The 243,793-nt window shown below is 46.4% G+C and overlaps 1 protein-coding gene across 15 annotated transcripts; it reads left to right on the forward strand.

Annotated features, from left to right (window-relative positions):
• Nucleotides 1–37,374: 37,374 nt before the first annotated feature.
• Nucleotides 37,375–243,524, forward strand: LOC137379096 (protein MTSS 2-like). 15 transcript variants are annotated; one of them, XM_068049761.1, is made up of 15 exons: nucleotides 37,375–38,122; nucleotides 93,583–93,644; nucleotides 97,153–97,226; nucleotides 181,379–181,463; nucleotides 182,021–182,112; nucleotides 183,073–183,147; nucleotides 188,180–188,337; nucleotides 189,663–189,770; nucleotides 211,489–211,586; nucleotides 214,967–215,177; nucleotides 218,206–218,325; nucleotides 220,642–220,833; nucleotides 222,195–222,380; nucleotides 223,293–223,497; nucleotides 231,592–243,524. In XM_068049761.1, exons 1-15 carry the CDS (start codon nucleotides 38,051–38,053, stop codon nucleotides 232,344–232,346), a joined length of 2,493 nt encoding a protein of 830 aa, XP_067905862.1. In that variant the 5' UTR covers nucleotides 37,375–38,050; the 3' UTR covers nucleotides 232,347–243,524. The 15 variants fall into 15 exon arrangements, with proteins under 15 accessions (XP_067905862.1, XP_067905865.1, XP_067905864.1 ...); XM_068049764.1 differs by having other exon boundaries at nucleotides 223,293–223,458; XM_068049763.1 differs by having other exon boundaries at nucleotides 222,195–222,371.
• The last annotated feature ends 269 nt before the right edge of the window (nucleotides 243,525–243,793 follow it).

Below are 243,793 nucleotides of genomic sequence, written 5' to 3' on the forward strand. Positions count from 1 at the left end.
CCCTGACCCACAATATGCCCTAGGTAGGTTACTTGAGCTTTAGTGTACCTGCTCTTTGCAAGATTTACCACGAGGTCAGCTAAATGTAACCTTCAGAAGAGGGCTTCTAATTGGTCTAGGTGGTTGCCCCCCCCCCCCCCCCCCCCGGTGTCACTGTGTACTGACAGATCATCCAGGTACACTACACAGTTGGGCAGGCTACCATTACCTGGTTCATTGGGCTTTGGAAGGTGACTGGGGGATTCATTAAACCAAAGGGTATCACCCAGCACTGGAATAAGCCGTCTGGGGTGACAAAAGCCGAGACAAAAGCTCGGGGCGGGGGGTGGGGGGGCGGAGTTGGCGGTTAAGGGAACCTGTCAGTACTCTTCTAACAAGACTATTTTGGTTAGGTAGGTGGCCTTTCCTACTCTATCAGTATAGTCTTCCAGGTGGGGAATTGGGTAGAAACCAGCTCTGGTCACTGCATTAATCTTTCTGTAATCAATGCAGAGCCTTGTTGAGCCATCGGGTTTGGGCATAAGCACAACTGGGGAACTCCAACTGCTCTGACTAGGCTCAATCAGCTTGTGCTCCAGCATATACTGAATTTCTTCCCAAACCTGGGTCAGTTTCCTGGGACATAGGCAATAGGGATTTTGTTTTATGGAAGGGGTCTCTCCTACATCCACATCGTGTAGGGTTATGGTTGTGCACTCTGGTTTGTCCCTGTGAGCAGCCTTGTTAGGTCTCCTCTCTGTTCTGCATTTAAATAGGAAAGCACAGTGTCTAATTTCCCTAACATTAGCTAACTGGATGGTAGGGGGTTCGAATGGGAATCCTCCAAGCCTCCCTCTAACTCATCCTCACTGTCCCTTTCACCCTCCACTTTCCTGACTGCCTGACAGACCTGTGCTTGTTTGTCACCTTCCCAGCTGTAATACTGTTTTAACATATTGATGTGGCATAGCCTTTGCTTCTTCCTATGATCCGGCGTGTCAATTATATAATTCACCTGGCTAATTCTCTTTACTACTCTGTATGGGTCACTGAACCGGGCTTTCAATGGTGGTCCCTGTATTGGTAATAGCATTAGCAAATGGTCTCTGGGTTGAAATGTTCTGGCCTTGACATGTTTATCCGCCTGCCTTTTCATCCTGTCTGGGAGATTTTTAGGTGTTCCAGAGCCACCGTACAGGCTCTCATGAGCCGTTCTCAGAACATGGAGATGTTGTCTAACAGGGAAGATTCATCCCTGTGTTCCAAAAACCTCTCCTTGATTAGTTTTAGAGGACCTCGCACCTCGTGCCCATAAACCAATTCAAAAGGGCTAAAGCCTGTGGACTCATTGGGTGAGTCCCTGATAGCAAACAGAAGAAATCCCAGCCCTTTGTCCTGGTCATGGAGATACTCATAGCAGTATGCGCTGATCATTGTCTTTAGGGTCTGGTGGTACTGCTCCAAAGCCCCTTGTGACTGTGGATGGTAGGCTAAGGACTTTAGCTGGGTCAATTCTTTTTTAAAGTGGATGTATGGGTCAATTCAGTAGGTGTTTGATTACTTACTTGTTATGATCATAACAAGAACCAATCAGACAGGTTTTCTTGAGTTTAACAAAGAAAGACGTTAACTTTATTGTACCTAAACTGAACGAATGAAAATAATAAACTACGCGCCACATTTCACTCACTCACACACACTAAAGGTTTACACACACACAAACAGATTACAGAGTGGGGAAAGGTAGATTGGCTGAATTAGAATCAATAGAAAAAAAGAGATATACTGTCTGTTGAGTTTGGTGATTCGGCTGGCTTCTAGCTAAATTCGGTGGTCCTGAGGCTTTTAGTTTGAAAAGGTAGATGACTGATTCAGTGGATCTCTTGGAGACAGCAATGCAGACGAGTTCCTCCAACAGGGATCTGATTGTAGCCGGAGTATGCAAATATGGTCAGTCAACAAGCAGGATTTGAAACTTTCGAGCTGGAATGGAGAGAGAGAGAGAAGGGGCGGGGGCACTTAGGTTTGCATGTGTCAGAGTCAAGATGCTTCTCTTTGCTGCTGCAGAGAAAACACCAGCTTTGAAAAAACTGATGGGAGGGGCTTGTCACATGACAGTCACTCAATGATTCAAGCATGGTAGTTAGCAATATTTCTTCCTGCTAAAATATAAAGAACAAGCAGTTATCTTAAACTTCCTGGGTCTTGGTCCTTGCTGGGATGAGCAGACATTTTGTCTCCCTCCTCACAGGCTTTGCAATGTAGGATACAGTGTTGCAAATTACATGGCCATCTTAAGCTGCTCACAAAGTCATCTTTCATCCTTTCTTTTTTAAATGTCTTTAAAAATATATAAATTCAGATCTCCAGTCAGTGAATTGAAGAAAATTATCATTCAACAAAGCAAGTTGGTGTGACAGCCTGTAACTGCTTAGTTCAGCCTCACAAGCTAACTCGGTATTTTACTTTTATTCCTAACGCACTGTACCTGTAAAGGCACATTTTTGCATCTGCTAGGTGAAAATTCTTGCAGAACATAGAGAGCCTAAGTGAACTATCAGGGACTAATACAAAAGCAAAATACTGCAGATGCTGGAAATCTGAAACAAAAACAGAAAGTTCTGGAAATACTCACCAGGTCAGGCAGCATCTGTGGAGAGAGAAACAGAGTTAACGTTTCAGGTCATGACCTTTCATCAGAACTGGGAAAAGTTAGAAATATAATAGGTTTTGAGCAAGTGAAAGGGGGAACGGGGGAAGAACAACAAAAGTGAAGGGTTGAAGACAGGGAAGATTAAATGTCAAAAGATTTCATGGTACAAAGCCAAGTGAAGAAACAAAAGATGTGTCTGGATGATGTATAAATGGCCGTACAGTTGTCCTTGGTCTGCTGTCGTGTTCCAAAGAAACTCAATGTGAGCTCGAGGAACAGCACCTCATCTTTCGACTGGACACTTTACAGCCTTCTGAACTCAACATTGAACTCAATTTTAGATTATAACCTCTGCCCCCATTTTTTCCTTTTTTTATTGCAGTTTCATTCGCCCCTCAACCCCAATCTCCCCGCCCCCACCTTGTTTCTTTCTTTGTGTTTGGACGGCTACTATTCATCCAGTCACACCTCATCGAGACACGTCCTTTATTTTTCACTTGGTTTTGCACCATAAAACCTTTTGACATTTAATCTCTCCTGCCCTCCACTCTATCACAGACTTTCCCTTTTGTTCTTTTTTCCACTTCCCCCCTTTCACTTGCTCAAAAGCTATTACATTTCAAACTTTTCCCAGTTCTGCTGAAGGTTCACAGACCCGAAACGTTCGCACTCTTTCTCTCTCCACAGATGCTGCTGCACCTGCTGAGTATTTTCAGCATTTTTTTGTTTTTGAACTAAGAGTGAAGCTGCTGTTTGTACAGTGTCCGCTTGCTCACTCTACAATTGAACTACTCCTAAAAAATAATTACTACAGTCTATTACTAGTATCAGAACTGATTGATAGAGGGGTGCAAAACTCTCTTATTTTTATATCTTATCTTCAAAGAGAGATCTCTACATTCAATTGACAGGCAGTGGTAGCTCACCCAAATAACGTTAATGATGTCCAAGGCCCAGTTTTGGGCCAACCTCAGGCCCCGATTGGGGAATGGGCATTCTGTGCATGGTGTCCATTTCAGGCTCAAAAACAGGCCAAAAGGAATTTTAACTCCAGTGTCCATTAAATCAGGAGTGCACGTTTCTTACAACCAGAAAGTTCTTTGAAATAAGGTCTCATCTTTGAGAAGGCAATCTGCACAACAACAGCACTTTATTCTGACAAAGAACAGCAAGTTTCATCGCATATGAAGAATAGCATGCTGATGGTCACCTGTGGTGCTTGATGAACACTGTAGCTCTTTGCATTAGACTCTGCTGTTGGTAATTAGCCCTGTGATACACATTAACTGCTTCTAGCATTTGGGTTTGTTGGGTAATTGTTCTTTTTCCCACCAGCATACTGTTAGTAATCAACGTTATTGGCTTGTTTGGCTTTTCTGATATACTTCACACAGAGTGGAAAAACTAGAAACCAATTTGAGGCATACTGCTGCACAAGACTTTTTGAGGGTTGTATCTCTCTTCTAAACAACTTGTTGCTAAGCTAAGAAATGCACTACAGAGAGGGAACCCATAAACCCGAATCAAACTGCTACTTTGTTACGGTCATGTTAGATGGATATTCTGAAGTTTGCTTGATTAACCTTTGGGGAAAGCAGAGAGTCCATAACCTTTTTTTCAGGAGATTAAATGGATGGGATACAATCCATGATAGAGGGTGGGTTATTATATGTGATCTGTGGACCGAGTGGGTTTGATCAGCTGACTGGCCTTTTCTCCTTCAATACTGTCACAAGTCTGCAAAGAAAAACACAGTAAGTTGCTCAAAGAATCACAGGCGAAGGTATTGGTGAGTATTTTTAAAAAGTGTTGTTAAGTAGTCTTTATAGCTTTGAACCATAGCCCAGGTATGTTAATTCCTGCAACATCAAGTCTCAATTTGCAGGGAGTGCCATAGCCTAACTCGTCTCCATGGATATTTTTCCTGCTGTCCTTGGAAAATTATTATCCACATGGATTATTCAGCAGGAACTCAGTGCCAAAAACTGAACACTGTGCCATCAACTGCAAATGGCGCATCAAACTCCCAGTAACCCCCCCTCAGTTTTCACCCCAACCCTCCCCTCCACTTTACCTGCAAAGCTACTGGCTCATGCTAGGGTACAGTTCCATGAACTGCGACAGTGAGGACTGATAGGTTATTCAACCACGGAAAGCATCATAACCAAGTCTGATTCTGTTCCCACATGATGCCCAGACATGCAAGTATCAGGAGCTGGAACTTTTTACCAGTATTTACTCTATCCCACATGCACCCCACTCCAGCCCCAGTTTCTGACTCTAATTGAATGCCCCAACCGAGATCAGCGGACTCAGCACATCCCTTGGATCAAACATGGGCTCTCTCCATGTCTACAAGGCTCAGGACTGCACCACGTGCTACAATTACCAGCTGACTACAAAGCCTTGTTTAGAGGTGTTTGCCCGGGACCCAGTTTTCTAAACAATGACCTCAAGGCCTGACTGTTAATGAGCAGGTTTGGAGGCCTATAATCTGGTGTACAGTGACCTCCTGCTTCCCCCGAACCATGCCATCATGTGAAGATGCCAAGCAAAGACCAGGCACCGCCCTGGAAAGTCTGCTCAAGTACACCTCCTAGTGGACAGTAATAGAACAGCATTGGCTCAGTGGTAGCACTTTCTGGGCTTAATCTTCCCGCTGTAGGTTTTTTCCAGATGTTTGGACCATTTTCGAGTCATGTTCCCAATTGCTACAGTAGCAGGCTCTTTCTCAGCGCAAACCAATTAAAAACCCGTCTCCGGGCTCCCTGACCAATTGGGGAGGGTGGGTGGAATAATGTGGCCAGTTTTGTCAGAGGAAGGAGTTTGAATTACAGGGAGCAAAGTATGCTTCAGAGAAGTTCACCAGGACTTGAATTTCATGGGCTGCAGCACCCACAGGAATGATGAGAAGGCCCGGGAAGGCTGTTCCCCAGGTCTCCCACTTTTACCTGAAGGTCCAGCTGAGGGGCAGCAGTGAGGGGAGCATTTTTAAGGGCAGGAGGCAAAGGGCACCATCTTCAAACAAGCAGGATTGGCTGGAAGAGGCCATGGAAGGGAGCAGTGTGGCCCTTCTAACCTGCAGATTGTGGACTACAAGGATCCCAAGCCTCAGGAGGGCATGATAGGTGAGTGGTGTAACACTGTCCGGTGCCAAGCCCCATACTCTGACTTACACATCATTCTCCTGCACAGCACGTCTCAGGGCTACACACCTTGAAGCTCTTCTCATTCCTCTCTCAGCAGATACCTCATATCCCCATCTGAGCTGCCTACACTCGCATTCACCCTCAGCCGAGGGTCTCTCGAACCCATGCCTCACAGGCAGCATACACAAATGTTGTCCTTCATTCCTCTGAACACAACCCATTCCTAAAACTCCAACTCCCTGCTTTCTCTTCTTGCAGAAGAGATCACAAAACTTGGCAAGAGTTATGGATATGGGGTTGTGGGAGGCGGCAGGGGGTGGGCCACCAGTGACAGACGCCTTGCTGGGCACTGGCAATGCACAGCCACCTGCTCCACTGTGAAGGCCATTTGGCAGCATGAGGTTACAAATGTCAGCAGCGAGCTACTCGCACATGTTGGGGTAGCTAGTCCATTGCTTTTAGACTCTCTGTTGGAGGTGTGGCCTCCTTCTATCTGCATCTCGGTGGCCATTCACTCTGCCCTGTGAAGGGACATTGGCATCGTAAAAAGGCAGCTGGTGCTGCATCAGCTGCAGCTGGAACATATTGTAGTGGGAAAGCCCCATGCTCTAGACCCTCAGCTGAACAGGACAGTGTAACTGCATAAGATGCTCCTGTGCCACTCTGAAGGTTACAGGAGGCATGGGCTGAACTGCTGGTCAGGGAAGGTGCCTTCCAGGTAGTAGGCACTCACCTGCTAAGCAGTGATAGCATGCTCTGGCAGAATCAGTGCTGTACAAGGGAGCTGTTCAGCCTGTCCAGTTCTATAGCTGTTCAGTGCAATTGATCAAAGCCTTCACAGCTTGTCAGTTTCACTGAGGTACTGCATCCCGCTGTGCTCTTGCCTTCTCTTCACTGCCGGAATGGGGATACAGCGTGAGGCTTCTCCGCTCCTGGAAAAGAGGGATTTCACTGGGAAAATCCCTCTTAGTTGGTTCCTTCACAGGTTCAATTGGCTTCCTGGTGCTGCTGGGCGGGTGGCCAACAGCACCCTTAACTTGCCCCTGGGAAAAGCGGGAGGAGGCAGGAACATGTTGGCTACCTGTCTGCTGGCATTTTTTCTAATACTCCCACCCCACCCACCCGCAGGGTCCTGGCCAAAATTTATCCCTCAACCACTAAAACAGATTATCTAGTCAAATGGTTGTTTGTGAGATCTTACTGTGTGCAAATTGACTGTCATGTTTCCTACATTACAACAGTGACTACACTTCAAAAGTACTTCATTGGCTGTAAAGCATTTTGGGATGTTCTGAGGTCAGGAAAGGAGCTATATAAATGCAAGTTCTTTCTCTCTAGAGACCCAGGAGCAGGTTCTATGATTATTTCCTCATCCAAGGATGTAGGAGAAACAAAGTAAGCAATAAACTAAGATTCCACCAGGTGGAATATATAGTCCTTCCACTTGAGAGATGAGCGAAGGCTCCTGCCACCTTATAACTGTCCAATGTGCCCACATAGCAAGATAGCACCTCTTACTGATTGAAGTGGCACATTCAGTTCCAAGACATTCCCATTATAGAGACTGTCCCAGTTCATGAGTAATCCCGAAGTAAGCACATTTAGTCTCAATAGATTCAATTGTGAACTCACCTTCTGATTATCAACGAGATAAACCTTGATTAAATTGGGTAAATTATTTGTTGTTTGGTGAAGCTAATCAGGACTGTTTTAAATGTTGTTTGCCTGCCACATTTGATGCGTTCCTGGGTAGACCCCCCAAGAATGAATGCAGGTGTTGGGGGGGTGAGGAAGGGCAGCCTTGGGAGAGGTGGTTGCCAGCTCTGTTTGGACATATTCCAGGAGGCTTTATCACATGACCGCCCGCCTCTAACCATCCTGCTCAACACTGTCAAACAGTCTTTGTGCTCCTCTCCAATAGCTTGATAACGAATAAACAAAAGGGAATAAAACATAATTTTTTGTTCGACATCTCTTAGATTTTACTTCTAGGTTGCTCTCGGCAGTATCCAAGAAATTAATCTTTATTAATCTTGTCCTTCCAGGACATTCCTAGAAGGTAGGGAACCCTAAGAGGGAGTCCCAATAATTACTTCCTCCTTGAAGAGGTCATTTATAAGCTGCACTCACCTCTTCCCGACAGCACCACTGCTGAATTGTGAATTCTAGTTTTTCCCCTCAGTAATCATTACACTGTCATCTATGCTGCAAGCTCTGCTGCATAACTGTTCCTGAGTACGTACTGTGTGATTTTTTTAAACTTTACTTCCTGTGGCTGGGGTAGTGGAGGATATTGTGTCATGCAAATGTGTGTTGCCATTGTTCTTCCCTCAGGCTAGGGGATAGCCACATAACTGAAGGGCCTTGTGGCCACTTTAACAGCACTGGAAAACATCATCCTGTGTTTGCTTTCAATAGCTGGGTGTGTGGAGAACTGGCAGGGCCCAGCCCATCAGCTTCAGTCGCATTTGATTGCAGTTTTTTGAGGTTAAAAAAACAACGTGCTGCCCAGACCCGTACATTGCATATGTTTTAATCACAGCTTTATCACTGGGTTTCCACTGCAAGGTAATAGGGGTGGGTGAAATTTCCACATCAATTCCAACTTGGACAATGTAAAACAGCCAACGGCACTACTATAGATGTTGTCTGACCAAAGCTGGATTTATTCCCAGGCCTGTGTTGAGTTTATTTTGGGCACTACAATTGGACTCAACAACCAGGGTTAGGGAGAGTTGAAATCTGTCAAAGTTCTAGCTTCCACTCTTGCTAAGTGAAAGAAAGAAAGACTTTCATTTATATAGCTCCTTTCACGACCTCTGGTCATTCAAAAATGCTTTAAAGTCAACTCAGTACTTTTTGAAGTGTAGTCACTGTTGCAAGAAACACGCACACCCAAGTTGCACAAACAACAAGGTAATATGTCCAGATTATCTGTTCTTTAGTGATGTTCATGAGGAATAAATATTGTCCATAACTCCTTTGATCTACTTGCATACCAAAGGATCTTTTACAAACACCTGAGAGGCAGAGAAGGCATCAGTTTAGCTATCCCATCTGAAAGATGGTGCCTCTGACACTGCAGCACTCCCTCAGTGCAGTACTGGAGTGCTAGCCTAGATTTTACACTTAAGTCTTGAGTGGGGCTTGAACCCACAACCTTCTGACTCAGAGATTAGAGTGATACTATTGAGCCATGACCAAAACTCAATGAGTGTATGAACATCAGGTGGGGACAGGATTGAACTCAGCTGTGATTCCTTCCATGGAGGAAGAGACTCACTGTCTGGGCCCAAATACAAAGAATGGCCAATTAAGAGAGGAACAGGTGGATTCTTTGTTATGAAGATTGAAATTATCCAATCAGTGTTATGCATGCTGGACTTTGTAGTATTAATATGTTTTAAATCTGTGATTTTTAATGCCGTGTAAAAAGGACTCAGAGGAGACATGTGACCTCACACCAACTCTGCCTAGAGACAAGACAGGGATCTTGGTTACCATGACCACAAAGAACCCAGATCAAAGACCCCTTTGAAAGCAGAGTGCAAGGTTGTAGCACCCAACTCTCAGATTGTAAACAGGGAGCCAATGCAAATTTAAGTTGCAATTGCTAACACCTGGAAACAAAGGAAGGCCCAGGTGGTTTGCTGTAGCCAGACTTATGGACTCTGACTATTGTAAAAGGGAAATGACTATTGACTATTGATTCTGGATAAATTCAACAGGCTTTTCTAAATTTGACAGGCTGGAAAGAAGAAAGGAAGACATGAAGACCATCAGAGTTAGCCTCAGAAGAGAGAGAGAGAAAGCAACGACTCTCAAATCACAGATACATCAAAAGGCTGCTAAGACTTGAACTCGATTCAATAGCTGACATTTTTTGAGGATAAACGACTAAAAGGGTCACCAGAGATCGTCTTATTAATGGAAGTCCAAGTCAAAAGTGCTCGGAAGAAGGTAGCAAAGAGAACATTGGCTTTGAGAAGGACACTGGGAGATCCAACCCTTTGCAAATGGGAGGAGTTTGGGACTTTTAACTGCAAAGATATCACTTTGATGAGAATATGTGTAACGTATAAATGTGGTGTGGGGTTTTCAAGCGTTTTAATCAGTTAAAGGGAAATAGCATTCTCTGTAAGTTAGTCTATTAGCTACCTACTAAGTACGGATTAGTTAATGTTAATTTTTAGTTTAGTTGTTTTAGTAAAAGTCTTAAAACATGAAATCTTGTGTAATTTTTAAAGTTGTTTTGGGGAATTCATATCTCTTGTTTTAAAGTTAACGGTCTCAACTGAGGTCGTAACACTAGCCCTGAAATGCATCTTTCTCTAGTTTTTCTTGATCTCCTCTCATGTCCTCGCCGAGCTCATCTTGTCCATGAAACCCACCTCCTGCTCTCTTGACCCGATTCCCACTAAACAACCTGACCACCTAATTTTCCTTTCTGGCTCCCTTGTTAGTTCTCTATCCTTGGGTACTGTTACCCTCTCTTTCAAATCTGCCGTCATGACTCCTCTCCTCACAAAAACAGCACTGACCTCTCTATCTTTGCAAATTACTGTTCCATCTCCAACCTCCCTTTCCTCTCAAGTTCTTGAACGTGTTGTCACCTCCCAAATTCGTTCCCATCTTTCCCAGAATTCCATGTTTGAATCTGTCATGCAGGCCCCCCCACCTGCTAAGAATGCGGGACATTAATTTCGCCACATGGACATTAAATTTCAAATTGTTGCTGGAAAGAAGAGAAGGCCTGTTACAAGGAATTGCCAGGCCCCCTGGCTGGAAAGACATTTTTGCATATTAACAGACAGTGTTGGAACAAAGGAGCTATCCCCTGTTCCCGTACAATACATAGAAAAGACCTGGTCAAACCAGTCTGTCATGTGACCACCCTGCTGGCCAACTTGGGGAGTTTTAAATTGTAGAGACAGTGTTTGAACTGGCAGAAATCTCTTGGCTCCTGGATTGAAAAAAGCCTCTCTTGTCTGCTCCCATCTCTTTCTCACCAGCTTCGGAATCCATTAAAAACACGTGAACACCATGAGAGAAATGTCTCCTACAGTGAACAAGGTTTAAGAATACTGGGCCTGAACGAAAAGCAAGATCAACCTGGAAGCTATACAGTGGACTATACAGTGAGCTCGAAGACCCGTAACCAAAAACTCCTCAAGAGATTCCCTCAAACTTTTCCACTTTATTTTTTCTTCTGCTCTTTTCTGTCCCCATCTGCATGTGTGCATCGCATATACATGCTAGCGTGGGCGTGTCGTGTATACGTAGGCGTTAACCGAATTAGAGTTTAAGTTTAATAAAATTTCACCTTCTTTAAACCTAAGAAGGCCTGTTTGTGCTCATTTCTTTGCCTTATAATTGGAAAGCGGTGAACAAGGATTCACCCAGGGGAAAACACAGTGTGTTTAAAAAAAATAAAACCCTGTTACAGTAAGACCAGGTGAAGGCTGAAAGGGAACCCCTCGACCTCTTTCTCACCTGGTCATAACAGAATCCATCCAATCAGATTTCCACCCCTGTCACAGAACCAAAACAGCTCTTGTCAAAGTCACAAATGACATCCTATGTGACTGTGACAAAGGTAAATTTTCCCTTCTCATCCTTTTTTTAAATCATTCATTGGATGTAGGTGTCGCTGGCTAGGCCAGCATTTACTGTCCATCCCTAATTGCCCTTGAACTGAGTGGCTTGCTAGGCCATTTCAACCACATTGCTGTGGGTCTGGAGTCACATGTAGGCCAGACCAGGTAAGGACAGCAGATTTCCTTCCCTAAAGGACATTAGTGAACCAGATGGGTTTTTACAACAATCGACAATGGTTTCACGACCATCATTAGACTAGCTTTTAATTCCAGATTTATTTATTAATTCGAATTTCACCATCTACCATGGTGGGATTCAAACCATGTCCCCACTGCATTAGCCTGGGCCTCTAGATTACTAGTCCAGTGACATTCCCACTACACCACTGCCTCCCCTATCTGCTGCCTTTGACATGCTTGACCACACTCTCCCCCTCCAATGCCTCTCTACTGCTATCCTGTTAGCTGCGACTGTGCTTGCCTGGTTCCAGTCTTATCTATCTAATCGTAGCCAGAGAATCACATGCAATGGCTTCTTTTTCCACTCCTGCACCATTACCTCTAGTCTCCCACAAGGATCTATCCTTGGCCTCCTCATATTTCGCATCTACATGCTGCCCCTCAGTGACATCATCTGAAAACACAGCGTTAGTTTTCACATGTATGCTGAGGACACCCAGCTCTACCTCATCACCACTTCTGTCAACCCCTCCATTGCCTCGAAGTTGTCAGACTGCTTGTCTGACATCCAGTACTGGGCGAGCAGAAGTTTCCTCTAACTAAATATTGGGAAGACTGAAGCCATTGTCTTCAGTCCCCACCACAAAATGTTCCTCAGCCACAGACTCCATCCCTTTCACTGGAAACTGTCTCAGACTGAACCAGACTGTGCATAACCTTGGTGTCATATTTGATCCCAAGATGAACCTAAGTGCGCCATCACTAACGCATATTTCAACCTCCGTAACATTACCTGACTCTACCCTGCCTCATATGCTGCTGAAATCCTCATCCATGCCTTTGCTACCTCTCGACTCGACGAGTCCAGCCCACTCCTGGTTGGCCTCCTACATTCTACCCTCCGTAAACTTTTCATAATCCAAAACTCTGCTGCCTGTGTCCTATCTCCTACCGAGTCCCATTCACCCATCACCCTGTGCTCTCTGACCGACATTGCTCCTGGTTAAGCAGTGCCTCGATTTTAAAATTCTCCTCCTCGTTAGGATCTGGAATGCGTTGCTGAAAAGGCGGTGGAGACAGATGCAATTCCGTCTTTCAAAAGGGAATTGGATAAGCACCTGAAGAATGAAACATTTGCAGAGCTACAGGGAAAGGGCAGGGAATTGGGACCAACTCAATTGCTCTTGCAGAGAGCTGTCATTGACAGGACAGGCCATATGGCCTCCATTCTATGATTCAATGATTTGTTTTCAAATCCCTCCTGGCCTGGCCCCTCCCTCACTCTGTAATCTCCTCCAGCCCCACAACCCTCCAAGATATCTGCTCTCCTCTAATTCTGGCTGCTTGATCATCCTCGATTTTAAATCGGTTCGCCATTGGTGATTGTGCCTTCAGCTGCCTAGGCCCTAAGCTCTGGAATTCCCTTCCTAAACCTCTCCGCCTCTCATTCCACCATTAAGATGCTCCTTAAAACCTACTTCTTTGACCAAGCTCTTGGTCACTTGCTCTAAAATCGCCTAGAGTGGCTCAGAGTCAATCTTTTATGCCTCTGCGAAGCAATCTTGGAACATTTTACTGGTGCTCGTGGAAACCCGAGTACTTTGAGCTGTTCAGGCTGTCGCTGGGAGTGATAATGATGGGAGTAATTTTAATTCAATTAATTAAGCAGCTCACACAGTGTTAGAGTGTATCATCCCAAGCATGGTTTTTCACTTTAGTGTATTGATATGTTGAGTAATTCTAGTGACATCATTAATAAGCATTTAGTGCTGACTATAATAGACAAAACCTGATTGCCCGACAGGGACAGGTCAATTGATTAACAGGATTGGAAATACCACATCAGATCCTTAGGGGACCTAAACTCATCATAGGTTAGGGTCAATTCATGAACTAAAATAAATGTTTGATTTGGGTGGAACTAAAAATATCTATATTTTCATTTAAACGCATGGTCTGAAAGGATTGGGTAGTCAGGGAGAAACAGGGGCCAAAGAACTGAAATATAAGAAATCATTAAAGATCAAAAAAGAAAAAAAAGACTTGCACTTATTTAGCGCCTTTCATGACTACCGGACGATTCAAAGCGTTTACAGCCAATTAAGTACTTTTTTTTTGAAGTGTAGTCACTGTTGTGATGTAGGAAACATGGCAGGCAGTATTCACATAGTATTCACACAGGATTCACACAGCAAACCCCCACAAACAGCAGTGTGATAATGACCAGACAATCTGTTTTTGTGATGTTGATCGAGGGATAAATATTGACCATGAAACTCCCCTGCTCTTCTTCAAAATAGTCCCATCGGATCTTTTGCATCCACCTGAGCAGGTAGATGGGGCCTCGGTTTAACGTCTCATCCAAAAGACAGCACCTCTGACAGTGCAGCACTCCCTCAGTACTGCACTGGATTGTCAGCCTTGATTTCTGTGCTTAATTTTGGAGTAGTACTTGAACCTGGAACATTGTGAATTAGAGGCAGAAGTGCTACTAACTGAGCCACAGTTAACACCATAAAGAAAGAGTCCTTCAACTGCCAAGAAACTATATTCCAGTAATTAACAGTACGCCCACAAACACTGTCCCTCAATTTCCCCACAAACATTGTCCCTCAGGGTCCCCTCAAACACTGTCCCTCAGTGGCTCCTCAATCCCTGTCCCTCAGTGTCCCCTCAAATACTGTCCCTCAGTGGCTCCTCAATCCCTGTCCCTCAGTGTCCCCTCAAACACTATCCCTCAGTGTCACCTCAAACACTATCCCTCAGTGCTCCTTCAATCCCTGTCCCTCAGTGTCCCCTCAAATACTGTCCCTCAGTGCTCCTTCAATCCCTGTCCCTCAGTGTCCCATCCATCCCTATCCCTTTGTCCCCTAAATCCCTGTCCCTCAGTGTCCCCTCAATCCCTGTCCCTCAGTGCCCCCTCCATCCCTATCCCTGTGGCCCCTAAATCCCTGTCCCTCAGTGTCCCCTCAAATACTGTTCCTCAGTGTCCCCTCAATCCCTGTCCCTCAGTGTCCCCTCAAACACTGTCCCTCAGTGTCCCCTCAATCCCTGTCCCTCAGTGTCCCCTCAAACACTGTCCCTCAGTGCTCCTTCAATTCCTGTCCCTCAGTGTCCCCTCAATCCCTGTCCCTCACTGTCCCCTCAATCCCTGTCCCTCAGTGCCCCCTCAATCCAAAATGTTTTCGTGATGTCAGTCTCAACAGGGTTCGCTGAATGCTAGGGCTCAGCGGTGATATTCACTTCTTTAATATTTTACTTGCAGCCTTGGTAGTTTTCACAGCAGATTCATTCTTAGTAACTGACTTGATCACACATACAGCCACAGTGTCCCCTCAAATACTGCCCCTTAGTGCTCCTTCAATCCCTGTCCTCGGTGTCCCATCAAATACTGCCCCTTAGTGCTCCTTCAATCCCTGTCCCTTTGTGTCCCCGCCAACCCTGTCCCTCAGTGTCCCCTCAATCCTCTGTCCCTCAATGTCCCCTCAAATACTGCCCCTTAGTGCTCCTTCAATCCCTGTCCCTTTGTGTCCCCGCCAACCCTGTCCCTCAGTGTCCCCTCAATCCTCTGTCCCTCAATGTCCCCTCAAATACTGCCCCTCAGTGCTCCTTCAATCCCTGTCCCTCAGTGTCCCCTCAATCCCTGTCCCTCATGTCCCCTCAATCCCTGTCCCTCAGTGCTCCCTCAATCCCTGTCCCTCAGTATTCCATCAATCCCTGTCCCTCAGTGCTCCCTCAATCCCAGTCCCTCAGAGCCCCCTCAAATACTGTCCCTCAGTGTCCCCTCAAACACTGTCCCTCAGTGCCCCCTCAAACACTGTCCCTCAGTGCTCCCTCAATCCCTGTCCCTCAGTATCCCCTCAATCCCTGTCCCTCAGTGGCCCCTCAAATACGGTCCCTCAGTGCTCCCTCAATCCCTGTCCCTCAGTGTCCCCTCAATCCCTGTCCCTCAGTGTCCCTCAATCCCTGTCCCTCAGTGCTCCCTCAATCCCTGCCCCTCAGTGTCACCTCAATTCCTGCTCTCAGTGCCCCCTCAAATACTGTCCCTCAGTGTCCCCTCAATCCCTGTCCCTCAGTGCTCCCTCAATCCCTGTCCCTCAGTGTCCTCTCAATCCCTGTCCCTCAGTGCCCCCTCAAATACTGTCCCTCAGTGTCCCATCAATCCCTGTTCCTCAGTATCCCCTCAATTCCGTCCCTCAGTGACCCCTCAAACACTGTCCCTCAGTGCCCCCTCAATCCCTGTCCCTCAGTGCTCCCTCAATCCCTGTCCCTCAGTGTTCCATCAATCCCTGTCCCTCAGTGCCCCCTCAATCCCTGTCCCTCAGTGTTCCATCAATCCCTGTCCCTCAGTGCCCCCTCAATCCCTGTCCCTCAGTGTCCCCTCAAACACTGTCCCTCAGTGCTCCCTCAATCCCAGTCCCTAAGTGCCCCCTCAAACACTGTCCCTCAGTGCTCCCTAAATCCCTGTCCCTCAGTGTCCCATCAATCCCTGTCCCTCAGTGTCTCCTCAAACACTGTCCCTCAGTGCTCCCTCAATCCCTGTCCCTCAGTGTCCCCTCAATCCCTGTCACTCAGTGTCCCCTCAATCCCTGTCCCTCAGTGCCCCCTCAAATACGGTCCCTCAGTGCTCCCTCAATCCCTGTCCCTCAGTGTCCCCTCAATCCCTGTCACTCAGTGTCCCCTCAATCCCTGTCCCTCAGTGCCCCCTCAAATACGGTCCCTCAGTGCTCCCTCAATCCCTGTCCCTCAGTGTCCCCTCAATCCCTGTCCCTCAGTGTCCCCTCAATCTCTGTTCCTCAGTGCTCCCTCAATCCCTGTCCCTCAGTGTCACCTCAATTCCTGCTCTCAGTTCCCCCTCAAATACTGTCCCTCAGTGTCCCCTCAATCCCTGTCCCTCAGTGCTCCCTCAATCCCTGTCCCTCAGTGTCCCCTCAATCCCTGTCCCTCAGTGCCCCCTCAAATACTGTCCCTCAGTATCCCCTCAATTCCGTCCCTCAGTGTCCCCTCATGCACTGTCCCTCAGTGCCCCCTCAATCCCTGTCCCTCAGTGCTCCCTCAATCCCTGTCCCTCAGTGTCCCATCAATCCCTGTCCCTCAGTGTCCCCTCAAACACTGTCCCTCAGTGCTCCCTCAATCCCTGTCCCTCAGTGTCCCCTCAAACCCTGTCCCTCAGTGCCCCCTCAAATACAGTCCCTCAGTGCTCCTTCAATCCCTGTCCCTGTGCCCCCTCAATCCCTGTCCCTCAGTGTCCCCTCAATCCCTGTTCCTCAGTGTCCCCTCAATCCCTGTTCCTCTGTGTCCCTTCAATCCCTGTCGCTCAGTGTCCTCTCAATCCCTGTCGCTCAGTGTCCCCTCAATCCCTGTCCCTGTGCCCCCTCAATCCCTGTCCCTCAGTGCCCCCTCACAATCCCTCAGTGTCCCCTCAAATACTGTCCCTCAGAGCCTCCTCAAATACTGTCCCTCAGTGTCCCCTCAATCCCTGTCCCTCAGTGCTCCCTCAATCCCTGTCCCTCAGTGTCCCCTCAATCCCTGTCCCTCAGTGCCCCCTCAAATACTGTCCCTCAGTGCTCCATCAATCCCTGTCCCTCAGTGTCTCCTCAATCCCTGTGCCTCAGTGTCAGTGCAAACCATCTTCCTCTGTGTCTCCTCAATCCCTGTCCCGCAGTATAACTTCAATTCCTCTACCTCAGTGTCCCCCCAATCCCTCTCCCTCAGTGCTCCCTCAATCCGTCCCTCAGCGCTCCCTCAGTCCCTCTCCCTCGGTGTCCCCTCAATCCCTCTCCCTCAGTGTCACCTCAATCCCTGTCCCTCAGTGTCCCCTCACTCCCTCTCCCTGTGCCCCCTCAATCCCTGTCCCTCAGTGCCCCCTCACAATCCCTCAGTGTCCCCTCAAATACCGTCCCTCAGAGCCTCCTCAAATACTGTCCCTCAGTGTCCCCTCAATCCCTGTCCCTCAGTGCTCCCTCAATCCCTGTCCCTCAGTGTCCCCTCAATCCCTGTCCCTCAGTGCCCCCTCAAATACTGTCCCTCAGTGTCTCCTAAATCCCTGTCCCTCAGTGCTCCCTCAATCCCTGTCTCTCAGTGTCCACTCAATCCCAGTCCCTCAGTGCCCCCTCAAATACTGTCCCTCAGTGCTCCATCAATCCCTGTCCCTCAGTGTCTCCTAAATCCCTGTCCCTCAGTGCCCCCACAAAAACTGTCCCTCAGTGTCCCCTCAAATACTGTCCCTCAGTGCTCCCTCAATCCATGTCCCTCAATGCCACCTCCATCCCTATCCCTCTGTCCCCTCAAATACTGTCCCTCAGTTCTCCCTCAATCCCTGTCCCTCAATCCCTGTCCCTCAGTGCCCTCTCAAATACTGTCCCTCAGTGTCCCCTCATTCCCTGTCCCTCAGTGTAACCTCAATCCCTCTCCCTTGGTATCCCCTCAATCCCTGTCCCTCTTTGCCCCCTTGAACACTGTCCCTCAGTGTCTCCTCAATCCCTGTGCCTCAGTGTCAGTGCAAACCATCTTCCTCTGTGTTCCCTCAATTCCTGTTCCTCAGTGTCTCCTCAATCCCTGTCCCGCAGTATAACTTCAATTCCTCTACCTCAGTGTCCCCCCAATCCCTCTCCCTCAGTGCTCCCTCAATCCGTCCCTCAGCACTCCCTCAGTCCCTCTCCCTCAGTGTCCCCTCAATCCCTCTCCCTCAGTGTCACCTCAATCCCTGTCCCTCAGTGTCCCCTCACTCCCTCTCCCTCAGTGCTCCCTCAATCCCTGTCCCTCAGTGTCACCTCAATCCCTGTCCCTCAGTGCTCCCTCAATCCCTGTCCCTCAGTGTCACCTCCAATACTGTCCCTCAGTGCTCCCTCAATCCCTGTCCCTCAGTGCTCCCTCAATCCCTGTCCCTCAGTGCTCCCTCAATCCCTGTTCCTCAGTGTCACCTCAATCCCTCTCCCTCAGTGCTCCCTCAATCCCTATTCCTCAGTGTCCCCTCAATCCCTGTTCCTCAGTGTCACCTCAATCCCTCTCCCTCAGTGTCCCCTCAATCCCTGTCCCTCAGTTTCTCCTCAATCCCTGTTCCTCAGTGTCTCCTCAAACCCTGTCCCTCAGTGTCATCTCAATTACTCTTCCTCTGTCATGAGTTTCTTTGTGTTATCTTCAGCAACACAATGAGGTATGTGGATTCCAGTTTCTTGATGATCTCTAGGTTTATTTACAGCTAAACTAATACACACAATACAGAGCAAATTATATACAGAACCTTTGTCCAGGGTGTTACAGTGCATAGTGATTATGGCTTCTAGTCACATAACTACATCCTGGTACTTAGCTCATTAGCATACTGAGTTCTTAAAAGGACATGACTCTTAAAGCGATCATACAACATCTTCTTTCTTTCCAAAGATAAGTGTCATACACTGCAAGTAAAAACACATAAAATTGCAAAAAAATCAAAATTAGTTATACAAAAATAAAGATTTTAAAATTTACAAGTATGAGGATAGGGATTGTGAAATTTCCGAATGCAGAAGCTTAAGAGTCCATATATCATTTTGGTGGTTTGTCAACTCTTCCAGGTCTTGTTATGGTATTACCTTCTGTGGATGTGAATTTCACCCTTGGCTGTTTTTGGTTTGCAGACCTGTTGTCCATGTGTTGGTCACTGCATGTCAGTCATGCACCATCTTCATTCTCCCTTGTGTTTCGAGCATCCTCTCGGACATGCAGTACGGCATCGCCTTTGAAAACTCCTATGGTGTTGAACCTCTCCGGCTACATTTGTTGTAAGTCCAGGAATGACTCAATGCGGGTACCCTTGGTCTCTTCTGCTTAGTGGGTACCTTGGTGATCTCATGGATTGTCACAATATCAAGGTCCTTACATGCTGGTAGTCCTGCCACAGCTGGTCCGCACATATATACCAGGTAAAATAGTTGTGGTTTCCATGCTGACTTTCCATAGCTGCCTTGCATTGTTAGTGTGCCACTGCAAGGGATGGGTGACCCATTGTATGCAGTTAGCTTTGCAGTTATTGGTTGTATCATTAATTTCCAACAACCTTCGGGATTCGCACTGGTAGGATATTTGCACTAGCTCCTGTGTCAATCTTAGTCCTGAGTGTATGTTTGCCAACTTTCTTTGGGCACATGATATTAATGGTAGCAAAAGCTTCCAGTTGTTTGATTTCATCAACACAATGTATCAGGTTCACAATGTGAAACACCTGCTCATCTTCTGGCGAAGAATCGCTCCACTCTGAGTCTTGTCTCAGGTCTATTTCACTGTGGACTTCATGTATATGCTTGCGTTTAGGCAGGTCTCCGGCGCTCTCCTTGCTGCTGTTGCCATGTTCCTGGACCTGTCTCTGTTTGCGTACTGTTGTGACTTATGGCTGCAATCTTTGGAGCCAGATTTCTTACATAGTCGGTCCCAGTGTCCTTTTGCACTGCCCGCCTTGCACTGATTTTGAAATGTGGGACAATTTGGGGGTGAATGGAACAAACCACACTTTCCACACAACTTGCTTGCTTTTTATGACCTGGTTACCATGCCGATATTGTCAGCTGCACCTCATGCTTGAAGATACTGTTGTCCAGCTACATATTTCCTGCCATCTCAGGGCAGCGCATCAATGCTATGACCTTTCTTTTTCCCCAAGAGGTCTTTTTGAAATGCTTCAGTAGGTGTTGAGACATTCACCAGCTCATTATTCACTCCAACAGCTCAGATTCTGAAAAATCGCATTCATTGCCCTTACTACGGCATCTACTGACAAATTGATCTATTGATTCTTATGGCTGTTGTCCTGTTGTCTCTAGGACATCAATTCCAGGCGATGAATTCTAAAATTCACTCTTATCCGAAGCTGATCATCTTGCACATTCCATAGCTTTGTGGGATCTTTCTGGTCCTCTTCAGATAAGCCAGATATATTGATTCTGTATAATCCCCTCATTTCCGACTGCTATCAATATTTTCATAGCCTGCTTCTCTGGTTCTGCAACCACTTGGTCTATGAAGAGTAATTACATGCTTTGTTTAAAAAGTTTGAACTTGGATAGGATATCAATCCTGTTCCTGCTGAGAAATTTGATATCCATCCTTCTGCTGTTCTTTTGCTTTCTGCTCTATTTTTAACTTTGTTCAGCTCTGTGTGCGCCTTCAGCACTGTATTTATTATGACTTTCCTATTTCTGGCTTAAAACTTGCTCTATTAACTCTGTGCTGAATGCCCTTTAAGAAATTATTTTTTTCCAAAGCAAGCTGTTTTGACTGAGTGTAACAGATGCTTGACAGTGTTCTCTGCTTTTTCTCTTTCAGTACTTGGCTTGTATGTTAACACTGCTGCTCCATAGGCAGTTCAAGGTTTCTCCCCTTTTTTTTTGTTAGAGTTTATTTATCTTCTTCATGGTTTAATGATTTTTTCAGCTTGACTGCTTCAACGGAGACTCTGCAGTGTTCGGGGTGCAGCGGGAGTGTGGGGGGGTGGTTTCCGTGCTTTTTCTCACTATCGGACTTTGGTTTTTTTTCCATTCACGCATTTTCATGGTTTTCCACTTTTTCTTTCTCTTTAGAAAATGAATTTATTTTTGAACTCTTCAAAGGCTTTTTTTTAACCAGGATTGCTTGATCGTCAGCATAATAACTCACCTGATCACTTGCTTTTCAGCCACACTTCTGTTCTATGGAGCTTTTTTCAGCATTCTAAGGTTTGTAGCTTTCTTTCACTCTTTTTAGGTACTTGTTTTAAAGTTTCTTCACTTGTTCGCTGTTTTACCCGTAGTCTTCAAGCTTATATCTTGTCTTTTCACCACCTCTGCCACCATATCATGAGTTTCTTTGTGTTATCTTAAGCAACAAAATGAGATACGTGGATTCCGGTTCCTTGAAGATCTCGAGAAGGTTTATTTACAACTAAACTAATACACACAATACAGAGCAAACTATATACAGAACCTTTGTCCAGGCTGTTACAGTGCAGAGTGACGATGGCTTCTAGTCACATAACTACATCCTGATACTTAGCTCAATAGCATACTGAGTTCTTAAAGTGATCATACAACACCTCAGTGTCCTCAATCACTGTCCCTCAATGTCCCCTCAATGCCTGCCCCTCAGTGCTCTCAATCACTGTCCATCAGTGCCCCTCTCAATCCCTGTCCCCTAAATCACTGTCCCTCAGTGTCTCTCCCAGCCCTGTCCCTCAGTGTCTCTCCCAGCCCTGTCTCTCAGTGTCTCTCCCAGCCCTGTCCCTCAGTGTCTCTCCCAGCCCTGTCTCTCAGTGTATCTCCCAGCCCTGCCCCTCAGTGTCTCTCCCAGCCCTGTCCCTCAGTGTCTCTCCCAGCTCTGCCCCTTAGTGTCTCTCCCAGCCCTGTCTCTCAGTGTCTCTCCCTGCCCTGCCTCTCAGTGTCTCTCCCAGCCCTATCTCTCAGTGTCTCTCCAGCCCTGTCTCTCAGTGTCTCTCCAGCCCTGTCTCTCAGTGTCTCTCCCAGCCCTGTCCCTCAGTGTCTCTCCCAGCCCTATCTCTCAGTGTCTCTCCCAGCCCTGTCCCTCAGTGTCTCTCCAGCCCTGTCTCTCAGTGTCTCTCCCAGCCCTGTTCCTCAGTGTCTCTCCCAGCCCTGTCCCTCAGTGTCTCTCCAGCCCTGTCCCTCAGTGTCTCTCCAGTCCTGCCCCTCAGTGTCTCTCCAGCCCTGTCTCAGTATCTCTCCAGCCCTGTCTCTCAGTGTCTCCCCAGCCCTGCCTCTCAGTGTCTCCCCAGCTCTGTCACTCAGTGTCTCTTCCAGCCCTGTCCCTCAGTGTCTCTCCCAGCCCTGTCTCCCAATGTCTCTCCCAGCCCTGTCCCTCAGTGTCACTCTCAGACCTGTCTCTCAGTGTCTCTCCCAGCCCTGTCCCTCAATGTCTCTTCCAGCCCTGTCTCTCAGTGTCACTCCCAGCCCCGTCTCTCATGCCTCTCCCAGCCCTGTCTCTCAGTGACTCTCCCAGCCTTGTCTCTCAGTGTCTCTCCAGCCCTGTCTCTCAGTGTCTCTCCCAGCCCTGTCTCTCAGTGTCTCTCCCAGCCTTGTCCCTCAGTGTCTCTCCCAGCCCTGTCTCTCAGTGTCACTCCCAGCCCCGTCTCTCATGCCTCTCCCAGCCCTGTCTCTCAGTGACTCTCCCAGCCTTGTCTCTCAGTGTCTCTCCAGCCCTGTCTCTCAGTGTCTCTCCCAGCCCTGTCTCTCAGTGTCTCTCCCAGCCTTGTCCCTCAGTTTCTCTCCCAGCCCTGTCTCTCATGTCTCTCCCAGCCCTGTCTCTGTGCCTCTCCCAGCACTGTCCCTCAGTGTCTCTCCAGCCCTGTCTCTCAGTGTCTCTCCCAGCCTTGTCCCTCAGTGTCTCTCCCAGCCCTGTCTATCATGTCTCTCCCAGCCCTGTCTCTCAGTGTCTCTCCCAGCACTGTCTCTCAGTGTCTCTCCCAGCCCTGTCTCTCATGTCTCTCCCAGCCCTGTCTCTCAGTGCCTCTCCCAGCACTGTCTCTCTGTGTCTCTCCCAGACCTGTCCCTCAGTGTCTCTCCCAGCCCTGTCTATCATGTCTCTCCCAGACCTGTCCCTCAGTGTCTCTCCCAGCCCTGTCTCTCATGTCTCTCCCAGCCCTGTCCCTCAGTGTCTCTCCCAGACCTGTCCCTCAGTGTCTCTCCCAGCCCTGTCTATCATGTCTCTCCCAGACCTGTCCCTCAGTGTCTCTCCCAGCCCTGTCTCTCATGTCTCTCCCAGCCCTGTCCCTCAGTGTCTCTCCCAGCCCTGTCTCTCATGTCTCTCCCAGACCTGTCCCTCAGTGTCTCTCCCAGCCCTGTCTCTCAGTGTCTCTCCCAGCCCTGTCTCTCAGTGTCTCTCCCAGCCTTGTCCCTCAGTGTCTCTCCCAGCCCTGTCTATCATGTCTCTCCCAGACCTGTCCCTCAGTGTCACTCTCAGCCCTGTCCCTCAGTGTCACTCTCAGCCCTGTCTCTCAGTGTCTCTCCCAGCCTTGTCCCTCAGTGTCTCTCCCAGCCCTGTCTATCATGTCTCTCCCAGACCTGTCCCTCAGTGTCACTCTCAGACCTGTCCCTCAGTGTCACTCTCAGCCCTGTCCCTCAGTGTCACTCTCAGCCCTGTCTCTCAGTGTGGCTCCCAGTCTCTGCCCTGTCTCTCTGTACTTTATAAAGCCTCATCCACATGCAAGCCACTTAGTATTAAATAATCAACAGCAGCTTTAGAACCATTAAAGCTCTAAATAGGTATGTATTGCAAAATGTCTATCATATTTATATATTTAGTAGCAGGTATAACAATGAAATTTGACAGTTGTATGCTATACCCTGTAAGCTGGTTATATTAGGGTGAGTGTTAGGGAGAACAGGTATTGCTGGAGATCTGGGCTGGTGACAGAACATGGAAGCACAACCCATGAGACTATCCAAGGGGAGAAAGTAATAGGATAAGCAGGTATTAAAGCAAAATACCCAGATATGTGTCTATTGCAATCCAGATGTGTGGTTGTGGCCTATTTTCCTGGACTAAATATATTGTACACACTTCTACTGGGTGCACAAATTATGGTGCTTCAAAAAACTGGAGAGAGGCGCAGTCATTGTGAAAGTCAAAGAATGAGTGGAAGAATGTGAGGAAGTGATCACAATGGAGAGATTGGGGACTGAACAAAAAGGAAGGATTCTTCTGGAATTATATGAGAACAGGAAGCCTGCAGTCAGACCCAGTGATGCAGCCTTCACAGTCTCCCTCTACAATGCCTCTTACAACCCTGCCCTCTCAAATCCAGTTTACACCCTCCCTGACAATTCTGCACCATACCCTCTTTCATCCTGCATTGCACCTCCTTCCACATTGCAATCCTGCCTTACATTACTTTCCTGCATTACATTCCCCCTATTTCCAATCCTGCATTACACCCCCATTTTCAATCCTGCATTACACACCCCCATTTCCAATCCTGCATTACACACACCCATTTCCAATCCAACATTACACCCCCCATTTCCAATCCTGCATTATACACCCCATTTCCAATCCAGCATTACACTCCCCCATTTCCAATCCTGCATCACACACACCCATTTCCAATCCTGCATTACACACCCCCATTTCCAATCCTGCATTACACCCCCATTTCCAATCCTGCATTACACCCCCCCATTTCCAATCCTGCATTATACTGTCCATTTCCAATTCTGCATTACACACACCCATTTCCAATCTTGCATTACACCCCCATTTCCAATCCTGCATTACACCCCCATTTCCAATCCTGCATTACACACACCCATTTCCAATCCTGCATTACACACCCCCATTTCCAATCCTGCATTATACACCCCATTTCCAATCCTGCATTGCACCCTCATTTCCAATCCTGCATTACACATCCCCATTTCCAATCCTGCATTACACACCCCAATTTTGATTCCTACATTACACAGCCCCATTTCCAATCCTGCATTATACACCACATTTCCAATCCTGCATTACACACACCCATTTCCAATCCTGCATTACACCCCCCATTTCCAATCCTGCATTACACACCCCAATTTTGATTCCTACATTAAACAGCCCCATTTCCAATCCTGCATTATACACCACATTTCCAATCCTGCATTACACACACCCATTTCCAATCCTGCATTACACACACCCATTTCCAATCCTGCATTATACACCACATTTCCAATCCTGCATTACACACACCCATTTCCAATCCTGCATTACACCCCCCATTTCCAATCCTGCATTATACACCCCATTTCCAATCCTGCATTACACCCTCATTTCCAATCCTGCATTACACATCCCCATTTCCAATCCTGCATTACACACCCCATTTCCAATCCTGCATTACAGCCCCATTTCCAATCCTGCATTACACACACCCATTTCCAATCCTGCATTACACCCCCCCATTTCCAATCTGCATTACACACCCCAATTCTAATCCTACATTGCACCCCCATTTCCAATCCTAAATTACACACCACATTTCCAATCCTGCATTACACACCACATTTCCAATCCTGCATTACACACCACATTGCCAACCCTACATGACACACCACATTTCCAATCCTGCATTACACACCACATTTCCAATCCTACATTACACACCACATTTCCAATCCTACATTACACACCACATTTCCAATCCTGCGTTACACACCACATTGCCAACCCTACATTACACGCCCCATTACCAATCCTACATTACACCCCCCATTTCCAATCCTACATTACACCCCCCATTTCCAATCCTGCATTACACCCCCCATTTCCAATCCTACATTACACCCCCATTTCCAATCCTGCATTACACCCCCCATTTCCAATCCTACATTACACCCCCCATTTCTAATCCTACATTACACCCCCCATTTCCAATCCTACATTACACACCCCATTTCCAATCCTGCATTACACCCCCCATTTCCAATCCTGCATTGCACCCCCATTTCCAATCCTACATTGCAGCCCCATTTTCAATCCTGCATTACACCCCCCATTTCCAATCCTGCATTGCACCCCCATTTCCAATCCTACATTATACCCCCATTTCCAAACCTGCATTACACCCCCATTTCCAATCCTGCATTACACCCCCCATTTCCAATCCTGCATTGCACCCCCATTTCCAATCCTACATTACAGCCCCATTTTCAATCCTGCATTACACCCCCATTTCTAATCCTACATTACACCCCCCATTTCCAATCCTGCATTGCACCCCCATTTCCAATCCTACATTACAGCCCCATTTCCAATCCTGCATTGCACCCCCATTTCTAATCCTGCATTGCACCCCCATTTCTAATCCTACATTACTCCCCCATTTCCAATCCTACACTACACCTCCATTTCCAATCCTGCCCTACACCCCCCATTTCCAATCCTACATTACACCCCCCATTTCCAATCCTACATTACACCCCCCATTTCTAATCCTGCATTGCACCCCCATTTCCAATCCTGCATTACACCCCCCATTTCCAATCCTGCATTGCACCCCCATTTCCAATCCTGCATTACACACCACATTTCCAATCCTGCATTACACCCCCCATTTCTACTCCTACATTACACACCCCATTTCCAATCCTGCATTACACCCGCATTTCCAATCCTACATTCAACATCCCCATTTCCAATCCTACATTACACACCCCATTTCCAATCCTACATTACACCCCCCATTTCCAATCCTACATTACACACCCCATTTCCGATCCTACATTACACCCCCCATTTCTAATCCTACATTACACCCCCCATTTCCAATCCTACATTACACACCCCATTTCCAATCCTACATTACACCCCCCATTTCCAATCCTACATTACACACCCCATTTCCGATCCTACATTACACCCCCCATTTCTAATCCTACATTACACCCCCCATTTCCAATCCTACATTACACACCCCATTTCCAATCCTGCATTACACCCCCCATTTCCAATCCTGCATTGCACCCCCATTTGCAATCCTACATTACACCCCCATTTCCAATCCTGCATTACACCCCCCATTTCCAATCCTGCATTACACCCCTTTTCCAATCCTGCATTACACCCCCCATTTCCAATCTGCATTACTCTCCCACTTCCAATCCTGCATTACACCCCCCATTTCTAATCCTGCATTATACATCCCATTTCCAATCCTGCATTACACCCCCATTTCCAATCCTGCATTACAACCCCCATTTCCAATCTGCATTGCTCTCCCACTTCCAATCCTGCATTACGCTCCCCTGTTTCTAATCCTGCATTACATCCCCCCATCTTTCCAATCCTTCATTCCATCCCTATTTCCAATCCTGCACTGGGTACAGAGGTTGTAAGGGCAGTACACTCTTGGCACCATCTGTCTGGCTATGAGCTAACTGCCTTCTCACCTCCCTCTCAATTTCACGTTTTTGCTCCTTTTCTTCTCTGATTTTCACCTTGGTTTATTGTTGTCTATTTGCTGGTTTTCTCAGGCTTTCTTCCTATAATAAGACAAGTTTGTTTCTGGTGCAGGCAGAGTGACCCAGTGACCAATGGTCAATCCTTAGCAATGGAAGGTTTCTTGTGAATTGTGTTGGGGACAATCCCTTTGTTCTAATTTGGATTGCTGGATTCTACCATCTATCAGCCAGTCTAATATAAAGGCGTTAGCAGTGCTTTAAATTCTATTATTGCATTGGAGCTGGAGTATAAAAATAATATTCTTCCTTGCAATTTGCAAAAGAGTCAATAAGAGTGCTCCTGGGTCTTTGATCTATAAGCTGTGCAGAATGGCTAAGGAAGATAAAGCTGATTTTATTGAAAAATCCAAGGTTAAGAATGAAGATGATCCCATGTTTATAAATAAAATTTGAGGAAAATTGGTTGACTGCAGATGAAGAAGTTTTCAGCTCTGAACCAGAAGAGGATTAGGGCAGTGACTCTCAAATTATTTTTTTAAGGACCTCTTTTCAAATGGATTAGTAATCACAGACCCCCATCTAAATTATAATACTATACAATAATCATAATATGCCAGTGTTGCATGTAAAGAGTGTTTTAATAGTTCGTTTAAGAAAACAGCTATTTAATTACAGATATCAGTGAGATGGGTGTGCATCCTCGTTGCACTATCTGTATCCTTGGTGTGATGTTTGACAATAACATTCGTAAATCATTCTCCACCTCCAACAGGACCTGTATTTTGTCTTCCTGACTTTAAAGAACATGGAGCCCTGGGCAAACTTGTGTTTTGGCACCATTTGGGAGGCGGTGGCGTAGTGGTATTGTCACTGGACTAGTAACCCAGAGACCCAGGGTATTGCTCTGGGGACATGGGGTCAAATCCCACCACAGCAGAAGGTGGAATTTGAATTCAATTAATAAATCTGGAATTAAAAAGCTAGTCTAGTGATGGCCATGAAAACCATTGTCGATTGTTGTAAAAACCCATCTGGTTCACTAATGTCCTTTAGGGAAGGAAATCTGCTGTCCTTACCTGGTCTGGCCGACATGTGACTCCAGACCCACAGCAATGTGGTTGACTCTTACATGCCCTCTGAAATGGCCTAGCAAGCCACTCAGTTAGGGCAATTAAAAATGGGAAATAAATGCTGGCCTGGCCAGCGACGCCCACATCCCATGAATGAATAATAAAAAAAATTTCCTTGCACCTAAGTGTGTAGTACTTAACTGTTTAAAAAACACACCTGTATTGAACAAGGCTGAACTCACCTGTCACCCACCACCAGCCTTGGTAGCTGCAGGTCTGGTGTTCGTCATGCTGTTCTCAGCGCTCCTCCTAGGTGAGACAGTCAGCCCAATCTACACTGGACATCTGGCGGCTGCACTTCATTCCCACCTCCTGACTCACACTAAACCCGCCTTCAGCCATCACTTACTCTTGACCATGGCGTCCTGGGTGGTTGCCCATATTGCCTACCCATAAGACCAGCCCTACTCGGTAAACACTTTCACAATACTTCACAGACCCACTGGTCTCTACAGACGCTCAGGGGTCCACACACCCCACTTTGAGTATTAGGGGTCATAATCAGAAGGTAAGGGAATTGAACCAGGACATAATTTCAGGAATTACTAGTTTACATCTGTGATCAATGAAATAGATTAATGCCCAGCCCAGTAGATGTGGACTCAATTGGAGCATTGAGATTTTTGTTCAGTGGGAGGTGCAAAGATATTTGCCTAGCAACAAGGCTGGAAGTGAATGTGGACTTGCATTGTAGGGTGAGCTTGATGGGATGTATGTTGAGAATGGTTGAGAGAGGCACTGCAAGGGACAATGCATCACAGTGGCGCAGTGGTTAGCACCGCAGCCTCACAGCTCCAGCGACCTGGGTTCAATTCTGGGTACTGCCTGTGTGGAGTTTGCAAGTTCTCCCTGTGTCTGCGTGGGTTTCTTCCGGGTGCTCCGGTTTCCTCCCACAAGCCAAAAGACTTGCAGGTTGGTAGGTAAATTGGCCATTATAAATTGTCCCTAGTATAGGTAGGTGGTAGGGGAATATAGGGACAGGTGGGGATGTGGTAGGAATATGGGATTAGTGTAGGATTAGTATAAATGGGTGGTTGATGGTCGGCACAGACTCGGTGGGCCGAAGGGCCTGTTTCAGTGCTGTATCTCTAAACTAAACATTTTTTTATCTTCTATTACTCCTCAAGTAGATACTTCATACATGAGCTCGGACTGTGAAATTGGTGAGATGATCATCACTGGAGAGGAGTCAATATCACGAGCAAGCTTGACTCCATTCTCATCTCATGAACACTATCCACAGGGAGTGACTGGGCAGTAATCAGAAGTGGGCATCATGGCTGATTTTACTTCTCTTTAGACAAGGGTACTGAGACCAATTGTAGCACTTCTACTGTTTCCCAAGCTGAGAAAAGCTAACACAGCACCGATTAAGGATCTAACCTGGGACCTTCTTCATTGGGATGGCTCTTTTCCACATTTAGGCACTTTTTCCAGCAAGACGGCCACATGGAATGCCCAGAAGGGTTTATTAAATACAAATACCACAAACTCTGACAAACACTCTTTCCTGCTCCAAAATAGTGTTTCCATTTCCCACACCAACCTCCTTATAGTTTCTCTGAGTGAGATTGTCCAACCAGTGCTAAATCAAGGCCATCTTTGTGTCATGAACCTACCATCCCATCGAAATTCATCTGTACATATTCAAACCCATCTCACTTAGACCCCAGACAACTAATACATAGTATGTAACGTTCGAGAAGGAATAAAAATGTTGGGAGACTCGGGTGTGATTATCAGTCATTCACTGAAAGTATTCAATCATTATAAGATTGTCAACTTGGCTCATTCAGTATTCACATGCTCCTCAATAACCTTCCACCATAAGTCAAAGTAATTTTCAAAATTATGATGGGTTTTAATAAAGAGAATAATTGTTGGTAGCCAGAGGATACACATTTATATAATTGGAAAAAGAACCAGAGGGGAAAGTGGGATGAATCTTTTCCGAGGTGAGTATATTTGATCTGGAATGCACTGCCTGAAAGGGTGGTGTAAGTAGATCCAATCATAAGTTTCAAAAGGGAATTGGAGATATGCTTGAAAAGGAAAAGATTGCAGGGGTATGGGGAAAGCACTGGGAGTGGGACTAATTGGATAGCTCTTTCAAAGAGCCTGCACAGGCACTTTGGGTCAAATGGCATCCTTCTGTGCTGTAAAATTCTATGATTGTATGAATCCTTTATAGCTCAATAGTAAAGCTACATTTTGAAGTCTGTGCAGAATAATAGAGTGAGTTCAGTCAACTCACATTGCTAATAGTGAGCCACACTCAAAGGAAAGGTGGATCAGAGAATCGGCCATTCGAATGTGGTGGCAATGTCTCTGAGCTGCACTCCACAGATTGCTGAATTCACCCTTTTATCTCAAAGAATGTGGCATGCTACTGATAACTGAGAGAAGACATACAACAATCACTTGTATTTATATAGCACCTTTAACATAATAAAAACGTCCCAAAGTGTTTCGCAGGATTGATATAAAGAACAATTTGACACTTGAGCCACATAAGGAGATATTAGGGCAGTTGACCAAAAGCTTGGTCAAAGAGGTAGGAGTTAAGGAGCGTCTTAAAGGAGGAAAGAGTGGTAGAGAGGCAGAGAGGTGTAGGGAGGAAATTCTGGAGCTTAGGGCCTAGGCAGCTGAAGCAACTAGCAGTAATGGTGGAGCAATTAAAATGGAGGATGATCACGAGGCCAGAATTAGAGGAGGGCAGGTGTCTATGAGGGTTGTAGAGTTGGAGGAGCTTAGAGAAAGGGAGGAGCGAGGCCATGGAGGGAGTGAAAACAAGTATGATAATTTTAAAATTGAGATGTTGCTTAACCAAATGTCAATGTAGGTCAGCAAGCACAGAGCTGATGGGTGAACAGGGTGGTGTGAGTTAGCAGAAGGGCGGCAGCGTTTTTGATGACTTCAAGTTTACGAAGGGTAGAATGTGGGAGACTGGCCAGGAGTGCATTGGAATAGTCAAGTGTAGAGGTAATAAAGGCATGGATGAAGTTTTCAGCAGCAAATGAGCTGAGGTAGGGGTAGGCAATCTTACAGAGCTGGAAATAGGCAGCCTTAGTGATGGTGCGAATATGTAGTTGTAAGTTCATCTCGGGGTCAAATATGACAGCAAGGTTGCAAACAGTCTGGTTCAACCTCACACAGTTGTCAGAGAAAGTGATGTAGACGGTAACTAGGGAGCGGAGTTTGTTGCAGGGACAGAAGACAGTGGCTTTGATTTTCCCGATTGTTAATTAGAGGGAATTTCTGCTCATCCATTACCAAATGTCAGACAAGCAGTCTGAGAATTTAGAGATAGTGGAGGAGTCGAGAGAGGTGATGTGAGATGGATCTGGGTGTCTCCAGCATACATGTGAAAACTAATGTGCTTTTGGATGATGTCACTGAGGGGGGAGCATGTAGATGAGAACTAGGAGGAAGCCAAGGAGAGATCCTTCAGGGACATCAGAGGTAACAGAGCAGGAGCATGAAGAGAAGCCATTGCAGGTGATTCTTTGGCTAAAATTGGATAGATAAGAATGGAACCAGGTGAGAGCAGTCCCATCCAGCTGGACGACTGTGGAAAGGCTTTGGAGGAGGATTGTGTGATCAACCGTGTCAAAGGTTGAGAAGGACGAGGAGGGAAAGTTTACCTTTGTCACAATCACATAGTCGTTAGTGACTTTGATAAGAACTGTTTTGGTACTGTGGAAGGGGTGGAAACCCAATTGGAGGGATTCAAACATGGAGTTCCAGGTAAAATGGGCACAGATTTGGAAGGTAACAACAAATTCAAGGACTTTGGAGAGGAAAGGGAGGTTGGAGATGGGATGGTAGTTTGCAAGGGCGATGGGGTCAAGGTTTTTTTGAGGAGGGGGCGATGATGGCAGATTTGAAATATAGGGAAAAATTAGCGGAAGAGAGAGGATCATTAAAAATATCAGTTAACATGGGAGCCAGGAAAGGAAGTTGGATGGTCAATGGTTTAGTGAGAATAGGGTCGAGGGAGCAGGAGGTGGGTGTCATGGATAAGATAAGCTTGGAGAGGGCATGAGGGGAGATAGGAGAGAAACTAGAGAATAAAGTGAATTCAGAGCTAGGACAGAGGGGGATGTTCGAGGAAGTTTGGTTTGGTGGGCTAGGGGAAGGGAGGGAAGTGGCAAAGGCAGCTGATTGGTTGGTCTCAGTCTCAGTGACAAAGAGGCCCATGAGCTCCTCGCACTTGTTGTTGGAGGTGCGGGTGGAGGAGACAGGGCAGAGGGGTTTAAGAAGTCAGTTTGCAGTAGAGAAAGAAGCTGGAGGTTAACTTTGCATTCCAGGATGAGCAACTTTGGCAGTTGAGAACTCGAGCAGATAGTGCTTTATGTGGTCCAGCCAGCTCTGGTGGTGAATGGGTAAACCAGTTATCCGCCATATCCATTCAAGTCTGTGTCCCTTGATTCTAGTGGAGCGGAGATGGGAGCTGTACCAGGGAAAGGCCAGAGTGAGAGAGAGTATGGTTTTAATGGGACCCCAGCATCAAAGATGGAGGTGAGGGTTTGGTTGAGCAGATTGGTATTTGCAGAGATGTCACATTGAATGGAGGGCCAAATGTGAGACAGTGGGATTGGAACGTTGTGAATGAATTTGGAGAGTGTTTTCCAGCAGCCGACACTAAAGGAAGTAGCTTTGGGATGGGGAAGGAGGAGGTTGGTATAGAGAAATACAAGGAAGTGGTCAGAGGTGACCTCATCTGTGATTGATAGGAGAATGGGAGGCTACATGAGATGGTGAGGTTGAGGCGGTGGCCATGAATATGGGTTGAGGAGTTTACGTAGAGGAAGAGATTAAGGGAGGATCTGAGGGCAGTGGATTCAAAGGAGACAGAACTTGATGAGTTGAGATGGAGTTTGAAATCACTCAGGATGGAACATCACTCAGTGCAGAGGCTGAAACAGGAAAGCAGTGAGAAAATGTTTATGGTGCTTGGCAGGGTAGTAGAGAATGAGGATTTTAAATAAGAGGTGAGAGAGGTGGAACAAGGTGAGATGCTTAAAGGAGGGAAAAGTGCCAGAGGAGTAAAGACACCAACCGGGTTGTGATTGGGTGATAAGAGCTCTACCACCACCACGACAGTCGGGGCACAGCAAGTGCTGGAGGTTATCACCAAGCAGGGAGGCTTCATTTAGAAACAGGTGTAGGTCAGTTAGCCCCTCAAGCCTCTTCCACCATTCAATGTGATCATTGCTGATCTGTGACCTAACTCCATATACCTGCCTTTGCCTCATATCCCTTTAATACCTTTGGTTAATAAACATCTATCAATCTCAGATTTAATATTAGCAATTGATCTAGCATCAATTTTTGGGGAAGAACCATAGAATCATAGAACAATTACGGCACAGAAGGAGGCCATTCAGTCCATCGTGTCCGTGCCATCTGAAAAAACTAGCCACCCAATCTAATCCCACCTTCCAGCACCTGGTCCATAGCCTTGCTGGTTACAGCACTTCAGGTGCATGTCCGGGTACCTTTGAAAAGTATTCAGAGTTTCTGTCTCCACCATCATTCCTGGCAGCAAATTCCAGACACCCACCACCCTCTGGGTGAAAAAGTTTTTCCTCATGTCCCCTCTAGTCCTTCTACCAATCTCCTTAAATCTGTGTCCCATGGTAACTGACCTCCCCCCGCAGGGGAAACAGGTCTTTCCTGTCCACTCTGTCTGGGACCCTCATAATTTTGTACATCTCAATTAAGTCTCCCCTCAGCCTCCTCAGTTCCAGAGAAAACAACCCTAGTTTGAATAATCTCTCCTCATAATTTAACCCTTGGAGTCCAGGAAGCCGAAGATGCACTCCCTCTAAGCACAATATATCCATCCTCACATGTGGTCTCCAGAACTGCTCATAGTACTCCAGGTGTGCTCTAACCAGGGCTTTGTATAGCTGAAACATGACTTCTACCCCCTTGTATGCTAGTCCTCTAGATATAAAGGCCAGCATTCCATTAGTCTTTTTGATTTTTTTTTTTGTATCTGTTCATGACATTTTAATGATCTATGTACCATTTACAGGGAAGATGTCATCACCCCTCAGCCAGATTCCGTCAAGGCCATGCGGTTGATGCAGTTATCCACAATAAGCTCGTGAAGGGAGATGGGGAGCTGATCCAAAGAGAGTTTCTAGGGCTCAGAGCAATGAATTGGGAAAGTAAATCAAGAACTGTGACTCTTTGAAGATATGGCACTGAGAGAGGACATGATTCTGGTCTTTAAAATGAGAAAGGACATAGATTCTACGTGTGGAACTTATTGAGCTCAAGTTGTGATTGTATGGTTAGGTGACATGAATACAAAATTGGCCATCATCAGAAGAGACCAAAAACTAGTAGAAAACTTCTTCCACAAAGTGATAGAGATAATGGAACCTCCTCATTAAAAATACTCAATGCTATGTTGATTAACTCCTTTAAAATGACACTGTACAACTATCTGCTAATAAAAATGACTGAAGGTCATAGAAACAAATACATAGATCCTTCTACTCCCCACAGAATCACCAATGGATCTGATTACTTCCTCCAACGCATTGACTGAATCACTATTTACTGCACCAAGTCCTTGTCCACTTCCCAAGACACCAACTCTAAATATGAATGTCCTTATTCTGTTCATTCATCGGATCACTATGGACTGTATAAATGACACATTTAAAGTGGAATTAACACCTTATTGGGAGTTTTGAGGGAAGGCTCTGGTTTCAACACTGTATCACTGGATTATATTTTTCCATTGCAGTTTTGTCTTGTTCATTTTGAATTATAGTATTAACAGCTTGTCCTGGCAGAAAGTGTAGGTGGCAAGACAACAACATTGTATTATTGTCTTATTACTGTACGTGCCCTGCCTATAAACATAGGGAAACGTCTTGCAGGACGATACTAATGGATACAGTAATATCTTTCATTACTTGTGATTAAATATACATTTAATATTCACCAAATGTCTTTAACCCATGTAGTAATCCAGACGCCTGGCCTAATAATCTGGAGAAAGTGATTTCAAATCCCACATTGTGATCTGAGAACTTGAAGTTAGTTTTTAAAAATCTGGAACTGAACCTGGTTTCAGTGAAAGTGACCATGAACTGTCAGATTGTCATTAAAATCCCAGCTGGTTCACCAATGTGGGACTCCAGTCCCACATCAACGTGGTTGACTCTTAACTGCCCTCTGAAGTGCCCTGGCATCCCACTTAGCTGTTATCACCAGCTTCTCATGGCAAATAGTGATAAGCAATAAATGCCAGCCTTGCGAGTAATGCCCACAACTTGAAAATAAATAAATATATTTCCCCATCCACTTTTTCCCCTCCATTCTCAGATTTACCTGAAAATAATCAAACTGGCCTTGTCCATCCATGTCCAATGCCTCAGAAAATTGACCAGTGTTATATTCATATAGGTGTACATCTGATATATTTACATTGTGACCATATGTGGGTGTATGTAGATTGTAGATTTTATGAAGATAAATGTACACATGTATGTGAGCATACATGTATATATAGAGAAGAAACTGTACAGTTTCATCTCCTCACTTGAGGAAGGACATACTTACCTTAGAGGATGTGCAGGTAGGTTCACTAGACTAGTTCCTGAGATGAGGGGACTGTCCTATGAGGAGAGATTGAGTAGACTAGGCCTGTATTCTCTAGAGTTTAGAAGAATGAGAGGTGATCTCATTCAAATGTATAAAATTCTCAGAGGGCTCGACAGGCTACATGCGGAGAGGCTGTTTCCTCCCAGAACTAGGGGACATGGTCTCAGGATAAGGGGTTGGCCATTTAGGGCTGAGATGAGGGACTAGTATAGGTAGGTGGTAGGGGAATATAGGGACAGGTGGGGATGTGGTAGGAATATGGGATTAGTGTAGGATTAGTATAAATGGGTGGTTGATGGTCAGCACAGACTCGGTGGGCCGATGGGCCTGTTTCAGTGCTGTATCTCTAAATCAAAAATAAATAAATAAATAAAATGTCTTCACTCAAAGGGTTGTGAATATTTGGAATTCTCTACCTCAGGGGGTTGTGGATACTCAGTCATTGAGTAAAATCAAGACTGAGATCAATAGATCTCGGAATACTATGGGAATCAAGGCAGGGAAGTGAAGTTAATGTGGAAAATCAGTCATGATCTTATTGAATGGTGGAGCAGGCTCGACGACCCCTATGGCCTACTTACTGCCTGCCGATTTCTCATCTTCTTGAGGGAACTGCTATAGTGCTTTTCAAGACCTAAGGACCTCCCAAAATGCTTCACAGCAATGAAGTACTTTTGAGGTGCACGGTTGTAATGCAGGGGAAACGCGGCAGTCAAGTTGCGCACAGCAAGATCCCACAAATAGCAATGATCAGATTAATCTGTTGTAGACGTTAGTTGATGGATAAATGTTTTTACGTTAAGATATATGTACCTGTATATATGGATTTTGAAGATATGTGTACATACATTTACACTTTAGGGGGATATATTGACCCACATACCTACATGAGGGTGCCTGGACCTATTATTGTGATTACTAATATGTTATTTACACGATCTAATCTTTAATAGCATATCAGATCTGACAATGAGCTATCAGCGCTGCAGAGATTGTTATCCCTCCTCTGACTCACCCCCCTCCTTCCTCTTCTTTTTATCGCTCCCTCTCTGACGGCCAATGAATTCCACGCTTCCTTGGCCATGTGATATGTTTAGAGGTGGAGGGGGCGTGGCTGGAGTTCCGACAGATCGAATCCGCCGGGGTTACAATCCAGCGGATTCGGCTACATTGTGTCTGTCCGCGGGTTCCATCCCAGCCATTCTCCTCTGCTACATTGTGTGTGTGTATCGAGTGGGTTTAGTGCTACAGGGAGCTCCCATTCCCAGTCTGAACAGCCACACTCTCTCCTCTCACTCTCCTTCCTTTTCTTTTCTCTGTCCCTTGCCTATCCTCTTGCTTTTTTGTTTCATTCCACACGCTCTCCGCATCCCTTTTTTCTTTGCTCTTTCTCTCTCTCCCTCTCCTCGTGTTCCCGTTCAGAAGTCATGGCTGTGAAATATCATCATCTGCCTTTGGGATTAATCGGGTTGTGAAACTGACTAAAAGAAATCGCTGTGAACTCTCGCCCCGTTCGTGAAATTGACGAGAGGGTATTTAATTGTTTTTAATCAAGGGGGGAGTGAAACTGACGAGGAGGAGAGTGAAACTGACGAGGAGGAGAGTGAAACTGACGAGGAGGAGAGTGATTCCGCGAGTGATCTCTTTCCCCCTCCCTCCTCCTTCCACTACCCCGCTCGCCTGTGCCCGGCCATTGAATCAGAGCTGCCTGGTTTGCAGAGAATCGCTGTCACCTTTTTAACTATCGCACCGCGTGGAAAAGGGGCATCAAAAAGCCCGCACCGAAGTGGATTGAAATCGTGGTGTTTTAGTCTTTGAATGTGCAAAGATGGAGACGGGGATAGATAAGGAATGCGGAGCTCTTGGTGGGCTATTCCAGGCTGTCATCAATGACATGAAGGTAAGATCACAAGTAGGATTGGGGGGGATTTGGGGCGAATGGGTGGCTCGGTTTTAACATTTACGTGCGGTCTCCGTCCTTCGCTGCAAAATTGGCAACAGATAAATTAAATCGGTCACCCCGAAGTGATCGTTGCTACTGTAATTAAAGCTGTCACCCGTGAGAACTGCCTGGTGATTTCCTCCCCAAGCTGAGATTTAAGTCAGTGCGAGAGAGAGAGAGAAAAATCGTAGCTCAATGTAAATAAAACGTGTCTTGCATTGCACCACTGAACTGAGAGGGACTCCATTCTCATTGCAGTGTCTACTGATGTATAGGAGATTCCTAGTTCCTGAAAGGGGGGGGGGGGGGTGGATTCTATTTTGTTCGGTGAATGCACCTTCTGGAGATATATATGTAATTGTGTGTATGTGTATTGTAGGGAGTGAGGGCTTAGTCGGTTGTGGGCAGCGAAGATCGGCGAACGCCCAGAAAGAGACAAAATTCAGCCCAGTGGAGAGGAATATTATTTTGCTCTTTGTGTTGTGTGTGTTTGTGCGGCTGTGTGTGCAGCCACTCGAAGCGGAGGAAAGGGCGAGGGAATGCGGGGCTGGGGAGGCATTAATACACCACTGTATTGGTAAAACAAACAGTAAATGGAAGGAGAAGTTGTCAATTCCAGTTTGTTGTGAATGGGCAGATATTTATAGTCGGACAGCAGTCCCTCTGTGTCTATGTGTGTATGTCCTAATTATTTGAAGCTGACTTGCCTGATTGACTCGGGGTTATGAATGAATGTATTAACATTTCGATTAATCGATTAAGTGTGATCGAGCGTGAGCCATAATTAATTTAGAAATAGAAGGTTATTGGGGTGAGAGGGGCGATGTCAAAATAGATCATCCAGTTCCCCACTCCACTCCCCGGAGGGACAAAAACTGGTTTTGAAAACATGGGCAAACAATCTCAGATATTTCACTCAATATACCAGGTGGCTGTGGGACGGACAGCTGATAATTCTCACCTACACATGTTTATAAAACACTTCACATAAATTATATAAATGAACTCCATAGACATTGAGGTGATTGTAAAATGATCCTCCCACTTACTTTCAACCGGACTTAACCTTTGGGCACTGTTAATTTTTCAAAATATATTTTATTTACAGATAAAATATGGTTCAAAATTACTGGGGGTTTTGGGGGGAAAGCTTACCAAATGTTTGGTAGTTACCTGTATTTATTGATGGCAGCGTTTTTTAACTGGTCATGTTTTGTAGTCGGTGTTTAACTGTGATGTGATTAAATCATTCTTACCAGTAACTTAAATCACAGCAAATTCTCCACTTTTCTCTGCTTTCACCCATTACACTGCTAATTTGAAGGAAAATGCCTGGCAGGGAGCCGTATCCTTTAAACTGACCTTGGCACTCACTCGCTGGTTCTTCTGCTCCAAGGTGACCGTGCCCTATATTTCTGGCAAAGTAACTCCTTGGGACTGATGACAGGATTGTGGAATTAAGCAAAAAAAAAATTATCCTTTTTAGCACTGAGTATTTTTGTTGCTAAGTGACCATTTTGTGTTTAGTTTTTTTTTACTGTGCAGTGTTTGTGACTGTGCCATACTTATAGAATTGCGGTGCTGTCACTGGGATTTCACTAACTTGCCCTGATTGGCTTGTGATATTTACACATGTGCTTCTGAACTGAAAGATTATAGATAATGCCCTTCTAAACATGGGTTTGTCTGCATTAGACTAGAATGCAGTACAGGTCGGTACGGGGTTGTCTTTGTATATAACTGGGGTACACTATTGATGGGTACAGGTCTATCTCTGTATAACATTATGGTACAATACTGATCTGTCATTGTATAAGACTGGAGTGGAGTGTTGGTGGGTACAGGTTAATTACTGTAATACACTGGTGTGTAATACTAGTGGGTACACGTTAGTTATTGTATAACGAGTACAGTACTGGCGGGTACAGGTTAGTAACACTGGGGTACAGTACTGGCGGGTACAGGTTAGTAACACTGGGGTACAGTACTGTTGGGTACAGGTTAGTAACACTGGGGTACAGTACTGGCGGGTACAGGTTAGTAACACTGGGGTACAGTACTGGCGGGTACAGGTTAGTAACACTGGGGTACAGTACTGGCGGGTACAGGTTAGTAACACTGGGGTACAGTACTGGCGGGTACAGGTTAGTAACACTGGGGTACAATACTGGCGGGTACAGGTTAGTAACACTGGGGTACAGTACTGGCGGGTACAGGTTAGTAACACTGGGGTACAGTACTGACGGGTACAGGTTAGTAACACTGGGGTACAGTACTGGCGGGTACAGGTTTTTCATTGTAATGCAGTTGTGTGCAGTACAAATGGGTACAGGTCTGTCATTATATAACACTAGGGTACAGCACTGATGGGTACACCTCTGTCACTATAAAACATTGGTACGTCACTGGTGCTTACAGGTCTGTCACTACTTCTTTGATCTAATTGGTAGCAATGCACTAAACCATTCCAGTTTCAACCCTTCATCTGTCATTAAAAACCTAGTTTTGGATAAATGGTGTAAAGATCAAAGTGGTGAATTCACATTGGCATTTTTTTCCCTAGTTAAATGAGCATTGTCTGTATTTGGCCAATTTTTAAGAATTTCTCATCAAGATTGTGTCCCTTTTTTTTTAAAAAAAAACATCTGGTACTTGGAATTTGAGGTTTAGTTGAAGATGCACTGCATCATGTTGCTATGGTTATTGCAACAACACCTGTCTTCCCTCGTGATCTCAACCACCGAGAAGGACAAGAGCAGCAATGTCGTGGGAACACCATCACCTCCAGGTTCCCCTCCAAGTCACACACCATCCCGACTTGAACATTAGATTACTGCTTCTTCATCTCTGCGTCAGTTCTCTCCCTAATACCATTGTGGAAGCAATGTCAGCACATGGACTTCAAGAAAGTGGCCCACCACCTTCTCAGGAGCAACTCTGGACAGGCAATAAGTGTGGTGGCCCAAATCCCAAAAACAAAGATAAAATTGTTTTTTTAAAAAAAATTTGACTGCAGGTTATTTGGTAGTTAAAAGTTGGTCTGAATGATGCTGCCAGTGATTTGTAGCTGTACCATTCACAGTCCCAGAGATGATTGACTGATTTGTAGCTGAACTGTTCACAGCTGCCGAGAAGGAGAATGGTGGTTTATAGCTGTGTCATTCAGAGCCTTAGAGAAGGTTAACAGTGGTTTATAAATGTACCATTCACAGTCTTGGAGAATGAGAATGGTGGTTTATAGCTATACCGTTTACAGTCCCAGAGAAGGATGTCAGGGGAGTTGGGGATCATGCTTTTTATCACAATATCTTGGGCAAATAGTCCTGAGAAGTTGGTCCTGTTAATATGACATGACTCACCCCCTGGATTTCACATGTAACTCTGAGTGAGAGATTAGCAGGAGTTTAACTGTCAGCTCAGGCTGTGATTTGAACTGATAATTGTTAGTTTCCTGCTGAATAATTACAAAGAAAATTCACCATTTAACCATTTGAGCACCAAAGGTCTTTTGCGAAGCATTCCTTTTTATTTTCCCTCCTTTTTCTGAGTCACTTACACCGTTGGCACTATTTCAGTGCTCTCCTGGCCAGTCTCCAATCCTCCTCCATTGTATCCAAATCTCTGCTGCTCTATCCCACACCAAGATCTGCTCACCTATCACCCTCACCCTGCCAACCTACATTAGCTCCAAGTCAACTAATGCCTTCCATTTCAAATCCTTATCATTGGCTGGAATTTTACGCCCCCCCCACCACCCACCCACCAAAAGAGCGGGCTGGTGGCGGGTGGGTGTGGAGGGGAACGTAAAATGGAGTGGGAGGCTGGGGAGGGGCCCTTCCCAATCCGCTCCCGCCTCCGCTGCCAATTTATGTGGGGCAGCGGTGGTGAGAAACAGCCTGCCCTCCCCAGGCCACTTATCTGCCACTTAAGGGCCTCTTCCCACCACCACAGGTATTTTACATTTGGCTGGTGTGCGGCTGAGGCCTCAGAAAACCCGTCTGAGAAAACTAAGCGGCCTTCTGGTGGGCTGGGGGTCCCTCCTGATCGGACACCCAGTGCCCCACAGAGGGTCCCCACAGAAGCCCCAACCACCCCCAATGCACAACACGCCCACCCGCCTCCCCCAAACTGCCCCCTCTTGCTTCGCCAGGGGCCCGACCAATAGTCCCTGGCGAGGCCCTAAAAACTTACCTTTTTCCCGGGGCCATCCGTTATCTTCCTGCTGCAGCTGGGTGTAGTCCCAGCAGTGGCCACCTCTCCTGGTGGCGCTGCTGAGACTGAGCTGCCTGCCTGCTGATTGGTCAGCAGCTCCATTAGTCGGGACTTCCTGCCTCAAGACCAATTAAGGGCCTGGGGAACGTAAAATCCGGTATGGATCCCCAAGCCTGGCGGAGGCGGGCTCACCACTGACTTTTTGGCCAGTGGACAGGTTCCCCCCACCCACTGTAAAGTTCTGGCCTTTGTGTCTAAATCTCTTCATGATTTCGTCCCTCCCTTTCACTCCAGCCTTTACCAAATCTACAACAACCCCCGCACCCCTCTTCATCTCACCATTGCTGGTTCTGCCTTCAGCATAGGCCAAGCTCTGGAATTCCCTCCTTGAAGCCTCTGTGCCTATTCCTGATTTAAGGAACTCCTCAAAACTCACTTCTCTGACCAAACCTTTGCTCACCCATTCCTTTGGCTCCGCGTCCTTTTTTATTTTGGGTTGTACCTCTGTGAAGTGCTTGATACATTTTTCTATTTCAATGGTGCTGTATCAAGTTCTGTCGAGTCTACAACGCAGGAACAGGCCATTTGGCCCAGCTGGTCTATGCCAGCATTTACGCTCCACAAGAGTCTCCTTCCAGCCCTCTGCATTTAACCCTATCAACATACCCTCCATTCCTTGTTGTCTCATGCTTATCAAGCTTCCCTTTAAATGCGACAAATTGTGCATCTCTGGGAGTGTGTTAATACTGATTTGGGTATCTGAGAATGTAAAGATACAGTTGGGATAGTAAAGATACATCTTGCATTTATATGGCACTGGGAGCACTGTTCTGCTTTTCAAATGGCATTATAGATCTTTTACTTCAACATGAACCGGCAACCAGAGCCTCACATTAACGCCTCCTCCAAATTGTGCCTCACTCCCTTAGTCCTGCACTCTAGTATCAGTCTAGATTACATGTTCCAGCCCTGAAATGGGCTCTCAGTGATATCATTGAGTTTTGGGGCCCCACACTGAGGTTTGTGCTCCTAAACTGAGCTGGCACTGCAGTCCAGTACTGAGAGGGTTGCTGTATTAGCAGATGGGCTGTTTTGTGTGGAAGAAATGTTGGGACTGATTCTTCTCGCCTCCTGATCAGGCATTCCCAGTGAACAGTGGCATGGATGACTGAGCAGGGATCTGGAGTCCCGGTGTTCATTTGTTAATTTCAATGGCTAGAAACTGTATAAAACGCTGGTTAGGCCACAGCTGGAGTATTGCGTACAGTTCTGGTCACCACATTACAGGAAGGACATAATTGCTCTGGAGAGAATACAAAGGAGATTTACAAGAATGTTGCCAGGGCTTGAAAGTTGCATCTATGAGGAAAGATTGGATAGGCGAGGGTTGTTTTCCTTAGAACAGAGGAGGCGGAGGGGAGACTTGATTGAGGTGTACAAAATTATGAGGGGCTTAGATAGAGTAGACAGGAAGGACCTGTTTCCCCTAGCGGAGAGATCATTATCAGGGGGCACAGATTTAAGGTGATTGGAAGAAGGATTAGAGGGGACATGAGGGAAAAATATTTTCAACCAGAGGGTGGTGGGTGTCTGGAATTCACTGCCCGGATCGGTGGTGGAGGCAGAAACCCTCAACTCATTTAAAAGGTACCTGGACCTGCACCTGAAGTGCTGTAAACTGCAAGGCTACGGACCAGGTGCTGGAAGGTGGGATTAGATTGGGTGGCTAATTTTTTCAGCCGGCACAGACATGATGGCCTCCTTCTGTGCCTAATCTTTCTATGGTTCTGTAGTTCTATCATGCATCACGGGCATTCCATGCCAGGTACATCTGATCAGGAAATCAACCCAAATCACCCCAAGTGAAACTCCCTTCTCTCCCCTACCCATTCCACCCCTGCAGTACTGATCGTTCGATCATTGCTGAAGATCCCACAGTATACAGAGCCTCCTCTTGATGTCCTGGGTTAACATTCCAGCCTTGTCCAACTACACCAAAAGCAAATTAACACCTTATTCCTTGGTGCAGAATGGCAGCCAGACTTATCTGCTTAATAACAGCCTTTGTACCACTGAAGTAATTAATTTTGAGACATTACAGCATAAGGTACCAGGTAAGGCACATACAAGTATATTATTATGGGTTAGGCCTCTGCAATGGGTTTATCCTTGTTGGTTTTTGACTTGGCATAGAAAAAGAACTCCAAAGGAGTCTGCGATCTAGATAACTCCCTTCCTTACAGCACTGTGGTTGGATCCACCCCATACAGACTGCAGCAGTTCAGGAAGGCGGCTCCCCACCACCTTCTCAAGGGCAATTAGGATGGGCAATAAATGCTGGCCTGGCCAGCGACGCCCACATCCCATGAATGAATAACAAAAAGGCTGCAATCTTCCGAGCAATTCCAAGGTCCGTAGGGGGAGCTAAAGCTCAAGACCAAAGGGCAAGTGCTTCTCAGTTGAAATTGTTAAGTTGATAGCTGCAGTGATTGCAGATCAAAGGTTTTACCATGAGCTGTATTTTGTTTTTAAATTCATGTTTTTTGAGTTTTGTGCACTCAATGACTGCATCAAGCTCACGATGACACCCGTGGGAATTTGTTACTTGCCACACCGGCCAACTTTAATTATTTTTTAATTCATTCTTGGGATGTGGGCATCGCTGGTGAGACTGGCATTTATTGCCCATCCCCTGTTCATATTGAGAAGATGGTGGTTAACTGCCTTCTTGAACAGCTGCAGTCCGTGTGTTGAAGGTACTGCCACAGTGCTGTTAAGGTCGGGAGTTGCAGGATTTTGATCCAGTGATGATGAAGGAACGGCAGTATAAGTCCAACACTGAATAGTGTGTGACTTGGAGGGGAACTTGGAGGTGATGGCTAGGGCCTGCTGCCTTTGTTCTTCTAGGTGGTCGAGGTCGTGGGTTTGGAAGGTGCTGTTGAAGGAGCCTTGCTGAATTGTGCCTGTGCAGTGAATCCTGTTGCTAGTACAAACACTGGCCATGGTGCACCGGTGATGGAGGGAGTCAATGTTTAGGACTAGCACTACAACAACTTATATTGTAGCATCCTAACTGCTGCCCATATTGAGATGAAGGAGCTCGGCACAGAGCAGGGATTGAGCCCGGAACGTTCTGGCTTTTATGCTCCACGTTGGCTTACTGAGCCAGAGAGGAGCTTTTATTACCTTTTCCGTGATAACCTACAACTTCTTCAGTGCTTGCCAGGCCCAGTGCACAATGTTTATTGAAAAAAACCCACTTCTATTAAAAGATTCTGTGTTATAGCAAACAACAGCCCCCCAGAGCAATAATTCAATCTCTCCCTGCTCCTGAGCTTTGCTGTCAGGGTTTATGATACTATTTGAGCTCTGCAATGAATTACTACCTTGTCAATTCTCTGCCAGCATCGATTGTTTTAGATTATTGCCTCATTTCTTTAGGATCAGATGTTTAAGATGGTAGAGAAGAGATATTTCAGTAACAGTTGCATGCCGTAAACACGCTGAAGATAAAATTGACTGAAACATTTTTTTTGGAGATAATCTGTCATTATCTGATCTGTTAAAGCTTTTCTTTTCAACACTGAGCGTTTACTGAACAACAAACTGGCTTGTATTGGGCCACTGAGACCCAGAAGGTCCCAGATTTGATTTCTGACCTCTGCTGAATTACTTTTTAGCAGGAGTGGTTCAGAGTTACAAAAGCTAACCCAAGTCAATCCAGGGCAAAGCAGTCCACTTAATTAACAGTCCATTTATTCCCTCCAACTGTGACTGCAGGGTGTACTATCTACAGGATGCATTGCAGCAATTTGCCAAGGCTTTTTGCCGAGCAGCTCCCAACCCACAGTCTCCACCAGAAGGACAAGGACAGCAGGTGCATGGGAATACCACCTCCTCCAAGTCACACACCATCCTGTCTTGGAACTATAATGCCAATCCTTCACCGTCAGTGGGTCAAAATCCTGGAATTCTCTACCTAACAGCACTTTCGGCCTACCTGCACTACATGGATTGCAGCAGATCAAGAAGAGAGCCCATTACCCGGGCAAATAGTTCCTGAGAGCAAATAGTAATGGGCAAAAAATGCCAGTTTTGCTGAGGAAAGTAAGGGTGGAAATTGCGGAGGCACTGGCTATAATCTTCCTCTGGATACGGGGTGGTGCTAGAGGACTGGAGAATTGCAAATCCTTGTTCAAAAAAGGGTGTAAGGATAAGTCAGGCCAGTAAGTTTAACCTTGGTGGTGGGAAAGCTTTTAGAAATGATAATCTGGGACAAAATTAACAGTCACTTGTTCAGGTGCAAATTAATTGAGGAAAGCCAGCCCAGATTTGTTAAGGGCAAATCGTGTTTGACTAAACTAACGGTTGTTTTTCGGACTGGAGGAAGGGATATACTGGGGTTCCCCGGGTCAGTATTAGGACCACTGCTTTTCTTGACATATATGAATGACCTAGACATGGGTTTGCAGGCACACAATTTCAGAATTTGCAGATGACACAAAACTTGGAAGTATTGTGAACTGTGAGGAGGATAGCGATAAACTTCAAGAGGACATAGACAGGCTGATGGAATGGGCGGACATGTGGCAGATGAAATTTAATGCAGAGAAGTATGAAGTGATTCATTTTGGTAGGAAGAATGAGGAGAGGCAATATAAATTAAAGGATACAATTCTAAAGGGGGTACAGGAGCAGAGGGATCTGGGGGTATATGTGCACAAATCATTGAAGGTGGCAGGACATGTTGAGAAAGTAGTTAATAAAGCATATGAGATCCTGGGCTTTATAAATAGGGGCATAGAATACAAAAGCAAGGAAGTTATGATAAACCTGTATAAAACACTGGTTTGGCCTCAACTGGAGTATTGTGTCTATTTCTGGGCACTACACTTTAGGCTCAAATGGATTCTGCTTGTCTCCATGCTGCACCATAATCTAGAAGGGCAACTGATGCAATTGAATCTGTACCAGTTACCCTGTCACATTGCATGAGGCACTGTACTTGGACACACTAGATGAAGAGGGCCATTTGGCCCATTTGATCTCATTATTCTAAAATACCAGCCCTACTGTCTTCCACTAAACAGGTTTACCATCTGCTCCAAAGGACGGCACCTCCAATATTTCAGCATTCCCTTCGGAATGTAGTATCGTGTCAGCCCAGATTGTATTCTGAAGTCCTGGAGTGAGGTCACAACACCCTCCTACCTGGAGGTGAATGATACCAACTGAGTTAAACTAACACATGTGGCCAATGTAATACTTGTGCACAGCGCAGTTCTAATTGTGTATTTGAATATCACCTCCTTGGGTTAGCTTTAGCATCTCTGAACTGCACATAGAACTATATGCAGACTGTCCAACTCGCAGTCAACTGCTGTGAATTAATCCAATGCTTTTGTCTCTACTCTGACCATCCCAACTTAGCACAAACACACAAAGTGTTAACCATCATGCTGGGTTTTCAGTGCTGTTTTTATCTAAACCCCTGCTCATTCCTTCCCTCTCCAACTCCCAATTGTTGAATTAATATTTAGATGTCAGCCTTAACAGCGGTAGCAGTCTCAGAAGCTCCTGTCTCCAGACCCTCTCCAGAGATTTAAGCATATAATCTAGGATGATGCTCCAGTACAGTACTGAGGGAATGTCGTCTTTCGAATGAGATGTTGAACCAATGAATATTGCATTGGCCTCGTGTCAGTTTGGCTCAGTTGGTATCATCCACCTCAGAGTAGGAAGGTTATGACCCCACTCTAGGACTTGAGCATACAATCTGTGTAGACACTACAGGTACCGTGGCAGAGTGGTGATGTTTCTAAACTAGTAATCCATGATCTGGGGACATGAGTTCAAATCCCAGCACAGAAATGGGTGGGTGGGGGGAGTATCAGTGGGAGAGCATTTTAGTGGCAGTGATCATAATTCAGTTAGATTTAGGGTAGGTATTGAAAAGGACAAAGATAGACTAACAGTAAAAAAAGAAAATTAAATTGGGGAAAGGCCAGTTTTACTAGGCTGAGATCTGATTTGGCAAAAGTGGACTGGAAAAAGCGATTTGAAGATCAGTCAGCATCAGACCAGTGGGAGGCATTCAAGGAAGAGATAGAGTGGGATCAGAACAAATACATTTCCACAGAAAAATGGATGGGACTCCCACATCTAGACCCCATATGTCAAAGAGCATAGAAGGTAGGATAAGGCAAAAAGGGAAGATTATGTCAGATACCGGGAGTTTAATACTACAGAAAGCCTAGAGGAGTATAAAAAGTGCAGGTGTGCAATTGGAAATTACATTATGAAAGCAAAAGGAGGGCATGAAAAGATATTGGCAAGGAAAATCAAGGACAACCCAAAGATGTTTTATAAGTTCATGAAGAGCAAGAGGATAACTACATAAAAATTAGAGCAGATTAGAGACCAAAGAGAAAATTGTGTGAGGAGGCGGAAGACATGGACATGGTTCTCAATGAACACTTTGTGTTTGTCTAGACTAAAATACAGTAAAAGGTATGGTGGTAAATGAATAGTGGGAAACCTTTAAAGAAACAATTCAAAATGTTCAACAAAAATACATTCCTTTGAAAAACAGAAACTCAGCCAGAAAGACCCATCCGTGGCTCACTCAGGAAGTTAAGGATAGCATTTGATTAAAAGAAAAGGCTTAGTGTTGCAAAAAAGAGTAGCAAGTCTGAGGATTGGGTGTGTTTTAGAAACCAGCAAAGAGCCACCAAAAGATTGATGATAAAGGAAAAAATAGAATGAGTAAGCTAGCCAGTAATATAAAAACACATTGTAAGAGCTTTTATAGATTTATCAAAAGGAAGAGCGTAGCTAAAGTAAATATTGGTACTTAGAAGCAGAGACAGGAGAAATTATCGTAGGGAATGAGGAAATGGTAGAGGCATTGAACAAATATATTTTATGTCTGTCTTTACAATAGAAGACACAAGTTCCATACCCAGAAATAGTAAGTAACCTAGGGGTGAAAAAGAGTGAGGAAATTAATGAAATTCAAATCAACAGAGAAAAAGTATTGGAGAAACTTAAGGGACTAAAATCTGACAAATCCCAGGGGCCTGATGGCCTACACCCTAGGGTTCTAAAAGAGGTAGCTGCAGATATAGTGGATGCACTAGTTCTGATTTTCCAAAATTCTTTAGATTTGGGAACGGTTCCATCAGATTGGAAATTGGCAAATGTTACGCAGCTTTTCAAGGAAGGAGGGAGAGAGAAAACATGGAACTACAGGCCAGTTAGCCTAACATCAGTCATTGGGAAAATGTTGGAATCTGTTATTAAGGAAGTCTTAACAATGCACTTAGAAAAGCACTGTATGATTAGAACAAGTCAACATGGTTTTACTAAAGGGAGATCCTGTTTGACAAATGTATTAGAGATTTTTGAGGATATCACTAGTAGGGTAGATAAAGGGGAACCAGTAGATGTAGTATACCTGGATTTCCAAAAGGCATTCAATGAGGTGCCACACAAAAGTTTAATAGGCACGATAAGGGCTCATGGGGTTGGGGGTAGTATATTAGCATGGATAGATGATTGGATAACAGACAGGAAGCAATGAGTGAGCGTAAACAGACCATTTTTAAGTTGGAAGGCAATGAATAGTGGAGTGCCGCAAGGATCAGTGCTGGGGCCTCAACTATTTACAATCTATATTAATGACTTAGATGAAGAGACAGAGAGTAATGTATCTAAGTTTGCTGATGATACAAAGATAGGTGGAAAGGTAAGCTGTGGTGAGGACAGAGAGAGGCTGCAAAGAGATATAGACAGGCTAAGTGAGTGGGTTACAAGATGGCAGATGGAGATTCATGTAGGGAAGTGTGAAGTTATGCACTTCGGTTGTAAGAATAGAAAAGAAGAATATTTTTTAAAAAGTGTGAAACTTGCAAGTGTCGATGTTCAGAGAGACTTGGGTGTGCTTGTACAAGGAATGCAGAAAGTTAACATGCAGGTAAAGCAAGCAATTAGGAAGGCAAATAGCAAGGGGATTGGAGTACAGGAACAAAAGTCTTGCCACAATTGTACAGGGTTTTGGTGAGACCACATCTGGTATACTGTGTGCAGTTTTGGTCTCCACATTTAAGAAAGGATATATTTGCACTGGAGGCAGTGCAGTGAAGGTTCACTAGATTGGTCTCTGAGATGACGGGGTTGTCCTATGATGAGAGGCTGAGTAAATTGTACTGCATTCTCTGGAGTTTAGAAGAATGAGAGGCAATCTCATTGAAACATAAGATTCCAAAGGGGCTGGATAGGGTAGACACTGAGAGATCATTTCCGCTGGTTGAGGAATCTAAAACACAGGAGCACAGTCTCAGGATAAGGGCCGATCGTTTAGGACTGAGATGAGGAGAAATTACTACACTCAAAAGGTTGTGAATCTTTGGAATTCTCCATCCCAGAGGGTTGTGGATACTCCATCGTTGAATACATTTAAGGCTGGGATAAACAGATTTTTGGTGTCTCAGGGAATCGAGGGATATGGCGAGCAGGTGGGAAAGTAAAGTTGAATCCTAAGATCAGCCATGATCGTATTGAATGGCGGAGCAGGCTCGATGGGCCACATGGTCTACTCCTCCTATTTCTTGTGTCTTCATAAAAGAGGGGGACGATGCAAACATTGCAGTTAAGGAGGAGGAGTGTGAAATATTGGATGGGAAAAAAACATAGTGAGGGAGGTAATAAAGATTTAGCATCTTTGAAAATGAATAAATCTCCAGGCCTGGATGAAATGTATCCCTGGCTGCTAAGAGAAATAAAAGAGAAAATAGCGGAAGCTCTGACCATCATTTTCCAAACCTCTCTGGTTACAGGTGTGGAAGAGGGATAGATCGATTAATTACAGGCCAGTCAGCCTACCTTCAGTGGTGGGTAAATGATTGGAAAAAAATTTTGAGGGACAGTATAGAATCACAGAATTGTTACAGCACAGTTAGAGGCTATTTGGCCCATCATGTCTGCACCGGCTCTCCAGCAATTCACTTAGTGCCATTCTCCCACCTTCTCGCCATAACCCTGGATTAATCAAGGACAGTTGGCATGGGTTTGGTAAGGGAAGGATGTGTCTGATTAACTTGATCTGAATTTTTGAAGAGCTAACAAGGAGGGTTGATGAGGGTAGTGTGTTTGATGGATTTTAGCAAGGCTTTTGACAAGGTCCCACGTGACAGACTGGTCAGAAAAGTAAAAGCCTATGGATTGCAAGGCAAAGTGATGAGTTGGATTCAAAATTGGCTCAGAGGCAGGAAGCAAGGTGTCGATGGGTGTTTTGTGACTGGAAGGCTGTTTTCAGTGGGGTTCTGCAGGGCTCAATATTAGATTATTTGCTTTTCATGGTATATAATCAATGATTTAGACTTAAATGTAGGTGGTATGATTAAGAAGTTTGCAGATGATACAAAAATTGACCGTGTGGCTGATAGTGAGGGAGAAATCTGTAGACTGCAGGCAGATATCAATGGAGTGGTCAGGTGGACAGAAAAGTGGCAAATGGAATTCAATCCAGAGAAGTGTGTGGCAATGGATTTGAGGTGGGCAGACAAGGCAAGTGAATATTCAATAAATGGTAGGATATTGAGAAATTTTAGAGGAATAGAGCAAGGTTGTCCAACATACGACCCACGGGCCATCATCTGGTCTGCCAAAGGTTTCTATACAGTCTGTGGATATAAACTATACCCTGGGGTTGTTCCTCTTCCTCCACAGGGATCAGTGACTTGAGATGAGAAATTCCACAGTGTCAGACCAGCTTTTAAAAACGATCACAAGTCAGTTTCACAGCTGACAGATCCTGACATCGGGAAGGGCAGTTTCTAAACTTCGGACAGATCCGGTGTTTTCCTGTGGTCTTTTTTTTTAAAAAAAACTATTTTAAATAAGGGGTTCAGTTGCATGGAAAATTAGGAAGTCAAAGTTAAAGGCGAAGGTAGGAGTGCAGGTTAGTGATGAGGCTGATTGTTACCAAAAAATAAAAGGTAGGGGCAGAACGTGTGAATGTCATATTGTACCAAGGAATCGTACAAGAGTAGGGAAATTTGATAATAGAACAAACTTAAAGGCTTTGTATCTGAATGCACGAAGCATTCTGAATAAAATAAATGAGTTAACAGCGCAAATAGAGATGAATGGGTATGATTTAGTGGCGATTCCCCAACTGTTTAGTTTAAAGCCCTATCTACAACCCTAGTTATGCGATTCACCAGGAGTCTGGTCCCAGCATGATTCAGGTGGAGCCTGTCCCATCGGAACAGCTCTCTCCTTCCCCAGTACTGGTGCCAATGTCCCATGAATTCGAACCCATTTCTCCCAAAACCAGAGTATTACAAGAAGGATCTGATCACACTTGAGAGGATACAGATGAGATTTGCAGAGGATGTTGCCAGGAATGGAGGGTGTTATCTATAAGGAAAGATTAGATAGGCTGGGGTTGTTTTCTTTGGAACAGAGGAGGTTGAGGGACGATTTAATTGAGGTGTACAAAAGTATGAGGCACCTAAATAGAGTGGAGAGGTGGACATATTTCCCATAGCAGAGAAGTTATTAACCAATAATTGTCAGATCGATTAGAGAGGAGTTGAGGAGAAAGTTTTCACCCACAGGGTGGTGGGGGTCTGGAAATCTCGCTGCCTGAAAGGGTGATACAGGCAAAAACCCTCATTGCATTAAAAAAAAGACTTGGTTATGCACTTGAAGTGCATGAGCTGGTAAGTGGGATATTGCTGGATCTCTCCTTTCCAGCCAGCACGGACACAATAGACTAAATGACCGCCTTCTATGCCGTAAATTTTCTATGTTTCTATGTGTCCTGGTCAAAATTAATGGGAGTTCACTGTGTACAAATTGGCTGTCACATGTCCGGCATTACAACAGTGTTTATTCTTCACTAAAGTACTTCATTTATCTGTAAAGTGCTTTGGGACAGTCTGAAGTCAGAAAAGGTGCTATATGAATGCAAGTCTTTATTTTTTACTTCACTCAAATACCTGGTGTGGCAGTTGGTGCTTGATGCTAAAGAGAGACTTCGTTGTATTGGCTTAGCTTCCCGATTGGTGCTCTGGAGTTTTCGGTGAGTTAGACTTTTTGATTTGCCCTTTTGTGTGTCGTTGTAAATGGGTGGCCTGCAAGGGAGTTTGGAGAAGGAACTGATGCACAGCGCATCGCAGTAGCCAGTGATACAGGTTTTAGACTCAGCATTGCCAACTTTTAAACTGGATGATACTGGTTTTTGAGTATACTGTTCAGACAATGCAAACCACACCCAAGGCTGTGTTTTAAAATTCAAGTCTAGTTTTCTGTTTATTTGCATACCTTATGTGGAGGCTTTTTGTTTTTATATTATCTTTTACCAGAACTTATCCAACCTCCCCCATCCCGCCTATCTCCAGATCTTTGCTTTTCCTATTTGGGATAAGTTAGGAATTTTGACCAAGATGTGAGATTTGTGCATCCTACTCTCACCTGTGCCATCAGGAGGAAGACTAAGAACAGACTCACAGTTTTCCATGGATTTAAGGCCCAGAAACCATCCCCCCCCCCCCCCCCCCCCCCGAAGTTGAACTGAGGGGCTGGATCCATGGAAAACTCCTCAAACTGTAGCCAGAAAATATTTGCTTGCTGTAAAACATACATGGCATGTCAAATGAAATAGAAGGGTTGTGAGGCAACTCACTCCTGTATTGAAGGAAACTGATCTCCTTTGCACTCTTTGTATTGTTTGACTGTGCTTTTTTGGAACTGTTTTGTAATGTATTTTTTTTTTTACAGATTTTATGAATAAAGTATATTTTGGAAATTAAAAAAAAAAGCCCAGAAGTTAAAATGCACAATTTCATTCAATGCTGCTGTAGTTTGAATTGAGGGACAGTGATTCCCATGTGCCAGCTCCCTGCATTCATGCTGCTAAATCTTGAAAGAAAGTCTTGCGTTTATATAGCACCTCGCTCAAACTCAGATGTCCCGAAGTGCTTTAGAGCCAATGAGGTACTTTCTGAAGTAGTCACTGTTGGGGGAAACATGGCAGTCAATTTGTGCACAGCAAGGTCCCACAACAGCAATGAGATAAATAACCAGATCATCTCTTGGTGGTGATGTTGGTTGAGGGATAAATATTGACCAGGGAGAATTCCCTTGTTCCTTTTTGAAATGGTGCCTTGGGATCACTTGAATTCATCTGTGAGGTTTAAAGTTTCATTCAAATGATGGCACCTCCAAGAGCCCTCAAGATGCATTGAAGTGTCAGCCCAGACAGTTGGCTCCAATCACTGGAGTGGGATTTCACCCCACAACCTACTGACTCGGGTGTGAGTGCTACCACTGAGCGTCGGCTGACACTGGCTCCGTTATCTCCCTGCCACAATCCCAGATCCATGGGAATATGGGCCTATGATTCTAGAGTTGGAATAAGGGGAACCAGTGTAGCAAGGTAAGCATGTGGAAGTGGCTCATGCACGATTGCTCCAAACTGTAAAGGGTCGCTGAATGTAAATACACCTGAAGAAAAAGCTCAGCAGAGACCCAGGTATGGGCTTACAACGTGCAGGGTAGTTCAGGGCAGAGCAGAACCTAACCATACAGGCACACCAGAACCTTACCAACTCTCTAGTATTCAGAGAGCGCAATCACCCATGCATATGGAACGTGGTATTACCTGACATGGTTCTCAGTGGAAAGGATATAAGAAGAAACTCCCACAATCCTACAGTGAGTAGGGCATGGAAAAGATCTAGAGAAGTATGGGAAAAATCAGTTATGCTCAGCAGTGTCACTGTCACAGATAAAGTAACGGAGCAATTGCACTAGGGCCAGTGTCACTGAACTGGATAGAGTAAGGGTGTAGTTACACAAGGGCCAGTGTTCGTGATGTGGATAGAGTGAGGGTCCATTCACACTAGGGTCAGTGTCAGTCATTTCACAACTCACTGATGCAGCAGTTAGAATGAAATACAGTGTGAATATTGAGTCGGGGCATGGCTAGGGGGATGGATTTCCATTCCACTTTGAGTTGGTTTGAACCCGAGCCTACATTCAAAGTCTGGTGTTGCTCTGAATCCGGGATTGCCTCCTAGTAACCCTAAGCTTAAGCGAACTGAATCCCTGTGGTCTCCCAGTGAATGGAGAGAAGAGAGGAATATTTGACTCCATCTCCTGCAGCTTCTGCCAATTGGTGTGAGACGATGCTTCAGTCCTATGACCTCAGAACTGTCCAACATCAACAGCTCTGCTCACAAATGTACCTACATTGTGCTAATTAGAGTCTCAATCTGCTCTGCTCAAGGCCCGGAGTTTTGATGTGTGTCGCAAGCTTTTGAGTGTCTGCTTGTTTAATCAGCTGTTGCCAGCTCAGTGTTACAGCTTTCCTGTGGGGTCAGCCAGGATTGTCTGCAGGTCAGCCTGTCAAAGTTAGATTTGGACTAAGTTAAAGCTCGTGGCTCCTGCACTCTGCTCACTTCCCCTCATTGGTTTGGTTGCTGCGAACAGTTGTTGGGTGATTTATTCAACATGCGCTCACACCTTGAGTGAAGAAAACTTTTGACCAAGTTCTACTTGCATAATATAGGGTAATTTTTAAATCGTACCTTAACGTACCATGTCATTCTTGAAAAGCCTGGAAGAGGATGACTTAAAATATGTACTTAAAGGGATGTGTCATCCTTGGGAGAATTTCAAGGGACATGTCATAGTGGATGGCAGAATTTAATGCAGTATGCCAGTCTGGGGGAGGATTGAATAATTCTAGGGCGGAAGAATTTAAAGGGATGCATTAGTCTGGGAGGGGGGTGGGGGTGGGGGTGGGGGGGGTGTTGGTGCAGGGGGATGTGGCGGGTGTTGGGGTGGGAGAAGTACTTCTTTACTTTATCCCAGTTTTCTTTCCTCTCTGAGAAAATTCCTCTGATCCTCCAAGTGACCGTTTTAAGTGAGACTTATCTTTGAGACTTTGTCCTGTCTTCTCCTTGGGAGCAAGATCCCTTGCTTCGGGTACGGTTCTGCAGATGCTGCGTCGTCCTCTTGTTACCTTACCCAAGGAGCCATTTTGACCTGCGGCCTAGATGGTGAGTGTGGGCAGGTCATTCGACTATCAGGGACTTCAGAGCTTTTCCTTGCCCAGCACCCATACAACAGGCACTTGCTACTCGGGGCCGAAAAATAGCAGTCAGGAGTGGGAACATTGACCAACTTTTCATCGTTGTAACCCAGAGTCATTCAGGCCACTTATAGTACGCCTATTACCATCCTGGCTGGGATTAATTCACCTGGCACAGGCCAGGATTGAGCGCCTGGCCTACATGGCTCAGCTACTCATTGCAACACCTTGCTGAGCCATTGTCAGAGTCTAAGTGACCCTTTTGTACATATGAGTCGAGATGGTTTTGTAAGGATATGCAGTTGTAGGGAACATTGCACTCATGATCCATCTTGGCCTTCCCCACTGTCCCCAACACTCCTCCAGTAGCAGTAATAAGTCTGGGGACCCTGGCTGATTTTATTCTCCTCTCCGTCACTCAGGGGTGCTAACACCAATTGTCATAACCCATCATTTATACCAGTAAAGATAGGCACAGACCTGGGATTGAACCTGGAAATCTCTGGGCTTCATTGCATCAGATAGAGCATTTATTGACCAGGACAGGGGAAAGACTTTCAATCTGGCGAATTCCAAGGAAAAGGGTAAAATGATAATTAAATGGATTCCTCCCCTGAGGAGGAAAGGAATGATGACGGAAACAGATTCAGGAATATTGAGCCTCTAACTCTTGCTTTAGTGCCAGGATAGGCATTTGGGAGTTGTGAAGGCTGATAAACTTCACTTACTCTAATGCTAAACAGCTGACCTTAGAAAGAACTTGCATTTATATAGCGCCTTTCATGACCTCAGGATGTCGCAAAGTGCTTTACTGCCAAAGAAGTATTTTTGAGGTGTAGTCACTGTTGTAATGTAGGAAATGCAGCAGCCAATTTGCACACAGCAAGTTCCCAAAAGCAGTAATAAGGAAGGTACATGACCAGACGATCATTTTGTAGTGGTGTTGGATGAGGGACAAATATTGGCCTGGACACCAGAGAGAACATAAGGTCATAAGGTCATAAGAACTAGGAGCAGGAGTAGGCAATTCAGCCCCTCGAGCCTGCTCCGCCATTCAATATGATCATGGCTGATCTCATCGGCCTCAAATCCACTTTCCTGCCTGTTCTCCATAACCCTTCAACCCTTTACTAATTCAAAATCTGTCTATCTCCTCCTTAAATTTACTCAACGTCCCGGCATCCACCGCACTCTGGGGTAGTGAATTCCACAGACTCACGACCCTTTGAGAGAAGTAATTTCTCCTCATCTCTATTTTAAATCTGCTACCCCTTATCCTAAAACTATGACCTCTCGTTCTAGATTGCCCCACAAGAGGAAACATCCTCTCTGCGTCTACTTTGTCAATCCCCTTAATCATCTTATATACGTCAATTAGATCTCCTCTCTTTCTTCTAAATTCTAAAGAGTAAAGGCCTAAACTGCTCAATCTCTCTTCATAAGACAAACCCCTCATCTCTGGAATCAATCTAGTGAACCTCCTCTGAACCGCCTCCAGTGCAACTACATCCCTCCTCAAGTAAAGGGACCAAAACTGTACGCAATACTCCAGGTGTGGTCTCACTAATGCCTTGTACAGTTGCAGCAACACTTCCCTACTTTTATATTCTATTCCTTTAGCAATAAATGCTAAAATTCCATTTGCTTTCCTTATTACCTGCTGTACCTGTATACTAGTTTTCTGTGATTCATGCACAAGGACACCCAGATCCCTCTGCACCGAAGCATTCTGAAGTTTCTCTCCATTTAGATAATAATTTGCCTTTCTATTCTTCCGACCAAAGTGGATAACCTCCCACTTATCCACATTAAACTCCATCTGCCAAAGTTTGGCCCATTCACCTAACCAATCCATATCCATTTGTAAATTTCTTATTTCTTTTATTGCAACTTACTATCCCACCTATTTTAGTGTCATCTGCAAATTTGGCTATAGTACCTTCTATCCCTGCATCCAAGTCATTAATATAGATTGTAAATAGTTGGCGCCCAAGGACAAACCCTGTGGCGTCCCACTAGTTACATCTTGTCAACCAGAGAAAGACCCATTTATCCCGACTCTGTTTTCTGTTGGTTAGCCAATCCTCTATCCAAGCTAATAAATTGCCCCTAACCCCATGTGAGCTTACCTTGTATATTAACCTTTTGTGCGGCACCTTATCAAATGCCTTCTGGAAGTCCAAATATTGTGCATCTACAGGATCCCCATTATCCACTTTGCTTGCTACAGCTTCGAAGAACTCTAGCAAATTAGTCAAATACGATTTACCCTTCATAAAACCATGCTGACTCTGAACTCCCCTGTTCTTCTTCAAATAGTGGCTGTGGGATGTTTTACATTCACCCAATAAGGCAATAAGGGCCTCTGTTTAACGTCTCATCTAAGAGATGGCACCTCTGACAGTGCAACACTCTCACAGCCCTATACTGAAGTGTCAGCCTGGATTATGTTCCCCAGTCTCTGGAGTGGGATGTGAACCCATGGAACTATGGCCAACACCTTGCCATGACATGTGATGCTGCCCTTGAATGACGGTACAGGTAGGGTTGTTCCGCACCCAAATCTACCCTGACATCCCACTACCCCGTTGCCAAATGCTTGCGGCAGGAATCCGAGGTGAGGCCTTTGAGACTGCACATTTCTCCCTTGGGTGTGATGGTTGGTTATTTGTCGAAGTCATGCAATGTGGCATTGTACTGCAGATGTCCTAGAGCACTTGCAGTAACTGAAAGGAAGTATTTGATGATGTGCAAATCTTTCCTGCCTTGACAGTTTCAACAGCCAGTGATTTTGTTCCCTCTCAGAAGGCACCAACTCTATCTTGGGGGCTTGTTCCATCCCATCAGTCTACCCTCAATCATCACCAAAGTGATGGAAGGTGTCGTCGACAGTGCTATCAAGCAGCACTTACTCAGCAATAATCTGCTCATCGATGCTCAGTTTGCATTCTGTCAGGACCACTCAGCTCCAAACATGGTCAAAAGAGCTGAATTCCAGAGGTGAGGTGAGAGTGACTGCTCTTGACATCAAAGCAGCATTTGACCAAATGTGGCATCAAGGAGCCCTAGCAAGATTAAAGTCAATGGGAATTGGAGTGGGGCGGGGTGTGGGGAGGGGGGGGGAGGTGGAAACTCTCCACTGGTTGGAGTCATACCTAGCACAATGGAAGATGGTTGTGGTTGTTTGAGGCCAATCATCTCAGCCCCAGGACATCACTGCAGGAGTTCCTCAGGGAAGTGTCCTAGGCCCAACCATCTTCAACTGCTTCATCAATGACCTCCCCTCTGTTATAAGTACAGAAATGGGGATGCTCGCTGACGATTGCACAGTGTTCAGTAGCATTCACAGCTCCTCAGATACTGAAACAGTCTGTGCCCACATGAAGCAAGACCTGGATAACATTCAGGCTTGGGCTGATATGTGATAAATGATATTCAAGCCACACAAGTATTAGGTAATGATCATCTCCACAAGAGAGAATCTAACCATCTCCCCTTGGACATTTAACAGCATTACCATAGCTGGATCCCACACCATTCCTGGGAGTTACTGTCATGCTAGGCTCCCACCTGCCAAGAATGAGGCACATTAATTTTGTCATGAACATTGATTTTAAACTGTTACTGGAATGAAGAAAGGACTTGTTAAACAGATCAGCCATGGCTGGAAAAGACATTTGCATATTAACAGTGCTTGGAAGGACAAAGGACCATTCCCTGACCCATTCAACCCACAATGGATCTTGATCACCAGGTATTATGTGTAAGAGGAGCATTCCAAGACATGGTCAGACCAGTTGGTCACATGACTAACCTGCTTGGCAACATGGATTTTTCTGAATTGTACAAACAGTTTGAACTGAAGAAGACTGTTTGCTCCTGGACTGAGAAGATCGCTCCTGTCTTCTCCCATCTCTTTCTCACAAGCCTCTGAATCCACTGAAGATGACACATGAACCCCAAGAGAGAAAAATCTCCTACAGTGAACAAGTTTTAAGGAGAATACTGGGCCCCAACGAAAAGTAAGAACTACTGACAATCAAGGACTTTACAGTGAGCTTGAAGAACCATAACAAAAACTCTTCAGATATTGCCTCAAACTTTGTACTTTATTTTTCTTCTGCTCTTTTCTGTCTCTATTTGCATGTGTATATCGCATATGCATGCTCGCGTGGGAGCGTCGTGTATCCGTAGCCATCAACTGAATTAGCGTTTCAGTTCAAGTTTAATAAATTTCAGCCTTTCTTGTTTAAACCTAAGAAAGCCTGTTGTGCTAGTTTATTTGCCTTATAATTGGAAAGCAGTGAACAAGGATTCACCAATGGGGAGCTAAAAACACAGTGTGTTTAAAATTAAACCCTGTTGCGTTCCCTGTGGGGTAGGTACACCCACAGTGCTGTTCAGAAGGGAGTGAAGGCTGAAAGGGACCCCTAGACACCTTCCTGACCAGGTCATAACAGTTACCATTGACCAGAAAATTAACTGGTCACATTTAAATATCGTGACTACAAGAGCAGGGCAGTGGCTGGAAATTTCGAGGTGAGTGACTCACCTCCTGACTCCCCAAAGTCTGTCCACAAGGCACAACCAGGTATGTGATGGAATACTCTCCACTTGTCTGGATGAGTGCATCTCCAACACTCAAAAAGCTTGACACCATCCAGGACAAAGCAGCCCGCTTGATCAGTATCTCATTCACCACCTTCAACATTCATTCCCTCCATTTACTGGTGTACAGTGGCAGCAGTGTGTACCATCTACAAGATGCACTGCAGCAACTCACCAAGGCTCCTTTGACAGCACCTTCCAAATCTCTATCGCCGAGAAGGACAAGAGCAGCAGATGCATGGGAACACCACCACCTGCAAGTTCCCCTCCAAGTAACACACCATCCTGATTTGGAACTATATCGCCATTCCTTCACTGTTGCTGGGTCAAAATCCTGGAACTCCCTTCCTAACAGCACTGTGGGTGCACCTACCCCACGTGGACTGCAGCAGTTCAAGAAGGCAGCTCACTACCACCTTCTCGAGGGCAATTAAGGATAGGCAATAAAGGCTGATCTTGCCAGCAATGCCCACATCCCATGGATGAATAAAGAAAAAAAAAGGCTGAAGAAATATTTGAGCTGCCAGTCCAAAGTTTTAAGTGTTGTCGGTAGGAGGAAGGATAGACTGGGAGGTAAGGAATGGCACAGTGTTGAGGTCCTGGGAAAGTTTGACTTTAAGAGTAGGACACAGTGCAGTGAAGCTGGATAGTAATACAATGAGGAGACACAGAGGAGGAGGGAGGAGAACATTTGGGCCGGGGTGTTGGTATTTGAGCAGAAACATGAACAGAAAGTTCAAAGGATCAATGAAACTGGAATTCATGAAAGATTATGTCTGAGGAAGTTTGAGGTGGCCTTGCTGGTGTAGTAGAGAAAATGCGATGTACTAAAGAAGCCCCTTTCTGTTACTTCCCGACATCTCCATCGTCAGTTAATACCTAGATCATACAGTGCAGCCTGTCCCAATACACCGACAACTGGCTTCCTAGGAATTACTCCAGTTAGATTAGACACCGATAAACTGCAGATCAAACAGCTGATTCTGCACATCTCTGAAATACAGCTTGTTAAATTATTCATTCCACAGCGCAGTCTAAACAAGCCCCACACACTCAACAAAAACATATATTTTACAGGAATGTGATTTGATTTCTGAAGAGTGCTACTGTCTCTGGCTGGGATCTGGCGCTGGGATTGATGTTGTTTACCAAACTCACTGTAAAGGACAGATCATTAAGGAACATTCTATGCTTTGCTCAGGGATTTTTCTTTTTATTTAAAGGGGTCACTTCTTTTACTGATTAGCTCCATAACTCTAAAAACAAAAACAGAAGAAAGCAATATACTTCAGCTGCTGGTAATCTGAAACAGAAAATTCTGGAAGCACTCGCCAAGCTGGGCAGAATCTGTGCAGAGAGAAGCGTAGAGTTAATGGTTCGGTTTTGACGCAAAGCCATCGGCCTGAAGAGTTGACCCTAGATGCTTCTCTCTCCGCAGAGGTTGCCTGACCTGCTGAGCTTTTCCAGCATATTCTGTTTTTATTCCATAATTATAAACCTCACCGCCATTCGTGCCTCTCTTGTTTGTGTTTTACACTGTGGAACTAGCAGCAGCCCGAGGGCAGACATTTTGTGTAGCACTTGACCAACAGTGAGATCATCATTCAGCGACATAATGAACTGGGCCCTGGTGAGGCGTCTGTCATTTGGAAACAGGCTCATGTGGAGCCCACATTTTGTGTGACATATATAGGAAGGTTTGAGCATGTGGATCATTACCAGCACTCATTCTGGTAATCATCCACAGACAACAACCTTCCTATATATCTCAGCCAACTTGCCATTCATCATGCATGAGCCTAGGACAATGAATGTTGCTGTAATCCTTGTCCAAAATGGTAAATACTGAAGGTTAAAAATAACATAATGGAAAGAAATGTTTTAAAAGATGTATCACAGAAACCAAGAAACTACAGCGAGGGGTAAAGCAGACAGGATTCCTGCTCCTGATCACTATCCAATGGGTGCCCCAGGAAACTTCAGATGAGTGGACAGCTTTGGGCTCGGCTGTGATGCCCCTCAGGGTACATTAGCTCGCCTGGCCCCAGTCACTTGCTGGAAGGCCACTGGGAGCAATGGGTCATTGTCTCCAGCAGACTTGGGGAGCAAAAAAAAAGGGAAAGGAATGGAGAAGGAGGAAGATTGAACCTCTCCAAACATGAAGGGGACACTTCTGAGAAGACGATTGGAAATAATATTGCAAGCCATATTTGGGGAATAAATGAAGTCTTTGTGTATGTCAGATAAAACCTATGAAAGAAGAAGTGGGCCCCTTAGAGATGAGAGGAATGAGGTCGGGGGAAGGTTAACAATGCAACAACAACATTCTGAGTTGCCGCCTTCTCAATGACCGTATTCCCTCAATGATAACTGGACAAGTGACAGAAGGGTCTGAATTCAAAGGCCATAGAACTCAGTGATGAAATGCTCATTAAGTATTTGAATATTCATAAAGAACACAATTAAATGAGAGTGGGAGAGCTGTGATACAAGACAGGGATGGAACTAGACAGCTGAAGTATTGCAATCGCTCTCAATTGTTTAAGAATATGAACGTGTAAAAGGTTTTGCTCCCTTGTCAGTTATAAGCAAGCCAAACCCGTGGTAGCTGAACCATACGGGCCTTAAAGGGTTCAGGTCCAGATCCAGTCACTGCTCTGTGTTGAGTTAGCTGATCTCCACCAGGGGGCAGAAGAGGGGTCCTGCAAATGGCTTCAGTGCCCGCGACTGCAAGTGTACTGCATGGTCTATAAGTGAGGACAGGACTGGGTCCTGATGACCTGAATGCAGGTGGGTCAAGAGTGAAGTTAGTAAAATTACCCGTCGATGCTCACATTTGCATTCTGTTTCGGTTTGTAATCATTAATGTTTACCCAAAGCCCAACCTGCACATCACCTGTCCGGTTTTAGATCTCTGAGGCGAGGCTAAAGAAGGTGAATTACGAGCCCAGCACAACAGTGCAAAAGACCAGGCGGAAGCATTTTCAACATCTTCAGCTAAAAGTGCTAAGTGGATGATCTATCTCGGCCTCCTCTTGAGGTCCCCAGCATATTGGAGGAAGTCTTCAGACAGTTCGGTTCACTGCACGTGATATTGAGAACGGGCTGAAGGCACTGGGTACTGCAAAGGCTCTGGGCCTGAAAACATTCCAGCTGTAGTACTTGTGCTGCAGAACTAGCTGTGCCCTAATCCAAGCTGTTCCAGTACAGCTACAACACTGGCATCTACCTGATAATGTGGAAACTTACTCAGGTATGTCCTGTCCACAAAAAGCAGGAAATATCCAATCCGGCCAATTAGCACCCCATTAATCTACTCTTCATCAGAAAAGTGATGGAAGGTGTCTTTGACAGTGCTATCAAGCGGCACTTACTCAGCAACAACCTGCTCACCAATGCTCAGTTTGGGTTCCACCAGGGCCACTCAGCTCCTGACCTCATTACAGCCTTGGTACAAATATTGACAAAAGAACTGAATACCAGAGGTGAGGTGTGAGAGACTGGCTTGGAGCCCTGGTAAAATTGAAGTCAATGGGAATCAGGGGGAAAGCTGTCTGCTGGTTGGAGTCATACCAAGAATATGGTTGTGGTTGTTGCAGGCCAATGATCTCAGTTCCAGGACATCATGGCAGGAGTTCCTCAGGGTAGTGTCCTAGGCTCAACCATCTTCAGCTGCTTCATCAATGACCTTCCCTCCATCATAAGGTCAGAAGTGGGGATGTTCGCTGATGATTGCACAGTGTTCAGCACCATTCGCAACTCTTCAGGTACTGAAGCAGCCCATGCCCACATACAGCAAGACCTGGACAACATTCAGGCTTGGGCTATAAGTGGCAAGTAACATTCGTGTCAGGCAATGACCATCTCCAACAAGAGAGAATCTAACCATCTCCCCTTGATGTTCAGTGGCATTACCATCGCTGAATCCCCCATTATCAACATCCTAGGGGTTACCATTGACCAGAAACTGAACTGGACCAGCCACGTAAATACTGTGGCTACAAGAGAAGTTCAGAGGCTGGGAGTCCTGCAGTGAGTAACTCCCCTCCTGTCTCCCCAAAGCCGGTCCACCATCTACAAGGCACAAGTCAGGAGTGTGATTGAATACTCTCCACTTGCCTGGATGGTACAGCTCCAACAACACTCAAGAAGCTCGACACCATCCAGGACAAAGCAGCCTGCCTGTGCGGTACCCCATCCATCACCTTAAACATTCACTCCCTCCAGCACAATGCACAGTGGCAGCAGTGTGTACCATCTACAAGATGCACTGCAGCAACGCACCAAGGCTTCTTCAACAGCATCTTCCAAACCTCTACCGCCTACAGGGACAAGGGCAGCTGACGCATGGGAACACCATCATCTGCAAGTTCCCCTCCAAGTCACACACCATCCTGACTTGGAACTATATTGCCATTCCTTCACTGTCACTGGGTCAAAGTCCTGGAACTCCTTTCCTAACATGTATCTACACCACATGGACTGCAGTGATTCAAGAAGGCTGCTCACCACCACCTTTTGGAGGGTAATTAGGGATGGGCAACAAACACTGGCCTAGCCAGCGAAGACCACATCCCAAGAGCATATATATAAAAAAAAAAGCCTTAAGGATAAAATTGGGTGAAACGAAGGAAAAAATGTTAAAATATCCAATAATGTGATACACTTGACCAATGAAGGTTTTGTCCAATCACAGGGGCTGAGTAGGAACTGAGACTGAAGCAGCTTAAATGAATAATACTTGACGATTGGCTGACTGTACAAGCTATCATTCAGTCACTCACATGGTACAGCCCTTTCCAAGGCTGAACTGTAAATGGCCTGCAAGTGCAGTGGGTTTGGTAGGTCAAGATGGCTTTTGTCATAGGAACAGTAGGAACAAGAGAAGGCCATTCAGCCCTTTGAGCCTGTTCTATCATTCAGTTCAGTTCAATCATGACAGCTCTGCACCTCAACTCCTTTGCTCCACATTCCTTCATACTGTTTCCTAACAAAAATCTATCAATCACAGTCTTGAAGGCTCCAATTGTTCCCCAGCATCCACAGCCTTTCTGGGGAGACAGTTTCAGATTTCTGCTCCCCTTTGTGGATGAGGTGGAAATCTAAACAGCCTAGCTCTAATTTTAAGATTATGTACCCTAAATCCTGAGTTTCTCACCAGAGGAAATGTTTTCCCGGGTTCCTGTTCACTAAGTGCGGTTAATACTGTCTCTGTTGAGTCATTCAAAAGGAAATTGGATGGATTCCTGATTCAAAGCAAACAGCAGTCTGTAAGTAAGGCTTGAATTAATAGAGAGACTATGTTTTGAGAGGGAGTCTGGCGGGAGCTGAGTGACCTTTTCTTGGTCTTATGTTTTAGATCAAATAACCTTTTGTGTCCTGGCATTGTGTGGCAGCAAAGTTAAAGCAAACCTCCTGATCCCCACCACGTATTGCACAAGCAGTATCATCTCTGCGCAATGGAAATCTTCCATAGGCTGGAAGATTCACTTTTGTCTATTTTCCAAATGGTTGCTGAGGTATGTCTGACATAACTGGACAGAGAAAACACTCGAGGGAAGGTGAGGCTTTCTCAGTCTGAGACACTCTGATACTTATACCCAATTTGCAGGAGTTGTCGGTCAAACAATGTTGGGGTTTCCACACGATGGCTATGTGAATAAGTACGCTGCAATTTGGGGTAGATATTTTAACAAATTTAGATTTCAACCTCACACCCACACAGTCCTGCCCTCTCCTTCCCCCCCCCCCCCCCCCCCACCCCCCACACACACAGTCCTGCCCTCCCATTACCCCAAAACACACACAGTCCTGCCCTCTTTCCCCCCCCCTCCACCCCCCACACACAGTCCTGCCCTCCCATTACCCCAAAACACACACAGTCCTGCCCTCTTTCCCCCCCCCCCTCCACACACAGTCCTGCCCTCCCATTACACCAAAACACACACAGTCCTGCCCTCCCATTTCCCCCCAAAACACACACAGTCCTGCCCTCTTTCCGCCCCCCCCACACACAGTCCTGCCCTCCCATTACCCCCGCCACACACACAGTCCTGCCCTCCCATTACCCCCGCCACACACACAGTCCTGCCCTCCCATTACCCCCACCACACACACAGTCCTGCCCTCCCATTACCCCCACCACACACACAGTCCTGCCCTCCCATTACCCCCACCACACACACAGTCCTGCCCTCCCATTACCCCCACCACACACACAGTCCTGCCCTCCCTTTACCCCCACCACACACACAGTCCTGCCCTCCCATTACCCCCCAACACACACAGTCCTGCCCTCCCATTACCCCCAACACACACAGTCCTGACCTCCCATTACCCCCCCCCCCCACCTTTCCACCTGATTTCCTCTCCACCCCCACCTCAGCCTCTTTTTGTTTTACCTCCTTGATTTCTTCCCCAGACACATTCTTCTGAAGCCCAATTAATCTTCGTTCCACTGCCCCACTCTCAGTGGCCACTGTTTGAGCCATGATGCTGCTGCCTTCTGACCAGCTCCTCATTATCATCTCTCCCTCTGCTTCCAGCAGTTTCCTCAAAACCCTTGTCTTTGGCCCATATCTCTGAGTGTTTTTGTGCTCTTGTTGTCCCTCCTTCTCAGTTCTCATGTTCTTGTGCAGCTCTGCAAAGCTCTTTGAGAAGCCTTGTGTCTGTACACTAAATTTATTTGGGGCTGAGTTGCACAAACCAGGAAGGGCCTGTTCTTTACCTTCAGCTCCCATCAACTCCCGAGTTAGCTGACCTCAGAATCACAGAATTGTTACAGTGCAGAAGGAGGCCATTTGGCCCATCATGTCCACATCAGCTCTCCGAAAGAGCAATTACCTCAGTCCCATTCTCCTGCCTTCTCCCCATAAACCTGCACATTCTTCCTTTTCATATAACTGTCTAATTCCCTTTTGAATGCTTCAATTGAACCTGCCTCCACCACGTTCTCAAGCTTCACATTCCAGACCTTAACCACTCACTGCATGAAAAAGTTTTTCCTCATGTCACTTTTGCTTCTCTTACCAAATACTTTAAATCTGTGTCCTCTCGTTCTCGATCCTTTCATGAGTGGGAGCAGTTTCTCTCTATCTACTCTGTCCAGATTTTGAATATCTCTATCAAATCACCTCTCAGCCTTCTCTTCTCCAAGGAAAACAGTCCCAACTTCTCCAATCTATCTTCATAACTGAAATTCCTCATCCCTGGAACCATTCTCATGAATCTTTTCTGTACTCTCTCCAATGCCCTCACGTCTTTCCTCAAGTGCGGTGCCCAGAACTGGACGCAATACTTCAGCTGAGGCCGAACTAGTGTCTTATACAAGTTCAAAATAACTTCCTTGCTCTTGTACTCTATGCCCCATTAATAAAGCCCAGGATACTGTATGCTTTATTAACTGCTCTCTCAACCTGTTCTGCCACCTTCAATGACTTATACACATATAAACCCAGGTCCCTCTGCTCCTGCACCCCCTTTAAAAATTGTACCCTTTATTTTATATTGTCTCTTCATGTTCTTCCTACCAAATTGAATCACTTCACATTTCTCTGCATTGAACTTCATCTGCCACCTGTCTGCCCATTCCACCAACTTGTCTATGTCCTTTTGAAGTTCTACATTATCTTCCTCACAGTTCACAATACTTCCACTTTTGTATCATCTGCAAACTTTGAAATTGTGCCCTGTACACCAAGGTCTAGGTCATTAATATATATCAGGAAAAACAAGGGTCCCAGCACTGATCCCTGGGGAACTCCACTACAAACCCTTCTCCAGCCCGAAAAACATCCATTAACCATTACTCTTTGTTTCCTGTCACTCAGCCAATTTCATATCCATGTTGCTCCAGTCCCTTTTATTCCATGAGCTACAAGTTTGTTCACAAGTCTGTTGTGTGGCACTGTATCAAACGCCTTTTGAAAGTCCATGTACACCACATCAACAGCATTGCCCTCATCAACCCTCTTCGTTACCTCCTCAAAAAGCTAAAGATGATTTTCCCTTAAGAAATCTATGCTGGCTTTCCTCAATTAACTCGCATTTGTCCATGTGACTATTGATTTTGTTCTGAGTTACTTTTTCTACAAGATTTCCTACCACCGAAGTTAAACTGACTGGCCTGTAGTTGTTGGGCTTATCTTTACACCCTTTTTTGAACAAGGGTACAATATTTGCAATTCTCCAGTCCTCTAGCACCACCCCCGAGTCTAAGGAAGACTGAAAAATTATGGCCAGTGCCTCTGTGATTTCCACTCTCACTTCCCTCAGTATCCTTGGATGCAACACATCTGGTCCTGATGCTTTATCCACTTTAAGTACAGACAGCCTATCTAATACTTCCTCTTTATCAATTTTAGGCCCCTCTAGTGTCTGACTTGCCTCCTCTTTCAACATTGTCTGGGTTGCATCTTCTTTCTTGGTCAAGACAGATGCAAAGTATTCATTTAATACCTCAGCCATGCCCCTTGCCTCCATGCGTAAATCACCTTTCTGGTCCCTAATTGGCCCCACTTCTCCTTATACCACCTTTTTACTATTTATATGCCTAATGAAAACTTAGGGATTTTCCTTGTTGCTAGCTGCCAGTCTCTTTTCATGCTCTCTTTTTGCTTCTCTTATTTGCTTTTTCACTTCCCCTCTGGACCTTCTATATTCAGTCTGATTCTCAATAGTATTTTCTACCTGGTATCTGTCATAAGTACACTTTTTCTTCTTTATCTTAACCTCTACCTCTTCTTTCATCCAGGGAGCTCTGGATTTGTTTGCTCTACTATTCCCCTTCGAGTGAACATATCTTGACTGTGCCTTAACTATCTCTTCTTTGAAGGTCGCCCATTGTTCATCTACTGGTTTTCCTGCCGGCTTTTGACTCCAATTTATTCGCCCCAGCCCCATTCTTACCCCATTGAAGTTGGCCTTCCCCCAGTTAATTGTTCTTAGCCTGGATTGCTCTTTGTCCTTTTCCAGTCAGCCTAAAGCTTATGATACAATGATCACTGTCCCCGAAATGCTCTCCTACTGATACTTGGCCCACCTCATTCCCAAGAACCAGGTCTAGAAGTATCTCCTTTCTCGTCGGACTGGCAACATATTGTTGTAGAACATTTTCCTGAACACACTCTAGGAACTCTTGCCCCTCACTGCCCTTTACACTACTATCCCAGTCTATGTTTGGATAATTAAAGTCCCCCATTATAACTAACCTATAATTTTTGCACCACTCTGTAATTTCCTTGCAAATTTATTCCTCCACATCCTTCCCACTAACTGGTGGCCTATCGACAACACCAAGCAATGTAACCACACCTTTTTTGTTCCTTGGCTCTAGCCAAATTGATTCTGTCCTCGACCCCTCTGGGACATCCTTTTTCTCCAGCACTGCAATGCTCTCTTTAATCAGTACCACCACCTCTCCCCCTTTTTTCCCTTTCCTATCTTTCCTGAACACCTTGTATCCAGGAACATTTAGTACCCAGTCCTGCCCTTCTTTGAGCCATGTCTCTGTTATAGAGTCATAGAGAGATACAGCACTGAAACAGGCCCTTCGGCCCACCGAGTCTATGCTGACCATCAACCACCCATTTATACTAATCCTACATTAATCCCATATTCCCTACCACATCCCCACCTTCCCTCAATTCTCCTGCCACCTACCTACACTAGGGGCAGTTTACAATGACCAATTTACCTATCAACCTGCAAGTCTTCAGCTGTGGGAGGAAACCGGAGCACCCGGCAGAAACCCACACGGTCACAGGGAGAACTTGTAAACTCCGCACAGGCAGTACCCAGAACCGAACCCGGGTCGCTGGAGCTGTGAGGCTGCGGTGCTAACCACTGCACACTGTGATGTTATCGCCACTACATCATATTTCCACATGGCAATCTGCGCCTGTACCTCACCAGTCTTATTAATCACACTCCATGTATTCGCATACATGCACATTAACCCTGATTCAGACTTTATTACTTTCTCCCTTACTCTGACCCCACCTAATAACGTACTGTTCCCTACTCTCGTGCTATATATCTCCCCCAGTATTCTGTGCACCTTGGTATTCCTCTCTGATACTTGCTCCTGGTTCCCACATCCCTGACAAGTTACCAGTTTTGCTTCCCTCCAATCTGAGCTTCCTCTCAGGTTCCCATCCCCCAGACAATTTAGTTTAAACCCTCCCCAACAGCACTAGCAAATCTCCTTGCGACGATATTTATCCCAGTCCTGCTAAGATGCAACCCATCCATCTTGGACAGGCCTAACCTGCCCCAGAGCCGGTCCCAATGTCTCAGAAATCTGATGCCCTCCCTCCTACACCAGTTCTCCAGCCACGTGTTCAATCGCTCAATTCTCCTATTCCTATGCTCATATGCACGTGGGACTGGGAGCAATCCTGAGATTACTGCTTTTGAGGTCCTGCTTTTTAATCTTTTTCTTAGCTCCTTAAAATCTGCTTTCAGGACCTCATCCCCCTTCTTACCTATGTCATTGGTACCAGTTTGGACTACGACCTCTGGCTGTTTACCCTCCCCCAGAAGAATGTTCTGCAGCCTCTCCGTGACATCCTTGACCCTGGCACCAGGGAGGCAACACGCTATCGTGGAGTCATGTTTACTGCTGCAGAAATGCCTGTCTGTTCCTCTAACTAAAAAATCCCCTATCACTACTGCTCTTCCACTCTTTTTCCTCCCCTCCTGTGCAGCTGAGCCACCTGTGGTGCCACAAACTTGGCTCTGACTGCACTCCTGTGAGGAACCATCACCCTCACCAGTATCCAAAATGAAAAACCAATTAGCGAGTGAGATCATATCTGGGGACTCCTGCAGTACCTGCCTGGTTCTCTTAGACTGCCTGACAGTCACCCATTCCCTATCTGCCTGATGCTCCTAATCTGTGGTGTGACCCCTCCCTAAACGTGCTATCCACGTAGTCCTTCACATCGCAAATGCACAACAGTGACTCCAGTCGCCGCTCGAGTTCTGAAACCCGGAGCTCAAGCTTCTGCAGCCGGTGACACTTACTGCAGATGTATTTGTCTGGGACACATGGTGCATCCATGACTTCCCACATACCACGGGCTGTACATTCCACTCAGCAGAGCTGCCCTGCTATACCTTATCTTTACAGACTATTTATTATAAATAGAATAACTTACCAGGTACTCACCAAACAGCTCCTTCCACTGCACCAAAGCAAGAACCAAATACTGGAAGGTTAAAAAAGTAGAAAAATGGAGCACCTCCTCCCCCTTCACCGAACTGCCCACTCACCAAACTTAAATCTCCACATTCAACTTGCACACCTCGGCTGGAGTGCTGCTAAAATTGGTCTTGTCCTATAGAAGGGAGTGGGCCGATTTTATGGGAATCCTGATTACTCTCGCTCGAAAACACGTGTGTGGATGACAGGTGGGAAGAGCCTTGGGCCTGGCTGTGATACTCCCATCCCACCATGGATGAATAGTTTGCTGACTGACTCATACATAAACAACGGTCAGTTGGTTGAGATCCTGGCTCTTAGAAAACTGTACACAAGGGAGTCTGTACGTGAGGAGAGGAGTTGGGGAAACGGTACAACCAAAGAAGCTTCTAGCCCAGGAGGAGGCTTTTGTCCTATCATGCCAGCTTGTTCTGAGAACAATCCAAAACTTGTTCTGCTGACTCATTCTCCCCCCATAACCCTGTATTTATCTACTCTTCTCATGAAAAATCCAATGGATCTGCCTCAAGGAGGGAGGGAAGCATAAGTATAGATATAAAATTCTTTTCTATGTCACAGTGAGGTCCAAGATGCTTCCTACCTGTGACACTGCATCCACAACCACATCTTAGTGTCTGAAATAAAAACAAGAAATGCTGGAACCACTCAGCAGGTCTGGCAGCATCTGTGGAAAGAGAAGCAGAGTTAACGTTTCGGGTCAGTGACCCTTCAGCGGAACTGACTCTCGGTTCCGATGAAGGGTCACTGACCCGAAACGTTAACTCTGCTTCTCTTTCCACAGATGCTGCCAGACCTGCTGAGTGTTTCCAGCATTTCTTGTTTTTATTTCTGTTTTCCAGCATCCGCAGTATTTTGCTTTTATCTTGGTGTCTTCCTTTTTCCTGGGCCATGCAATATTCTGCAGTTCAAAAAGGCAGGAAATTAAACTGATTTAACTTTCTAAAAAGTGGGTTCTGGTGATGCCAAAGGATCTTGTTAGAAGGAGTTATTGAGTCTGACTGTGCAATGGAGCTGAATTAGCTGATTCACAATTACTGAAACATGGGAGTAACTTGCCTGGCAAACAGACCTCCTGCTGACCCCAGATGTACTTCTGGCCCTGGGATCAACTGCATGCACTGGCCAGGCTCTCCAGTCTCCGTTGAAGTAGGCCTCAGGTAGGCCTGCTACAGCAGGTAGGAAAGAGGTGACCAGCAATCTGCTTCAAACAATGTTTTCTGACCGTGCACGGCATATTGAGAGTACTTGCATCGGTCCCTTGACTTATTCCCTCAAAACTCTTTTGCCAACCTTTAAGCAGCCAGAGCCTGACAAACAGCAACTGTTTAAAGTGTTCGAAGAAAGCAAATATTGAGAAACGCAGTGGAGGGATGCAGGCTGCAGAAACATGTCTTTTGAATTGCTTTCTCTCCATCGGTTCAGGTGGAGGAGGGGTGAAGTGCGAACAGTAGCGTAGTGATTATATTACTGGGCTAGTAATCTAGAGGCCTGGGCTAATGATCAAGAGACATGAGCTCAAATCCCACCAAGGCAGCTGGGGAATTTAAATTCAATTAAATAAATCTGGAATAAAAAGTTAGTATCAGTCATGGTGACCATGAAACTATCATCGATTTGTCATAAAATCCCATCTGGTTCACTAATGTCCTTTGGAGAAGAAAATCTGCCATCCTTACCCGGTCTGGCCTACATGTGACTTTAGACCCACATCAATATAGTTGATTTAACTGCCCTCTGAAATGGGCAAAACACTCAGTTGTATTCGAGAAGGTGACTCCCCACCACCTTTTCAAGGGCGATTAGGGATGGGCAATAAATACTGGCCTTACCAGTGACACTCACAAACCTGTAAATGAATAAAAAAAATTCTTGGGCCTCTGTCTTTACTGTTTCTGTTGATAATCCAAATCCCACAAATGTTGAGCTCAGTCACTCCTCTTGGCCAGCACCTTGTATTACATTATTGGCAGCAATTCACACACAGTTCGCACAAACGAAATCTGGCCCCAAAAGGATATAGATGTGATGTCATGTAATGTCTAAGACGAAGACCAATAGGTATGTTGGGTAAGGGTATCGAGAGATTGGAGTCAAGGTACAGATCAACCAAATTAAATGGCAGAACAGGCTCGAGGGGCCGAATGGCCTCCTCCCATTCCGATGTTCCTAATCTGGTATCCTCATCCTGTTAGGTTCAGCAGCTCCTCCCATCCAGCACCCTGAGCCACCGGCTGTATTTCGACGAATCTCTGATGCTGTCAGATTCAGATCTTCCGGTCAGGTGACCAGTAATCCTAACAATTAGCAAAACTACATGAATCTTTATAATGGCAGAAGGAATTAAAAGAATATGAAAGTTAAAGATTATACTCTGCAGAATGTTTTGGGGCCTAATTGTGTGAGGCAGCTGAGAGTCTCTTTGTAAGTTTTAGAGTAGAGCATTTGCCAAGTGAAATTCCTTGATCCATTGGAACATTTGCACAGTATCCAAGTAGTGTCACTGGAATGTCACATTTCACTACTGTCACCAGAATCAATGCGATTCCAAGTACTGCCATCAGAATAGTCTGAGTATTCTCACTGGAATGATGGTATCTGCGTACTGTCACCAGAATCATAACTTTTGTAAATCCCTCGACGTACAGATTCGATTTTGCAGTTTTTGTGCAGGCAAACATGAGTTTGGTTCAGCACATAAATCCCCGGTATAATCGGGGACAGTGTTTGCACTGTAATGTACAGTCAGTGCCCAGGTGGAATCGGGGACAGTGTTTGCACTGCAATGTACAGTCAGTGCCCAGGTGGAATCGGGGACAGTGTTTGCACTGTAATGTACAGTCAGTGCCCAGGTATAATCGGGGACAGTGTTTGCATTGTAATGTACAGTGAGTGCCCGGGTGTAATCGGGGACAGTGTTTGCACTGTAATGTACAGTGAGTGTTTGGGTGTAATCGGGGGCAGCGTTTTCAGTGTAATGTACAGTCAGTGCCCGGGTGTAATCGGGGACAGTGTTTGCATTGTAATGTACAGTGAGTGCCCGGGTGTAACTGGGGACAGTGTTAGCACTGTAATGTAGGTCAGTGCCCAGGTGTAATCGGGGACAGTGTTTGCATTGTAATGTAGGTCAGTGCCCAGGTGTAATCGGGGACAGTGTTTGCACTGTAATGTACAGTCAGTGCCCAGGTGTAATCGGGGACAGTGTTTGCACTGTAATGTACAGTGAGTGCCCAGGTGTAATCGGGGACAGTGTTTGCACTGTAATGTACAGTCAGTGCCCAGGTGTAATCGGGGACAGTGTTTGCACTGTAATGTACAGTCAGTGCCCAGGTGTAATCGGGGACAGTGTTTGCACTGTAATGTACAGTCAGTGCCCAGGTGTAATTGGGGACAGTGTTTGCACTGTAATGTACAGTGAGTGCCCAGGTGTAATCGGGGACAGTGTTTGCACTGTAATGCACAGTGAGTGCCCAGGTGTAATCGGGGACAGTGTTTGCACTGTAATGTACAGTCAGTGCCCAGGTGTAATCGGGGACAGTGTTTGCACTGTAATGTACAGTCAGTGCCCAGGTGTAATCGGGGGCAGTGTTTTTAGTGTAATGTACAGTCAGTGCCCGGGTGTAATCGGGGACAGTGTTTGCATTGTAATGTACAGTCAGTGCCCAGGTGTAATCGGGGACAGTGTTTGCATTGTAATGTACAGTGAGTGCCCGGGTGTAACTGGGGACAGTGTTTGCACTGTAATGTACAGTGAGTGCCCGGGTGTAATCGGGGATAGTGTTTGCACTGTCATGTACAGTGAGTGCCCGGGTATAATTGGGGACAGTGTTTGCACTGTAATGCACAGTGAGTGCCCGGGTATAATTGGGGACAGTGTTTGCACTGTAATGTACAGTGAGTGCCCGGGCATAATTGGGGACAGTGTTTGCACTGTATTGTACAGTCAGTGCCCGGGTGTAACCGGGGACAGAGTTTGCACTGTATTGTACAGTGAGTGTTTGGGTGTAATCGGGGGCAGTGTTTTTAGTGTAATGTACAGTCAGTGCCCGGGTGTAATCGGGGACAGTGTTTGCATTGTAATGTACAGTGAGTGCCCGGGTGTAACTGGGGACAGTGTTTACACTGTAATGTACAGTGAGTGCCCGGGTGTAACTGCGGACAGTGTTTGCACTGTAATGTACAGTGAGTGTTTGGGTGTAATCGGGGACAGTGTTTGCACTGTAATGTACAGTCAGTGCCCAGGTGTAATCGGGGACAGTGTTTGCATTGTAATGTAGGTCAGTGCCAAGGTGTAATCGGGGACAGTGTTTGCACTGTAATGTACAGTCAGTGCCCAGGTGTAATTGGGGACAGTGTTTGCACTGTAATGTACAGTCAGTGCCCAGGTGTAATCGGGGACAGTGTTTGCACTGTAATGTACAGTGAGTGCCCAGGTGTAATCGGGGACAGTGTTTGCACTGTAATGTACCGTCAGTGCCCAGGTGTAATCGGGGACAGTGTTTGCATTGTAATGTACAGTCAGTGCCCAGGTGTAATCGGGGACAGTGTTTGCACTGTAATGTACAGTGAGTGCCCAGGTGTAATCGGGGACAGTGTTTGCACTGTAATGTACAGTCAGTGCCCAGGTGTAATCGGGGACAGTGTTTGCACTGTAATGTACAGTGAGTGCCCAGGTGTAATCGGGGACAGTGTTTGCACTGTAATGTACAGTCAGTGCCCAGGTGTAATCGGGGACAGTGTTTGCACTGTAATCTACAGTCAGTGCCCAGGTGTAATCGGGGACAGTGTTTGCACTGTAATGTACAGTGAGTGCCCGGGTGTAATCGGGGACAGTGTTTGCACTGTAATGTACAGTCAGTGCCCAGGTATAATCGGGGACAGTGTTTGCACTGTAATGTACAGTGAGTGTTTGGGTGTAATCGGGGGCAGTGTTTGCACTGTAATGTACAGTGAGTGCCCAGGTGTAATTGGGGACAGTGTTTGCACTGTAATGTACAGTGAGTGCCCAGGTGTAATCGGGGACAGTGTTTGCACTGTAATGTACAGTGAGTGCCCAGGTGTAATCGGGGACAGTGTTTGCACTGTAATGTACAGTCAGTGCCCAGGTGTAATCGGGGACAGTGTTTGCACTGTAATGTACAGTGAGTGCCCAGGTGTAATCGGGGACAGTGTTTGCACTGTAATCTACAGTCAGTGCCCAGGTGTAATCGGGGACAGTGTTTGCACTGTAATGTACAGTGAGTGCCCGGGTGTAATCGGGGACAGTGTTTGCACTGTAATGTACAGTCAGTGCCCAGGTGTAATCGGGGACTGTGTTTGCATTGTAATGTACAGTGAGTGCCCAGGTGTAATCGGGGACAGTGTTTGCATTGTAATGTACAGTGAGTGCCCGGGTGTAACTGGGGACAGTGTTTGCACTGTAATGTACAGTGAGTGCCCGGGTGTAACTGGGGACAGTGTTTGCACTGTAATGTACAGTGAGTGTTTGGGTGTAATCGGGGGCAGTGTTTTTAGTGTAATGTACAGTCAGTGCCCGGGTGTAATCGGGGACAGTGTTTGCATTGTAATGTACAGTCAGTGCCCGGGTGTAATCGGGGACAGTGTTTGCACTGTAATGTACAGTGAGTGCCCGGGTGTAATCGGGGATAGTGTTTGCACTGTCATGTACAGTGAGTGCCCGGGTATAATTGGGGACAGTGTTTGCACTGTAATGCACAGTGAGTGCCCGGGTATAATTGGGGACAGTGTTTGCACTGTAATGTACAGTGAGTGCCCGGGCATAATTGGGGACAGTGTTTGCACTGTAATGTACAGTGAGTGCCCGGGTATAATTGGGGACAGTGTTTGCACTGTAATGTACAGTGAGTGCCCGGGTATAATTGGGGACAGTGTTTGCACTGTATTGTACAGTCAGTGCCCGGGTGTAACTGGGGACAGAGTTTGCACTGTATTGTACAGTGAGTGTTTGGGTGTAATCGGGGGCAGTGTTTTTAGTGTAATGTACAGTCAGTGCCCGGGTGTAATCGGGGACAGTGTTTGCATTGTAATGTACAGTGAGTGCCCGGGTGTAACTGGGGACAGTGTTTACACTGTAATGTACAGTGAGTGCCCGGGTGTAACTGCGGACAGTGTTTGCACTGTAATGTACAGTCAGTGCCCAGGTGTAATCGGGGACAGTGTTTGCACTGTAATGTAGGTCAGTGCCCAGGTGTAATCGGGGACAGTGTTTGCACTGTAATGTACAGTCAGTGCCCAGGTGTAATCGGGGACAGTGTTTGCACTGTAATGTACAGTCAGTGCCCAGGTGTAATTGGGGACAGTGTTTGCACTGTAATGTACAGTCAGTGCCCAGGTGTAATCGGGGACAGTGTTTGCACTGTAATGTACAGTGAGTGCCCAGGTGTAATCGGGGACAGTGTTTGCACTGTAATGTACCGTCAGTGCCCAGGTGTAATCGGGGACGGTGTTTGCATTGTAATGTACAGTCAGTGCCCAGGTGTAATCGGGGACAGTGTTTGCACTGTAATGTACAGTGAGTGCCCAGGTGTAATCGGGGACAGTGTTTGCACTGTAATGTACAGTCAGTGCCCAGGTGTAATCGGGGACAGTGTTTGCACTGTAATGTACAGTGAGTGCCCAGGTGTAATCGGGGACAGTGTTTGCACTGTAATGTACAGTCAGTGCCCAGGTGTAATCGGGGACAGTGTTTGCACTGTAATCTACAGTCAGTGCCCAGGTGTAATCGGGGACAGTGTTTGCACTGTAATGTACAGTGAGTGCCCGGGTGTAATTGGGGACAGTGTTTGCACTGTAATGTACAGTCAGTGCCCAGGTGTAATCGGGGACAGTGTTTGCACTGTAATGTACAGTGAGTGTTTGGGTGTAATCGGGGGCAGTGTTTGCACTGTAATGTACAGTGAGTGCCCAGGTGTAATCGGGGACAGTGTTTGCACTGTAATGTACAGTGAGTGCCCAGGTGTAATCGGGGACAGTGTTTGCACTGTAATGTACAGTCAGTGCCCAGGTGTAATCGGGGACAGTGTTTGCACTGTAATCTACAGTGAGTGCCCGGGTGTAATCGGGGACAGTGTTTGCACTGTAATGTACAGTGAGTGCCCGGGTGTAATCGGGGACAGTGTTTGCACTGTAATGTACAGTCAGTGCCCAGGTATAATCGGGGACAGTGTTTGCACTGTAATGTACAGTCGGTGCCCAGGTATAATCGGGGACAGTGTTTGCATTGTAATGTACAGTGAGTGCCCAGGTGTAATCGGGGACTGTGTTTGCATTGTAATGTACAGTGAGTGCCCAGGTGTAATCGGGGACAGTGTTTGCATTGTAATGTACAGTGAGTGCCCGGGTGTAACTGGGGACAGTGTTTGCACTGTAATGTACAGTGAGTGTTTGGGTGTAATCGGGGACAGTGTTTGCACTGTAATGTACAGTGAGTGCCCAGGTGTAACTGGGGACAGTGTTTGCACTGTATTGTACAGTCAGTGCCCAGGTGTAACTGGGGACAGTGTTTGCACTGTAATGTACAGTGAGTGTTTGGGTGTAATCGGGGACAGTGTTTGCACTGTAATGTACAGTGAGTGCCCGGGTGTAATCGGGGACAGTGTTTGCACTGTAATGTACAGTCAGTGCCCAGGTGTAACTGGGGACAGTGTTTGCACTGTAATGTACAGTGAGTGCCCGGGTGTAATCGGGGACAGTGTTTGCACTGTAATGTACAGTGAGTGCCCGGGTGTAATCGGGGACAGTGTTTGCACTGTAATGTGCAGTGAGTGTTTGGGTGTAATCGGGGGCAGTGTTTTTAGTGTAATGTACATTCAGTGCCCGGGTATAATTGGGGACAGTGTTTGCACTGTAATGTACAGTGAGTGTTTGGGTGTAATCGGGGGCAGTGTTTTTAGTGTAATGCACAGTCAGTGCCCGGGTATAACTGGGGACAGCGTTTGCACTGTAATGTACCGTGAGTGTCCGGGTATGATTTTGTTCAGGATTCACACTGGGTATTAGCTGCTGCTGGTACACCTGCCCTGGGTTCCATCATTTTCCACACAATGTGCTCTGTAATGGAAACACAGCAGACTGTATACACTGTTCTTTTTCTTGGTGGGAACCTCTGCCAGCTCTGCAGCTGAAATCTTCACAGACTCACAGGTGTACAGACATGAAACAAAAGCTGCGGCCAGAGTTTCACATCCCTGTCTTTAATAAATTGGGTGAACCCTTTGTGATGAGAGAAAATCAATTAAAAATGTTTTTTAGCTCCCATCCATAAACAGACTCTCGGGTTACGCCGACCATTGTGTCGGTTAAGAGATCCTGAAGGAGGAAGTTGGGGCTGTAGCCCATTGTCAGGGTTTCCCGATGTTTTAGCTGCACTGGCTGAGTGTTTGTGACTTGTGGGACTGTCTGAATTCCTTGATCTCGAGCTCGCCTGTTGCTGTACAGATTCCAGCTCGAGCCTGGGCTGTTATCTTGGGCGATAGAAGTCAGACACATTTAATATTGGCCCGCAGGTTCAGTGGGCATTCAAACCAGCCAGGTTTGCTGCTCCTGATTGTTGTCTGGTGACGACGTGTGTTGCATGTGTATCAGGAGACACTCGAATAGAGCTCCATTGTGATGCCCACCTTAGTTCAGTCGCCTGGTGACATGCATTAACTGAGCTTGCTCAAGAAGAATAGTCACTTGGTATCAGATGGTGCTGACGTGTGTGGAAACATACCCCAGGAAAAGATGGTACATCAGATTTTCATTCTCAAAATGGGAGCAGTTTCTATAGCAGGGTGGGTCAGTGTGGTTGGTCGGTGGTGTGTTGGTTGGGGAAGCAATCCACAATGGCAGTTTAACATCTGTGCGGAAAGTTAAAATTCTACCCCGTGTTCCTATAGCAGGAAAATTTGCATTTCTGTAGCGCCTTTCACAGGTTCAGGATGTCCCAAAGCACTTAACATCCAATGAAGCACTTTTGAAGTATAATGTAGGAAATTCAGCAGCCAATTTGCACACAGTAAGATCCCACAAATAAGAAACTCTGGGTCATGGTGCATCACAGATATACCCAAACCTTTCCTCAGCTGATAGCCATGTTGGATAGAAATTGGAAACTGGACGGTATCGCTCAACACCTGTTCCTATGTATCCATTTCTGCCTCTTGTGGAAGATACAATGAGCAGCTTTAAAGCACGTTTACATTTTTGATGTGATACATCTCTCAGATCTACAGTTTATGAATGCTAATCCCACAGCATTTATTCAAAGTTGGTAGCTCAGACCATCAACCATCATGGCCACTATTCTCGTGGTTCTTTTTTCCCCCAAAAATATGCTTTATTCATAAAAATCTGTAATAAAATACATTACAAAACAGTTCAAAACAGCACCAAGTTGACATTCCAACAAGTGCAACAGAAATCCATTTTCTTCAATACAGGAGTGAGTTGCCTCACAACCCTTCCATTCCATTTTACATCACGTACATTTTACAGCAAACCCATATTCAGTGTTTACAGCCCGAGGGGTTTCCCATGGGTCCAGCCCCTCGGTTCACTATGGCGGGAGGACCTTACAGACTGGTCTTTCCCCATTGAGCCTTTGCTGCGGCTGCCCCAAGCTTTAGTGCCTCCCTCAGCACGTAGTCCTGGACCTTGGAATGTGCCAGTCTGCAACACCCGGTCGTGGACAACTCATTGCGCTGGAAGACCAGCAAGTTTCGGGCAGACCAAAGGGCGTCTTTCACTGAATTGATGGTCCTCCAGCAGCAGTTGATGTTTATCTTGGTGTGCATCTCTGGGAACAGTCCGTAGAGCACAGACTCCTGTGTTACAGAGCTGCTTGGGATGAAACTCGACAAAAACCACTGCATCTCTTTCCACACCTGCTTTGCAAAGACACATTCCAGAAAGAGGTGGGCAACCATCTCTTCCCCACCACAGCCACCTCGAGGGCAGCATGTGTAAGGGTGAGACTCTGGGCATGCAGGAAGGATCTGACGGGGAGGGCTCTTCTCACCACCAGCCAAGCTACATCTTGGTGCTTGTTTGAAAGTTCTGGTGATGAGGCATTCCGCCAAATGACTTTGACGGTCTGCTCGGGGAATCATCCGACAGGATTCCCCGTCTCCTTTTCCCGCAGGGCCTTGAGGACATTCCATGCAGACCACTGCCTGATGGATCGGTGGTCAAAGGTGTTTTTCTGCACAAACGTTTTCACGAAGGATAGGTGTTACGGCATGGACCAATGAATGGAGCATTCCGCGGCAATGTGACCAGACCCATCCTTCGCAACACCAGGGACATATAGAACCTCAGCATGTAGTGACACTTGGTGTTTGCGTACTGGGGGTCTATGCACAGCTTGATGCAGCCACACACGAAGGTGGTCATCAGGGTGAGGGCAACGTTGGGTATGTTTTTCCACCTTTATCCAGAGGTTTGAACATAGTGCCCTCTGGATAAAACTGAAAATGGCTTGGGTGACGCAGGATTGGGTTATGGGCCAGACCTGCGCCACACACAGCAACAATGTGAGCACCTCGCACCTGATGATCAGGTTCTTACCCACAATGGAGAGAAAATGCTGCTCCCACATGCTCAGTTTATGGTGTACCCTGGCTACTCGATCCTTCCAGGTTTGGCGCATGCCCTGACCCTTTCTAACCATATCCTCAGCACCTTCAGGTAGTCTGACCTGCCGGTGAAGGGAACAAAGGACTGGCTGGCCCTGTTCCCAAAGAACATGGCCTCGCTCTTGCCGCTATTTACTTTGGCTCCCGGGGCCAGTTTGAACTGGTCACAGATGTTCATCAGTCTGTGAACAGACAGCAGATCCGAGCAGAAGACGGCAACGTCGCCCATGTACAGGGAGGCTTTGACCTGAGTTCCTCCACTGCCTGGGATTGTCACTTCTCTCATGCCCGCATCCTTCCTAATGGACTCAGCAAAAGGTTTGATACAGCAAACGGGAGAGAGGACAGCCCTGTCTGACTCCAGATTGGATCGGGAAACTTTGATTCCCACCAATTGATTGAGACTGCGCTACTGATGTTTGTGTAGAGCAGTTTGATCCAATTGTGGATTCCCTCCCCAAACCCCATTTTGGAGAGCACGTCCTCGTGTATGTGTGTGTTTTCCTGTCAAAAGCCTTCTCTTGGTCCAGGCTGATGAGGCAGGTGTCCACCCTCCTGTCCCGTACACTACTCATGGATACTATCAGAGATCTTCCTACCGGGTACAGTACAGGTCTGGTCAGGGTGAATCACCAACTCCAGAGCAGACTTGACTCGACCAGCGATGAGTTTGGACAGAATCTTGTAGTCTACATTGAGCAGTGAGATGGGCCGCCAATTTCTGATTTCCGCCCACTTCCCCCTTCCGCTTGTAAATGAGGGTGATGATGCCTTTCCTCATGGATTCTGACATGCTGCCGGCCAGAAGAATACTCTCGTATACTTCCAGCAGGTCTGGGCCGACCCAGTCCCACGGAGCCAAATACAACTCAACCGGTAAGCCGTCGCTTCCGGGAGTTTTACTCATCTCGAAGGACCTGACGGCCTTTGTCAGCTCATCCAGAGTTAGTGGTTTGTCCAGGCAGTGTCACCTAAGACTTCCGTGATAGATAACAGGAAGGACTGGGAGGCCGTGCGGTCCTTGGGCTTCATGTCATATAGTCCAGCATAAATCGGTGTCCGATCCTGTGAGTACTAATTCTGTACAATCACTGTACCCGATCCTGTGAGTACTCATTCTGTACAGTCACCGTCCGATCCTGAGTACTAATTCTGTACAGTCATGGTACCCGATCCTGTGAGTACTAATACTGTACAGTCATGGTACCTGATCCTGTGGGTACTAATTCTGTACAGTCACTGTGCCCGATCCTGTGAGTACTAATTCTGTACAGTCACTGTACCCGATCCTGTGAGTACTAATTCTGTACAGTCACTGTACCCGATCCTGTGAGTACTAATTCTGTACAGTCACTGTGCCCGATCCTGTAAGTACTAACTCTGTACAGTCACTGTGCCCGATCCTGTAAGTACTAATTCTGCACAATCACTGTACCCGATCCTGTGAGTACTAATTCTGTACAGTCACTGTACCCAATCCTGTGAATACTAATTCTGTACAGTCACTGTGCCCGATCCTGTAAGTACTAATTCTGCACAATCGCTGTACCCGATCCTGTGAGTACTAATTCTGTACAGTCACTGTGCCCGATCCTGTAAGTACTAATTCTGTACAGTCACTGTGCCCGATCCTGTAAGTACTAATTCTGTACAGTCACTGTGCCCGATCCTGTGAGTACTAATTCTGTACAGTCACTGTGCCCGATCCTGTGAGTACTCATTCTGTACAGTCATGGTACTGATCCTGTGAGTACTAATTCTGTACAGTCACTGTGCCCGATCCTGTAAGTACTAATTCTGTACAGTCACTGTGCCCGATCCTGTGAGTACTAATTCTGTACAGTCACTGTGCCCGATCCTGTGAGTACTCATTCTGTACAGTCATGGTACTGATCCTGTGAGTACTCATTCTGTACAGTCACTGTGCCCGATCCTGTGAGTACTAATTCTGTACAGTCACTGTGCCCGATCCTGTGAGTACTAATTCTGTACAGTCACTGTGCCCGATCCTGTGAGTACTAATTCTGTACAGTCACTGGGCCCGATCCTGTGAGTACTAATTCTGTACAGTTACTGGGCCTGATCCTGTGAGTACTCATCTGTACAGTCATGGTACTGATCCTGTGAGTACTAACTCTATAGCTGAGCTTTTTTATAGAACATAGAACAGTACAGCACAGTACAGGCCCTTCGGCCCTCGATGTTGTGCCGAACCTTTAACCTACTCTAAGATCAAACTTACTACCTACCCTTCATTCTACATGTGGCAACTTAGTTTACATTCAGTGATAGTTGCTTTGGTAACAGTCCAGCTGTGGGATGGGGTGAAAGCAACCGGGAAGGCATTTGTGTTGAAGGTGTTGACAGATTGCACAATGAAGTTGTTGCCATGTCAGTGTAAAGTACATGGGAGGAAACCTGTACTTATTGTTTGAGCAGATTGTGAGTGCTGATTTAACAAGGGGCTTGACTGCTTTCTGTGTGTTTAACTCCTTTCCCTCTCTTCAAATCCAGTAGAGGATAGGAAAACAATCCTATGACAGTTTTGGATTACAGAGTAAAGGCCTGCTCAGGTCTGCAAAAAAAAAAAACCCAACCCAAGCCCGACAGAACCACATCGGACCCAAGCCTGACCCGGCCCGTGTCCTTCCATTTTTTCCCCGCATCTGACCCGACCATCGGTTAACTTGTCTTCCGTTTTTCACTTTGTTGCTGATCTGCACAAGCTTAAAATAACTGTAACAAAACGACCTTTCAAGTCCAAAAATTAAATTAACATTGGAGCCATTTAACTGTGATAGAGCGTGCCTGACCCGAGCCCGAATGCCGGACCCGGAAATGCAACCTGACCCGACCTGAACCTGACACATGTCGTCAGGTCCCATCGGCTTCAGGTCGGGTAGTCGGCCTTTATTGCAGAGACCTGGTTTCCTGCACTATTGATTTAGTCAGGTACACAGGAGGACCGTGCAGTATTTTATAACCCGCACAATCTTGCACAGTGATATAAGACTGCCTCCTTTTTGATTCCTAATTAAATGCTTCCTCTCTTGCTCCTGTGCCGGAGGTGCTGACTCTTTCTGAGCTACAGTTCCTGTTGGCTTTTGGTACCTCATCCAGTGGCCGTTCTGTAGAGCTGAACACCCATTCACCGGGAACAGATTGGACATTTAGTTAAAACAGCTATGCAAAGACTTAATGCTCAATCCCCATCTGCCGCCACCTTAACTGGACCCTTTTTTTGGCTGTCTAAAGTTGCTGCTTGACTCAGGCAGGAGCCTGTAACCATATGCTAATCGGGGTCCTGGACCATACGTGGAGTACTGCACTCAGTTCTGGTCTCCATATGACAAAAAGAGGAACTGGAGAAGGTGCAAAAAGATTTACAAGGATGGTACCAGAAGTGAGAGGTTATACCCGTTAGGCAGGACTGAAATGTTGGGGCTAATTGTGGGGATAGCGTAGATGCACTTAAGTACATTAGTGGGAAAAGGATAGAGGGATATGCTGATAGGGTTAGATGAAGTAGGATGGGAGGAGGCTTGCATAGAGCAGAAACCTGAATGGCTTAATTCTATGCTGTTACTACATAATTCTCTGGCTTCTGTACTGGCACTTTAAAGGCCTACTAAGCTAGGGCTGCTGGTGGGTGAAACTATCAAATGGTCACATGCAGGCAAAACATGGCAGCCTCACTGGCTCACTGAGAGGTGGTGCTCCGGCCTCTGAGTCAGAAGGTCCTGGGTTCAAGGCCCACTCCAGAGCCTTGAGCCCATAATCTAGGCTGACAGTCCCAGTGCAGTGCTGAGAGAGTGCTGCAGTGTCTAAGGTGTCATCTTTCAGCTGAGACATTAAACCAAGGCTCCGTATGCCCCCTTAGGGGGATGTAAAAGATCCCATGGAACTGATTGAACAAGAGCGGGCAAGTTCTCTCTGGGCAAAGAGATTTCTCCTGGATTTATCAGTGATTATCTTATATTTATAGCCCCTAGTTTTGGACTCCCCAGAGCAGAAACATCTCTACATCTACTTTATCGAACCCTTTCATGATGTTAAAAATCTCTATCAGGTCAGTCTTCAGTCTTTTCCAGAGAAAGGAGCCCCAGCCTTTCAGTCTTTCCTAACAGGTATAACCTCTCCATTCTCGTATCATTCCTGTCAATCCTTTTTGCACCTTCTCCAGTTCCTCTACACCCTTTTTTTTTTGTCCTATGGAGACCGGAACTGAGCGTAGTACTCCATGTATGGTCCTAGCCAATATTTATCCCTCTCCATGAGCAATACCAGGCGAGAACTGCTAGTTCTATAAATAAACAATATACATCGTCATTTATTAAATGGTTTAAAAATAGATGATTCCTCCAGGAAATACCTTTTCTTCACTTTCAGTCATGACAAGGCCTCATGGTTAGAGCATTGGGTTGCTTTACTTTACAACAAGGAAACTCCAACCTTGTTCAGCCTAGATATCCATTGCGAGTCTGCTCAGGATTATTAATATTTTCTATGCAAATGTAATGCAAGGAAGTCACTGAGTTCCAATTAACTTGATAGCATCTCATTTGGAAATAGATTAGATTTTAGATTAGATTCGAGAGACAGCACTGAAACACTCCCTTCGGCCCACCAAGTCTGTGTCGAACATCAACCACACATTTATACTAATCCTACACCAATCCCATATTCCTACCAAACATCCCCACCTGTTCCTATATTTCCCTACCACCTACCTATACTAGTGACAATTTATAATGGCCAATTTACCTATCAACCTGCAAGTCTTTTGGCTTGTGGGAGGAAACCGGAGGACCCGGAGAAAACCCACGCATTTAACCTTAGGATCTCATTCCCCTAAAAAGGCAGTGATTACATAGGACCATAAAATGGTAAAAGCCCAGAAGAAGGCCATTCAGCCCATGTCATTGCCAGCTTTCTGCAAGAGCAACTCACCTAGTCCCACTCCCCTGTGTTTACTCCGACGCCCTGCAAATTTATTCTCTTCAGGTAATTATCGATTCCCTTTTGAAGGCACAATTAAATCTTCCTCCACTACAATCTTGGGCAGTACAATCCAGATCCTAACCACTCACCATGCAAAAAAAAGTTTTTCCTTGTGTCGTTGTTGCTTCTTTTGCCAATTACCTTAAATCAGTGTCCTGTAGTTCTTCCGCCAATGGGAACAGTTTCTCTCTATCTTCTCTGTTCAGACCCCTCATGATTTTGGACACCTCTATCAAATCTCTTAGTCTTCTCTGCTCCCAGGAGAACAGCCCCAGCTTCTGTCTCTGTCCTACTTGCCCATTGTCTTAATTGTGGATTTGTTCCCCATTAAAAGTCATCCCCCGCTGGGACACACAATTCAAAGCCCTTGAACTGTGCCTCAGGACTTTGAACATGTGCTACAACATGTGTCTTGCCCGGAGACCTGTTTTAATGGGAAATCTGCTTCAGAGTTCAATGGTAGATGTTTGGGTTGAGGTTGGTGAATGCGAGCAGGATCTTTCCACAAAGTGGTTACGCATGGCCTAGGATACAAGGTGGTGGAGTCTACCTGTGAATAAATAAAATCATCAAGTGGCCAGTAGTACTCTGGGAAAGAGGCACCTACCATTTAAAGCAGTCCCCTCGTAAATACTGGGAGTTGGAGCTCTTTTTCCCTGTAGGAAGTCTGTTGCAGACTCTGGTTGGAGAACTGCTTGGGCGATGCATGCAGCAAACCTGCCCTCGGATAGCTTCAGTTACCTTCAACTCATGTGGACTCACCTCCTTGGCTGTTGCTCCTGCCTGGTGAAGCTTTGAACCCCGTGCTCCTGTCGAGCACGGCTCTGTACTGCAATCAGGCTTGGAGATGACCTGGTGGTGGTGATGAAACAGCAACCCAGTGACAAAGTCAGGATGATGTACGACATGGTGGGGAACTTGGTGTTCCATGACTATGCTGCTTTTGACCAGCTTGGTGGGAAGGAGGTGCTGTTGAAGTAACTTTGCTGAGTTTCTGCAGTGAATCCTGTAGATTGTATTTACTGAAGCTACAGTTTGCCAGTGATGGAAGGAGTGGATATTGAGTCCAGTGGCAGGGGCATTGACCAAGCGACCTATCTGTCCTGGATGGTATTGAGCTTCTTGAGAAAAATATTACCAGTCTTTGTAATGGCAACCAACATTTTAATCCTTATGTCTGGCCATTTAACTTTGCGAGGTTTCATCCCTTTAAACTTTCCCTTGGATCTCTTTAAGGGCTGCTTGCGCACTATTGCTTTTCCCCTCTAGTGAGCTCCCAACACCAGACCCAATATTGGCCGTGTGTCCACATTGTGACCTGGACAGAGATGTTATTCCCATTGATGTGAGAGGTCATAGCCTCTCTTCCATTATTTAAAGGGGACGCTTCTCAATTTTTGGTAAAACCTTCATCTGATGCTGCTGACCTTGGCCCAACTGGTCTCGTGGAAGCAGGAGAGCAGATTGGCTGGGGGTGGTGGTGGGCGTGGGTGATGGGGCCTCATCGTGGGTATGGACCTGGCCTTCACTGCAATCCAAAGCGTGTAGGGTACACATGGGGGGAGGTTGGGAAGGAAGGGTTGTTGCTCTCCAACTTGCCTGCCTCCTTGAGTAGCCATGGAGAGAGGGTCATGTGGTGTCCTTGAGGCCTTCTGTGACCAATGCACACTGAAGGATGTTCATTGTATCATGAAAGTGATTCTCCTAGCGTCCTGGCCAAATTCCTCCTTTAGCCAAAGCAGACTAGCTGGTTGTTCATCCTACTCCTGTTTGTGGGATCTTACTGTGCGCACACTGACTGATGGGATTTTCCATCTTGCAACTGCGATGACACTTCCAAAGTAACTCACTGGCTGCGGAGCACTTTTGGATGTCCTGCGGTTGTGAAAGGCCTTATAGAAATACGCGTCCTTTCTTTAACTCTCTCATATAAAGTCATTCAGCTTCTGGGCATTTTCCAAGATGAACAGTTCCTTTCACTGAAGCCGGACAGTGGCTTTCAGTTGCCGTGACAGCCTGAGGATGTGTTTGCCAAGCCATTGGGTCCATAAAACTCTGCTGTGTGTGAGTCTATCTATCGGAGTGAAACGTGTTGTTTGTAGCGTGTGATGAAAGGGCTCGTTGTGGAGTCTTCACTGCAGCCTGGCACAGCTCCTCAGCTCTGCCCCTTCTCAGAGTCTCACTGTATCGTTCAACTCTTTACTTCACTTCTTTCAATGCCAGTTATTTCATGCATTCCGTGGGAGATTTTTTTATTCCTTTCTCTCCTCTTCCCTTCTTTTGCTAAAAGTTAGGCTCTCAGTTGCCGGGGTTCCCTCCTGTACCTGACCCATAAGCGAAGCTTTTGGTGAGATTTTGTAGGCTCATAACTACGGGGGCAGCTGGGACTAGCCTGTCATCCAGTGACTTTCACCTGCCCCACTTCCTGGCAGGAGTTGCTGCCTGGTGATCCAAATTGGATAATTATTCGTCAGTCAGCCAGGAGCACTGAGGCCATTTACCGTCCCCTAACCTCAAGGCTGACTTCGATAGATTCTTGATAGACAAGGGAGTCAAGTTTTATGGGGGGAGCAGACATGAAAGTGGAGTTGAAACCACATTCAGATCAGCCATGATCTTTAACAAATGGTGGAGCAGGCTCGAGGGGCCGAATGGCCTACTCCTGTTCATAATTCGTATGTAACTTCTAGTCTGGTGAAGACGGGGTAACCTAAGCGTAGCACTGAGGGCAGTGCTGCACCCACCAGAGGTGCCGTCTTTCGGATGAGACGTTAAACCAAGGTCCCGTCTGACGTGTCAGGTGGACATAAAAGATCCCACAGCACTATTTCAAAGAAGGGAAGGGGAGTTCTCCCCAGCATCCTGGCCAATATTTACCCCTCAACCAACATCACTTAAAGTAGATTATCTGGCCATCTATTTCATTGATGTTTGTGGGATCATGCTGTGCTCACATTGGCTGCTGCATTTCCTGCCTTATAGCACCAGCCTGTGAATTAAAGTGGGGACCTTCCCAGTCTGTTTGATCCATTACCACACTGGTCAGTGCATTTATCCGACCAGGTTGGTGTTGGCTGTTTGGATGTAGGTCGTTCTGTTCCCACCTGCCAATACCATTACGCCAATATCTGTAGCCCGATGTGGGTGTGGCAAATGTGTAGCAGTTGTGCCTTGTTTTGGTCGGATGACCTTTAAATCGGGCACTATACATAAAAGTTTTTTTAAAAACGACACATGCAGCCTCACTCTTCATTGTTACACATGTTGTAAAGTATTATGGTTCTTATCTCCCTGGTAACAGGCATGCGAGAAAGTCCAGCACATAATTTTCAAATATATACTGACCTTGTGCATGGCTGGTCCAGTCACACATGAATCATGGAATGATACCACGGAGAGGGAGGCTATTTAACCTTTCATTCCTGTGTTGGCTCTCTGAAATGCTTTTCAATTAGACCCACTCCACCTACTCTTTCCCAGTAGCCCTGCAAACGTTTCCTTTTGAAGTATTTATCCCATTGCCTTTTGAAAGTTATTACTGAATCTACTTGCACCACTTTTTCAGGCAGTGCATTCCAGATCATAACTTGCTGAGTTTAAAAAAAAAACCTTAATTTTCCCTCCTGGTTCTTTTGCCAATTATTTTAAATGTACATCCTCTGATTCTAACCCTCCTACCAATGGAATTATTTTCTCTCTCTCTCTGCTCTACGAAACTCATGATTTTGAACACCTCTATTAAATTTCCCCTTAACCTTTTCTGCTGTAAGGAGAACAGTCCTGGCCTCTTCAGTGGCCACATAACTGAAGTCCCACAACCTGGTACCATTCTTGTAGATCTCCTCCTCACCCTTTCCAGAACCTTGACATCCTCCCTAAAGAGTGGTGCCCAGAGTTGGACACTAATCCAGCTGAGACTTAACCAGTGATTTATAATGGTTTAGTATAAATTTATAGCCTTTTTAAAAAATAAGGTTATGCATTTCAAATGTGCCTTAGCAACCTATTGGGCATAAAGATGAGGCAAAGAGAGAGGATTGAACTGAGCATGGACAAGATAGACTCCAGCCAGAACACATAGCGTGTGATGAGACGAGAAGGAAGGGAACTGTGCATATCACTTATTTATAGAGAAACAGGTCGACATTTAGATTCACACCTTTTTACTGTTTTTCCTTTAAGATAAAAATTTGATAAAAATTTCTGCTGTAAATATATAAATATTTTATATTGCTATGTATTAGTTTATTTAATAAATTTGAGACTAAATGGCAGTCTGATATCTTATTGAGGACTGGCAATAGATATTGTGAAGGCATTGGAAAGATTTCAGCAGCTTAAAAATATTAATCAGTCCAGAGTTTACCGTTCATTGTCCTTGGCATGTTACCAAATGTTGTACCAAAGAAAAAGGACTTGCATTTATATAGCGCCTTTCATGACCCTAGAATGTCCCAAAGCATTTTACAGCCAATGGAGTCCTTTTGAAGTGTGGTCACTGTTGAAATGTAGGAAATGCAGCAGCCAAGACGCACAGCAAGCTCCCACACACAGCAATGTGATAAAGATCAGATAATCTGTTTTTGTGATGTTGATTGAGGGATGAATATTGACCAGAACACTGGGGATAACTCTCCTGTTCTTCTTCAAATAGTACCACCGGATTTTTTACATCCATCTGGGAGAGCAGACGGGCCTTTGTTTAATGTCTCCCGAAAGATGGCACCTCCAACAGTGCAGCACTCCCTCTACTGCAATGGAGCATCACCAAGATAGGAAGCCATAGAGAGTTGGGTCCCGCTTCAGATTGTGATCTAAGATATGAGAGTCCAAAAACATAGAGGTAGAAAAGACCCCAAAATACAACCAGTGGCTGCAGTAGGATTCTTGGGTCTCCCACAAACGTGAAACAAAATTTTTCATAATTGAATCATTTAGCGTAGATGGAAAATTGACCAGCACAAGATCTCAGAAAAGTGATTAGAGTTTAACAACTGAAGAGATGCGAGAGAACAAGGGGTTGATGTGAAGCTCAGAAGGGAAAGAAAGACAGAAAATGTTGGAAACCGTCAGCAGGTCAGGCAGCGTCTGTAGAGAGAGAAACATGGTTATTGTTTCAGGGTGATGACCCTTCATCAAAACTGGACCTGTACTGTTTACTCAGTTTCTCTCTTTTTATTTTAGATTTCCAGCATCTGCAGTATTTGGTTTTTCTTTGAGAAAGGAAGACATGGGTATCTTCTTAAAACACATCTTTTGCATGCAGTGCCTGATTTAAAGGGACAGCTACCAAACCAAAACAAGACAGAATTGCTTCATATATGTCACGGGGAGCATCCCTCACTTTGGCAGAGGAATACTGCATGCAGAGGCTCCAATTCTCAAGAAGCGTCTGTACTAATATATGAAGCCCTGACTCGCTTTCTTTGTCTGTCTCTCATTCAGTCTACTTCTTTGACTCTCTCTCCGTCTTTATTTCTCTCATGCAGATCTTCATTTGCTCCTCTTGTTATTTCTGATCATGTACCATGCTTTTCTTGTAAGGCATTTATTTTGAGGGTGATGTTTAGCTGGAAAGACTGTTGAGTTGATTTTCCGCTCACAATGTGTAATTATGCTCTTTTGCTTTCTGTAGGGATCGTACCCAATCTGGGAGGACTTCAATGCCAAGGCCGCCAAACTTCACTCTCAGCTCAGGTAAGGTGAACCAGAGGTCAAGTGACACTTTGACACCCAAATTAAGGGGCAGGGGCAGGGGCAGAAGTAATCCACACAGCCCGAGTCAGCCTCTACTGAGAGCTGTTAGATTTAAGCACACATTCCCTTTAACTAACTAGTGAGAACTCAGTGCCCAAAACACTGCCCTCTTATTCCCATGGAAAAATTCCCTCTCACTTTCTGAAGAAATGAAGCATTTATATAGCATAATGAAGCTATATATTACCACAGACCTTGTAGTCATGTAATCCCAGTCTAGTGTACACTGGTCTGAATAACCTCACAATTTAGTCTCGCAGTTACAAAATAATCCCTTTATACTCTCCTGTGAATTACTGTGGAGCTGTCACATCGCAAGACTCTCATGGTGTTAAATCCACCTCAATTTAGACTGTTCCTTGACCTTTCAGTGGTTTTACTTTATTGAGGCTGTTGTATATACAGTAGTGGAGAACTGGGCCACAAACTTGCTCGGCCATTTTGTTGCCTATTTAAAATTTGTCAATTGTTCAATATTCCTCAATATTCATCTAATTTCCACAGGGGTGTATCTATCTGCCTTTTAAATACCTCAATTCATTCTCTATCTGGAACCCTGTGACTGACAGTAACTCTTAGCACTTTTGTCCTGTTCATTTTCTCCTGGTTATCCTGAAGGTGTTGACTTGCTGGGGTTTAATTCCCTGGCCCCACAGAACATTCTTCACTTCAGGCAAGCTCCTTGCCTGAACTTGCTGGCTGCCAGCTTCCTTACTTCCCTCTTTTTCGGTTGCATCAGGGAGGCACTAGTCAATTCCTGGTAGTGTGGAAAATTTCAATCTGTTGATTTAACTGCACAAGAGGCAGCCAAATGACACTCTGGCCAACAAATTCCAACACGAGCTCTACCTCAAGTGAGGCAAAGCCAATCATATGAATCTGCTAATGTGAAAGCATGTGTGTACTGTCCCTGACCTAGTCCTGCCCATCTGTAGTGTTGGATCCTGCTCCCCCAATCTTCTCTGCAAGTTAATGTATCTATTGATGAGGGCAGTGGAAGAGCAAATTTGTTGATGAGCTTCGACAATCATTCGCATCGAATTCCCCTCTCTGCTACTTCAACAGAAGCTGGTACACAATTTACAATAAATATTTCAGAGAGGGATTTGATAGGACTGTGATTGATGCTCACTGCTGGTCCCTCCTGCCCTTCCATTGATTTACAGACTTTTCTGGCTTTGGGGGCACATGCGATGTGGGAAATTGATTCCCTATAAAACAGCAGGAATGGGACATCCCGTTGGACAGTGATATTGGGTAGGGTGAAAATGCAGGGATTCACCCCATCCTGTGGGTTTTCCAGCCAGCTAGTTAGGTTAAAACAGCTCCTTTCATTCCACTGGCTTTCTTTCTGTGAATCAGGTTGTTCATGCCGGGAATGGAACATTACAAATTACAGCTGCTCCCAGATCAGGCACATCAGAATTAGTTACGGAGGGACAGGGGTGGTGGGGTGGACAGTGACGTTCCATTCTGCTGTCTTGCCTCTGGCAGGCGTTCCGCCACCGCCAACTGTCATAGTGGCACAATGAGAGGAGACACCGAGGAAATTCCCCCTCCCCCCCCCCCCCCACCCGAGTCAGAGCTCTACATTGTAGCCCCACCCTCAGCAGCGTTCCCCTCATTCCACCATTCAATTGCATATGGGATCATCTTCATAAATAGAGGCATTGAGTACAAAAGCAGGGAAGTTATGCCGAACCTTTATAAAGCTCTGGTTAGGCCCCAAGTGGAGTATTGTGTCCAATTCTGGTCACCACACTTCAGGAAGGAAGTGAGGGTCCTTGAGAGGATGCAGAGGAGATTTACCAAAATGGTTGCAGGGATGAAGGATTTTAGGTTCAAGGTTAGATTGGAAACGCTGGAGTTGTTCTCCTTAGAATAAAGGAGATTGAGGGGAGATTTAATAGAAGTGTACTCTATGACAGGCTAAGATAAGTTTGACGAGGAAAAACTGTTCCCATTAACAAATCGTACAAGGACTAGGTGACACAGATTGAAAGTTTTGGGCAGAAGATGCAGGGGGATTATGAGGAAGCGCTTTTTATGCAGCGGGTGTTCATGACCTGGAACCCGCTGCACACAAAGGTGGTGTAAGCGGAGACAATCAATGACTTCAAGAGGAAGTTGGATGGCCACCTGACAGAAATAGACCTGCAGGGTTATGGGGATCGAGCCAGGGAGTGGGACTGACAGCTCCATGGAGAGCTGGCATGGACTCGATGGGCCAAATGGCCTCCTTCTGTACCGCAAATGATTCTGTGACTCTAATTAGATCATGGCTTACTTGTATCTTAACTCCTTCTACCCACCCTGGTTCTGTAACTCTTAATACTCTTTCCTAAGAAAAAATCTAGCAATCTCAGTTTTGAAATTTTCACTCCAACCTCAGCCTCATCAGCTTTTGGGGGAGTGAGTACCAGATTGCCACTATGCTTTGTGTGAACAATTCTTCCTGACATCATCCCTGAACAGCCTTGCTCTAATTTTAAGGTTATGACCTCTCATTCTGGACTCCCCCAACCCCTACCAGAGGAAATAGTTTCTCTCGATCTACTCTATCAAATCCTTTAATCATCTTAATCACCTCAATCAGATCACCCTTTAATCTTCTGTACTCAAGGGAATAGAAGTCTAGTTTAAGCAAGCTGCCCTTGTAATTTAACCCTTTTAGTCCTGGTAGCCTTCCTGATAAATAGCACTGCATTCCCTCCAAGGCCAATATATCCTTCCTGAGGTACAGTGGCCAGAGCTTTATTTAACTGTAACATAACTTTTACTCTTTGTATTCCAGCTTCCTTGCAATAAAGGCTAACATTCCATTAGAATTACATAGATTTTATAACACAGAAACAGACTGTTCATCCAACTGGTCTCTGCCAGTGTTTATGCTTCACATGAGCCTCCTCCCACCCTACTTCATCTCACCCTATCAGCATATCCTTCTAATCCTTTCTCTCTCATGTACTTACCTAGCTTCCCCTTTAAGTTCATTTATGCTACTCACCTCAAGCACTTCATGTGGTACCGAGTTCCTCATTCTAACCCCTCACAGGGTAAAAGAAGTTTCTCCTGAATCCCTTGTTAGATTTATTGGTGCCTATCTCATTATATTAATCCTTTTGATTATTTAATGTTTCTGTCCACTAGATTTCAGTGATATCTGTACATGGATCCGTAAAGCTCTCTGCTCCCCTATGGTTTCTAACTTCCTCCAACAGGGAACCTGTGTCCTTGTCTGTTGGGAGATGTCCAAGTGAAAGCCATGTTTGCTGTTGCTTTGTGCCCACTGGGAGCTGCATTGAGAAGACCCCAACTCGCTTCACAGAGCCAATGGAGAGGGAGCAGACAGAGGCTTTCACCTGATCAAATTTGGGCTGTAGAGGTGAAGCTCATAGCTCCCTGCTACCCACCATACAGAGTTTCTAACACTATCTTTTCATGACAGGACCACTGTACTGGCGGCAGCTGCATTCTTGGATGCGTTTCAAAAAGTGGCAGACATGGCGACAAACACACGAGGTAGGAAACACTGGAGTAATATAAATGGCTCTGAATGTCTCATTAAGAACACTGAGGGCACAGTGACCTCTTTCAGGACATTGGATCTGTCAAATCCTGCTGGGGGAGGTCGTTCATCTCCAGAGTTAGCAATGAGTTTCTGAATACTTCCCAAACTGCGGGGGTTTCATCATAGAATAATGAATATCCGGGAGTGAGTGACAGGCTGGAATCTAATCGAGGAGTTCAGATGGTTTATACAATGGATATCTGGAATGAGCATTTTGCATCAAATTGAATCTGAGAAGTGAGTAGTGTTGAGAATGCTGAGATTATTCAATATGGAACGTGTTACATTGGTGTAGAATTACTGTCAGTGTAAAGTGCCCCACCTGTATATTATTGAAAAAAATAAAGGGGATTCCCAAATGCTTCTTCAGAAAGATGTTGCCCCTTTCATGGTATGTGAAAGGAAGAGGGGGTGTTACAGGTGCTATCACAGAAAGTTGTCTTGAGTGTGTGGAAGGCTCATCATACCAGAGCAGAGCTTCAGAGCGTTGAGTTACTGGATGATTGTGTATGTCCAGTTCTGTAGTGGACCTACCATTCAGTCCATTACCCACCTGGTGATGAGCTATATGACTGAGGTACTTGCCCTTTCAATCTTACCTTGACTGCTTTCTTGATCACGAGACTGCACCTGATGAGGGATAATTAAAAACTGGTTGAATTGCACAAACTTCATTTGTTCTCGTGGGTGATGATGATATTTGACAGGATACCGATTGCAGATACATACAGTGAGGATCTTGCAAAAGTTAAACACCTTTTGGTAGACTGCATATTGATGGGGCCAGGGCCTTTCTCTGCTTTGAGTTGATCAGACAAGGTGGGTGGATGAGCATGGTGAGGCTTAGTCAGAATGTGCAGTCTTTGACGGCAGAAGGGAGATGCTTGGTTTTATGTTGACCCTAATCTGCTTTGCTGGTTGGGAGGCAGAGATTAAAATGCAGTGGACCTTCTGCAGTGGGAGAAACCACATGTACAAACACCCTTGAATTCTGGGTCCCGTAAAGTTGTATACAGTTGTACGAGAGGATTCATCAGTGCAGGTTATATGATGGAGATCCAATGTCAATACATGGGATCTCTGAGGGACCTAATGGGAACTAGAGGTTAGCAAGAGGATGTTGAGAATTCAAGAATTGCCACATAACTTGGAAGAGTTTAAATATGGTTTAATGGGTGCCATTCCCCCTCCCCCACAATATTAGAATGTGTCTGACAAAGATATCAGGAAATAAAAAGAAAAACCTTGCATTTTTATAGCACCTTTCGTGTCCTCAGGAATGTCCTAAGGGACCTCACAGCCAATTAGTGTAGGCACTGTTACTATGCAGGTTAACCCTGTAGCCAAAACCTACATAGCCATATCTACAAGAGCAAATGAGATAAATGATCAGTTAATCTTTTTTGGTGGTATTGGTTGAGGGAATAAATATTGGCAAGGACACCGGGAGATCTTCCTGCTCCTTTTCAAAATAAAACTATTGGATGTTGTTCATCCACCTGAACAAAATTTGAGCAATGCCACAGGAAATTAGGTAGTGTATATTTTAAAGAACACAGAAATTTCCGGATCCTTCGAGATCAAGCTGCTCCTATGCAATAACACTTCTGATCAGTAAGGTAACTTTCCAAGACTGAAGATCATAAGAAATAGGAGCAGAAGAAGGCCATTCGGCCCCTCGAGCCTGCTCTGCCATTCAATAAAATCATGGCTGATCTGATTGTGGCCTCAACTCCACTTTCCTGCGTAACCCATAACTCTTGACTCCCTTGTCAATCAAAAATCTGTCTAACTCAGCCTTGATTATCTTCAATGACCCAGCCTCCACTGCTCTCTGGGAAGAGAATTCCAAAGATTAATGACCCTCTGAGAGAAGAAATTCCTCCTCATCTCTGTCTTATTTTGAAACTGTGCCTCCTAGGTGCTTCCCAGGAGCGTTATCAAACAGAGATAAAGAGGGAGATTTTAGGACAATTGGCAAATAGCTTGATCAAAAAGGTAGGCTTTATGGAGTGTTTTAAGGGGAGGAGAGTGAGGTAGAGAGGTTTAGGAAGGGAATTCCAGTGCTTAGGGCCAAGGCAGCTGAAGGCACGGCCGCCAATGGTGGAGTGCAGAAATCTGAGAGTTGTAGAGTTGGAGGAGATTACAGAGATGGGGAGGGGTGTGGCCGTGGAGAGATTTGAAAATATGGATGAGAATTCTAAAAGCAAGTCATTGTTGGACTAGGAGCCAATGTAGGTCAGTGAACACGGGGGTGATGAGTGAATGGGACTTGGTGGGAGTTAGGATATGAGCAGCAGAGCAGCACAGAACACAGGCATTGAATATGTACATGACCTGAGTTGAGCTACAGTTGGAGTTCTGTGTGCAGTTCTGGGCATCTCCTCATTAGAAGATAAAAGCAATTTGGAAAAGATGCAGTGTAAAAATCACTTGGATGTTACCAGCGATAAGGGATTACTGTTATGAGGAGAGGCTTGAGAAATGAGGGTTCTCTTCACCAGTTGTTGAGGGGTGACCTGATAGAGGCCTTCAACATTACAAAGGGCTATGAGTATGTGAATTAATGATGGATTACTTCCATTATTTAGACAGGTCAGTTGGACAGCAGCAAGAGTGCACAATTTAAGATCATTACAAATGAATTTAATGGTGGGAGAAGGTTAGAAAACATTTCTTCATGCAGAGGGTGGTTCGAATGTGGAATTCTCTGCCACAAGCTGTTATTGAAGCAGAGTTCGTAATTCCATTAGAAAGGAGTTGCTTGGAAAAGATGAATATTAAACATTTAGGGTCTCATCTGAAAGACCCTTGACAGTGCAGCACTCCTTCAATCCGGCATCTGAGTGCCACCCTGGACTGTCCAGAGTGGGGTTTGAACTTGCAACTTGTTGACTCGGAGGCAAGTGTGCTACCTACTGAGCCACAGCTGACAAAGACTTGTTGACCAGCTTCTGCACTGGGAGGTTCTATAATTCTGAAGTGTTGGTTAGGAAGCCTCCTGCTCAGGTTTCTCCAACTCCGATGGAAATCTCCACCCTCTTTTATCTTCAGTTGCTATTTTTTTCCACATTCTTGCCGTTTGCCAAGGGTGTGTCAGAAGTTGGTGCCAAATGTGTGTGATTATTGTAGTATGTTTACACTCTGGAAAGCTATAAAAGCAACAGTCCATGAGAAAGTAAGTCAGGCTGTTTGAAAGGCAACGGCACCAAGCTTCTGTTGTTCTCTAGATGGAAACATGAAACTGCTTCAAGAGAACTCCATTGGCCAATTTACTCTGTTCTGAATTGGCAGCGTGTTACACCTGTAAACTACAGATCATTTTGGATGACTTGCCTATTCTGCCTTGATGTTTACCTTCAAGTGACAACTTTTCAAATCTGACTGTTACTATGCGACAGCAGGTTAGTTTTGTGCATATCCTTTTCTATCTTTCCTATTCTGCTGGGACACAGTTCCGCAGACACTGTCCGATTCTTTATTACCATTTATCATGTGCGAGCTGCACAGTTACTGCTGGACCCTGTCATTGACCCAATTGTCCACATGCGCTCAATGACAAAGAGGAGTCACTGGACTGAAGCCAGGATTGGGAACCCTGGCTGATTTTACCCTGTTTCAGTAATTCGCTTTCTCCATTCATAGAAATAGGAATAGGCCATTCAGCCTCTCCAGCCTGCTGTGCCACTTGATTGGATCATGATTGATCCGTACCTCAACTCCATTTAGCCGCCTTTGCTCCGTGTTCCTTGATACCCTTACCTAATACAAATCTATCAATCTCAGTCTTCAAAGCTTCAATAGTCTCAGCAAGCACAGCCTTTTGGAGGACAGAGTTCCAGATTTCCGTTACCCTTTATGTGAAAAAGTGCTTCCTGATTTCACTCCCGAGAAGGAGGCTAGCTGGAGTTACAACATAGCAGGGTTACAAAGTGAAGGAAGATATGCTTCTGCTGTATAGAGCCCTGGTCAGATGTTGTCTGTAGTACTGCATTCAGCTTTGGGCACCGCTCCTCAGGAAGGATCTATTGGCATTGGAGAGGGCACAGATTTACCAAAATGATACCAGGGCATAGAGGATTATGAAAGAAGAAAGACTTGCATTTATATGGCATCTTTTACAACCACAGGATGTCCCAAAGCACTTTACAGCCAATGTCATAGTCACAGAATCATTACGGCACAGAAGGAGGCCATTCAGCCCATCAAGTCTTTGCCAATGAAGTACTTTTGTAGGAAACTTGGCAGTCAATTGCACACAGCAAGCTCCCACTAACAGCAATGTGATAATGGCTGGATAATCTGTGTTTGTGATATTGTCTGAGGGATGAATATTGGGCTAGACGCCAAGGATAAAACCTCTGCTCTTCTTCAAAATAGTGCCATAGGAGCTTTTACATCCACCTGAGAGGGCAGACGGGGCCTCGGTTTAATGACTCATCTGAAAAATGGCATTTCCAACAGTGCAGCACTCCTCAGTACTGCACTGGAATGTCAGCCTTGATTTTTGTGCTCAAGTTCCTGGCGTGGGACATGAACCTATAACCTTCAGAGTTGGACACGAGTGCTACCAACTGAGCCAGGGGTGACACACAGTTGCATAAATGTGACTTGTATTCCCTTGAGTATAGAAGATTGAGGTATCTGATCACGGTGTCTAATGTATTAAAAAGATTAGATAGAGTAGATACAGAGAATTTATTTCCTCTGGTGGGGAAATAAAGAACAAGGTTACCTGAAGGTGCAACTTGCCAATGGTTTCCATTGCTGGAGAGTGAAGGGTAGCGACGGAGGCTGTGCTATCCCAGCATTCTTAGTGACAGTAAAATCCCTTTATTAACACCCTAGTGAGAGCGAGCATCAAAAAGAGCGGGAGTTACTGGCACCATTCACGTTGTGTTGGTGACAGCAGTCGGTGGGTAGGAGGGCAGGAGCTTGTGTTGTCCCCCAGGAAACTGCTGCCAACAAGGTGAAAGTCAGGAGGAATGCGAGACACCACCGGCTCAGTGTACTATATCTGACCATTGAAGTTTCATCTGGGAAGCAACAGGAGGAAGACACTGATGTGATGTACTGCTCTACTCAGTCACAGAAGCTGAGAGTCACTCCGGAAAGAGTTTGAAGTACAGCCAGCCTGTCCAGTTGGTGAAATGATCACATATAAATGACAAAAGTGAACTGCACTCACATTGGCAGTCTGTAAGAGAGTTGGGGAGATCAGAGTAAAGTTCTGGCTCCTGCCCAACAAAAATGTCTGTTAGCACAGTGACATAATTTCTATGTAGGTCAGTCAGGAGAGATCTGAGGATTAAAGGGAGCAGTGCAATCTCAATAATAATGTCATCATTCATCCAAAAGGCACCTCTAAATATTGTCACTTAAACAAAAATGAATGAAAGACTTGCATTTATATGACATCTTTCATGACCTCAGCATGTCCTATAACAATTTTACAGCCAATGAAATATCATTGTTGTAATGTAGGAAACGCAGCAGCCAATTTGTGTACAGCAAGGTTCAAATGATACCAGTTGAAGGACAAATGTTGACCAGGACACCAGGGTGAACTCGCTTGCGATTCCTCGAGTAGTGCTTGGGATCTTTTGCATCTACCTCAGAGGGCAGACAAGACCTCTGTTTAATGTCTCATCCAAAAGACAGCACCTCCAATAGTATAGCACTCCCTCGATACCACACATGAGAGCGTCAGCCTAGATTTTGTGGTCAAGTGTCCAGATTGGCGCTTGAACCCACAACCTACTGACTCAAAAGTGAGAGTGTTACCCACTGAGCCACTGACAGCTCGTTCAATAATAAAGTTAGTGATCCAGCCTGTAGTGTTAACACATTAGTGAGCACATGGGGTGTGACCCTGTAACCAAGCTGTGTAACAGAATAAGGTCACATTAAACAGAAGTCTGAATCCCTCGTTTAGCCAAATTCTTTATTTGGCTGTTTTTCTACCTTTAGAATTATCAGGAAAACAATCAAGAGAGTGATAGCAGAAATGTTTTCACACAGCAGGTTTTAAGAATGTGGATTTCTTTACCACAAGGGGTTATTGAGGCACAGATTATAGCATTCCTATTACAATGGAATTGCATAAATATTTGACAGGGAAAGATGTAAAAGGATACGGGGAAGAGCAGGGAAATGGGATTAAACAACTCCAATTGAAGAGCTGGTGCTGGTACTGGTACGTGGCTGTGTTCTGTGAAAGTGCTGGCATTCACCCTCTGGGCTCACACAAAGAATGGGCGCGATCCCGCATGGCCAATACTTGCTGTTGTGCATGTCTGGGATGCGTAGCAAAGGGGCAAGGCAACTCCTTCTGTTTCTATATCTTTTGCTGGGAGGGGGAAGAGAGAAATTGTGTATAAAAATAGAGACAAGTGGGGCACACCCAACAAAATAAAGTCACTCAGCATCTGTGCAAAATAGGAAACAGGCTGGCTTGTGCACACAAGACAAACCCAGTCCAGCAAAGGAGAACGCAAAACAATTCTAGCTGAAGCATGTACATTGGGATTTTTAAACCATTCCAATCAAAAAATGGTATTTTCCCCCCCTCTGGTTTTCAATTTGCCGGGTAACCACCTTCAAAAACAGACAGTTCCGTTCAAAAGTGGACAGAGGTGTTTACCCTAACCAGCTAATAGTCCCCAATCAGGCACCTTTCAAGAGTACTTTGTAGAATTATAGAGCAGAGAAGGAAGAATGATAGCAATGGTTTGGTTGAGTGGGCGGAAAAGTGGCAAATGGAATTCAATCCAGAAAAGTGGGAGGTAATGCATTTGGGGAGGGCAAATAAAGCGAGGGAATACACAATAAACAGGAGGATATTGAGAGGGATAGAAGAAGTGAGAGACCTTGGAGTGCATGTCCACAGGTCCCTGAAGGTGACAGGACAGGTAGATAAAGTGGTGAAGGAGGCATATGGAATGCTTTCCTTTATTGGACTGGGTATAGAATACAAAAACAGGGATGTAATGCTGGAACTTTTTAAAATGCTGGTTAGGGCACAGCTGGAGTATTGTGTAAAGTTCTGGTCACCACATTACAGGAAGGACATAATTGCTCTGGAGAGAGTACAGAGGAAACTTAGAAGAATGTTGCCAGGGCTCGAAAGTTTCAGCAATGAGGAAAGATTGGATAGGTTAGGGTTGTTTTCCCTGGAACAGAGGAGGCTGAGGGGTGACTTATTTGAGGTGTACAAAATTATGAGGGGCTTAGATAGAGTAGACAGGAAGGACCTGTTTCCCCTAGCAGAGAGATCAGTTACCAGGGGGCACAGATTTAAGGTGATCGGCAGAAGGATTAGAGGGGATATGAGGAAAAACCTTTTCACCCAGAGGGTGATAGGTGTCGAATTCACTGCCAGGAATGGTGGTTGAGGCAGAAACCCTCAACTTATTTAAAAGGTACCTGGACATGCACCTGAAGTGCTATGGGCGGCACAGTGGTTAGCACTGCAGCCTCACAGCTCCAGCGACCCGGGTTCAGTTCTGGGTACTGTCTGTGCGGAGTTGGCAAGTTCTCCCTGTGACCTCGTGGGTTTCCGCCGGGTGCTCCGGTTTCCTCCCACAGCCAAAGACTCACTCTCTCACACACTCTCTCTCTCTCTCTCTCTCTCTCTCTCTCTGTCAATGGTTTAACGTAACTTGCATTTTACTGAACACAGGACTAGTCACTCAATGGGGACTTATATTGGGACTAAAATGCTTTGATTTTAAACTTCTCACCCCCTTGTGTTCAAATTCTACATGGCCTCACCCCTTCCAATACGGGGAGGTGGTGGCGTAGTGGTATTGTCACTGGACTAGTAACCCAGAGACCCATGGTATTGTTCTGGGGACATGGGTTCAAATCCCACCGCAGCAGAAGGTGGCCATGAAGCCATTGTCAATTGTTGTAAAAACCCATCTGGTTCACTAATGTCCTTTAGGGAAGGAAATCTGCTGTCCTTATCAGGTCTGGCCGACGTGATTCCAGACCCACAGCAATGTGGTTGACTCTTACATGCCCTCTGAAATGGCCTAGCAAGCCACTCAGTTGTATCTAACCGCTAGCACTGTGGGTGTACCGACCCCACATGGACTGCAGCAGTTCAAGAAGGCAGCTCTCCGCCACCTTCTCAAGGGCAATTAGGGATGGGCAATAAATGCTGGCCTGGCCAGCGACGCCCACATCCCATGAATGAATAAAAAAAAAAATCTCTTTAATCTCGTTCAGCCCTGCAATCTTCCGAGATATCTGCACTCTTCTAATTCTGGCCTCTTGTGCATCATGACATTAGTTTTTACATATATACTGACAACACTCAGCACTACCACACGACCACTTCTCTCAATTCCTCCACTGTTGCTAAATTATCAGACTGATTATCTGACATCCAGTACTGGATGAGCAGAAATGTCCTCCAATTAAATATTGGGAAAACTGAAGCCATTGTTTTCGGTTGCTGCACCAAACTTCATTTCTTACCTGCCAACTCCTTTCCGCTCCCTGGCATCAGTCCGAGATTAAGTTAGTCTGTTTGCAACCTTGGTGTCACATTTGACCCCAAGATGAGCTTCTGACCTTATATTGGTACCATCACTAAAACTGCCTGTTTCCACCTCCGTAACATCACCCAACTTCGCCCCTGTCTCAGCCCAGTTGCTGCTGAAACCCTCATTCATGCCTTCATTACCTCTAGACTTGACCTGGCTGGTCTCCCACATTCTACTGTCCATAAACTTGAGGTCATCCAAAACTTTGCTGCATGTGTCTTAACTTGCACCAAATCCCATTCCTCTATCGCCCCTGTGCTCGCTGACGTACATTGGCTGCAGGTCAAGCAACGTCTTAATTTTAAAATTCTCTTCCTTGTTTTCGAATCCCTCCGTGGCCTCGCCCCTCCCTATCTCTGTAATCTCCTCCTACCCCACAACCCTCCATGATATCTGTGCTCCTCTAATTCTGGCCTCTCATGCACCCCGATTTTAATCACTCCACCATTGGTGGCCGCGCCTTCAGTTGCCTCGGCCCCAAGCGTTGGAATACCCTCCCTACACCTCTCCACCTCTCTGCCTCACTTCCCTCCTTTTAAGGCATTCCTTCAAACCTACCTTTTTGACCAAACTTTTGGTCATCTGATCTAATATCTTCTTTTGTGGCTCGGTGGCATATTTTGTTTTATAATGCTCCTGTGAAGTGCCTTGGGATGTTTCATTGTGTTAATTGTGCTTTATAAATATAAGTTGTAGTCATCCCTGATTTCCTTCCCTTTCACATTGATGGCGGTGTCTTCAGCTGCCCAGATCCTAAGCTCTGGAATTTCCTCCTTAAACCTCTCTGACTCTTTACTTCTCATTCTTTAAGATGCTGCTTTAAAATCTACCACTTTGACCAAGCTTTTGGCCACCTGTCCTAATATCAACTTACGTGACTGTGTGTCAATTTTTATCTGATAATGGTCTTGCGAATCACCTCGGGATTAATTTTACTAATTAATGTTGCTATGTAAGTGCAAGTTGTTAATCTCCTGTGACAATGAGAGATTGTGAATTTTTAAAATTTTATTTCACCACTGTATGTATTGACAGGTCAATACCTACCCTTCTCCGTCCCATCACGTCCTTGGTGAGCTGATGAATGTTTTCTTCAAACATTGTCTTTTATAGTACAAGGCTCATTAAGCAGACTTGGAACAGGTTCCCAGTCACAGTGAGGCCTTGTAAAAAGGAGGGGGAGAAGATAGATAAAGAAAACACACACAAGGAGGCTTCTCTGGGCTGCACAAGGCTCCGCTTTTATTCATAACATGGAGTTCAATTGCATCCTTGTTCCATGACCCAGGTCTGTAGGGGACAGTGATGCAATAAGGCTTAATGTTGACCATTAATAGACTACATGTGTAGTCAATTAAAAGATTGTAAAATAGCTCCCCGCTGGCTGAAATAGTGAGTAGTGGAGCCTTACAGGCCCAGGTATGGTCCCCAGTCTCTGTTGTCAGCTGATCTGAGTTTGGGCAGATTAGGGGTGCCGCAGTTAGCTTCAAGTCCCAATCCAGAGACTTGAGCGCATAATCCAATTGCACACTTCAGTGCAGAACTGAGGAAGTGCTGCACTGTTGGAGGTGCTGTCTTTGGAACAAGACGTTAAACCAAGGCCCTGTCTTTGGAAAGCCAGTGTTCTCAGCCCGGTCAATGTCAATCAAAATTAGAAGAATGAGACATTTCTTTAGAGTCATTATTATGGCACAGAAGGAGGCCATTCGGCTCATCAAGTCCATGCTGGCGCCCTCTATAGCAATCCACTCAGTCCCATTCGCCCCATTCTATCCCCTGAGCCCTGGAAGTTGATTTCCCTCAAGTGCCCATCAAATTTCTTTTTGAAATCATTGATTGGCTCTGCTTCCATCACCCTCGTAGGTAGCAAGTTCCGGGAAGGGTGATCTAATTAAGAGGTATTAAATTCTTCAGCGGTTTGGCAGGGTAGATGCTGAGTGGATGTTTCCCCTGGCTGGACAGTGTAGAACTAGGGGTGGTGGGTGGGGGGGGGGGTTGTCACAGTCTCAGAATAAGGGGTTAGCCATTTAAAATGAGACAAGGAGAATCATCTTCACTTGGAGGGTAGTAAATCCTTGGAATTCTCTACCCCAGAAAGCGTGGATGCTCAAGACTGAGATTGATAGATTTTTGGCACTAATGGAATCAAGAGAATTGGGGATAGTCCGAGAAAGTGGAGTTGTGATCGAAGATCAACCATGATCGTACAGAATGGCAGAACAGGCAAGAGAGGTCGTATGGCTTACTCCTGCTCCTATTTCTTGTGTTCTTAAAATTGACACCAAGCCAAAGAGGGAAATGTCAGAAGGTGTAACTGAAAACTTTGTGAAAGAGATGAGTTTTAAGGAGGTTCTTACAGGAAGGTAGAGAGGCTTGGGGAAGGAATTCCAAAGCTTAGGGCTCCGACGACTGACTGCACGGCCACCAATGCTGGTTCCTCTCCTGAAGGCGTGGACTCTTGCCAGAGTAGAGGTCCACCTATACTGGTTACCCTCTGTCCAAGCTGACATTTAAGAGCTAAGGCAGTGAGTGGTAGCTGCCTATTTGGTCATGGAGGGGACCTGATTCTTTCCTCACTTGATGTCCAAGTATGCATGCTTTCCAGCTGAGGTCGGTGGGTGACAATTGGAAGTGAGAAGCCCAACTGATTTATTTTTTATCTTCCCTATCCCAAGCTACACTGAAACCAATTGTAGCAGCCGCTAGCATGGTACAGATCAGAGAAATCAAAAGCAGGAACTCCTGGTTTCTTGGACTCAGTTACACACTGCCTTCATGAAATGAGCCACTGAGGGAGTTTTGGAAGCAGATATTTGAAGTGCTGGTGTACTTCCACTTACTGGCTTGGCTGGTGCGTCTGTCTGTTTTGTGGTAGCAATAATACACAGCTAAATATAGAGGGCATCTGCAGACAGTATACATCTGTTACAGCTTTCAGTGTAAGTCAGGTTTGGGGGCAGAATGGGGGACAAGTAGCTGGGGTAGATTTCATTGCAATCCCCTGAGGATTTAGCCCACTAGTCCAGAGACACAAACTGGGTGGGGGTGGGAGGGGTGGGACTGTCAACACCTATCAGGCTCTCTCCTACTCTGTAGCTGAATGGTTTAGGAAGCTGCTTGTAATGACTGTTTGTTTGTTTGTTTGTTTGTTTGTTTTAGGCCCATTTCCAGATGATCTGCTGAACCTTTTTCAAATGACATCCACCATTTCCTTTTCCCTGTCTTCACGACTTAAGCCCTTGTGATCCAGTTTGAAGTCTCTCAGTTCTGCGCAGTAGAAATGTATTTCCCTTCCTCTCTTAGATCCAGTGTCAACATCAAGGACACTCGAGTCAAGCACAGTACTTGATAATATAATCTGTGTTTCCCTGAAAATCTAACACAACAATATCATTTAAAAAAAAGTCTTGTTTTATATAGTGCCTTATCACATATGTCAGCAGCATTTCAAAGCACTTCACATACATCACATCGTTTCAGAAATGAAACGACTGTTGTTTCATAGCCAAAAGTGGCAGCCATTTTGTACACAGTTAAATCCCATTTACAGCAATGAGGTGAATGACCAATTAATGGGGTAGAAATTTGGACGGTTCCACATTTTAAGTAAATAAATTTCAAAAGCTTATCTTGTAGGTCACAGGCCAAGGTCTGGTTTTACTGTGTGCAGCCATCTCTAGTGCAGTCTGCCTCAGGGTAAACCAATCTTGTAGTAAGGGCCTCAAATAGATTTTAGGTCCCTTGTATGTGCCAGTGACCCAATGTCAGTTTCAGGCCTGGGACCTGGGACCCCTATTTTCTTCCTTCATCAAAATAGAAGACATTGCACATCTGGTTGGAAATACGCTCGTGCTTCCTGCCACCATTTTGGTAGCTTTGTAAGCCAGTCAGTTTTACCATCCCAGCTTCCTTCAAGTGCACTACCTCCTCCCATATTCCAGGCTGTGCAGCCCAACACAGTACCACCATCTGCCAAGTATGGTTCATTGCAGTCTTATGCGGAGGATAAACCATATCCAGTTCATGTCGCAGCATGTCCAGTTTGCCAGTTGAGAGGACAGGTGCTGCATCATTTTGCCACATCCCCAGAGATATCAGTCTGTCCCTCCAGATTCTTTTCTTGACCCTCCGTTTCTTTCCTCCCCCACTATAAGTACTTTGGAAAGGCAGACAGACATTTTAATAACTATTACAGCCTACCTAGAGACTGGAAGAATTTATGTCCACTCCCCCACTGCTGCTACTTAGCTTTAATTGGTTGCAACCCTTTAAGTTTTCCCAGTGTTCCTTAAGGCTGCTGGGTCGCATTTGGTGCTTATCCACTTAAGTCATGCTCCTTGCTCGTGGTTCAGTACACAGAGGGAACGTGTTCAACTGATTTAGGTGGCCTAATCTTGTAAGCCTATGTGAGATCAGGCCACCACGATAGTTGTGCACAAAGAATAGATTCCCCTATTCTGCCAGTGTTACCAGCTCCAGCTGAGATCTAATGTGAAATATCCGGTTTGTACCATCCATCACACTGCCCCTTCTGTGCTGGTTTAACCCATGTAGAATTGGCGAGGAGGGGGATGGAAGAATCTGGGTAGTGGGGTCAAGAATGTACTGAGTGACTTCCATGTGGAATTGGAGAGGAGCTCAGAGTGACATTTTATTCATTTGCCTCAATGTTTTTCAGTGCATCTCTTGGAACTAAGGAAGATCGGAATTGAAAACCAATGGGAATTGCTAATGCCCACACAGGTTGAGGCCCGATAACTCTGGGTATTAGACTGGCAGGTTGAGGCCTGGTAGCTCTGGGTATTGTACTGGCAGGTTGAGGCCTGGTAGCTCTGGGTATTGTACTGGCAGGTTGAGGCCTGGTAGCTCTGGGTATTGGACTGGCGGGTGGAGGCCTGGTAGCTCTGGGTATTAGACTGGCAGGTTGAGGCCCGGTAGCTCTGGGTATTGGACTGGCAGGTTGAGGTCCAGTAGCTCTGGGCGTTGGACTGGCAGGTTGAGGCCCAGTAGCTCTGGGTATTGGACTGGCAGGTTGAAGTCTGGTAGCTCTGGGTATTGGACTGGCAGATTGAGGCTTGGTAGCTCTGGGTATTGGACTGGCAGGTTGAGGTCCAGTAGCTCTGGGCGTTGGACTGGCAGGTTGAGGCCCAGTAGCTCTGGTTATTGGACTGGCAGGTTGAGGTCTGGTAGCTCTGGGTATTGGACTGGCAGGTTGAGGTCTGGTAGCTCTGGGTATTGGACTGGCAGGTTGAGGCCAGGGAGCTCTGGGTATTGGACTGGCAGGTTGAGGCCTGGGAGCTCTGGGTATTGGACTAGCAGATTGAGGCTTGGTAGCTCTGGGCATTGGACTGGCAGGTTGAGGTCCAGTAGCTCTGGGCGTTGGACTGGCAGGTTGAGGCCCAGTAGCTCTGGGTATTGGACTGGCAGGTTGAGGTCTGGTAGCTCTGGGTATTGGACTGGCAGGTTGAGGTCTGGTAGCTCTGGGTATTGGACTGGCAGGTTGAGACCTGGTAGCTCTGGGTATTGGACTGGCAGGTTGAGGTCTGGTAGCTCTGGGTATTGGACTGGCAGGTTGAGGCCCGATAACTCTGGCTATTGGACTGGCAGGTTGAGGCCTGGTAGCTCTGGGTATTGGACTGGCAGGTTGAGGCCCGATAACTCTGGCTATTAGACTGGCAGGTTGAGGCCTGGTAGCTCTGGGTATTGGACTGGCAGGTTGAGGTCTGGTAGCTCTGGGTATTGGACTGGCAGGTTGAGACCTGGTAGCTCTGGGTATTGGACTGGCAGGTTGAGGCCTGGTAGCTCTGGTTATTGGATTGGCAGCTCATAGATAATAAGAAAGATCTTCAGCTTACCATTACAAAAACTGCCAGCTTAACATTTCCATTGATCTGTAATGCCAATTTTACATGTGGGCTGCAAGTTGAAGATCTAATCCCAGCATGAAAAATGATGGAATTGAATTAATCAAATCTGGTCATTTTCAGGCTTGCTGCCTGCACCATTTCTCCTGGGGTCCTGCTGCTGGCCTACTGGAGTCACGGCAGGGGATTGGAGAAACGTTTCAGAATCGTAGGGTCTCAGTGTCTTGGGAACTCTGCTTGCGTCTACTGCCCTGTACCTGAGATTCTTCCAAGCAGTCCTAAAGTGAAATGTTATTGACTCGGTGATCTCACTGCATTGGCTTTGAGACTAACCATTCTGTTCCCTCCAAGTGTCTGAACCATGAAGCACCTCACCTCCCTCAGTATTGTCTTCCTACAACATACAGCCTTTTAAAACTCCAGTTTGGCCTCTGCCAATCACAACTTCCGAACTTAGGGCTTGCTTTGTTTCATGGTATTTTTAACTTTAACCCAGGTTTTGAAATTATATCAAAACCTTTTAAATTCAACCATGGACCAGTTAACAGATCCTGAAATTCATGGGTTTAAATCCCACTCCAGAGACTTGAGCACATAATCGAGGCTGACAAACCAGTGTACTACTGAGGGAGTGCTGCACTGGGTGAGGTGCCTTCCTTTGGATGAGATGTTAAACCAAGGACCTGCCTGCCCTCTCGGGTCTCTGAAAAAGATCCCATGGCACTGTTTCTAAGAAGAGCAGGGGATTTCTCCCTGGTGCCCTGGCCAATATTTATCTCTCAATCAACATCACAAAAACAGATTATCTAGTCATTGCTGTGCTTGCTGTGTGCAAATTGGCTGCTGCGTGTCCTACATTACAACAGTGACTACACTTCAAAAACATTCCATTGGTTGTGAAAGGTGCTATATAAATGCTAATTCTTTCTCAATTCAAAAATGAAACAGCTTGGCTATTGGCTGGCATGGTATGATGCACAATGTGGATTCTATCCCTACCAGACATTGGGCTGTTGCTCACTTTCCAGCCTGGATGAACTTATAAACTCAGAGCTGGTCTTCAGCTGGTAAGTGCTGTCAGTACATTCTTATCCCCGTTGTGTCCTCTGTTCTATCTCGCATCTTCTTCTGGTGACCGGTCCATTGCAGTCTATTAGCATCCATATGTTTTCAGACTGACATTATTTCCATTGAAAGTTAATGGCTCAACATGAACATCGGTAAATGCAGGGCAGGACCGACTACAAGAGTGGCACAGGTTACTGCTTTTAGCTGTCTAAGCTCTGGATTTCCCTTCATAAACCTCTCCACCTCTCTCCTCCTTTAAAGCCTTGCTTAAAACCTACCTATTTGATCAAGTAAATTAATATAAAAGCAAAATACTGCAGATGCTGGAAATCTGAAATAAAAACAAGAAATGCTGGAAATACTCAGCAGGTCTGGAGCACCTGTGGAGAGAGAAGTAGAGTTAACGTTTCAGGTCAGAGACCCTTCATCAGAACTGGCAAATATTAGAAATGTAACAGGTTTTAAGCAAATAATGTGGGGGTGGGGCAGAGATAACAAAAGGGAAGGTGTTGATAGGGCAAGGTCACAGAGAACTCCTAACTCCCGCCACCCCATTCACAACAGCAGCTCCTGGCTTCTTGTCTTTTGGGTTATTGTCTTTCAAATCTCACACTCATTTCTAACTTCCTCCATTGCCTCACCACACCCGACTTCTGCAAAACCTTCCGGCCCTACATCCCAGCTCACGGCCTTCCATTACCCATCTCTGGCCTGCAGTGGATTCACTCCCGCCAATGTTGGCAGAGCCTTCAGGCCCTCCCTAAATCCCTCTGCCTGTTGACTGCATGCCCTGCCTTTAAACGCCTCCTGAGAATCCAACTTTTCGACCAGGCTTTCAGACAGCTCTCCAAACTCTTCCATCATGGTCCATTCTGTTTAATTTTACCTCTGATGCCCCTTGCATTATTGAAATGGCAGTTGTTGTTGTTTGAGAGGTTCCCAGAAAACTGGAGCACCGAGTGAACTATGAGCAGTTTAAAATCACCTATACCCCAACTGTGTCTCGGCCTTAAAGAAGTTCACAGACAACTCCTTGTACAATGTTCCATTCCTATTTGCACCCCCCCCCCACTTTGTTGTTCCGAGATTTCTTACTGGAAATTAGCAGTTAGCATTGGCAGTTTTCCGCATCACTCTGCCATTTTTCCATGTGGTTCCACATCGTAAAAATAGAAACTACACGTCTGGCACAAGTAAGTCAGACATATGTCGTAAGCAGTCCTGTCCATAAACACCATTGCGCAATTCCCCCAACTACCTGCCCTTTCTCCCTCATCCATTTATGCCTCTCCATGAGGTGCCACCATCTTGGTTTTGGGTATGGAAAGAAAGATTTGCATTTTTATTTAGAACCTCAGCACATCCCTCAGAAACCTCCCAAAGTGCTTGAACTGAAACCGTTATGTAGGTAAGCCTGGCAACCGTTTTGAACACAGCAAGATCCCACAAACAGCCACATAATGAGTTTTTTTTTGTGATGTTAATTGAAGGAGAAATGTTGAAAGAAAAATCGGGCGGTGTCTCTAATGGACGATCAATCAGAGGTGGCAGCTTAACACCATTGAAAATCAGCACCATTTTGTGTCAGCTGAATGACTGGTCTGTAGAGTACATAGCAGTAAAATCTGTAACATAGCCAATTTTAATCTTTTCTTGATTAATACAACTCTCAAGGCACTTGTGGTGTGTCAAAGTGTTTAGTTGTGTTCCAATCGTTGGGAATTACTTAATTTTTTTTAGCTGCTCTTAGGATGTGAGTGGCACTGGTAAGGCAAGTATTTATTGCCCATTCCTGCTTGCTCTGAGTCTATCACAGTATACAACTGGAGGCACCTGCAGACTACAGCAAGGAGGGGAGGCAGTTTCCCTTCCCTGAAGGATATTGGAGAACCAGTTGGGTTTTTACAACAATCCAGCTGATTTCCTGGTGTCAGCTGGCAAATTACCAGAATTTTATTGCATTCAAATTTGTAATTTGTAATTATTGCAAATTTGTAATTTGCCGTGGTGGGATTTGAACTCTCAACCTCTGGTCTTTTAGCCCATTACTACATTACTTTCAGTGCAGCAGCTTTTTTGGGAGCAGCGTGTGAGCGAGTGAGCAGCTGGGAAAGTCCGTTTGAAAGTAAATTTAATTTCCTTTTGTTTTTCGGCGGAGGCCAGGGGGCTGCTGGGTAAGTAAAACACTATATATTTGGGCGGTTTCTGAACCCGAGACACCACACTTGTAGTGTCTCCCACCCGCCCTCCTCCTCTAACCAAAAAAAAGGACTCGGTGGGGTGTTTATAAGGTAAGGCTTTTTCGATTTCTCTGGTTTTATTGTGATTGGTAAAAACTTTTCGTTCCTTTTTCATTTAACTAAGTTTAAACTTAAGATTAAAAATGGCAGGAGATCTCAGACCCGTATCATGCTCCTCTTGCTCAATGTGGGAGCTCAGGGACATGGCTGATGACCCTGACTCCTTCACGTGCAGGAAGTGTGTCCAGCTGCAGCTCTTGTTAGACCGCATGACGGCTCTCGAGCTGCGGATGGACTCACTTTGGAGCATGCGCGATGCTGAGGAGGTCGTGGATAGCACGTTTAGTGAATTGGTCACACCGCAGATTAGGATTGCTGAGGGAGAAAGGGAATGGGTGACCAAAAGGCAGAGAAAGAGCAGGAAGGCAGCGCAGGAGTCCCCTGCGGTCATCTCCCTCCAAAACAAGTATACCGTTTTGGATACTGTTGAGGGAGATGGCTCACCAGGGGAAGGCAGCAGTAGCCAGGTCCATGGCACCGTGGCTGACTCTGCTGTTCCGAAGGGCGGGAAAAAGAGTGGAAGGGCTATAGTCGTAGGGGATTCGATTGTAAGGGGAGTAGATAGGCGGTTCTGTGGTCGAAAACGAGGCTCCCGAATGGTATGTTGCCTCCCAGGTGCACGGGTCAGGGACGTCTCAGATCGGCTGCAGAACATTCTAAAGGGGGAGGGTGAACAGCCAGTTGTCATTATGCACATAGGCACTAATGATATAGGTAAAAAACGGGATGAGGTCCTACATGCAGAGTTTAGGGAGTTAGGAGCCAAGTTAAAAAGTAGGACCTCAAAGGTAGTAATCTCAGGATTACTACCAGTGCCACGTGATAGTCAGAGTAAAAATGAAAGAATAGTCAGGATGAATGCGTGGCTTGAGAGATGGTGCAGGAAGGAGGGGTTCAGATTTTTGGGACATTGGGACCGGTTCTGGGGGAGGTGGGACTATTACAAATTGGACGGTCTACACCTGGGCCGGACTGGAACCAATGTCCTTGGAGGTGCTTTTGCTAACGCTGTTGGGGAGGGTTTAAACTAATGTGGCAGGGGGATGGGAACCAATTGAGGTCAGTTGACAGTAAGGAGGTAGTAACAAAAGCCTGTAAGGAACTAGATAATGAAGTCAGTGTGACTAAGGGGAAGAGCAGGCAAGGAGCAGATGATGAATATAAAGGGACTGGTGGTCTGAGGTGCATTTGTTTTAATGCAAGAAGTGTAGTAGGTAAGGCAGATGAACTTAGGGCTTGGATTAGTACCTGGGAGTATGATGTTATTGCTATTACTGAGACTTGGTTGAGGGAAGGGCATGATTGGCAACTAAATATCCCAGGATATCGATGCTTCAGGCGGGATAGAGAGGGAGGTAAAAGGGGTGGAGGAGTTGCATTACTGGTCAAAGAGGATATCACAGCTGTGCTGAAGGAGGGCACTATGGAGGACTCGAGCAGTGAGGCAATATGGGCAGAACTCAGAAATAGGAAGGGTGCGGTAACAATGTTGGGGCTGTACTACAGGCCTCCCAACAGCGAGCGTGAGATAGAGGTACAAATATGTAAACAGATTATGGAAAGATGTAGGAGCAACAGGGTGGTGCTGATAGGAGATTTTAATTTTCCCAACATTGACTGGGATTCGCTTAGTGTTAGAGGTCCAGATGGAGCAGAATTTGTAAGGAGCATCCAGGAGGGTTTTCTAGAGCAGTATGTAAATAGTCCAACTCGGGAAGGGGCCATACTGGACCTGGTGTTGGGGAATGAGCCCGGCCAGGTTGTTGAAGTTTCAGTAGGGGACTACTTTGGGAATAGTGATCACAATTCCGTAAGCTTTAAGATACTCATGGACAAAGACGAGAGTGGTCCAAAAGGGAGAGTGCTAAATTGGGGGAAGGCCAACTACACCAAAATTCGGCAGGAGCTGGGAAATGTAGATTGGGAGCAGCTGTTTGAAGGTAAATCCACATGTGATATGTGGGAGGCTTTTAAAGAGAGGTTGATTAGCGTGCAGGAGAGACATGTTCCTGTGAAAATGAGGGATAGAAATGGCAAGATTAGGGAACCATGGATGACAGGTGAAATTGTGAGACTAGCTAAGAGGAAAAAGGAAGCATACATAAGGTCTAGGCGGCTGATGAAAGACGAAGCTTTGAAAGAATATCGGGAATGTAGGACCAATCTGAAACGAGGAATTAAGAGGGCTAAAAGGGGTCATGAAATATCTTTAGCAAACAGGGTGAAGGAAAATCCCAAAGCCTTTTATTCATATATAAGGAGAAAGAGGGTAACTAGAGAAAGGATTGGCCCACTAAAGGACAAAGGAGGAATGTTATGCTTGGACTCAGAGAAAATGGGTGAGATTCTAAACGAGTACTTTGCATCGGTATTCACCGAGGAGAGGGACATGACGGATGTTGAGGTTAGGAACAGATGTTTGATTACTCTAGGTCAAGTCGGCATAAGGAGGGAGGAAGTGTTGGGTATTCTAAAGGGCATTAAGGTGGACAAGTCCCCAGGTCCGGATGGGATCTATCCCAGGTTACTGAGGGAAGCGAGAGAGGAAATAGCTGGGGCCTTAACAGATATCTTTGCAGCATCCTTAAACACGGGTGAGGTCCCGGAGGACTGGAGAATTGCTAATGTTGTCCCCTTGTTTAAGAAGGGTAGCAGGGATAATCCAGGTAATTATAGACCGGTGAGCCTGACGTCAGTGGTAGGGAAGCTGCTGGAGAAGATACTGAGGGATAGGATCTATTCCCATTTGGAAGAAAATGGGCTCATCAGTGATAGGCAACATGGTTTTGTGCAGGGAAGGTCATGTCTTACCAACTTAATAGAATTCTTTGAGGAAGTGACAAAGTTGATTGATGAGGGAAGGGCTGTCGATGTCATATACATGGACTTCAGTAAGGCGTTTGATAAGGTTCCCCATGGCAGGCTGATGGAGAAAGTGAAGGCGCTTGGGGTCCAAGGTGTACTAGCTAGATGGATAAAGAACTGGCTGGGCAACAGGAGACAGAGAGTAGCAGTAGAAGGGAGTTTCTCAAAATGGAGACGTGTGACCAGTGGTGTTCCACAGGGATCCGTGCTGGGACCACTGTTGTTTGTGATATACATTAATGATTTGGAGGAAAGTATAGGTGGACTGATTAGCAAATTTGCAGACGACACTAAGATTGGTGGAGTAGCAGATAGTGAAGGGGACTGTCAGAGAATACAGCAGAATATAGATAGATTGGAGAGTTGGGCAGAGAAATGGCAGATGGAGTTCAATCAGGGCAAATGCGAGGTGATGCATTTTGGAAGATCCAATTCAAGAGTGAACTATACAGTAAATGGAAAAGTCCTGGGGAAAATTGATGTCCAGAGAGATTTGGGTGTTCAGGTCCACTGTTCCCTGAAGGTGGCAACGCAGGTAAATAGAGTGGTCAAGAAGGCATACGGCATGCTTTCCTTCATCGGACGGGGCATTAAATACAAGAGTTGGCAGGTCATGTTACAGTTGTATAGGACTTTGGTTCGGCCACATTTGGAATACTGCGTACAGTTCTGGTCGCCACATTATCAAAAGGATGTGGATGCTTTGGAGAGGGTGCAGAGGAGGTTCACCAGGATGTTGCCTGGTATGGAGGGCGCTAGCTATGAAGAGAGGTTGAGCAGATTAGGATTATTTTCATTAGAAAGACGGAGGTTGAGGGGGGACCTGATTGAGGTGTACAAAATCATGAGAGGTATAGACAGGGTGGATAGCAAGAGGCTTTTTCCCAGAGTGGGGGTTTCAATTACTAGAGGACACGAGTTCAAAGTGAAAGGGGAAAAGTTTAGGGGGGATATGCGTGGAAAGTTCTTTACGCAGAGGGTGGTGGGCACCTGGAACGCATTGCCAGCGGAGGTGGTAGATGCGGGCACGATGGAGTCTTTTAAGATGTATCTAGACAGATACATGAATGGGCAGGAAGAAAAGAGATACAGAACCTTAGAAAATAGGCGACATGTTTAGAGAGAGGATCTGGATCGGCGCAGGCTTGGAGGGCCGAAGGGCCTGTTCCTGTGCTGTAATTATCTTTGTTCTTTGTACTACCTTACCCTATAACTATAGCTTTGTTGTGCTTGGTTTTCCATGGAGTTGGGGTTGGATTGTGTTAGAAATGTTTCAATTCTCTACAAGGGAGGGGTTACAGCCCATGGTAGGGCAGATTGTACATAGCATGTGGAGGCCTCTGGCCTTTCTCATTCCTTGATATTGATCCCTTGTGAGACTAACTCCTGTTCCTTGGACGCGAGTTCCACTCAGTAATGGGACATGTCAGGTATCAGCTCTATAGGGGAATCCCAGAGGCTGGCACTGGGGAGCAAACAGAAAGTTAGCTTGAACACGTGGTAGTGTCTGTCCAGTCATGAGCTTCTTGTCCTGTCTGCCTCCTGATCATCATCCCATGGACTCCCTACAGAACCATTTGCTTACTTGTCTTTAGTCTCAGCTGTGATAATTCAATGAGAGAAGGCAGATCGAAGATAGTCAGTGGATCCAGATCCAGCAGTGAAGTTTAGTGCTGCTCATAGCAGGCAGAGGATTTGTACGTATTTCCTGATTACTCTTCAGTAGACAAAAATAGTGTTCTGTGCTTTGAGTTTAGCCAATGCAGCACAACCCAGAAGCTGAGACCTTCATTGTCTGTAGGGCTCAATACCACACCAAATAGTGCAATTTACCCACAGAACCATTGTGGGAGCCCTGATGTTACATCTTGCAGTTCAACAATCATAAAGTGTGCTTTCCCAGATCCATACTGGGTAACATGAGTAGGCCTTCAGCCCATCAAATATGGCCAAGATCAGTGTGACGACAAAGGCCATTTGGCCAGTGTAGGTCATCCTTCCACAGCATCTTATGATTCCTCCCATCACAGCATATGGCCATCACTTGATGACTCCAGAGTTCTTGCTTACACTACTCCAGGTATTGATTGGGCTTGGCATGAAAATGTACTTCCTAACACCACTTCTGATGAAAGGGGAAGGTCCCAGGTTTGACTCCTGTTGTGTCCCGAGTTGACCAATCTCAGGCAGAGTGGGTGTGAGGTACCTGAGAGTGGAAACAAGCTATCTGAGAATGGATATGAGTGGTATCCACCAGGGAGTGGGCGTGAGAGGTACTGGAGAGTGGGTGTGAGGTACAGGAGGGCTGCCAGTGCTTGCCATGCTCCTGCACGGGTTAGCAACTTCCTGAGAAGATGGGAACTGACTGTTTATAGCACCAGGGAGGAACAGCAGCTGATTATTGGCATCCCTCTTCTGCATAGAGATCTGGTGACCCGTTACCATCAGCAGTACTCTTTGAATGTTGTAATATACTGGGAAGGGCTTTGCCTCAGTGACATTCTATATTTGGTTTCAGCTGTGTTGAGTTATTAGAATGGTTAGTACAGTCGGACATATGGTTTAGATTGTATTCCCAGACTCCGACAAGGGATGAGTGGGACCGATTGTTTCCTCTCTGCTACTCGTCAGTGCCTTCTTGGCAGGCGGTGGATGAGGTCAGGTCCAAGAAGATGACAGACTGGATCCAGTCAGTTCCTGTGAACAGATTAACTGTTTTCCATCGTCTTTTTTTATTTTAAATTACTTAACAGGAACGTATAAGGCTAACCCATCATTTGAATTTAAAAGCAGTTCATTTAAAAAATAAAAAAAAGGCTGCCCCAAACCAAAAATAAAAATACTGCCACTTGGCAGGAGTAAAATATCATGAGTCTCAATCCAGTTAGCAGTGGGGATGATCCTAGAGCACAAAGCTGCCCCAGATTTATTACCCATTGGCACGGACATGCCTGTGTGACTCAGAAAGGCCCCAGAGTAGCACAAGTGGAAAATGCTAGAATGTGACACTGATGCAGTTATATAAATGATTTGAACGCAGATACAAGAATGATATTTGTCGGAATCTCCTCGAGGCTGATCCCGCTCTATTTCCATATCTTCGGAAACCCCCCTTGCGTCCATAAACTGGGTTTCTGTCAAAGTTATTTCGGCTGAGTAGGGGAAGCCCCAAGGAGATTCCTGGTGATTGAAAGCTTGTCGAAGGCACCAGATTAAGAGACACGGCAGACTGTTGGCGAGGAAGTAGAGTGGGCAGAGCAGTGGCAAATGCAGTTCAATGCAATTTACATTTTTGGAAAAAGTAGTGAAAGGAAGGCCAGTTCAAATGGTAAAATTCTTAAAGGAGTGGAGAAGATATCGAATGAGAATGAGATATTGGTTGGACCACAGTGAAACTAGTGTGTGCAGTTCTATTATGGTGATGGTATCACAACCATGGAGAAGTCACAGTAATGATATAAGGAATTAAGTTATGATCATGAAGCGAGTAGAGGAGGGTTATTCAGACAAGTGGGTAGAGGACTGTACCATTATTTAAAAGGGACAAAAGCAAAATACTGCAGATGCTGGAAATCTGAAACAAAAACAGAAAATGCTGGAAATACTCAGCAGGTCAGGTAGCAGCTGTGGAGAGGAAAACAGAGTTAACGTTTCAGGTCTGATGAAAGTTCTCACAGGTCTGAAATGTTAACTCTCTTTTTCTAATTTTAAAGGGAATTGGATAAGTATTCGAAAAAGCACAAAGCACAAGAATAGAGTGAAATGGGATTCGAATAGATAGTTGAAGGGTTAGAACCTGTACCAGGGCATTGGGCTGAATGGCCTCCTTCTGTGCTGTCCTTTTGATGGTTCTAAGCAGTAGAAATAGTTCCTCTGAGATAGGAGCTCAGAAACTTTGGGGCAAAGTCTTGCTCTGTTTCAATCCATGTTGTATCTGATCTGAGAGGGTTTGATGCTGACAGTGGATGAACAAGATTGTAAGTGTCCCATTCTCGGTCACTAACAGCTCCCCTCCCGGATGATTGCAAAGTCCACATGAAAAAGGTGCAATAGGTGTCGCTCTTGCAACCCGGCATTATGCACTTCAGAGAGACTGCATGTGGGTAAACACCTCACCCAATACATGCTGTACACCCAATCTAGTCATGCATTTTAAGCAAGTGTCAAATACTTGCTGTGTGAGGAGTCGTCTGGCTAATTCCATGGACATTTGCTCCTTTGGAAACCTTTGTGCCTCATCTCATTGGACTTAGCAGCTTCCAATCATATAGCAAGTTCCACGTGGGCCTTGAAAGCAGGAACTCACAATGGCTCGAGTCCTCTCCCTTGTTCCTACCCTCCACATCAGTTGCCTTGTGGCAGGCAGGTAGAGGCTATGCCTTTTATAGGCATCCTTGAACTGCGACAGTACTTGTGATGTTGGATCTCGTAATACCCTCTGAAGCTGCTTGTAAATAATTGTTACATTATTATGAAATAGGGTTTGCCAGCAGGAATCACAGACAGCTGCAAACTTTGAAATGTTGAGTGAGCAGAGATTCCAGACAATGTGCATTTATCTCCTGCTCATTGTTCTTCAATGGGGCTGTGAAATAATCTTTGAGAATTATTAAACAAATTTGCAATATTTTTATACATCAGTGTGGTATCATTTCTTCGATCTTCAAAGGAACTAAGTAGATCTCTCCAGTGTTTTTAAGCAGAGAATTGGATTTTTGAACAGTGCTCAAGCTGAAGAGCTCCATGAGCCTGAGGTTTATGTATTTAACAGGAATCTCCTTACTTGATAGTTACTGCAAGAGACTGTGTTATTCCAAGAAACCATTTAATTTCAAGAAAGTGCTTTATTTAAAAGAGAAGGGTGAGTGAGAAGTCAGTCAAAACTCTTTATTTTAAGAATATTGTACTATAAAGTGTAATTCTATTTGTGTATTTTTTATGTGTAAATAAACTTGATTAGTGTTTTTAGCCTGTAGAAATCTGTTTTTAATGTGTGATATTTGGTATCATCCGATAGACTGAAGAAATAGTGGGTCTCGGTATTCTGTCTAATTTTTCTTTGTTGTGTGCGGCCCGTTTGTTGCACTGTACGGTACATTCTGGATTGCTGCGTAGCTGTGCACCTGCGCAGCTTAGAGGAAACATAGTGGGACTGAAGTGAAATTCCATTTGCAGTTCACTGCAATTGGATAATTTAGACTAAGACCAAGCAAACCTCATGGACAGAAAGTGAGATCTTCAGATTGCAGATTGCACATGATGGAGTCAATTTACAAAACTGTCGCAAGTCATTCAGTGGAAACATTTTTTTTAGCAGCCTGAACCACAACAGTGACACTGCTGTGGGTGTGCCTGATCCTGTGGGATTAGCTCCTTGCACTGAAGGTTATGGTCTGTGGTGGCCAGACTTGGAAATGGAGAGTTGTTTTGAATATACAGGAGGAGGAAAATCTACGTCTAAGTGTATGCCACAGCTAGAGTGGGTTGGGTGATAACTGCTGCAATTTAAACCTTTGCAAGTGGAACAGTGAGCTGATTTGGGATAAGGCAGTATCTTGCAGCTCTTTTGATGGGCTTTAGTAGAGGTGATCTGAATTAAAAGGTTGTGGGTTCAAGCTCCACTCCAGACACTAGGAGTCCATAATCTAAACTGATGTTTCGGTATAGTACTAAGGGAGTGTTGCACTGTCGGATCTGCTGATTTTCAGATGAGATATTAAACTGAGACCCCGTCCGCCCTCTCAGATCAGATGTAAATCATCCCATGGCACTATTCGAAGAGCAGGGGTGTTCTCCCTGGTGTTTTGGCCAACGTTTATCCTTCGACTGATATCGGAATCGAGGATGGTATGTTGCCTTCCTAGTGCCAAGGCCAAGGATGTCACTGAGTGACTGCAACGCACTCTGAGGGAGGAGGGTGAACAGTCAGAGTTCGTGGTTCATATCGGTACCAACCACATAGGTAGAAAGAGGGATGAGGTCCTGCAGGCAGATTTTAGGGAGCTGGGAAAGAAACTAGCAAGCAAGACCTCAGAGGTAGTAATCTCTGGATTACTCCCGGTGCCAAGAGCTAGTGCATATAGAAATAGGAAACGACAAAAGGAAAGGCTCACATTTTAGCACTTTTCACTACATTGGATGTCTCAAAGCGTTTTACAGCCAATGAAGTAGTCATTGTTGTAATGTAGGAAACAGGGCAGCCAATTTGCACACAGCAAACTCCCACAAATAGCAATGTGATAATGAACAGATAATCTGTTTTTGTGATGTTGATTGAGGGATAAATATCGGCCAGAACACCAGGGAGAACACCCCTGATCTTCAAAGTAGTGCCATGCATCATCCACCCAAGTAGGTAAATGGGACCTTCTCATCCAAAAGGCAGCACCTGCAACAGTGCGGTACGCCCTTAGTGCTGCACTGGAGTGTCAGCCTCGATTTCTGTGCTCAAGGCCTGGAGTAAACATGAACCTGGAACCTTGTGACTCAGAGGCAAGAGTGCTACCAACTTCCCTATGGTTGACAAACAATAGGAGGATGGAGCAGATGAATGAGTGGCTGGAGCAATAGTGCAGGAGAGAGGGCTTTAGATTCCTGTGGGAATTGGGACCAGTTCTGGAGGAAATGGGATCTGTACAGGATGCACCTGAACAGAACCAGGATCAATGTCTTTGTGGGGTGGTTTGCTGGTGCTACTGGGGAGGGTTTAGACTAACTTGACGGGGACGGGAACCAGGAAGTAACATTAGAGAGGAAAAACAAGGTGCAAAAAAAATTGGAAGAGACAGATAGCACTAGAGTAAGAAATAGTAAGAGTACATGGATGTGGATGCACAGAGTGTGATAAATAATGTTGGTGAGCTGCATGCACAGGTAGCCACTTGGGAGGATGATATGTGGTGGTAAAAGACAAGGCTCAAAAAAGGGCAGGCCTGTGTACTAAACATTCCTGGATACAAGTTGTTTAGGAAAGATGGGAAGGAAAGAAAGGAGGAGGGGTGGCAGTATTGGATAAAGATAATGATGCAATGGTATGGAGAGGATGTCCTAGACGGGACAAGGAAAGAATCTAGTTCATTAGAGCTAAAAAAGAATACAGGTACAGTTAGACTACAGGGTGTATTCAATAAGCCAAAAAATTGTGGGAAAGATATAGAGGAACAACTATGCAAGAAAATTAGAGAGGTGCAAAACCTATAGAGTAGTTGTATCTTATTAAATATCCTAATATAGACTGGATAGTAATATAAAGGGCAGTGAGAGGGAAGAGTTTCTGAAGTGTGTTCAGGAGAATTTTCTAGATCAGTATGTTTCTAGACCAATGAGAAAGAAGGCATTGCTGGATCTGGTTCTGGGGGAATGAGGTGGGTCAAGTGGATCAAGTGTCAGTAGCAGAACATTTAGGGGCAGTGATCATAGTATCATAAAGTTTAGATTAGCTATGGAAAAGAACAAGGAGCAATCCAGAGTAAAAGTAATTAATTGAGGGAGGGCCAACTTCAGTGGAGTGAGAACGGAGCTGGTACAGATAAATTGGAGTAAAAGATTGGCAGGCAAAACTGTAATTGAACAATGGGCTGCCTTTAAAGAGGAGACAGTTCAGGTACAGTCGAGGTAGATTCCCATGGGGGAGAAAGGTAGGACAAACAAGCCAGAGCTCCCTGGATGATGAAAGAAATAGAGAGTAAGATGAAGCAGAAAAAGGGTGCAGATGTCAGATTGATAATACAAGTGAGAACCAGGCTGAATATAGAAAGTTCAGAGGGGAAATTGAAACAAAAGAAGAGCTGCAAAGAGGAGTATGAGAATGACTGGCAGCCAACATAAAAGGGCATCCAAAAGTCTTCTAAGCATATGATAGTAAAAGGTTGGTAAGAGGAGAAGCAGGGCCAATTCGGAACCAAAAAGGGGATTTACGCATGGAGGCAGAGGGTATGGTTGAGGTACCAAATGAATATTTTTCATCTGTCTTTACCAAAGAAGAAGGTGCTGCCAAAGACATATTGAAAGAGGAGGCAGTTGAGACACTTGGGCTAAAGGCTGGCTATATTTAAAGTTGATAATGCACCAGCACAGATGGGATGCATCCAGGGATACTGAGGGAAGTAAGGGTGAAATTGTGGAGGCACTGGCCATAATCTTTCAATCCTCCTTAGATACAAGGGTGGTGCCAGAGGACTGGAGAATAGCAAATGTTAAACCCTTGTTCAAAGAAAAGACATGAAAGCTTTGGAGAGGGTGCAGAAAAGGTTTACGAGAATGGTTCCAGGGATGAGATATTTCAGTTCCATGGATAGATTGGCGAAGCTGGGGCTGTTCTCTTTAGAGAAGGCAAAAGAACCAGTGATGACATGAAAAAATTTTTTACGCAGTGAGCGGTTAGGATCTGGAATGTGCTGCCTGCAAGTGTGGTGGAGGCAAATTCAACTGTGGCTTTAAAATGAAATTGGATAATTATCTGAAGAGAAAAGATTTGCAGAGCTACAGGAAAAAGGCAAGGGAGTGGGATTGGCTAAGTTGCTCTTGCAGAGAGCAGGCACTGACGCGACAGGCCGAATGGCCTCCTCCTGTGCCCTAACCATTCTATGGTCATTATCTCATTGTTGTTTGTGGACAATTTGGCTGCCATGTTTCCTACATTACAACAGTGACTACATTTACAAAGTACACCACTGACTGTAAAGCACTTTGGGACGGTCATGAAAAATTGCAATATAAATGCAAGTCCTTTTCTTTCCAACTGCAGAATAGCACATGATTCTAAATCTCATTCCCGATATATACATCGTGCCTTTCTCAATGTTATTACATACAGAAAAGCTGTTTTTGAATTTCATCCCTGCTGTCTCCAACGCTGATGACTGCTGATAAATGTACTGAAGGGTTTGCCAAGAAATTCTTCGGATCTGGCCCCTCTAAACTCTGGATTAAAAATAGCTACTTCGCAAATCTTTGAACAGCAGCCCATTTTGTCATTCATTCAGTGACTCAATCCAAGCAAACCCCCTTTAGAAAACAATGAACAAGACTATAAGTTTGAAACAGAGCAGATTAGCTTTGCACAATGTGTAGCTGCCTTTAAGACCCGCATTGCAGTAAATTTGACCATATTTGGTGTGCTGTGCCTCAGAAACAGAGAACAGGGCAGTTTCTTGATGCTGGCAGGCATAAATCAGTAATTCTACACAATTCAAGGCAATAGGACATGGTGTGATCCATAGAAACTCTATATTATAAACTGAATGTGAAAAGGCTTGGTCTGCTGGGATTCTACACAGTGGAAGTGATGGAAGCTGCAATGGTCATTACACAAGAAATGAAGGAGAAGGCTTTTGGTCAATTGTCATAGAGTCATAGGGTTATACAGCACAGAAACAGGCCTTTCGGCCCATCGTGTCTGTGCCGGCCATCAAGCACCTAACTATTCTAATCCTATTTTGCAACACTTAGGGGCGGCGCAGTGCAGCCTCACAGCTCCAGCAACCCAGGTTTGGTTCTGGGTACTGCCTGTACGGAGTTTGCACGTTCTCCCTGTGACCGTGTGGGTTTCTGCCAGGTGCTCCGGTTTCCACCCACAGCCAAAGACTTGCAGCTTGATAGGTAAATTGGCCATTGTAAATTGCCCCTTGTGTAGGTAGGTGGTAGGAGAATTGAGGGAAGGTGGGGATGTGGTAGGGAACATGGGATTAATGTAGAATTAGTATAAATGGGTGGTTGATGGTTGGCACAGACTCGGTGGGCCGAAGGGCCTGTTTCAGTGCTGTATCTCTATGACTCTATGACACTTGGCCCGTAGCCTTATATACTATGGCGTTTCAAGTGCTCATCTAAATACTACTTAAATGTTGTGAGGGTTCCTGCCTCTACCACCTCTTCAGGCAGTGTATTCCAGATTCCAACCACTCTCTGGGTGAAAACTTTTTTCCTCAAATCCCCTCTAAACCTCCTGCCCCTTACCTTAAATCTATGACCCCTGGTTATTGACACCTCCGCTAAGGGAAAATTTTTCTTCCTATCTAACCTATCAATGCCCCTCATAATTTTGTATACCTCAATCATGCCCCCCTCAGCCTTCTCTGCTCTAAGGAAAACAACCCCAAACTTTTCAGTCTCTCTTCATAGCTAAAATGCTTCAGCCCAGGCAACATCCTGGTGAATCTCCTCTGCACCCTCTCCAGTGCAATCACATCCTTACTATAGTGTGGTGACCAGAACTGTACACAGTACTCCAGCTGTGGCCGAACTAGCATTTTATACAGCTCCATTATAACCTCCCTGCTCTTATATTCTATGCCTCGGCTGATAAAGGCAAGTATCCCATATGCTTTCCTAACCACCTTATCTACCTGTGCTGCTGCCTTCAGTGATCTATAGACAGGTACACCAAGGTCCCTCTGACCCTCAGTACTTCCTATGGTCCTACCATCCATTGTATATTCCCTTACCTTGTTAGTCCTCCCAAAATGCATCACCTCACACTTCTCAGGATTAAATTCCATTTGCCACTGCTCTGCCCATCTTACCAGCCCATCTGTATCGTCCTGTAATCTAAGGCTTTCCTCCTCACTATTTACGACACAACCAATTTTCGTGACATCTGCAAACTTACTTATCATACCTCCAATAGTCACATCTAAATCATTAATGTACACGACAAACAGCAAGGATCTCAGCACCGGTCCCTACGGTACACCACTGGTCACAGGCTTCCACTCGCAAAAACAACCCTCGACCATCACCCTCTACCTCCTGCCACTAAACCAATTTTGGATCCACTTTGCCAAATTGCCCTGGATCCCATGGGCTCTTACCTTCTTAACCAATCTTCCATGCGGGACCTTATCAAAAGCCTTACTGAAGTCCATGTAGACTACATCAACTGCTTTACCCTCATCTACACATATAGTCACCGCCTCGAAAAAGTCAATCAAGTTAGTTAGACACAATTTCCCCCTGACAAAGCCATGCTGACTATCCCTGATTAATCCCTGTCTCTCCAAGTGGAGATTAATCCTGTCCCTCAGAATTTTTTCCAATAGTTTCCCAACCACTGATGTTAGACTCACCAGCCTGTAATTACCTGGTTTATCCCTACTCCGCTCTTGAATAATGGCACCACATTGGCTGTCCTCTAGTCCTCTGGTACCTGCTGGCCTCCAGTCCTCTGGTACCTTTCTTGTGTTTCTATAAACTGGAAGTGTATAAAAAGGGATTAACAGCATTAAAATTTCATACAGCGGGGTTTTAGTACATCAGATTTTTAAAGTTTATTCTTGCATAGGATGTGGGCATTGCTGGCTCGGCCATCATTTACTGCCCATCCCTAATTCCACTTGAGAAGGTGGTGGTGAGCCACCTTCTTGAACCACTGGAGTCGGTGTGGTGTCAGTACACCCATACTGCTATTAGGGAGGGAGTTCCAGGATTTTGACACAGCAACAGTGAAAGAAAGGTGATATAGTTCCAAGTCAGGATGGTGTGTGGCTTGAAGGGGAACTTGTAGGTGGTGTATTCCCATGCATCTGCTGCGCTGGTTCTAGATGGTAGAGGTCGTGGGTTTGGAAGGTGCTGTTGAAGGAGCCATGGGGAGACACTACAGTGCATCTTGTAGATGGCACATGCTGCAGCCACTGTGCGTCGGTGCTGGAGGGAGTGAATGTTGAAGGTGGGGGTAAATGTGTCGCCAGTAAAGTGGATTGCTTTGTCCTGGATAGTGTAGAGCTTCTTGAGTGTTGTTGGGGCTGCACCCATCCAGGCAAGTGGAGAGTATTCCATCACATCCTGACTTATGCTTTGTAGATGGTGGACAGTCTTTGGGGAGTCAGGAGGCGAGTTACTTGCCACAGGATTCCCAGCCTCTCACCTGCTCTTATAGCCATTGTATTTATGTGGCTGGTCCAGTTAAGTTCCTAGTCAGTGGTAACCCCCCAGGATGTTGATGGTGGAGGATCCTTTGATGGTAATGCTGTTGAATGTCAAGAGGAGGTGGTCAAACTCTCTTTTGCTGCCTACGAAGGTGGTGGAAGCACAGGCGATCAATGATTTCTAAAGGAAAGTGAATAGGCACTTGAGGGAAATAAATTTGTGGGGCTACAGGGATAGAGTGGCGGAATGAGACTGACTGGATTGCTGTAGAGAGCTGGCCTGGGCTCAGTGGGCCAGCTGGCCTCCTTCTGTGCCATAATGACTTGATGGTCATTGCCTGGCACTTGCGTGGCACAAATGTTATTTGCCACTTATTAGTTCCACATTAGGAGTGTGAATGAAAAGGGATTTAGTCCATTAGAATTTTATACAATGGGAGTGAATGGAATGGTTTTAGTCTATTAGAATTCCTTACAGTAGGAATAAATAGGAAAGCAGTTAACCTATTACCAGACAATGGGAGTGAATAGGCAGGAATCCTGGCCATCTGTCTATATGGTTGAGCATCCACTGAACTGTTTGGATGGTTTGGTAGTTTATCGCAATTTGATACAATAGATATATGTTGGATGGCATTTGTTCACTTTTCCAGATTGTGAACAGTATCTATATTAAAAGTCATCCATAAAGCGTACAATACAAAATGTATGTGTCCTACTTACATCCTGCAACATTTTCTGTGTGCGATGGGAAAAGTGTAACATTGTTGATAACACTCCTTGCCTTGTAAAACAGGATGTCCTTTTGTGAACACTGCCACAGGAGATTTGCTGGTAGAAAAGTAAAAAATAAAATTGAAGAAGAATGAAGATAGTGCTTCGCACTGCTCACGCATGATAAAAAGAAATATTGCATCAAATCCTGAAAAATGTACTGGACAATATTGCTATTTGTAATGCAGGGGGAAACCTAAGATCTCTTACTCTGAGGTCTTGTAACTATTTGCCCAGGTTGCACGTGCTGCTTGCAGACGTGGTGTCTCACTGGAATTTTTATGGGGCAACGGGAGGGTAGTAAAGGCAGCCAGCATTGTTGAAAATCATTCCATAAATGAACAACTGCTTACAACTTATTAAGTCACCTGTAAGTTGGCTCTGCAAGAGCGAAACCCAGGGAGGTCATTTCTGAAATTGGAGCCACATTTCTGCATTCTCCCAAAGTGCTCTGTTCTCAGGGTAGCTGTTTGCTTTTGGCTTTCAGCCTAGTGCTGTTTTGTAATCTCTAATCTGTTTTGTACTCTGTGAGGACTTTCAGGAAAGTTGGTGAGAACCAATGTTCGCTTTAAATTTAGCTGTTGTGCTGCGGCCCCTTAATAATCTTTGTCACGGCCACTCCGTGCGTGCGAGGTATTAATCCTGGAACAAGGCCGCACACCCTAGCAGGAACATTAGTGAGAACTACAAATCATTAGCGCTCAGCTGCAGGCAGATGTAAGCCAATAAGTGTTCTCAGGAAGATCCCAGCACATAGAACATAGAACATTACAGCGCAGTACAGGCCCTTCGGCCCTCGATGTTGCGCCGACCTGTGAAATCATCTGACCTACACTATTCCATTTTCATCCATATGTCTATCCAATGACCACATAAATGCCCTTAAAGTTGGCGAGTCCACTACTGTTGCAGGCAGGGCGTTCCACGCCCCTACTACTCTCTGAGTAAAGAAACTACCTCTAACATCTGTCCTATATCTATCACCCCTCAACTTAAAGCTATGTCCCCTCATATTTTTCATCACCATCCGGGGAAATAGACTCTCACTATCCACCCTATCTAACCCTCTGATTATCTTGTATGTCTCTATTAAGTCACCTCTCCTCCTCCTTCTCTCTAACGAAAACAACCTCAAGTCCCTCAGCCTTTCCTCGTAAGACCTTCCCTCCATACCAGGCAACATCCTAGTATATCTCCTCTGCACCCTTTCCATAGCTTCCACATCCTTCCTATAATGCGGTGACCAGAACTGCACGCAATACTCCAGGTGCGGCCGCACCAGAGTTTTGTACAGCTGCAGCATGACCTCGTGGCTCCGAAACTCGATCCCCCTACTAATAAAAGCTAACACACCATATGCCTTCTTAACAGCCTTATTAACCTGGGTGGCAACTTTCAGGGATTTATATACCTGGACACCAAGATCTCTCTGCTCATCTACACTACCAAGAATCTCCCCATTAGCCCAGTACTCTGCATTCCTGTTACTCCTTCCAAAGTGAATCACCTCACACTTTTCCGCATTAAACTCCATTTGCCATCTCTCAGCCCAGCTCTGCAGCCTATCTATGTCCCTCTGTAACCTATAACATCCTTCGGCACTATCCACAACTCCACCGACCTTCGTGTCATCCGCAAATTTACTAACCTCTCGCCTGAGGTAGATAAACTGCTTTTAATATTACAGCTGAAGCCTGCTTACTGATCTATTCGTGACAGGAAATTCACTTGGACTCCTAGGCCGTAGAGCAGGGCATTCCCTTTGTATCTCATTCCTTCAAGACTCTTAACCTTACCACCACTATCTTGTATGGGAGAGAGAGCCAATTTTGTTGGCAGTTAGCGACGTATATATTTCTGATTGGTTACATGATCGTGTGTCATTCTCAGGTCAGACGTGAATGAGTATAGCTGCATTAGGAAAGCAAGTTAATGGTGGCAACACTGAGTGTGATGCATTCCTCTCGTGGCTGAGTGTAATTATTGCCTCCGTCCCGCCCCTGTGTCTGGCATCATGTAGATGACCCACCCCTTTAGATTTCCTGGATGATTTCTCCCCTCGTCCTTTAACGACTCCAATTTCCTGGTAGGCCTCTCCCTTTAGCGCTTCCTAATTATTGGATGACTCTCTCAGTCTGCCTTCATTCTGTGTACCATGAAGAGTAATCATAGCATCTTTCAGTGTCTCCTTTTCCTGACATTTCAAAGGTTCCTACTGTCATAACACTTTGAAAATGCTTCTGGTAGAAACAGAAAGGGCACAGATTAATTTGATTATTTCACTCATGACCTTCACTCCCGACCTTTATCAGATTAAACTGAACATACATCATACTCCAACCTCCAATGCTGGACTGCTATTGGATAGGAGTCTGTATAGATTGAATCAAGGTTATACACTTTATCAAGCATGAGGTCTAGGACCAGCCATGAACTCACTGCCAGGAACATTCACTGTTGGCTTATCTAATGAGATGGTTTGAAAATGCCCCCAAAAATCAATAAGTTTAGACATTAGCCTCACTCCCTTGCAGAACCTGGACAGTGAGTTTCGACATTGGCCTGCACTCCTCCCTCCCCAGCAGTACGTTAGTATTTACAGGGGATCCACGGGATTGTCATTATGTGTGGGGGCCCTCCACATTGAAAGGTGATGAGTTAAGGCATTATCAAATGGCAGATTGTGGTAACATCACCGTGTATGAGTTGAAGTAGAGCTTTTACAAAGTGAGGAGGCCCACTGATGTATTGAACAGATGCAGTGCCCCGGTTGTTAGAGTCCCATTTTTTGTGTTCAAACCTAGACCAAAGCAAAGGATCGGTGGGGAATGGGCTCTACGCCAGGACGAATAATAAATTCAGAATAGGAAACAGGGCTGCTGATGTATGCAGGTTGTATCAGGTCAGGCGGTTACAATTAATTATCATTTACACTGCCGCACCTCAGTTTTCGAATCGCAGGAAGGCTGCATTATTCTTTACAGCATAATTGTGCTGTTGTCAGGGAAAAAATAAATCATCGGCCCTATTTCACAGGAAACCTTCAGCCCAGGAACTGGACCTGTAACCCCTCGATGTCTGAACCTTGCTTTTTCCAGTATTCCAGTGCAGTACTGAGGGGGAACATACGAATATATGCACATATGAATCAGGAGTAGGCCATTTGGCCGCTCGAGCCTGCTCCGCCATTCAATAAGATCATGGCTGATCTGATTGTAACCTCGACTCCACATTCTCGCCTACCCCCGATAACATTTCACCACCAACCACCCCCCCCCGCTTATCAAGAATCTATCTACCTCTGTCTTAAAAATATTTAAAGACTCTGCTTCCACCGCCTTTTGAGGAAGAGAATTCCAAAGACTCACGACCCTCAGAGAGAAAAAATTTCTCCTCATCTCTGTCTTAAATGGGCGACCCCTTATTTTTAAACAGTGACACCTAGTTTGAGATTCTCCCACAAGGGGAAACAATCTTTCCACATCCACCCTGTCAAGACCCTTCAGGATCTTTTATGTTTCAATCAAGTCACCTCTTACTCATCTAAATTCCAGCGGATACAAGCCTAGCCTGTCCAACCTTTCCTCTTAAGACAACCCGCCCATTTCAGGTACTAGTCCAGTAAACCTTCTCTGAACTGCTTCCAATGCATTTTCATCCTTCTTTAAATAAGGAGACCAATATTGTACACAGTACTCCAGATGTGGTCTCACCAATGCCCTGTATAACTGAAGCATAACCTCCCTACTTTTGTATTCAATTCCCCTTGCAATAAATTATAATACCCTATTAGCTTTCCTAATTACTTGCTGTACTTGCATACTAACTTTTTGCGATTCATACACTACGACACCCAGATCCCTCTGCATCTCAGAGCTCTGCAATCTCTCACCATTTAGATAATATGCTTCTTTTTATTCTTCCTGCCAAATTGGACAATTTCACATTTTCCCCACATTATACTCCATTTGCCAAATCTTTTCCCACTCAAGTAACCTATCTATATCCCTTCGTAGCCTCCTTATGCCCTCTTCACAACTTACTTTCCTACTTATCTTTGTGTCATCAGTGAATTTAGCAACCATACCTTCGGTCCCCTCATCCAAGTCAGTTATATAAATTGTAAAAAGTTGAGGCCCCAGCACAGATCCCAGTGGCACACCACTCGTCACATCTTGACAACCAGAAAATGACCCATTTATGCCTAATCTCTGTTTCCTGTTAGCTAGCCAATCTTCTATCCATGCCAATATGTTACCACCTACACCATGAGCTTTTATTTTCCGCAATAATCTTGGATGTGGCACCTTATCAAATGCCTTCTGGAAATCTAAGTACAATACATCCATTGGTTCTCCTTTATCCACTGCACATGTTACTTCTGCAAAGAACTCCAATAAATTGAACATGATTTCCCTTTCACAAAACTATGTTGACTCTGCCTGATTACCTTGAATTTTTCTAAGTGCTGCTATACCATCTTTAATAATAACTTCTAACATTTTCCCTAAGACAGATGTTAAGCTAACTGGCCTGTAGTTTCCTATTTTCTGTCTCCCTCCCTTTTTGAATAAAGGAGTGACATTCGCTATTTTCCAATCTAATGGAACCTTCCCCGAATCTAGGGAATTTTGGAAAATTAAAACCAGTTGTTACGACCAGGTGAGAAAGAGGTCTAGGGGTCCCTTTCAGCCTTCACCTGCTCTTACTGTAACAGGGTTTTGTTTTAAACACACTTTGTTTTAGCTCCTCTTGGTGAATCCTGGTTCACTGCTTTCCAATTCTAAGGCAAAGAAATGAGCACAAACAGGCTTTCTTAGGTTTAAAGAAGAAAAGTGAAATGTATTAAAACTTAAACTCTAATTCAGTTAACGCCTACGGATACATGCCGTGTACCACGCTAGCATGCACACGTGATACACACATGCAAATAGGGACAGAAAAGAGCAGAGGAGAAGTAAAGTGAAAACGTTTGAGGCAATCCCTGAGAAGGGTTTTTTGTTTCTGTGCTTTGAGCTCACTGTAGAGTCCTTGATTGAAGATATGGTCTTGCTTTTCGTTGGGGCCCAGTATTCTTCTTAAACCTTGTTCACTGTAGGAGACTATTCTCTCTTGGGGTTCATGTGTCTTCAATGGGTCTTCAGTTGCGTGAGAAAGATGAGAGCAGACAGGAGAGAGATGTTCTCAGTCCAAGAGCAAAGAGATTTCTCAGAGTTTAAAACTCTGTGGCAAGTTCAAATTCAAAAAACTCCCAGCAGCCAGTTAGTCATGTGATGAAACTGGTCTGACCATGTCTGTTTGAGCTCCTCCACCCTCAACATCTGGTAATCAAAAATCCATTGTGGATTAAATTGGAGCATGGAATGGTCCTTTGTCCCTTTTAAGCACTGTCTGTAAATTTGCAAATGTCTTTCCAGTCAAGGGGTCAGGTGTTGCTTTCTTTTAAAAACCAAGTTCTTTCTTTAACAGTTTAAAAATCAATGTTCATGGGGCGAAATTAATTTTGTGTCTCCTTCTTGGTGGGTGGGGCCCTGCATGACAATGCATAACTATCTCACTAGCCACTTCTCAGGACCTGGGGACTTGTCAACCCGCAGCTCCAACAATTTGCTCAGTACTACTTCCCTGGTGGTTATACTTTTCTTGAGTTCCTCCCTCCATTCCATTTTCTGATTTACAGCTATTTATGGGATGTTACTTATATCCTCTATGGTGAAGACTGATGCAAAATACCTGTTCAGTTCATCTGCCAGCTCCTTATTTTCCTTTATTAATTCCCCAGACTCACTTTCTATAGGACCAACGCTCACTTTGTTATCTTTTTTAAATAGCTATCGAAATTCTTACTATCTCTTTTTATATTTCTAGCCAGCTTTGTCTCTAATTTTTCCCTCCCTTTAATCTTTTAGTCGTTCTTTGTTGCTCTTTATATTCTGTCCAATTTTCTGACCTGCCACCCATCCTTGTGCAATTATATGCCTTTTCTTTAAGTTTGATGCTATCTTTAACTTTTTGAGTTAACCACAGATGGGTCCTCCCCTTGGAATATTTCTTTCTCGTTGGAATGTATCTATTCTGTGTATTCTGAAATATCCCCTTAAATGTCTGCCCCTGCATCTCTATTGACCTATGCCTTAATCTACTTTGCCAGTTCACTTTTGCTAGTTCTGCTTTCATGCCCTCATAATTGCCCTTATTTAAGTTTAAAATCCTGGTCTTGAACCCACTCTTCTCTCCCTCAAACTGAATGTAAAATTCAATCATATTATGATCACTGCTGCTTAGGAGGTCACTAGGAGGTCATGAATTAAGCCTATCTGGTTGCACAATACCAAGTCTAAAATAGCCTGCTCTCTGTTTGGCACCAGAACGTGCTGTTCTAAGAAACTATCCTGAAAACATTGTATGAACTCCTCATCTAGGCTACCTTTGCCCATCTGATTTTTCCAGTCTATTTGTAGATTAAAATCCCCCATGATTATCACTGTACCTTTCTGACAAGCAACCATGACTTCTTTTATACCCTGTCCTACCATGTGGGTACTGTTTGGGGGCCTGAACACCACTCCCACAAGTGACTTCTTGCCTTTATCATTTCTCATCTTGACCCAAACTGCTTCTACCTCCTGTTTTCCCGAACTTAGGTCATCCCTCTCTATTGTGCTAATAGCATCATTAATTAACAGAGCCATCCCTCCATCTTTTCCTAACTTGCTGTTCTTCCTAAATGTCATTTACCCTTCAATATTCAGATCCCAATCTATATCTTCCTGCAGCCATGTCTCTATTAACAGCTATCAGATCGTACTTATTTATTTCTATTTGCACTTTCAGTTCATCTGTTTTGTTTCGAATGTTACGGGCATTCAGATACAGAGCCTTTAGTTTTGTCCTTTTGTTATTTTTGTAACCGCTAGCCTTGTCTGCTGATGTACTCTTAGATTTGTACCCACCTGTCCCTTCCTGTTACGTTCTGTTTATCTTTTCCCATATTAATACCTTTCTCTCCTGTCTTGTCTCTTTTATTTACCCTATCTTCCCAAATTTGATCCCTTGCCCTCAATATTTAGTTTAAAACCCTTTCTACTTCCCTAGTTATGTGGCTTGCTAGAACACTGGTCCCAATATGGTTCACATGTAGATCGTCCCAACGGTACAGCCCCCACTTTCCCCAGTACTGGTGCCAGTGCCTCACGAACCAGAACCTACTTCTACCACACCAGTCTTTGAGCCACGCATTCATTTCTCTAATCTTAATGTTGCAATGTTGGAGGTGCCGTTAAACCAAAGCCCCATCTGCCCCCTGAGGTGGATGTAAAAGACCCATGGCGCTATTGGAAGAAGAGCAGAAGAGTTATCCCTGGTGTCCTGGCCAATAGTTATCCCACAACCAATACCTTAAAAAAAAAACAATCTGGCCATTATTACATTGCTGTTTGTGGGAGCTTGCTATACGCAAATTGGCCGCCATGTTTCCTGCATTACAACAGTGACCACACTTCAAAAGTACTTCATTAGTTGTAAAGCACTTTGGGATGTCCAAAGGTCATGAAAGAGGCTATATAAATGCAAGTCTGTCTGTCTTTCTGTGTGGTGAGTGATCTTGGTCTTCTGTACTCCTACTTGTCCTAGCTGTGGGTTGCAGTCCCAACAAGTGCCAGGTATCCTAGTGTAGCTCACTAACATGGCCAGTCCTGAGCTGTGAGCCAAGCCAACAAGTGTAGGCAGGCTATTTAGTCATGAGGGCTATCACAGCCAAACCTGATTACATCCCCGGTCTCCCTCCACCCTCGGGCACTTCACAGATGGAAGTCATAGATTATTATGAAGCCTCTGCAAATTTTTCCTTTTCATGTATATATCCAACTGGGTGATGGTGCAGTGTGAGGCCTGCTGGTAGTGTCTCAGTTCCTGCTCCAACAGAGGCCTGCAAACTGAGCAAAGAGTCAGAGGATCAAGGTTGGGATCCTTTCTGGTTTCTATTGCTTAGTGTCACATGACGGGGGTCTGATGGGGGGAGTCCTTAAACACACTTCTAACACTGAGCAATCTGAAGTAGAGGAAGCAGGCAGAGTATCTTAACATTAGTGATATACATAAATGATTTGGAGGAAAGTATAGGTGGTCTGATTAGCAAGTTTGCAGACGACACTAAGATTGGTGGAGTAGCAGATAGTGAAGGGGACTGTCAGAGAATACAGCAGAATATAGATAGATTGGAGAGTTGGGCAGAGAAATGGCAGATGGAGTTCAATCAGGGCAAATGCGAGGTGATGCATTTTGGAAGATCCAATTCAAGAGTGAACTATACAGTAAATGGAAAAGTCCTGGGGAAAATTGATGTACAGAGAGATTTGGGTGTTCAGGTCCATTGTTCCCTGAAGGTGGCAACGCAGGTCAATAGAGTGGTGAAGAAGGCATACGGCATGCTTTCCTTCATCGGACGGGGTATTGAGTACAAGAGTTGGCAGATCATGTTACAGTTGTACAGGACTTTGGTTCGGCCACATTTGGAATACTGCGTGCAGTTCTGGTCGCCACATTACCAAAAGGATGTAGATGCTTTGGAGAGGGTGCAGAGGAGGTTCACCAGGATGTTGCCTGGTATGGAGGGCGCTAGCTATGAAGAGAGGTTGAGTAGATTAGGATTATTTTCATTAGAAAGACGGAGGTTGAGTGGGGATCTGATTGAGGTGTACAAGATCATGAGGGGTATAGACAGGGTGGATAGCAAGAAGCTTTTTCCCAGAGTGGGGGATTCAATTACTAGGGGTCACGAGTTCAAAGTGAGAGGGGAAAAGTTTAGGTGGGATATGCGTGGAAAGTTCTTTACGCAGAGGGTGGTGGGTGCCTGGAATGCGTTGCCAGAGGAGGTGGTAGACTCGGGCACGATAGCATCTTTTAAGATGTATCTTGACAGATACATGAATGGGCAGGAAGCAAAGAGATACAGACCCTTAGAAAATAGGCGACATGTTTAGATAGAGGATCTGGATCGGCGCAGGCTTGGAGGGCCGAAGGGCCTGTTCCTGTGCTGTAATTTTCTTTGTTCTTTGTATTCCCTGTGCTTGCTGACTTACATTCAGCTCCCGGTCCACCAATACCTCAAGTTTTAAATTCTCACCCTCATGTTCAAATCCCTCCAAGCCCTCACCCCTCCCTGTCTCTGAAACCTCTTCCAGCTGTACAACTCTCTGAGAACTCCACGTTCCTCCAACTCTGATCACTTCCTACTTTCTTCGCACTATGATTGGTGGCTGTGTCTTCAGCTGCCTGAGCCCAAAGTCCTGGATTTCACTTCTTAAATCTTTCTTCCTCTCACTGCTCCTTTAAGATGCCCCTGAGAACCTACATGTCCTAATGTCTCCTTTCATGGCTCAGTGCCAATTCTTGTCTAATTCTGCTCCAGTGAAGTCCCTTGTTCGCGAAGTTAAGATGCTATATAAATACAAGTTATTCTTGTCGATCCAACCAGTCTGAGTCCTAAAGCTCCTCCCTGAATCCACCAACTGGGGAAAGGGCAAGGCATGTAGGATTAAAGAGCTGACACAGGCACGATGGACCGAATGGCCTCCATCAGTGATGTATCATTTTATGAAATGATCCACACTGCAATATAAAACCCATCCAGTGGGTGAGTGAGAAAAATGGAAGAGATCATGGAAAACTCCAGCTCATGCAAGCTACTTTTTACAATGAGACCTCTTACAGTTGTAGACTCTGAATTACATCAAAGCACCCCCCGCACCCCGAACCCCACACCCCACACCGACCGTTTCCATTTATAAAGAGCAGCATTAAAACATGCTAATTTGACAGATTTACAACTTGGCTTTAGTTCTCCATGTATTACAAAACTTTTATAATGAATCAATCAGTTGAATGAGTTGGAATTATTATATTTTTGGAAGGGCTGCCGCTGGATCTATAAGCTCTGCTCTGTGAGCTTACCCATCTGACACTGACCTCCTAGGGAGTAGCACCCCCCTTGTGTAGTCACCGTGTGGGTGAATCCTAGCATCTTCACCACCTTATAGACTGTCCCATTATCTGCCTGTCTCTTTAGCCTCAAAATGACAGTTGGGCACGAGTGTACAACTGCTCACCACTTTTATACAAAATTTCTTTCCCTTAAACTCCGTAGTTTTTACAGGGGTGGAAGCCCAATTTAAAATCAGCAGGCTAATAGCTCAGTTAAAATAGTAAGCGAGAGGGATTTCACACAGGCACATGGAAGCTTTCTGGGATGTTAAGATAGAATTCTGGGGCTTTGTTACTTGGCAATCCCCTTCGGTAGAAAACCCAATTGTTTTGCTAGAGAATGAGAGTAAACAAGATTGCCATGGTGGCAGAGCTATCCCACTATTTGTAGCAATGGGGAAAGCCCTTTGATAAATGAGAGAGAGGTTAAACACTCAGATCATGAGATCGTCATAGGACACAATGGGGCTGTACTCTATAGAGTGCAGTATAACTGGGTTGAATAGTGGAGGTGGGCATGTATATTTTGGGGAACGAGGGAGTACTTATACAGAACTTTCCCTTAGAAAATTAAATAGATGCCACAGAATGTTCAAAGGCTTTTTTTCATCCCATGTTTTATACTGCTTCAAAATATTTTGCCGCCTCAAAATAAGTAAGTCTTAAGTACACCGTAGAACATCTGTGTCATACATGTCAGTTAGTCTGCAATAAATGTGCTTAAGAATGAGGAGCAGGTGGCCTCTGATGTAATTTATAGTGCTGTAAAACAGGAAACTAAAAGCTGGTTACTTGACCTAATGTAAAGCGTGGATCGTGTGTGTGTTTTTTTGTTTGTTAATCCTGCTGGGCCCTGCAGGGGCAAGTCTGCCTTCTGGAGAGTACGGCCTACTGTCAAGGAACAGCTGTTTCCCAGTTTCAGTGAGATTCCTGTGTAAAATCTAATCCTGCAGGCATTGTTGACTCTGAGTTTGATAGGCTTAGCAGACCACACTAGCTGGCATTTACCATTGGTACAGATGCCAGGGCAGGCAGAGATCGAGCTTTTGTTCTACAACAGTATTAGCATTGCCAACTCTAGTTGGACGCATTCCTGGAGGCGTCATCACATGAACCCCTGCCCCCAACCGCCTCACCCAGTTCACATAGCCCCCACACTCCCAACATGTCCATCCTCACGACTTTCCCACAGCCAATTGGAAAGCAAAGAGACTCTTCATTACCCAGTGAGATGATTGTTGTCAGTCAGTTAAAGAGCCTTTTTCCTAATATTTTTGATAATTAATAAAAGTGTTTGAAGAAACCTCTTTTTAAATAGGCAACATTTATTGAGCCTATGATTTTTCTCCTGGACTGCTCACGGCAATGGCCTGAAGGTTCAGTTTTAATTGCTCGAGACTCCAGGGCAATCCTGGAGGGTTGGCAACCCTAGTCAACGGCTACCTTGGGTCATGTGCCAATGGCAATTGGATGGTGGGGGGGGGGGGGGGGAACAGAAATTTCCTCTGTTCCATCAATTCTCTCTTTTTCTCCCCCCCCCCCCGCCCCCACCCCCACCCCCGCCCCCACCCCCGAATCCACTGAGGTAGATTTTCAGCTTGCTGTCTATGTGGAAGCTGGCCTTGTAGATTGGCCATTCGAAATAGGAACTGCCTGATTTTCATTTGCACTGACGGGGCCTCGGTTAAACACCTCATCAGTAAGATGGCACCTTTGATAGTGCAGCGTTCCTAACCACTCTCTGCTTTAAAACGTTTTTTCCTCATGTCGCTGTTGCTTCTTTTGTCACTCACCTTAAATCGATGTCCTCTGGTTCTCGACCCTTCTGCCAGTGGGAACAGTTTCTCCCCATCTACACTGTCCAGACCCCTCATGATTTTGAACACCTCTATCAAATCTCCTCTCAACCTTCTCTTCTCATGGAGAACAACCCCAGCTTCTCCAATCTGTCCACATAACCAATGTCCCTCATTCCTGGAACCATTTTCATAAATCTTTTCTGCACCCTCTCCAATGCCGTCACCTCCTTCCTAAGTGTGGTGCCCAGAATTAGACACGATACTTCAGTTGAGGCTGAACCAATGTTTAATAAATATTCATCATAATTTTCTTACTTTTGTAATCTATGCCTTTATTTATCATGCCCAGGTTTCCGTATGTCTTTTTAACCACTTTCTCAAACTGCCCTGCCACCTTCAACGATTACCCCCAAGTCTCTCTGTTCCTGCAGCCCTTTAGAATTGTATCTTTTATTTTATATTGCCATTCCTCATTCTTCCTACCAAAATGACTTCACACTTCTCTGCATTAAATCTCATCTGTCTACCTATTCCAGCAGCCTGCCCATGTCCTCTTGTAGTCTATCACTTTCTTCCTCACAGTTCACAATACTTCCAAGTTTTGTGTCATCTGCAAATTTTGAAATTCTGAATACACCCAAGTCTAGGTCAATAGTATATATTGAGAAAAGCAGTGATCCTCACAATGACCCCTGGGAATCCCACTGTATACCTTCCTCCAGTCCAAAATACAACTGTTAACCTCAACTCTATTTCCTGTCATTCAGCCAGCTTCGTATCCATGCTATCATTATCCCTTTTATTCCATGGGCTTTGACTTTGCTGAAAAGCCTGTGTCTTTATCTCACACCTTTTGGAAGTCCATACACATCAATCATATTACCCTCATTAACTCTCTCTGTTACCTCATCAAAAAGCATTAACAAATCAATGCTGGCTTTCCTTAATTAATCTACACTTGTCCAAGTGACTATATTTCGTCGCAGATTATTGTTTCTAAAAGCTTTCTCACCATTGAGATTAAACTGACTGGCCTGTAGTTGCTAAGTTTATCCTTGCACCCTTTTTTGAACAAGCATATAACATTTGCAATTCTCCAGTCCCCCGGCACCACCCTTGAAGCTCAGGAGGGTTGGAAGATTATGACCAGTACCTCTGCAATTTCTGCCCTTACTTCTCTCAATATCCTCGGATGCATCCCGTCCATTCCTGGTGACTTATCAACTTTAAGTACAGCCAGCCTATCTAATACCTCCTCTTTATCAAATTTTAGCCCGTCCCGTATCTCAACTACATCCTCTTTCACTATGGCTTGGGCAGCATCTTCTTCCTTGGTAAAGACCGATGCAAAGTACTCATTTAGTACCTCAGTCATGCCCTCAGCCTCCATGTGTAAATCCCTTTTTTGATCCCTAATGGGCCCCACTCCTTCACTTACCACCGTTTTACTATTTATATGCGCTTAGAAGATTTTTGGATTCCCTTTTATGTTGGTTTCCAGTCTCTTCTCATACTCTCTCTCTTTGCCTATCATTTCTTTTCTCACTTGCCCTGTGAATTTTCTATATTCAGCCTGGTTCTTACTTGTATTCTCAGCCTCACATCTGTCATATGCCCCCTTTTTCTGCTTCATCTTACAATATATCTCTCTTGTCATCCGGGAACCCTTCTTTGGTTGCGTTGCATTTCCCCTTCGCGGGAATGTACCTTGACTGTACCCGAACCATCTCCTCTTTAAAAGCAGCCCACCATTCTGTTGCGGTTTTGCCTGCCAATTTTTGATTCCAAATTACCCAGGACTCATCTGTTCTCCTACCCCATTGAAATTGGCCCTCCTCCAATTAAGTATTTTTTTTCTCTAGATTGCTTCATGTCCTTTTAAGCCCCTTTTTTAAAAAAAAAAATCCTTCATTTCTAAAGCTACTATTTATTTTACATCTATGCTGGGTAAGAAAGATGAACAAGCAGCATTGACACAATTAAGAAGGGGTTCGATAGAGTAGATCTAAAGATGATGTTTTCACTTGTGGAAGTGTCCAAATCTAGGGGTTAGAAATAGGAGATAGTGCCTAATAAATCCAATAAGGAATTTCTGAGAAACCTCTTTACCGAGAGAGTGATGAGAATGTGGAACTCGCTACCACCTGGAGTGATTAAGGTGAATAGCATAAATTAATTTAAGGGGAAGTTAGATCATTTACATGAGGGTGAAAGGAACAGAAGGATATGTCAATGGGTTAGACGAAGTAAAGTGGGAGGAAGGTTGTGTGGGGATAAACAACCGCATGGTCCAGTTGGGCTGAATGGCCTCTTTCTGTGCTGTAACTTCTTATGTAAGTACTCGTCTGGTTGACTGAGGCAGGAATATTAACTGAGGGAGTTTGTCAAGGGAGGAGAGACTACAGAGAAAATGTAACTTCAACGGAATATGAAGCTGTCTTTTCCTCTATGTTGGAGTGCAGGAAGGTGGACCCCCTAAGGCTCCAGACACCAAACCAGTGTTGATCCAGGAGACTGGAACATACTGCAGGCTTGAGCTGAACACTTGCATGAATGTGAGGGGGTGAATATGCAGACTGTCGCCCCCCATTCCACCTCCATTCCTGGAGAAATGAAGCATCAGGAATGCTGTCATGAGGGGCAGAAAAAGGAAAGGAGTGAAAAATAATTCTATTAATGAAAGGAACTGGACAATACTTTAAAAATAAATGTGCCGGTAATTGCTCTGAGTTAATTGGAATATGACATATCCTGGGGTTATTCATATTTCCACTCCCCTTCCTCTCTATGTATTGGAGAGGAGTTGATGAAAGGGTTGACACACAGGAACTGCCTCCAGCATTGCAGCTAGGAAGAACAGTATCCTTAATGAGAGACGCTAATTAACCCTTTCTCTCTTGAGTGTGCTTCTTTGCTTTCTGAGTTAACCCATATTAATTTCTTTATCCCCTGTTCCCTTGTTCTGCCACTTGCCTCATCCTCCTCTCCTGAAGACATTTAAGGGGAACATTCACGCAGACTGGGACAGAATAATTTTTGAGGAAGTGGGGGTAGGATGTTCTTTTCAGACCCACCAGGCTCATGTTGGGGGAAGGCTGCACTTCTGCCTCTCATGGCCCTCATTTCAAGCACAAACTTAAAACAAAGTGAGGGTTTGATGTTCTTCTGCTGTGCTGTTTACTCACACTCACCTCATGCAATTTCACATCCGTTTTACAAGTCTTACGTGTGAGTGTGAGTAAACAGCGCAGCAGAGTTGGGGGTGGGGGTGGAGGGGGCCTGTACTGCTCAGTTACCTGGCAACAGAATCCACTTCATACTCCCAAGTTCACTTTCACTCTTCTCCCCTCCTTTTTCCCCCAGCCTTGGCAAAGGCTGAAACAAATATTTAAAATTCATTTTTAATCTTTTTGTAAAGGCTTAAACAATATTTGTCCACATATGCAGCTACTTACCTTTGTGGGGAAGTGGTTGCATATGAGGGCAGATTCTCCATCAAGCCAGCTCGCTGCATAAAATTTTCCATAGCCAAGCTATTTGAATAATTATTCATAGCTTTCATTCATTATTCAAATTACTGGACTACAGACGATCCTGGACAGCCTGCTCAGTCTGGCTTTGAGCCTGCACGTGGACTGGAGCAGATAATTGATTCCCTGCTGGACAAGGGTAAAAGATTGCCTCACTCAATGGTCATTCTTCTTGTGTAAGCCTCAATAGCGAGCATTGCAAGCTATTCTGCTACAAGAGGCATCATAGCCAAGCTTGACCATTGGCTGTACGGGGATTTAGGATGTCCTGAGGTCCCTTGTCCAAATGGCTCATCTACTCACTGCTCTAAATAGCTGAGACATTGGGGGTTGGGGGCTTGGTGAGTTGGTGGGCAGTAGTTGTAAACGCCCTTCTGTGACTCAACGTGATTGGTCTTTGGACGAGGAGACTGCCAATCCCAAGTCTCTACCAAGGCTTCATTTGAACCACCTGCTGGAGTAACATGGTAGCAGGCATAGTGTCTGTCGGACATACCTGGGCTCCTGCTACAACCGAGCCAAGACTGAAATTTGGTGCACAGGTAATCACACACTGGATATCATCCAAGTAGTTCGAGTGTGCACAATCCCAACCAACTTCACGCTGGAGGGTAAATACTCCAATTCCCTGATCCCAACAGGAGCTAGTTGTTGATTAATTTCAGGTTCCGTGTATTCAGAGAATTCTTGCAATGTCCTCGCCCCAGATGTAGACTGTGAGATTTGCTGGCACAGTGCTTAATCACATTCTCGGCTAAAGGTCACTCAGGATATTGGCCTCATCAATGAGCCCAGTAGGGCCTGTTTCTGATTTGATTCTCGCCTCAGCTGCTCCATGCCCCACTCAGCCTCCGTTCATGATGGAGCATCACTCAGCAGTGAGATGTCACCAGTGCTGTGATTCAGCACTGTTCCCCTCAGAGACCTAAATGCAGGGCTATCCCTTGTAAGTATTTACACTTGGGAAAGAGCTATGCTGAAGCTCATGGGCCAACTGGCCGAGGCTCCTCCTGGTGGGATTAGGCCGGGCCCACAATTGGCACCCAAGGCCTGTCGCTCTGCTGTGCAGAATTGACAAGCAGGGCACTGGAAGGGATTACAGGCCTGACTCCCTGATCCAAGCATTCCCAATGAAGAGCCAGTCCAGAAACCATTGAGCGGTTTTCCATCCATGTGAAATATTGCATTGGAAATCAGATAATTGGCTTCCTAATTTCCCAAGCAGTGCTCCCTCCCACTGTCATAGCTCACAGGTGTGGCCTGTTTGAGGAATCACCACTATCGAAGATTCTGCTTCCTCCAATTCTAGCCTCATTACCACCCCTGCTTCCTTCACTCCACCGTCGGTGGCCCAAAGTTCTGGAATCTCGTTCCTAACCCTCTTTGTCTCTCTAGTACTCTCTCTTTCTTTAAGTTTCTCCTTAATACCTACTTCTTTGACCAAGTATTTGGTCACCTGTCCTAAGGTTTCCCTCGTCTCTCTCCTTCCTCCACACTTCCCTTCAGTTCCTTTTTATTCATTCATGGGATAAGGGCATTGCTAGCAAGGCCTATATATTTATTGCCCATCCCTAATTGCCCATGAGAAGGTGGTGGTGAGCTGCCGCTTTGAACCGCTGCAGTCCATGTGGGGTAGGTACACCCACAGTGCTGTTAGGAAGGGAGTTCCAGGATTTTGACCCAGCAACAGTGAAGGAACGGTGATATAGTTCCAAGTCAGGATGGTGTGTGGCTTGGAGGAGATCTTGCAGGTGGTGGTGTTCCTATGTATCTGCTGCCCTTGTCCTTCCAGTTGGTAGAGGTCGTGGGTTTGAAATGTGCTGTCAAAGAGACTTGGTGAGTTGCTGCAGTGCATCTTGTAGATGGTACACACTGCTGCCACTGTGCGTCGGTGGTGGAAGGCTTGAATGTTTGTTTGTGGATGGGGTGCCAATCAAGTGGGCTGCTTTGTCCTGGATGGTGTTGAGCTTCTTGAGTGTTGTTGGAGCTGCACCCATCCAGGCAAGTGGAGAGTATTCCATCACACTCCTGACTTGTGCCTTGTAGATGGTGGACAAGCTTTGGGGAGTCAGGAGGTGAGTTACTCGCCGCAGAATTCCTGGTCTCTGACCTGCTCTTGTACCCACAGTATTTGCGTGGCTGCTCCAGTTCAATTTCTGGTCATTGTTAACCCCCAGGATGTTGATGGTGGGGGATTCAGCGATGATAATGCCATTGAATGTCAAGGGGAGATGGTTAGATTCTCTCTTGTTGGTGATGGTCATTGCCTGGCACTTGTGTGGCGTGTATGTCACTTGCCACATATTGGCCCAAGTCTGAATGTTATCCAGGTCTTGCTGCACATGGGCACGGACTGCTTGCTTCAGTATCTGAGGAGTTGCGAATGTGAAGACTATGCAACCATCGTGAACATCCCCACTTCGGACTTATGATGTAGGGAAGTTCTGATTTCTGATACATTCCTCATCATCACTCTATCTCCAAGTCCAAAGCAGAGAGTAGGATGGGGATCCCACTGTGCCAGCTGGAAGGGATTTAAAATGAAGCTGTGTGGATGTGCACACAGGTCATCAGCTACTTGCCTGGCCTGGTGCCAGGAATCTGAAGGAAATGGCTCAGTGTGAGCTCAGGGCAAACAGGGTGACTCCCCTCTATTAAACTAAGCATCCAGAGGGTGCTGTCAATCAAACAACTAATGCCAGGGTTTAACCAGGCTTAACACCCTCTGTGTTTAGGAAGTAGCATTTAGCTGAGGCAGGATGCAATAATTGCCCATTGGTGGGGAAGGCCAAGGGACTGTGTGAAACTTTTTCGCTAATGATGATGTGAAAAATATTTCTGTCTGTTGTTGCGCCGTCTGGAGTGGATTTGTGGCTAATTTTGGTTCTTGTGCTCCCTGCTTTCATTCAGCGGGGGCTCTGGGACATGATGGTTTCTTCTCCCTGCAATTCCCCCCTCCCCCCACAGCCCCAGGGACAGTGGTTAGACTTTTACTGGCTTTAACATCCTAGAGATTTCATTAGAGTGATTATTAACAGGAGTAAGCAGCAGTTAATGGAGCCAAGACCTGTGATGTGTGCATCATCAATAGGTCTCAGAGGAACTGAGTGGAAGAGGCAGTTAGCTATAGTTACATGGTTAAAATAAGCCCCTGAGGTGCCACAAGGCACTGTGTTCCCTTTCTTCCAATATCCTCTGCTGAATGTATCAATTCCTCATCAGCACACGGTTGGTTCCATTGGTGCTATTTGACCATGTGTGGCGTCACAACTATGTCTAATCCAGCAGAGAGGGCGAGCACTGGATACTGATTGGGAGCAGGAACCCTAGCTGATTCTCTCCCTCAGGCCAGGCGCATTGAGGTAAATAACAGCACTACTTCCTCCCCAGGTGTGTATTCATGTGTGGACTGGTGGACCTGCTGCCCCTGTAAATAGATTAATACTGTAGAGGATGGCAGTGCTCTGAGATTCATCACTGTGACTGTGGAAAAGATGTCCCACTTCACTTGGCGAGATGAACCTGATTCTCTCCCTCCTCCTCAGTTAACAATAGTTGAATCTTGCTTTAAGTTGCTTTAAGATCCAGGCTTGTTCAAGAGTAACAGTTTCCGATCATGTTTCTCCCCCAAAGTTGGGAAGGGTGCGCCACATGAGGAGTGGTACTCTCAAATTGGTACAACCAAGGGCAACAGATTTCTCCTCAACGATGGCGGTTCCTCTGCATTGGTACAGCCCAGGGGTGGCAGTTCCTCTGCATTGGTACAGCCCAGGGGTGTCAGTTCCTCTGCATTGGTACGGCCCAGGGGTGTCAGTTCCTCTGCATTGGTACGGCCCAGGGGTGTCAGTTCCTCTGCATTGGTACGGCCCAGGGATGGCGGTTCCTCTGCATTGGTACGGCCCAGGGATGGCGGTTCCTCTGCATTGGTACGGCCCAGGGATGGCGGTTCCGCTGCATTGGTATGGCCCAGGGGTGTCAGTTCCTCTGCATTGGTTTGGCCCAGGGATGGCGGTTCCTCTGCATTGGTTTGGCCCAGGGATGGCGGTTCCTCTACATTGGTTTGGCCCAGGGATGGCGGTTCCTCTGCATTGGTTTGGCCCAGGGATGGCGGTTCCTCTGCATTGGTACGGCCCAGGGATGGCAGTTCCTCTGCATTGGTACGGCCCAGTGATGGCGGTGTTCCTTGATTAATTTCTTGTCTGGTGTTACAGTGATGAATATTTGTCCTTTCAAAATGACAGCAGATGGGCACAAATCGATAAAGCCTGAAACATGAGAGTAAAAGAGGAGCTGCGGGAATCGGGCACCTGACCGCAATCAGGACAATAGGCCTCTGAGTTAGAGTAAGTGCTGATTTTGCTCAACGTTCTTGGTTTGAGTGTTAGATTCACTCCCCAGTCATTGATGATCTTTCCTGGATTAGCAGCACCAGACAACTGGGCTTCTGCGCTCAGCTTCTCAGACAATGAAGCATTGATCTGGTCACCACGTTAATCTCCCAGCAGGCCAGCAATTATACACTCACAAGCAAATCATCACTGATGTTGCACTCCATTAGCAACATACAAACATACAAATTAGGAGCAGGAGCAGGCCATTCGGCCCTTTGAGCCTGCTCCGCCATTTGATAAGATCATGGCTGATCTGAGTTTGACCTCAACTCTATTTTCCTGCCTACCTACCTTTGATCCCCTTGTCAATCAAGAATTTATCTAACTCAGCCTTAAAAATATTCAATGACCCTGCCTCCACTGCTCTCCAAAGAAGAGAATTCCACAGACTGACAACCCTCTGAGAAAAAATTAATCTCCTCATCTCTGCCTTAAATGGGAGACCCCTAATTTTTAAACTGTGTCCCCTCATTTTAGTCTCTCCCATAAGGGAAGCATTCTTTCAGCATTCATCCTGTCAAGTCCCCTCAGGATCTTCTATGTTTCAATAAGATCACCTCTCATTTTTCTAAACTCCAATGGATACAGGCCCAACCTGTTCAATCTTTCCTCATAAGATAACCCCTTCATCCCAGAAATCAGTCAAGTGAGCCTTCTCTGAACTGCTTCCAATACAATTATATCCTTTTCCTAAGTAAGGAGACCAAAACTGTACACAGTATTCCAGATGTGATCTCACCAACACGCTGTACAACTGCAGCAAAACTTCCTTACTTTTATATTCCATTGGCTTGCAATAAATAACAACATTCCATTTGCCCTTGCTAATCACTTGCTGTACTTGCATACATTTTGTGAATCATGTACCAGGATACCCAGATCCCTCTGTACTACAGCATTCTGCAATCTCTCCATTTAAATAAACTGCTTTTCTATTCTTCCTGTCAAAGTGGACAAGTTCACATTTTCCCATATTATACTCCATCTGCCAAATTTTTGCCCGCTGACATAACCTAGCTATATCCCTTTGCAGAGTCTTTATGTCCTCTTCACAACTTACTCTCCTACCTATCTTTGTGTCATCTGCAAATTTAGCAACCATACATTTGGTCTCTTCATCCAAGTCATTGATATATATTGTAAATAGTTGAGACCCCAGCACTAATCCCTGTGACACTTCACTAGTTATAGTGTGCCAAACTGAAAATGCCCCATTTATGCCTACTCTCTCTTTCCTGTTAGCTAATCAATTCTCTATCCATGCTAATATTTTACCCCGTGCATCGTTATGTACTCTTATTTTGTGTAGTAACCTTTGATGTGGCACCTTTATCAAATGCCTTTTGGAAATCCACGTACACAACATCTAAAGGTTCCCCTTTATCCACCTTCCTTGTTACTTCCTCAAAGAACATTAATAAATTAGTCAAACACGATTTCCCTTTCACAAAACCATGTTGACTCTGCCAGATTGCATTAGGAGTTTGTAAGTGCCCTGCTATAACCTCCTTAATAATAGATTCCAGCATTTTCCTTATGACAGATGTTAGGCTAACTGGCCTGTAGTTTCCTGCTTTCTGTCTCCCTCCTTTCTTGAATAGAGGAGTTACATTTGCTATTTTCCAATCTGATGGGACCTTTCCAGAATCGAGGGAATTTTGGAAAATTGCAACCAATGCATCCACTATCTCAACAGCTACTTTGTTTAAGACCCTAGGATACAGGCCATCAGGTCCTGGGGACTTGTCAGCCTTTAGTTCTCATAGTTTTCTCAGTACCCTTTCCCTGGTGATTGTAATTGTTTTAAGTTCCTCCCTCCCTTTCACCTCTTGATTTACAAGTATTTCTGGGATGTCACTTGTGTCTTCTATAGTGAAGACAGACACACACTATCTATTCAGAGCTTCTGCCAAATCCTTACTTTCCATCGTTAATTCCCAGACTCTCTAGAGGACCAACACTTACTTTAGTTACTCTTTTCCTCCTTAAATACTTGTGTAGAAACTGTTACTATCCGTTTTTATATTTCTAGTTAGCTTTCTCTCATACTCTAATTTCTCCCTGGTTTTTCCCTCAATCTTTGCTGGTTTTTAAATTCTGTCCAATCTTCTGACCTACCACTGATCTTTGCAGAATTGTACACTTTTTTTTCTTTCAATTTGATGCTATCCTTAACTTCCTTAGTTAGCCACAGATGGTGCGTCCTTCTGACAGTCTTTCTTTCTCACTGGAATGTATCTTTGCTGAGAGTTATGAAATATCTCTGCCACTGCATCTTTACTGTCCTACCCTTTAACCTAATTTCCCAATTCACTTGGTCAGCTCTGCCTTCATACCCTTGTAATTGCCTTTATTTAAAGTTTAAAACACTAGTCGTAGACCCATATTTCTCGCCCTCAAACTGAATGTGAAATTCAATCATGTTACGATCACTGGCATCCAGAGGCTTCTTTCCTATGACGTCATTAATTAATCCTGTCTCATTGCACATAACCAGGTCTAGAATAGCCTGCTCTCTGGCTCTAGAACGTGCTGCTTGAAGAAATTATCCCGAATGCACTCTACAAACTCATCTATTCAGGCTACCTTTGCCAATTTGATTCGTCCAATCTATATGTAGATTAACATCACCCATGATTATTGCTGTACCTTTCTTACAAGCCCCCATTATTTCCTCCTGTCCTACAGTGTAGCTACTGTTGGGGACAATACATGGAGGACCCCCTCACAGAAATCTAATTGCTCACTCCTGCTGTTCAGTATGTGAAGGCACCTGGGACGTCTGCAGAGTTTATACCCCAGCAAACACCACTTAAACAGATGTCCTGAGGTCGTGAAAGGAAAATTGACGTCTTTTTCTACTCACTCACTCACAGCTGTGAGGTAAAGTGTATGCACTCTGCAGTAACGTATTTGGACTCTGAGATATCATAAGTCTTGCTCATTAATACAGAAACATGTGCAAAGCCTGGGTAATATGCCACTCGGCAGAAGACCAGTGATTTCCTGTGGTGCAACATTCTGTGCTGGATTATGCAAATTTCCCCTATTGCACGTTATGTGTTTTGCTGCTCAAGTACCAACGACTTTGATTAAAAATCTCAATCAGGTAGCAGTGGTTGAGCTGTCATGAAGGCAGAGTCAGCACCTTAAATGCAGAGAGCAAGGGACTGGGCAAGTGGTCCAAGCAAGAACAGAGAAGAAAGACTCCAGAGAGTGAGCCAGGCTGGGAGGTATCAATACATTGAAACCTGGTTTCAGAGACACTAACAGCTCTGTGAATGAGCTTTCCTAATCAGGTACTAATTATCTGGAAAGATGAGCAGGCTGTGGCTTTTCTCTCAGGAAAAGCGAAGGCTTAGAGGAGCTCTGACTGGAACAACAACAACGTTAATTTACATAGTGCCTTTAACAGTACAAAATATCCCAAGACACATTATGAAGCAAAATTTGATGCTGAGCCGCATATGGGGATATTAGGTCAGGTGAGCCAAAGCTTGGTCAAAGAGATAGGTTTTAAGGAGCGCCTTAGAGGAAGAAAGAGAGATGGAGAGGTTTAGGGCCTAGGCAGCTGAAAGCACAGTCACCAATGGTGATTAAAATCAGAGATGCTCAAGTGGCCAGGATTAGAGAAGAACAGATATCTTAGAGGGTTGTGGCCCTTGTTGACATTACGGAGATAGGGAGAGATGAGAAATTGAGAAAACCGGACCTGGCAGGGGAGACGGTTTTCGGCCATCCAGGCACAGATGTTGATTTTGCAGGAGTTTTGCCGGAATGCTTGTGAAGCTGGCTTCAAGAAGGACACTAGCATTTGTTTAGGTCGAACAAAGTCTAGAGGTAACAGGCATGGATTAGAGTTTCGGCAGCAGATGAGCTGAAGAGTGGCTGGAGTTGGGCGATGTTATGGAGGTGGAATTAGGAGGCCTTAGTGATAGCATGGATATGTGGTTGGAAGCTCATCTCAGGATCAAATATGACACCAAGGTTGCAAACAGTCTGGTTCAGCCTCAAACAGTTGCCAGGGAGAGCGATGGAGTTGGTTGTTGTATGATCACCTCATGATTGATGTCCTTTTAAGATCTCAGTATGTTAATGAGCTAAGTACCAGGATGTATTCATGTGACTGAAAGCCAGAGTCACTCTGCAACTGTAACACCTAGAGAAAGGTTCTGTAAATAGTTTGCTCTGTACTTTATATAGTAGTTTAGCTGTTACCAAACCTGTTTGAGATCTTCAGCACAACTGGACTCCATGCATCTCATTTATGTTGCATCAGACAACATAAAGAACTCATTACATTGGGGGCTAGGGAACAGAGTTTGGAGCAGGAACTGAAAACAGTGGTTTCAGTCTTCCCAATATTTAATTGGGGAGGAAATTTCTGCTCATCCAGTACAGGATATCAGATAAGCAGTCTGATAATTTAGCAACAGTAGAGGAGTCGAGAGAAATGGCGGTGAGGTAGAGCTGAGTGTTGTCAGCGCACATGTGAAAACTAATGCTGTGGTTTCAGATGGTGTCATGGAGGGCCAGCATGTAGATCAGAAATAGGAGGCGGCCAAAGATAGATCCTTGGGGTCACCAGAGATAACAGTGTGGGAGCAGGAAGAGCAGTCATTGCAAGTGATACTCCAGATACTTTCAAATCTTTAAAATTATGCACATCGATAAGTTGGATGTGGAGAAACTGTTTCCACTTGTGGCTGAGTCCAGATAGCCACTTACTGTACTGATAAAGAATTTAGGAGGAATTGCTTTCCACAGAGAGTGGTGAGAATTTGGAACTCATTGCCCCATGCGATAGTTGGAGCAGATGGCTTTTATGCATTTATGGCGAAGCATGGTGCGTGCATGCAGGATAAGGAAAGAGAGGGATATGGAGCAGGTGAGGAGTGGGAGGAGGCTCGACTGGAGTATAAACACCAGTATTGACATAATGACCTGTTTCTGAGCTGTAGGTTCTCTGTAATTCGATGTATCAATGCATATGGTTGCTGATTAGGGAAATATAAATCGCATTTCATACTGTAGACACATTTCTAAATGATTCCCCCAGAGGGTACTTGGTACAGCCCTCGATACAAAGTTCAGACCATTTGAATGGCCTGATTGAATTGCATGTAGTTGTCTTATCATTAATGAAAGAAGTGGGGTACAAGGAGCTTTGAGGCTGAGTTGTGTCTGAAGCCTGCACTTAAAAGGCAATTACAGGCAGTCTCAGGACGCCTTGAATGCCAGTCTGTAATTAAAGCGCTTCTATCTTTTACCATTGGGTCCACTTAAAGCAGGCGCAACATCCTGCTGATGGTGGGAGGTCTTCATGGTCGTGGAAGGGTTTCCGTGGTAACGGGCTTGTCTCGTTTCTCCACAGCACGGTTATGTGGAACCCGGCCATCAGCTCGCTTTACAGGGAGCTTACAGTGAGTTCTTGCTGCTCTAACGGTGCCCCAATTTTCAAGAAAAGCTTATTGGGCAATAAACCTTCAAGATATATGCAAATTGTGAGAGTTAGAGGTGAAAATTCCATCGTGGTCCCGTCTGGATCTCTCTCCTGGAGAGCATGATGTAAATGTCGGTCCTCCTGGCCCAGGCTTCCTGTCCATTAAAGTTAATGGACAGAAAATTGCAGCCTGGGAGTTTGGAATGTGTACCCTTTAATAAAAGCAACTTAAATTACAAATGCAATAGTGTGTCTGTGAGTTGTTCATTTCAGTCATCTTGCCCAAAGATGGAGTGAGACTTTTATTGAGCTATCTCTAGCTCCACAGCTGTTTATTGATAGATGTGTCTGGCTAAGTATTTCTCAACTCGTTCCCATCTATCTCTCTATTGCTGTGCTGTCCACCTCTCCTGTCCCCCTCTGCACCTTTTTCCACCTCTCCATCTCGTCGTTCTTAGACACTACCCTGTCTGATCAGCCCTCCTTTCCAACGTGACAGCGACAAGTGTCTGTATACACTGGCAGCTTTGTAACCGCTTGGCATGATTGCTGAAGTATATGAACATTCTATCATTTCTCTGGGTTTGCTTTAACACATTGTGACTGAAGTTGATGTTTAAAAGAACCAGATAATTACATAAAACTGGATGCTTCCTGTTTCTCGGGAGACAAGACAGCAGCAAAACAAACAGAAGGGGAAAGTAAGCTGGTGTATTTTCAGGGACATTAGAGCAACACAGGATTTTCATGGTTCTCAAATCAAGTGAAAAATCAAATGTTTCTGAAGTTGGGCCTAACTTCTGACATAGCCTCAATTTTGAAGACCCCTGTGCAAGTTTATACTCTTGTGACCGTGGCTTGGTACTTTCAGCTTCTTTGGGTCAGCACACAGGGATCCAACTCTTCCTTAACCCTTAACATGCTGAAAAGTAAACAGAAAATGCGCAGGATGTGAATGGCTGCTGCCAGCTTACTTTGGTGCATTGAGCAACTGTGACCTCACACAGCTGTAACGATACCTTGACTTTCAGCTGGGGTTGCCAACTCTCCAGGATCGCCCCAGAATCTCCAGGATGTTAATATTAATCTCAAGCAGATTGCTAAAAGCAACCCAGGAGAGATAAAAATCATGGGATTTTATTTTTTAAAAAAGCATACGTTTTTCATTTTCTTTGATCACTTTCAATTATTAGTTATGAAAGTATCGGAGACAAGATTAAACACTTGTTTGTGTTTCTGATGGAATGGGAAGATGATTCGCTGATAGATGGATGTGTCAGGCGTCTAATGGCGGGAGCATGGTGGCAGGGTGGTTAGAGGCCGGAGAACAGATCGTGAAACCTCCAGGAATGCATCCAAGCAGAGTTGGCAACCCTACTTTCAACTCATGATGAGTCTTCCCTGATGGTTCAAGAAAGCTGCATTGTGTTTTTAAAAAAAAAAACTGAAGAAAATAACTTTTTATTTACTTCAGTTTGTACCTTTGGTTCTGTGAGCTTGAAAACCAGGCCTGTGCATCTGAGGTGATCACGCTGAAGGTCAAAGGTTGCATGTTGCCATGGCTACAGGCTTGACGGGGGAAGTTCACAAAGTGATTGATTCCTTGGGGATTGAGTTGGTGCCTGGGTACATGAAGAGAACGGAAGAGAAATTCGACAAAAGGAAAATGCAGAGTTTCAAAAGTAGCGGTGGAGAGAAAAACTCGGTACGACCGGTCAATGATTCGTACAGAATGTGGCAGCATCTCTTGTCACGTAGAGAACTGGGCCATACGTCTGTCACAGCCCCCTGTCGCACCAACCAAAATTAGGGGGGCCGGCCAACTCCTCAAATTAATTTGGTTCATATTCCCTTGAGTTTAGATGATTGGGGGGTGATCCAATCCAGGTGTTTAAAATGTTAAAAGGATGTGATAGAGTTGGTACAGAGAAACTCTAATGAGGGAATCCAGAACAAGGGACATAATGTTGAAATGAGAGCTAGGCCAGTCTGGAGTGAAATCAGGGAAGCAGCCTTTTACACAAAGGGGAGCAGAAATCTGGAACGCTCTTCCCTTTAAAAGGTTGTGGATGCTGGGGGACAGTCGGAGCTTTCAAGACTGCAATCGACAGATTCATCAACCTGAATCGTTTAACTCTTTCTCTCTTTACAGGCAGTGCCAGTCCTGCTGAGTATTTCCAGCATTTTCTGCTTTTTTTTATTTCAATAGAGTTGTTTGTTGGGATACGAGCATCAAGGGATATGAAGCGAAGCTGGGTGAATAGGATTGAAGTACAGATAGTCCATGGTTTAATTGAATGGCGGAGCAGATTCCTGGGGCTGAATGGCCTCCTCCTGTTTGTATGTTGATGTCTCTTATGTGACATCCTAGTGAGTGAGCCTGGCTTTTCTGTATCCCCAGATTACGTTGTGCAGTTGATCCATAATAAAGCAGTGACGTGACACCGCGGCAAATTGTTGCAAGAAGACACTGGGGTTAAATCTCCATAAACACCTGTCAGGCCCCCCGCTCCCACAATTGCCCCCGTCAGCCTATCTGCTTACTCACTGTTAAAGCAAAGTGGGGTCTCCCAATGGAGTCAGATGCATGTAGAATAACAGTGTTGCTAAGTAGGCCACTGAGCGATTTAGTGAATATGCCCAGACTTCGTAAAGGGCCAGCACCCTATTTGAAGAGAATTTATAATGACAGAGTTTGGAACTGGTGTTTCTAGATTTGTTTCGATTGGGGGTGGGGGCACGAGCTTGTAGCATTGTACGTTATTGCAAGATATTTTTTTAAATGTCTAGTCCCCTATTTTCTAGTTTGGCCAGGGATTTGTGGGAGTGAATCTACTCATATAATGAATCTTTTTATTTGTGTGCGAGGCGGCAGCAGTGAGTGTTGGTGAGCTGCTCAACCACTGGGGCTTCACGGGCCTGATCCAATTTTCACCTGAAATCCACGTATACTCACTTTTTCAGCAATGGTCCACTGAGGAGGATGGATAAAGAAAGACTTGCATTTATATAGCACCTTTCATGATCTCAGGATGTACTAAAATGCTTTACAGCCAATAAAATGTAGGAAAGGCAGCAACTAACTTGTGGGCAACAAGGCCCCACAAACAGCAGTGAGATAATGAACAGATAATTTGTTTTAAGTGATGTTGGTTGAGGAATAAACATTGGCCAGGACGGTGGGGAGAAATCACCTGCTCTTCTTGAAATAGTGCACTGGGATATTTTATGTTTACTTGGGAAGGCAGACGGGGCTTCAGTTTAATGTCTCATCCAAAATACAGCAACTCCAACAGTGCAGCATCCCCTCAGTACTGCACTACAGCATCAGCCTAGAGTGGGACTTGAACCCACAATCTTCTGACTCAGAGGTGAGGCTTCTGGCCAATACATATCCCTCAAGCAACACCTAAACCAGATTACCTGATCATTTATCACATTGCTGTTTATGGGAGCTTGTTGTGTGCAAATTTGGCTGCTGCATTTCCTACGTCACAACAGTAATGACACTTCAAAAGTACGTCATTGGCTGTAAAGTGGTTTGGAATGTCCTGAGGATGTGAAAGGCGCTATGGAAATGCAAACTTTCTTTTTAAAACAGCCACAGAAGTGTAGGCTGCTCCCAACCCTGTGGGTGCCGAGTGGATGGTGGTGACCTGAGGAGGCCTGAAACAACTAGGCCACAATCCAGAGGTTCTTGAGAATGTGGGCTGGAGCGGTCTTCAAAGGGACTGCTTGTATCCTGAAGGAGTTGCGCTGGGTGGGGGAACAGCTGGGGACTGATGTAAAGAGGAAATGCAAACAGCATTTAGAAAATTTTAGTAAAGTATTTTGAGGTTTGCAGTGCTAACACTGGGGAGTTGGATTCTTTTTGAAACAATGAACTAGGGTGGGGGGGAGGAAACAGCAGGTGGAATGTGTTTGCTCTCCATTCAGCACTGTAAATCCCTGGATGTAATTCTCCCTGTGAAGTTTCTTCTCTGTGACCCATTTGATTATTTCCTGACCCTTCAGAGATCCACGGCCCTGAGCCTCAGGCCTAAGAACTCAAAAGAGGGGTCTCTTTCTTTGTGCGGGGCGGTTTCAACTGGATTAATATTGTCAGGAGTGTATTGGAATACTCCCCACTTGCCTGGATGGGTGTAGCTCCAACATCACCCAACACCTTTCATGTTATTGCTTGGTCCTTCCTAATGGTCAGTTGGACGCTGCACAGAGGGAGGTTTCGCTCCATTCGGAGTTCCACAAGCCAAATTTGCGGCATGATGCTACAAGAAAATTGTTTGTGGAAAAGATAAAGATAAACAAATGTTGAGTTTGTTGGCTGCCAGGTGTGATACTGAGCCCTACAGAGTCTAAGGGACCTGGGATCAATGTTCTGCTAGCCCTGGGTGGGTTGATCTCTGCTGGGGTCCACAGAAGAAAGAATTCGGCCAGATAGTCGTGGAACTGTAGCCCAGCAAGTGTCTTACTGTCTGTTCATCTGCTGGTCCATCCATTCACTCTCTTCTGACCTCTCTCTATCGCCCATCCTTCCTCTCTCTTCCCCCGTTTTTCTTCCTCCCTCGGTCTCCTTCCTCACTCTGTCTCTCCTCTCACTTATCCCATGTGAAAAATGTTGAGGGATCTGCACTGAACCCTTGTGTCTGACATTCCTTCCCTTCCTATTCAATGAAGTTGCAGCAGGAGATTGGAGAAACTCCACGGGGTTATAGGAACAGGAGGAGGCCGTTCAGCCCCTCATACTGGTTCCATCATTCAATCAAATCATGGCATATCTTGGCTCTATATCCCTTAATCCCCTTGCCTAATAAAAAATATAGCAAACTTAGTTTTGAAATGTTCAGTTAACCCCCCTCCCTCATCCCAAGTATCAACAGCTTTTGGGGGGAGAGTTCCAGATTTCCACTCCCCTTTGTGTGAATAAAGTGTGAATGGATCGGCTCTAATTTTAAGGTTATGCCTTCTTCTTCTGGGCTTCTCAAAGGAAATAGTTTCTCTCTATCTATCCTACAAACTCCTTTAATAACCTCAATTAGATCACCCCTTAATTTTCTATACTTAGGGGAATACAAGCCTGCTCTATGCAACCTGTCCTCGTAATTTAACCTTTTTAGCTCTGCTATAATTCTGGTGAATCGCACTGCACCCTCTCCATTAATATCTCCTTCCTGAGGAGCGGTGCCCAGTACTGAAGACAGAACTCCAGATGGGGTCTAACCAGAACTCTGTACAGTTGTAATGTAACTTCCACCCCATTATATTCCAGTCAGTTAAAAAATACAACATTCCATTAGTCTTTTAATGATTTTTTTGTACCTGTCTATTCGCTTTAGTGATTTCTATACATCCACAGTTCCGAGCTTTTCACCATTTAGAAAATACTCTGATCTATCCTGGGTCCAAAGTGGATGACCTGACATTTCCCTTTATTGAACTGTATCTGCCACAGTTTTGCCCACTCACTTAACCTATCAATGTTCCTTTGCAACTTTCTGCTCCCATCTGCACTATTTACTGTGCCACGTAACTTGGTGTTGTCAGCAAACATGTATTCAATGCACTCTTGTGTTCCAGAACCAGCCGCGCCTAGACTGTTCCAGTACAGCTACAACACTGGCATCTAGTTGACAATAGTGGAAAATTGCCCAGGTATACTCTGTACACACAAAACAGGACAAATCCAATCTGTCCAATTACTACCCCATCAACAGCAAAGTGATGGAAGGTGTTGTCGACAGTGCTATCAAGCAGCACTTAAACAGTAATACCTTTAAACGCTTAAACAGCAATAGCTGAACTCGGGAAGTGAGGTAAGGTGAGAGTGATATCAAGACAGCATTTGACTGAGTATGGCATCAAGGAGCCCTACAAAACTGAAGTCAATGGGAATCGGGGGAAAATTCTCCACTGGTTGGAGTTATACCTAGCACAAAGGAGTATGATTGTGGTTGTTAGAGGCCACTCATTTAAACCCCAGGGCATCACTGCAGGAGTTCCTCAGGGTAGTGTCCTAGGCTCAACCATCTTCAGCTGCTTCAATGATCTTCCCTCCATCATAAGATCAGAAGTGGGGATGTTCACTGATGATTGTACAATGTTCAGTATCACTCAGTTGCTCAGATAATGAAGCAGCCCATATCCATATGCAGCAAGACCTGGACAACATTCAGACTTGGGCTGACAAGTGGCAAGTAACATTCGCGCCTCACAATGACGATCTCCAATAGGAGAGAATCTGACCATTTCCCCTTGACATTCAACAGCATTACCATCGCATTACCATTGACCAGAAACTGAACTGGAGCAGCCACATAAATACTGTGGCTACAAGAGCAGGTCAGAGGATGGTAATTCTGCCGTGAGTAACTCACCTCCTGACTCCCCAAAGCCTGTCCACCATCTATAATGCACAAGTCAGGAGTGTGATGGAATACTCTCCACTTGCCTGGATGGGTGCAGCTCCAACAACACTCAAGAAGCTCAACACCATCCAGGACAAAGCAGTCTGCTTGATTGGCACCCCATCCACCACCTTAAAACATTCACTCCCTTCACTACCAATGCACAGTGGGAGTAGTGTGTACCATCTACAAGATGTGCTGCAGCAACTCCTTTGACAGCACCTTCCAAACCCACAACCACTTCCACCTAGGACAAGGACAGCAGATGCATGGAAACACCACCTGCAAGTTTCCCTCCAAGTCACACACCATCCTGACTTGGAACTATATCACTGTTCCTTCACTGTCGCTGGGTCAAAATCCTGGAACTCCTAATAGCACTGTGGGTGTATCTACACCGCATGGACGGCAGCAGTTCAAGAAGACGGCTCACCACCACCTTCTTGAGCAGTTAGGCATGGGCAATAAATGCTGGCCTTGCAAGTGACACCCACATCCCATGAAACAAATAAAAAAACCTTATTCCTATTTTCCTGTGTAGGCAAGATGGTAAGAGAGCGGGGAGAGGAAAAGAGATGGAGAGTAAGGGAGAAGGAGAAACAGACAAACAGAGAGAAGGGAAGAGGGAGGAAGGGAGAGATAGGGAGGGAGAGACCAGCAGATGGATCTATAGTGAGACATGCGCTGGGGTACAATTCCATTCTTCCTTCTGCGAGGCAGAGGGACTTCAGCTGGTGCCCAAGCGAAGATCAGTACCTGAGGGCTGACAGCATTGATCCGGGGTGCTCTGTAGGCCTCAGTACCCAACCCAGCAACTAACAAGTATCTAATATGCAGCAATATTTGGGTTAACATACCTAGAGGAGCTCCTAGGTTCCTGGGAGCTAAGACAGATTGTGTGAGCACTGTGCCTGTGGGGGATCAGAGTTTCCACATGTGATCTTTGTAGTACAGGGGAATGAGAATACAGGAGGTCCTAAATATGGCTAAATGACCATTTACTTGTAAGTAGAGAGTCTTTATAATTCACTCACCATCACTCTTGGCAATTCACACCAGTCCCTTCACTGCTTGTCAAGTTGGACCGTGGGGAGGGGAAATTCTTTTCAAATGTTCTTTGAAATTTCTCCTGGGTGTGGAGGAAATGCTTTAGACGCCGGAAGTTAAAATGACACAAAGCTCCAATAGATAAACAACTCCTACTTGTAAAGGAAAGGCTAGCATACATATAGTGCCTTTCATAACCTCAGGGCATTCCCAAATCACTTTATGCGAAGTACGCACTTTTTTGAAGTACAGTCACTTGTAATGTAGGGAAAGTGGCAGTCAATTTGCACACAGCAAGCTCCACAAACAGCAATGTGATAATGGCCAGATAATCAGTTTTTAGGTGTTAGTTGAGGGATAAATATTGGTCAGAGCACTGGCGAGAACTCACCTGCACTTTTTCAAAATAATGCTATGGGATCTTTTCACACAGGACCTTGGTTTAATGTCTTATCCGAAAGGCACCACCTCTGACAGTGCAGCACTCCCTCAGTACTGCACTAGAGGGCCAGCCTGGATGTGTTGTTTTCAAGTCTCTGTCTTGAGGCTTGAACTGATGACATTCTGGCTCAGAAGTGAGAGTGCTACCAACGGAGCTAATTCAAAACCGGTCAACTCTTGGGTACTCACTCCTCACTCACCAGACCTGCTTTTGGGTAGGAACTGGGTGCCGGCCAAAGATTAACACTGAATGTCAGGACTTGATGTTCACAAAGCACCCAGGATGCATTTGAATAGAGAGGATTGCTTTCATCCCAATGTCATGTGATCCAGAACTGTTACCAAAAAAAAATGAAATAAGAACAGAAAGTGCTGGAAATACTCAGCAGGTCAGGCAGCATGAAGGTTCACTGACCTGAAACGTTAGCTCCGCTTCTCTCTCCACAGATGCTGCCAGACCTACTGAGTGTTTCCAGCAATTTGTTTTTATTTTAGATTTCCAGCACCCGCAGTATTTTGCTTTTAGAAAAAAAATCAGTTTTATTCCTCATCTATATGAATGAGGTGGTGTTGGGAATTGGAACACTTTCCTCGATATCAAACACTCCCAGGACAGGTACAGCACGGGGTTGGCTGCTGGCTAATTGGAGTATTGACTGCTGATTGCAGCAACGAGCCTCAGCTGAGAGTGCTGGTGGCAGTTGGAGGTTGCAGAGGTGGAGAGAGGAGCTGCACTGAGCAAGGGAGAGCAGCTACCAACAAGCAGTGGAAAACTCCAACAACAGTCTCCATTAAAGAGAAGAAAGGGACATTTTGTGGAAACAAGGCTTTGTCTGGAGGTGGGTGCTGAACACCAGTAATTTACTTTGGACTGTTGGGGGAGGAACAAGTGGCTGGAACAACAAGGGGTGGGGCTGCCAATTCAACAGGAATCTGTGCTGCTGCAAAAGCACACAGGAAAGCTCCCTCCCCACCCCAATTGCCAAGCCTGGGTCAGCTGAAGCTGCCCAGCTAAACAGACGGAAGGGGATAGATAGTGCCTGGGCAGCTTCAGCTGACCCAGGTGAAGACGACTCCCCCAACCAGAAGACCGGAAGACCAACTTCAAAGACTGTTTTAAGTGCACTGTGAGCACCACCTCCAGAAAGCAAGTCATCCCTTCCAGCCTGTCTTTACCTCTCCTCTCTTACCTCAGCCTCTCCACTAACCTGTTGTTTGTTTGTTTGTCTTTTCAAATTTTTCTGTGAATCTGTTATTTAGTGTGCAAGTCCACAATTTGGGGTGGGTTTAGCTCTTGGACCCATGGCAAGCCCTTCATCACCGGTGGCGGGGCCCTCTACTACCTACGCAGCTGCAGCTTCTGTGGCTGCCCACGTGGCCCCGTCACCCTTTAAATTATTGACATGCAGCCATGGAGTGAAGAGCTATCCCCACCCCAACATGTCTATTGAGGCCTGCGTTAAGGCAATGGCCGTGGTTGTCGGCCCCTCGGCCATTGTTGCGGCCTCAAAGATGTATGGGAAGGCTGTGTTCTTTTTGAAGACCGAGCGGGCGGTGTCCCTGGCCCTGAGTAAAGGGCTCACTGTGGGGGGGACCTTCCTGCCAGTGGACCCTCTGGGGGCCACTGCGCATCGGATAATGTTGTCCAACGTCCCACCCTTCATTCCCAGTGAGCTCCTCCTCCCCCACCTGCACCATCTGGGGGAGGTGAGGTCGGGGATCACCCCAGTCCGGCTTGGTCTTCGGGAGCACAGCCTCCAACATGTCTACTCCTTCCGCCGCCAGTTATTTATGCAGCTGGCGCGGGAGGAGGACGCGGAGGGCCAATTTAATGTGGAGTTCCAGGGGACGGCCTACCGCGTCTTTTGGACCTCGGACGGGGCGCGGTGCCACGTCTGCAAGGGGGTGGGGCATGTTCGGAAGAACTGCCCCAACCTCCCGGCCGCCAGCTCCACCTCGGCGGCCCAGAGTGGTTCCACAGCACCTCCTCCCACTCCCCCCGCACATCCAACAGACACCGCTCAGTCGGTTCCGGAGGCTGTGGTTTTCACAGCCTCTGGCGGGGAGGGGAGCGTCCGTCCGAACGGAAGGAAGACGCGGGGAAAAAAGAAACATCGTGAGGCGCGTCCCCTGGACACTTTGACTCAACCCGAGCCTGAGCTCAGCCCAAAGCCCATTCCCATGGAATCCACCTGTCCCAGGGCTGGGCTCAGGCCCAGGGTGACTAAAAAAGGAAAAAAGGGTGCGGAGGCGGAGGCCTCTGATGACATGGAGGTCTCTGAGTCTCCGCGCCCAAGTGCGAAAAAGAGGAGAAGGCACCCCTCCACAGAAATAACACAGGGCCCTGAGGTGCAGGGCCCATCTGTTGGAGGGGAGCTGCCTCCTGTTTCTGGTCCTCAGGTGCCCCCTACCGCCACCACCAAGGCTGCAAAGTCCGGGCAGGTGCTCCCTATTCCTCAGGATGGAGGGGAGGGGATGGCCCCGGTACGTGAGGCCCCTCCTGAAGGAGTAAGTGGGGCCCTGCTTGTGGTGGGGGAGCCTGGGGAAACCGCCCATTCCGCCACTGCGACTGGGTCGGGTGTCCTGAATGAAGGGGAGGGCGAGGCCCCAGAGGGTCGGGCCTCCCAGCCGGAGTCCACCACCAACCAGGAGACACCCGACCCAGTTATAACTGAGAATGCTGCCCCATCTGCTGGGCCTGTGGGTGCTGGCGGAGCGGGAGATGGCCTCCTCTCGCCGCCTCCAGTCTCGGCTCCGGCTGGTTTCCCGGAGTCCGGAACTTCTGTCTCCCCTGGACCAGTCATTGGCCTGGGGATGGAGGTGGAGGGGGGTCCTGAACCGCTGGTGCCTACAGGCTCCAGTTTCACAATAGAACCCAGAGAGGACTCCTCCGCCATCGATCCTGGGGGTGGGATCGTGACGGAGGCGGGACCAGCTGGCGCGGCCGGGACGTCCGCCCCACAGTGTGTGGTGGATGTGTTGGCCGCTGGCGGTGACGACCCGGAGGAGGATGGGGATTCGGTGCGGGGCACGGAGGATGATCTTGATTCCATCGCCAGTGAGGTGGTGGAGTCCCTCGTGCCTCCCACCGAATCTCCTCTCATCCCCACGGCGGAACTCCGGGATTTCCTCGCGGCTTGCAGGGGTTGCCGCAATAAAGTTCAGCTGGCCCTCGACCGTTGGTCGAATCTGGCGCTGATCATCCAGTCCGTCCGTGCCGCCCTTAAGATAGCGGGCAAGCGCGCGGACGTGAAACTGGTTGAGAGGCGCCGTTTTAATGTGTTCCTCAATGGGTTGCTGGGGGAGTGGAGGGCCAGGTGCACTTCCACTCCCTCCTCACAGTGAGCTGTTGGTGACGGGTTTTAAGTACCTTTGACATGAAGATAACCATAGCCAGCCTCAACATCAACGGCAGCAGAGGGGCTCACCGCAGATTTCACAATCTCTCAGTCCTTAGGGAAGGGAGATACGCGGTGAGCTTTCTGCAGGAAACCCACACCGTTCCGGGAGACGAAGCCACCTGGCTCCTGGAGTGGCAGGGTGGGGTCTACATGAGTCACCTCACCCCTATTTCTAGTGGGGTGGCTATCTTGTTGGCCCCGACTTTTCAGCCGGAGATCTTGGGGGTCAAGGAGCTAGTGCCGGGCCGCTTGCTCCACCTCGCCGTTCGCCTGGGTAGCGTGCCGCTCCACTTTGTGAACGTGTACGCGCCCAGGCCCGGCGCTTTGCAAGCGCGCTTCTTTGAAGAAGTGTCCGCTCTCTTGAGCTCCATCGATAGCGGCGAGTGCATCATCCTCGGGGGGGATTTTAACTGCACCCTCGAGGTGGGGGATCGCTCCGGTCCCCAGCGCGGCCAAGCGTCGGTGGAGAAGTTGAGGGGACTGATCAGCTCCCTTAACTTGGTGGACGTCTGGCGGAATCTCCATCCCGACTCCAGCGCCTTCACATGGAGGTCTGGAGGAGGGGGGTCGCGAATCGACCGCCTCTACATTTCGCAGGCGTACGTCTCCCGCGTTTCGGCGGCCTCCATGCGGCTGGTGCCGTGCTCGGACCACCGCCTGGTGTGGGCGGAGTTCACTCCGCTCCGCACGCGGGCGGGGTCCGCGTACTGGCACTTTAACAACCGGCTGCTGGAGGACGTGCGATTTCGGGACTCGTTCTGTCGATTCTGGGCCGACTGGAGAAGGAAGCAGGGGGGCTTCCCCTCCTTGAGGCTATGGTGGGATGTGGGCAAGACTCACATCCGCGTCTTCTGTCAGGAGTACGCGAAGGGGTCGACCAAGAGGCGGGAAGCCGAGATCGGGCGCCTTGAGAGGGAGGTGCTCAACTTGGAATCCCGCCTCGGTCATGCCGTCGCGGACCCGGCCCTGTGGCAGGCGTACAAAGAGAAGAAGGGCGCGCTGAGGAACCTGCAGCTCATAGGGTCCCGAGGCGCGTACGTGAGGTCGCGGATCCAGATCCTGGAAGATTTGGACCGCGCCTCACCCTTCTTCTACTCGCTGGAAAAATGGCGGGGGGTCCGTAAGCAGCTCGTCGAGCTGCTGGCCGACGACGGATCCTCCATCACGGATCCGGAGGGAATGGGCCTCCTGGTCCGGACGTATTACAGTGCGTTGTTCTCTCCGGATCCGTCCAGCGAGGATGCGCGCAGAGTTTTGTGGGAGGACCTGCCGCAGGTCAGACCGGAGGGCGCCGAAGGATTGGAGGCTCCGCTCACGTTGGCGGAGCTGACTGGCGCCCTCCACCAGCTCTCGAGGGGCAAATCCCCAGGGCTGGATGGGTTGACCGTGGAGTTCCTCAGGGCGTTCTGGGACGTCCTGGGGGACGATTACGCGCGGGTCCTGGGGGAAAGCCTGGCGACCGGGGAGATGCCCCTCTCGTGGCGCAGGGCGGTCATCGTCCTGCTGCAGAAGAGGGGCGATCTCCGCCTGCTTAAAAACTGGCGTCCGGTCTCCCTCCTCAGCACGGATTATAAGATCTTTGCCCGGGCTATGTCTACCCGCCTGGGCTCCGTGCTGGCCCACATGATCCACCCCGACCAGTCCTACACGGTCCCGGGCCGGTCCATCCAGGACAACATCCACCTGGTCCGGGACCTGATCCATCTTTCCCAGAGGACTGGTCAGTCGGTCGCCTTTCTCTCCCTCGATCAGGAGAAGGCGTTCGACAGGGTGGATCACGATTACCTTTTCGGGACTCTGCGCGCTTTCGGACTCGGGCCGCATTTTGTGTCCCGGGTCCGACTTTTATACGCCGCCGCAGAGTGTCTAGTCAAAGTTAACGGGTCCTTGACGGCGCCCCTTCGATTTGGGAGAGGAGTGCGTCAGGGGTGCCCCATGTCCGGCCAATTGTATACCATCTGCGTGGAGCCCTTCCTGTGCCTGCTTCGCAGGAGGTTGACGGGATTGGCTCTGCGCGAGCCGGCCATGCGGGTCGTCCTCTCGGCTTACGCCGACGACGTGCTCCTCGCAATCACAGATCCCGTTGACTTGCGGAGGATGCGCGACTGCCAGCAGACCTTTTCTGCCGCGTCCTCCGCGAGGATCAATTGGGAGAAATGTTCCGGACTCCTGGTTGGTCAGTGGCGGGTGGACTCCCTGCCGGAGGAGATGACACCTTTTGCGTGGAGCACCACGCACCTCCTCTATCTGGGAGTCCACCTTAGTCCCGCTGAGGAAGCCTGGCCGGCAAACTGGCAGGAGTTGGAGGCGAAAGTCACCGCTCGGCTGGGGCGCTGGACAGGACTGCTCCGAGTGCTTTCCTACAGGGGCCGAGCGTTGGTCATAAACCAACTGGTGGCCTCCATGCTGTGGTACCGGTTGGTCACTTTGGCCCCGCCCCCTGTATTTGCCACCAAGATCCAGAAGAAACTCGTCGATTTCTTCTGGGGCAAGAGGAAACACTGGGTCTCTGCCGCGGTCCTGAGTCTCCCGATCGAGGAGGGCGGTCAGTCGCTGGTGTGCGTCCGCACCCAGGCTGCGACTCTCCGCCTTCGGACCCTGCAGAGATACCTGTACGTCGAGCGTCCTCCCAGATGGTGTGCGCTGGCGACGTATTTTTTCCGCCAGTGTCACTGCCTTCAAGACGACACGCAGCTCCCGGTGGAGTCCGTTAGCCGCGCCTCTCTGAGGGAGTTGCCTGTCTTTTACCGGGATCTTTTCCGAGTCTGGAACATGGTCGCCTCCAGTCAGGGCGCTCCCCCGCCGGCGGAGGAGAGCGCCTCGGCTGTCCGGGCGGCCGACTCCGGGGACGGTCCGGCGGGCGGAGGAGTAGCCGAAACCCCCGGGACGCCCCTCACTGCGGGTGGCGAGGGGGCTCGGGAGTGCGGAGCGATCCCGGCCGAGCTGACCCCCGCTGGGCCGGAACTGCTCATCGGACCCAGGCCCCGAAACCCTCCTCGGGAGCCGGTCCCGCACAACCCGAGCCGCCTCTCGGGAATGCCCTCCGTGCCATTCCAATCGGCGCGGAGGGGTTTCCTGTACGGGCTGCTCCTGCACACTTTCCACTTCCTCGCCCTCGTCAGCCGGCCGGACACGCCCTGGCGGTCCGCGTTGCCGTCTGGCGGCGAGGGGAAACCCCGATGGAGGTCTCTCTACGCGGGAGTCTTCCCCCTTTACATCGGGGACCTGGGGTGGAGGGTGCTGCACAGAGCAGTCCCGTGCAATAGGCTTTTAAGTAGGTTCACGGACTCCCAGGCCAGCTGTACTTTCTGCGGCCTGGACGAGTCCGTGTTCCACATTTATACGGAGTGTGCGAGGTTGCAGCCCCTATTTGAGTATCTGAAGGGGCTGCTCCTCAAATTCTGGCTGCACTTCAGTCCCACGCTCCTGATCTTTGGGCACCCGGTGCGGAGGGGCTTGGGCCGGGAGGAGGATCTCCTCGTCGGTCTGCTCCTGGGCCTGGCCAAGGTGGCAATTCACAGGTCCAGGTTGCGGGCCGTCGGGGGTTCCGTCCTCCCCGATTGCCTGCCCCTCTTCCGCGGTTATGTTCGCGCCCGGGTGTCCCTGGAAAAGGAGCATGCGGTGTCCGCCGGTACGCTTGAGGCCTTCCGCGACCGGTGGGCACCGCAGGGACTGGAGTGCATCGTCGACGCCGAGAATGGCATTTTAATTTGAGTTTTTTGTTTATTTATCTGTTTTAATAAAGTTATTTTAAAACTGTAAATATGTACATAAAGGGGGCCTGAGGGATAAAGGCCCCCTCGATGTGAAAAATATAAAAGGGGCCTGGGGTATAAAGGTCACCTTGTAAAAAAAAAAAACGGGGGTTAGCTACAGAGTAAAGCTCCCTCTACACTACAAAAAAAAAGAAAAAAAAAAAAAAAAAAAACGGGGTTAGATACAGAGTAAACCTCCCTCTACACTGTCCCCATCAAACACTCCCAGGACAGGTACAGTACTGGGTTAGATAAAAAAAAAAAAACAGGGTTAGATACAGAGTAAAACTCAAAATTTTTTTTTTTTTTAAAAAACGGGGTTAGATACAAAAAAAGAAAAAAAAACAGGCTTAGGTAGAGTAGAGCTCCCTCTACACTGTCCCACTAAAAAAAAAAGAAAAAGAAAAAAAAAAAAAAAAAACGGGTTAGATACAGAGTCACAATGGATATCCAGTTCAATTTAATTTTTGCTCTCTAGGGTCAGTAATAAATGCCTAAACGGACAAGGAACACAGGCACCCTGTGCTTTAGAAACTGCAGTAGTTTTGTCTCCAGTTATATATAAAGCAGTTTTATTCACGGATACCACTGCAAATCTGTTTCTAGTACACTGCCTTTGCCTGACTTGGTTGAGCTGGTAACAGCCTGAATCCTAACCCGGTTCCTTCCCCTCCCAACATATCCCAAGTCCAATTATCCATGGAGGGAACAGCTGCTTCTGATTTCCTGTGGAGTAATTCGGATCGCCATGGCTATTAATAACGTGAAGAAAATTCCAGACGTTTTCAACAACCACTTCCAGGACAAGGCTCAGCCTCTGCCATCTCCCTAATTACTGACTCGAGTGGGAGGGGCCTCTTTCCCAAATTAGCATATTCCTTTCCCATCATTGAACATAAGTTTCTCATTGTCTAAAAAGCTTGCGGCAACATGTAAAGTACTAACTCGGATTTCAAGGAAAAAGGAAATTATTCATTGTTATCCCAGAAATTCAGCCACCACTTTAATATAAACACACTGCTGTCTTCACATGACCTCAATATCTGCTCTGGGGGGTTGGGGACATGTGATATACTTAGGGAGGACAGTCAATGGTTTGAGCGCTGTCAGGCATCACAGTGACTGGCAGAAGATGATTCATGTCAGAGACAAATTGTCATCATTGTACCTGACCTTTGACCTCTTCACACTGACCTGTTATTGGCTTCATGTGGTTGATAGATGCACTCTATACAGTTAGAGGTATAGATTCAGGTTCAAAGTCACAATTTATATCCATTTTATAGAAATTCCATATCATGTTTACGGATAGGTGGCAAGGGTTGTGGGTGGTTCCCACTGTTCACCTCCCAACTGACCGCAATCGTGTTTTGTTAAAATGATGCTTTTGCCCGAGTGTCTTCAGGGTCAAATAAAGAGACAAAAATGACAGGTGAAAAAAAAACTATTTTTAAACAAATCCTGAAATGATTGCCATCTCACACACACACACACACACAAAGAATTGTTAGATAAAGAAAAAAGGGAGAGAGGTATTTTAAAGTCCTAAGTGAGGTAAATGTTCGTGGTTTACAGAAGGTTATCGCGTCTTCTCGGGAGAAAAAGAAACTTAAAAAAAAAGTTGCAGGCCTGATTGTTTGAGGTCTTGAACTTAGAGGTATTGTAGAGCTCTAGTGGTTGTGATACAGCCCAAAGCTGGTGGTGTAGTTTGTTACCTTCACAGATGGTTAGTCTCAGTCACTTTTTTTTATTTGAACATTAGAACATTACAGCGCAGTACAGGCCCTTCGGCCCTCGATGTTGCGCCGACCTGTGAAACCATCTGACCTACACTATTCCATTTTCATCCATATGTCTATCCAATGACCACTTAAATGCCCATAAAGTTGGCGAGTCTACTACTGTTGCAGGCAGGGCGTTCCACACCCCTACTACTCTCTGAGTAAAGAAACTACCTCTAACATCTGTCCTATATCTATCACCCCTCAACTTAAAGCTATGTCCCCTCGTGTTTGCCATCACCATCCGAGGAAAAAGACTTTCACTATCCACCCTATCTAACCCTCTGATTATCTTATATGTCTCTATTAAGTCACACCTCCTCCTCCTTCTCTCCAACGAAAACAACCTCAAGTCCCTCAGCCTTTCCTCGTAAGACCTTCGCTCCATACCAGGCAACATCCTAGTAAATCTCCTCTGCACCCTTTCCAAAGCTTCCACATCCTTCCTATAATGCGGTGACTAGAACTGCACGCAATACTCCAGGTGTGATGTCTCTGCTGTGATAGCTGTTCTTGGTCGGCAGATTGGAGTCTCGACTGGAGGTGCATGACTCTCTCCCCTGTTGTAACCACACAATGGGCCCGGATGAAAACCATGGCCATTGTTTGATGTTTGAATGGGTATGATGTTGCTGCTTCACACCTTATTCATCTTGGTTTGGCTATGAGCCAGATTGAATGCAGCATCCTCTGTTAGTGCATTATGTCAATCAGAGTCATTAATATGCAGTGGCTCCTTTCAATTTCAAAGGGGTTCACCCCAGAGCTATTTCAGATAAGGTTAATGAGCCTCATCTTTGCAGAAGAGTTTGTGGATTTCCAGTACAAGAGGGGTCATGTAGCCACTACTCTAGACTGATTTAGTTTTAACAGTTGACTTTCTAACTTCATAATTCCTCCATTTCATTGTTTATTTCATCACTGCTCCTTCCGTGCTTGACAATAATATATTTAAAACCTTTGCACTGTGAGCATAGAGAATTTCCTAAACACGTTCATTTATATAGAATTACACAGAAACTCGATGGGCTGAATGGCCTCCTTCCGTGCCGTAATGACTGACTCTATGAAACAGGCCATACGGCACAACTAATCCATGCTGGTGTTTTATGCTCCACTCGAGCCTTCTCCCATCCTTCCTCACCTCGCCCTTTCATCCTCACCCTCTATTCCCTTCTCCCTCATGTGCTCATCTAGCTTCCCCTTCAATTCATTTATACTATTTACTTCAACCACTCCCTGTGGTCGGGAGTTCCACGTTCTCACCACTCTGGGTAAAGAAGTTTCTTCTGAAATCCCTATATTATTTCATGATGACCATCTTATATTGGTCTCTGGTTTTGCTCTTCTCCACAAGTGGAGTCATTCCTTCTCTGTCTACTCTGCCATAACATTTCATAATTTTAAAGACCTCCATTAGGTTAGCCCTCAGCCTTCTCTTTTCCAGAGAAAATAGATCCAGACTGTTCATCCTTTCCCGATGAGGTTATACCTCAAGGTTCTAGAATCATTATTATAAATCTCTTGCACCCTCTCCGCTGTCTCTATATCTTTTCTATAATATGTCGACCAGAACACAGTACTGGAATTGTGGTCTAACCAAGGTTCAATACAAGTTTAGCATAATTTCTCTACTTTTCAATTCTATTCCTCTAGAAATAAACCCCAATACTTGGTTTGCTTTATTTAAAATGGCATTATTAACCTGTGTTGCACATTTTTAGTGATTTGTTTTTCTGAACCCGATCCCCTGCTCCTCCATCCCATTTAGATTCTTCTTTTCCAAATAAAAAAAACAACTTATATTTATAGTGCACAGTGCAATGTAATAAACTGCCTTAAGGTGCTGCACAGGAATGTTATAAAGCATAATTCGACACTGAGCCACATAAAGAGATATTAGGGTAGATGGCCAAAAGCCATCAGAGGTACGTAGGAATATAAGAATTAGGAGCAGGAGTAGGCCACTCGGCCCCTCGAGCCTGCTCCGCCATTCAAGATCATGGCTGATCTGATTGTAACCTCAACTCCACATTCCCGCCTACTCCCAATAACCTTTCACCCCCTCGCTTATCAAGAATCTGTCTATCTCTGCCATAAAAATATTCAAAGACTCTGTTTCCACCGGCTTTTGAGGAAGAGAATTCCAAAGACTTATAACCCTCAGAGAAAACATTTCTTCTCATCTGTCTTAAATGAGCGACCCCATATTTTGCAACAGTGACCCCTAGTTTTAGATTCTCCCACAAGAGGTAGGTTTTACAGGAGTATCTTAAAGGAAGAAAGAGAGATAAAGAGGTGTAGGAGGGTATTCCAGAGCTTGGCGCCGAGGCAACTGAAGGCATGGCCGCCAACTGTTAGAGAAACTTCCAAGCCTGTTTGTGAAGACACTGAGACTAGGATGCTTTGGTGGAGACTGTTTCTTGCTAGCCACAGAGCTTACTTCTCCACTCCCAACAACATCCAGCCAGTGCTGACTGGCCTTTATATAGTGAGTACAATTAACTAAATACCCAACACCTGTTCACCCTATTACCTTCAACTAGGTATGAAACAATTAGACACTAACAGATTCCCCTCTTTAAATTAAATTTTATATATATATATATTTATAAAAAGAGACAAAATACATTTTTCTTTTTCTCTATCTTACATTATTGTACCATCAACAGCACCAGTCATTAACATACTGTATATTTCCCCCTTTTCTTAAACAAAAAAAACTTGTTTAAAGAATTACAAAGTGATCTTCACAAAAAAATAATTTCCACGTTTTCCTAACTCATAACACAAGACGTTCCTCTTTGAGGACATCCAACAATTTCTTTGAACAAACACCTCTTTGTAAAACAATCTGACAACTGATGACTTGCGTCTACCCATTTTATTTTGGAAATTTCTTTCCAACATTTCTTTTATACTCGCGAGATCAATCCTCAACCTCTTTTCCGTGACATTTTTTGTCAAATGGACATTGTCCCAGAGAGAATGGTTATCTATGTAGCATTCTATAGGAAAACATTTCTCCGATTGTCCCTTATATAAGAGTTCCTTTAAAATACTTCATAAATACATACCCATATCTATCGCATCTATCAGTGCAAGTGTCTCAGCAGCTAAGGTGCTTTTAACAATCCTCTATTTTCTTCGATTCCCAGGCTAACAGACAACATTTATCATTTCTTCCCACCAAAGATATAATGAACCTGCTGCGCTCTAATAACTATCGGGAAGATTAGCGTATGAGGTGTCACTAAAAATGACTAATTTCATTTCTTCAGGGTCACCCAATGCTGGAAACATGAGTGTACATTTATCAAAACTCAATTTCTTCAATGTCTCATTTGCTTTCAGCACTTCCCCAACAGTAGCATGTTTCAGCATGGTGCTCAATGCTAATAAAACATAGCAAGCAACCGGCCTAGTTTGTGCACAACCTGTTGAATTGCCCGATTAAGCTCCTTAACTGGTCTGCTTCTTCCTTGGTTGCAGAGTCTTCCTTTTGTGAGGATCTGGCCCAATTTATTGGGATCCTATTAACATTCTCTAGATAAGACTGTTGATTTAGGGTTACTCCCAACTTAGTCTGCCTAATATTTAACCCTCTACATGTAAAAGCTCCAGAAGCCTGACTTCCAATTTTAAATTCCTGTAAAAATTTATCTATCACAAATTTCTCAAATGCCTCAGATCCTCCCACAGAAAATCATCCACATGCATCAAGAAAATGCCTGCTAGTTTTTCCTTCATAGGACCAACAAAACATTGCCGGATACACTTTTAGTTGAATGCAACCAGTTTTTAGTAGGATGGATCTAACTGAAAAACACCACACCCTGGATACATCATTTATCCCAGAAACACACTTGTTTAGCTTCCATAATTTCCCCTCTATATCTCCAACTTCTTTTGGTGGCTTTAAAAATACTTCTCTTTGAAATTTATCCTCTTGCAAAAATACTGCTTTGATGTCAATGGATTTACATTAACAGGAGTGTCGCTAAAAGGGCGAGGAAAATCCTCAAACTTGCTTTTCCTGCTGTTGGGGAGTCTACTCTAACTTCCTGCTTGCCTAGTCGTTCCTCAAATCCCTGAGCTACAAGTCTGGCCTTAGCTTTATACATACCATCAGGAAGTACTTTCTCTGTACAGATCAATCTATGGGACAATGCTGGTTGTCCTCTATCTGGCACCTCCATGTATATGGCAAACTCTCTCCAACTATCAAGCTCTTTTGGTAAAGGATCCTTTACCAGCTTATCATCTACCTTGTTAGTAGCCACTAGAGCTTCTCTATCACAAGGGCTCCTTGTGAGCTCCTTGCCTGCTCTCTAGTTGTTGCTTTTGTGAAACCACATCCCTTACTAGATTTCCTATACCTTTCTGGACTGCTCCTACTCAACCTGTCCCTCCCACAACCAGACTTCCTTTCACAAGTTCATGACCTTTTCCTTGGACTGAGAGAGTCTTCAGGCCCAGTGTTTGAATTTACGCTATGTTTTCTGGCCTTCCACAATTTCACTTCCTTCTGCCAATCTAGAGGCCTGATATCCTGTCCCTTGTCTTGCACATTCAGCCAATCTTTGTATTTCCCTGTGGCCTTTCCTGCCATTCCTATAATGGTGGCTTCCCTCCATTCACCAGTCCCTTCTGACACATACATCACTCTAGTCCCAACTTTCAGTAGTTGACCTTTGGGATAAATGGCCTTATCTGGATCTTCACTATCACTTGATCCACTCTCAGTTAGCCCATTATCTGCCACAATCTGTTGCTCATAAAGTCCGACATATGAGTACGCGAGGTACATGGTGCATCATCAGTGTCCATCATTTGTTCAGATTTTGTCAATGTATAATCAGTGCCAATAAGCCGCGAGGAATGTACAGTTTGGTTGCCATGTTGCAAAATCACCTTTGTCATCAGTGCCTATAACTGATGGCCTCATCCAACAACTCAAAGCTCTTGATTTTTTTCTGAGACTTCTGCCTTAATAAATGCTCTTCTCCGTGCATGCATGGCATTCAAATTTTCCGCAAAAATTGAACTAATTGTAGTCCCCTCTAAAGCGGGGGGATGATCTCACGTTACTGAAGATAGTTTTGGATTCCTGCCATAAACTAATTGATAGGGACTGTAGTCCCCAACCATATGAAGCGTGTTTTTTTTACATGAACTGCCCACGCCAGAGCAGTAGTCAATTTACAATATGGCTGGTCAGGTAATTATTTTGAAGCATTTCGTCAATCACAGCATGATTTCTCTCTCAAATTCCATTATTAAAAGGACTTTCTGCTGCCGTGTTCATTGCTACAATATTCATATTTTCACACACACTCCTGAACTCATTATTGGCAAATTCTCCTCCATTGTCAGTTAGAAACCTAGCCGGTGCTCCCAGTTCCATTCCTATCCACCTTTCCATTATCTCGTCCACTATTACTTTTTTGTCTTTACTATAAATTACTATTGACAGACTGAATCTAGTCGCTACGTCCATAAAGTTTAGAAGAACATTTTTTTTGTCTTTATCCCATAGCTTCAAATCCATCGCTATAGTTTCATTAAAGTCCTTTGTTAATGGGAGACTCACTATGAGTGTCGATGGCATCTTTTTTTTACAGATATCACATTTTCCACTGATATCTTCGATAAGTTTGGTGTAGTCATCATCTATTACTCCTGCATCTTTTAACAGAATCTGCAACCTATGACAAGGTGAATGTGCAAACAGTTGATGTAGTTTTGAAATAATTTGCCTTTTCTCCTTTAAATCCCTACCCCCAGATGCCATTAATACCTCTTTAACATCCTGCTTAGAGATGTTAGGTCTTGCTAAAGGAATACAATAATGTCCCGACTGTGTAAACTGCAAAGCTATAGATTTCCCAAAGACAATCGCCTTATCGTGTTCCATATCCAATTTCATCGATGGTTTACTTAACAGCAAAGGTTACTGGATACTACATCCATACTAATAAAATGGTTTACCCCTGCTATTTTACACAGAATTACCACTCTTTTTAGTGATTTCAACGTGTTATCATTCCCAAACAGGTAGAACTGTCGTATTCTTTGACCTTACTTCAGTCTTCTTTACTTAAAGAATCCATGTAACACCTGAACCAGTCCACTTCACATACTGTGGACATACACCCACTGTCTAGTATTGTGCAATTGAACGAATGTGGAACTAGGACACTCATTACTGGACTGAAGCTTCTCATGACCAGTACAATTCCTTCTAATTATCAGTAGCATCATCCTTGCCTTCCGAACCTTCCAATGCTGCTAGCATTGTATCCTCCACCTTCAGTGTCACTGCTGAAGAGCCCATTTGCACCACGAAAGTGGCCGGAAAGGAATGTTTTCCCCAAAAAATTTTCAGGGCATCAGACGTCTGATCAAAAAGCGTATCTCTTCTTTGAATCTACCTCCAGTTAATACCAAGAGCCTATCCATGTTTGATATCCTAGCACAATTCGACAATTTGAAGGCAAGCACTGATCTAGGAATTTCCAAGTAGAGTCATTGCAACCTTGCATGTAGTCAGTTAAACTCCATAATATATTCTTCTATGGAAGAACCATCCATTTTTCTAAATTTATCAAAGTCCAACCATGCCTCATAGGCACTCAATAAGTCATCTTTCGTATAAATGTTATCCATAAATTTTAAGAGATTGTCCAAACGATGATCCTCTCGCTCCGAGAGCGCTTTGCCCTGATCTTGCTTCTGGCAGGAAATGAAAGTGCAAGGGCTATTCCTTGCTTCCTTTTTGCTAAGGACATAACCCGTGTCTGTAGATCAACTTCATTCTTCCATTGATCGCAAGGTTCGGCTTCACAGAACAGCGGTGGAAAATCATATCCTGACACCTTACACCTGGTTTAAGTCATCTTTCTCCAAAAAGAAACTCCAATTACAGTCTTCTCAAAAAAAATAACTCCAATTCTAATCCCATCTCTGAAAACAAATCTTTGTCTTCAATCTTCACTTTCAGGCAATCATCCTCTGCTACCAATGTCAGAGAAATTTCCAAGCCTGTTTGTGAAGAAGACACTGAGACTAGGATGCTTTGATGGTGACTGTTTATTGCTTTTGCTACCAAGTTTACTTCTCCACTCCCAACAATACCCATATATATACATCTGAGTACAATTAATTAATCAACATCCAACCCCTGTTCACTCTATTACCTTCAACTACTAGGTATTTAACATCTATTAACAGAACTTATTAGACACTAACATCAATGGTGAGTGATTAAAATCAGGGATGCTGAAGAGGCCAGAATTAGAGGAGCACAGTTGGAGAGTTGTGGGGATGGAGGAAATTACAGAGATAGGGAGGGGCGAGGCCATAGAGGGATTTGAAAACCAGGATGGGAATTTTAAAACCGAGGCTTTGCTTGACCAGGAGACAGCATAGGTCAGCGAGTACTGGGATGATAGGTGAATGGGACTTGGTGCAAGTACGGACACAGACAACAGAGTTTTCAATGAATAGTCGCGTGGTAGCACAGAACATGAGTATTGCTGAAAAAGAGGCAGGCTTTTTGTCTTGCACTCATCAGGACAGATGCAAGAATACCAAATTTCAAAGGGAGCAACCATTTATACTGCACGAGAAAAAGGTGCTGATTGGTTGGCAAATCGACTCTGGTCGAGGTGTTGCCAAGGAGAATGCACCAGAGAACTGTTAGTTATTTGTACTTAGATGTACGTATAAACAGCCAGCCAGAACTGGCTGGGTGTTGTTAGGAGTGGAAAAGTAAACTCTGCAGAAAAGCCAATAAACAGTCTCCACCAAAGCATCCTAGTCTCAGTGTCTTCTTCACAAACAGGCTTGGAAGTTTCTATAACATTAGTAGCAGAGGATGGTTGCCTGAAAGTTTAATTCAAAAAAGGGGGAATGCCTGGATATGTTCATTTTGCCTGCCGAGGACAGGTCCCTGCGTATGAACATAAGCAGTTTCTAGCAAGCGTAAGTGAGCCATGTTGCGAGCCCGACTGATGATCTTAAATTGGTTGTTCATGTAATTCTTAGCACACTCGGGATTGTTCAGTAAGTGCTGTCCAATCGCAGAATCACATCTAACATTAGACATCATGTTCTGAGTTTCGTAAGTACGGGCTGGTTGAGTTTGGTCAGTACTCTGCCTATTGTGAACAGCTGAATTAAAACAAGAAATGCTGGAACCACTCAGCAGGTCTGGAGTTCCGATGAAGGGTCACTGACCCGAAACGTTAACTCTGCTTCTCTTTCCACAGATGCTGACAGACCTGCTGAGTGGTTCCAGCATTTCTTGTTTTTATTTCAGATTTCCAGCATCCGTAGTATTTTGCTTTTATTTTAGTGTGAACAGCTGAATGCTGTTTGATATGATCTGTCAGTCATTGGAACATATAGCCTACATACTTGGCATCGCAGCAGCACTGGAATTCATATGCCACATTACTTATTTGTGTGGTAGGCAGAACGTCATTAACAGCGGCATCCTAAAAGGATAGAGTGGGTGGGAGTCAAAGCTGGGGGCTTCGGCTCTATGTGGTTGAGCTTCTCGATGCCTTCACCAATTGAGAGGTGGGACAGATGACCAAAGATTCAGTCAACGATGCTGCCCCTTTAGGTGTGCATGGCATAGGAACTGTGAGACTGTCCGCACAATGGAAGCTTCGGGTATTGAGCTATGAGTCAAGTTAATTCAATCACTTCTGTGGCAGTTTCTGTCTGATTTCCTCTCCTTCCATAGGCTTGATGCTGACGCTGTCTGTTATTGCCCTCTGCTGGCCAGTGATGGAGAGTGCACCTGCTGATTCCAATCCTTTTGTGTTTTCCAGGTGCCACACGGGATATTGGCTCAGCCTTGACTCGAATGTGCATGAGACACCGCAGCATCGAAGCCAAGCTCCGGCATTTCACCAAGTGAGCGTTTCATTATTTAGACCAGAAAATTCAATAAAGCATTTGGGCTGGGGTTTGACGGACAAAATGCTACCACTGTGGTACTGACTGGCACAGTAAGCTGCTCTCTAATTGGGTACAAGCAGGGATGCTACAGTGGGTGTCAGCGCCTGTTGTTAGGGAGGAAAAACTCCCTCTCTGGTTCACGTGAGTGGATGTCACGCAGGGTGATTGTTGTATTTGACTCTGATGCCCCCCACAGTTGAGTAGTTGCCAGCATGGGCAAGGCTCGCATGAGAAATGTGCCCTGTGGAGAGGTGCTAGAAGGCTGCTAGCGCCTGTGGAACTGTTTCCCAGCAAGAGTTGAACGCTTTTGGGGGAAAAAGTAAATGGGAAAAGAGGAATTCTCAATTTAAAAAAAAAAGGTTTCACAAAAAAGTACAGGTAGCAATGGTTTCTGCATTATGGTCTGTTGGGAGTGATACCTCTTTATAAAGCAGTGCCAAGGCGAGGGCAGCCGATGCAGCTTCTCTCTCTCTCTCTCTCGTGGTCAGTACATTGCCATTTACTCTCTCTAGTGCCCTGATGGAGAGTCTGATCAACCCTTTGCAGGAGAGGATAGAAGACTGGAAGAAATCCGCCAATCAGCTTGACAAGGACCATGCCAAAGGTACAACAGTGAACTCGGTCTCCCTCTCCTTTAATTTGTAGATTTAATCTTGGACGAGGGCCAAGGTCCAAAGCTCCAGCTCCTACTCCCAGGCATTCAGCAAAAGGCTGTGATGTACCACCATTTTCAGCCAGTGGATGGTGCTGTTGTGTGTTGTAAATCACTGAATATTTCAACACTGAAACTGGGGCAATTGTCCTGCTCACTCCCTGGGCTGTGACCTGTGGGGTACGTCACACAACCTTTATAGAGCTCGCCCAATGTTCATTCCATTCTATTCCATTCCCATCAATGCACTGATAATCAAATGATCCAGAAGACCTAAAGCGACCACTTAGCTTTTGCTAAAAGTTCCCATGTAAATCTTACTTCTAATATTTGAAATTAATTTTATAAACTAAAATTCTGTATAGCTATACTCAATGGATAAATATACAGTGCCTACACGGGTATCCCATTCATCTGTTCCAGTTGTGCACTGTGGGCACATTATATGAACAGTCATGGGATGGGAATTCATTGTGATATTTTATCAGTCAATTTCCAATGAGCCAAATTCTTTTATAATATTCCTAGTGCATAAATTGCAAGTGTCAAAACCCCTTCTGTTCAGTCCCAGTGTAGACCATCCCAATGGATCCAATCCTCTCCCTGTGTAGACCATCCCAATGGATCCAATCCAGTCCTCTCCCAGTGTTCACTCCCAGTGTACACAATCTCAATGGGGGTCTAATCGTCTCCCAGTGTACACAATCCCAGTAGGTCCAATCCTCTCCCAGTCACTCCCAGTGTACACAATCCCAATGGGTCTAACCCTGTCTATGGGTTGCCAATCTGGGTGTACGATTTCTGACACTGATCCACAGGTGATTCTCTTGACATTTCAGTGCTGTCAGAATCCTGTGTGTTAATCCGGATGATCCCCTACCCACAGTGAAACATTTGCTCCTCCTTCCTCAGAGTATAAACGAGCTCGGCATGAGATCAAGAAGAAATCATCCGACACCCTCAAACTTCAGAAGAAAGCCCGGAAAGGTGAGTGATTTGCTTGTGCCCATCAGTCTGCTGTGACCTGACACGTGGATCAGATAGAGCTCTCCAACCCACTGTCACAACTGCTTTGAAGCTTGTAAGCAGGAGAATAGACTCAAAGCATCCGCATCATATCCAGATCACTGATACATTTACAAATGTTCTTGTGCAGTTTCAAACATTATCCAGTTTCCTGATATTCAGTCTCTCTCCCCCTTCCTGGACACTGCTCTAAACTCGGGTGACACACTTGTCTAAAATCCGAGGTAGTTTGGATATCAGTAGAACTGAATGTAACTGATTGATTGTAAAATAACCACAGCAATGGCTCATTTAGGCTGTGGTATTTGCAGCAGTGCAGTGATGTTTACGAGAACTGTTACACTGCTGGGCAGGTTTGTTTAGGGAAGATGTGGTAGGGTACTTTGTCCAGATGTGCCCTCTCCTTTCTGTCTATTGTGCAAGGTCCTCAGTCATTAACACCGCTATTCCCACTTGGGGTATCTTCCTTCTCTGATGTTCTTCCTTTCTCCTTTTACTCTGTGCTCCCTGTAGAACTCCTCGGTAAGTCACATGTCCGATGGACGCGGTGCTTTCTCTACTCTCACATGTTTGCTATTTTCATTTATTCCACTTTATACATTCAGTGTCCAGCCAAGTGCTACAATCGCATAAATAATAAAGATCATTGTACGGCATTGAACTGATTCACTGTCGATTGTTAGTCTCACTCAGAGAGACCAAGAGGTAATGGGTGGGGAGCTTAGTGTTTGATGGGATAGTGTAGAGGGAGCTTTACTCTGTATCTAACCCCGTGCTGTACCTGCCCTGGGAGTGTTTGATCGGACATTGTAGAAGGAGCTTTACTCTGTATCTAACCCCGTGCTGTACCTGCCCTGGGAGTGTTTGATCGGACAGTGTAGAGGGAGCTTGACTCTGTATCTAACCCTGTGCTGTACCTGCCCTGGGAGTGTTTGATCGGACAGTGTAGAGGGAGCTTGACTCTGTATCTAACCCTGTGCTGTACCTGCCCTGGGAGTGTTTGATGGGAAAGTGTAGAGGAAGCTTTACTCTGTATCTAACTCCGACTGTGCCTGACAGAGTTTTTGCTCACACTGAGAGTAGTCAGTGGGAAAGTATTGATTGTACTGGCTGAGGAGTGAAAATAAGAAATAGGAGTTGGAATAGGTCATTCAGCCCTTTGAGCTTGCTCTGCCGGTCAATAAGATCATGGCTGATCTCCTACCTCAACTCCGCCTTCCCACACTATTCCCATTCCCTTTGTATCCAAACGTCTATCGATCTCGGTCTTGAATATACTCAATGACTGAGTATCCACAGCTCTCTGATTCACAACCTTCTGAGTACAGAAACTTCTCCTCAACTCAGTCCTAAATGGCCGAACCCCTATTGTGAAACGGCCCAGCCCTGGGAAACATCCTTTCAGCATCTATCCTGTCAAGCCCCTTAAGAAATTTATATGCTTCAATGAGATCACCTCTCATTCTTCTAAACTCTAGGGAATATAGCCTTAGGATAGGGGGTTGTGTTGCACAACCTTTCCTTAGGCGTGCATTCTAGCACTTGGATGCGACATTGACTGTTCAATAGCCATTTCATTTGCCTGTGGACTGCTGCATCATGGGAGGGCTGTCTGGCATGTCTTTGTTTTGTGTTGCTCTAGTTGGTGTGAGCTTCGTGCTCTTGGAAACCCAAGCTGTTGCATGACTGTCCCTGAATGCCTTGTGGGGAGGTAAATCTGTGTACAATGTTTATAATTGCCTTTTCAAGCTGTTAATGTTCCCTGTTCTGCCTACTTCTTGTCACAATATTTTATTTTGAGGGGTGAACTGCTGGAGAGTTTTATGTGAGATCTTTTTGAATTGAAAGCTGGGTGATTTTCTACTGTTCACCCTCTCAGTCTGTCCTCAGCCTGTGCTGAGTTTGCCAATCTCAATCGGGAAGGAACTGGAGTTGGCCTCAGGGCCCCAGAGATGGGATCGGGACGGCGGGGGGAGGAACAGTCAGAACTCCACCACTTCCACTGCCCCCTCCTGGAAGATGTGGGTTTGTTGGTGTCGAATAAGGAGAGCACTGGCTTCTGTTGCGATGCCCTCTCCAGTTGACAAGCCTGCTGACACTCAATTTCTGAAGTTACACTTGGGTGAGCTACACTGCTACCTGTGGAACTGAACCCTGACAGGAAGCCCAGGGCACCTTCAGGAGAGGAGGGGGAAAGAGTGGGGAAAAATAAGCAGCACATCCTAAAAGCGAAGGTTAACCTGTAAAAATGAACAGTGAACTGACTACTGTTGAAGAGCAGTCACTATACTGGTGTTTACCCCACTGAGGGGACAAGCAGTCGTGTCTGGCTGCCCCCAGTGTAAGTGAATGACAGTCAATCCATCCCAGCACATTTAATTTGAGCCGCATTTTGCTTTGTCAAGAGGCCATGAAGGGTTCTTGCACACACCAGCTCAGGCGGCTGACAGCTCTGCTTGGTTCACACTCAGTAGCAGTTCCAATAATGACCTGCGGGCAGCGCTGCTGGCACATTACAAGGCCTCTTAATTCAAATATCCCTTAATTCAAATTACAACAACAACTTGTATTTTATTTGCAAAAATAATTTAAAACATCCAGGAATTCAAATTTTGTTCTGTAAAATATGATTTTGAATTACTAGTGGACTAAATAAATGTTCTTTTCTCTTTCCATTTTGTACCCTGTTTTGAATTGTATATGATTTATCTTCTGTTCTTTTCACCCTCTCCAATTCTCTTTTCCCTCCCTTTCCTCTCCAAAGTCCTTGAATGTGTTATCACCTCCCAAATCTGTGCCCATTTTTCCCAGAGCTCCATGTTTGAATCCCTCCAATCGCGTTTCCGTCCCTGCCACAGTGCTGAAATGGTGCTTATCCAAGTCACAAATTACATCCTGTGTGACTGTGACAAAGGTAAACTTTCCCTCCTCATCCTTCTCGACCTGTCTGCAGCCATTGAGACAGTTGACGAATCTTCCTCCAACACCTCTCCACTGTCATGCAGCTGGATGGGACTGCATTCACCTGGTTCCATTCTTATCAATCTAATCATAGACAGACAATCCCTTGCAATGGCTTCCTGCTCTTGCACCGTTACCTCTGGTGTCCCACAAGGATCTATCCTTGGACCCTCCTATTTCTCATCTACATGCTGCCGTTTGGTGACATCATCCAAAAGCATAGTGTTAGTTTTCACATGTATGCTGACAACACCCAGCTCCATCTCACCATCACTACTCTCGACTCCTCCACTGTCTCTAAATTATCAGACTGCTTGTCTAACTAACGTCCAGTACTGGAAGAGCAGAAATTTCCTCCAATTAAATATTAAGAAGACCGAAGCCATTGTTTTTAGACCCCAGTACAAACGCCACAGCTACTGACTCCATCCCTCCATTGGACAACTGTCTGAGGCTGATGCAGACTGTCTGTTACCATATTTGACCCCAACATGAGCTTCTGGCCACATATCCACACCATCACGAAGACCGCCTATTTCCACTTCTAACATTCCCCAACACTATCCCTGCCTCAGCTCATCTGCTGCTGAAACCCTCATCCATGCCTTTTGTTACCTTGACTATTCCAGTGCACTCCTGGCTGGCCTCCCACGTTCTACCCTTCATAAACTTGAGGTCATCGAAAACTCTGCTACCTGTGTCCTAACTTGCACCAAGTCCCTTTCATCCATCATCCCTGTGTTCGTTGACCTACATTGGCTCCTAGTTAAGCAATGCCCCGATTTTATAATTCTCATCCTTGTTTTCAAATCCCTCCATGGCCTCACCAACCCACCACCCCCCCCCACCGCCTCCCCCATCTATATAATCTCCTCCAACCCCACAACCCTCCAAGATATCTGTGCTCCTCTAATTCTGCCCTCTTTGTGCGTCCCTGATTTTGACCGTTCCCCTGTTGGTGGCTGCGCCTTCAGTTGCCTAGGCCCTAAGCTCTAGAACTCCCTCCATAAACCTCTCCACTTCCCTACCTTGCCTTTTTTCCTGGAAACTATTCTTACAACCTATTTTTATGGTCAAGCTTTTGATCACCAGCTCCTGTGATGAACCTTGGGTCATTTTCCTATGTTTAGGCACTATATAAATAAGTTGTTGTTGCCACTTAAGGATTTTTTAAAATTTAATTTTCTGTCCTGCTTTTGAAACAAACTGATGGTGAAATATCAGCTTCTATGAGCTGTACTCTCAGTGAAAATTTGCTCCTGTTTAAGGCCTGTACCATTTCCCTGGCTCTAGGAGGATAGGCTTCCAGTCTGACCCTAGGCCTCTGTTAGTGGGTGTAACTAGATGCCTGGGGTTTTTTTTGAGCCTCTTCCTTCAGGGAAACCACTTGTCATCTTCCCACTTTCCCACAAAACAGCTGGGATTGTGACTGTGATGTGTGACTTAGGTGTGCTGACGTCTCCCGGAATTTAAGATCCGTCACTTTAATCGAACAACATGGAAGAAACACCACTGGGACATTTTCTTCTGCAGCCGAAGTCACAACAAACCTGTAGGGCTGCAGCACTCCCAGGATGTAATGACACCCTACTCAACACACTCTCCAGTATAATTATGTCATGGATAGAGTAGTTTCTGGAGCGCAGTGGATTGTGGGTATTGTAGTCGCCATTGACCAATTGACATATGATTCATAGAGATATACAGCACTGAAACAGGCCCTTCGGCCCACCGAAAGTGGGAAGTTGGTTAAAGGTGTGAGGCCATGTGATGAAACAACCCCCCCCACCACCCCCCCCCCACCCCAAATATGGTTTAACCAGAGTCAGCAACTCTAGATTGATTGTAAATATTCTGTGCAGGGATTCATCCCCAAGCAGTGCACTAGCAATCCAAATCCATAACAGCAGATTGCTTTAAATAGTTAAAATGCAATGAAAGGCCTTTGTTAAACAAGGCCTCACATACCCCAGGGAGTTGTTCCTCTGTTTGTCCACAGTGAAGCTATAGTTGCTCTATATTCCAAATGCAGGTAAAGGTGACCTGAGGCCACAGGTGGAGAATGCGGTCCAGGATGTGAATGACATGTACCTGCTACTGGAGGAGACAGAGAAACAGGCCGTGCGCAAGGCCCTGATCGAGGAAAGAGGCCGATTCTGCACTTTCATCACTTTCTTACAGCCTGTGGTGGTAAGGAGCAGCCCCAGCCCAGCTCGGTACTGGGGAGAAAGGTAGAAAAGACCATTGAACAGGAAATGTCATTTATGAATTTGACAGCATTCATGGTCTGGGGGTATGGACAGTGCCCGTCATGTGCGTTCGAATCTAGCCCAGACTGACAGGATGAAAGTCTCTCCTCTCTCTATTGGCTGCTGGCTGGAAAGGGGCAGATGTGAAACAAGCTTGAGCCAAAACACAGCCTCGAGTGATGCCCTGGCACAAAGCCATGGCAATTTGGCACAGAATTCGTCCAGGATGGTCAGATCATGAGTGGTGTAGGAATGAGAAGATTTCACACTCAAGATTGTGGAAGATGTGGGAAGGTTTTCACCTCTGGCCGAGGTGTAACACAATCATAAATCAGTCTTTTAGCTGGTCTGGGAGTGCTTGATACCGTCACTGGGTGACATGAGAAATGGTTCAATTCTCCGACATTAACGTTCCTCACTAAAAGCATTCATGAAGATTTTAGCATTTTGAATCAACATTGGTGCAGCTTCATTCATTTTAATCTGTCCTGACTCTCTGATCTCCCAGTTTGTAGATTAATAGCCAATTACCTTGCAGTGATTAGATCATAATTAACCATTCCTGATGAGACATTGGTAAGTGGTAAACTACTCCCAGAGTCTCGACAGGTAATAGTCAGCTGGCAATTACTCAACTGGAAATAAAAATTGGGACAGTTAGAAAAGGGGCTTCTGAGTGAACACAGAGCCAACATTATCCCCTCAGTGTTAACGTTATCAGCAAGGACTCGAAATGAAACACCGTTCACTGTATCTTAATGCAATAGTATCACCCGAACTCCTCGATTAGATTCCAGCCTGTAACTCACTTCCCGATATCCATTATTCTATATATACACCATCTGAACCCCTCGGTTAGATTCCAGGAGCTCACTGCCAGTGTAGAGTGGAGATACAGTACACTGTACCCTAAACAGGGCAGAGGGAACAAACCAGTCTGGTCTCCCTATCCTGTTCAGTGCTTAGGGGTGCTTTGCTGGGCATTGTGTGTGTGTGTGGGTATTTTCTGTGAGCAGGCCATGGTGCCAGCAAGGTTGTATTTATTCTGAAGCAGTGCCTCTTTGAATGCTGCCCATTTCTGTGGAAATCCACTCCAGTATGTGTCAGTATCACTTGGAGGGGGGGGGGGGGGATTTGGAGAATCAGTGAGGTGGGGTGGGGGGGGGGCGGGGTTTGGAGAATCAGTGAGGTGAGGGGAGGGGGCCATGTGTGGATATTAGAGTGATTTAACAGGTCTGTCAGGTTTAACCCGCTGTGTTTTTCTAGGATGGGGAGATTGCAATGCTGGGGGAGATTACACACCTGCAGGCAATCGTCGATGATCTCATTGTTCAGACGGCAGAACCCCACAAGCTGCCCCCGGCCAGCGAGCAGGTAGGGAGAAACGCTCAGCTGTGCTCACACTACAGCCTCCTGTAGTTAACGTGTGTGTGTGTGTGTGAGAGAGAGAGAGAGAGACATGAGTGCATGATGAGTTTGCAGGCTGAAGACAAATCCGAGTGCGTGTGGGCTCACAGCACAAAACTGCGCAGGCTTGGAGGGCCGAATGGCCTGTTCCTGTGCTGTACTGTTCTTTGTTCTTTGCCCCATATTTGACACCAAGGTTCTGCAGGGCCAGCTCCTGGTCATGCTGGGAGCACATGGGTGGCACTAATGTAATGTAACCTCCATCCCAGGGTTTAATCGATGTCTAAACCATGAGTTGGGGTAGCACCTCCTGTTAAGCATGATCTAAGGGCCAGCACATGGGCTATTTCACCCTTGAATTGGCAATCTTGCCCTCGGTGCAAGTATATGCAATTTGGAAAGGATTCGAGGTCAGTAGAGGGGGCTCTCGTGCTTTTGAACTATGCAGAGGGAGTTTTACTCTGTATCTAACTCCTTTTTTTTGAAGGTAGACTTTATATCCCAGGCCCCTTGTAATTTTGTTGAGGGGATCTTGATTCCCCAGGCCCCCTTTATTTAAAATAAATAACTTTATTTAAAATCAGATAAATAAAACAAAACTTAAAGTAAAATGCAATTTTCAGCACCTATGATGCACTCCAGTCCCTGCGGTGCCCACCGGTCACGGAAGGCCTCAACTGAACCGGCGAACAGCAGATGCTCCTTCTCTAGGAAGACCCGGGTGCAAACATAACCTTGGAAGAGGGGCAGGCAATCAGGGCGGTCCAAAGGGGGAGAGTTGCAGCCTGGGTGCGGACACACATGGCCGCCCTCCTCAACTGGGAGACTCTGGACCGCAGCAGAGACCCTGTGTTTCCTCTTTCCCCAGAAGAAATCGACGAGCTTCTTCTGGATCTTGGCAAATTCAGGGGGCGGAGCCAAAGTGACCAACCAGTACCACAGCATCGAGGCCACCAGTTAGTTTATGACCAGCGCTCGGCCCCTGTAGGAAAACACTCAATGCAGTCCTGTCCAACACCCCAGCCAAGTGACTTTCACCTCCAGCTCCTGCCAGTTTGCCGGCCAGGCTTCCTCAGCAGGGCTAAGGTGGACTCCCGTATAGAGGAGATGCATTGTGCTCCATATAAAAGGTGTTAAATCCTCCAGTAGGGAGTCCACCCGCCACTGACCCACCAGGAGTCCAGAACATTTCTCCCAATTGATCCTCACAGAGGACGCGGCAGAAAAGGTCTGCTGGCAGTCACGCATCCTCCGCAAGTCAACGGGATCTGTGATTGCGAGGAGCACGTCATCGGCGTAAGACGAGAGGATGACTCACATGGCCGGTCTACACAGGGCCAGACCCGTCAACCTCCTGCGAAGCAGGCACAGCAACAGCTCCACGCAGATGGAATACAATTGGCTGGACATGCAGCATCCCTGCCGCACTCCTCTCCCAAAGGGAAGGGGCACCGTCAAGGACCCGTAAACTTTAACCAGACACTCTGCGGCAGCGTATAAAAGTCGTACCCGGGCCACAAAATGCGGCCCGAGTCAGAATGCGCGCAGCGTCCCAAATAGGTATTCGTGATCACCCTGTCGAACGCCTTCTCCTGATCGAGGGAGAGAAAGGCGACCAACTGACCAGTCCTCTGGGAAAGATGGATCAAGTCCTGGACAAGGTGCATATTGTCCTGGATGGACCAGCCCAGGACCACATAGGACTGGTCGGGGTGGATCATGTGGGTCAACACGGAGCCCAGGTGGGGAGACATAGCCCGGGCAAAGATCTTATAATAAAAACAAGAAATGCTGGAAATACTCAGCAGGTCTGGCAGCATCTGTGGAGAAAGAAGCAGAGTTAATGTTTCAGGTCAGTGACCCTTCATCAGAATCCCTGCTGAGAAGGGAGACCGGATGCCAGTTCTTAAGCAGGCGGAGATCACCCCTCCTCAGCAGCAGGACGATGAGACGGGCATCTCCCCGGTTGCCAGGCCTTCCCCCAGGGCCACGTGTAATCACCCCCCCAGGATGTCCCGGAACTCCCTGAGGAACTCCATGGTCAGCCCTTCCAATCCCCGGGATTTGCCCCTGGAGAACTGGTGGAGGGCGCTGGTCAGCTCCGCCAACGTGAGTGGAGTCTCCATCGTTCGGCACTCTCCGTGCTGACCTTCGGCAGGTCTTCCCATAAAACTCTGCTCCCGTCCTTGCTGGATGGATCCGGAGAGAACAGCTGCCATAATAGGTACAGACCAAGAGGCCCATTCCCTACGGACCGTGACTGAGGATCCATCATCGGCCAGCAGCTCAAGGAACTGTTTACGGGGCCGCTGCTGTTTTTCCAATGTGTAGAAGAAGGGTGAGATGCAGTCCAAATCTTCCAGGATCAGGATCCATGACCTCACATACGTGCCTCAGGACCCTATGAGCTGCAGGTCCCTCAGTCCGTCCCCCCCTTTTCTTTGTATGCCTGTCACAGGGCGGAGTCCACGACAGCTTGACCAAGACCAGTCTCCAAGTTGAGCACTTCCCTCTCCAGGCGCCCGACGTCGGCTTCCTACTTCTTGGTCGACCCCTTTGCATACTCCTGATGGAAGACACGGATGTGAGTCTTGCCCACATCTCACCATGGCCTTAAGGAGGGAAAGCCCCCCCCTGCTTCCTTCTCCAGTCGGCTCAGAATCGACGGAACGAGTCGTGGAATCACTGGTCCTCCAGCAGCCGGCTGTTAAAGTGCCAGTACGTGGACCCCGCCCGCATGCGGAGCGGAGTGAGCTCCACCCACACCAGGTGGTGGTCCCAGCACGGCACTAGGCTGCATGGAGGCTGTCGCTATCAGGAGAACCCTACCCCTTACAGGCATGGCACCGCGCCCCGTCCTAGGTCCAGAAGACACAAAAGACCGCCCCCTGGAACTCTACAGTGAAATGGCCTTTTGTTATCGCCTTCTGCACCAGCTGCATAAATAGCTGGCGCTGGCAGGATTTGACGTGTCAGAGGCTAGTCTCCTGAGGAGACGTTGGGTAATCGAATCCTCTGCGCAGTGGCCCCCAGAGGGTTTACTGGCAAGAGGGTCCCGCCCACGGTGAGCCCCTTACTTGGGGTCAGAGACATCATCCGATTGGTCCTCAGGAAAAATACAGCTTTCCCATACATTTTTGAGGCTGCGACAATGTCCGAGCGGCCGACAGTCTTGGCATTGCCATTACGTAAGCCTCAATAGCCACTGTGGGTGGGCGTAACTCTTCACCCCATGCTTTGCTGTTGGAAGCTTGAATGGTGACGGAGCCACAGGAGCGGCTGCAGAAGCTGCTGCAGCACAGGAAGGACCCAACATCGGAGAGGACTGAGAAGCCAAGGGGCAGGAGAGTCACACCCACCCTTTGTTGAGCAGAAGAAAATTGTAAAAATAATACATTTGTCCCACGAATACTTTGGTGGGGGCCATGGCAAGGATAGGGGGTGGGGGGAATTATCAGTTTCTGCAGATATGTTAACTAAAGCAGTCTTTTCTCTGGTCTTCAAGTGGGTGGGGAGGGGGTGCAATGGGGGTGGATGCCTTCACCTGGGATAGCTATAGCTGCCACACACACTTCACTTACAATGTTGAGAGAAAACAAAAAGTCTGTTCACCTGGGCAGCTCGAGCTATTCCAGGCCAGGTAGCTGGGGTGAGGAGGAAGCTCCCTATTCAACAGTGTCAAACACAGGAGCCCACGCCGAGACGCGGGAGACGTACGCCTGCGAAAAGTAGAGGCGGTCGATTCTGGACCCTCCACCTCCAGACCTCCACTTGAAGGCACTGGAGTCGGGATGGAGATTCCGCCAGACGTCCACCAAGTTAAGGGAGCTGATCAGTCCCCTCAACTTCTCCACCGACGCTTGGCCGCGCTGGGGACCGGAGCGATCCCCCACCTCGAGGGTGCAGTTAAAATCCCCCCCCCCCCCCGAGGATGATGCACTCGCCGCTATCGATGGAGCTCAAGAGAGCGGACACTTCTTCAAAGAAGCGCGCTTGCAGTGCGCCGGGCCTGGGCACGTACACGTTCACAAAGTGGAGCGGCATGCTACCCAGGCGAACGGCGAGGTGGAGCAAGCGGCCCGGCACGAGCTCCTTGACCCCCAAGATCTCCAGCTGAAAAGTCGGAGCCAACAAGATAGCCACCCCACTAGAAATAGGGGTGAGGTGACTCATGTAGACCCCACCCTGCCACTCCAGGAGCCAGGTGGCTTCGTCTCCCGGAACGGTGTGGGTTTCCTGCAGAAAGCTCACTGCATATCTCCCTTCCCTGAGGACTGAGAGATTGTGAAATCTGCGCTGAGACCCCCTGCTGCCGTTGATGTTGAGGCTGGCTATGGTTATCTTCATGTCAAAGGTACTTAAAACCCGTCACCAACACCTCACTGTGAGGAGGGAGTGGAAGTGCACCTGGCCCTCCACTCCCCCAGCAACCCATTGAGGAACACATTAAAACGGCACCTCTCAACCAGTTTGCCCACTATCTTAAGGGCGGCACAGACGGACAGGATGAACAGCGCCAGATTCGACCAACGGTCGAGGGCCAGCTGAACTTTATTGCGGCAACCCCTGCAAACCGCGAGGAAATCCCGGAGTTCCGCCGTGAGGATGAGAGGAGATTCGGTGGGAGGCACAAGGGACTCCACCACCTCACTGGCGATGGAATCAAGGTCATCCTCCGTGCCCCACAGCGAATCCCCATCCTCCTCCGGGTCGTCACCGCCAGCGGCCGATACATCCACCACACACGGTGGGGCGGACGTCCCAGCTGGTCCTGCCTCCGTCACGATCCCACCCCCAGGATCGATGGCAGAGGAGTCCTCTCTGGGTTTTACTGTGAAACTGGAGCCTGTGGGCACCAGCAGTTTAGGACCCCCCTCCACCTCCGTCCCCAGGCCAATGAGTGGTCCAGGGGAGACCGAAGTTCCCGACTCCGGAAATCCAGCCGGAGCCGAGACCGGAGGCAGAGAGAGGAGGCCATCTCCCGCTCCGCCAGCACCCACAGGCCCAGCAGATGGGGCAGCATTCTCAGTTATAACCGGGTCGGGTGTCTCCTGGTTGGTGGTGGACTCCAGCTGGGAGGGCTGACCCTCTGGGGCGTCGCCCTCCCCTTCACTCAGGGCACCCGACCCAGTAGCAGTGGCAGAATGGGCGGTGTCCTCAGGCTCCCCCACCACAAGCAGGGCCCCACTTACTCCTTCAGGAGGGGCCTCATGTACCGGGGCCTTCCCTCCCCTCCATCCTGATGAATAGGGAGCTCCTGCCCGGACTTTGTAGCCTTGGTGGTGGCAGTAGGGGAAACCTGGGAGACAGCTCCCCTCCAACAGATGGGCCCTGCGCCTCAGGGCCCCTCGTTACCTCTGTGGAGGGGTGCCTTCTCCTCTTTTTCCCACTAGGGCACAGAGGCTCAGAGACCTCCATGTCATCAGAGGCCTCCACCTCCGCACCCTCCTTTTTTTTTTTTGTCACCCTGGGCCTGAGCCCAGCCCTGGGACAGGTGGATTCCGTGAGAACGGGCTTTGGGTTGAGCTCAGGCTCGGGTTGTTTCACTGTGTCCAGGGGATGCGGCTCTTGATGTTTCTTTTGCCTCCGCGTCTTCCTTCCACTCAGACGGGCACTCCCGTCCCCGCTGGAGGCTGTGAAAACCACAGCCTCCGGAACCGACTGAGCGATGTCTGTTGGATGTGTGGGGGGAGTGGGAGGACCCTGGGCCGCCGAGGTGGAGCTGGCGGCCGTGAGGTTGGGGCAGTTCTTACGAACATGCCCCACCCCCTTGCAGACGTGGCACCGCGCCCCGTCCAAGGTCCAAAAGACGCGGTAGGCCGTCACCTGGAACTCCACATTAAATTGGCCTTCGGAGTCCTCCTCCCACGCCAGCTGCATAAATACCTGGCGGCGGAAGGAGTAGACATGTTGGAGGCTGTGTTCCCGAAGACCAAGCCGGACTGGGGTGATCCCCGACCTCACCTCCCCCATGTGGTGCAGGTGGGGAAGGAGGAGCTCGCTGGGAATAAAGGGTGGGACGTTTGATAACATTATCTGCTGCACAGTGGCCCCTAGAGGGTCCACCGGCAGGAAAGTCCCACCCACAGTGAGCCCTTTATTCAGGGCCAGGGACACGGCCTGCTCGGTCTTCAGGAAAAACACAGCCTTCCCGTACAATTTTGAGGCTGCCACAATGGCCGAGGGGCCGACAACCTCAGCCATTGCCTTTACACAGGCCTCTATAGACATTTTGGGGTGGGGATAGCTCTTTACCCCATGGTTCGAAGTAATTAATTTAAAAGGTGACGGGGTCACACGGGTGGCCAGAGGCTACAGCCGCATAGGTATGAGAAGGCCCCGCCACCGGTGATGATGGGCTTGCCATGGCTCAAGAGCCAAACCCACCCCCAAATTGCAGGCAAGCAAACAAACAAAGAAACCAACTAGGAGGTTTGGGGAGAGGCTGAGGGTATACAGGAAAGGGGAAAGACAGGCTGCAAGCGATGACTTTGCATTTTTTTCTCCTTAAAGGGTGGTACTCAGAGCACTGTAAACACTTCTGCTCTTCCGGTCTTCTGGTTGTGGGAGGGGTCTTCACCTGGGTCAGCCGAAAGCTGCCCAGGCTCTAGTTCGATCCTTATGTCTCTATAGCCAGGCAGCTTCAGCTGACTCAGGCTGGGCAATTGGGGTGGGGAGGGAGCTTCCCTACAACTTTAGTGCAACTGCACAGCTCCCTGCAGTATTGTATAGCCCCCACCCCTTGTTCTTCTGGCCTTTTCCACCTCCCACAACAGTCCAAATGAAATAAGAGTCTGGTGCTCAACACCCACCTCCAAATACAGCTTTATTCCAAATTCTTTCCTCTGCAGCAAAAGTTGTTGAAAGGTTTTTGCAGTTCCCTCCTCAGCTCTCCCTCTCCAGCAGTACCTCCAGCAACTGACTGCAGCACTGTCAGCTGCACCTCGTTGAGGCACTCAGTATTCCCAATCACAGAGGAGCCAATCCCCGTTTTTTTTTAGGGAGCTTTACTCTGTATCTAACCCTCATTTTTTTTTTTTCTTTTTTTTTTTCACAAGGTGACCTTTATACCCCAGGCCCCTTTTATATTTTTCACATCGAGGGGGCCTTTATTCCTCAGGCCCCCTTTATGTACATATTTACCGTTTTAAAATAACTTTATTAAAACCAGATAAATAAACAAAAAACTCAAATTAAAATGCCATTCTCGGCGTCAACGATGAACTCCAGTCCCTGCGGTGCCCACCGGTCGCGGAAGGCCTCAAGCGTACCGGCGGACACCGCATGCTCCTTCTCCAGGGACACCCGGGCGCGAACGTAACCGCGGAAGAGGGGCAGGCAATCGGGGAGGACGGAACCCCCGACGGCCCACAACCTGGACCTGTGAATTGCCACCTTGGCCAGGCCCAGGAGCAGACCGACGAGGAGATCCTCCTCCCGGCCCAAGCCCCTCCGCACCGGTGCCCAAAGATCAGGAGCGTGGGACTGAAGTGCAGCCAGAATTTGAGGAGCAGCCCCTTCAGATACTCAAAGAGGGGCTGCAACCTCGCACACTCCGTATAAGCGTGGAACACGGACTCGTCCAGGCTGCAGAAAGTACAGGCGGCCTGGGAGTCCGTGAACCTACTTAAAAGTCTATTTCACGGGACTGCTCTGTGCAGCACCCTCCATCCCAGGTCCCCGATGTAAAGGGGGAAGACTCCCGCGTAGAGAGACCTCCATCGGGGTTTCCCCTCGCCGCCAGATGGCAACGCGGACCGCCAGGGCGTGTCCGGCCGGCTGACGAGGGCGAGGAAGTGGAGAGTGTGCAGGAGCAGCCCGTACAGGAAACCCCTCCGCGCCCATTGGAATGGCACAGAGGGCATTTCCGAGAGGCGGCTCGGGTTGTGCGGGACCGGCTCCCGAGGAGGGTTTCGGGGCCTGGGTCCGATGAGCAGTTCCGGCCGAGCGGGGGTCAGCTCGGCCGGGATCGCTCTGCACTCCCGAGCCCCTTCGCCACCCGCAGTGAGGGGCGTCCCGGGGGTTTCGGCTACTCCTCCGCCCGCCGGACCGTCCCCGGAGTCGGCCGCCCGGACAGCCGAGGCACTCTCCTCCGCTGGCGGGGGAGCGCCCTGACTGGAGGCGACCATGTTCCAGACTCGGAATAGATCCCGGTAAAAGACAGGCAACTCCCAGATGGTGTAGGTGGGGGAGGAGGAGCTCATCAGGAATGAAGGGTGGGACGTTCGACAAGGTTACCCGATGTGCAGTGGCCCCCAGAGGGTCCACTGGCAGGAAAATCCCACCCACTGTGAGCCCCGTACTTAGGGCGAGGGACACAGCCCGCTCGGTCTTCAGGAAGAACACAGCCTTCCCATACATCTTTGAGGCTGCAACAATGGCCGAGGGGCCGACAACCACGGCCATTGCCTTAACACAAGCCTCAATAGTCATATTAGGATGAGTGTAACTCTTCACCCCATGCTTTGATGTTAAGATTTTAAATGGTGACGGGGCCACAGGAGCAGCTGTCGCAGCTGCTGCAGCATAGGAGGGCCCCGACACCGGAGAGGACTGAGAAGTCATGGGGTAGAAGAGTTACAGGCACTCTGCTGAGAGAAAAAAAAATGAGCAAATACAATAAATCATAAAAGCAACATTTAAAGGATGTAGCTAGCACAGGGGAAGAGGCTGAGGGAGAGGAAGGCCAGGAGGAATCAGTCTTTGTTGGTATTTTAAAGAAGTCTTGTAGCTGGTCTTCCAGTTGGGAGGGTGGGGTGATGTCTTCACCTGGGTCAGCTGTAAGCTGCCAAGGCACACGCCTCCTTCGATGTTCAGATAAGAGTAAAGAGAAGAGAAGTCTCTTCACCTGGGCAGCTCCAGCTGTCCCAGGCTTAGTAGTTGGGGTGGGGAGGGAGCTCCCTATCCAAAGATGTTAAACACAGGAGCTCCCTATTGAACAATGCAGCCCCACCCAAGGTCTTCAGGTCTCTTCTTTCCCCACCCCCAACAATCAATGAAAAAGACTTCAGGATAAAACAAACTCACAAAAGAGCTTCCAGTTCTCTGCCTTCCTTCCTTTGTTGAAATTTGGAACAAACTTTTGTTTCAGTTTGAATCTCCCTCTTGCAGCAGTCACACAGCCTGCAGCCTCCAACCTGTGCACACAGCTGCACCTCGTTGATGCACTCAGGCTCCCAAATCAGAGAGCAGCCAATCCCAGTGCTGTACCTGTCCTGGGAGTGTTTGATGGGGACAGTGTAGAAGGAGCTTTAGTCTTTATCTAACCCCGTTTTTTTTTTTTTTCGTTTTTTTTCGAGGGGGCCTTTATTCCTCAGGCCCCCTTTATATATTTTTTATGTCGAGGGGCCTTTATTCCTCAGGCCCCCTTTATATACACACTTATATTTTAAAATAACTTTATTAAAACCAGATAAATAAACAAAAACTCAAATTAAAATGCCATTCTCGGCGTCAACGATGAACTCCAGTCCCTGCGGTGCCCACCGGTCGCGGAAGGCCTCAAGCGTACCGGCGGACACCGCATGCTCCTTTTCCAGGGACACCCGGGCGCGAACGTAACCACGGAAGAGGGGCAGGCAATCGGGGAGGACGGACCCCCCGACGGCCCGCAACCTGGACCTGTGAATTGCCACCTTGGCCAGGCCCAGGAGCAGACCGACGAGGAGATCCTCCTCCCGGCCCAAGCCCCTCCGCACCGGGTGCCCAAAGATCAGGAGCGTGGGACTGAAGTGCAGCCAGAATTTGAGGAGCAGCCCCTTCAGATACTCAAATAGGGGCTGCAACCTCGCACACTCCGTATAAATGTGGAACACGGACTCGTCCAGGCCGCAGAAAGTACAGCTGGCCTGGGAGTCCGTGAACCTACTTAAAAGCCTATTGCACGGGACTGCTCTGTGCAGCACCCTCCACCCCAGGTCCCCGATGTAAAGGGGGAAGACTCCCGCGTAGAGAGACCTCCATCGGGGTTTCCCCTCGCCGCCAGATGGCAACGTGGACCGCCAGGGCGTGTCCGGCCGGCTGACGAGGGCGAGGAAGTGGAAAGTGTGCAGGAGCAGCCTGTACAGGAAACCCCTCGGCCCCGATTGGAATGGCACGGAGGGCATTTCCGAGAGGCGGCTGGGGTTGTGCGGGACCGGCTCCCGAGGAGGGTTTCGGGGCCTGGGTCCGATGAGCAGTTCCGGCCCAGCGGGGGTCAGCTCGGCCGGGATCGCTCCGCACTCCCGAGCCCCCTCGCCACCCGCAGTGAGGGGCGTCCCGGGGGTTTCGGCTACTCCTCCGTCCGCCGGACCGTCCCCGGAGTCGGCCGCCCGGACAGCCGAGGCGCTCTCCTCCGCTGGCGGGGGAGCGCCCTGACTGGAGGCGACCATGTTCCAGACTCGGAAAAGATCCCGGTAAAAGACAGGCAACTCCCTCAGAGAGGCGCGGCTAACGGACTCCACCGGGAGCTGCGTGTCGTCTTGAAGGCAGTGACACTGGCGGAAAAAATACGTCGCCAGCGCACACCATCTGGGAGGACGCTCGACGTACAGGTATCTCTGCAGGGTCCGAAGGCGGAGAGTCGCAGCCTGGGTGCGGACGCACACCAGCGACTGACCGCCCTCCTCGATCGGGAGACTCAGGACCGCGGCAGAGACCCAGTGTTTCCTCTTGCCCCAGAAGAAATCGACGAGTTTCTTCTGGATCTTGGTGGCAAATACAGGGGGCGGGGCCAAAGTGACCAACCGGTACCACAGCATGGAGGCCACCAGTTGGTTTATGACCAACGCTCGGCCCCTGTAGGAAAGCACTCGGAGCAGTCCTGTCCAGCGCCCCAGCCGAGCGGTGACTTTCGCCTCCAACTCCTGCCAGGCTTCCTCAGCGGGGCTAAGGTGGACTCCCAGATAGAGGAGGTGCGTGGTGCTCCACGCAAAAGGTGTCATCTCCTCCGGCAGGGAGTCCACCCGCCACTGACCAACCAGGAGTCCGGAACATTTCTCCCAATTGATCCTCGCGGAGGACGCGGCAGAAAAGGTCTGCTGGCAGTCGCGCATCCTCCGCAAGTCAACGGGATCTGTGATTGCGAGGAGCACGTCGTCGGCGTAAGCCGAGAGGACAACCCGCATGGCCGGCTCGCGCAGAGCCAATCCCGTCAACCTCCTGCGAAACAGGCGCAGGAAGGGCTCCACGCAGATGGTATACAATTGGCCGGACATGGGGCACCCCTGACGCACTCCTCTCCCAAATCGAAGGGGCGCCGTCAAGGACCCGTTAACTTTGACTAGACACTCTGCGGCGGCGTATAAAAGTCGGACCCGGGCCACGAAATGCGGCCCGAGTCCGAAAGCGCGCAGAGTCCCGAAAAGGTAATCGTGATCCACCCTGTCGAACGCCTTCTCCTGATCGAGGGAGAGAAAGGCGACCGACTGACCAGTCCTCTGGGAAAGATGGATCAGGTCTGGACCAGGTGGATGTTGTCCTGGATGGACCGGCCCGGGACCGTGTAGGACTGGTCGGGGTGGCTCATGTGGGCCAGCACGGAGCCCAGGCGGGTAGACATAGCCCGGGCAAAGATCTTATAATCCGTGCTGAGGAGGGAGACCGGACGCCAGTTTTTAAGCAGGCGGAGATCGCCCCTCTTCGGCAGCAGGACGATGACCGCCCTGCGCCACGAGAGGGGCATCTCCCCGGTCGCCAGGCTTTCCCCCAGGACCCGCGCGTAATCGTCCCCCAGGACGTCCCAGAACGCCCTGAGGAACTCCACGGTCAACCCATCCAGCCCTGGGGATTTGCCCCTCGAGAGCTGGTGGAGGGCGCCAGTCAGCTCCACCAACGTGAGCGGAGCCTCCAATCCTTCGGCGCCCTCCGGGCTGACCTGCGGCAGGTCCTCCCACAAAACTCTGCGCGCATCCTCGCTGGACGGATCCGGAGAGAACAACGCACTGTAATAAGTCCGGACCAGGAGGCCCATTCCCTCCGGATCCGTGATGGAGGATCCGTCGTCGGCCAGCAGCTTGACGAGCTGCTTACGGACCCCCCGCCATTTTTCCAGCGAGTAGAAGAAGGGTGAGGCGCGGTCCAAATCTTCCAGGATCTGGATCCGCGACCTCACGTACGCGCCTCGGGACCCTATGAGCTGCAGGTTCCTCAGCGCGCCCTTCTTCTCTTTGTACGCCTGCCACAGGGCCGGGTCTGCGACGGCATGACCGAGACGGGATTCCAAGTCGAGCACCTCCCTCTCAAGGCGCCCGACCTCGGCTTCCCGCCTCTTGGTCGACCCCTTCGCGTACTCCTGACAGAAGACGCGGATGTGAGTCTTGCCCACATCCCACCATAGCCTCAAGGAGGGGAAGCCCCCCTGCTTCCTTCTCCAGTCGGCCCAGAATCGACAGAACGAGTCCCGAAATCGCACGTCCTCCAGCAGCCGGTTGTTAAAGTGCCAGTACGCGGACCCCGCCCGCGTGCGGAGCGGAGTGAACTCCGCCCACACCAGGCGGTGGTCCGAGCACGGCACCAGCCGCATGGAGGCCGCCGAAACGCGGGAGACGTACGCCTGCGAAATGTAGAGGCGGTCGATTCGCGAACCCCCTCCTCCAGACCTCCACGTGAAGGCGCTGGAGTCGGGATGGAGATTCCGCCAGACGTCCACCAAGTTAAGGGAGCTGATCAGTCCCCTCAACTTCTCCACCGACGCTTGGCCGCGCTGGGGACCGGAGCGATCCCCCACCTCGAGGGTGCAGTTAAAATCCCCCCCGAGGATGATGCACTCGCCGCTATCGATGGAGCTCAAGAGAGCGGACACTTCTTCAAAGAAGCGTGCTTGCAAAGCGCCGGGCCTGGGCGCGTACACATTCACAAAGTGGAGCGGCACGCTACCCAGGCGAACGGCGAGGTGGAGCAAGCGGCCCGGCACTAGCTCCTTGACCCCCAAGATCTCCGGCTGAAAAGTCGGGGCCAACAAGATAGCCACCCCACTAGAAATAGGGGTGAGGTGACTCATGTAGACCCCACCCTGCCACTCCAGGAGCCAGGTGGCTTCGTCTCCCGGAACGGTGTGGGTTTCCTGCAGAAAGCTCACCGCGTATCTCCCTTCCCTAAGGACTGAGAGATTGTGAAATCTGCGGTGAGCCCCTCTGCTGCCGTTGATGTTGAGGCTGGCTATGGTTATCTTCATGTCAAAGGTACTTAAAACCCGTCACCAACACCTCACTGTGAGGAGGGAGTGGAAGTGCACCTGGCCCTCCACTCCCCCAGCAACCCATTGAGGAACACATTAAAACGGCGCCTCTCAACCAGTTTCACGTCCGCGCGCTTGCCCGCTATCTTAAGGGCGGCATGGACGGACTGGATGATCAGCGCCAGATTCGACCAATGGTCGAGGGCCAGCTGAACTTTATTGCGGCAACCTCTGCAAGCCGCGAGGAAATCCCGGAGTTCCGCCGTGGGGATGAGAGGAGATTCGGTGGGAGGCACGAGGGACTCCACCACCTCACTGGCGATGGAATCAAGATCATCCTCCGTGCCCCGCACCGAATCCCCATCCTCCTCCGGGTCGTCACCGCCAGCGGCCGACACATCCACCACACACTGTGGGGCGGACGTCCCGGCCGCGCCAGCTGGTCCCGCCTCCGTCACGATCCCACCCCCAGGATCGATGGCGGAGGAGTCCTCTCTGGGTTCTATTGTGAAACTGGAGCCTGTAGGCACCAGCGGTTCAGGACCCCCCTCCACCTCCATCCCCAGGCCAATGAGTGGTCCAGGGGAGACAGAAGTTCCGGACTCTGGAAAACCAGCCGGAGCCGAGACTGGAGGCGGCGAGAGGAGGCCATCTCCCACTCCGCCAGCACCCACAGGCCCAGCAGATGGGGCAGCATTCTCAGTTATAACTGGGTCGGGTGTCTCCTGGTTGGTGGTGGACTCCGGCTGGGAGGCCCGACCCTCTGGGGCCTCGCCCTCCCCTTCATTCAGGGCACCCGACCCAGTAGCAGTGGCGGAATGGGCGGTTTCCCCAGGCTCCCCCACCACAAGCAGGGCCCCACTTACTCCTTTAGGAGGGGCCTCACGTACCGGGGCCATCCCCTCCCCTCCATCCTGAGGAATAGAGTGCTCCTGCCCGGACTTTGCAGCCTTGGTGGTGGCGGTAGGGGGAACCTGAGGACCAGAAACAGGAGGCAGCTCCCCTCCAACAGATGGGCCCTGCACCTCAGGGCCCTGTGTTATTTCTGTGGAGGGGTGCCTTCTCCTCTTTTTCGCACTTGGGCGCGGAGACTCAGAGACCTCCATGTCATCAGAGGCCTCCGCCTCCGCACCCTTTTTTCCTTTTTTAGTCACCCTGGGCCTGAGCCCAGCCCTGGGACAGGTGGATTCCATGGGAATGGGCTTTGGGCTGAGCTCAGGCTCGGGTTGAGTCAAAGTGTCCAGGGGACGCGCCTCACGATGTTTCTTTTTTCCCCGCGTCTTCCTTCCACTCGGACGGACGCTCCCCTCCCCGCCAGAGGCTGTGAAAACCACAGCCTCCGGAACCGACTGAGCGGTGTCTGTTGGATCTGCGGGGGGAGTGGGAGGAGGTGCTGTGGAACCACTCTGGGCCGCCGAGGTGGAGCTGGCGGCCGGGAGGTTGGGGCAGTTCTTACGAACATGCCCCACCCCCTTGCAGACGTGGCACCGCGCTCCATCCGAGGTCCAGAAGACGCGGTAGGCCGTCCCCTGAAACTCTATACTGAAGTGGCCCTCCAAGACCTCCTCCCGCGCCAGCTGCATGAATAGCTGGCGGCGGAAGGAGTAGACATGTCGGAGGCTGTGCTCCCGAAGACCGAGCGGGACTGGGGTGATCCCTGACCTCACCTCCCCCAGATGGTGTAGGTGGGGGAGGAGGAGCTCATCAGGAATGAAGGGTGGGACGTTCGACAAGGTTACCCGATGTGCAGTGGCCCCCAGAGGGTCCACTGGCAGGAAAATCCCACCCACTGTGAGCCCCGTACTTAGGGCGAGGGACACAGCCCGCTCGGTCTTCAGGAAGAACACAGCCTTCCCATACATCTTTGAGGCTGCAACAAAGGCCGAGGGGCCGACAACCACGGCCATTGCCTTAACACAAGCCTCAATAGTCATATTAGGATGGGTGTAACTCTTCACCCCATGCTTTGATGTTAAGATTTTAAATGGTGACGAGGCCACAGGAGCAGCTGTCGCAGCTGCTACAGCATAGGAGGGCCCCGCCACCGGAGAGGACTGAGAAGTCATGGGGTAGAAGAGTTACAGGCACTTTGTTGAGAGCGAAAAAAAAGAAAAGAGAAAATGCAACACTTAAAGGATGTAGCACAGGGGAAGAGGCTGAGGGAGAGGAAGGCCAAGAGGAATCAGTCTTTGTTAGTATTGCACAAGTCTTGTAGCTGGTCTTCCAGTTGGGAGGGTGGGGTGATGTCTTCACGTGGGTCAGCTGTAAGCTGCCCAGGCACACGCCTCCTTTGATGTTCAGATAATAAGTCTCTTCACCTGGGCAGCTCCAGCTGTCCCAGGCTTAGTAGTTGGGGTGGGGAGGGAGCTCCCTATCCAAAGATGTTAAACACAGGAGCTCCCTATTGAACAATACAGCCCCACCCAAGGTCTTCAGGTCTCTTCTTTCCCCACCCCCAACAATCAATGAAAAAGACTTTCAGTACAAAACAAACTCACAAAAGAGCTTCCAGTTCTCTGCCTTCCTTCCTTTGTTGAAAATGTGGAAAAACCCTTCTTTCAGTCTCAGTCTCTCCCTCTTGCAGCAGCCTGCAGCCTCCAACCTGTGCACACAGCAACAGTCAGCTGCACCTCGTTGATGCACTCGGGCTCCCAAATCAGAGAGCAGCCAATCCCAGTGCTGTACCTGTCCTGGGAGTGTTTGATGGGGACAGTGTAGAAGGAGCTTTAGTCTTTATCTAACCCCGTGCTGTACCTGTCCTGGGAGTGTTTGATGGGGACAGTGTAGAAGGAGCTTTGACATCTCTGACACTTCCCTTCCCTTCCTCGACTTCTCTGTCTCCATCTCTGGGGATAGGTTGTCTACTAATATCCATTATAAGCCCACCGACTCCCACAGCTATCTCGACTACACTTCTTCACACCCTACCTCCTGTAAGGACTCCATTCCATTCTCCCAGTTTCTCCGTCTCCGACGCATCTGCTCTGATGATGCTACCTTCCATGACGGTGCTTCTGATATGACCTCCTTTTTCCTCAACCGAGGATTTCTCCCCACTGTGGTTGACAGGGCCCTCAACCGTGTCCGACCCATTCCCCGCACCTCTACCCTCACCCCTTCCCCTCCCTCCCAGAACCGTGACAGGGCTCCCCTTGTCCTCACTTTTCACCCCACCAGCCTCCATATCCAAAGGATCATCCTCCACCATTTCCGCCACCTCCAGCGTGATGCCACTACCAGTCGCATCTTCCCCTCCCTTCCCCTGCCAGCATTCCGAAGGGATCGTTCCCTCCGCGACACCCTGGTCCACTCCTCCATTACCCCCACCACCTCGTCCCCGTCCCAGGGCACCTTCCCCTGCAATCGCAGGAGGTGTAATACCTGCCCATTTACCTCCTCTCTCCTCACTATCCCAGGCCCCAAACACTCCTTTCAGGTGAAGCAGTGATTTACTTGTACTTCTTTCAATGTAGTATACTGTATTCGCTGCTCACAGTGTGGTCTCCTCTACACTGGGGAGACTAAGCGCAGACTGGGTGACCGCTTTGCGGAACATCTCCTCTCAGTCCGCAAGCAGGACCCTGAGCTTCCGGTTGCTTGCCATTTCAACACTCCCCTCTGCTCTCATGCTCACATCTCTGTCCTGGGATTGCTGCAGTGTTCCAGTGAACATCAACGCAAGCTCGAGGAACAGCATCTCATTTACCGATGAGGCACACTACAGCCTGCCGGACTGAACATTGAGTTCAATAATTTCAGAGCATGACAGCCCCCCATTTTACTTTCATTTTTAGTTATTTTTTCTTCCTTTTTTTTAACATTCTTTTTTACATTTTTCACAATCTTTTTTTTGCATTTATTTCATTTCATCTTTGTTTGTTCAGTTTGCTTACCCACTGTTTTTTTTTCAGGTTTGCACTTGCTGCTGTTCAATATTCAGTGTATTTACACCTAATCTGTACTAATGCTTTGTCTTTCAACACACCATTAACATATTGTTTGCCTTTGCTCCGTGACCTTTTGGTCAGCTATGTGGCCTGGTCCAATCTAGACCTCCTTTGTTATCTCTTGCCCCACCCCCACCTCACTTGCTTATAACCTGTGACTTTTCTAATATTTGTCAGTTCCGATGAAGGGTCACTGACCCGAAACGTTAACTCTGCTTCTCTTTCCACAGATGCTGCCAGACCTGCTGAGTGATTCCAGCATTTCTTGTTTTTATTTCAGATCTCCAGCATCCGCAGTATTTTGCTTTTATTATAGAAGGAGCTTTACTCTGTATCTAACCCTGTTCTGTACCTGCCCTGGGACTGTTTCATGGGACAGTGTAGAGGGAGCTTTACTCTGTATCTAACCCATGCTCTTTGCTGACTGTGGATGCCTGAAATGGAAGCTGTTCCATTCCCAGCACCAACATTCCCATTGTGAAGTGTATATATAGGGTACATTATTTACCTGCATCACCAGCCAGGTACACACAGATACATTAGCAACACTTTTCCGATGGGTTGGACACGTGTTGTTTCCAAATATCAGCTCCCAGCCAATGTTCTGTGAGCAACAGACTTGCCCTGTAACTGACTCGGAGAATTTTTTTAGGACATGTTTATAAGACATGAAGTTACTATGGTTTTTTGTTGAAGCCTAAATCATATCTAGCCTGGTGCAATGCCATGACTTAGAGCTCCTTACCGCCAACGTCAATGCCAGTGAGTCACAGAGGTGCCAATTAGTGCAGAGTGATGTTTGGGGCACAAAGCTGGCAGAACAAAAACTTGCATTTATATCACTCCTTTAACAATGTATTAAAATGTTCCAAGGAACTTCACAGGAATGTTATCAATCTAAATGAGACACCGAGCTACATAAGGAGATATTGCTTGGTCAAAGAGGTAGGTTTTAAGGAGCGTCTTAAAGGAAGAAAATGAGGTAGAGAGGCGGAGAGATTTAGAGAGGGAATTCCAGAGCTTGGAGCCTAGGCAGCTGAAGGCACGGCTGCCAATGGTGGAGTGATTCAAATTGGGGATGCTCAAGGGACCAGAATTAGAGGAGTGCTGATAATTTGGGAGTGAGGGAGGGGGTGGGGGGAGGGGGAGGGTGCATAGGACTGGGGAAAGGGAGGAGTGGGACACAGAGGGATTTGAAAACAAGCATTTTAAAATAAAGGAGCTGTGGGACCGGGGAGCAACGTAGGTCAGTGAGCACAGGGGTGATGGGTAATCGGGACCTGGTGTGAGTTAGGATACAGGAAGCAGAGTTTTGGATAAACTCAGGTTGGTATAATTGAGTCTCGAGGTGACCAACACACCCGAGTGCTGCTGTGTGCCTCCGCATGTTAGACGTAGTTTTGCTCATTGACCTCACATCCTCACCATGCCCCTCAGCATTCTAATGAGCCCCTGATCTCAAACAAAGCCCATGGGACATGAGAGATGAAGAGGCTGCTTTGCTGAAGGCCTGGCAGCTGGTAATAGCCTGGAGCAGGAGCTGCTGTGGAGGATCATAGTACAGGAGGGAGAAGGGAGGACAAAAAGAGACAACTGGTATTCGAGAACAATACAAGTCAAAGCAAGTCCCATTCGAACTGAATGGTGCTCCTTGGGTGCTGTGTCCACTTCTCCTCGCTGACTCTCAAGGGAGACATTCAAGCACTGGGAGGTGGTTTGGGAAAGGTCACAAGGTTGATCCCTTGCATGAGAGGTGTGAGGAAGGACTGAAGAAACTTCGGCCTTTCAGCTTTGAAAGGAGTGTCTGACAGGTGACTTTATGGAGATTTACATGATAGTTATAGAGTTATAAAGCACAGAAACAGGCCCTTCGGCCCATTGTGGCTGTGCCAGCCATCAAGCACCTAACTATTCTAATCCCATTTTCCAGCAGTTGGCCCGTGGCCTTGCATGCTATGGTGTTTCAAGTGCTCATCTAAATACTCCTTAAATGTTATGAGTGTTCCTGACTCTACCACCCCTTCAGTGCAGTGTGTTCCAGATTCCAACCACCCTCTGAGTAAAAATATTTTTCCTCAAATCCCCTCTAAACCTCCTGCCCCTTAGCTTAAATGTAGGCCCCCTGGTTATTGACCCCACTGCTAAGGAAAAAGATTCTTCTTATCTAACCTATCAATGCCCCTCATAATTTTGAGTACCTCAATCATGTCCCCCCTCAGCCTTCTCTGCTCTAAGGAAAACAACCCTAGCCTTTTCAACCTCTCTTCACAGCTGAAATGCTCCAGCCCAGATAACATCCTGGTGAATCTCCTCTGCACCCTCTCCAGTGCAATCACATCCTTCCTATTGTGTGGTGACCAGAACTGTGCAGAGTACTCCAGCTGTGGCCTAACTAGCATTTTATACAGTTCCATCATAACCTCCCTGCTCTTGTATTCTATGCCTCGGCTAATAAAAGCATGCATCCCATATGCCTTCCTAACCACTTTTTCTACCTGTGCTGCTGCCTTTAGTGATCTATGGACAAGTACACCAAGGTCCCTCTGACCCTCTGTACTTCCTATGCTCCTACCATCCATTGTATATTCCCTTGCCTTGTTAGTCCTCCCAAAATGCATCACCTCAAACTTCTCAGGATTAAATTCCATTTGCCACTGCACTGCTCATCTTACCAGCCCATCTATATCATCCTGTAATCTGAGGATTTCCTCCACTATTTATGACACCACCAATTTTCGTGTCATCTGCGAACTTACTGATCGTACCTCCTATATTCACGTCTAAATCATTAATGTACACTACAAACAGCAAGGGTCCCAGCACCGATCCCTGTGGTACACCACTGGTCACAGGCTTCCACTCGGAAAAACAACCCTCGAATTTCACCCTCTGCCTCCTGCCACTAAGCCAATTTTGGATCCAGTTTGCCAAATTGCCCTGGATCCCATGGGCTCTTACCTTCTTAACCAATCTCCCATGCGGGACCTTATCAAAAGCCTTACTGAAGTCCATCTGGACTACATCAACTGCTTTATCCTCATCTACACATCTAGTCACCTCCTCGAAAAATTCAATCAAATCTGTTAGACACGATCTCCCCCTGACAAAGCCATGCTGACTATCCCTGATTAACCCCTGTCTCTCCAAGTGGAGATTAATCCTGTCCCTCAGAATTTTTTTCCAATAGTTTCCCAACCACTGATGTTAGTCTCACCAGCCTGTAATTACCTGGTTTATCCCTGCTGCCCTTCTTGAATAATGATACCACATTCCCTGTCCTCTAGTACCTTTCCTGCAGCCAGAGAGGATTTGAAAATTTGTGTCAAAGCCTATGTCCTCCCTTGCCTCACATAACAGCCTGGGATACATCTCATCTGGGCCTGAGGATTTATACACTTTTAAGCCCGCTAAAACAGATAATATTTCCTCCCTTTCACTGCTAATATGTTCAAGTATATCACAATCCCCCTCCCTGATCTCTACACCTACATCGTCCTTCTCCATAATGAACACTGATGCAAAGTAATCATTTAAAACCTCACCTATGTCATCTGGCTCCACACACAGATTGCCACTTTGGTCCCTAATGGGCCCTACTCTTTCCCTGGTTATCCTTTTTGCCTTAATATACTTATAAAATGCCTTAGGATTTTCTTTTATCTTGCCCGCCAGTGTTTTTTCATGTCCCCTCTTCGCTCTCCTAATTACTTTTTTAAGTACTCCCTACACTTTCTATACTCCTCTAGTGTCTCCCTGTTTTCAGTGCTCTGAATCTGCCATAAGCCTCCTTTTTTTTTTCCTGGTCCAATCCTCTATGTCCCTTGACATCCAGGGTTCCCTGGACTTGTTGGTCCTACCCTTCACCTTAACGGGTACATGTTGGCTCTGAACTCTCACTATTTCCTCTTTGACTCCCACTGGTCTGATGTAGACTTCCCTACTTTACTCCAAAGTAAACCCTGAGAGTAGGCCTAGCTTCAAACGAACAACAAGCAAAATTCGTGCTGATGTCAGGAAACTCTCAAAAAGAGTCATCAACATGTGCAGTGGTCATCAGGGTGAAACAGTGCATGCAAAACCTTTGGAATCATTTAAAAACCAGTTGAAATCTGTGATGGGATGTCTGTATCTGGGTGGATGAGCTGGTCTGTCAACTGGTCTTCTTCCTCTGCACCTGTCTTGTGATACCAAGGTTATATTTAAAGGAGGAAAGGGTATTCTGAGAGGGCACCCTTGGGGGAAAGGGTATTCTGAGGGAGCACCCTTGGGAGAAAGGGTATTCTGAGGGAGCACCCTTGGGAGAAAGGGTATTCTGAGAGAGCACCCTTTGTTAAAGTTCTGCAGTTTACAGAAAATGGTTTGTATTTAGCGATATCATCTGTGATGTGGTGGGTTTCTGTTCAGAATGGATAGTCATGGGTTTTTTAATAAAAAGCCTCTGAAAGATATTTTTGTCTTTTTTTTATAAAAAAAGATGTTTTCAAATGCTGGAATAAAAGGTAATTTGCCTGGACTCTCCTTCCCTTTAAGACCTAATTTGTCCTTTATTCTCAGATGTAACCCTGCTGTGTTTCTCATGCAGGTGATTAAGGACCTGAAGGGCTCTGACTACAGCTGGTCCTATCAGACCCCACCGTCATCGCCCAGCAGCTCTGGCTCTCGGAAATCCAGCATGTGCAGGTATGTATGATTGACAGGTCAGCAGAGCCCACCTGGTTAGGTAATATTTCCAATCCACCATCAGGCATTATTACATCGCAAAGGCCTGGTGGTAAGTTTCATGTCTGCTTGGACCAACAAGTGCAGAAGTGGAGCTCTTATGGCTTCGGAAGACTGCTCTCTGTGATTGGAAAAGTGGAGGCTACAGTATTACAATCAATTCACATGTGGGGGATCCATCCAAACATTTTTGATTTCTGTTGGTAGGAGCTTACACCTGAACGATCCCACGAGATCATGGGAAAAGCCTGGGAAAACTCACCTCTTTAGACTGAAGACTGGTGCTGGTGTGGGATTTAATAGTGGGAAATTATTTCTCAACCAGACAGCCTCGGAAGCTCTTCCCAGTCAGACAGCCTGTGGCCATGATTCTCAGGCAAGTGACAACACCACTGTGGGCCTTCAGAGATCAGGATCCTTTCTGCTACAAAGTTGCTGTGATTTCTGTGGAACCTCTTCCAGGAAAATCAGCTAATTTTCCAAAATTAGAACTGAATTCTCACTGGAGGAAAGGGAGTGATAACATTTCAATATAAACCTGTGTAAAGCGATTGAATATTTTGCAGCTTCCCCTGCATGACATCATCAACTAACTCTGGCCTATGGTCCCTGAAGTTTCCGGCAGCAGACTGATCCGCTGTTAGTTTGATTTGTAATTGTTTGTCCAGCTACCACCAATCCGTTAATTTAAAAAAAATCCAACCTGTGGATTATTCAAGCTAATTTATTTGCCAGTGAGTGGAAACCATTTTCCTGAACCATCTGAACAGGTTACTGATTCAGTAAGAAGGCATTTTGATAGTTTCTGGTGTAAATCAGCAACGCAATGGGGGAATACTGTCAAATGGGGCTTGTAGTCATGAACGAGTCATTGAAATACAAAAAGCGTAACCTGAACGATCGATTAGTGGACAGTCCCTTGCACAACCAAGGCCCAAAGGTTAGGCTGATGCTAAGCCATGTCACTAGCCCCATGCTTCACCTCACAAACCTTATTGAGTTTTTTGAGAAGGTGACCAAACAGGTGGATGAGGGTAAAGCAGTGGATGTGGTGTATATGGATTTCAGTAAGGCGTTTGATAAGGTTCCCCACGGTAGGCTATTGCAGAAAATACGGAAGTATGGGGTTGAAGGTGATTTAGAGCTTTGGATCAGAAATTGGCTAGCTGAAAGAAGCCAGAGGGTGGTGGTTGATGGCAAATGTTCATCCTGGAGTTTAGTTACTAGTGGTGTACCGCAAGGATCTGTTTTGGGGCCACTGCTGTTTGTCATTTTTATAAATGACCTGGAAGAGGGTGTAGAAGGGTGGGTTAGTAAATTTGCGGATGACACTAAGGTCGGTGGAGTTGTGGATAGTGCCGAAGGATGTTGTAGGGTACAGAGGGACATAGATAGGCTGCAGAGCTGGGCTGAGAGATGGCAAATGGAGTTTAATGCGGAAAAGTGTGAGGTGATTCACTTTGGAAGGAGTGACAGGAATGCAGAGTACTGGGCAAATGGGAAGATTCTTGGTAGTGTAGATGAACAGAGAGATCTTGGTGTCCAAGTACATAAATCCCTGAAAGTTGCTACCCAGGTTAATAGGGCTGTTAAGAAGGCATATGGTGTGTTAGCTTTTATTAGTAGGGGGATCGAGTTTCGGAGCCATGAGGTCATGCTGCAGCTGTACAACACTCTGGTGAGACCGCACCTGGAGTATTGCGTGCAGTTCTGGTCACCGCATTATAGGAAGGATGTGGAAGCTTTGGAAAGGGTGCAGAGGAGATTTACTAGGATGTTGCCTGGTATGGAGGGAAGGTCTTACGAGGAAAGGCTGAGGGACTTGAGGTTGTTTTCTTTGGAGAGAAGGAGGAGGAGAGGTGACTTAATAGAGACATATAAGATAATCAGAGGGTTAGATAGGGTGGATAGTGAGAGTCTTTTTCCTCGGATGGTGATGGCAAACACGAGGGGACATAGCTTTAAGTTGAGGGGTGATGGATATAGGACAGATGTTAGAGGTAGTTTCTTTACTCAGAGAGTAGTAGGGGCGTGGAACGCCCTGCCTGCAGCAGTAGTAGACTCGCCAACTTTAAGGGCATTTAAGTGGTCATTGGATAGACATATGGATGAAAATGGAATAGTGTAGGTCAGATGGTTTCACAGGTCGGCGCAACATCAAGGGCCGAAGGGCTTGTACTGCGCTGTAATGTTCTAATTCGAATTCGAATTCTAATTCTCCTGCAAGCTCTATTAATCACTGCATGTCAACTGAAGGTGACTCACTGCCATTGATGTTCCCATCGCCATTTAGAGAGCATGTTCTTTGGTGTTGCACAGAATGATACATCACAGAAGGAGGCCATTCATCCCATCATGACTGTGTTGGCTCTTTGGTAGAACTAGCCAATTAATCCCAGTCTCCTGTATTAATCCTGTAGCCCTGTATTTTTTTCCTTCAATTATTTCTCCAATTTTCTTTGGAAAGTTACTATTCAATCTGCTTCCACCACCCTTCCAGGCAATGCATTCCAGATCACAACAACTCACTGCATCTAAAAAAAAAAAATTTTCCTCACCTCGCCTTTTTTTTTGCCAAATACCTTAAATCTGTCTGCTCTAGTTACTGACCCTTCTGCTACTGGAAACAGTTTCTCCTTGTTTACTCTACCAAAACCTTTCATGATTTTAAACACCTCTTGTCAAATTTCTCCTTAACCTCCTCAGCTGCAGGAAGAACAATCCCAGCTACTCCAGTCTCTCCACATAACTGAAGTCCCTCATCCCTGGTACCATTCTCGTAAATCTCCTTTCTACTCTTTCCAAGGCCTCGACATCCTTCCTAAAGTGTGGGGCCCAGAATTGAGCACAATACTCCAACGGAGGCCTAACCAGTGTTTTATGAAGGTTAGGGTAAATTCCTTGCTTTCGTAGACTATGCATCTATTAATAAAGGTCAGAACATCTCCCACTGTCCATGGGCAAGTGCGTTGGTAGATTACCTGTACCCAGGCCTGTGCCAATATTCTTTTGGGCCAGGCTAGCTCTGCCTTTCTCTGAGGGAGTGGCCTTACCTCAGATCAGGGAAATGACCATTGGTAATTGTGCCCATGGCGTTGTGTCCTGCAATAGCATCCATTTCAGACATGTGGCAAGCAAAGGGAGGTGGAGAAGATAAGAAAAAAGCGCCAAGTGAGACCAGACTGCATCGTGCCAACCCCAACAGTAACACCCTCGCCCATGGTTGTTGTGTAGCCTCCTGCTTTTGTCTAATTTTTTTTGTGAGTCTGATCTTATCTTAAATTGTCTCCCTCACCTTCCCTCTCTCACACCCTTCTACCTACCACACCCCTCCCCCCCAGCAGTGTAAACAGTACAAACAGTAGCACTTCCCGATCCAGTGGTTCCCAAACTCACTCACCAAGTTCAAACTATCGCTACCGCAGCTTGGCCCAGCCTGCCAGCGCCAGCACCCGGCTCTCCAGTGTCTCCTCGCATGACTCCGGCTTCATATCCCAGGACGCCATGTACTCCAAACCACCTTCGCCTATGCCATCGGATATTACCAGCCAGGTAAGTGGACCTCAGCATATTGCCTATGCATTCACACGGGTGGGAGGAAAGTCGACTGGACCAATGTTATTGTGCTGTGTGAAATAGAGTTAAAAGTGGGCGTGTAGATGAAACAAAGGAGTTGCATTTATCTAGCACCTCAGTACATCCCAAAGCACTTTACAGGAGGATATTGAGAGGGATAGAAGAAGTGAAAGACCTTGGAGTGCATGTCCACAGGTCCCTGAAGGTGGCAGGACAGGTAGATAAAGTGGTGAAGGAGGCCTATGGATTGCTTTCTTTTACTGGCCGAGGTATAGAATTCAAAAGCAGGACTGTAATGCTGGAACTGTATAAAACGCTGGTTAGGCCACAGCTGGAGTATTGCGTACAGTTCTGGTTACTACATTACAGGAAGGACATAATTGCTCTGGAGAGAGTACAGAGGAGATTTACAAGAATGTTGCCAGGGCTTGAAAGTTGCAGCTATGAGGAAAGATTGGATCGGCTAGGGTTGTTTTCCTTAGAACAGAGGAGGCTGAGGAGTGACTTAATAGAGGTGTACAAAATTAAGAAGGGCCTAGATTGAGTAGACAGGAAGGACCTGTTTCCCCATAGCAGAAAGGTCACATGCGGTTTGCTCTGCAATCCGCCGGCCGATCTCCACCGGGCATGGCCCGTTGGAAAGAGTGGACCCTGCCACATAACGTAACAGCTGTTTTTGTGATAAATATTGGCCAGGACAACAGGTTATCTGGTCATTATCATATTGCTGTTTGTGGAGCTTTGCTGTGTGTAAATTGGTTGCAGCGTTTCCTACATTACAACAGTGACTGCACGACAAAGGTGTCTCATTGGCTGTAAAGTGCTTTCAGACATCCTGAGGTTTATAAATGCAAGTCTTACCTTTCTCAGACTGTTCACAGAGCAAACGTTCTAAACCCACAGCAATAGACAGAGAATGTTCACAGTACAAACATTAGAAACCCACAGCACATTACACTAGGCTTCCACTAGAAACCATTCTATAATTTTGCTGTTGCTCATGTGCCCTTGTTGCACTGCACAATGGACTCATGGGCCAGGATTTCACGTTGGGCGGACGGGAGCCAGCCACCGACTGAGAAGTCGTTGACAAACCCGCTTCCGCCTCGCCTGGGGATCCGACCCGTATTTTACGAGTCCCCAGGCTTTAATTGTTCCAATGCGGGACTTTAGCTGCCGGCCAATCAGCGGGCCGGCAGCTCTTAGTCCCATCAGCGCCACTGGGAGCAGTGGCCACTGCTAGGACTGCAGCCCAGCCGAAGACAGGTAGGTTTTTGTTGCCTTGCCGGGGTAATCGGTCGGGCCCCGGCCAGGCAAGGGTGATCGTTTGGGGGGGGAAGGGGGGTGTGTTGGGTCTTGAGGGTGGTTGGAGTAGCAGGGGTGGCCCTCCATTGGGCACCCTGTATCCGATAAGCAGGGAACCACCCCCCCCCCCCCCCCCCCCCGCCCCACCCTGAGACGATCAGAAACCGCCTGGGAAAAGCAGGTGGCTTTTCCCAGCTCCAGGATGCCTGCTTGCCATGCATAAAATCTACGTGGAGGTGGGCGAAAGCCCTTAATTAGCCACTTAAGGGCCTTGATTGGCCTGGGACGGACGGGCCACTTTCCACCCTGCCCTACGTAAAGGGGGGGGGGGGCGGAGGCGGGAGCAGCTTGGGAAAGCCTCCTGGAGCCTCCCGCTCCATTTTATGCCACCCCACCGCCACCATCTGGCTCGTGGGGTGGCGGAAAACCCCAGCCATGAGAATGACAAGCTTGTTGAAGTAAGGTTACTGCAATTTTCCATGGCATTTATCAGAAGGAAAGTTCATAAAGGCCAACAGTGGCAAAAGCATCATTAATTGTGTATATTGCTTGGATTGTATTTTGCTCATTGAAAATAAACCTTCCTCAAGACCATTCTAAATTCATGCTAAAATATAACATTGGGCCTACGAAAGAACATGAGAGCTCTTGGATTCATTCTGTTCAGACATTTGTTTTGGTTTGCTAAAACTTTAAAATATTAAAATATTGTGTCGTGTGTGTTGTAAAACAGAAAATACTTCATACAGAGTATGAAGAAATCTTTATGGCTTAAGAAAGGTTTTCAATCTTTTAGACTCTTGGCAACATGTAGGTTGACTGAAGTTTATAGCATGCTGTTGCTGATTGTGCTGCATTAAAGTAGATTGCTCCTTACTGATGCTCAGTGAAGCAGAGTCTTGACACAGTGTTGTACAGAATGAACTAATTTGACCCAATCTTACTGATGTACAGTTGGCATTGAGCCAGACGTGGTCATTATGCTACAATGGTGCCATTTCATGATCAGTCCAGGATGAGAATAATCTGGATAATGGCAGTGCCCCATCTTCCGCTGTGCTGTCTCCCTCCCACACTCCAGTTTGTTCTGCAGAGGGCCACAAGGTGCATAGAAGGAGCCAATGACAGCTTCGGAATTAAGCACAGAATCCATTCCCTCCCCACTCATGGCCCCTCCTTTGCACTGTACGGATTGGATCTCGCAATTAATGCTTTAATGTTTCATGTGATTGATACCACAAATGACCAATCACTGTCACTTATTTATAAAGACGATTCTGAGAGATCACCATGTCCAGTCGGCTATTCGATTCAGAACTGAAGAGTTACCTTGCTTTCAGATATCAGCTCTGTAGGACCAACTCCAGCACGGTTTTGGCACAATTAAGAGTTGACATGGAGCTAAAATTGGCGCCATGGTTCATTTCCCCATCTCAGCTGCCTGAACTGGCAAAGTTCGCTGAGCTGATTTAACAGCTCTGAAGTAAACCCGTGGTCATGTGGTTTGGAAGCTATCAATAGCCCTTGTTGTCCCGTCCCATTCAACATAGTAGCCTTCAGAACTAGATCTGTACAAACCAGCTGGTCCAGGCTCTCTTCTTGCAGGGCATCCTTACATGCTTGGCATTCTAACCAGATTTGCTCTCTTCCCCCTTTTATTGCTTCCCTATCGTGCCCTTTGACCCTGGATACATGGCAGAAGTCATCAAGCTCAGCTTCCTCTGAGGCATCGGAGACGTGCCAGTCGGTTAGCGAGTGTAGCTCACCCACTTCGGTTAGTTCTAGCTCCACAGCAGGAGCATGGTCAGGTGGCGAAAAGGTGAATCACCCATACTCATCGCCAGTTCTCTCCCTACCAGGCCTGCAAAGCCAGCACATAAAATCATACAATGTAATCAGGATAAATGGGTTAAGCCACATCCCTTGATGGTTTGTTTCAGTGAATTTGGGGACAATGTCTACTCCCCTTTTTAATACTGTAAGCCTTGAAGTGTTTGCTTTTTTAGATATGAAGATGATTCAGTCCACGGGAAGATTATATTCACTTTATGCTAAACCATATAGGGCTCAATTTCTGTCAGCATCGCACTCATTCGCTTCTTGTCACACTTAAATCATCGCACTTCAGAAACCACACCTTAGTGTATCTGCTGGTTCATCATGGTTGATAATTATGGGAGGTTGCTGGGATTGTGTTTATAAGATATATGTATTTAGAACAAAAATAAAGAGTTATAAAAAAAAAACTAAATTGTTATTCAATTGGCAATCTCACTAAGGAAGGCTACATGTCAGTTGGTATTGAAAATAAAACAACTCTTCTGGGATTGGGACTAAACCATATTGCTCGGGTAGATTAGAGTGAACTTTACCCTGTGCCTCAGTGTACAATGCCTAATCTGGGAGTTCTTGGTAATGAAACCGGGGGCATAGAAACAGGAAAAGGCCATTCAGCCCCTCAAAACTGTTCTGCTATCGAGTTAGATCATGGCTGCTCTGTTTCTCAACTCCATTTTCCCACCTTTGCTCTGTATCCCTTGATACCCCTACCTAACAAAAATCTATCACTCTCCGTCTTGAAAGTTCTAATTGTCCCCCAACATTCACAGCCTTTTGGGGGTGTGAGTTCCAGATTTCCACTGCCCTGTGTGAAGAAGTGCTTCCTGATTTTACTCCTGAATGGGCCCAACTCTAATTTTAAGACTGCGCCCCCTGTTCTTGAATCCTCCACCGAAGAAAATCGTTTCTACCTATCTTCCCTATCAAATCACTTTCTCATTTAAAACACCTCAAATAAGTACAAGAGATTACTAAAGAGAAACCTAATAGGAATATCCAGTCAGGAGTTTTGCTGCTGATTAATTAATTCGGTATGCTAATATAGGCATTGACTCCAAATATTTACATTGCCTATTGCAAGGTTAAGATGATGTGAGGAATACAGCATCAGAAACATCCAAAGGGAGCCTGTTGGGTCCAAAGATTTGGTCTTGGTGAATACTTTGAAAGCTTACAGTATTTAACCATATATTTTTGTCTAAATACTTCCATGGGGATGTCACTGAAAAGGTAAAGATTTACAGAGCTGTATAGAGGATGGGGGATGGGGGCTAGGGGACTGATGAGCTTGTTGTTTCTCTGGTTTTGGAGGCCCGGTGCTTCTACATTTCAAGGGAATGCTCCAATAAACACAACTTTCCATAAAAGCAATTCTTATTCTGTTAATGTAGTACTGACACAGAACATTAGTCTGTTGTGTTGTCTTTAGTCCTGGCTGCTGTGATTGTAGATTGCAGCTGCTTTGAAGGCATTTTGCTGCACATTGCTTTAGATTTTAATACTTTGTTAAGTTAAAACCACAGGACCTCCTGCCCTTTACTGAGAAACCCCGTCCGAGTTTGCCATGCGGGGTGGGGTGGGGGGGTGGTGGTGGTGGTGGGGGGGGGGGGTGAAATTATCCTCTGTATGGAAGATCTCACTGAGATGCCAAAGGCCTGAGGTTGTGATTTGAAGAGTAGTTTGTTTTTAAATGGCCACCCTTGTGTAATGCTGATGTTGCAGATTGCTTCATTGGATTCTATAATTGTGGCAATGTCTATGCAATTGCAGCCAACTGGCTGGAAGCACTCCCCTTCACTTCATTACCAGGCTAATCAGCCCTTACTGTAGAGACACTTCTCAGTCCAGATGTCTCTACCCAAGCCTGATGTGGGAGCGGCCCAGGTTAGCATGGACTTGATGGGCCGAATGGCCTCCTTCTGTGCCCTAAATGACTCTAAGTGGGTCACCGCACTGATGCTCACTCCTTACCCCAATAGCCCAGTTCCGATCAGGAACTTGTGTGTGGGAATCTTCTGGGAGAAACCTGCCATTCAGTGACGCGGAGGTTAGCATACTAGTGGGTCCCACTACTGATAAGCATCTTCTAACATCTTTCCATAACAAATTCAATATTTGGATTTTTCTGGTTGAATTATTGAACAGTACAAATTTGAGCTGTCAGGCGATCATTCAGTATAGACCATCAGAAAGTTGATAGTGTCATTATGTTGTGTTTTTCTGGCATTTCCCTTGAAAACCCTCCAATGGCTGTCCACTTGTTGCCTGTGCTGATCTCATGTTCTTCCATCTGCAGTTCATGCCTGGGTTTGTGTATTACCATCTTCCTAGTGAGTGCTCTTCACCTGCGTTCTCTGGCTCTGCTCCCATCATCCCTGACACAAGGGCCTGCAGTAGGCCTAACCCTGCTGTTTTCCCTGATATCCCTCCCTTTAACCACTCCCTTGGACCTGGCACTGCCCTCTCATCAACGATTCCTAGCTGGAAGGTTTGTTTCATCATTTTGTTTTGTTTAGTTTTGTTTAATTTTGGCTTATCGTTCATCACATCGCTTTCATTAATTTGCTGTTCCTTCTGAATCATTTGCATGAATAACCTCACTCGATTGTATGTTAACACCCCTCTTTTGACAGCTTGTTTTACCGCAGTCCGCATTATATGCAAGACAACTTGGGATTGCGTAAACCTGAAAGCTGGGGCGAAGCAGAATTAACTGAGGAGTGTGACCATTTTCAGTGGTTTGTGATGGTGGTGGTTGAACGTTGGGGGGTGGGGGAGGGGTGGTGCAGTCGTTGGGGAGGAGACAGACAGATGAAGGAAAGGGACAGAGGAATAAAATAAAATACACAGCTAAAAAAAACAACAAGGGAGGAGAGAAAAGACCAAGTGAGGAAAAAAATGTGCAGTGCAGAGAAAATGAAGCAATAAAATGGAAGGTGTTGCAAAATAGAGTGGAAAATAAAAAAACGATTCTGGGACCAAAGGCCAAGATAGATGAGATGAATTTCTCTGAGGGTACAGTTGAACTTTGGTGGGGGGGGGAACAAAACATACGGTAGCAGATTGGCCAGTTGTTCTACACCCAGCCTAATCCATTGATGTCACCTCCTCAGTCCCTGCTGTAAGACTCGTATGTAACACTCCCATGTGAAATGGGATTGGACAGTCTCAGCCCACTTATTGAGAATGAGCTCAAAAGAATAAAACCTGCCTTTAAAGATTTCGGAAAAACCCAAAAAGCAGTTACTAGTGCTTGATAGCACCTCTTTCCCAACACAATGTCCCATGGGATTTTGGGGTTAGGAGGATGCTGAGTTGGGAAGTGGGAGTAGAGGGCTGGGAGGTGATGGACGGCACGGTCAGTTAGGTCAATTTGGAAGCTCTGGTAGTGAGCATGCAGTGGAGGGAAGGGGCCGTGCACAGTACCAGAGCTGGAAGAGTGGAGGTTATGTGCTGGGAAGTAGAGGAGAAGTTTGCAGAGAGGTTGCAGGCTAAGGGGATGTAAAATGAGGACAAGGATGTTGAAGTAAGTTCGCTGGGAGACTGGAAGGCAGCAGGGATCACTGAGGGGTCATGGCCGAGTGGAACTCAGAGCAGGGGAGGGCATGAGTGCCACCCAGGCTCTTTCCAGAATACTGAATATCAGGTGAAGACATTCACTGGAGTCATCCCTACTGAGACACCTTTTATGCAATCCCAGAATGCTGTCCTTCTGTAACTCTTAAATAGCTGCCTTGCTGTGATACCTCAATCGAACTAAATGCTACACTCCCTTACCTGCTGCAAACATTTACACTAAGCCCCAGTCTCAACATGTCTACTCACTGGGCACTTCCCTCGACTTTCCAGGACTGGTCAAAGCCTGGTCCTTATGACCAGCCAGTGGTGAACACTTTGCAGAGGCGCAAAGAGGCAGCTGAACGCTATCGGGAGGCAGAGGCGGTCTCAGCCACCGTGGTCTATCCAGGGATAAGTGTGGAGGAGGTGCAGAGGCCTCGCATGACAGCAGCATCACTTGCTGCTAAGGTACAGTATGTGAGTGCGCCATCTTTACGGACTCGCCCCCCCCCGCACCCCCCCCGGCTTTGTGTCAGATTACGTTGCAGGTGAAGGTGTCTCGATCGTGCTTTCAAGATGGGCCAGCACCTATCCCTTAATATGAAATGGAATGGGCCAGTACCATTACTGCAATTGTCCAAGTGTCATAAATGCATCTGCAGTACATATTTCAGCCAGGCCATAAAACATAAGAACATGGGTGGGCCATTCAGCCCCTTGAGCCTGTTCCGACATTCAGTTAAAACTGCAGACCATGTGCCCCACCAGTGGTGGGGACAGAAAATCAAACAGCCTTGGTAGGAACCATCACAGCCCTGCTATTCCTTGTAGTTTGCTGCTGGACCCAATTTGGACCCTTGGAGAGCCCAGTGGGACTTTGTACACAAAGGTCTGTTTATTATGCTGCCTCCACGCAACCCACAATCTTTCCTGGATGATGTCGACAGGTAGTTCTTTATACAATCCGAGAGCTCTGAGGACAAGTTGTCACATTGTTTTCAGACTGGTCTTTAACTAACGTCTATGGCTTCAGCCATAGATAATAAAAGCAGAAAATGCTGGAAATACACAGCAGGTCAGGCCATAGATTGTTGGATCCTGCCAACCACAGGAAGGGCATTTGAATCCACCTCTGACTGCCTGCTCCCCTCTCACACTTCTGTCCCAATAAGGAGGGACACGATGGGCAAATGCCAACACTTCAGAGCAGAAAGGGGCAATACTGGCCCCTTAGAAGTGGAGTGAAATGGGGCAATCCAGCCACTCTTAAAAGGGAGTGGAATCAGGCAGTAGCTATCTTTTAGTTGAATAACCTTGAGCTTTCCTTAGAGGGGAGGGACATTTTGTTTCTTTCCAGTAAGTATGTCTTGTGTCTCATTTCTTTAACAGCACGGGGAGGAAATATCCACAGCAGCCAGTGATCTGGCTATGGTGTTGACTCGTGGTCTGAGCTTGGAACACCAGAAGAGTAGCCGTGACTCTCTGCAATACTCCAGCGGTTACAGCACCCAAACCACCACCCCATCCTGCTCCGAAGACACCATTCCCTCCCAAGGTACTTCCGTCAGGAGATCTCTCTGTGCCCCCTTTCCAGGTGTTTACCTTCTGCACAAGTATCACACTAAGCATCAACCATAGAGGACCATAGATACAGAGAACCAGGGTTGCTCCCTTTCCATGACACATATCTCTGACATGTGTACTCTGAGTTCCACGTTGCGGTTTACCACTTTGTGTCTGTAACCTGCTGAAGGGCGATAAGCTCGAATGTTATGATCGAATGCAATGTATCTTTACTTGTCTTGATGTCACATTACTGGTGCATTCTGGGTATACTGACCCTGCTAATGTTTTGTGACTTTAATGACCATATAGCTTATTGGTGCATTGTGTGTTTAGTGATTCAAATTCATTGTCGCTTTAGTGAGCACACGAGTGTGTTGCTGCCTTGGTGAGTGCACGTTAAAAAAAAAAAAATTGAGAAAGAAAGAAATGTGTTGTTTTTAAAAAAGAGAAAAAACCCTTGAAGTTCAGAAAATGCCACAAATTGCAAGTGTTATCTAAAATTGAAGAGATTATTTTCATTGGGATTTCATAATTATTTTCTAAGCCTCACAGCAATGTCACTTTTACCCACTGAAGTTAAGAGATCTGTTGTTACTGTCTGTGGAAAGCATTCTCTCATGTCAGCTGTTGTGGCTAGCAGCAATTATTAGGATACTTCCTCTCGTTGGCATGTGACGACAGCTTCACAGCTGGGTTTAGAGTAAACTACTGAATTTCCTGCCAATTGTAGATGTTCTGAAGGTTGATATTAGTGCAGCTACTTGTGTCCTTCATGTTACCAAGTTTTATGCAATAGGATTACTGGTCAGGGATAACCTGTAAAGTAGCTGTTTTGGATAGAACTCTCCCTGCTGTGATATCATGAAGTTTGACACCCAAAAAATCATCACCAAGCTTGGAAACATATGATCGCAACCTTGTCTTCTCTCTTACCCTTTTCAACCTTGGTGGAGGTGTGTACAATGTGTCTTCTGCCTTCACCTGGGCTTCTCAATTTTAAAGCACAATGATTAAAAGGGACCAGAGAGAAGATAAGGAGAGGAACACACACATGCATCTCTCTCATTCATTCGGAACCCTAACAATGGTTACAGCCTGTCTTTTCCTGGTAGCAGTACTGCTTTAAACAGCCCTTCCTGGCATTCCAATAAATGTGGTTTTTGGGGAAGGTTTTTCAGTTTGCACATTTCCATGACTGCCTAAGGGGTCTTTGTTCTTGTTGACGTCTGCGGGGGTGGGGTGGGGGGGGGGAGCGGGAATTAGGTTTAATTAGCCCTAGGTGGGAGTTCTGCTCAGGGGCGGCGGCAGTGGACAGTTCCACTCTGAACTCTCTTTCAGGGCTTTGATGAATCATGCAAGGGCTTTTCACCTCGGGGGATGGCTGGTTACCTTTGTTCCTGACTGTGGGGGGATTCTTTGTTAACCTTACCTTTGTCCTTTGGGACATTCCTGCTTGCAGGTATTTGTCCAGATTCTACTGCAGTCCCCTGTGGCACTTTGACTCGGTGAGGCATCACCCTCACTTTGTCTCTGCAGGTGCCTGTAAATGCTGTTAGCCACTCTGGAGGGGTGCTTCTAGTGTGTCTGCATTTACATAGGAGGATGTGGGGTCTAATTTTTCAAATATTTTGGGGTTGGCTGACTGGACCGTGGGGGTGTTCATCCAGGACTCTTCCTGGACTTCCTTTAAACCTGCCCTCGTGGTCCCTTTTTCCCCATTCCTTTCTAACCTGTTGCCAACCTGGTGCCTGTCTGTCCCCTTTTTGTTCTCAGCAGGGATCCCTTACAGTTCATCAGCCCTCTGCGAGAGGGTCCTCCAAACACCGATACAGGACTTGGGGATGCAGATTTCACTGTAGGTTGGGGTTTCCCCTCAACCTGGCACATGTGGCAATTCCTACAGTATTCCACCGCATCTTTGTGGAGTTTTGCCCAGTCAAGATGCTGTCTAATGCGGGCTTTGGTTTTTCGTATACCGACATGTACAGCCACTGCAATCTCGTGGGCCATTGTTACTATTTCTCTCCGGTACCTCTGCGGCACCACTAACTGGTGAACCACTGTCCACTCCTTGCTCTCAGGTCTGTGAGAACTCCATTTCCTCATCAGTACCTCATTTAAATAGTAGCAATCAGGAACCCCCTCTGCTTCAATTTCAGACTGAGCAGCCTGTGTTAACTCGTTCAATACTGGGTCGGCTCGCTGAGCCTCAACTGGGGAAGATCCATTTAACTCATTCCCTGGGTCTTCTAACTTTCCAAAGAAAGTCTTGGACAGACAGACCTCATGGTCATCTGCCTGCAGTGCTAATTCAGTCTCTTCTGGGGAGCTGGTTTGATCATGGCCTGATCCACTACACATTCAGAGAAACTGCAGAGGACCGTCTCTTGCCACTGCCCTGCGGTGTCTCTTTCACTAAAGGGGAAGCTACCACCTTCATCCCCACCAGATCATTACCTAGGAGCAGGTCATCCCCGTCCACAGGCAAGCTAGGGACAATCCCTCCGGTCACCGGTCCCGAAACTAGGTCCTCCAATACCATTCACCACCATTCTAGTGTTCACTGCACTCTCTGGGGGAAAGGTCAGGCCTTTTTCCAGTAAAAGGGATCTGGTGGCCCCTGTGTCCCTGAGGATTACTATGGGCTTGCTTGCCCCACTCGAGGGGTTTGGGGTTACTTTCCCTTCAAACACAAAGCCCTGATAACCCTCAGGAATCCTATTAAATTTTTCTGAACTTGCAGCAGTAGGCTTCCTGGGTCTCACTCTTACTGCAGTTAAAGCCACATCTTGTTCTGCTGTGCTTTCCATCAGGTTCACTTCTTCACTGAGTAGGTGTGCTCTGATTAACCTGACAGGTTTTCCCTTTAGTTTCCAGCAGTCAGCTCTTAAATACCCTGCTTTGTTACAATGGAAGCACACAGGTCTCCGGGTCTCATTCCTATACACAGCACCTTCCTTTTTGGCTGGAGGAGGGCCCCCTGTGTCTCCTGCTTTTCTTTCCCTCCCAGGACTGCTTGGGCTTGAATCACCTTCCCACCCTTTGTCCTTTTCGGATTTGTGGGGGTGATTAGGAAAGGTTTTCTCCTGGGAAACTGATTTATAAATGAGAGCAAACTCATCGACTAGGACTGCTACCTGCCGGGCTTTATGAGCCTTTTGTTCCACCACATGTGTCTTTATGGAGAGTGGGAGAGAGTTTTTAAATTCCTCTAACAAAATTACTTCTCTGAGATTTTCATAGCCGAGCTGCACTTTAAGAGCCCTCAGGCAATGGTCAAAAGCCAACTGCTTATTTCTCTCAAACTCTAGGTAAATTTGATCAGCTTACTTCTTGAGGGTTCTAAACTTTGGGTGATAGGCTTCCGATAATAACTCATGCCCCAAGGATAGCATTTTTTGTCAGTTCATAATTTGATGAACTCTCATCTGGTAACAGGGAATAAACCTCATGGGCTTTTCCTACTAATTTGCTCGGTAATGACAGAGTCCAAGTCTCAGCTGACCACTTTAACTGCCTTGCCAGTTTTCAAAAGACACACAAAAAAAAGTTTCTCCCTCATTGAATTTTGGGATCAGTTGGGAAAGTTTTAACAATTCCATACCCAGCCATGAATTATGCTCCTCCATATTGGCCATGCTTTCACTGGGGGTTACTCTGTCGCCCCCGAGTTAACTCAAGCCGCCTGCGCTCTCTTTCTTCACATTCTTGCTGGAAAGTTTCTCTCTTTGTTTCTCTCTCCTGTCTCTCTCTTTCTTTCTTCTGTCTTTCTTTCTTTCTTTCTCTCTCTCCTCTCTCTCTTACTTCACGTTCCTTCTGGAAGACTCTTACTTTCTGTCTCTCTCCTCAAATTCCAGTTTCCTCTGTTCCAATTGCACCTTTGCTAGCAGTACCCTGTCAGGGTCTACTTCAAACCCTGTTTCTGCTTCTTCAGATTCAAGGGAAAAATGGTTGGCCACTAGCCTGAGGAGTTCAGACTTCCTAGCCTTGCCACGTACAGTGATCCCACACTGCTCAGCCATTTTCCTCAACTCCTCCATAGACAGTGCTTTTAATTTATCCCAAGTTACTTCACCCTGGCATGGGGAGCTACTAGCTTCAGTCACAGACATGTTTGTATTCTAGCACACACAACCACAAGAAAACCTGTATTGAAATCTTTTCTCCTTTTTGATTGGTAACAATTTGGCTTCCCACTTCTAATTTCTCATTTGTCTGTGGCGCAAATCCCAGATGAACTGCCAAATTTCTGTTCCGATCAGGTGAGAAGGGGTCTAGGGGTTCCCTCTCAGCCTTTGCCTGGTTTAACCGTAACAGGGTTTAATTTTAGGAACACTGTTTTTAGCTCCCCGTTAGTGAATCCTTGTTTACTGCTCCAATTGTAAGGCAAAGAAATCAGACAGGTTTCCTTAGATTTAAACAAAAAAAGTGGAAGTTTATTGATCTCAAACACTAATCAAGTTAACGGCTACAAATGTGCGACGTGACCACGCTAGCATGCATACACGATAGACACATATACAGAGAGACAGAAAAAGTAGAATGAATAAAGGGGAGAAGTTTGAGGCAATATCTGGTAGTTACAGACCTTTAAGCTCAATGTGGAGTCTTAGGTTGCAGGTAAGTCTTGCTGTTCGTTGGGGCCCAGTTCACAATTCAACTTGTTTCGATGTCGGAGTCTTTTCTCTCTTGAGGTTTATGTGTCTTCTGTGGGTCCAGTGGCTTGGGAGAAAGTGAGAGAGAGAGCTGCTTCCTTGTTCCAACTTCAGTTGCACATGGCCTTCTGTTCCCTTCTCTGTGGCACAATTAAAAAAAAACCCAGGTTGCCCAGCAGGTTAGTCATGTGACTAGCTCCTTATTTGGGAACAGTCTCTCCTGTGAGGTTTGTGGATTTCAAAGCTCTTGGGGGTTGGGGGACAGTGTAGGGCTGTCTCTTACCAACAAGAGGTGGAACCATTGTCAGACCAATCTCTGTTAATTGAATCTGAGCAATTGCTTTGTCTCTCTTAGTATGCAAATATTCTTCCAGCCAAGTGTCTGCTGATCTTCAAACCAGTCACTTCTTCAATCCAGCAACAGTTTAAAATCAATGTTCATGCAACAAAATCAATATGCCTCATTCTTGGCAGATAGGAGTCTGCAGGACACATACCCTTTTCAACCTTGATGGAGGTGTATACAATGGCTCTTCGCCCTTCACCCGGGCTTCTCAATTTTAAAGCACAATGCATTGTGGAAGCATTATCCATTCATTATGTCATAGGAGATGAACTTTATGATGTCACGGCAGAAAAGAAAATCACCACAAAATGGCTACTTCTGGGTCCTCAATCACACAAGAGTTGGCCTGGGTGAGGAAGAGTGAGAGATTCAGGAGTACATTTTCAACCTGCCGCCTGGACAATGAAAATTGGGCAGTTTCTATAATGACTGACAATGCAATGTTCGAGTAGCAAACTGAACATCTACCCTATGAAGTAAGAACATATCGCTATGAGGTTTAAAATTGTGGGGCAATCCAGCATGCTTCAAAGCTCTTTAAGTTTGTGATGTTTCCATTGTGAAGGAGCTAGAACAAAACCTGGGAATTACAGACAAGTCAGGTTAATGTCAGTGATAGGAAAAATACTAGAATTTATACTAAAAGAAGCAATAGAAGAGCATCTATATACAGAAAATAAATTCAAAAAGGCTAAGTCAAGCTTAACTAACCTGATAAAATTCTTTGAAGAAGTAACAGAAAGAATAGACAAGGGTAATGTAGTCGATGTCCTATACATGGATTTTCAAAAGGCCTTTGATAAGATACTACACAGTAGGCTCATGACAAAGGTTATGACATGTCGAGTCGAGGGATAAATAGCTGAATGGATAGCCCATTGGCTAAAAAATAGAAAACAGTCAATAGGGGTAAATTCAAATTGGAGCAAGGTAGAAATTGGTGTTTCACAAAGATCAATGCTGGGGCAACTGTTGTTCATAAATTTAAATTATTAATATAAGTTATCCAAATTCACAGATGATACCAAACTGGAGGATATAGTTAACACTGAGGAAGAGGGCAACGTAAGACAAGACATTAAAACATTTACAGACTGGGCAATTAAGTGATAAATGATCTTTAACACAGATAAATGTGAGGTGATGCACTTGGACAGGAAAATAAGAAACTGAATGGGGTAGAAGAGCAAAGGGATCCAGGGATACAAGTGAATAAATTATTAAAATCAGCATCGCAGGTCAGTAAAGCAATTAAACAAAGCACTGAGAATTATTTCTAGGAGTATAGAATTCAAAAGTAGTGAAGTGATGTTAAACTTGGTTTATGATCCTGGTCAGGCCACATTGTACATCGTGCTGGTCTCCATACTATAAAAAGAACATAGAAGCACTGGAGGAAGTGCAAAAAGATTTACAAGGATGGTACCAGAACAGAAAGTTTACAAGTATCCAGAAAGATTGAACAGGTTTGGGCTTTATTCTTCAGAAATGAGACTTAGCAGTGACCTGTTTAAGTCTTTAAAATTATGACTGGGTCACACAGGGTAGATATGGGGAGAATATTTCCACTTGTAGGCGAATTCAAAACTAGGGACCATCAACACAAGGCAGTTACTGATAAATCCAATAGGGAAATCAGAAAAATTTCTTCACTCGGTGTGTGGTTAGAATGCAGAACTCACTACCATGGGAAGTGCTTGAGGCAAATAGCTTAAGATGCTTTCAGTTGGAAACTAGATGAGTACACGAGAGGAAAGGGAATAGAAAGATGTGCTGAAAGGCTGAGGTGAGGCCGATAAAATGGGAAGAGTCTGGTGTTGAGAGTGAAGGATTAGCACGGACTAATTGGGCTGAATGGCCCGTTTCTGTGCTGTATACTGTATGTAATTTTGAGGTTGCTGGAATGAATCTTTTGTGGATTAATGGAGAAGGGAAGGACAATCTAGCAGTCCAATTCCTAGAGGCCATGGTGGACTTCCCCTAAGTAAAGCGTTGAATTGCGAGGATACAATGATCTGGTGTGTTAATGCTTGTAACAGTTAAATCTGTCTGTGGGCAGAGTGTCCAAACACCACCAGTGGCTCCAGGTGATATTATTGCTGGAACGTGAGGTTGTTGAATTGGCCCAATTTACGGTGATTGCATGCGTTACCCAACTTTTCACCTCCTTTTTCTTGCTGAACAATGTGGCCAACAAAATGACAGGAATATTGGAACCGAAGATTGAGATACTTGAGACATTGGTCATACTGTGAGGGCACTCACCGAAAGATCCTTTGATGCAACATTGTTTAGATCCAGTATTTCCATTCTTATTTTCTTGCTTCTATTCTTGAAGACCCTTGCTACATGGACTGGTACATCACCAATGTGACCATTCTTCAAGTGTGAGGCAAGACAATAAAGGTATTTGACTCTGGGAGGTGTTAAAAGTCTGGCCCAAATTGGAACTTGCCTGCAGTTCCCACACGTGCAATTTCTGGAAGGGCAGTCGGAATCAATCTCGGGGTTAATGAGGTCATTTGCAGTGCCCCTTTCCATCATCCTGACTAAGGTAACCCAAGACTGCACAGAGCACTGATCAAACTTGACACCTTCCTGGACTACATGGCTCAGTAATGCACTGCTTGCTGGGTTGATCTATTGAGCTATTGGCAGCCGGTAGCATTTTACCCAATCCTCCGCCTACCCTCTGAAGGGGAAACTCAGTGCCGTCATAGAGAAACGGGCATCAATGGCTGAAATTGGCTTGCTGTCTGTGCTTTATCAACTTGGGCCATAGATTCTGGTTTCTACGCCCACAGTGCAGGAGTCTAATTTGAAGACTAATTTGGCTGTATTCAGGGAGAGTGTCCAGCTAGAACCTGTTGTGTTCGAGTTGTGGGCTTGTTTGACCATCATGGACCCATTATTGAGCTACCCAAAAGTTACTGATTCGAGTTATCCATCAGTTGAGCACAGGCTTGCCAGGTGAGTACACCTTCGAGGAGAAAAGTAGCCAACCTTGGAGTCTGTATCTCTGGTCTCTGTGTTATCCATTCCCATTGCAAAAAAAGCTTACACATTGAAGCATTTACTCCAGTGATGCCTGACTGACATATTAACCGTGCTTTCTGCGCAGTTTCAGATTACGATTGCTACTCTGTGAATGGTGATGTGGAGGGAGAACACCAAAGTGAGTTTGACAGATCCTCGACCATACCACGGAACAGTGACATTGCCCAGAGTTACCGGAGAATGTTCCAGACCAAACGGCCCGCCTCGACAGCTGGACTGCCTTCGGGCAGCATGCAGAATGTTTCGGTCACCCCAGGTGTGGCCACCATCAGACGCACCCCCTCCACCAAGCCGTCTGTGCGCCGTGCCCTCTCCAATGCGGGTCCAATTCCTATTCGTCCTCCAATAGTGCCGGTGAAAACGCCCACTGTGCCGGATGCCCCGGGGCCAGTGAGAGTCGGCAGCGAGGAGTGCGTGTTCTTCAGTGATGACACCTCGCCAAACACCTTAGAATATGCAAAGGCCTCACCAAAGCGGCTGAGCCTGCCCAATGCTGCATGGGGTGGTGGTGGCACAATGGAGATTTCCGTATACCCAGGAGGGCACATGTCAAGCGAGGAGGAGCAGCAGCTGGCTGCCAACCGCCACAGCCTGGTTGAGAAGATCGGTGAGCTCGTGGCCAGCGCCCAGGCTCTGGGTGACGGACAGTTCCCTTTCCCCACAATGCTCCCTGGTGCAGTGCCCGATGACAGCTTCGGCCTCCCGCTGCCCCCAGTGTCTCCCAGCGAGGCCCCCGAAGACATGCTCACCGCCATACGCAGAGGGGTGAAGCTTCGGAGGACCGTCACAAATGACAGGTCTGCGCCAAGGATTTTGTGACAGCGAAACCGAACTTCAGGACTGAGATATACTGAGGGGCAAGTAGGCCGAAACGGGCCATGTGTGTTATAAAATGAACTCTGTGAGGAATGATGAGAAGATTGAACTTTGACTCAACCAGGCTGGTTTCCAACACAGTGCCATGAACTACCTTAAACCAAGCAACTACACCTATTGATGTGGTGGAGTTGAATATTTTAAATTAAGACGTGGCAGGTTTTAAATGAGTGTACTATGTTAGTTATAAAGAGGAATTTAACATTTTGTTCTTTACAGATATTCTATCGGCCATTTAACTGACTCACCTGTTTCGTGGCATTTTCTTTTCAGCTTTTGCGGTATTTGGTGCAAGAAAAAGTTCTATAACGTGCTGTGTGTAGCTTCAAACACTGAGGTGGTTTGCAGTCATCCTCAATGTGTGTCTCTAGCCTACCCGACTGGGTCCTTCCTCAGCCACAACAATGAACGAATGAGTCCCTCGAGAGCAGCTAGGGAGATTTAGAAGGGAAGAAAAGGCCTGGAGGTTTAGTGGGGAGAAGGGTGGGTTGGAGGGATGCTTGTTGCATCTTGATTTGTACATGAGTTGCTCATTCAGTCAAGTTAAAGTTTAGTCTATCAAGATTGTTTGTGAATTCCATTTGGAACTGGACAAACACCAGTGATTACTCCTTGTCCTAACATTCACCCACCTTGAGCAGAAAGCTCACTAGCTGATTGGCTATACTCAATTTTCTGGTCCTAACTTGTGAAATAGGGTTTTTCGGATCCCAACTATCCAATCGGGGGATTGATCTCTGTTTCCACAGTCAAGTTTTGCAGCTATTTTGAACAATGTTGTCATTTGAACTATTTTCAGTGACAGAATTGAATAGGCACATGTATGTAAATACAATGTTTTCCTTTAAAGCACTAATTTGATTGCTTTCAACTGGAAAGTTGGACCTGTAACGCACCTGTAGTTAGTTAGAATCACTATTCAGTTGTACCTGTTTATTGAAAGTCTATGTTAAGAGGTGAATGTAATCGTTCAGCCATTTACTTGTCCAGATAGTTATCTGCTTAGCATTCCTTGTGGGCTGGATTTTTATTTTGAATAAACAATGGTGAGAAAGCTTGGTGCTGCAAATATCACTGTCTGTCACTGATGCAGAATCGGACAACAGAAAATGGGCTCTGTCCCCCTGAATTAATTTCTCAGAGCAGGGATAGGGATATGTGGCATTGTTAACCTAAAACACATATAAGAAACCTACAGGAAGTATTAGAGAGAAGGGTCTGAGGGAGGCAATTAGAATATCTAATCTAACCATGTTTACCAACATGGACACGTGAGAATATTTCTGGAGGGGCTGAGGGTATGTTCCAGGGATAACCTCACCTTGCAGACAATGTGGTGATTTTATTTTTCTTGGAGAGTTTGCAATATTCTCTTACAGAAAGCCTCACTTGGATATAATGTTAATAGATTGTCATCACTGGGCTACTTAGTGTATGGGTACCAATGAGTTATAGGAAGGAGATTGCACTGTAGCCAATAAGCTTTAATATTGTGTGACACTCTCAATTTTCAAACTACTCCCACCACAACTAGTTCCAGATTCGTACCCACCAGTACTTAACCCTAGCATTAAGGCAGCTGAAAGTTTTCTCCCTCTCTCGCACTCACTGTCTCTTCAAACACCACCCAGATCTAGAAGGACACAAGCTATAATTGTACTTCTCATGTTTCTCCACAGATTCAAGTTTTACATATCCCACCTCTACTGGAATCCCACTGACTTCCCGGTGATCCCAGTTCCAGTACTCTCGTTCCCTGATCACAGACACGAGAGAGGAGACTCCATTGGGTTTGTGTATTAATGGGAATAGGAGAGGGAAGAGCAACCAGCTACAGCTCCTGCTGCTGTTCTGACCATTTCTAGGCTAGTTAAGGATAGAAGCTTAAATATTATTGCAATAAACTGTGGAACTGCTGCAAATGCACAGTAGATGGCTCTTTCAACCAGTTGAAATGCCGACACTGATCAACGTATTTTCAAGTCTTCAAACCAAACAGCTGGGAAATTCATGCAGGTGGAGTTGCTGTGTGCACAATATGGAGTGGACACTGTCCTGGGGGATCACTTATCACACTTACTTTAATCTTAGACAGCTTTGCCAGGCATTAGCCAGATTCCCTTGGTGTACTAGGATACTGCACAGTTTACCAACATACAGCACAGATAAACTTTGTACTCTTTGCCCAGCTCATTCCACGCTTAGCCATTGGGACATTGGCTTTCACAGTAATCTGGAGCTGAGAGAGCAGAATCCCAGCCCCCTTTGACAGGCCTAACTCTCCACTTTCTCATTCTCGGGATGTGCATGTCACTGGCAAGGCCAGCACTTATTTCCCATCTATAGTTGCCCCTGAACTACAGCTTCTTCTTGAACTGTTGCAGTCCTCAGCATGTTTATTCTTTATCGAGGTTTCAATACAGCTGGGTGTCCTTGCTAGGCCATTTCAGAGAGCAGTTAAGAGTCAACCATATTGGGTGTGGGACTAGAGTCACATATAAGCCAGCCTTGGTAAGATTGGCAGGTTTCCTTCCCTAAACCTCAAGAGATCAGCCAGTTGGGTTTTCACTAAAAGCTTCATGATCACTTTTGATGGCAGCTTTGTAAAACTGAATACAAATTCTCAAAGAGCCCAAGTTGGGAGTTTGACTGGCGTTCTCTGGATTATTAGTCCCAGGCGTCTGGATTAATGGTACAGCGGCAGGCTGGCTGATCAGTGGAGGCCAATGGCCCTGCTCTTGAAGCCAGATTACCACATCTGGCCATGGAGGATAGGTTCAATTCCAGTCTCCCATCTGGAAGTCACCTGAACCCCTGAGGTACATGTAAAAACGAGTTTTGGTGAGGGATCTCCTCAAAAACGTTGATCCATCTCTTCCCCTTTCAGATGCTGACTGACACTTTGCATAGTTACCAAATTTTCTACTCATTTCAGAATTCCATCATCCACAATTTCACCTGAACATTAGATATTATTGGCTAGCAGATTGCACATAGGAGGATTAAACTTGATCTGGAAATGACTGTTTGTGGTAATAGTGGAAAGTTGTTTAAAGTGTTGGTATAGAAAGAGAAAAAAAGGACTTGCATTTATATAGCGCCTTTCATGATCTCAGGACATCCCAAAGAGCTGCACAGCCAATGAAGTACTTTTGAAGTGTGGTCACTGTTGTAGGAAATGCAGCAGTCAATTTGTGCACAGCAAGCTCCCACAAACAACAATGAGACAAATGACCAGATTATCTGTCTCAGTGATGTTGATTGAGGGGTCAATATTGGCCAGGACACCAAGAGAACTTCCCTACTCTTCAGAATCATACTATGGGATCTTCTATGTCCACCTGAGAAGGCAGTCGTTGCCTTGGTTTAACATCTCATCCAAAATGCAGTACCCTTCAACAATGCAGCACTCCCTCAGTGCGGCACTGGAGTGTCAGCCTAGATTATGTGCTCAAGTCTCTAGAGTGGGAATTGAGCCCGTAGTCCTCTGACTTGGAGGTGAGTGTGCTACCCACTGAGCCAAGGTTGACACCAGTAGCCCTTGCAAATGGGCGACCCATGTACTGAGTAATCCCACTATTGAATGGTGGGCAAAAGAACATCCTAGATAGAGGGTGTGTAACTATCCTGCACAGTTATGTCTAGGCTTTTATTCGATATTAATTTATCAAATGATTGCTTAAGGGAAGTCAAGAATATATTTATTAACTAGGTTGTATGTGCGTGTGTAGAAAAGCATCATTATATAATTATCACACGCAGGGAAAATGTTTTTAATATCTCATTATATAGAAATTTCTGGAAAACGGATATAAATTGTGGTTTACAATCTGAACAGCCTTTTAGATTTTTGCAATTTCTGCAATTGAGCACGTTGACATTTGTCTTTAAAACCACTTGTCAGTATTTTTGTGCAAAATTTCAGGTTTATTTTAACCATCTCAGTCGATGTTCGAAGCAATAATTAAAAAGTAGCCTGCACCCGCAAGGTCCCAGGTTCAGTTCCAGGTCTGAGCAGAACTGGATGCTGTCAGGCATGGTGACTGTGGGGACACTACAGTTGGTCTCAGTGCTCCTGGGCTCAGGAATATTCCCATTCCTGATCCAGGGGCATCTGCCTGCCCGCACACCTTTCCCTCCCAACTCTGGCTGGAAATGCATGCTGATACTATTATCTGGGCAGGATTGAGCTCTGCTGTGATGGTCTCTGCAGTCACATATCTTGATGACATTTCTCCTATCTGGGGTCACATTCAGGCGAGCTATTAAAGGGCTGCTGCCACCAGTGACGCTGAGCCCCAGCTCAGCCCAGCCCAGGAAGAGTTTGTTGTAACCACACTGGACCCAGTTTAATGTATGTGCCTACTCGAATCTTAATGTGTGCACAAGGGCTAGAAGTGAACCTTCACAAGCTCTGTGACATTGAGCAATGGTTTCCAGTGCAGAATTACATAAGTCAGAAAACATTAAAAGATCGTTTGTGATTTAAATGACCAGCTGAGCGCTTTAGTGAACAACAATGACCATTTAAAATCTAAAAATGGAATTCAGCAGGGGGTAAAAAGCGTGGATTTATAAAGGAAGTGTAAAAAAAATGAACTTACACAGAGGCAGACATTGATGCAGTAACTGAGTTGTCAGATTCTTCTGCGGAGGGACACTGTGAAGGTGTGGGAGTGAGATGAAGTGGATCCTTAACTAAAACACACTGCAAGGCTTCAAATCCACATTCGCTCACTGTAACACAATACTTTGCAGTGTTTTAGTTGTACAATCATTTAATGAATATATCAGGGTGAAAAATAATTGTGAATTTTAGTTTGAAATAAGCAGCAGCTCCATGGAATGTTAGAATGAAGGCAGCTTGGCCCAATAATGAAGGATTCTGTTTCTCTGCTCTGCAGCTTTGAATAATTTCTCACAAATGTCATATTGCCTCCTGATGGGTTTAATTGCTTCGCACTGTTGCTGTGCTGTCTTCACTCACAGTCTCTCCATTATTTATCAAGTTCAAATCAGGAGTGGAGCTTGGGTAATCATTTACATCACCCTAAGGGAAGGTGAAGGGAAGAGTATGGGGGGCTTGGAATGGTCAGGATAGAAGGTTGACAAGAGTTTGAGACTGGTGTATCTCAGAAAGGGAGGGAAAATGGACACATGGAGCAGGAATGGAGCTGGGTAGAATTTGAGATGTTAGTGAGGAGGAACCATGGAAGAGACTAGGTTTGAGATTTCTAGGAGGGGGGCCAGAGAGGAGAGCAGTGTTTGCGATGGTGGGATATCAGGGGAAAGGAGAACAGAGGAGAGCAATGTTTTTTTTATTCATTCATGGGATGTGTACATCGCTGGATAGGCCAGCATTTATTGCCCATCCCTAATTGCCCTTGAGAAGGTGGTGGTGAGCTGCCTTCTTGAACCGCTGCAGTGCATGGGAGGTAGGTACACCCACAGTGCTGTTAGGAAGGGAGTTCCAGGATTTTGACCCAGCGACAGTGAAGGAACGGCGATATAGTTCCAAGTCAGGATGGTGTGTGACTTGGAGGGGAACTTGCAGGTGGTGGTGTTCCCATGCATTTGCTGACCTTGTCCTTCCAGGTGGTAGAGGTCGCAGGTTTGGAAGGTGCTGTAGAAGGAACCTTGGTGCGTTGCTGCAGTGCATCTTGTAGATGGTACACACTGCTGCCACTGTGCATCGGTGGTGGAGGGAGTGAATGTTTGTTTGTGGATGGGGTGCCAATCAAGCGGACTGCTTTGTCCTGGATGGTGTTGAGCTTCTTGAGTGTTGTTGGAGCTACACCCATCCAGGCAAGTGGAGAATATTCCATCACAGTCCTGGCTTGTGCCTTGCAGATGGTGGACAGACTTTGGGGAGTCAGGAGGTGAGTTACTCGCCACAGGATTCCTAGCCTCTGACCTGTTCTTGTAGCCGCGGTATTTATACGGCTACTCCAGTTTAGTTTCTGGTCAACGGTAGCCCCGAGGATGTTGATAGTGGGGGATTCAGCAATGGTAATGCCATTGAATGTCAAGGGGAGATAGTTAGATTCTCTCTTGTTGGAGATGGTCATTGCCTGGCACTTGTGTTGCACGAATGTTACTTGCCACTTATCAGCACAAGCCTGGATATTGTCCAGGTCTTGCTGCATTTCTACACAGACTGCTTCAGTATCTGAGGAGTCACGAATGGTGCTGAACATTGTACAATCATCAGTGAACATCCCCACTTCTGACCTTATGATTGAAGGAAGGTCATTGATGAAGCAGCTGAAGATGGTTGGGCCTAGGACACTACCCTGAGGAACTCCTGCAGTGATGTCCTGAGCTCAGATGATTGACCTCCAACAACCACAACCATCTTCCTTTGCGCTAGGTATGATTCCAACCAGCGGAGAGTTTTCCCCCTGATTCCCATTGACTTCAGTTTTGCTAGGGCTCCTTGATGCCATACTTGGTCAAATGTTGCCTTGATGTCAAGGGCAGTCACTCTCACCTCACCTCTTGAGTTCAGCTCTTTTGTCCATGTTTGAACCAAGACTGTAATAAGGTCAGGAGCTGAGTGGCCCTGGCGGAACCCAAACTAAGCATCACTGAGCAGGTTATTGCTGAGCAGGTTCCGCATGATGGCACTGTTGATGACACCTTCCATAACTTTACTGATGATTGAGAGTAGACTGATGGGCGGTAATTGGTCGGGTTGGACTTGTCCTGCTTTTTGTGTACAGGACATACCTGGGCAATTTTCTGCATTTCAGGGTAGTTGCCAGTGTTGTAGCTGTACTGGAAGAGCTTGGCTAGGGGCGTGGCAAATTCTGGAGCACAGGTCTTCAGTACTATTGCCGGAATATTGTCAGGGCCCATAGCTTTTGCAGTATCCAGTGCCTTCAGTCATTTCTTGATATCACGCGGAGTGATTTGAATTGGCTGAAGTCTGGCATCTGTAAAGCTGGGGACTTCAGGAGGAGGCTGAGATGGATCGTCAACTTGTCACTTCTGGCTGAAGATTGTTGCAAATGTTTCAGCCTTATCTTTCGCATTGATGTGCTGAGCTCCCCCATCATTGAGGATGGTCATATTTGTGGAGCCACCTCCTCCAGTTAGTTGTTTAATTGTCCACCCATTCACGGCTGGATATGGCAGGACTGCAGAGCTTAGATCTGATCCGTTGGTTATGGGATCGCTTAGCTCTGTCTATCGCATGCTACTTACGCAGTTTGGCACGCAGATAGTCTTGTGTTGTAGCTTCACCAGGTCGACACCTCATTTTGAGGTATGCCTGGTGCTGCTCCTGACATGCCCTCCTGCACTCTTCATTGAAACAGGGTTGGTCTCCTGGCTTGATGGTAATGGTAGAGTGGGGGATATGCCGGGCCATGAGGTTATAGATTGTGGTTGAGTACAATTCTGCTGCTTCATGGATGCCCAGTTTTGCATTGCTAGATCTGTTCGAAATCTATCCCATTTAGCAAGGTGGTAATGCCACACAACACAATGGAGGGTATCCTCAATGTGAAGTCGGGACTTTGTCTCCACAAGGATTGTGCAGTGGTCGCTCCTACCAATACTGTCATGGACAGATGCATCTGCGGCAGGCAGATTGGTGAGGACGAGGTCACATATGTTTTTCCCTCTTGTTGGTTCCCTCACCACCTGCCATATACCCTGTCTAGCAGCTATGTCCTTTTGGACTCCGCCAGCCTGGTCAGTAGTGATGCTACTGAGCCACTGTTGGTGAAGGACATTGAAGTACCCCACCCAGAGTACAATCTGTGCCCTTGCCACCCTCAGTGCTTCCTCCAAGTGGTGTTCAACATGGAGGAGCAATGACTCATCAGTTGAGAGAGGGCAGTAGGTGGTAATCAGTGTTTGAGACAGTGGGATATCCAGGGGAAGGGAGAACACAGGAGAACAGTGTTTGAGATGATGGGATATCCAGGGGAAGGGAGAACACAGGAGAACAGTGTTTGAGATGATGGGATATCCAGGGGAAAGGAGAACAGTGTTTGAGACAGTGGGATATCCAGGGGAAGGGAGAACACAGGAGAACAGTGTTTGAGATGATGGGATATCCAGGGGAAGGGAGAACACAGGAGAACAGTGTTTGAGACAGTGGGATATCCAGGGGAAGGGAGAACACATGAGAACAGTGTTTGAGACAGTGGGATATCCAGGGGAAGGGAGAACACAGGAGAACAGTGTTTGAGACAGTGGGATATCCAGGGGAAGGGAGAACACAGGAGAACAGTGTTTGAGACAGTGGGATATCCAGGGGAAGGGAGAACACATGAGAACAGTGTTTGAGACAGTGGGATATCCAGGGGAAGGGAGAACACAGGAGACCAGTGTTTGAGACAGTGGGATATCCAGGGGAAGGGAGAACACATGAGAACAGTGTTTGAGATGATGGGATATCAGGGGAAGGGAGAACACATGAGAACAGTGAGACAATGGGATATCAGGGGAAGAGAGAAGACAGGAGAGCATTGTTTGCGATGGATGCAGAGAATGAGGCTCAATTGTGATGCTGTCCAATTTTCAGTATCCTGCTGCCACTTACTGTATGGAGAGAAATATGAAAAATGGTCTCTTGGCCCAGATACACAGCGTGGGGCAGGGATAGTGTTAGTGAGGGTTACCACCTGCAGTAGTAGAACAGGTATCAATATATATATATTTTTTTAAATGAAGTCTACCAAAATGATTCTTGTAAAACTGGGCCCCCTGTTTCTCAAGCATACCTTTATTCCAGTTCTTATTTCAGTTCCTTTTTAGCATCATTCGAGCTCCTGAATGTGATTGTTGTTGAATGCAACTACCAGAGACAATTAGATCGGGACAAAGTGGGACAGTGTCAGAGGTAGGGTTGGGAGAGTGGAAAGAGTGAAATGTGATGGGGACAAAGATCAGAAAGGGAGAGCAACTGCTTAGTAACTGTAGGGGCATCATCAATCAAAACTAAACATGTATGATGTCACTTAACAAAGTGACTGAACTGTTTTTCCCCAGATTTTATGATTCCACTTGGCTTTAAGGAGGTTCCTTTAAGAGCCACTGTTAATTTACAGGAGTTGAACAAGCAGAATTCTGTTTTGTTACATGTGAGTCCAGAATCATTGTCCATTATTAGTGTCTGAATAAGCTAGCTTTGTTTTTTACGCACAGGGTTTTTCGGTGTTTAAGGTATTGTGTTCTTTAAAAATCATGATTGAGGCCAAACCTCACTAAAATATTACTCCTGCAGTACTGTTTCTTGACGAGCGGTTGGTTCTATTGTACCACATTTGTCTCCCCACTCACCTTCGAGGCCAAGTGAGCATTTAATGGAGTGACTGTTTAAATCTCTTAGCTCGTTATTAAGTGAGGGTGAACATGCAGAGAATTTCGGCAGAGCAAACCAGCCTTGAGAGCTGTGTTGAAAAATAAAAACTGCAGCAAAATTGACAAGGGAAAAGAAAGCTGTAAATATGAGCAAGCAGATTAATTTTTCTCTTTAAAAGATGCACCTCAGATGGGTCGGATAGGGGGAAATTCATCGGTCAACGTCTCAGCTCCTGCTTCCTCTCAGGCTGCTCTTGCTCAGATGTGTGCATGTATGGACCTTACATGCAGACACAATTTGGGGTCAACTGTGATGCTCCCATATTCGATCAGCCCACTGCCACACACCAGCTCTTGTGGTAAGAATGGCAATTAAAGGTGAGGCACTTGGACAGGCTGTCAGTGCTTGCGAAACCAGAACTCAAGCGAGAATCTGCACCTTAAGAGGGGAGAATAAAACCATGTCCATTTTTAGAAAGATATCCCCAAGTGGACTAACAGGATGGCTAGTCCTTTTGGTGGGACATATGGCAGAAGAGTTTGTGGGAGGTGTCTGGTCTGCTGAGGTCAGAGTTCACTTTTTTTTTGAAGCTTGGGAAAACCACATGCGTTACCTGACAAAGGGTGAAGGATGAAACAAAACTTGAACTGTCTGAAAATTCCCTCCCTAAACCTCTCCATCTCTCTGCTTCTCTCTCCTCCTTCAGGATGTTCCTTAAAACCTACCTCTTTGACCGAGCTTTTGGTCATCTGTCCTGATATATCATTATGTGGCTTGTTGTCGATGTTTGTCTGATAACGTTCCTTAGCAGCTCCTTGGGACATTTTACCTCAGTAAAGATGCTATAGGAATGCAAGATGTGGTCAAGGAAAGAAGAAAACAACTGAGGGTAATTTTTCAGATGGGTCTAACTGGGTGGGAATGGCATTTCTTATCTACTTGCGACAGCTGGGGAGGAGTTATTTTGGAACGTGCACCGTTTCCCATATGTCTTGGATCATCTTGAATGCATCCTGGTTCATCTCTGGCGCTATTTTATTACAAAGAAAATGACCAACAGGGCTCGAAGGCTCTCAGTCTCTGCTGCAGATTTTTGGGGGTCAGGCTGTGGTTTGTGGAACATCAAAGAAAGTCCTGAATAAGTGTCCCATAAGTGATGGCGACGGAAAACAATAAAATAGCTATTAAATCTGTATAGGTGGCTTATTAATCTAAGTGGCAAGCTGCACTCATAGAGTTAGAGAGAAAGTCAGCAGGGGCATGGTTGTGGCAAAAGGATTGGAATCAAGTGGGCAGACACTGCCAGGCAGCAGACACAGAGAGAGGAGCAAACCTACTTTTCACTGCACATTTCGAACCCCACTCACCCCCACCTCCCTTACCCCACTCCTTTGCAACCTCTCTGTGATGTAATCTCAAGCACCTGTCGTTCCATGTGTGTATATATATATATATATATAATATATATATTAATAAAGAGGGGCAATGATCACCAGTTGTGCAATTTGCTCATTTCCACTTTTATTGTCCAGACTTTGACAAAGAACAAAGATTTCTTTGCAATCACAACATTCATGTATTCTCTTCCTCCAACCACACCTTCCATTTTTTGTACAGACAAAAAAATTGAGAAACACTGAAATAATGTTACTGGTGCTGTTGGTAACTGTCATTTAATTTATTTTCAGTGCCTCCTCCCCTCCCACCCACTTTTTGTAATACTATAATCATGTAAATTTGTTTACTCTTTCACCGCCTGAAGCCTCAATCGCACTGTGATGTTTCCAGTATTAATAAAGCTGTACTGTACAAAACTGCCAGCCTCTGTCTCTTCTCATCCATCGATGCAGCCTTTGTTTTCTTTCCAAATCCATTATCCTCATCTTCTCCCTTTACTTTGTTCTCCTCTTCGCAGCAGCAGCAAGGGTCTTGCCAATCTGCACTCTACTTCTCTGGGGTGAGGTATGTGGGCCCTGTCTAGTCAAGGAGATCCTGAGTCCACATCAGGCACCAAACTTTACTCAATGTGGATTTCTCAATAACTTGGGAGATTGGCACGATGATGGGTTTCAGC

Source organism: Heterodontus francisci, chromosome 17 (genome assembly GCF_036365525.1).
Source record: "Heterodontus francisci isolate sHetFra1 chromosome 17, sHetFra1.hap1, whole genome shotgun sequence".
Taxonomy (NCBI): domain Eukaryota; kingdom Metazoa; phylum Chordata; class Chondrichthyes; order Heterodontiformes; family Heterodontidae; genus Heterodontus; species Heterodontus francisci.

Bases quoted from the DNA above. Each gene is read 5' to 3' on its own strand.
- LOC137379096 (XM_068049761.1), top strand. From the start codon at position 38,051: ATGGAGACGGGGATAGATAAGGAATGCGGAGCTCTTGGTGGGCTATTC. The intron at 218,326-220,641 runs GTGAATCACCCA...TTCCATCTGCAG, and splicing joins CATGGTCAGGTGGCGAAAAG to TTCATGCCTGGGTTTGTGTA. The intron at 220,834-222,194 runs GTTTGTTTCATC...TCGACTTTCCAG, and splicing joins CAACGATTCCTAGCTGGAAG to GACTGGTCAAAGCCTGGTCC.